This window comes from Anguilla rostrata, chromosome 9 (assembly GCF_018555375.3).
Source record: "Anguilla rostrata isolate EN2019 chromosome 9, ASM1855537v3, whole genome shotgun sequence".
Classification (NCBI taxonomy): domain Eukaryota; kingdom Metazoa; phylum Chordata; class Actinopteri; order Anguilliformes; family Anguillidae; genus Anguilla; species Anguilla rostrata.
This window is the reverse complement of record NC_057941.1, coordinates 35,569,183-35,807,222: the sequence shown is the minus strand read 5'-3', so window position 1 is coordinate 35,807,222 and position 238,040 is coordinate 35,569,183. Positions and strand designations below refer to the sequence as shown.

At 45.7% G+C, this 238,040-nt stretch overlaps 5 protein-coding genes and 1 long non-coding RNA gene across 10 annotated transcripts; 2 read left to right on the top strand and 4 right to left on the bottom strand.

The window, feature by feature from the left end:
• The first annotated feature begins 14,039 nt into the window (after nucleotides 1-14,039).
• On the top strand, nucleotides 14,040-88,937 carry LOC135263686 (serine/threonine-protein phosphatase 2A 55 kDa regulatory subunit B beta isoform-like). Of its 3 annotated transcripts, none has more exons than XM_064351998.1 (9): nucleotides 14,040-14,519; nucleotides 75,911-76,008; nucleotides 76,875-77,040; nucleotides 78,021-78,133; nucleotides 83,861-84,038; nucleotides 84,968-85,132; nucleotides 87,049-87,218; nucleotides 87,475-87,566; nucleotides 88,050-88,937. In XM_064351998.1, the coding sequence occupies exons 1-9, from the start codon at nucleotides 14,441-14,443 to the stop codon at nucleotides 88,327-88,329; spliced, it is 1,341 nt and encodes a 446-aa protein (XP_064208068.1). In that variant the 5' UTR covers nucleotides 14,040-14,440; the 3' UTR covers nucleotides 88,330-88,937. The 3 variants fall into 3 exon arrangements, with proteins under 3 accessions (XP_064208068.1, XP_064208069.1, XP_064208070.1); XM_064351999.1 differs by lacking the exon at nucleotides 14,040-14,519 and adding an exon at nucleotides 51,311-52,144; XM_064352000.1 differs by lacking the exon at nucleotides 14,040-14,519 and adding an exon at nucleotides 72,963-73,411.
• A 3,379-nt stretch (nucleotides 88,938-92,316) lies between these two features.
• On the top strand, nucleotides 92,317-95,988 carry LOC135263687 (G-protein coupled receptor 151-like). The gene has a single exon (XM_064352001.1). The coding sequence runs from the start codon at nucleotides 93,304-93,306 to the stop codon at nucleotides 94,621-94,623; it is 1,320 nt and encodes a 439-aa protein (XP_064208071.1). The 5' UTR covers nucleotides 92,317-93,303; the 3' UTR covers nucleotides 94,624-95,988.
• Nucleotides 95,989-97,684: 1,696 nt separating this feature from the next.
• Nucleotides 97,685-128,318, bottom strand: tcerg1b (transcription elongation regulator 1b (CA150)). 3 transcript variants are annotated; one of them, XM_064351996.1, is made up of 20 exons: nucleotides 128,191-128,317; nucleotides 126,407-126,632; nucleotides 122,867-123,019; nucleotides 120,833-121,103; nucleotides 119,037-119,276; nucleotides 117,122-117,322; nucleotides 116,534-116,640; nucleotides 116,298-116,386; nucleotides 115,978-116,138; nucleotides 109,487-109,556; nucleotides 108,254-108,389; nucleotides 105,810-105,899; nucleotides 105,243-105,361; nucleotides 104,715-104,865; nucleotides 103,429-103,593; nucleotides 102,662-102,844; nucleotides 100,808-100,987; nucleotides 99,162-99,245; nucleotides 98,765-98,865; nucleotides 97,685-98,143 (listed from the first exon to the last, which is right to left on the bottom strand). In XM_064351996.1, exons 1-20 carry the CDS (start codon nucleotides 128,235-128,237, stop codon nucleotides 97,942-97,944), a joined length of 2,976 nt encoding a protein of 991 aa, XP_064208066.1. In that variant the 5' UTR covers nucleotides 128,238-128,317; the 3' UTR covers nucleotides 97,685-97,941. The 3 variants fall into 3 exon arrangements, with proteins under 3 accessions (XP_064208066.1, XP_064208064.1, XP_064208065.1); XM_064351994.1 differs by lacking the exons at nucleotides 97,685-98,143; nucleotides 98,765-98,865; nucleotides 99,162-99,245; ... (6 more) ...; nucleotides 108,254-108,389; nucleotides 109,487-109,556 and adding exons at nucleotides 110,387-111,111; nucleotides 111,205-113,828 and having other exon boundaries at nucleotides 128,191-128,318; XM_064351995.1 differs by lacking the exons at nucleotides 97,685-98,143; nucleotides 98,765-98,865; nucleotides 99,162-99,245; ... (12 more) ...; nucleotides 126,407-126,632; nucleotides 128,191-128,317 and adding exons at nucleotides 110,387-111,111; nucleotides 111,205-113,828; nucleotides 116,951-117,006.
• Nucleotides 128,319-128,861: 543 nt separating this feature from the next.
• On the bottom strand, nucleotides 128,862-133,580 carry LOC135263684 (transcription factor SOX-30-like). Its single transcript, XM_064351993.1, has 5 exons — nucleotides 132,794-133,580; nucleotides 132,089-132,328; nucleotides 131,277-131,459; nucleotides 130,433-130,880; nucleotides 128,862-129,435 (listed from the first exon to the last, which is right to left on the bottom strand). The coding sequence occupies exons 1-5, from the start codon at nucleotides 132,987-132,989 to the stop codon at nucleotides 129,099-129,101; spliced, it is 1,404 nt and encodes a 467-aa protein (XP_064208063.1). The 5' UTR covers nucleotides 132,990-133,580; the 3' UTR covers nucleotides 128,862-129,098.
• Nucleotides 133,581-145,326: 11,746 nt separating this feature from the next.
• On the bottom strand, nucleotides 145,327-170,483 carry LOC135263683 (clathrin interactor 1-like). The gene is made up of 12 exons (XM_064351991.1): nucleotides 170,270-170,483; nucleotides 159,691-159,795; nucleotides 159,183-159,279; nucleotides 155,956-156,064; nucleotides 154,473-154,637; nucleotides 152,845-153,028; nucleotides 152,210-152,435; nucleotides 150,825-150,915; nucleotides 149,078-149,155; nucleotides 147,661-147,941; nucleotides 146,852-146,999; nucleotides 145,327-146,209 (listed from the first exon to the last, which is right to left on the bottom strand). The coding sequence occupies exons 1-12, from the start codon at nucleotides 170,308-170,310 to the stop codon at nucleotides 145,857-145,859; spliced, it is 1,878 nt and encodes a 625-aa protein (XP_064208061.1). The 5' UTR covers nucleotides 170,311-170,483; the 3' UTR covers nucleotides 145,327-145,856.
• Nucleotides 170,484-177,767: 7,284 nt separating this feature from the next.
• LOC135263682 (uncharacterized) lies at nucleotides 177,768-183,328 on the bottom strand. Its single transcript, XR_010332507.1, has 3 exons — nucleotides 181,932-183,328; nucleotides 181,694-181,809; nucleotides 177,768-179,147 (listed from the first exon to the last, which is right to left on the bottom strand). It is a non-coding gene; the product is annotated as an uncharacterized LOC135263682 (long non-coding RNA).
• Nucleotides 183,329-238,040: the final 54,712 nt, after the last annotated feature.

Sequence of the window (238,040 nt, the reverse complement as noted above, 5' to 3'; positions counted from 1 at the left end):
CCACTTTTCTTAATGTGTTAAAAATATATATTTTCTCTATTTTTCTGATAAGATAGGCCTACATTTTTCTACAAATGGGTGAATGAGGAAGATCAAGTTTTACGGCCTATAGAATAGAACAAAATACAGCAGTTGTATGTTTAGAAAAGCAAAATTTGAATACTTGCAAAATCATAGATCAAACTGATAACATACACAGATTACTGCTTTTGTGAATGTTGTAACTGAACAAGCAAGTTGTATACTGAGTTTCATTTTAAAGATTAGCATTTTCCCAATGGGTTACTTCTTCTCTATAGTAGCCTACAACCAGTTTGGCACATAATTATTTATTTACTTACTTCACAATTAAATGTTGAACACGTATAGCATGCACCACATTTTAAAATTTCAAGTCATTCTTTTGGTTTAGACCAGTGGTCTCCAACCCTGGTCCTGGAGAGCAACAGGGTCTGCTGGTTTTTGTTTTCACCTTAAAATCAGCTCCCAATTTAGACCCAAGACACCAGGTGAGTTGAGTTAACTGTGTAATCAACTGCTCTAATTGATTCATGAAGTGCAGAGTCACTATGAAAACCAGCAGACCCTGTAGCTCTCCAGGACTAGAGTTGGAGACCACTGGTTTAGACAGTAGTTTGCATAAATTGACATGTTCATGCATCTTGTATACATCCCCACTCCTCTCCACCTCCCTTTATATACCCAGTAAAATGTCCAGTGTTCATTCAACTATAACAGTGTTACTTCAACTCTTTAACAGATAACATTTGAGCCCACATTCCAGGGTGAGACCAAATGTTATCTATTTAGTGTTAAATTAATACTGTTAGAGTTGAATCAACACTGGACATTTTACTGTGAACATGCTATGTGTTTTTTTTTTTTAACCAGATCCTTTACATACTCTCACAACAGAGCTCCAGTCCAGCCTGCAGTCTCCTTTTTGGGTCATGTTTCAGCGTACAGTCACACCGAAAGGCAACGCATGTGCTCCTATTTGTTCATGTCACCCCCCCTCACCCCCCCATGACTGAAAGTCACAAGTCACTTGACGGGGGCCACGGCTGCAGTCATGTGAGGTTAGGAGACCGAGGCTTGCATGGCTCGCTGAAGAGAACAGTCAGTAGGGGAGTGAAATTGCACGGCGTGTACAGGCCTCTCCCCAGCTCTCTGACTGTCTGCTGTGTGAAGAAAATCAATGGAAGCCAACAGACATTCTGCTGGTAAGTGTGATCAAAGACAAAAGACATACACCATCACGAAGAGAAATGGTATTCTCTCTCTCTCTCTCTCTCTCTCTCTCTCTCTCTCTCTCTCTCTCTCTCTCTCTCTCTCTCTCTCTCTCTTTCTCTCTCATACACACACCCACACACGGGGAGAGAGAAGCACACTATTATACATACTCGTGGCAGAGTTTGTCACAGCAGTTTAGTTCAGTTTTAGTTCTTAAAGTAAGAAGTTAATCTTGCTTTAGTAAATATGTTTTGGACTTCATTCGTTTTCTGTTCATTTGCCTTTGAAGGAATGATAAGCATCTGGGGCATTATATAATTTTTTTTCAGAGAGATGATTTTGGTTGAGGTTTATATACTTATCACATGTCTTAGGATAACAATTTTTAAGATGCCAGGTGGAACAAAGTTTGCAGCTCACAAGAATATTGAACAGACCTCACACACAGGCTCACAAGTTCATACTGTAGGCCCATGCACACGGAGAAAGCTTGAAGGGAAGTCATGAAGCGTCATCAAATGGGGATATTCTCAGGTGTTGTGCAAAAGGCTGTTTTGCAATCCAAGTTTTTTTTTTTTTTGTCTAGTTTTCGGAAAGTGGTTTTTATACCAGGGTATGTTAAAAGTAGGTTACTTGGCACAGAATTACAATCAGGGGTGTAGCTGAATTGAGCAGAAGTGCTCTTTTACTTCTAGCTAAAGTATTGAGTTTCAATAAAAACATACATACCAAAGAACACACACGACTGTTGGAGGAATGTAAATAGGCAAACAAGAATTTGACAACAGTTTGAAGATCCTGTAGGTCTGTGAGCTGCAAAGGTTGTGTGGGTGGATTCACACACAGCTGGTTTGTGATCTTTTGCCTTTTTATCGTTGGGGTTTTGAGCCTGTGTTGTCAGAAAATACATGTGTTGTACCCTGGCCTTACACCTTTCTCCGACAATAAATGATACAGTAGCCTACGTCTGGAACCCGTTTGGAATACCGAGTATTTTCCTTTGAAAAGCAAGTAAATATTTTTCAAGACAGAGCCTGCAAAAAGAACAAGCTATCAAATCAATAATTTAGAAAAATAAGTACAAAAAAATCGAAATAGATTCATAAAAATAAAATTGTTTAATACACGTATGTATAACAGTAATGATTACAGTTTGTTAAGGAAGGTTCATGCTTGAAAAGCAGCCCAGTTTATCAGTCATTTGATTATGAGGTTCAGGATTTCCCCGGCTCAGCCCACGGAATTTACAGAACGGAAGCGATGTATCGAATACTTAACCAACATTTCCTCCTGCCCTAGCGGGTGTGCTTTTCTCAAAACTGCTGGGGTGCGCACTTTTATAATTATCATAAAAGTACGAATTGCTTTTTGATTTTTTTAAATCCCCGTAATACGCATATTTGCAAATATACATATCTATTTTGTGGCACAATAAGATGTATTATCGCGATACCCACTTGTGCAAATATGCTGGCTCTCACTCAAAGGGATAAGACAGGGACTTTCCGTAGCTAAATGAGTACAGTGTCTGTTAAATGGAATATACGTCTATGCAAATCTGTAGTAATCAGTTCCTATATATACGAATGAGATCAAATCATGAGGCCAGTGCAATATCAAATGGAGGCGGTATGCGTTCATTTTCACGGCACGTATTTAGCAGAATGAATCCACAGCACTGCCGGCGGAGTTGAAGTACGGGTCGCTGAATGACTCACACAGCAATGACTCCTCATAAGCCTCATTGGTTTAACAGGGGGAAGAAAACAAGGAAGAAAATGAAAGAAAAAGTGAAGCTATGAAAAGTGATAAGAGCGAAAAAAGGCCAGTAACGACTCTGAAGTTTCGGTGAGTAACTTATGCTTCATAGTCCAATTATTACTCCGATGGGAATCGGTGTTTAAGAACCATCAAATAAAAAAGAACTGCTATTTTTCTTTATAAATAATGTGTGCGTCGAAAAAAAGTGATTAATGGAGTTATTGCGTTTGTAAAACTAATATGTGTTTTGACCGTCGATATTGAAAATACAACAATCACACACACACATACACACACACACACACACACACAAATATATATATATATATTGTTCTGGATGTAAGTTTTACAATAGGCCTGGATCAGAACGGATACCGTTCCATGACTGTACTTAAGCTTCAGTGAGGAAGACTCATGAAAGAAAACGAGGAAGTCCTAACTCACAGGCAGACGGCAAATATGATGTGGTTTTGTTTTTTATGTATTTATTTGTTGAATTTCTCCATTCTTATAAACCCCCCATCTCTCTCTGTCTCTCGAATAAAACTACATAAAAGTCAGTTAGTTAATGTTTTCAGTGAACGGTAGATGAATAATCCTCCAACTACCTGATGCATATGGGAAGTTAATATGTTCATTAACAGTGGCCTGATTATTCAACATGCCCGTGACATAATTTTTAATAACCTAATATATACAGAATTTGAATGTCATATTAATTTGAGGCCGTATGTGTGATTTGAAAAGCTGAGAATCTAGAAGATCATTTTTCATTGTCTAATTTTGTCAAAAGGTAATCACTTGAATTTTAGCTGAAGTTCTTAATTAATACGGCTTCTGCTACCTGGAAGTGTCAAATACAAATTTAAACTGTCATACTTTATTTTTAATTAAATGTCTAATTAAAATTGTATAACATGACTATTTTATATACAATATTATACGATGATATTATAAGACAATTTTGAAGTGGTTATATTAAAACACTAAACGCTGCAATAATAATCAAAAAATGACTTAAACTATTATTACTACTACTATTTTAATAATAATAACAATAATAATAATAATTGCCTGAATTTTGCTTTCAAGAGTCAATGATTGTACTGCTTTAAAATTAAATAACAATTCTAGTTGTCAATGCTAGTATTGTTGCAATCCTACTATTATTACTGTGACTACAACCTACTACTACCATAAATAATAATGATCTGCTGGTGGTGATTGTTTTATGGAAATTGTTTGTGTAAAAAACACAGCTCTACATCATGTATGCCAGTGATATGCATATTGATAAGCACTGGCGGCGCTGATTATTAACTTTCCCATAAAATTATATGCAAATATTAATTTATTTGACATTTGTGTTGTCCTCAGGGTCACTGTCAGTGAAAAACACCTACATTTATTTATTTATTTATTGTTTCAGCGTGTAATTTGATGGCTTTTCCGGGCATGACTTTACCATTTGAGAAAAAGTGAAATATTGCCCTTTTTATATTTTTAATTAAAAAAAAAAAACAGTACACCATCAAGGTGCAAAAATTGTCTTATGAGTATTTTTTTAACACTGCAGTTATGAAATCAGAACTCATAATCAAAGTTAAGCACCACACATCTATTACAGCAAAACAATCAATTACGATTGTAACATTGTAGACTGAAGAAATACAGTTTCTCTGGACTGTGATGCAGGAAGACAGTTATTCACAGATTTACTGATGAGTGACAGGTAGTTTCTTCATGAAAAGAAAATTGACTTAAGGTTTAAAATTCAGTAAAGAGGCTTTATCACAGGGTGGGTCATTTTTGACCCTGCTGGCATGTGGTGCATGCGTAATATGAAAACAACACAAGGGGTAAGTAAGTAGGTGTGGCTCAAAGATTTTTTTCCAATATGCTTAATGGATTGGAGCTGCTGGACAGAACTATAATAGTGCTGCAGGATAATTTGTTGCATGTGTGTTATGCTAATTTTACAAAAGTGGCCGTGTAGAAGATGAGAATTAGCAGTGGCCCTTCGGAGAGGAATTAGAAGAACAAACTATATGAGTGCCCTACTTAGTATTTACTGAGTCTATGAAAAGTACGAGAAATGCATTTGTCTAATCTAAAATGCAGCTGAAGAAAATTTACATATCTTCCATAATTCCTTGATGAAAAAAAAAACAGCTTCCCTATCATCATTTTATTTAACCCCTGTGTTGTTTGCAAATTATGAATGCACCCCATGATCGCACGGACACAAATGACCCACCTTTGACGGACCTCCTGTGATAAAACCTCTTTGTTGTATTTTAAGCATTAAATCAATATTTTGCATGCAGAAACAACCTCTCACTCATCAATAAATTTATGAATGACTGTTTTCCTACTTCACAGACCAAAGAGACTATATCTTCAGTCACCTCCACTTGTTTTTGAAACAAATCGCACATCATAATTGTTTGTTTATTTTTTATTTCTATTTTTTGCTGTGAGATGTGTGGTGCTTAACTTTGATTATGACTTATGATTCCATATGTGCAGGGTTAAAAAAAGACCCAAACGACCATCTTCGTGTTGCAATTTTGTTCTGCTTTTATAAAAATATAAAAAAACTGCGTCGTTTAACTTTTTCTAAAGGTAGGGTGATCCGGGAAAAGTAATCAAATTTTGTGCTGAAATTTTTTTTTAACAAATTTAGTGGAGTTTCACTGCTGTTAAACATTGGAAAAGGTCATTTGACCTTTAAGAAATCAGGAAAGTTAAGCAATGTGTGCTGAACACATTCACACTCTAATTTGCGAGCCCTCCCTTTGCAAGTATAGCACTTCTGAGTCATCTTTTAATGTGTTTATGAAATTGGTGAACATATTTGGAGGGGATCAAATTGGTGAACATATTTGGAGGGGGTCTTTGGTAACTGCTCCATATAGTTTTGGTCTGTGCATGTGGACTGCTCTGTTCAATTCAAACCAAACATCGTCTTCAGACTGAGAGGACCATCGCAAAACTTCTGTAATTTCTGGGTTGATCTTGAGGTACGGGTGAGATCATTGCATTGCTGTCTTTTTCTTTGAATAGTTGTGTTAGTATGAAACAATATAATTTTCCTGTGTTTTTTTTTTTTTTAGTATACAGACAAGCATGCACACCCACCCACACACACACACACACAGACACACGCACACATAGTTGTTTTGGTTCTGTACTCCTGCACATTGGATTTAATATAAAACAGTGAATATGATGTTGAAGTGCAGGCCGTCAGTTTTCATTTTAGGGAATGTACATCCATATTGGGTGAGTCATGTAGGGGCCCTTCATATTCTCCCCATTTTAGGTGAGCAAATGTCATTGGACAACTGGCTGCTCAGCTGCTTTTTGCCCAGCTAACAAAAGGTTCTTTGTCTAGGCGTGAAATTTGCACTTGGAGTCTGTTGCTGTTGTCTCTCAACATGACGACCAAATATGTGTCAATACCAATTAAGCAGGCCATCGTGAGGCTTTAAAATCTAAATAAATCAACCAGAGACATATATAAAATGTTGGGTGTGTCAACATAAACTGTTTGATACATAGTTAGGAAACAAGAATGCACTGGTGAACTCAGCAATAGCAAACAACCAGGTAGATCACGGTAGACCACTGCATTGCATGACCTACCAATGCTTTCAATTGTGCAGAAAAACCCCTTTTCAACTGTTGAACAGATCAAGAACAGTCTCCAGGATGTAGTCATAAATGTGTCAAAGACTACCCTAAAGAGAAGACAACACCAGCATAACCTCAGCGGGTTCGCCACAAGATGCAAAACTACAGGCAAGCCTCAAGAACAAGAACGGACAGGTTAGAGTTAGCCTAAAACTGCTTTAGAAAAACAGTACAGTTCTGGAACTAAGTCTTATGTACAGACGATATGAGTATTAACCTGTAACAATGTGATGAAAAAGGAAAGTGTGGAGAAAGAAAGGGACTGCTCATGATCCAGAGCACTCCCTTCATCTGTGAAACATGGTGAAGGGGGTGTTATGGCTTGGGTATGTATGGTTTCCCCGCTTGTTTAAATTGATGATGTGACTGCTGATGGCAGCAGCTGGATGAATTCTGAAGTGTACAGAAGCATCTTAACAAAAAGTGGAAAGTGTTTTTGACTGGCCAGGTCAATCACCTGTCCTGAATTCAATCGAACATGCGTTTCACTTGCTGATGACAGAAGGCACAATGCCCCAGCAGGGCCGGCCCATGGCATAATTAGCACTATGCGGTTGTTTAGGGCCACAACCGCTAGGGGGGCCACACGACCACGAGGGGGGGCCACACGATCCAATGTCTGTCTAAGGTAAATAACGTTATTCATCCCCTATCGCAAAACTAGCGGTATAAATTGAAAATGGAATGGCAACAGAACATTTCATAACAATGTAATGCAAGAAGGATTTTTTTTTTTACCAAGTGCCCCCCTCCCCCTGCTCCATGGGTCGACACAGAGTGCAACAGCAGGCTGCAGTACAGCCCTGGCAGAGCAGCATCGGGGAGGACACCCAGTGTCTGGTCATGTCTACGGGTCGCACTGTCATCGAATGCAAATAATTTCTGACAAAGCACAAAATATGAATTTCATTCAGATTATGTTCATTTGTCCAATTACTTTTGCTTCCCTAAAAATGGAGGAAAGGACTGTAATTCCTACACGGATCTCCCGATATGGATTTAAATAAACTCAAACAAAAGCTAACAGTCTGTACTTTGACCTCATATTCATTGTTTCTTATCAAATCAAATGCGCTCGAATACAGAGCCAAAACAACAAAAATTGTCTCACTGTCCCCGTAATTTTGCATATAAAGACTAAAAGTAGGTCATGAATGCAATGAAACCGCCTTTTCTTTTCCATCCAAAAGATGAAATAGACGATGTTCCCTCAGAAAAAATGAATAAATACCATCTCTGCTTTTTCATTCCAGAAATGAGTTCAGAGAACCAGCTTGTGAGGGACGACCCACTGTGAGTTCTGTGAGTTCCCGGCTGTGAGAACTGAATTCCAAGGGTTGTGAGTTCCTCCTCAGCCCCTGGATCTCAGTTCTTCAGCCTGGTGTTCTCTGTGTGCACCGGGAATGGCTCTGCTCCAATCAAGTGTCAGCACCTTCTAACCAATCAGAATGGCTCTGCACAGAATCAATCGCCATGACCTTCTTACTGCGCTGAATTACTCTGCACCAATCACAGCTCACGCTGGACCAATTCCTGTGTGAAGTGGGGAAAAAATTGGGCTGTTATCACTGATCTTATTTTTATCATATGGTTTGTCAAAGATTCCCCAATCAGGAGATATTCATCTTAAATTGCTTGAGAATTTATCTATAAAAAGGAGTTCAGGTGTGTTTTGTTTTCAATAAAGGAATGTTGATGACAACATATATTGTAACTGTACACTTATATGGTTTAAGGCATCTGTGTTTGTGCACAGAATTTTAAATGGAGGAGTCATGTGTTTCTCAGACTGAACCGACATAAGGACTTTGACAAACAACATCATCAATTCACCTCAAATTAAAGATAGAAGATTGATTGCTGCAGTGGGGACATATACACACATTTAAGTTGCCTTTACAAATAAAGCCCTTAGACTTAAACACCTACAAAGCTTACATTTTGATACACAGGAGAAGTGCTTGAAGATAGCAGTTTGACTAATTTTAACCACTCTCATTTTAAACAAGAACTGTATATTGCCAATGTTGCAGTAAAATAATAAAAATATCCTGTCGATAGCTCCAAGAGTGAATGATATGATTTTTGGTAATCTATGCAATAGCATGTTCAGCGCATTTAACACCTACAGTATGCATACAACTAATACATACTGTATATGTCTGTTGATAACCATTTATATGGTTACAATTGTGGCTACTTTAATAATTATGTGCATGTACAGGCATGGGCAGTAATACAGAAACAAATAACAAGAACATGGGAACAGAAATTTTGTCAGCTTGTTCAGATTCTGCCAAAAACATGATTCTACAGGGCTGCATCACGCTTAAGTTACTACTAGCAATGGCACTTGAATCGAAACTGATCACGAAGGAAAAAAATTGAAGAAAGAAAAATGTGAACACTGCATATTAAAGGAGGATAATAATTTCTTAGACTAACTGGTATGCTCGAAATAACTCAAAATGTGGGCTAGAATATTGAATCCAAATGGTTTGTGGAAAACTCCAGGTGCGTAAGTGTTTTTTCCCCCCCTCAACAAATCAGGACATTCTGTATCCCCAGCTGTTTCCATGGTGATCTGAACTGTAAAATCACAGGAAAGATTTTAGCAAAAGGAAAAACAACAGCTCGAGTGATATGATCAGATGACTGACAACCAAACCACCCACTCCCCAAATAACTACACTTATTTTTTATACAGTTAAAAATGATGTTAACTGTTTGCATATCACAAAAAACAATATTACTGACACTCAACCCTTCCAGAACACAAGGCCTCTTAGATCTGGGCATGCAATGATAGGTTTGTGTACTCTTCATCAATCTGCAACAATCTTCACTCATTAGATTTTTCCCCCCAATCTATTAGCTTGTCCTTATTTTTATTGATTGTTTATGCTCTCTGTCAACACTGCTCCTAATGAAGAACATGGGTTGCACTGTGAGTTTTTTTGAGCATCCATAAGAATGACGAGGGTTCGTTGCAAAAAGACAGTGACTCACTGTGTGTAAGTTAGAGGACAGGAAGTAAGGCCTTTGATATGCAGATAAACCAAGGCCAAAAAAAACAGGTGTCACCTGCTCGCAATAGTGAGGGCAACCGCTGCTGATTCTTGTTATACTGAAAAAATTAAAGGTTCTAGCAGAGGAAAAAATGTCTCCTGTTTGAAATATCCAATGCATTTCAAAAACAGGGCCAAGGGTAAAAGAATCACTAGTTTTTTAAATATACAGTTGGGGATCTGTCAGATGAGATTAATAAACTGTGGAGTATTGTCATGATGATTGTTGTTACTAGGTACAATACATTTTTTTTTTACTGTGATTGTCTTTGAGAGTGTGTTCTCTTCTTTGTATCCCACACAGCAGAAAGGCCTCTCTTTCATGCCTGGCAACATTGCAAATTTCAGTTTAATGTCCACCTATTGAAGGCTCGATAACATGCCTGCCTTGCTAAAAATGTTTTGAAGAGAGTGCACAATCATATATCTCCCTCTTCCTTCAGAGTAAATTTGATTTAATTTTTGTATTTTGTCCAGCCAGATCAACTCTTATCCGTGTTCCATCTTTTTAAAGCAGTGCAATATGAAAGGTAACCACAAGGTGGCAGCATAAACCCACGCCTAAGAAATATTACGTAGGAAAAACTGTTGCACTCATCTGGACACTAATCAAAGCACTAATCTCAAAGCACTCGGCCTCTTGCCTCTCAGCATAATTACCGGACAGGGATATATGCTGAGTTCTAACCTCAGGAAAAATGTGCAGGTTTTATGCGGTTCCTTTTAAGGGCATCCTCACATGGGGAAAATTGAAACTGAGCCCTTTCTTTAATAAATATTCTAATGTTGAAAGTTTTATGTAAATTCTTCAAATAACATATCAGAAATTTTTAATCATAAATCTGGTAATGGAAGAAGCTTTCTGTGGGCTAGCCCACAGGCTGCATCTCAATCAGAGCTGGCCTCTGGCATAGACACTCCATGCAGTCGCTTTAGGGTCACACCCATCCCTGGGCCACACAAATTATTACTTTTTTTGGAACGCATTTTAATTGTGCAGTATTCATCCCCAAATATCCTTGTTTAGGGCCCCCAAACCCCTGAGGCTGGCTTTGATAGCAACACATCCACGCTGAGATCAGATTGCACTGCTGGATAGCTCACGTGCTGTACCCGACGTCCTTCATTTCTTTTCATTTTCCGTCAATCTTCGTTTGATTGTTCACAAGACCAGATAAATAACCCGAGGAAGCTGACTTATCGCCATAATTGAAGGAGAGGCTTTTATCTTTCTCCGCCTGAATGTGAGTTAGTCATTAGGACTTTTATGTTTTTTTATGTTTTAATAACTATAAGATTTAAAGATTTTTATTTTATTCCACTTTCAGCACAGTGATGCTCAAAATAATTATTGCTAATCTACTTGCTCGCTTACGTTTACGTTGGCAGTTGATCTTATGCAGGATGATGTGCAAAATAAAATGCAAGGGATTTCATATAATATCTGTTTGCTGACTGAGGCCAGCAAACAGATATTATTCTGCACTGAACTTAAGGCACGTTACCAGCAATTTCAGTTATGAAGGTGCATTGTGGCAGTACCTACTTTTAAAGCTGTGTTAAACTGCCTGGTGTATCGGGAACATGTCACTTTGAAAAAAATGGCTGTCAAAGTAAATTTTGTTCTTTGTGTGGGTGTCAGAGGTACTAAATAATAGTCAAATAATCTCAACTATCTATGATTATTTTGTACATTTTATGAAACAAGAGTACTAATAGAAGCAAATATTTCAAAACTGACATATGAAACCCCAAACCCCCAAATTCGCCTGTTTCCTGGCCTTAAAATGGTTACCATGGCCTTAAAATGGTTACCACCAACTCTGGTTACCATGACAGACAGATAGTGCAGGACAATAACATTTTTTTGGACTCATTTATGTTGTTAATAACCATACAGATATGAAAACCCTTGTTGTGGAGACAATGACATGTTAGATTTTATTTTATTTTTTCCCCATTGCACTATGAAACCATTTCAGCAGTGTAATGATCGATCTCTCAGACACTCATTTGCCACTTGCAGTGGAACATTTGTGCCGAGCCAATAGCGGCGCAATAAATGCGTGCTGTCATAAATACAAAAAGAACATAACCTTTTTTTTTTCTTTTTCTACTTTTGTAGAATGAAACTGCAGTGCAGCCACTCCTGGCTGTGCAGTCAGTCAAATTCTGAGTCTTGTGCAGTCATTAAGTGCTATTTAAATAAATAAATAGCACTTGCGTAAGAAAATGAAACGCTTAGCACTCTATGTGGCAGCCGCAGTTTTTAAAAGACAGAACCCCACAAAACGATGACTAACAGGGAACTCCCCTACTTTTTCCTTCCTGAAGGGGAACACAGTTTGATATTTGAATCCATTATCTTGCTTCCTGACATGGTTTGATGTCGGAATCCATTATCTCTCTGCCAGACATGGTTTGATTGCTGCCAGACACGGTTTGATACTCGAATCCAGAGACGGTTTGATATTTGAATCCATTATCTCACTTCCATACACAGTTTTATATTTGAATCCATTATCTTGCTGCAGGACATGGTGCTATGCCCTGTCTTGCTGACCTTTTGACCTAGTTTACAGTAACTAACCCCTGGGGAAATGTAATTATCCCATAATTAAGGCGAATACTATGCATCAACCCTCAATCTTGATCCTTTAATGTACACTACTATTCATCTCCCAGATGGTCCAGATAATATACACTAAATGGCCAAAAGTATGTGGACACTTGACATCCAACATCACATCCAAAATTATGGGCATTAATATGGAGTTGGTGCACCCTTTTCTGCTATAACAACCACCACACTTCTGGGAAGACTTTATACTAGAATGTTGGAGCATTGCTGCAGGGATCTGTTTCCATTCAGCATTACTGAGGTCAGGCACTGATTGGGCAATTAGCCCAGGCTCACAGTTGGCTTTCCAATTGATCCTAAAGGTGTTGGATGAGGTTGAGATCAGGGTTCTGTGATGGCCAGTGAAGTTCTTCCACACCGATGTCGACAAACCTTGCTGTGTGCCTGGGGGCATTTTCATGCTGAAACAAAAAAGGGCCTTTCCTAGACTGTTGGGGAAGCACCGAATTGCCTAGATTGTGATTGTATGCTGTAGCATTAAGATTTTCCTTCACTGGAACTAAGGGGCCTAGCTAAAATCATGAGAAACAGCCCCAGACCAAGGGGTGTCCAGATACTTTTGGTCACATAGTGTACATTATTTCACACAATACTTTGCCTGTTCACTGATGATGATATCCAGTACATTCTTCAGGCTGGGGTTGTTTTCTGTGTAGAAAATAAATAGCTTTTTAGATTTATCAAATGCATGTGTATATTATGAGGGATCTATTATTAAGTCTAAGAGCCCCCTGAAAAGCCCCTTCGGTTGGTACATGTTTGCAAGCAAAGTAAAAACAAAAAAACAAAAAACAAACAAGCGAAAGTAAAACCTGTTTAGCATCATCAGAAAGATGCTATCTATGCTAGTAACACATTGGACTCCGTGCCACTATTTAAAGTGCATAGTCCTGCCACCCTCCATGTGAACTCCCGCAGTTACGCGGACATTCAAACCAAAGAATTTCTTATCTGAGAACAGACGGCTTCGTCTAATTCTCCAGTTACTCTTTCCACGGGCTCAGACAGACAGGCACACGGGGTTATCACATAACCTCTAGTCCATCAGTTGATGGAGGAGATCACAACAGGTGAGTCATCTCATAACATTAACATTCTGAAACATATCGAATATGTGTATAAAGGATAACATTATGAGAATAGGCCATAGGAACCAGAACATTCAGGCATCGGCAAAACATAGTTTACCTGGATGAACCGCGTAACATTGGACACCTGTACAGCATGTGTGAGGAGTGACAGGTTTCTCACAGGCTTGGCTTTGGCTGAAAATTATTATTAGATGCCTGGCTTTATAATTGTCAGCCTGACTGCACTGATGTTTCCGTTATCTGTTTTGAGACATAAATCTGAAAAATATTTCTGAATCTTCCTGTAGTGTATTATTATTATTTATTAAACAACAACAACAATAATAATAATAATAATAATTTCAAACTCTTCAGTTGACTGTAAAGATGGTGTATTTGATTCTAAAGCTGGAACGGCCCACACACAGAAGCATATTTAACATGTGTGGCTAGTAGCCTATGTGTGTGCGTGCATTTATCTGAGAGAGAGAGAGAGAGATGTGCATGGGGGGAGGGTCGGTTGACACTGGGACTGAAAACTTCACGGCTGCAAACAGTGACAGCGATCGATGCTTTTACACGACAGTGCGCCGCAAGCAGTATCCAAAGCAACCCCTCCTCTCGACTCCCGCCTCTCTCTCTCTCTCTTCCCTGGAAAAAGCCCATTCTCGCGTCCTGCCGGCGAAAAAAGAGGCGGAAGCACGATGAACCGGAGAGCAGCCGCGCGCAGACATCGCACCTCTCCCAGCGCCGCCGCGATTGCATTGAAGGTTTTGCCTTTGAAATGATTTGACGTTTGCATCCGCTCAAAGTGATGCCGCCGTTAGCTCGCTGAAAACTCGAAGCTGTAGCCCACTCCTCGATAGAGCCCTCTCCCGCTCTCTCCGTGTTCTCGAAAAGCTCTTGATGTTGTGGACTAGCCTACACAGTAATGCGTTGGTGCTAACCAAAAAAAGACAACAGAAAAAAAGATGAAATGTTTTTCCCGCTACCTGCCTTACCTCTTCCGACCTCCGAGCACCATCCTGTCCTCCAGCTGCCATACGGAAGGTAGGACTGCGAGATGCGTCGCGCGCGCGCGCATGTATGTGTGTTTTAGACATTTTTTAAGAACATATATTAGGCAGTAGAAACTGGTTAATATGACTTCTAAACCCAAGCCAGTCGGGCGCAATTCCCAAGTCATGTCTCCCCCTTGGCTACTGGATAGAGATCATTAAGTTGACATATGAGCCAGTATGTATTTCAGGTCTGTACTGTGGATCGCGTGGGGTTGTCCAAATCATAGTTGCATCACTGATGTTTAATTATACGGCAGTAAAAACAGCAAAAACGCACCATCTAAGAAATACAAAGACAAGGAAGCTAAACTATAAGGTTATCAACCCAAAACAGCCCACGTATAAACACATCTTTAGTGGAGTGGTTTATGACAGGCCGTCCGTTCACCCACCCATAGCGAAGAGATCCCGTGCTTTGCATCACGAGGTAGATATAACTAGTTATCCGACCCCACTCCCAGCTTAAAAAGAAAGACGAAAACATGCATAAACTCAAAACACGTGGAATTGCTTCACTCCAGGTTCATGCATCAGAACTTTAAAGCTTGTAATTGTTAATAAACGTTCTCCATATGTGAATACATTTTACAATATTATGGAATATTCTGGATGCAACTTGTTAAAATGTTTTTTTTTCTCTTTTTTTTCTTCTTTTTACACCAGAAAAATTCTAATGCTTACAGATACACGTACGTAGATTGCACTTAGCCATCAAAACACATATGTCAAAGTTAATGAACAAAATAAATAGATGAGCTTAGCCAAAAAGAAATGAGTACAAATTCTGCTTGCTCTTTTCTCGCTGTAAGGACTTCGAAAGCAATCCTTACATACTCAGGAGAACAGAACTAGTCATTCATGCGACGGAAAGGGAGTAAGACTCACGTGATCTGCTGATTTTGCCCAAAGAACCCTATTAATGTAGTGGCACATCAATCAGGCGGTTCTCTATAACTGTCAAGTTTATTTTGGTGGATTAAAGGTTTGGATACAAGTCGTATCTGTACGATGAAGGAGGTTGCCGGTTTGAATCCCAGGAATGAGCAGTGCACACCTCTGTTTGAACTGGGCCTCTTAACTTTCATTGCAGCCATTGTTGCTGTACACACCTATAAACATATAATTATTACCTACAGTATAATCTGGCCATGTAAATGGATAACTCTGCTTTATATAGCTTGTTTTGGATTGTCTTATTATATTTGCCAAACAAGCAAATGAAGCAAAGCAGTGTTGCGCAGAAATTATTATTTTTTTAAATCTGTCATTCAACTCAAAGTATGTGTGGGTTTGGAACACAATGCAGGCACAGTCAGTGGGTTTTGGTACAAAAGTTCCAGTTTTATTAGTTATTGTTAATATTCGCCGCTTTGCCTTACAAGCTGAATAGCGTTCACATACTCTGCAGGCTTTCTGGCCTCTGTGTGACTGAGCAGGTGTGTCAGTTGTGACATAACGGTTTTACAACGTGCCTAAGTCAAACTCCAGCCCTGGAGCGCTGCAGCGTCTGCTGGTTTTCAGGGTGCTCTTGGCACCAGTGGTTCATTAAAAAGTTGTTTATTTGGCTAAAGAATCAACACAATTTGCTCTCAAGGCCTTAATTGGCAGCTGATTGGAGCAAAACCACAAAAACCTGCAGACACTGGGAATTTATTGTTGACAGCCCAGATCGAAAAGGAATATATATAGAATAGCAAATTTAAGGCTGATGCGTCTCTGTCTAATTTTAAGCCAAGATTTTAAGACCAAATTAATCTGCTGTGTTGTCCCCTTTATCCTGTATCTTTCTATTGTAATCTATCCATCCATCCATTATCTATACCCGCTTATCCTGGGGAGGGTCGTAGGGGTTGCTGGAGCCTATCCCAGCGTGCATTGCGGTGACAGGCAAGAATACGTATGTCTATGCAAGAATTCACCCTGGACAGGCCACCAATCTATCGCAGGGCATATCTATTGTAATCTCTATCCTAATGTTATATTTGTCCGATGATTCTTTTCTTCACACTGTTTTAATTCCTTACACGCCTGCTTTCTTTTTCCATGTGTCGCTAAATTTAAGTAATTTCTTTATTGAGTTCGTTGTTTCCTCCACTTTGCTTGTATCATGTTACTGTAATGTAATCATCTCATGTTATACTGCATATCTGTTGGGTTCTGGGATCAATTCCGTCTCAGTTCAGTCAGTTTGGGAAATTAATTGAGATTCAGTTCACAAACTAAATAAATCTTCGTAGAACAGTTTGAACATTTTTCTATTCATGAGCTGAATTTAAATTCTTGTCCTGAATTGATTGAAATGAAGTGGAATTGATTCCAATCCTAATAGCTGTTATTCTTTTATTTTCTGTATTCCTCATGTGTTTTCTTGTACTCTGCATGAAATGTGTTCAATGTGCTGAATAAATAAATATAATATAAAAAATTATTGCATTAAGCTATAACAAACTAAAGTGGATAAATGAAATAAAAATAATGCAAGAATGAGAATTGTTGCTAGTAAAAAAAACATTTTAGAAAAAATTACAACGGTTTCAGTGTATAATTAGCCACCATTTCATCTTCAAATAGGGTAAGCTGTTTTCTTTGGCAAATTATGTGTTTATACAGAATTAATTATTCTTCTGAGATTTCTTTTTTTTAAGTTCCCCCTTTTCTGGCCTTACTTCCCTTGCACTGGGGATTATGACTGTATATGTGGTGGCGGGAGGGGGGGGGGGGGCGTGCAGATGGGGTGGGGTAGGGAGGCTTGTGGCTTGGTACATGTCCCTGGGGCTGCATTAGAAACATACGCATTACTCCGGGGAACCAAAAAGACAGTTGTTTTTAAATCATGTTTATGACTTCCTGTTCCCTCTGATGTAACAGAGGCAGAGCCAGCAACAGAAGCAGTAATAGTCTTAGAAGGCTGCTTCTCGTAGAAGCCACTAAAATGCTGTTGAAAAAAAAGTGTGTTCACTTTTTTTCTTCTTCTTCTTTGTTTTTTTTTTGTTGTTGTTTTTTTGGAGCTGAAAGCTGTATCAAAGCCCAGCTGGTTCTCTAACAGATGAGCCTGATGGAGGCTTCAGAACAATCAGAGGCGAGCTGAACGCCTGACTGAATATCGTCATTTAGGCTGAAGAGAAAACAGAGCCGGGCAACAGGAAGCAGCTGGAACCTGCCGGCTGTTAGAGAAGAAGCTAACGCCATTGGCTGGCTGTGTGAGTAGGATCCCGTGGACAGCCATCAGCCCATTGGCTGGCTGTGTAAGTAGGATCCAGGGAGCAGCTATCAGCCCATTGGCAAGCTGTGTGAGGAGGGTCTAGTGGGCAGCTATCAGCCCATTGGCTGGCTGCGTCAGGAGGATCTAGAGGGTAGCTATCTGCCCATTGGCTGACTATCAGGAGGATCCGTCGGGCCAGTAGCAGAGATAAGTGCTGTTTTTTTTCTTTTCTTTGTGGCCACTTCAGAGGAACTAAATGAGCTGTGAAGGCAGCGCAGCTGACCGGAATTTATATGTGACTGTGGGCTCAGCCCTGAGCGGCCTGTGGGGGAGGCAGGGGTCTGGGGGTGGGGGGGGTTTCGGGGGGGATGCTTCTGGAAAAAGTAGCAGATGCGTGGCTGATCATCGCCAAGGCGACGAAGCGGTGCCAGACTTGGGGACAAGCTATCGGAGGGACACAGAAACGCAAGGCCAGGGGGGACCTGGTGCTCTATGATGACTTTTAGCCTGCACTCCCCAAGAGGGGGCTGCTGTCGGAGGGGGGGGCATACTGTACATATGGCTCCAGCTTTGACCTGCAGACCTCTCTGGGGGGCCCATGAGTGCGGATAGCGTGGGTCAAGCTCCTGGCTTCAGTTTTGCCCCGTCGGAGAGAGTGCCCCGGCCGCTAGGACTGGTACAGCCACCTCCGTCTTTCATTGCTTAACATCAGCGTAGCTCTCCTGACAGAGGCCAGGTGGGGGGGCCTGTGTGGATAACACACCAGGGGCAGCCCCCGAGAGAGGGACCCCATGCTGTAACGCGCCTCCCGTCCTGAGACGGGGCGTGGACTCGAACATCTCAGAAAAAAAAGCCGGTGGATCGATAGGGCCAGTATCGCCATGGAGACCAAGGGATCGGTGGGGAGAGAGAGGGTAGAGTTTCCTTCTCCCGTGTCAGACGGAGGCTAAAATTTCTCTCTCTTTCTCTCTCCCTCTCCCTCTCCCCGAGCTGGGCGATCAATGCGCCAGACCGCGGAGGCGCAGGAACGAGAGGGAGCTATTCTCGACCGCGACAGCGACCGTGACCAATTCCAGAGCCACTATTTCCCACTAAATCCATGTGACGCCCGGAATGGGCCCCATCTGCACGCCCGTTCCCTCTCTGTTCACCCCTGTGATTCATTTGACACGTCAACCGCTTTCATGAAAGCTTAGGTTTGAGGTAACAGTTTATTTTCTGCTTGTGTGTCTTATCTGAAGAGGGGGGGATAAAAAAAGAGATTAATAATCATATAAAACCCTGCCTTTGACTCATATGCTAAACAGCTGCTTCCAGGTTTGGGTTTGCTGGCTTTCACAGGCAGTCCAGTTCCACTCAGGATTGGAAGAGTGACGTTAAACAGACAGATTCTAAACCCTAAACCGCAGTGTGGAAGACTCTTGTCCCTCAATTTAGGATTCCACTTGGGGGTGCAGGGGATTGACAGCCAGGCACAATGGGCAGGACTGTGGGAGGATTAGTCATGGCGGGGGGAGGGGGGTGGGGGGTGGGGGCGTTGTCGAGACTGGAACCGGAAAAGTAAAAGTAATAAGTGTGGCTCTGTGGCGGCAGCTGAAGAACTTTGGCTTTTGTGACTTTTCGAGGTTTGCAGGTTTGAGTCTCAGGTGGGGGGAACGCTGCCATGGAAACCTTGAGTGAGGCATGACACTTGAATTGGTTCAGTAAATACAGAGTATGAACAGAAACACGGGCAGGTGGGGGTACTGCTTCGGAAGTAATTAAGAGGCCGCGTGAAATGTACAGTTTCACAGCTTATGGGGACGCGTCTGTGTATAAAAATATAACTTTCATGAACTGTTGAATGCTTTTGATTTGAATCCAAACGGACATATTGTCATTCAGAACATTTATTCGCAGAAACTGGAAAGTGGGCAAAATATACAAAATATACAAAGTTGCTATACATTTAATAATGCAAACTGAACAAGTGTATACACCCATAAATAAATAATGAAAATAACAATGTCTTCACTTAGGGAGGGTTCAACTGTCAATATTTGGTGGTGTAACCACAATTCTTCTTCAAAAAATATTTTTTCAGAGCTGTATGTATATGACCCTGGATAAGATATTAAAGCCACGAAGATGCCCTGATGTCCTGACTGTAGTAGTAGAGCTGTGTACTGGGGATATTAAACGGCCACTTGACAGGTCCTCTCTGTGGAGTACTGTTCTCCAAGGTTAGCCATGCCTATACAACAGCAGCCCCTGGGGGGTAGCTGATGAGAGAGTGGGGGGGGGGGGGGGGCTGGGGTGGGGGCAGTGGGGGGGGGGGTGTCTAAAGTGATGGGGTTCACGAGAAAAAGAGGGGAAGGTTGTAAGTAAAGGGCAAAGGAGTCAGACCGAGTGACAGAATGAGATAAAAGAGAGAGAGAGAGATAGAGAGGGAAGAATTGTGACTGAGGGCGATGGAGGGAAGAAAGAACGAGGGAAAAACAGAGGAAAATAAAGTAAAGAGAGGATTGGAAATTGAGGGGATGAACACAAAAAAAAGTGTGAGAGAGAGAGCGAGAAAATATTTTAAAATATCTGTCCACAGTCTGTGACCGAATGCTTGAGAAAAACATAAAAAAACAAACTGAACATAGAGTATAGAAAAGATGTGGCCTTCAGCGCTGAATGTTCTTGGCTTGTTGTTGTAAGGAATCTCAGCTTGCATCTTGCCTTGTAGCACATCGCTCTGTTCTTCTGAAGCTCGCTGCATCACATCTTTGTGTCTGAAATACCCCGCCGCCGCAGAACCTCCCAGTGTACTTTGCTCCAGGGCGATGAGTTCGTATTCGTTGCGTCGATAGTGGTTTTTTTTCTGACGAGGCATAATAACGAATGTATTCTGGTACAGTGGAGCCTCTCTGTATTTTTTTAATAAGAAGTGGATTTAGTCTTCTTCATTGCTGGAAGTGATCCTGCTCCTCTTTTGAAGTGCCATTTCCTTCGTGACTCAACAAACGCCGGCCCATCGCGAGTTCGGGCCATGTTACGACTCCCCCCCACCCCCGCGGGGGTAGCACATGTGCTGCTCTACGTGAAATATCACCTTCGTCACTTGCGTGTGATCAGCCGTGCCTTCTCTCGCACACAATAACTCAAAGAGGGAATGCGTGTTTCTGGAATGTTCCTGTTTCCTTGGCCCTCTTCATGGCACTGTACTGGGGCCAGGGGGCGGCGCTTGGTCTTAATACAGAGGCAGAGTTTATTTTCCTACCAGATGCCTCACACAGCAATGTGGGGTGGTACACAGCGAGGGGGTGGCACAACCTGTGGAAGATAAACGGCTTTGCTCTCGGCGCCAGCAGAAGACTCCTCACCTCTGGAGGTGGCCCTTGCGCTCTGAAGAGAGGGGAAAGGAGCAGCTCAGTTTGGCGAACGCTGACACGGGATCTGTGACATCACTATCCCATCGGTTTTGCAGGGGACTGGTTCATCCCAGATGCCGTGGAAAGATGAGAAGACAGAATGGAGGGTTTACCTTTACAGAGTTTGTGTGTCATTTCAGAGGCAGGTGAACACAGAAGTCTGGAGGTAATTGTTCACTGGGCTCAGAAACTGAAGAATGGGTCTCAACGGTGTGGCAGTGTAGTATAATGGGCAAGGAACTTGTCTAGGTCTTGTCACCTAAAGGTCACAGGTTTGATCCCCGGGAAGGACATTGCCGTTGTACCCTTGAGCAAGGTACTTAACCTGCATTGCTTCAGTATATATCCAGCTGTATAAATGGAGGCAGTGTAAATCCTATGTAAAAAAATTGTGTTGCTCTGGATAAGAGTTGTGCAAGTCTGCTAAATGCCTGTAATGTAATGTAACATGCACTCCTTTCACACTCTTGCTGCTGATTGGCTGGGGCCAGTGGATCCGCCCTCTGCTGGTATCACAGTAACGTCCCTGCCGCGCAGCTGACAGACCGGCCTTTGTGTTTCGCGTCCGCCTGCTTCCTGCCTCAGACCTGAAAAGGGGAGCCCGGCCTTCTTGGCATTCCGTGACCAGCGCCTGCACGAGTGAGCGGAACCTTATCGCGCCAGACGAGCAGAACCTTATCGCCATCTCCACGGTTACTGTCCCCGGGCGTAGGACCGCCCTCCGTTATCTTGTACTGTCCGAATTACTGCGCTGCCAGGCTTATGAAGACCAGAGGTGTCCCAGAGGCCTTTGCAGTGACAGGGCGGCCATCTTATTCCCCATCGCATCCCATGGGGGGGTCTATGAGGTGGCAGGGGGGGTCAGGAGAAACTCAGAAACTCTGGGGGTTTTTTAAGACCAGGCCTGATACAATGCTAGATACTATCTAGTTTATAGGTAAATTGTGAGCATTAGGTACGCATTAGTGGTGGGAAACTGGCGAGTATAGTTCGGCCGATTGGCCCTGTTCTCGTTATTATGTCCCCTACCCTCAGCGTGGCGCTTTAGGCGACCAAAGATTAAGGCTGCCCGATACAGAAATAATTTAGTTCCTTCAGCCATCAGTGTATTAAATTGTAATGAGGAAACTCTGGTAGGCACTAAGCTATTTATATGAGGTACGGGTGTGTCTTTGTGCTGTGTGTTATATATTGTAGTGTCAGTTCATTCTTTTATGTTTTTGTACTGCGTTTGATCTTACTGCAGCACATCAGTTGACCTCCGGGTTCATAATGATGTCTGAGTCGTATGTCCTGTTGTGTTGTGAGCATGTTTGGCAGGTGGGTGTGGCCATGAGGAGATGGGGGGCGGGACTACATTTGCATCTGAAGGGACATTCAGAAGCAGAGCACAGGTGTTTTGAACGTGGGCGAGCTTGAGAGAGACAGACATTTTTTGTGGGGGGGGGTGGAGGATGAGTCACAGGAAATTGAGCCTCCGCTGCTTTTCGCAGGTATTTATAGCGGAGCGACTTGTCGCAGAATTAGAAGGGAGGGCGTAGAGAGATGTGGCATGCTGGGAGCCTCAGCCTGAATGAACGTCTCTTTTTTTGTATGGCGGTTGAACGGGCGACGGGCTAAACGCACGATTAGAGCCGAACGTCTCAGCGCTCAGACGGGCCTCTCTCTCTCACTCTGTCTGTCTCTCTCTCTATCTCTCTCACTCTGTCTGTCTCTCTCTCTCTTCTCTCTCTCTCACTCTCTATCTCTCTCACTCTGTCTGTCTCTCTCTCTATCTCTCTCACTCTGTCTCTCTCTCTCTTTCTCTCTCTCTCACTCTCTATCTCTCTCACTCTGTCTGTCTCTGTCTCACTCTCTATCTCTCTCACTCTGTCTGTCTCTCTCTCACTCTCTATCTCTCTCACTCTGTCTGTCTCTCTCTCTTTCTCTCTCTCTCACTCTCTATCTCTCTCACTCTGTCTGTCTCTCTCTCACTCTCTATCTCTCTCACTCTGTCTGTCTCTCTCTCTCTCTCTATCTCTCTCACTCTGTCTGTCTGTCTCTCTCTCTCTCTTTCTCTCTCTCTCTCTCTCTCTCTCTCACTCTCTATCTCTCTCACTCTGTCTGTCTCTCTCTCTTTCTCTCTCTCTCACTCTGTCTGTCTCTCTCTCTCTCTCTCTCTCTCTCACTCTCACTTCTCTCTCTTTCTCTCTTTCTCTCTCTCTCTCTCTCACTCTCTATCTCTCTCACTCTGTCTGTCTGTCTCTCTCTCTCTTTCTCTCTCTCTCTCTCTCACTCTCTCTCTCTCACTCTGTCTCTCTCTCTCTCTTTCTCTCTCTCACTCTCTATCTCTCTCACTCTGTCTGTCTCTCTCTCTCTTTCTCTCTCTCTCTCTCACTCTGTCTCTCTCTCTCTCTCTCTTTCTCTCTCTCTCTCTCTCACTCTCTCTCTCGCAGTCATGACGTTTGCGAACGCGCTCCTGTGCGGCTGATTTCTGCGGCACTTTACGGCGCTGACACCCCTTGATTTTCGGGCGTAATGGTTACTTTGTTCCTCTTTTCTGTTTAAAGTGACACGTTCTCTGGGGGACGTTCAGACAGCTGTGTTCCAGCAGTGTGTTATTACCCTTTATCTCCTGCTCAGAGTGAGACTCAGATTTCTGCTCTAGTTTAACTGTAATTGCTGCTCGTCCTCTTACAGGTTTCAGTGAAATTCAGTTTTTTAGTTTTCTGGTGCCAGAGTAAAAACTTGGGGGGGTGGGGGGTGGGGGGTGTGCAGTGTGGAGTCACAGTGAATTCAGCTGCTCATTGGAGTGGTTCTCAGTGTCCGGTGACTGAATACAGCTGCTCATCTGGATGCAGCATAGAGTGAATGTCAATACAGATGCTCATTGGGGTCGTTATTAGTGTAGACTAACTGTGACTGCAGTGTACACTGACTGCGACTGCAGTGCAGACTAACTGCAACTGCAGTGTAGACTAACTGCGACTGCAGTGTACACTGACTGCGACTGCAGTGCAGACTAACTGCAACTGCAGTGCAGACTAACTGTGACTGCAGCGTAAACTAACTGACTGCAGCATAGACTAACTGCGCCTGCAGCGCAGACTAACTGCGACTGCAGTGCAGACTAACTGTGACTGCAGCGTGGACTAACTGCGACTGCAGCGTAGACTACCTGCGCCTGCAGCGCAGACTAACTGCGACTGCAGTGCAGACTAACTGTGACTGCAGCGTGGACTAACTGCGACTGCAGCGTAGACTACCTGCGCCTGCAGCGCAGACTAACTGCGACTGCAGTGTAGATAACTGAAACTGCAGTGTGGACTATCTGCGACTGCAGTGTAGACTAACTGAGACTGCAGGGTAGATAGCTGAGACTGCAGTGTAGGCTGACTGGGACTGCAGTGTGGATAACTGAGACTGCAGTGTAGACTATCTGCGACTGCAGTGTAGACTAACTGAGACTGCAGTGTAGATAACTGAGACTGCAGTGTAGACTAACTGCGAATGCAGTGTGGACTAACTGCGACTGCAGCGTAGACTGACTGTAACTGCAGTGCAGACTAACTGTGACTGCAGTGTAGACCTATCTGCGACTGCAGTGTAGACTAACTGGGACTGCAGTGTAGATAACTGAGACTGCAGTGTAGACTATCTGCGACTGCAGTGTAGACTAACTGAGACTGCAGTGTAGATAACTGAGACTGCAGTGTAGACTATCTGCGACTGCAGTGTAGACTAACTGAGACTGCAGTGTAGATAACTGAGACTGCAGTGTAGACTAACTGAGGCTGCAGTGTAGATAACTGTGACTGCAGTGCAGATAGCTGAGACTGCAGCGTAGACTAACTGCGACTGCAGTGTAGACTAACTGAGACTGCAGTGTACATAACTGAGACTGCAGTGTAGACTATCTGCGACTGCAGTGTAGACTAACTGAGACTGCAGTGTAGATAACTGAGACTGCAGTGTAGACTATCTGCGACTGCAGTGTAGACTAACTGAGACTGCAGTGTAGATAACTGAGACTGCAGTGTAGACTATCTGCGACTGCAGTGTAGACTAACTGAGACTGCAGTGTAGATAACTGAGACTGCAGTGTAGACTAACTGCGACTGCAGTGCAGACTAACTGTGACTGCAGTGTAGACTAACTACGACTGCAGTGTAGACTGACTGTGACTGCAGTGTAGACTGAGACTGCAGTGTAGACTATCTGCGACTGCAGTGTAGACTAACTGAGACTGCAGTGCAGATAACTGAGACTGCAGTGTAGACTAACTGCTAATGCAGTGTGGACTAACTGCGACTGCAGTGTAGACTGACTGTGACTGCAGTGTAGACTGAGACTGCAGTGTAGGCTGACTGCGACTGCAGTGTAGACTAACTGAGACTGCAGTGTAGATAACTGAGACTGCAGTGTAGACTATCTGCGACTGCAGTGTAGACTAACTGAGACTGCAATGTAGATAACTGAGACTGCAGTGTAGACTAACTGCGAATGCAGTGAAGACTAACTGTGACTGCAGTGCAGACTAACTGTGACTGCAGTGTAGACTAACTGCGACTGCAGTGTAGACTGACTGTGACTGCAGAGTAGACTGAGACTGCAGTGTAGACTGACTGCGACTGCAGTGTAGACTAACTGAGACTGCAGTGTAGATAACTGAATCTGCAGTGTAGACTAACTGCGAATGCAGTGTACACTAACTGCGACTGCAGCGTAGACTGACTGTGACTTCAGTGCAGACTAACTGTGACTGCAGTGTAGAGTAACTGCGACTGCAGTGTAGACTGACTGTGACTGCAGTGTAGACTATCTGCGACTGCAGTGTAGACTAACTGAGACTGCAGTGCGGATAGCTGAGACTGCAGTGTAGACTATCTGCGACTGCAGTGTAGACTAACTGAGACTGCAGTGTCGACTAACTGCAAATGCAGTGTAGACTAACTGCGACTGCAGCGCAGACTGACTGTGACTGCAGTGCAGACTGACTGTGACTGCAGTGTATACTAACTGTGACTGCAGTGTAGACTGACTGAGACTGCAGTGTAGACTGACTGCGACTGCAGTGTAGACTAACTGAGACTGCAGTGTAGATAACTGAGACTGCAGTGTAGACTATCTGCGACTGCAGTGTAAACTAACTGAGACTGCAGTGTAGATAACTGAAACTGCAGTGTAGACTAACTGCGACTTCAGCGTAGACTGACTGTGACTGCAGTGTAGACTGAGACTGCAGTGTAGACTGAGACTGCAGTGTAGACTAACTGAGACTGCAGTGTAGACTGACTGAGACTGCAGTGTAGACTGAGACTGCTGTGTAGACTGACTGTGACTGCATTGTAGACTGAGACTGCAGTGTAGACCGACTGAGACTGCAGTGTAGATAACTGAGACTGCAGTGTAGACTATCTGCGACTGCAGTGTAGGCTGACTGTGACTGCCATGCCCTGATTCATCTGCAGTGTGGAGTGACAGAATGCAGCTGCTCACTGGCATTGACTCTCTGCGATCACAGCTGCGAGCCTGTGACTGAACACAGCTGCTCATCCATGTTGTATGCAGTGCAGATACAGACTGCGAATGCTAGTGCCTGCTAGCTCCTCTCTGCAGGGGCGAAGGCCATACATTACAGTGATACAGATACTGGATGTGACAGGTCAGAAGTGAAGAGGCGTCTTTTGTTCCTGAGATGTTTTCTAGCCCTGCAGAGCTCAGCAAAGACATCTGCAGCTGCAGAAACACGACAAAGGAGGTTTACAAGTGCTGCTCTCATGGGAGGCAGGGGTGATGAATGAGGCTCTTCATATACTGTATGGATGTGTGTGCGTGTGTTTGTGTGTGTGTGTGTGAGTGTGTGCATGTGTGTGAGTGTTTGTTTGTGTGTGTGTGTGTGTGTGTGTGTGTGGGTGTGTTTGTGTGTGTGTGTGCATGTGTGGGTATATGTGTGTTTGTGTGTGTGTGGGTGGGTGTGTGTGTGTGCATGTGTGTGTATGCGTGTGCATGTGTGTATAGTATACATATGTATGTACAAGTAAGATGCTGAAGTAGACCCCAAGTCACCACTGAATATATGAACATTTTCAGCACCAAGGACAGCGGCTGTCCCCTGCCTCCATTAACAGGGAGTTTTACTTAATATTCTGTCACTGTAGCATTACTTTTGAGTGCTGGACCTGCGAGCTGAATTGAGTCAATTACAAACCAGCCAATGAAAAATAATGACAGGTAATTACATTTTACATTAATATTCCCGATCCTGCGAAGTGTGGACTTTGTTAAGGTTTCCATTCAGGCGTTCATCAGCCTGAGGCACACCTGTGCCTTAGCTGGGGGCCCCTCTCAGACTATCACTTGCTGATATCATACTCACCATCGTTAATTGGGGCCCCGAATTGGCATCTGAACATTTAACTGTGTTTAACTGTAACACAGGGGTGTGTGGGAGTTAGACCGAGACACAACCCTGGTGTGGTTTAATTCTGTGTTTTGACAGTTGCTGGCTTGCTGGCTGGCTAATTACCTGACATTAGGCCTGCTGGTTTCTGATTCGCATGTGGCGACGGAAAAGAGAGGTTCACTTCGGGTCCGGTATCTCTGTGGGCTAGGTGGCTTGTACTCCAGGTGGGTCATTTGATCACTGGGGGCGGGGCCTTTAGGATGGGGGCAGGGCCTTTAGGACAGGTGTCCCTGCAAGCTCCACGCTCAATGCTCGGACATAGGGACACCTTCACAGCACTATTGGACAAGGAGAGGAGGGGGAGGGGCTGAGTGTTAGCAGTGGAGACCAATCCAGAGGTAGGACCACAGTGGCCCCGCCCCCTTCGTGTCAGCTCTGAGTTCCCTCTTTGGACACGTGCCAGAGGAAGGGACGCATTTCAGTCAGAGGTGGAAAGTCCAAAGGTCAGAAAGAAAAGTCCTGCCATGTTTTTCTTCCACCCATGAACTCAGCCAGCTGATTTCACTAATTAGCTCTACCTCTTGGCTGAAGAATTGTGCTAATTAACAAGACCAGGTGGTTGGAACAAAATACTGGAGAGGGGGGGCTTTTACTTTCCGAACCTCCACTGATTCCAGTTGTGTCTTTTTATCTGAATGCTGTTTTTTTCCCCACATCTTGCCTATCTTGAGCTCCCATTCCGGCACCTGGAGTACACCTGGGACCGAATGGAAGAAGCCGTTGTTGAAACAACATCGATTTTATGATCAGAGTGTTCCTCGTTTGGCAGAGAGGGTGCTTGTCTTGAGTGCACGGCCAATTAATGTCAAGTTGTCTGAATAATATATGAGCTATCTGAGGAAGCTATAAAATAGAAGATGTCCTCGTGACTAACACAATGTTTAATGTGTCATAATGCTGCTAAATATGTGTTTTTCTGTGAGCCATTGCTCACGCCTTGCAGTGTGTCTTCTGCAAAGTTTTGATCAGCACCGTCTGTCTTTGAGCCTCAACGCCTTTGAGCCACAGAAAACATACGTACAATCATTTTTGTTCATAAACTGTGTGTAAGAATGTTTCCACGAGCATTTTGGCATTCATCATTTTTTTTTCTTTTCTTTATTTGTTCATCGCTGTTTCCTTATGCTAATCTCACGAACAGGATTGCGCATTAAATTTACAAACAGTCAGCATTCACCATCTCATACACCTGGAATACACACAAAAACAAAGGTCTGCGCATGTGTCATGAATTCCATATTGGTTTTTCATGGGAACATTTATAAGAACAAAAGTAAGAATCATTTAAGAAAAATTTTGTGAATGAGTCCCACTGAGTAAAGGAATCCTCATCATATGAATGTAGTAGCAATCTCTTGCCAGTAGGGGTCAAGGGTGCATTGAGGGGCCCCATTCTGTAGCGTGCCAGCTTGTTTAACATGCAGCGACAGGTGCGTGGCCTGGGTGTCTTTTTCAAATAACAGGGTAGAGGGGCAGAGAGAGAGAGATGGGAAGGAAGGAAGGAAGGAATTAAGGAAGGCAGGAAAGGTGAAGCCAGGCCAAAAAACCGTGGAGTCATGAGACAGTGATGCTCTGTGGTTCACCTGTTTAGGTGTGACATCACAAATATGAGATTAGATGCTCTTACTAATACTGATGTCACAATCACTACTGGTAACTATGGACACAGTGGAGTTCTTTTCAATTTAGAAAAAAAAACATTCGAAGAAGCCTAGTTTTCAAAGGGCTAATTAAACTGCCTTGTGCTTCTGTAACTAATGGTCTCTGTACAGCACATTTGTTTTCTCCTGCGTGGGACAGATGCTAGCTCTACAGGAAGTGTGTGTACAATGGACTTGGAAAAATCCTGGTCTTCACACATGCAGCTGAAACACAAACCACCCGTTTGGATGCTGGTGTCATCACAGCCATAAAATCTGGTTTAAAAGCAGATTTCACGTGTAATTGAACCGTGGTCGTGTAATCCCCCAGTGCGGCTGTCTCTAACGCGGGATTTTGTTTCTTCTTTTCAATTCAAATGTTGTGACGCCCCACCCCCACCACAACCCTCCACTTAATCTTGTGGGATTAGGGATCTGGGATTTCACAGGAGCGGGGTGAATGGGAATCTATAGGAAGAGGGTGATTTGTGCATCTGGGACCGGATTGGACAGCAGAGACCCGCTGTAATGGAGAGAAATATATGCTCACCCCCCGGGCATTTTCGTTCATAATGAAACAACACAACAACATTGTGTAATTTCTCTGTGTGCTTCATCGTGGACATGGGGATTTGTCTAATGTCCAATAGAAAAGGCTGCTGGGGGCTGAAGGGGATGCAGAAATAGCCATCGATGCATTCTTTAAGACTGGATGTAGGACACCATCATGCTGTTACATGAACCTCACATTGGAAAATGAAGGATAAAGGAGACGCCATTTTGTTCTGTCGGTTATATCTGGAGATTATTGGAGGAGCTTGGTAAACAAGTAACTTGGTTTCCCATGAGCTCGAACAAGTACTTTCTGTTCTGGAAAAACTGGGTCTCTTTAGATCGGTTTGTTTTTCCCTCTAGTAGAACCACAGCTATCATAGGACTGGCCCATCCTCTATCACTATGCTCGTGTGTGTGCACACACACACACGAGCACACACGCACACACACCCACATACACACACACACTCACAAACACACACGCACATGCTCACACACTCTATCACTATGCTTGTGTGTGTGCACACACACACAAGCACACACACACACAGACACAGCCACATACACACACACACTCACAAACACACACAGCACATGCGCACACACTCTATCACTATGCTCGTGTGTGTGCACACACACACACGAGCACACACGCACACACACCCACATACACACACACTCACACACACACACGCACACACACCCACATACACACACACACATCACAAACACACACGCACATGCTCACACACTCTATCACTATGCTTGTGTGTGTGCACACACACACACTCACAAACACACACACACAAGCACACACACACATACACACACAAGCACGCACGCACAGACACACCCACACACACACAAGCACACATGCACACACACGGAGTGGGGACGGAGTGTAGCACAGTGGGTAAGGAACTGGGCTTGTAACCGAAAGGTCGCAGGTTCGATTCCCGGGTAGGACACTGCCGTTGTACGCTTGAGCAAGGTACTTAACCTGCATTGCTTCAGTATATATCCAGCTGTATAAATGGATACGATGTAAAATGCTATGTAAAAGTTGTGTAAGTCGCTCTGGATAAGAGCGTCTGCCAAATGCCTGTAATGTAATGTAATGTAATGCACAGACACACCCACATACACACACACTCACAAACACACAAGCACATACACACACGAGCACACACGCACAGACACGCACACACACACACACGCTCATGTACACACATATACACACGAGCACACACTTACACACACATGGACACACACACACACACACATTCTTGCTAAACCTGTAAAAGTCAATCTAGTATTATGCCCAAGTGTCACATGGGCTTGTACCCAATCAACAGATTTAACTTTTTATTTTACAAGTGAATGCGAGCATTACACTTTTTCTCCAAGAAACTGATAAAATTTGCAGATTTGCATATAACTGCAAGTCAAAGTTAAAATAGAAAAGTGTGTATGTTTCACAATATGCTCAGGTTCTTATTGTGAAATGTACATACTTGTCTGTTGCTTTTCTGTGTAACCCAAGCATGACTATGATTCTGGACTAAAAGTAGGTTGCAGACGTTTATGATGCTAATCTGCTATTGGGACAGCTTTACTATCATTACATTACTTAAGAAAATGATGTAAGAAGTGTCCTTCTGGCACCGGGGCCTACTGCTGGAAGGCACGGTTTTTTCCCAGCATGCATCGTACCCGGTCAGCGCACTCAGGAGCACATTATCGGCCTGCCTTGAAGACGCACGCTGCGATTGCTGCAATCACTTGGTATTCTTCTGAACTTCGCGTCCTCCTCCTGACAAGGACAGGGAAGCTGCAGCTGCACCGAGACATTGGAGGGATGGGGGGTGGGGGGGTGTGCACATTTTAAAAAGCTCGGCAATTGGCCGTCCCTCAATAAGGCTTTCTAAATGAGACTCAATGAGCCCTGCCAAAGTGGCTGATAGTGGCACAATATCACCAGAGTGATAGTTGGGAAACTTTTTTTTTTTGCTCTCACTGTGCACACGTGCAGTGTAGGGCCAAGAGTTGAACTCCCCCCCCCCCACCATTTCTTTGAGTGTGTAAGGATTTGTCTCATGACACTGTATACATGAGTACCAGTGAGGCATGGCTGCATGTGTGTTCCCACTACTTTACATTACATTACATTTATTTGGCAGACGCTTTTATCCAAAGCGACGTACAAAAAGTGCATTTCATGGTCATAGACAACTACTAAACACAGGTTCAGTAAGATACAATACTTATTTTGTACAGCTATTTCTAGCCAAGAACACAGTTTAGTTCACACAGTGAACACTATTCTGACCTAACCTCTGCAAAGCCAACTAGGCAGAAGAATAAGCTACAGTATTAGGCCAAATGCAAATTACAAAAAATGCTGGGATGGGGCAACATGTAACAAGTGTCATAAAAGCGGGGGGGGGGGGGGATTTAGAGTGAAATATACAGCGTGGTGGTAGTTAGTCTAGGTATAGTCTGAAGAGATGAGTCTTCAGGCCACGGCGGAAGATGGGTAGTGAGGGGGAGGTTCGGAGAAGGACGGGGAGTTCGTTCCACCACTGGGGAGCTAGGGTGGAGAAGCTCTGTGATCCCTTTGGTCGGGTGGGAGGGGTTACAAGGCGCCCTGCTGCCGCAGAGTGGAGTGGTCGAGCAGGCACATAGGATCGAATCATGTCCTGCAAGTAGATGGGGGCCGTCCTGTTGGCTGCAGTGTAGGCAAGGCTCAAGGCTTTGAACCGGATCCTGGCAGCGACCGGTAGCCAGTGGAGAGATCGCAGCAGAGGAGTGACGTGGGAGAATTGGGGAAGGTTGTAGATGAGTCGGGCAGCGGCATTCTGAATCATCTGTAGTGGCTGTATGGCACAAGCTGGCAGGCTTACAAGGAGAGAGTTGCAGTAATCAAGGCGAGAGGTCACCGTAGCCTGGACGAGCAGCTGGGTAGAGTGCGTCGTCAGGTATGGTCGAATCCTTCTGATGTTGTACAGAAGGAATCTGCAGGACCGTGATGTTGCCTTGATGTGCTCCTTGAGGTCCAGTCGGTCATCCAGGACCACCCCCAAGCTCTAGGCAGAGTGAGAGGCAGTCACTGTGGTGCTATCAACCGTGATTGAGAGCTCACGTAGTAAGGAGGTCTTGCATGGGAAGAAGAGCAGCTCAGTTTTGTTGAGGTTGAGCTTCAGGTGGTGGCTGGCCATCCAGGTGGAGATGTCAGCCAGGCAGGAAGATATCTTATCATCGACCTGTGTGGCCGAGGGGGGGAAAGAAAAGAAGAGTTGTGCATCATCTGCATAACAATGAAGGAGAAGCCATGTGAATTAATAACTGAACCAAGAGATTTGGTGTATAAGGTGAACAGCAGAGGACCCAGTACAGATCCCTGCGGGACTCCCGTAACAAGGGGATGAGAAGCAGAGGCAGACCCCTTCCAGGTGACCTGGTAGGACCTATCTGCAAGATAGGAAGCAAACCAAGACAGGGCAGTCCCAGCAATGCCCATCTCAGTCAAGGTGGAGAGGAGTATTTTATGGTTGACCGTGTCGAAAGCTGCAGACAGGTCAAGAAGGATCAGGACAGAGGAGAGGCGTGCAGTGGCAAGTGCCTCCGTCACAGCCAGGAGCACAGTCTCTGTTGAGTGCCCGGATCGGAAGCCAGACTGGTGAGGGTCTAGCAGGTTGTTCTGATGGAGAAAAGAGGTTAATTGTTTAACAACTGCTCGTTCAAGGGTTTTGGACAGAAAGGGTAGAAGCGATATGGGTCGATAATTTATTACATCGGAGGGGTCTGAGGTGGGTTTTTTGAGAAGTGGGGTAACACGAGCCATCTTAAATTCAGAGGGAACATGACCAGAGGCAAGAGAGGAATTAACAATGGAGGACAGATAGGGAAGGATCTAGCTGGAAATGGATTGTAGAACTGTAGATGGGATGGGGTCAAGTGGACAGGTGGTTGCACTTATTCTAAGTCAGTGTTCTTTTCCCCAAAATTCTAAGTCAGTGTTCCAGAACTCCATTGCTTTCAATTACCAGTAGTGTTTGTTGCATCACCCTTAGAATGTTCAGTTTAAGAACATTCTAATTGCCACATAGGCTACATTTGTGATCTTACATCATGAAGGCTTAGAAATAATGAATCAAGAATCAAATGATTGTTGTAGAAACTGGGAAAAAGTACAAAGGCAATTCTGGATAAATGCATTGCATCATTGCTCATTTCACGGGACTATCATAATTGGTTATTGATTTTTCTAGCCAAAAATAATATTATCTGCCTGTGTTAGTCTTCTGGACGCCAGAGAACGCACGCAGCTTCCTGTAAAATTGTATCCAGAAAAAAATGTGCTTTGAAATCCGTTTTCTCATACTTACTTCTTGATTTCTCCATGGGGACTACACGGCGCGTCTACTGGAGCGAGAGAAATAAAAAGCGAAGACGGCAGAACGTCGGTTCAAACAAATTTAAAGACCGTGGCAAAATCAGTTTTCTGTGTTATGTCTGCCCCGCCCTGCGTGGTCTCCGTCTTTCTTTTTTCCTGTGGGGGCAGCGGCTTGCGCTCTATGTCAGTTCCGACCGCATGCCTCCAGCCCCTGACCTACTCTAGTAAACAGTGAGCGAGCGCGCGGCACCACCCTGCAGTGCCGCATCGATCGCCAGCGCTCGATCGATACGCGCTGACTGCGGGACGTGATCGTGCTTAAGCGGGATTTACACAAGGCCACGCTCAGAAGCTCCAAAGGCTGGGTTGCCCTGATTGGATGGCTACACATTTTAAATCATTAGCCGTCTTAGAATCAGGGTCAAAATGTGTATCAAACCGCTTAAATAAAACGCGTGAGTTTACGCATTGCCATACACTGAGTAAAAAAGCCCTGTTTGTCACAGTCTGGCAGTCCAATCTTGCTAACCGGAAACAATGATCATTGCGCTAAATATAGAATCTGTGTGCTCTCCAGGTTTTTCCTTTACGCATGCACTTTTTTCTGATTGAACAGAACTGCAGCATCCCCCGGGGAAGCTCGGCGACAGCCGGCCGGGGGACGTGCAATGTGAAAAGTACTGGTCCATTCTGATTAAAAACTAGAAACCAGCTCAAGCGCGTGGGCGCAGCCAGAATCAGAACACCGTGTTATAAATTGTAAAATGCAAGTCATTTCCTGAGACACCTCAAGGACTTCCCTAATACTATTCTGAAACTACTTATGGTCGTACGTTTCTCCTTCCGTTACTCAGCATATACCACCAGTCAAAGACAGGCAATGTGTGTGGAAAAATAATCCTATTATTATTATTATTATTATTATTATTATTGTTGTTGTTGTTGTTGTTTCTTTTTTATTTTTATTTCCCAAGAGTTGTTATGTAAGCCAGTATTTTGATATTTTGCTTTGTGTTTGGAGCTCTAATTTATTAAGACAGGAGAAAACAAAGCGCTGTATTTGTAACAACATATTTAATAAGTTGTTGATAGCCTAGTTGGCTTTCCAGGAATCAAACACCAATCACAAGCAGTTTTGTTTTCCAGACTGTATTTCGTTTTGTCTCCCTTGAAGATAAATATGAATTCTTGTGCTTGTACTTTATTTATATGAAGAATGCTACATCAAATTACTTTTGTATGCAATTTACATAAAACAACAACAAAAACAAATAACAAATGAATAAAAAAAAATCTTTCTGAGAACATGATAAAAAGTTACTTTTTAAAATATTTCTGCTTCGTTTACTGACACCCAATAATGTCAACAGTTTTTCTACTTAAGTATCATAACACTATAGGCTTGTGTGTATGTGCGTGTGTGTGTATGTGTGTGTGCGCGTGTATGTATATATATATTTGTGTGTGTCCATTTCTGTATTTGTGTGTCTGTGTGTGCGTGCATGTGTCTGTCTGTGTGTGTTCGTGTGTGTGTGTACATCTGTGTACGTATCTACGTGTGTACTTGTGTGTGCATATGTGTGTGCACGTGTGTGTGCGTGTATGTGTGTGTGTTTACATTCATGTACGTATCTACGTGTCTACTTGTGTGTGCATATGTGTGTGCACGTGTGTGTGCGTGTATGTGTGTGTGTTTACATTCATGTACGTATCTACGTGTGTACTTGTGTGTGCATATGTGTGTGCACGTGTGTGTGCGTGTATGTGTGTGTGTTTACATTCATGTACGTATCTACGTGTCTACTTGTGTGTGCATATGTGTGTGCACGTGTGTATGTACATCCATGTGTGTGTCTACATGTGTGCTTGTGTGCTTAACACGTGGAGTTGTATTTGCCTTGCAGTCAGCCCAGCATATAAACTGTTTGTTTACTAATTCTCTGTCAACCGGAACATCAATAATGCGGAATGTTGAATAGTAAATAATGGGAACGAAACTTAATTAATGTTAAACTCCTGAATCCCGCTAGTAGATGAGCTTTGCTGGGAAGCCGTTTGACTTCATTTTACAACTGGAGAAATCACCACAGTTGCAATGTGGTGGTTTCTCCAGTAGATGGTACTATGAGACAAGAGCAGAAATATTAAGTTCCTCTCATGGAATATTTTCCACAAAGGGCTCTTTAAACATACAGTGCTTTATGATTTGGTGTCTTTATATACTATAGGCCTTATAAAGCTTTTTGTGTGATTATGCCACATGTAATAGCTCCGAGGTTCAGTGAGTTACTAAAAAAAAAAAAAAAAAAATCAGTTGGGCATGGGATGGCACGACGGGAAAGATGGCTTTGTTCACGTTTACAAATCTTCAGGACTATTTTGATTGACAGGTGCCAACACTGTCGGTGTGTTGAGACAGGGAACAATGCAAGCCATGTCATTGTGAGGGCGTGGCCAAATCGAGTTCCGACCTTTGGCTCTGTGTCTTTTGACATTTCATCTCTGAGTAAAATAAGCATTGTGCGCACGGGTGATGGCGTACATGTAAAACTGTGAGCATGGCAATTTTATTGTCCTGGATTATAAATATCTACTTTCAAGGCAAATCATTTATTTAGTTTACACTAATTAAAAATAATTAAAAGTCGCTGTATTTCAATGGGACAGACTTTGGTGGAATGAGCATGTAGCGATGTAGCCCATGTAGCATCCGTAAGGTGGTGTCTTTCTGTGAGGCTTTTCAAGGCATGAGAGGGACTCTTGTTCCTGTTTCTGTTGGGGCCACAGTCAATGCAGTCTGTATTTCGTTAACGTTACTTTTTTCAAACGCCAAGATGAACTTTATTTTAATGTTATAGGGACCATATCAGACGATAGCAAAACATAATTACTTGACATACTGTTTTAGGACTCGGCATGGCTAAAATATTTTAGATTTCATATATATTGAATTCATATGATGTAAACTTGTATGTAATGCTCAGAATCGTTTTATAATTATTGTTCATTACTGCAAAGAATAGTGTAGGCATACAACAGGGCTTTGGAGAAATTTGGAGAACTCTCCAAGGTTCTGAAACTGTGGAATCCGCGTGCCTCCGCTCCGAACAGGTGAACCGTGTCCAGAACGATTTATTTAAGACTAAATGTCGTCGTGAAAGCTCGTGGACAGTCCTCGGAAAGGGCGCGAAAGCCCAGTGGTTTTCAGCTGTCTGAATAGAGCACATTCGGCGGCACATCATATCCCCTCTCCTCTGGCGTCCGAAAAGCTTCATCGCCTCAACATTTTCTGGTCACATTCTGTCACTATAGGAATAGAGGTCACCACGGGTCACCACCCTCCTCTTGCCCCTATTGCTCAGAGTTAACTAACTTTTGACTTGTCGAAAACCAAAGTACGCTTTAAACTACGCTTTAAAACGTCATGAATGAATATAGGCATTTTGTTAATTTTCTTTTCACCATTGAATCGAGTACCGTGGCGTTTGACATGAATTTATGGAAATGAACAAAAAGGAAGCAATTTCAATAAAGGGCAAATTATATTACTTCATATTTAAATCATTCCTCCGGAAGTAGTCAGGAAAGGAAGTATCGGCAGACTACATCGGTAGCGTGAAAGCATTATGCCCCAGTTAAACTAATGTCAATCAATATCGTGTTCCATTGTCCGTTTTAAAGGAATCAGACAATTTATTCACAATAAAGAGTGGAGATATGAATTGAACCATTCATGCAGCTTTTTATCTGCGAATGAACCGCAGACACGGCAAGGGTTTAATATCACGTACGTTAATTAAGCCTTTAAATGAATGAGCTATATCTCGGGAACGTAACATCTGTCAGTGAGTGAAAGTTATTGATCAAAGCCGCCTCTAACGCCACGTGGGAAATGAAGCGATGGCAGAGATTTAGAGGTCGTCTGAATTAGTTCTTCATTCAAACACTGAATCATAAACGGGATTAAATATAGGCTATATCCGAATGAATGAAACATTTATAGTAAAAAAAAAAAAAAAATAGAAACTAATTTAGACTATAACGTGTTACAACAGTCACCTACAATTATAATTGATACATTGATCTGCAGCTTTTGTGTATTCCTTTACTATGTCCTGGTTCTTCATGTTATTAAATTTAAATATAAATGTGCCATAACCAGTTTATTTTTGGCTCCAAAGAGCTCATCATGTGAGGCACACAAATCTAAACCTGCTTACTTACTGTCTGCACCCAAGAGTCACATTTTGTTATTATTGCTTGAGTTCTACTGGACTTAAGAGGGTGAAATTTGCTGTGGTCATCGTTATGTAAGAAGCGTTATGAGATTATCCTCCTCCAGTCCACTTTTAATCCGACCTTCCATAGGCACATATTTATCTTGTCCCTTCTCTCTCTGTCTCTCTCTCTCTCAGTCCCATAATCTGTCTCTCTGTCCATCCTCACAATTCATCACTCTGTTTGTTCTACCCTTCCCCCTGTCCTCTTTTGTCTGCCTTCTCTTTTTCCTGTATACTTTCCTACCCTCTCCATTTTGGTCCTTCTACCTCTCTGTAAGGAAACTGGGTCTCGTAACAGTTTATAAAGCATTATACTGACGTATAAGCATCTGACACTTTACTCTTCACATCATCTTTGTTCTTAAATTTAATGTTGAATTTTAGATAAATACATGTTGGCAACCTCACAAACCCGGACTGGTGACTTCAGCAAAATCAAATCCTAAAGCTGTGTTTGAGGGGGGAAAACCAAACTCCTGCATTTATTTGTAAACCAAGATCACAAATCTTGGCTGAATCCAAATCAGATTTTTATTAGAATTGGGATTGCTTGTTTCTTGAACCCTTTCTATGTTATTGTGTGACACTCCTGAAAACCAGTATAGACAGAACCGGTTGTCAACCTGCTCTTTACACCCAAAACAACTATAGTTTTAGAACCAGTGTTATATAGGACTGCTTGGACTGATTGCTGCCACCATGCTGGTGTGCAAGCGTCTCACTGGTAGACATAGGTAATCCAGTTAAGAATATATGAATCTGCAAAATGAACATAGTTACTGTAGTAATGCTTACCAGCGATGGGGTGCTGTGTCAGGCACTGCTGCTTGTGGGTGGAGTGCTTTCAGATGGGACCCTGGATATGTCTGGGTACCTGAGATGGCCTGACCCAGGTTTTTGCTTTTGGTCTCCTGGTGAAGTTTCTTCCTGCTGCAGGGTCCAGATTGCCTGCCCTATAAATCCTATTTTGGCATTGATGTGTTTAGGTCATTTATGGCTGCTGGCCGTCCCACTCAGGAAAATTATTTATTTTTTAAATGGCTTTCTGGGAAAGCTTCACTCCTCTTTCCATGAAGACCGTGGGAATTATTTAGCCAGGTAAATATTTCCCAGCATAGGTAGCACTTAAATAGATCTGTCCTTTCTGAAAATCCTTTTGATGTGACTTGTTCACTGTTGTCTCTGAATAAACTGGTCACCTTTCTGTTTCATCTTCTATTTTTAATAAGCTGCATTGCTTCCCTTTGACTCATTGTGCAAATCTACCCTTGGACAAATTATTCATGACGCTGCATTAATACAGATTTGATTGACGCTTCACCTCAATGAGTGCTGAAATATTGATTAGTCGCCGTCGACGTAAGGCTCCTGAAATGGCAGGTGTTTGCTTTTCTTTGCTTTTTAAAATGGCAATGTGTAATTCCATCATGTCTTTGTGTCCTCTAATTGCTCTGATTTCTGCTCCTACCATTCCATCATACTGAAATCTGCAGTAACTATGGAACAATCATTTGGTAAAAAAACTAGAAAAAACGACACTGAAAGAAAGTTGGTACATAACACAAGTAGACACCAAACTATGAACTGTCTTGTCTGCTGAATTAATAAAGAATATAATTTAGTGACAATGCTTGGTAACCCTGGGCATGCAGAACTGCAGTGTTTCTAAGTGCTGTGTCACTGAGGAGGAAATCAATGCAGAAAATGGATTTGGGGAGGGGGGGGGGGGGTGCTGCCGGTACTGGAGGGGCTGATTAGGGGATGGTGTGGTGGGGGGGGGGGGGGTAGGCTGAGGACTAATCTGTGTGTCCTGGATTTTTCCGAGCATGGGGAGAGTAAAATTAAGTATTTCTGTAAGAACCACAGGCAGCCCCCAGGTTATGGAGGATCTTGGGAGGGCTTGGGAGGGGTTGCTCAGCCATGGGGAACAGCTCTGGCTCCTGTATGTGGCACCTACATATACTGCACCCGTGGTGCTTGTCTGTGCCCTGTATCCAAGCTGAGGGCTGCCTGCATGCTGTCAGTGTATGCGCTGAGGTGGTGAGTTTAGCCGCTGGCAGATGGCATGATTAACTGAATATTTTGTATGAATTAAAGATCAGCTTTGCCCTGATAACAGGAAGTATTTCCCCCACACGGAGATGTCAATGCATGGAATACCCTCTCTTGGCCTGCTTGTAGTAGAAGCTCAGGCTGCTGGCTTGTTAAAGACATAGCTTGAAACAGTGCTACATATTCTCTTTAGGCAGGAGGCAAAATCTGAAGTTGAGTTGGCTGAAGGGCCTGTTTGCATTATCAAACACTTAGTGTGAGTTTTGCAGGCACAAATTAAGCCTAGTCCTAGACTAAATTCAATGTTTAATGGAGAAAAAAACTCAGTTTAGTCCTGGACTTAGATTACTCTGTGTTTAACAGATACACAGCTTTGCATACATTTACATTTGGTGTAGGCACAAAGTGGTTAAATCCAATTTTATTTACATAGCACCTTTCTTACAGGAAGCAACTCAAGGTGCTTTACCAAGCAGTTCAGATACAACAGATAAAAAAAAAGAAACAATAATAAAATAATAATAATAAAAACAAAAAACAACCACAGAAATCATACAACAAATAAACCCATACAACAAAGGATGTAATAGTAAACACCATATAATCAAACTAAAACCAATTAAATTGCCTTAAATGAACATCTGCATTGAAAAGATACACTTTAATTTGTCACGCATGACTCATCACTCTCCCGGTGGTTGCAGGTTTGAATCTCTGGTGAGGCAGCCCTGCTGAACCTCAGAAAGAGGCACTTAACCAGATTAATGGCAGTAAATCTTCAGCTGTGTGATACATTTAAAGAAACAGCGACCAAGTCTGGATATGGGTTTGTGTGGAATCGAGTTAGCGATTGAAAAAAAAAAAAATCTCTATGAAAATGTTATCAGCGATGGCTTCACGCTCACATTTCCCTCCGCTGCAATGCTCCCTGCGAAGCAGCGTCGGCTCCAGCAGTGCGTGGCGAGAAGTCCCCGGGTCATTCGCATAGAAAAGCGAGCGATTCCGTGTGGCGAGGAAATTCCCATTACGGTTTAATCATCTGTGAGTTTTGGAATGGAGCTTTAACCCCCCCCATACCCCAGTCCCACCCCCACTCCCCGCCCATCTCCCAGCCGTGTGCAGCTGTCCTGACAAAGAGGACTCTCAACACCTGGACGGCTGGACTCCGTTTCCAGCTCCCTGGAACCGCTCAGAACCCGTGACCCCTCCCTGTCCTCTGTCCCGTGTGCAGAGAGAGACCGCGGGGGCCTGCAGATGCCTCTTTGTGAGAGCGAGCGTAGGGGCCTGCCCGCTGGACTGGCTCCTAGGTTTAACTGGGCGCTGGAAGAAGCAGCCTTAATTAAAGCCATCCCATTGATTCTCTCTTGGCTTTCCCCACCAGCTTAATTACGGATTCAAATTGTCCACGCCTGCCTCTTCCTCCCTCCATCCCCTTATCTCTCTCTCTTTCATCCTGATCCATCTCTCCTGCTTTCTGTTCATCGTGCTACTCGCAGGATGGCCATCCATTTCAACCCTTTAAAAAGAGATCAAAAATATGTGATTAGAATGTTTGTAACTGAACATTCTAATGCTGATGTAACAATCACTACTGGTAATTGAAAGCAATGGCGTTCTAGAACACTGTCTTAGAATTTTGAAAAAAATAAATTAAAAATAAACCTACTCTTCAAAGGGCTATTAAGCTCTGTGGATATCAAAGCTCTCATTAGAGCTAGAGTGCCCCATGGCTGTGCCATCATAAAAGTACATACACACACATACACACGCGCGCGCACACACATATGCACACACACACACACACTCACACAGCTGCGTGCGTATGCACATCATACCATACCATTATAACGGTTGCTTTGTACAGTGACCAAGACCATTAATGACATTAATAATAAGAATAAGAAGGAACGTGGGTCATGCTCAAAAAGATAGTTGTATTAATATATGCAACTCAGTGAAACAGTATATAGAATCAATACAAGATGTTAAAGGCTAAAAGTCTTTGTCTGCTCTACTGATGAAGTCACAGATCTCAGTCCACAGCTGAAAAAGTTCACAAAAAAAAACCAAAAAGATGAAAAAATCCAAAATATGAGGAACAAAAAGAAAAAGGATAGATCTCACCACTCTGTTGGCATGAAGTCCCTTATTTCAGTTCATAAACTCCAGTAATCCATGAGAGCAAAAGAAAAAAAAAGTCTTCGGAATCCATTGGGCCTTTTTCTTTCTTAATCCCAATGGTTCAAGCAGTCCAGCGAAGCAAACAGAGAGATTTCCTGAACTATATGAGCAGTGATATAGAAAACAAGCCAAAAAGAATCCTTTTACTTGTTTTAAAGTGATCAAAATGCTCTAACTAGGCCTTAGCCAAAACCATGCTCCTAGTTTTCTTCCTCACTCCACCAAACATTTTTTCCTTTGTCCTCACCCACTTAAGCCGCGTTTCCACCAAAATTACCCGGAACTTTCAGTCCCAGGAACTACTTTACCAGGAACTAAAAGGTTCCTTCAGCCAATGGTTGTCTGCGTTTCCACCGGGGTCTAAAGTACCGCGAAGATTAGGTAAATTAGCCCACTGACGTTGTCGTCGGTCCATCTGTCATATGATTTCTTCTGTAACCCCATACTACCACCGAAGTAGCCTACATTATTTTCTAATAACCGGGACAGCCCGGAGGGGTTTATTCCACTTATATACAACGGGTTACCAACAATGACTATATATGGTTACTTTTGTATTTATTGATTTTCATACATCCTCTCAAACACATTCATTAACAGCAGAAAACATGCACACGTTGTAAACAATTTGCTGTTTTATTACTTTCTCGTCGTCAATTCCATATAGGCTAATCGCAAAATGACAAGAATAGAACGAAAACTCGGACTTGCGTGAAAATGTAAATTAGTAGTGGTACAGCCACCGTTTGCTTTCCTTCGAAGTTACTGCTAGCCGAGCAGCGAAGTGTGCCCTCCAGATGCGAACCATGCACCATAAATGAGTCCATAGTCTTCCTGGTCTTTTCGTGGAATTGAAAAATGGCAGTAAAATTGAGTAAAATTACGGCAGTCTGAAAAAGCTAAAGGGAAGATTACTAGAATTAACCTGTTATTTTACCCGGATAAAAAGTGCGGAAGGTGATTTCCAGTTTGCTTGTACTGTATCACCAATGTTAATTATGCAGAACTACCGCATACCTCACATAACTGTATCAAACGTTTTGAGTCAATTACAACGGGCTAACAAAGAAAATCCGGAAGAAAATATTCAGCAACCGAATTAATCCGTTTGAATGTTTTGGTAGCCTACGTAATATGCTGCCCAGCACGAATGCTTAGCATTTTATAAACGAATACTAAAGCAAGAAAAGAACAGAAGAGCACACGTTATAATTCCAAGACGTTGACAGGCTATAACCAAAAGTAGGCTACTGCGCCGCATAACATACAAGTTTGATTTGAAGTTATTATGAAAATAAATTGGTTTGCCGCTGCATATTTTCAAACATGGCGGGTAATGGCGGAAAATAAATACAACACAAATGCTACGAGTACTCGACCAATCAGAAATGTTCAGCGCTGCAAGCTCCACCCAAAAGGTTCCTGTACTTTCGGAAAGTACTACCCCCCGAGCAGGAACGTTTTGGGGGGTAAAACAAAGCCCCCAGAACTAAATTTAGACCCTAGTTCCTGCGGTGGAAACGCACTGAGTTCCTCAAAAGGTTCCTAGTTCCGGGGTATAGTTCCTGCGGTGGAAACGCGGCTTTACTGTCTTCTGGTGGTGTCAAAAGGTATCGCTATCAAGAGATAGGGGAGAGTATACAGGCCCTGCTAATTGATGGAACCCTGTTCATTCTGTGGGTTACACCATAACTGGGCTTTTTCATATGAAGGTGGTGGTTGAGTGAGAAAAATTATGGCTGTTGACAGTGTACAGAGAACTGGTCTGAAAGTCAGAGGCTGACGTTAGGGTGGGGGTGAAGAGGGTGTTATGCACAGTGAAGGCGTGTATTTATTTGGGGGTGATTACCATCCATTTCTGCATGGTGTCATTGCTTTTACCTACTAAATGTTCAGCACAGTGGGGTTTGAGAAATTTAAAACAAGTGAAGATGCTCTTCTGCTGTGGTCTTCGGGAGTTTTCTCTTACGGTAGTGAAGAGGAGGCACAACAGACAGCATGCAGAATGTTTCCAGCATCAGTCTGTGATTTAGTCTGAACACAGAGAGGCTAATCGTGCATGTTCCCTATTGGCGAATGCTAAAATTGTCACTGTAACCCAGAACTGCACTATCCACCCATCGGCTTTTTGTGTTTTCAGATAACAAAGCTGCACAGTACATCACACAGGGTGCTTAGAGAAAATTGCAACTGTGTCTGATTCAATAGGTCCAGCATTTCAGTCAAGAAAAAGTGTACATAAGGCCACGAGGAACCAAGAGTACAATGTGCATTATTGGTAGTTTAATATTGTAACTCTGCATTAATCTGTCAGATTTTATAACTGTACATATAAACATTGCAACTGTGAACAGGGCAGTGAAAGAGATTCATTCTTGGTTGGCAGACTGAGCCCCAGCGACTTGTGTTACGTTCCTTTAAAGACCTTGTGCAGCCTCCCTTTTCTTACATTTAAATTGTTCCTTTAGTTACTAAATTACAATATATATGTATTTTTTCTACTTATTAGACTTTGAAAAGATAAAAACCTGCTTTGATGTAAAGCATGAATTTTTAATATAGCAGACTCAAGACTGGCTGGGCGTGTCAGTTCTGTCCTAATTATTTATGCTTTCACTTTTGATTGACAGCCCGGCCGCTCACTCCCACTGACCTGGATCAGCGCTCACTCCATGTAATGTCAGTTGTTAGCTAACATGTTAACTGATCGTATTAAGCAAAGGATAATTAGATTATCGATAGCATCAAAGCTATCTAGGATTCCCTGGTTGGGTTAGTTAGCTGCGTTGCGTTTCATGCACATTGAGCTAGGTAGCATGCATAAAACACCTAAAGTAAAAAGACAAACAGACCTTATCTTGATCTTGATTGATAGTTGGCACAGCATCTGGCTTTAGAAACATTGTCTTGGCGAAACCCAGGGCCGGATCATGGTCCCATGAGTTCCCTGGGCACATGTCTTTTGGAGGTCCCCCCCCCCCCCAACAACAATATTAAATGATAACCACTAAACAGTGTGCTAGTGTGTAACAACACCACAATGTGCATTTAGCATACTTGTTCATTTTGGCTAGCTAATAAGCTCTCAATGAGGTTTTTATTCCCACGGCCACAGCATCCCATATTTTTGAACTAATAGCACTAATAGTTAGCTAGCTAGTAGCTTTGATTTAAGCATCATGACTATGGCATGCTGTTTTAACATTTATTCACCCCACTGTAGCTAGCTACCCCTTTATCTTATACCCCTTTCACACAAAGAAATGGCACCTAACTAACTAGTTAAGTTATGTGCCACCTAACTAGTTAGACAGCTGAGTTTTAGGCCAATAGCTAGTTAACTAGCTGGCTTTTTAGTGCAGCTAATTTGGTTGTAAGGGCAACTAGCTGGCAAAAATGGCAGCTAGCTAACTCAGTGGAATAGGTTTAGTTTGAACATTGGGGGGACACATTAGTAGTAGTATAAAAAATGAAAATAGGTCTAACACTTGTAAACTGATTCGACACAGAACACCAGAAGCCATCGCTGCCCTCAAGGTGGACCTACAGAAACAAAACTGGAACGAGGTTTATGCTATTGATGATCCTAACAAAGCCTATGAGGCTTTTTTGTCCACATTAATTGTGCTCTATGAAAAAAACTGTCCATTAAGAAAACTCACAAGGAAGCACAAATATGTGGACAAGCCATGGATTACCAAGGGGATAGAGAACGCATGTAAAAAGAAAAATGTATTATATAGGAGATTTTTAAAACATAGAACAATAGAAGCAGAAAACAAATATAAGATATATAAAAATAAATTAATAAGTATTATGAGATCTAATAAGAAAGAGCATTATCACAAACTATTGGAGCAGTATAGGAGTAACACCCAAGGAACATGGAGAGTGCTTAACAGCCTAATTAAAAAGGGTACTGGAAAAGCATACAAACCAAATTACTTTGTAAAAGATAACAATACAATTATAAATAAAACTAAAGAAATTGCCAATGAATTTAACAATTATTTTGTAAATGTTGGATACAATTTAGCAAACGAGATTGCGGAGCCGAGAAATTGGGATGGTGTCGATGAAGGCATAGTTCATAAAAACTCCTACTCCATCTTTATTAGAGGTGCTGATGAAAAGGAAATACTTGACATTGTTAAAAAATTTAAGAATAAAAAGTCCACTGATTGGACTGAAATTGATATGTCGTTAGTAAAAGATATTATAGAATGTATAGTGAAACCATTGACACATATCTGCAATCAAGCCTTCCAAACAGGTATATTTCCCAGCAAAATGAAAACAGCAAAAGTCATTCCTATTTATATAAGTGGAGATAGACATCTATTCTCCAATTATAGACCAATTTCTCTGCTTTCCCAGTTCTCAAAAATTTTAGAAAAACTATTTGTGCAAAGATTGGATAATTTCGTAGAAAAACACAATTTATTGAGTGACCATCAGTATGGCTTTAGAGCTAATAGGTCCACCTCAATGGCAGTGATGGAACTAGTAGAAGAGATTTCTACTGCAATGGACAACAAGGAATATACTGTGGGGGTGTTTCTAGACCTAAAAAAAGCATTCGATACCATTGATCATGGCTTATTAATGAAGAAACTGGAGAGATATGGTATTAGAGGAATAGCACACTCATGGCTAAGTAGTTACCTCGATGATAGACATCAATATGTACAAATAAATAACATTGAATCTGATTTGTTGAAGGTTACTTGTGGGGTTCCACAAGGTTCTGTGCTAGGCCCTAAACTGTTTATATTGTATATAAATGATATTTGTTAAGTGTCTAAATTGTTAAAATTTGTTTATTTGCTGATGACACTAATTTATATTGCTCCGGGAAAGGTTTGGAAGGGCTTCTGAATACAGTAGAAAGGGAATTGAAAGTCTTAAAGAAATGGTTTGATATTAACAAGTTGTCACTGAATTTAAGTAAAACAAAGTTTATAATATTTGGTAATCGGCAAATGAATAATCAAGTAAAAATTATAATAAATGATGTTGAAATAGAAAGAGTGTATGAAAATAAATGTCTGGGCATGATAATTGACCATAAATTATGCTGGAAACCACACATAAATAATGTGAAAACAAAAATGTCTAAAACCATTGCAATATTATATAAAACTAAAGATATCTTGAATCAGAAATCACTATATATACTGTATTGTTCTCTCATAGTTCCATACATTACCTACTGTGTGGAGGTATGGGGAAATACATACAAAACCAGCACTTATCCAATTTTCACCCTACAGAAGAGAGCTATAAGAATTGTAAATTGAACTGATTATTACGAACCAACCAACGCACTATTTATTAACTTTCATGCTTTAAAATTTTATGATGTAGTTGATCTTAAAACTGCACAGACAATGTACAAAGCACAAAATAATTTGCTTCCTAACTGTATTCAGAGGTTGTTTGAAATTAGAGAGAGCCAGTATGAAATTAGGGGAATAGGTATGTTTAAAAAATCAAGGGTAAGGACAAATATAAAGATGAGATGTATATCTGTCAAAGGGGTTAATTGTGGAATAGTTGTGACAAGGAATTAAGAATGTGTAGTTCACTTTGCAAAAAAAAAAAAATGTTTAAAAATAATGTGGTAAACAAATATAAAATGGAGTTATGATCATTATTGTGTATTGGAACTTTTGTTTGGAACTTTTGTTTTTGTTTCTGTTCTGTTTTGTTTTTGTATAGCCTAAACCTAGTAGTGAAAGGGTTGCCTATTAGAATATGTTATGTAAAAAGGGTAGGTATAATAAGCTAAATCTTCAGTCTACACCTTTTTGGTCAATATTTTTTGTTTTCCTTTTAATTTAATTTAATGCCTTATTGTTATGTATTTATTTCTATGTGCATTCTTTTTGGAAAATTGTTAATAAGGCCCGAAATCAATTACTACTACTACTACTACTACATTAAGTGGGGGGTCTGGGGGTCGTCCCCCAGGAAATTTTGAGCATCAAACACTTCATTTCCTGCATTCTGGTGAATTTTTATGCACCAATTTGTGCCTTTTTCTGCATGAATTTATGGTGGAAATGCTTCTTTCATGTTTTTATTGGGGGGGGACAAATGCAAGTGTTCTAAATATTGAGGGGGACGTATTCCCTGCGTCCCCCCGAATTCTACACCTATGAGCTAACTAATTTCTGTTAACAAGCTGAATCATATGGGCAGCTAGCTAGGGAAAACGGGCAGCTAGCTAAAATAAAGGGATGGCTAGTTACGGTAAGTCAAATAACGAACGGCTTGCCATGATATGACGTCCTTCAAACTGGCTCAGTTGTACAGCACTGTACTCTCCGAGAGGCTCTCGTTTTAAGCATGCACTTAATGTATCAAGGGGCCCAGGTGTTGCGCTCGATGTATGCACCGAGGGGCCTGGGGGCCCTAGTGGTCAACTCACACTGTAAGCACCCAGGGGCCCTAGTGGTCAGCTCACGCTTTAAGCACCGAGGGGCCCAGGTACCCTCACACTTTAGGTGCCCAGGGGCCCTAGTGGTCAGATACACATTAAGCCCCAGGGGCCTAGGGGCCCTAGTGGTCAGCTCACTCTTTAAGCACCAAGGGGTCTGGGGGCCCTCATATTGTAAGCGCTGAGGGGTCTGGGGGGCCTAGTGGTTAGCTCACGCTATTAGCACCCAGGGGCCTAGTGGTCAGCTTGCGCTGTGCGCACTGAGGGCCCTGGCGTTCAACTTTCTTCGGAAGTCTTGGGCCACCGCGCGTGGCCTGAGGCTTGGAGGCCCCCTGGCAGTCCGAGGCCCCGGTGCACTGGCCCGGTCCATAATCTGGCCATGGCATCCTCTTCTGTTCATAATTGTAGAATGAATCAGGGGTAAAATGTGTACTGCACAATTTTGTCACCTTTGGTAGGCTATTTCTAACTGTACACTGTTTTGTTTTTCTATATAATCGATCCAGACCTTTCAGAGACTTGGATCTTTTGGCAAGGCGTGACAAGATGCATTCCTATCTCTGAAATCTTTAATCAGGCATTGTTGAACTGGATAGTTAATGTTAGCAGCAGACCTGCGCAATGTGTATTTGAGAATTTGCTCATGGCTTGTGAGCTTGGGAGCGCACACTACATAAATATTCATAGTGGGTGAGTGTTTTGGCCACCGCACATTGGTCAATACAAATTAAAACATTCGTGACGTCACGAATTGGGTCTCAAAACCACCAATACCAAATACTCCACCAGGCGCCAATGTTGAGCATTGTATCGTTTTTAGGGGAAAAAAATCTATTTCATTACATGCATGTATGGAATACTTTTAAAATCAATGTGTAAGCAACCTTATAGTCTTTGGTCATAATATAGCCAAAGTATTTTAAAGTCATGATTTTGACTGCAGAGGGTCTTTAAGGGGTTGTAAAATTAGCCCATTAAAACCATTCATCTGAGCAAATACCTGCGATGTCGAACGGCTTTGTCGAATAGAGCTCTTCCCCAGTTCAGTGATTATGGTGAAAATCAATGCCTATTAATCCTCCTCGTGCTTGATACCGCGGGGAATTATCATAAGATTTAAATGGCATTGACTGAAACCGACAGCCTCTCTGTTACTACATTTAAATAATAATTGAGATCATTTTAGATAGAGAAAAAAAGACCCATGCCCCCATTGAAATGAACTGATGCAGATATATGTTCATTTCGCGAGGTCTGATTAAGAGGGAAGTAATATTCAGCGGGGGAAAGGCTTGAATGATCCCGACCAGTGCACCCGCACAGTAGCCTAGTACTGGTTTACCAGATTATCGGTGGTGTAGATAATGTGTCCAATTTATCTCCTCCAGCAGTAGAAAGAAGGGGCAGCGGACTGTTAAATAGCGTGCGCGGCCGAACACTGTTTCACTTTGTACTATACCGAGGCTGATTGCGGGGACATCACGAACAGATACGCACCATGACTCTTTATAGGGGAATCCTGAATTCGATTTTCGAGGGTCTTGACGACAAGACGGCTAAGGCAGGGCAGCCTACTTAAGAAACACATTCGCGTTTTTACTTGGGACTGAATGGGATTGTAGACCTGTGAACATAATAACACCAGATATTTCCCAGGATTTAAATAGGCTACACAGCCTGGGATCGGAAAATCGCGTAGGCTAGACCGTGAAAGCCCTCGCGGAGACAGATATTTAAAGAACCACGTAGGAGCACTGCTTTCCACAGTTGTTATAGGCGACGGCGAGACTCCAAATCTGACTAATGTGTATCTGCTGCATTTCAATGGTGCAAAATGCCAGATGTGCAGATGAATTTGGGAATTAACCCTGTTCGTACACCGCTTATATAAAATATAGCACTGTCTGGGGGGTAGGGTTGTAGCAATTAAGTGTCACAAGCATTTTTGCAGTGGCATCCCTCTTGCAGAATACCAGCTGAGTTACTAATTTTGAAACCTATTAGCCTACTGCCGCGGTGAGCGGCTAATACTAAATCTGAGGACGCACAATAGCCGCAAACCCCGCGATCGAGTCATCGTGGTGCATTATGGTTGAAAATATTCTCCGAGTGCATTAACGTTCAGCTTAATGCATAATATCCCCCCCCCCCCCCACTCTTCCCCGCAGCCCGATGCCATTTCCCAGTGCGAAGTGTCAGTGTGCCGCCCGCTTCGGGGGACGCTAACCCCCGCATGTGCTATCACGGTGATGCTGACGCAGTCCGACACCGGCAATCTGTACGGGGAGGAGCCTTCCGTAACGCAGTGTGGTGGGATTGTAGCAACGCCAGCGCTTTCATGCAGCACTCGGCGCAGCCAAAGAACGACACCGGGGGGGGACAAACCGGGCAATCGAAACGACAGGAGGAACCCGAACTCGGGATGCCAGCTGACTGACGCACAATCCCCCGTCAGCACACTGCTGCAGTCTAAAAATCCTTATCCAAAACGCAAGTCACCCGGTCGGGAGATTTATCGGCTCTCGATAATTAACAGACCTGCAAATACGCACTGGGTTTCATTTGACTTTTATCGCTGGTATGCTCTCTTCGCGCCCGTGCTTATACCAACGTCAGTTTTGTTGGTTCGTTTTATAGCGTTGCTGTAGCCGCTTTTATAGATATATTTGAAGTTTATGATGTCGTCCTTTTACACCGAGCGAGCAGCGGAAGTCTAACCCGGTTAGGTTAGTTGCACCTTGCGCGAAGCCGCTGCTTCTGCTCACGTGGGCGCCCCCCGGAGCACCACGACCAGGAATTGCTTAGTTCTATAGTTTTTAATCATTTCTGTGGTATCCTTGGAGACAGGTTTTTTTTCTCCGACGTGCAACCTGCCGCGTGCTCGAACCCTCTGCTCACGTTGCTGGTTCAGGACCATGGGCACGCATTTGTCTGCTAAGTAACGATATCATAAATGGATGAAGATACCGACACCCGTAAAATCAACAGCAGCTTCCTTCGCGACCACAACTATGCAACCGAAGGTAAGGCTGCCCTATGTGTATGAATTATAACAATGGATAATTATAACGATTTTTAAATGGTCACGATTAAATGCATAAACATATGTCATGAGGAAGGAACTTTATGGGACTCCTAGCAATGAAGTTAAGTGTCAGTTCGTGCGACAATCGTGGGACCCACCTTGAGGTTTAACGTGAATCATGCCAAAACAAGCAACACGACGGGATAGTCCGTATCCAAATGTTATTCAGTCGCATCCATGTTCTGGCTGCAGAGAAAGTTGACAATGTTTTTCGTAATTGTTTAGCTAACACCGATAGACTGCATGTCACGGGTCAGTAAATTATGCTCAATGCGCAGCGGGGTGGTGCGGGCTACCAGCGAACTCTTAAACGGGAAAAAAATGATGCGCTCACTTGTGGTGAATTAACGGGGGACTGAACAGTTCTCGTAAATTAATACTTCTATATTAAGCTAACGTTCTGATATATAGAGCAGACTTGAAATGTTAGTTTTGGTGATAAAAAAATAAAAAATAAAACTTTTTATTTAATAATGGAAAGGGCATAAAAGCACGTTTTTCGTTGAGTTAATATCGAGAGAAAAAGCTGTTTGTTTCTGGTGATTGTTTTGAAATATTTTAGATGGAAAAAAAACTCGAACTGTGAACTACGTCCATGCTTTTACAGATTCTTATAAATTTCTTCAAGCTGCCAACTCCTATGATTAACGGGAAACCGGCGCACAGGTTAAAATAGCTGGCCCATAGGCCTACAACTGTAGGGGTATTAGCCGGTTATAACAGCAGGAGCTAATCTCTTCTCAAGTCTAAATACGCTTGTCCAGGTCACCTACTGTCCGATGGAAAGTAGCTTTAGTTAAAAGCGGTCCAATGAGGAGGGATAGTCCTAGATAATGTCCCGTTCCCGTGGTTACTGCAGACAGTGCCCATCTGCGCGAAACGCAAATCGTTCAGTCGTATTAGGGGGACAACACAAAGAGAGAAAAAGCTCGTGCAGGCTTCATACATTGTGATTATCATTAATAACCGAAAGCTCCCGTTTCCCGGTAGATGAGATACGGCGCTCACTGTATTGTGCGGACCGTCTCCGTAGTCCTGTGAAAAAACTGACCGTTTTGATACGCTCTAAGTGGTGACAGCCCAGTACTGTGGCCTTCCAGTAGTCCGGTAATGCACTGCGGGGAAACGGTGGCCTTTTTCCAAGGTGAAGGAATTTGAGATCAGCCAGGACCAGCCACTCAGGGGGTAGAGAGGCGGAGTGTGTGTAGACGAAGGAGGCAGAGAATAATATATTATGTGGAGAAAACAATCAGGCAGAACAGGTGGATCATTGCAGATGATGAGGCTGTATATTAGGATAATATTTGGCATGGGGTTGTGCTACACACTTATCAGAGCCTTTCGACTCAGTTTGATTTCTGAAGGTGGATAAAAACCAAGGTGTGATTTTCACACCTCTTAATTAGCCCTGGCTATTCTGCCCTAGCACAGCTCAACACAGTACAGCACAGCATGGCACAACACAGCACAGCACAGCATGGCACAGCTCAACACAGCATGGCACAGCATAACACAGCACTTCACAATGCAGCACAGCCCAACACAATGCAGCACAGCTCAACACAGCACAGCATTGTCTGAGCACGGTTCTGTCTTGAAAAGGAGAGAACTCAAGCACTGGAACTTTGATGAAGTGGAAAGGTAAACTCTCACTGGGATCTTTCTTCCCCCAAAGTCACTTCACAGATACACAGGAAGGCTGAAGCAGAGGCTGGCTGGATCTGAGAGTGTGCCGGTTTCTGCTCTGACATTGTCTGAATAAATGTTTCAGCAAACTGGAAATCTTCTGTACCTCAGAGATTTTTTTCCAAAGCTTTCCTTACCCTGGGCTATAACTGACATGTGAGTTGGACTCATTGAGTTGATAAAATCCTTTAGATGTGGTAATAACCCAGTGAGCAAAAACCAGAATCTAAACATCTAGAGGGGTGGAAATCTTGGTTGAGAGACGTCTTGATACAGAAGGACTAGATTAACCCCAACATAGCTCAGGTTTAATCCTGCATCCCAAACAGGAGGGCCTGTTCTGAAGCTGTTTAATTAATTCATTATTTTATCAGAAACACGGAAATGGAACACGCATTGGCATTCGCCATCAACAGCATTTCCCCATCAGGGTGCAAACTTCTTTTGTTTAGGTTCACCCACCCAACTGAAAAAAATAGGAGTGGGACCTTCTGTTTGGCCCAGAAGAACAGGTTTTGATGATCTCATCTATCCATTGAACGGAGGGACTTGATGCTGCATGGATGTACTCTAGAATTCCACCATCATCATCACTTTCCCTTAACCCCATCACCCTCCTCCTTCCAAATTTTCTCACTCTCCTTCTCTTACTCCAACAGCTGTGGCTACATGGCGCCCACTGTTTGACTACATGTCCCAGCATGCAGAGCGAGTACATTTTTAACCAGCCTCCATTCACCCAGTGACCCAGTGGCAGGCCTGGCCCCTGCTAACTCCAACCCCATCTTTCCCCCATCCACTCTGGTACCCCCCCCCCCCCCATTTCCCTCCAGACTTTGCGTCTTTAATAATTCAGCGAGTGCTTTCTCATTCATCGGTTGGAAAACTCAGGTCCTCCTTTACTCAGCGCATTATGGGATCTGTGTCCAGGCACGCGTGAGAGGAGCCCAGACGCACATGGGGCCTAGCCCCCGGCGCTAAGTGGGCATTATCAAGAGCGTGTGGAACAAAGCCTTTCCTTCCCTCTGACTGTGCAGAGGTGACTCCCTGGAAATGAGAAAGAGGGAATTTGCTCCTGGTTTTTTAAAATTTTTTTTTTTTAACCCTTTGAAGAGCAGGTTTTTTGGAATTTCATTTTTTCAAAATTCTAAGTCAGTGTTCTAGAACTAACTCCACTGCTTTCACTTACCAGTAGTGATTGTGACATCAGCATTAGAATGTTCAGTTAAGAACATTCTATTCAGATATTGGGACCTCACACCTTAAAGATTTAACAAGGATTGGTCCTTCCTGAGAGATGCCCTGTCCTCTCTGTAAATTTGGAGAGGCACCCGCAGTACATTGGACGGTTGGTGGTGTGTTTGCCAGGTAACTGTACACCATAAAGCCAACTGTCATAAGCATGGCATAGAAACGCTAACATGTTAGGGTTAGCTAAAGTAATGTTAAGCGATAAAGCTGTGCTTAAAAATCTTGTGCTGTTCGAAGTGGCGATTTTTGGGAGATGCACCTGTGCATGCGTCCTACTGAACGAAGCACCACCTGCGCATGCGTCCTTCCTACCAAACGTCCCTCTCAGGTCGTCCATGAGTGAGTGAGTGAGCGACCACAATTTGCCACGCATAGCCCACGGCAGCAGGTCGTCCTGCGCACTGTGGGAAAAACTCGGCATTGCAAGCTGAATCTCACCCTGCGGTAATAGAATAGCAGTGTTATATATATATTTTAAGCTTGATAGCTACTATTTGCTTTCTGCAGATTGAAGCCTTTAATTCTAAACTACTCGCTTGCCATGTGGTACAGTACACTAGTGTAGCTGCGCTTATGCATTTTAACAGCAGGCCCAATACAGCCTCCCTGCAGGATTGATTTGAAGTGAAGGAACTAGATAAGAAATGCTGGAGGAAGCTATGGGTTGGGGGCAGGGGGGCAGTGGGGGGGGGGGGGGGGTAACCCCCTTATTCCCACAATGGGAAGATAGCTCCTAACAATCAGATGAATAAATTATGGCTCATGCATTTATTAAGGGACCTTAACGCACTTTTCCTTCAGCTCGCCAATTGGCAGCTGGTTTCCGCTGTTGACTGTTCCATGAAAAACGCCATCGCAGATGGCGCACGCGCCATGTGGGAGTACCATTAGGGGGCACTGTGGAAACCACCGGGTCAGTAAAGATGCCCACATAATTTTGCAACCATAGGAAGTGTTAACTGAAATGTAACTAAGGTCATTACGTTTGCATTAACATGATACAAATGAAGAAGAGAAGCAACATAAAAGTTGACTACACTACCCAGAATCCCTCCCCCAAGTAAGGCACAGGAAAAAGGGAGGAGTCAGTGGTTCAAGTTCAAGCACAAATACTGAAAAAATGCTTTTGCTTTCATTGAGCTCCTTTCCCCTACTTTATTTTCTACTCTAATCACCAAGGTTAACTATTTGCACTTTGGAGGGTGGTAATAGAGGGCTTTTTTTTGAATAAGCACGGAATTTTGAGTCATAAACAAAAATAACTGTCATTTTCTGAAAGCTCTCAAGAGACCAGGCAGGGAGAGGTGGTACTTTAATTACGCCCGTCCCGAGTAAGAAGGGTCTGATTGCAGACAGGCAGGCCTGTCCAAAAACAAAGTGCTGCTCGAAGCGACCCAGTCCGCAGATGTGCTGCCTGTCCCTACCCCAAACCCTGTCTGAGTTTGTAAGGGATCAGCTAGACCTGCATCACACCTGCAGGAAGCATCGTTTTGTGAAGATGCCTTTCCGGGCACGTCTGCCTCTGACGTCTGATGTCTGTGGCTAATCCCCGGTGCTCTGAGCGGAGACAAACTGTGCACATGTGCAGTGGGATCAGTGATCTGTGATAGATTGGTGAGCTTAAGTACCCAGCATGCACTGCTCAGTGCACAAGCCATGCTGGGACCTAGGAGGGGGGGGCAGTCAACCTTGTGTTCCAGACATCACAGAGGCAGGTCAAACGGTTCATACAGCATGTCTAAATATTTTCACACATGATCTAGCTCTCATTTTCGCCGTTAACTAACATAACGTTAAACATCCCAGTGAAGTGAAACATTTTGAACAGCCAGCCATTACAAAAATTGAGACTTGTAAAAGTACTTCAAATAATTATTTGTCCCAAGTCTGGCTCCGATACCAGTTGGCATTCCCCATAGGGTTAATACATAAAATGAGTCGGCCTTAACCAGGGGCTCATAACCTCAGATTATTTCCTGCAAGTCATCAATGTTTTGAAATGCAGCCAAGAGCCAGAGCTGCCATTTTAGGTTGTCTCACGAGTCTTCATCTGATTGGTCCGAGGAGTTCACTCTGAGAAGTGTATCTTGGGAATTTGGCCGAGGAGAGAGGGTTTAATCGCCCCACCCTTAGCCATGACTGCCACTGGGTTTTTAATGACTGGGGAGTCTGAACCTGGCATCTGAGGCTCGGATTAACTCGGATTAACTTTACTCTCTCGGACAGGACTGTTGATTCATGGGAGAGCCAGGCACACCATTGCGGAAGGGGACCGCTGGTGAATATGCTTTAGAGCAGAGATCCCCAATCTCATCTGAGAAAGGCTGTTGTGGGTGCAGGTTCCTTAGTGCTGGGCTGATACAAAAACCTGCTCCGACTCCGGCCCCTTTAGGATAAGATTGGCGACCCCTGCTTTAGTGTGTTTGCCAAGTCTGCTCCAGAATGTCAACACCCTACTTTTAAAGCCCCAAAAGCGTCTGGAATCCTCTCCAACATGCCTCTCATATCATCTCTTCTCCTCCCCTGATTCAATTGCCCTGGACTAGCCCCCCCCACCAGAACGTGTAGCAGGTCTTTGTGCTTGTGACGTGAATATGGTAATGGAATTTGGAAAGTGTTTAAAATGGCTGATTTGAGTGGCGAGTAGGTGAAACAAAAGAACGCGTGACCTTTCAAATGAGGATATTTGCCGTTGCGTCATTCAACAGAAAGCACTGATCAAAATGCAAGGCAGGGAGCAGCAATTTCGGTGTAGTGCAGTCAACTGCGGTGCATTTGCATGGGTGGAATTCCTAGTTCTGAATCTCTACTCGTTGTTTGATTCACTGCACCACAAACTCTATTCTGTACAAAACACTATTTTATAGAGGTCCCTTTAAATGGGGAGGGGGCTGAGGTGTGAAGAAAGGACACAAGGGGAGAGAATACAAGATCTCAGAACAGAAAAACGAAGCACCAGCATAAATGAAGTCTCTGAAGGCCTGACACGGAGCTCAGGCGGAAAGATCTTTACTTACGGCTTTCTGAGGAACCTGGCAAAGCGCTCGACCGCGAAATACAGAGCGCGTCGATTCATTTAGCGAACACTCACTAAACGAGGGCGGAGAAAAAGGAAAGTTAACAGAAGTTACCGCGGGGAACAAGCGAAGCAGTGTGACGTTGCAGAGCGAGCTTACGGGAAAGCACGCGGGAAACGGGGTGGTGTAACACGTCTGGCAGCTGTGAATTCTGTACGTCACTGTGCGGAAGTAAATAAGATGTTAAGTTTTAAACCTCAATGCAGCTCAAAAAATGGTTTAGCATGCTTCAGGTTTTTCTCCCCACTGGGAGTTTTTTATTTTTTACCTCATACTTTTTGGGGTTCAGGCCTGTTTTTTGGCTCTTTTTTGCCACTCTGTAAAGTGTCTTTGTGACCGTTTTCTGTAAAAAGCGCAATAGAAATAAAAATATATTAGATTTTATTTGATGCTTAAAGGCTGAAGACATTTTGAGTTTTATCTGATTTTATGGGGCAGCTGGAAAAGGAATGTAGTCCTCATGCTACAGGATTAAAGCTGAATCCCTTTTCTCACCAGACTCTGAGCCTGAAGCCATTTACTGATTCGCTCATTCGTTTACATTGCCTCTCTCTGTAAGTGACACTCAAGCTGGCTGAAATGCTTCCATGAATGACCGCTGCTGTTACATATCCAAAGGTGACTCCGGAGGATAATATTACAGGAAGTATTGAACTTATCATCATTATGAAGGCACTGAATCTGAGTCCTTATCCAAGGTGACTTCAGCTGTGCTTTATTAGAACAAAAATGAAAAAGATGACATTTTAAAAAATGAAAAAAAGATATTGCTTAAAACAAAATTGAAACAGAAAAAGCTTAATTGCTTCAGGTACAGCAGAGGTCACAAATAAGGCTAAAAATAGTAATGAATAATAGACCCTTAAAATGAAATCAAAATAGAAAAAGTTGAATTGCTTCAAGTGAAGTAGATGCCATGAATAAGGTTAAAAATGCAAACAAAACTAATTATGATTTTTTTTTCAAGGAATAATATTCCTTAAAATGAAATCGGAAAAGAAGGAGAACTGTGTCAGGTAAAGCATACTGTGTAGGTCATGAATAAGGCTAGGACACAGAGGGCTTTTTTTTATTTTTTATATTTTATTTTGCTTTTTCAAAGCCAAACACAATAACAGACAGCATAAAACCAACAAATGACAAAGTCAACAAGACAACAAACAATAAACAAATCAAAATTAAAATCAAATAGACATCATCCACAATAACAACAAAATAATGTAACTAAACAAAACATTGAGAGACACAGGGCAACATCTCACCAAAAGGATCATATGATCAAGCACGTCCTCAATACAAGAAGACTATACAGAGGCACAATCAATCTGGTGCGATGGGAGGTTTTTCATATAATCCACAAAGGGTTGCCATATCTTGTAAAATGTTTTACTCTTATTCCTCAACCAGTAAGTTATTTTCTCTAGGGGTATACAGCTATTAATTTCAGAGATCCACATTCCAATTGGCAGGGGGGCATCTGATTTCTATTTTAACGCAATACCTTTTTTTAGCAATGGCCAGCAAAATTTCTGTGAGCCTTATAGCGTGGCTATTTTTAAGGTTGGAGTTAGTAAAGTTGCCCAGTACACAAATCTCTGGATCCAATGGAAAGTCAACACCATGAATACTGGATAGGGTGTCACATACCCCCTGTCAAAACCCCTGAAGTTTAGGGCACTGCCAAGTGGAATGTAGGAATGTTCCCTCATCTAAGCCACAACTAAAACAAAGGGGCGATATATTGGAGTTGTATTTGTGCAGTTTATATGGGGCGATATAGAGCTGATGCAGGAAGTTAAATTGTATCAATCTATATCTAGAGTTTGAAGTAGAGGTAACACCATCTCTGCACAAATCACTCCATACTTCCCCATCCAGATTTATTCCCAGGTCTTTCTCCCATCTAAGTCTGGATCTGTCCAGATCAGGTATTAATAAACTCGATATAAGAGCTTCATACACCCTAGAGATAGTTTTAAATAATGGTTGTTCAGCATGGCACAATTGTTCCACAGGTGTCATGGTAGGTAAATTCCACCGGCCTTTGTGGTTAACTCTGATAAAGTTGCGTAGTTGCAGATAGCTGAAGAAATCTTTATTTGTCAAGCAGTATTTCTGTTTAAACTGTTCAAAGGACATATAGATTCCTTCCTCATAGCAGTGTTCTAGGTGGCTAATGCCTTTCTCAGACCATAATCTGAAGTTGCTTTTCTGAAAGCACATTGGTAGCAGTCTATTTCTCCATAAAGGGGTTTTAGGGGAGAGGAATCCTTGTTTGAACAGTTCATGCAGTTTGTACCAAATTTGAACTGACTGAATGATTAAAGGGTTATCTGTTGCAGTTTTAATTGACTTTTTATCCCAGTTATAAAGCAAATCTGTTGATGTCTCCTCATTCATCTCTATCTTTTCAATGTTGAGCCATGAAGGGGGAAGGCCATTATCAAACATCTGTGCCAAAAGACCCAGAGGGCTTTTGAGATGACTGAACGCAAACAAACGCTTGTGTCTCTGTCAAGTCTGGAGAATATACAGGGCAAGATATCAGGAAGAGGAGGGACTGGGGTGGAGCACACAGAGAAAGATTATAATTTAACAGTCCACCTCACACCGACCTTTGACCTCTGCACTGGTCAGAAGAGAACTTACCCATAGTTGGCTTGAACCGTAACATGCAGGATGGGTTGGGCACCCAATTAAAATGTCTTTAACACTGAACCACCATTTCAGCTGTTTCATATTCAGTGATTCATTCATGATGGGGCAGGGAGGGGGGTAGTGTGGTGGGGGGCGCTTTAAACCTTGAGTGATGGGAGCTTCGTACAGGGAGGTGTGCAGCGTTCTCTGGCTGGAGAGGAAATTAGGTCGACTCCTCCGGGAGGTGTCAAAAATTCAAAAGGAGAGATGGAGATAGAGAAATGGAGAGGGTGGGGAGGGGGGGCTGTGTTCGAGGGGCGGGGGGGTGGATGGATGAGCATAAATAAAGCCCCCGCACTGTTGACATCAGCCAGGGAATTGGCTAAACCTGAAATAGTGGATTGTTTTCTTGGTGAGTCTGAAGGGGGGGAATAAATCAGAAGGAAGAAGTGGCTCTCCTTCATTTCTCGCGCCCCCGTCTATTCCTGATAGAATTCACTCCCGCGTTAAAAAAAAAACTGATGTAATAATGCCCTCGCGGTGCATGCCATTTTTTCATGCTGTTATTCACTGGAGGTAGATTGTAGTGTGAAGATGTTGCTTGTGATGGTGTGTGTGGGGGGCAGGGGGGTGGGGGAGTGGGAGATTTTAGCATGTTTGCTCATATCTTCCCAACATATGCTGGAGTGTCAATGTTCTCCTGTCTGTATGCCTTCCTTTCCCAATGGAGTTTCTGTGTGTTTGAAAGTACGTGCTTTTGCATAATCAGGGGGAATAATTGGTGTGCGCACATATGTGGGACTGACTGGGATTGTAAGTTAAGTACTCATGTGAATGCACAAGAGCGTATGTGTGTGTATGGTAGGTGGGGAGAAGGGGGGGGGGGGCAGAGAGGTTGTGGGGGGTTGGGTAATGTTTTTAAAAAAATCTTGTTTTACTCAAAGTCACTGTTAAGGTGTAATAGCTAAGCTGATCCCATCTTCCCCAGAAAACACCCATTTGTGTTTTTCTGAAAATGTTGCTTCAGACTATTCAGTATTTTTAACTTGCATCACAGGTCACCCGTATAATCACATAAAGCACTGTAACACTACGATCCCAGCGTGTATCTCTTCTACCAGCCACACCCACATCCAGTTCTCTTCTGACTGGTACTGGGGTCAAAGGTCATTACACTCCACCCCATTTCCTCACTGATGTAAAACCTCCTGTAATATTCTCCAGAATCAACACAAACACAGGTGTGTGCTCTCATTCTACCTCCTGAAGACACTTTTCTGTTCCAGCCTTTCAAGTTTGTTCCGTTTCACCCTCTCGTTTCAGTCGTTTTAACAGCGTTTGCGTGCAACTAAAATGACACAGAATGCATTGTACACACATGCAATTTTGTCCTTTACAGGGGTCACATTTGTGATCTGTGGCTTCAGTACTGACGTGATGTTTACAAGCGTTCATCCAGCGCTGCATTTCTATTGAAAGGATCATGTCTGTGTCTTTTTTGTTTTTTTTTGTGGGCTCACATGTAATCGATGGCCATTGTTTGGCTGCGGCTCCACGCCGCTCAAAACCAACAATAGCTCTTTTTGTGTAAACAATGGACAGGAACAAAGGTTCCCAGTGACAGCAGGACGGTTACCATGGCGTATGACAGTCCCCCTGTCTTAACCGCACTCCTCGTTCACCTTAAATGTCTCCATTAAAATCCCGATACATAAACTAACTGACTGGCGGTTCAGTTAAGATGTGTTCGACGTCTGGCAGTGTGCAGTTTTAGTGAAATAACTGGAAACTGAGAATAGTGTTAGAGAAGGCTGATTTTTATTTATTTATTTGCATTTTTGTCTTTCTTATCTCTATCAGAGAAGATTGAGAGCACCATTTTGATTCATCTGCTTAGTGAGGATTATTCCTGATCTCTATTGTCGTTGAAAAGCCCTACCGAATCATTTGATTTATTCTATTTTTAAATGCAGATTGTACTAATGGTGACCGTGGGGTTGGACTGTGTCATCACTGTTTGTACAACACTCATTATTTGAAGGTGGTCTTCCATTGAAGTGTTACAAGCCAAAGGGTTGGGGGGGCGTCTAATGGTCTGGGGTGGGCAGCTTCGGTCCTGGAGGGTGGATGGGTCAACAGATTTTTGTTTCCACCAATTATCCTGGCTAAATGAGTTAATTAGCTGCATGCATCAACACTGGTTTACTCGTAGATTTGATCGCTGTAAAACATTTCATATAGGGACACAAGAGTAGTCTTTGGCTGTCATTCATGCTCTTATCAACCTTTATCTAATGTAGCTAATATGTCAGATGGCGTAAATGTTAGGACTAATTAAGTAATCAAGGTCAGAAGTTGGCATGAAAACCAGAAACAGATATGTTCCTCCTTGCCCATTCCTAGACCAAGAAGAACAGTCTTCTTTCACCCTAACAAACCAGGCAAAAAAACAGGCCATAGTACAGACCTGTGAACGTGTACGACTGTCCTCATTGTCCAGGTCCCTCGGACCAATTAGGTCCCTCCCTTGTGTGTGTGTGTGTGTGAGAGTGAGTGTGTGTGTGGATGTGTGCATGCGTGTGTGTGTGTGTGTGTGCGCGCATGTATGTATGTATGTATGTGTGTGTGTGTGTGTGTGTGTGTGTGTGTGCGTGTCCCTTCCCCAGACTGAGTGGAGCGATGGAAACTGTGCTTCCACATCTGCCTGTGTTGATTGCCCCCGCCCCCTGCCCCCGCCCTGAATGGCAGCAGATACAGTCCCCCAGGTGCCTGCCGACCTCTGACCTGGAATCACACAAACAGCAGCACTGGGCCTGGGGGGGGGGGGGGGGGGGGGGCTGTGACATGCAGGCAGCAACACCAGGTTCATTACATGCAGAGTGCTGATGCTGTTCTTTCAGAACCCCCCCCCCCCCCCCACCACCACCAACCCTCCCCCACTCTACATTCTCCCCCTACCCTACAGCTGAAAATCACCTCACAGCAGCAACAGGACATACTGACATACTGTATACACACGCACGCATACACACACACACGTATACACGCACACACACACACACACGCACACACACAATCACACACACACGTATACACGCACACACACACACATGCGCGCATACACACACACACACACACACAAATGTACACGCACGCATACACGCACACACACAAACACACAATCTCTCTCTCACATACATACACAGACACGATTTCTCTCTCTCTCTCTTGCACACGCGCATACACACACATGCACATATACACAGACAATCTCTCTTTTTTTCTCTCTCTCACGGACACATGCATACACACACACACACACACACACCCTCTCGCTCACCGCACACACGCTGAGTCAGCATAGCTGGGCTGTTCAGATGCCGTGATGAGCACACACACTCTGCTGGCTCTCTTTATGCTGTTACTCCAAATGCACAGAGACACTAACAGGCCCAGCAGGCCTCTTCCTAAACACTGCACCAAGCCTTAGGGCCTGCGTGCGCTCACAGAGTCTTACATCTGAATCCGGGGATATGAGCCTATTAATGCCTATGAATAACCCTCGCTAAGCACCCCATCCATCCAGCCAACTGGCAGCCAGCTCAGACAGGTGTTACATCAAGAGTAAGACGTAATCAGCACAGGTGGGCATAACAGGTCTTTGCGTGCGTAACATTTCAGAACGTGACCCCTTTTCGACAAGCGATTTAATCTCAGGCACAAGATCCCTGAGTCTTTTGACTGGTTTCTTATTCAGAAGCCCTGCGCAGATAATTCGGTTCGTTTGGGTCTGTTTTGGAACTTGTGCGTATATAAAGACAGCAGAGAAAGGCTTAGAGCAAAGGTTCCCACTATGGGGTGCTTCCTGAAGGGCCCTCCTGGAGGAGCTTGTAAGAGGGAGGATTCAGTACCATAGACAGCACCAAACAAATAATCAGACAAACTGATTTCCTTGGAACAATACCAAGCACAGAATCATAGTGATGACAAATTTGAGAGTTCTTTTCAAACACTTCACTTTAAATTGTTTTATTTTCAGATATTCTACAGAACTTTATTTTACATTTTTCAGTCTTTTGCTTCGAAACAAGGGTTACCTCATACTCACAGACCAGGATCTCTCTCAGTCACTACTGTGATCACAGTAAGACGAATGCCTTCGCAGAGCATCTGTTCCATTACTGCTAAGGAAAATGAGAAAATGATCTCTTTTTTCCTCTTTCAACATTTACTGAATATAAAGTCAGAGAGCATTGAAATGCAGACATGTTTTGAGTATCAGTATTGAGCTATTTCTTTTTTTATAGCGCAGAAGAAGGAGACCACTGAAAAGAATAAATGGGCCCAGGCCAGCACCGGCAAGTTCCGGAACCCTGAAACTGGGAGTGTTCCCAGAGAAGAACGCTGGGCTCCTTGCTACGAATCATTTGCAAGCTGCTGCTTGTGGCTGTGGCTGAACTGGCGTTAATGTGGTTAAGGCCCTCCCCTCCACCCTCGGAGCGCTGCTTATCGAACTGTCATCCGATTGATTGAGCTGCAGGGCCTGCGTGTCTTTGAAAGCATAGCCCTGCTGCGTTTATGCACACCCAGCATAGCCCGTGTTCAGGCAGCCCCCGATATCCAGGGCGAGTGCTCCTGCCTATTCGCAGAAACTAATTTACCAGTCCCAACAGCAGTTTGTTCAGTCCCAGAACTAATAACGGCAGAGAAGGACGCAGCCGCTGAAATTGTTTCCTTCCGTCAGACGTGGCGAACGGGACTGTGGATGATGAGGGGGTGGAATGTGTGTGCGTTTGAGAGAAAAAGTGTGTGTGTGTGTGTAATGTTTTTAAATGACCTGAATGAGCAGTTATTAAACCCCCACCCCCACCCCCGCCCCCCTCCCCAAGGAATTCCTGATGCCATTTCTAACAATATCTGCTTGTATTTTGATAAGGTCAAATAGTGAGCAGACAGTGTACAGTGAGAACAATGCATCAATCTGTTATTTCTTATATCAGTGCTATTGAAGATGCCATAAGTTCAAATGCCATCTCGCCATCTCTCTCTCTCTCTCTCTCTCTCTCTCTCTGTCTCTCTCTTCTCTCTCTCTCTAATTTCATTTTGGGATTGATTGATTTTTTGGAAGACCTAACCCCTCCCCACAGCAATCAATCACCAAGCTTTAATTTATTTCAGCCTTGGCCGATGATGTGGCAGCACAGGCTGATTTGTGCTCGGAGTGTGGATAGAGAGGATTCTGGGAAACTGTATGCACTCGGAAATACACATTCCGAAACAGATACACAGTGAAATGTTCAGTGTTAAATGAGTCCCTATTGGACTCATATGTACTCTGTTAGTGTAGAATTAACACTGGACATTTTCCTGTTCAGAGGAGTCTGACTGCTTTCTGGACAATACAGTACCATTGTTTATTTAGGAATGTTTTCAAAAAGAGGTTGTGACTACCAGGATTATTACCCAAAAATTAAAGTGCTGTTACTTTACATTACAAGTTTATGTTTATATTACAGTCTGTACAATCAGTCCCTCCCAAAGCATACAGCTTTAATCTACTATCGGGTTTGTGGTGTGCATTACTTAAACCTTTTCTGGAGTAGCTTTTTGAATGTAGGCTATATCTATTATTCATTCACTGATAATTTGTGTAATTATTTCAAAGACAGGGGTTTACTTCAGTCATGTGTATTTTAAATTGAATTGCAGATTCTAAATACAGATGCAGGCAGAAATTACAGGAGCCAAGTTCTCATGAACAGAATTAAGAAAATTTATATCCAGCTATCTATTTGAAGATTAACCGTGATATACTTTGATTCAATAATTTAAATTTGTAATTAGATAACAGAGGAAATGTCTGTGTCTATTAAATTTCCTCTGGGGATAACCCTCTCCTAAATTTGAGCCACACCCTGAATCGCATGTGATCAAAAGCATATTACATCCCTATTAGACAACATAAAAAGCATAAATCTCACCAGTGACCTTGGAGAGAGCACTTACACACTGCCTATGTAGACTGAAGTAAGACCATGGTGAACTGTGAGTGAGCGTTCGTGTTTTTTTGTTGACGGTTGCGCTACAGCTGCAGGGTTGCGGGTTCAAATCACGCAGTGTATTACAGTTATTACCAGAGAGCATGTGCAGAGTGGTCAGATGAACACACAGCGAGTGCTGTTAGGCACTCAGTGAACACACTTTAAATCAGGGGAAGCCAGCGCCAGGGCAGGCACGCTGTACTGAATGCTAATGCCGCTGCAGCCTTGGATAACCGCGGTTCCCCATGCCCTGTGGGCACCGTAAATCTGGCAGTTGCTGCCAGCCGGGTATGGTCTGGTTGGCACTCCTGCTGATAGAAACGCCTGTTTCTCCCACTGTGAGAGTGCACAGATTCAGTGTGTTTTTGTGCGGGGATGTACACGCACAGATCCACATTCAGTCTGGATTTCAGAGGGGAGCAGGCAGGTGTTCACAGAAATGGAGCAAAATAAAGCAGATAGTGCTTTATGACAATGAGGCAACATTCGATCACAGATTGGGTCTGCCACAGCGGTTGGTGTCTTTTTTCCCCACTCCGAATATCCCTGGCCTGTCGAAGCGGCAGAATCGAGAGAGCGCTCACTTATTGGTGCTGCTGACTCTCACCACGTCTCCTTCCTCTTCCTCTTCCTCTTCCTCAGGTGTGTTTTCTGAAAGAGACTTCAGCTCTGCTCTTCCACCATCTTAACTCCTGCTGCCCGGGGTTTTTACTGTACTCCCAAAGCACGACGGAATATCGGACAGGAAACCACAATTTGCAGCCAATAGGAGGTGGGCTTGAGTGCCGAGGAGGGTTCTGGAATTCCGAGGAGGGTTCCGGAATCCTACCCTGGAGCGCAGGCAAGCAGTACTGTGCTGTGCTGTGGCAAGAAATGCTACAGTATCCAAGTAAAAAATAAAAAAAGAAGTACATTATGTAATTCTCCCCGGACGAGCCATCCATTATAGCCAAAATAGTATACTGTTACTGGACTTTTAATACCTCTCAGATCCATTGATTGGGTTGGAGGGATGTAGTCGCATTGCGGTATATATATATATATATACCTCTGAGAGAATTGCGAGATGCTGACAGTGGAGGTAGGATGCAGGATTAGCTGGGCTCTTTAAGCCAATTACTGCAGCGGGTCACTGCAGTGCAGAAGGGGGAGTCTATTGTGATCTCACTGACCCCTCGCATTGCCCAGAGACGTTGCCTGAGACGACTGGGTTGAAGGTTCCTGATGGGTCCCCGCTCTCAGTTTTCGACAGGAAACACCTGATCGCGTGCCTGAGGGCTAAAAAAGGCAGCGTTTAACAGCCGTAACCAATCTGCAGATCTGGGTCCAGTCTCTTAATTCAGCTCATTTGAATCAATCCAATCTTTTTGGCTTTGTTATTCGGTTATTACTTATTGAAGGAGTCTTCATATTTAGCCGTGCAGTCATGATATGTACCTGTCGTTAAACAAGCTGTCTTCTCTTCTGACTTGCAATATGATCGGCAGGAGGTGATGCCCTTGAATTTGTTTGTGACGTAAAAATGTATTTTTTATTGTTTTTTCAAAAGCTGCTATGTGACAATATTTAATATCTATTTTGATGGACATGAGGAGTGGATCTAGCCGGAGTGGATGGGACTGAGGCGGGGGAAGCAGGTTGTGTGACCTGGTCATCCCCGATTATCTTGAAAGCGATCCGCTGACCCACATCGTCCACCAACCGAACGCGCACTGCAGTAATCTGTAGATCCTCAACCAAACGCGCACTGCACTAATCTGTAGATCCTCAACCAAACGCGCACTGCACTGATCTGTAGATCCTCAACCAAACGCGCACTGCACTGATCTGTAGATCCTCAATCAAACAGTGCACTGCAGTAATCTGTGGATCCTCAACCAAACGCGCACTGCACTAATCTGTAGATCCTCAGTCAAACAGTGCACTGCAGTAATCTGTGGATCCTCAACCAAACGCGCACTGCACTAATCTGTGGATCCTCAACCAAACGCGCACTGCACTGATCTGTAGATCCTCAACCAAACGCGCACTGCACTGATCTGTGATCCTCAACCAACGCGCACTGCACTGATCTGTGATCCTCAACCAAACGCGCACTGCACTAATCTGTAGATCCTCAACCAAACGCGCACTGCACTAATCTGTGGATCCTCAACCAAACGCGCACTGCACTAATCTGTGGATCCTCAACCAAACGCGCACTGCACTGATCTGTAGATCCTCAACCAAACGCGCACTGCAGTAATCTGTAGATCCTCAGTCAAACAGTGCACCTTTGCAGCAATTTCCCTCTCATAATTCCCTCTCAGGGATGAAATGCATGCAACTTTGTGATGAATTACATTGTTTTATTTTTTCCCCATGTTATCAGGTTATACAACCTGATAAACAACCGCGCAGTTGAGACTTGTCTCCGGTTTAGCATGAGCTGTATGGGGGCTGTTTGTTGACCTACTTAGTGTGTGTATATATATATATATATATATATATATATATATATATATATATATATATATATTTTTTTTTCATCTGACAGTGTTCTTAAGCACTTCCCCTACCCTGTGGCCTATCACATGATCACCACAACATGCATGCTCTCTACAGAGTGAATTTAAGCCTTTGAAGAGCAGGTTTTTTTGAGAAATTGTTTTTCAAAATTCTAAGTCAGTGTTCTAGAACTGCACTGCTTTCAGTTACCAGTGGTGAGTGTTACATCAGCATTAGAATGTTCAGTTAAGGAAATTCCAATCACACATATTGACATGTGGAAATGACACTGATGTTTGCTGTGGGGGACAGGGTTCGTTTCAGTAAAATGCAGACGAGCGAGACACACAGACCGAACCGTCTACCCCCTGATATTTTAACACCGCTGTCCTGAATGATGCAGCCTGTGGAAGAGCCTGGATGATCCAATCTCCCATCCAATCAGCTGGCAGTAAGGCTGGGGGATGTTCCATCCAATCAATGTGAATCATGAAGGAGCGCTCTTTGATGGGGGCATGTGATTTAGCATCACGCTTGTCCCTGAGAGGCAAACTTCACCTCATTGCGTCGGATGGATTTTTTCCCTTATCAGGGTCCAGCACTTTTTTTTACCGAAGCCAAACCTCTGACCCGCCCATTCCCCCCCTCGTTTTTTTTCAAGCCTGGCTGGCCCTGTGATTTATAGTCTCCTTCCTTCTTTCTGCTTTTCATCTGGTGGAGGAGTGCCAGGTCAGTAAAATGCGTATGTTCACCGTAAAACCTGACTGCGGGGGCATTGGAATTGAAGCCCAGACTGAAGCTCTGCAGTATTTTTCTCCAAATGCAGTGTGTGGCAGCCAGAGGTGGACAATCCAGGTTCAGAAAGTAAAAGTTCATCCCAGGATTTTGTTCCAGTCACCTGGATTTGCTGATGAGCACCATTCTTCAGCCAGGAGGTAGAGCTAAATCAGCTGGCTGAGTTCAGGGGTGGATGAAATACATGGCAGGACTTTTACTTTCTGACCCCTGGAATGTCCACCTCTGGTGGCAGCAGGCTTCTGTGGTCTGAGCTCCACTCATAAGGGAACCAAAGACTGCTCATATAATCTCTCTTTATCCACTTTCATTATTACACGGCTATTGGCGTTTCTGTACAGGGCACCTTAACTTACATTTCGTCCATTTATCTGTTTATACAATGGGAGATCCTATGAACATTTCAGGTTCTGTAGAACCATTGCATTTAAAGCATTGCAGGTTCTGCAGAAGCATTCCATTCAGTTTCCAGTTTCAGCAGTATATCTACTGAAGGGCAAAAGGCTCTTTAGACTAAAAGCCTCACTCAGCTTTTCAACCACAGTGAATTCAATAATTATAAAAGACTGATGTTACAAAAACGAAACAAAAAATTTGACATAATCGGACCAAAATCAACCTTGGAGAGAAATAAATGTGCAGACTTTCCTGCTTAGGCCGTTATAATGTGTTTTTTTTTTGCCCTCTAGTGTATTTTTACACAAAGTGTGTAGTTGTTGTGTTATTCTCTTTGTTGCTGGTGTGCTTCTGCTGGTAACGAGGAGGACGCGCTAAAAGAGGCCTGCAGATGGATGCTCTCGGGGCCTAATTAGGTCAGCGTACTTCTCGCATCGCAAAAAGGAGGAATTTAAAATTCAGCTTCTGTGAAAAAAAACAGAATATGATTTAGATGTATATATTCCCCCCCCCCCAGGCACTGTTCTGCACTCGTTCACCGTAATTGTTTGACGTGCTGTTGGATCGGCATGCTGAAATCCGGCTGTCGGCTCGGTCCGCTCTTTCATCACGGGGTTTTGCGATTAGAGACGCCTCCACGGACGGACGGGCGTAAAAAGCGGTTGCGATGAAGAGGAACCGGACGTCCCGCAGACGCCGGCTTTGCTGTGTCTCCTCCCTCACCGGGTGTGTCCCCCTCGCCCCCCGTGTGGATGCGAGGCCTGAATTATGATGAACGCCTCGCTGTGTGCCTCTGCATGTTGTTTACCAAACTCAAATACATCAATACTACACTGTCAACCGGGGACACGGCTCATCAAGCATTCTGCTCTGCTCGGTTATATTTGCATAGCGCTTCTTACAGGCACGCTCACAAACACGCTTCACAGGAAGATAGGAAAACATTCTGAAAGACTGGCCCCTGAACCCACAAAATGGTTTAACTCCTCATTTATTCCTTAATTCTTCAACCCTTTTGCTGGTCTTTTTTCTGTTTTGTGAATTTGTAGTTCTCTTTTGTGAGAATGACAATGAGAATGAGAATTTTCTGAAAAGTATTGTCTAGACCTACTGGTAACCAACCCTGTTCCTGGAGATTGACCATCCTGTAGGTTTTCACTCCAACCCTAACAAAGCACACCTCATTCAACAGCTAGAGATCTTTGTTGAGTTGTTAATTAGTAGAGTCAGATTAGCCAAATTAGGGTTGAAATGAAAACCTGCAGGATGGCGCATCTCCAGGGACAGGGTTGGTTACCACTGGTCTAAGTGCCCTGGATTCTTGACATTGAAGTACTAATTTGCTACTTCTTTCCAAGCGTTGTTGACATCATATTTGTTTCCTGTTGCATATAAATCAATTACTCTCTTATCCAAAAGGCACCATGCTGAAGCTTTCATTTCATTTCAGAACAGTTCAGTATGTTTGGGGACATACTGCATCTCTCATTTTTTGAGAGCTCCTGTGTTTAGTTTTTTTTTTTTTTTTGGCAAACGCATCGATGCTGAAAAATTGACAGAGCGTTTGTTTCTCATCCTGACTTTCACCCCAGTCAGATTGCAAAGGCACTGGAACAGACAGCATTGTTGGAGCTGAGGGGAAAAAAAAACAAAACAAAAAAAAACATCTTAGAAGAGGACTGTCATTAGACTGTCATTACAGCTGGGACACAATAGCCGCCTTTCACAACTCGGGCTGGGGGGCTGTCTGTCTAGTGGTACCATTGTTAGCTTTTTGCGCCGCGCCAAACTGCTCTATTCTGCAACGAGACAAACAAATTGCTTTTTTTGTTGTTGTTGTTGTTTTTTTCCTCCGTGCCGCACGCTCTGAAAAGTAATTCAGACATTTTGATTGCGCCTTGCGTCGGTATAACCCCAGCACAACAGCCCTGTGGCCCTGCACAGCTGTCTGAAGGCCAAACACAGATTATGTCTGGATAAGTGTTTTTTTTTTTTGTTGGTGCACATTCAGCCAATTAATCCCTTGGAATTGAGAACAGTTTAAAATTGACCTTTTGTTACATAATACCTACAAACCAAAAAAGGGAAACAAAGACTATTTGTATGCAAGTGTTCACTTACTCCGTGCTGAGTTTAAAGAGTGTTGTGTGCAGCAGGAATTCTGTGGAATAGCCACCCATGCTAATAGCTACCTGCGTATCAACAGCAAAACAAGGCAAAAAAAATCAAATACTGCATGCTGCTCGCGCCCTGCGCAAACTGCCTGAGTGAGAGACTGTGCAAAGGAGGGCTTCTCTCTGAGCAGGAGGGGTCGTCATGGAAACCCTTCCCTTAAACGTTCCCTAGCAGGCAGCACTAAGCCTGTGGAGATGGAGGTGTATGTGGGCGAGGGAAACAGCAACGACACAGCCTCCCTCCTTCCCTCCTCCCTCTTCTCATCTCTCTCTCTCTCTATCTCTCTCTCCCTTTCTCACTCCTCCAGGGAGATTAAAAGGGGATTTATATTTATGAGCCCTCCCGTTTCTTTTTTTGTTTTGTTTTGTTTATTTTTTTGTTTGATGGTGGTCATTTTACGCTGATCCCTGGGTTCTCGTAATCACGGGCAGGCTTTTGGATTTAGAACCGCGTAGAGGTGTGCCGCGTTTGTTAAACCGCGAGAGAGAGCGTCTCGTCCCCGCTTCGGCTCCGACAGCGCGCCGCGCATCTTCAGATGAAACGAATGCCATGGTAGTTTCCCTGGATGCAGAGGGAGAAAGACTAAACCGCAGTAGCGTACACTGAGCCCAGCAAAACAGATGCATCTGACTGAAGAAGACAAGCAGACGGGAGTGAAAGGTAGGTATCGATCAGCTTCTGCTGGTGAAAATCATCTTCGCATTCATGGGCAAAATTGGTGGTGGATGTCCTACTGGTTTGTTGAATGAGTGTAGTCAGAGAGCCTGCAGTGCTGGAGTAATCATCCTGTTGAGCTGAACTCCCCTGATTGTCCATAATAACATTACTGTACTGTAACATAACAGTCTCTGCCTTTGTGCTTATATTGTATTTGCAGTGCAGTCATGTTTCTTGGTCCGTAGGGTGGGTTAGATAAGGATATCTCAGTCTCTAGACTGGTGTACGTTATGTGGCTGGTCTCTCTGTTGATGAGACTTTTTGTATTAATTTGAATTTCTTCTGAGTTGAGGTTGTTTGAAATGGACAATCTCTCCTTACCTATTTATTTATTAAAGCACAAAATGCTGGGCAAACAGAGTGGAGATTTGCAGTACTGTATAGTACAATAAACATCTGTAGTTGGCTGGCTGCATCAGAATGAAATATTGTTTGTTTAAGGAGATGAAGTACACTGCTCTTCACTCAGGAAATCCTTTCATTCCAAAAGGCGGGGGGGGGGGGGGGGGGGGAAGAAAAGGAAAGAGCAAATCCGCCTCTTCCCCCAAGAGAAGGTGATCGTTTTGTAGGAAACCCCTTGAAAGATGAGGGGCTGGGTTCTGATGTCACGGCTTGTTGGCCAATGAAGTCCACCGAGCGGCAGACGCACTGCATTCCTCTAGTCAGGGTGCGAGTGCCCTAGTTTTCGCTTTTAATGGATCGAGCAGGATTACAGACCACTTCCAAAGGAACACATCCAGCGGTTTCGGTAATTAAAAATGCCTTAATCCCGTCCTACATATCTAGGTTACTGGGGCTGCATGGCGGTAGCAGCAGTACTATCTCAGATGCTCGCTAATGCTAATGCCCGCGGTCATGGTTGCACCTGCTGCGAGACTTACCTGGACAAACAGTCTTTTGTGTCTGGGCAATTAAGGACATGGAATGTTCTAGAACTGTGCAGACTCCTGCTGCAGATTGAATTGCAGTGGTGTCTTTGTGTGTGTGTGCGTGTGTATGTGCACTGGGGGTGGGGTTGCTAAATAATATTCTACAAATGGACAGATAGATAGATAGACAGAGCTCTGTTGTCATTGTTCAAGACAACAAAATTACAGAACCCTCTTAGTGCACAGCACATATAGCAAGATAACAAGAAGTTAAAAAAAAACAATTAAAAAAAAGGACAGATAAACATTGTCAATTAAAACATTAATAAATAAATAAATATAAAAAATAAGAAAAGGAGAGCTTGGAGCCGCTGCGACAATACGCGCCGCCATCTGGAGATGGAGTCTCCCCGGAACACCTATAACCATCGCCCTTCTAGTGCTTGTATTTGATAGTATATTTATTCATCATCTATGGACAGAAAAAAACAAAGAAAAAAACATTATAAAAGTTATGAAAAATGTATAAATAAGTGGAAGGTTCGGTTCAGAAGGAATTTTGTCGCACTGAATTCAGGGTCTCAGGTTTTGTTTCCGAAAAAAGAAAATTCACCACTTAAATGCATGAACAGTAAAGGGGAAAAGTGATTGCTGCATAGTGTGGCTGCTATGGGGTCTGATTGAGTTGCCTGGTGGAAGACCTTTGTCTTGGATGGAGGAACGGGGATGCTTGTCCCTCCCCTGACCCCGCCCCCTGACCCCTCCCATGACTCCTCCCCCTTCTCTCAGAATTCAGTAATTACCCTGTCATTACAGCATCAAAAAAGGCCTGCACGCTGAAATTGCTGTCAGGAGGGATTTGCATATCAATGACACAGTGACAATGACAAAAGAAAAAAAAAGAAAAGAGGATTGGTGTGGAGTGTGCTGTGTTATTGAATGAGCTGGTGCATTGTGGGACTGTGACTGCGTTCTCTTCTCCAGGCTCGGCTGTCCAGCAGACTAGAGATAATGGCACATAATTGCTCAGATATGCCGAAGTCCTTCCAGTGATAACTAGGCCTTTTCCTTGTCGTAACAGAGCTACTCTTAAATGCGGGTGGATTGGGTTTGAATTGTTCTGCTGTCTCGTTCTGTCAAGCCTAAAAGCTTTCTTTTCTTTTTTCTCTCTTTTTTAAAATTTTTTTAGACAATTTCACTTGTACTGGCTTTCAGTCTCAAAGTCATTAAATTTGAACTTTGATTGCCAATGTGTGGAACAGCTTCCCAAGCCATGTAATAGAAGTCTATTTTACGGTTATGTGAAAACAACATGGCTCCAATACGTGCAACACTGTGCAACACTGTCAAACGTGCTGGGTAAATTGTGCTTCTGCAGTGGTCATGCTCAGTGGCTGTGTGCACATGCCATTACACAGAAGTGGTTTTTACAGGAGGCTCTGCCTCGATTCACTAAACAACCAATCACTGCTTGTGCGACACCTGCAGTTACAAATCCAGAGAGGTGTGTGCGGTATCTTGTGCAGCCTCCAATGTGACAGTCACAAAGCACATGTTTTTCCTTCTGTTCCAGCTGACATCATATCCACGGTTGAGTTCAACCACACGGGGGAGCTGTTGGCCACGGGGGACAAGGGGGGACGAGTGGTGGTCTTCCAGAGAGAGCAAGAGGTGAGAGAATCAGCAGGTCCATGGCTTCAGTACCGCCACCTACAGGCCAGTACTGTAGTAAGACACAGCGTGCTGTGCTAAGAGAACCGGCTCTCTTTCATTTATGACAGCTAAGCTCTATGCATGACCCACACACACCCAGTTAAAGACCAGTGACAAAACACATACAAAGAGGCACAGGGACATTGTGGCTTCGCGGTATCACCCGGGTATTACCAGGTAACAGGGAACAGGCTCTTTGAATTCTCATTCAGAGGGGGAAGAACAGCGTGAAGGCGCTTTATCACGGTGGGTGGACCGTTCGGATCGCCTGTGCCCCCCCCGCACTCTGTCTTTCCTGTGCTTTGAATGCAATCCTGGTGAGACATGAGGAGAATCGTCACCTCCATGAGTGCCCTGGCCTCCCTGTTTTGTCCTTTTTTTACCCTATTGGCCGAGATAAGATTCCAGAGGTCTGACCTTGGTTGCTGTATACCTGTTATAAGCCGTATTTAGCTCTGCAAGTGACGGACATGTTTTTTCTCAGTTAATAATGAATTCTAAGGCTTATTTGTGATGTCATAATTGACCGCAACTGCTTCAGCCTTGTTATTACCCCTTTGAAGAGTAGGTTTTTTTTTCCTTTCCTCGGCATTCTAAGTCAGTATTCTAGAACTTCATTGACTACCAGTTGTGATTCTTACATCAGCATTAGAATGTTCAGTGAAGAAAATTCTAATCACATATTTGTGATTGTACATCAAAAGTGTTCAAGACCATGTCCATTCTTCAAGGCAATACTTGATGAAACGCATGCACATGTAAGGTGATTTAAAAAATTTGATGAGCGAGTGCCTTACTGATGATCTTCTAAACTCCGTGCCCAGAGTAAGAATCAGCCACAGAGGAGAGGGGAGTACAACGTTTACAGCACCTTTCAAAGCCATGAGCCGGAGTTCGACTACCTGAAGAGCCTTGAAATCGAGGAGAAGATCAACAAGATCCGCTGGCTGCCGCAGCAGAACGCCGCCTACTTCCTACTCTCCACCAATGGTATGACTTAGTGCTGGGTTGTCCAACCCTGTTTTCTGCTCTCCACCAATGGTACATCTTATCGCTGGGCTGTCCAACCCTGTTCCTGGAGATATACCTTATTGTACTTTCACTCCAACCCTAACAATACACACTTCATTCAACAGCTAGGGATCTCGTCAAGCTGCTAATTAGTAGAATCAGGTGCGCCAAATTACAGTTGAAATGAAAACCGACAGAACAGTAGATCTCCAGGACCAGGGTTGGGCAACCCTACCTCAGTGCATGTGCCATCACACCAGATCTGGTCTATGGATCTTTGCACTTTTTGATCAAGGCCACACCAGGATTAGTTACATGCTCTGCAATAGAACCCTCTTGTATTCGTTTCCGCAATCCTGCTGTCCCATGACAACACAAAGCTCTACCCACATCAGTTCCAAAGTGGGTGGAGCTTTGTGTAGTCATTGACATGCTAGTTTTTTTACCAATCACAGTGGCTTTTCTATTTTGTGATAGCCCCGCCGTGAAAATTGTGGCAGCCAAGCAGTCTGCCATCTGCTTGAACACCTTTGACAAAAATTTCACACCAATTGTTATTTAAACCACGTGTTTCAGCACATTTTGGATTTATGAAGTACTACATACACTAAATCAGATTAATAAAAAAACATTGCTGCCTGTAAATTAAATATGTTATTTTCCAGTCTGGTAATGGCCAAATATTTGTCACTGGGATAAAAATTAACAATATATTTAATGTGGAAATATAATTCATGCATAAATGCTTCTTTGAAAATTAATGAACCTTTAATGGCTGCATTGTCAACTGAAGCATTGGCATTGATGCTTTATAATAAAGATTTGTTGTCTGGGGGAGGCAGTTCGTAAACAGTGAAACAGCATGAAAAGGCCATTTTAATAAAGCCTGGCCTTGTTGTTGTGACCGAGGCCCTCCTTAGCGCGTAGCCCTGACCCCCGGCTCGCTCTGCTCTCTACAGATAAGACGGTGAAGCTTTGGAAGATCAGTGAACGGGACAAGAGGCCAGAGGGGTACAACCTGAAGGACGATGAGGGGCGATTCCGTGACCCCACCACCATCACAGCGCTGCGGGTGAGCGACAGGTCGCCAACCCCCCGTAAATCAGCGACAAGGGGGCGAGGGGAAATGTAAAAAGCGTAGAATGAAGCGTGACATTGATGTGGAAATGGGGAGGTGTGTATGTGTGTGTGTGTTGGTGGGTGGGTGGGGGGGGTACCAGACACAGCTGACATGGAGGGAGCAGATGTGGGTGGCCTTTTTATACCTGTTGGAAAATCCAGTTTAGCAGGTTAAGGTGATGGCTTGCTTAAGGGAGTGTCTGAATTTCTTTCTCGAATCTTAAGTTTCAAATAAAACTCCAATATCGATGCGTGCAAGTTTAACCAGCGTGTAGATCTGCAAAGGTAGCATTATGAATGAAAGCCGGTGTGTGCGTGTGTGTGTGTGTGTGTGTGCGTGGGGGTGTGGGGGGGGTGTGGTCAGGGGTCAGGACCCATGCTGTGGAAGATGGGCTACTTCGCGGGGGCCCATCTGTCCAAAACCACGGCCAGTGTGGGGGGTCACATCACTCCCCCGACCACCCCCCTACCGTTGACAGGTCCTCACCGAGGTGACTGTCCCGGTGACCCCTCCCCTCGTTCGGCTGAAACCGCTCATTTCCTGCCGTTAATCACGCCATTGCTCCTCTCCGCTCGACGACGGCTCGCCTCTCATCATCACTGACGCGAGCGTGACCTTGAGCTCATCTGTCAGCGAGCGTGAGGACCCCCATCCCCCTCCTCCCCCCCGAGTCTCAGTGGAGATTTGATCAGTGTGCAAAGGCCTGTTCGTCTCCTAAATCACCTCTGAATTACGTTTCTTGATTCGGGGGCCGTACCCCCGTTTCCAATTGGCCGGTGAATCCTTCAAATCCGGAGTGCTATCATGTTTATTTACCCGTGGTGACACAAGGTTGCGTTTGTTTTTTTTAAAAAAAAAAACCTATTATCGGTTTATACAGCTGCATATTTACCTTCAAATTTTATGTTAAGCGCCTTGCTCAAGGGTACAAGAGCAGGCTCAACCCGTGATTTAAACCGCCTATACAAGCTGTGTTTACAAGCCCACCCAGTTCCCTAACCATCGTGCCGCAACATTAACTGCCACAGAACCACATATGTGTGGCATCAGTACGTTTTATAATAATAAAGAGCTGTTAAAGCAGGGACGTTTCAGCTGCTTCCGGTGAAACACAGATGTTTCTCACGAGAGGAGGGAATATTATAGTAACACACACAGTTAGCTTTTGTCTGACAAACATCAGTGGACCCTGAGCCAATAGGAGTTCTCATCATAATATATTAAAAACACAGAGCATGGTCTTCATGGAATGGTGTTCATTTTATTTCCCTTACAATGCAGGTCACAGCATAGTAGAATTTAAAAAATGGTTCTTGAGATCAAGGCCTCGTGTCCCCTATAGAGGACAGAAATGAATTTCCTGGATCTTGGGAAGATAATGCACAGTGCACAGTCTACATATTGATTAAAGTTGTGGGATGGGGAGAGGTGAAAAAGCTGAGTCAATTTAGTACATTCTGCATTAAACTGGAGCTTTGTAATGTCACTGGTTATTGGACTGAAGGGAAAGAAGCTCTTATTGGTGCAGTGAATGCCACTTTTGCGCTGTGGATATACTGGACTAGACCTCATCAACAGACAGGCGATCAAAGTGACAAACACAGATTCTTATGGTGGAGTCCTTCACCTGTCTGCCACCTCACGCAATAAACTGTTACGCCCGTCGTGATGTACAAGGCACTGCATGGCTACCGTCACTCTGAGCTGTAGTTAAATTTGGAGAAGGTGTCGCCCCTGTCTGCTGTCCCACCGCCATAGTGTTTGACAGTTGAGCTTGCACACTCAGCTCTCTGATTTGGGCGGGCCAGTGTCTGCAGTGGGACGGGGGACAGTGACGGATTGGTTTGCGTCTCAGCGGGGTTTACACCGCACCTGGCTGGGGTTTGCCTAAAGCAGCCAGTCGGCTGGCTCCTCCCCCTTGTGGTGTGCGATCTCGTTAGCCCGGTGAAGGGGAACCTGGCGTTTCTGTTAAACCCATGTACGGTGATTACGTCTGCCATGTTAGGCGGCCCCACACTGACAGATGGTTCATGTTCTCAGGCAGACAGCTAACCAATGACTGTCAGCCAGGTGGGGAAGCGTGAGTGATGCAACCCTGCGGAGGGGGGACGACCGTCTCCATTGCTCTCTCTCTCTCTCTCGCTCTCTCTCCACATAGAACACATGCACACAAACACACACACACATGTACACACACGCACATGTACACACACACACCACACACACACGCACACAGGTACACACACACACACACACACACGCGCACACAAACACACACATGCACGCACGTACACACACACACCACACGCACACACGCACATGTACACACACGCACACAGGTACACACACACACCACACACACACACGCACACAAACACACACATGTACACACACGCACACAGGTACACACACACACCACACACACACGCACACACACACGCACACAGGTACACACACACACCACACACACGCACACAAACACACACACACACACGCACGTACACACACACACCACACACACACACGCACACACACACGCACACAAACACACACACACACATGTACACACACGCACACAGGTACACACGCAGACCACACACACACGCACACAGGTACACACACACACCACACACACACGCACACAAACACACACACACGCGCGCACGTACACACACACACCACACACACACACGCACACACACACGCACACAAACACACACACACATGTACACACACGCACACAGGTACACACACACACCACACACACACACACACAGGTACACACACACACCACACACACACACACGCACGCACGTACACACACACACCACACACACACGCACACACACACACACATTTACACACACGCACATACACACACACGCGCGCGCACACACACACGCACACCCACACACACACACACATGCTCATGCACACACACACCTCTCTTCCTGGGTTTATTTAAGCAGGCAGGGTTTGCTTTCTTGTGTCATATCCGTCTCACAGAAAGTGTTCTCTCCTCTTTTCCACCCCTGCCGTGTGTCTGGTTGCCGCTCGTACGATGGCAGGGAGACCGTTAAAAACCCGCCACCCCGCCATCCTGGCTTCCCAACATTAAAGATCCCGTTCGGAGTGTGAAATCCACACGCTTAGCGAAATTTAGCAAGGCGAGTGCTCCCTTATGGAGCCCCGCGTGGCTACATCTGCTAGCGTAGCCTGCTCTCTGCGGGGGCCCATTTAACAGCCCCGTTCCCTTATTACATCTCTCACACGGTTGAGTTACTACGACTCACTTAGTCACACTGGCAGACAGAAGCAGAAAGGAGGCAGATAAGGAAGCACATTGTGGATGGAAGGGTACAGTACATGCAACGGGGGGGGGGGGGGGGGGGGCGGTGGTTAAACAGGGCCCTGCACAGACCTTTTTGTAGGGGGGTTATTTGTTACATAAAAAGGGCACCCGTGGTAAGTAAAAACTAAAGGGCACTTTTCATCTCTCTTTTTTCTCTTTTCTTCTCTTCAGCATATGTTGGTGCCTGTCTGTGTGTGTGCCAGTTGTAAAAGCAACTTGCAAAAACTGTAGCTCTGTCTCCAAATAGGTTCCATTCTCTTATTGTCGCCCGGTGTCTCTGAGCCGCTGTTTCTCAAAGCCTTATAGTGCCGCGCCATTCAGAGAAAAGCCTTTACCCTGCGTTGCATGAGTTAGGGACTGACGCCATGTGAGAACTCTACAACCTAGTATACACCATTGATGAAACCTCACTCTCCCACTTCAAGAGCCTAACAGCAGCCTTAAGAAAAACATATTTGTGCCAACGTTATAAACGGTTAGCATGCGGTAAGTATGTCTTTTAGGCCATCTGTCATTTTTCACGTGGTGAAAACCTCAGAGTGTTTCTACAGAGCGCGCCAGGTGGAGCAGATGTTCGGAGCTTTTTGTCCTAATCCTGAGCCTGTCGTTTTAACACCTTTTTTACTGAAGTACAAGAGAACGCGAGGCGTGATTCCCTGTTCGTTCATTTAGTTCCCCTGTTCACAGCACAGCATCACAGCACTGAAATCCTACTTAACACCCAAGTGATCCGTGTGATACGAAAGAACAGGCATTGTGTGGGGCCGGATATTAAGGAACTGAGGATATATTAGTGGGAGGGCCAGGCTTTGTGTTTTGCCGGTTTTTTTACTGGTAATTTCACCGTCAGCAGTGGCTGCATGTGCAATTATGTCACTCAGTCTTATGTCTTTTTCATGCAAAAAGGAAGGGGGAAAATGTAAGAAAATAAGTCAATAACTACGGTGGCTCTGAAGTGCAAAACACAAAAACAAAAAGAAAACGCAAAAACAAAAACCTTCGGCCCTGAGGTGCAGATGCAACATACAAAACAGAAACGTGCAGCCCTGAGGTGCAGATGCAACATACAAAAACAAAAACTAGTAGCCCCGAAGTGCACTGCACTTCGGGGCTACTAGTTTTTGTTTTGTATGTTGCATCTGCACCTCGGGGCTGCTTGTTGTTGTATGTTTCTGTTTTGCACTTCGGGGCTACTAGTTTTTGTTTTGTATGTTGCATCTGCACCTCGGGGCTGCTTGTTGTTGTATGTTTCTGTTTTGCACTTCGGGGCTACTAGTTTTTGTTATTGTATGTTGCTTCTGCACCTCGGGGATGCTAGTTTTTGTATGTTTATGTTTTGCACCTCAGGGCTGCTCCTTTTTGTTTTTGCATTTTCTTTTTGTATTTGTGTTTTGCACTTCAGGGCTGCACGTTTTTGTTTTTGTGTGTTGCATCTGCCCCTCAGGACCACTCCTTTTTGTTTTTGTATGTTGCATCTGCACCTCAGGGCCGAAAGTTTTTGTTTTTGCGTTTTCTTTTTGTTTTTGTGTTTTGCACTTCAGAGCCACCGTAAATAACACTGAAAAGCAGCACCACGAGAACGGAGCATGGCCTTGAAATACAATATTTTGTATGTTCATTTTTCTGGAATGTTTTATGTGTATTATTCTAACAATTCTAACAATGGTGTTGGTTTTACACTGTAGGTACTTGTATGTAGTTTTATGATGTTAATTAATATCACAAGGCCTTAGTCAGGTCAGCAGGACTGTCCCACCGCTAGTAGAGGAGTGGTTGTGTGTCAGCGGCCCGTAGGGCGTGACTGAGGCTGGGGAAGGGCTGAAGTGCTGCAGTCGGCTGTTGGGCTGTTGTTGTGTTTCGCCTCTGGTGCAGCATGTGCAGAAACTGCAGGCCTGCGGATTTTTGGCACCATTGTAGGAATTCGATTCTCGCTGAAAATGAGGGGCTGCACATTTGTGGTTTCACTGCTGAGATGAATTTCAGCACTGGCCTCGGATGTGCAATGAAGGGCTAACAGGGAGCTGCTGGGCTGTGCTGAAATATGATGCCTAAACTCTCTGAACACATCCCTCTCTTTCCCTCTCTCTCTCTCTCTCTCTCCCTCTCTCTCTCTCTCTCTCTCTCTCTCTCTCTCATGGAATTTGTTATTGTTTTGAAATGGTTAACATACAAATAAAGGGGCTTTTAAAAATCTCTCTCTCTCTCCCCCATCTCTCTCTCGCCCTTTCCCCCCTCTCTCTCCCCCTCTCCCCCACTCTCTCCCCCATTCCCCCTCTCCCCCTCTCTCTCCCTCTCCCCCTCTCTCTCCCTCCCTCCCTCTCTCCCAGGTTCCGGTTCTGCGGCCGATGGACCTCATGGTGGAGGCAGTCCCCAGGCGGGTCTTCTGTAATGCCCACACCTACCACATCAACTCCATCTCGGTCAACAGTGACTACGAGACGTACATGTCCACCGACGACCTGAGGATCAACCTCTGGAACCTGGAGATCACAAACCGCAGCTTCAGTATCCTTCAGTCAACCTTTTCAGCCAATCACAGTGTTCATTTTTATTATGCTGACCTTATAATAACCTTAAATAATAATAATAATAATAATAATAAATTAAAGTCGTACCTATAAGAACTACTTTGAAAAAAAGTGTAGAAAAAAGCAAATACTTGTTGACAGCACTCGTTCAGTGCAAAATAATTATTTTCAAGTCTGTTCGTGTTGAGACTGATTTTTGGGATATTTTTATGTTTTTTTTGTATCAAGGAAGCAAATTTAAGATAAAAGTAATTATTTTAAATTATTTTAAAGCAATATAATAAAATACCGTTGGACCACAAATGACCACAGTGCCCCCTGAGGGGTTGGTAAAATGCACTGCTGTGGGGTAAAATGTCTGGCTTTAAGATTTAACGGTTCCTGCTGAGCGAAGCGTGTCTGTGTGAACGACATGACTGTCTGCGCACCGCACAGACACCTCTCCCTCTCTGTGCCCCATGCCTCTCCTCTCCAGAAAGGGCTGGTTATTAGGGAACACTTAAGCACACACAGGTCCCCATCGATCGCTATCGATTTCCACTTTTGACGGCTGCTGCAGGTCATTGGATGTGCGGTTTATGGATCACCGGATGGATTGTTGGACTCTGAAGTGCCGTGAGCGCATATGAAACATTCGCTTGTCTTATTACGTGTATTAGGCGGGGGCTGAAGACTGGTGGCCTTTGATTACTCCCTTACTAACCTTCTGTGACATTTTACTGAGGTCACATGACAATAATTTCCTGCCGATGTACCTCAAACACAAACGAGCTCCCTAGCTAACTGTGGACACAATGCGCACGGTCCCTGTGCGGGTAAATGAAGAGGGGAAATGATGGTCTGGTTGTCATCATGTCCTCAAAATCCAGTTTTTTTTTCCTGAGCTCTGACCCCCCCGTCCCTCAGACATCGTAGACATCAAACCCGCCAACATGGAGGAGCTGACGGAGGTGATCACAGCAGCTGAGTTCCACCCAAACCACTGCAACACCTTCGTCTACAGCAGCAGCAAGGGCTCCATCCGGCTATGCGACATGAGGGCGTCCGCGCTCTGTGACAACCACTCCAAGTGTGAGCACCTCACTGTGCCTCCTGGGATTCAAACCCGCATCACCCTCCCTGTTCACCCAAACGTACATCACTCTCTCTGTTCACCCAAACCAGCCTCACCCTTTCCTCTAACCCTAACCCACTCCACAAATCTCCACCCATTCTCAAACATGCGTCATGGTGTCCAGTTCATCCTCTCATACACTACAACCCACTCCACACTGTGAGTTCATCCTGTCATCCCATCAGACCTGCGTCACACCATCCATTTACCCTCTCATCCTGTGTCTCAAACATCCTCTTGAGTCCAACTCATTTTCATTTTAACGGAGGATTGCTTTGGTTCTGCCTCTCAACAATACGAGAATAACAGCAGACTGTGATGCAGTTTGTTATAGTGCATTCCACTATCTTTCTCATTGTCTGTCAGCTGGTAAATGAGAAAAGCACTGAGGGCTTCAGTAATGCGATGTAAATGTTCCGCAGTTTAAGTGGAAAAAAACGCGTGCTGTGAAATGCTCCCCAGACGGAGCTGTATATCGAGCGAACAATAAATCTAAATAAATAATAATAACGGAGGAGAATAATAAAAATCCACTACAATGGAGGGCTTATCGTGCAGGAGCAACTGCCATAAAATGAAAATAACCCCCCAAATTTGAGCCAATTGTGCATAATTAAATAAATAAGTAAGTAAATAAATACATAAATAAATAAGTGAAGGCAGGATTTTCATTTAGTGCGAATGCATAGCCCCGGGTGTTTCCTTGCTGGGCAGAAACAGAGACGCGTATGAAATAGGGGCCGGCTCTTTATTGCTCTCGCATAAAGCGGTGGCATATTTACGCCCTCTTTTAATTGGAAGGCAGCGCAGTAGAAACGGACCGCCGCGTGCTGGATCCCCCCGCGTGTGCACGCGCCGATAAGGACACATTAATATTACAATATTGCTGCGCCATCAAGGCGCTTATCGGCGGGTTTCCCTTTCATGGTAAATATCACCAGACGGAATATATTGACTGAAGAATGGGGGGAGATCCGTGTAATGAGGTCACATGTTCCGGCTTCATAAATATTCTTTTGTTTGTCCGTCGTAGTGTTTGCTGGACTTCGCCAGGCAAACGGACTTCTGGGTATGAAAGCTGCATTAACATATTGGTTGAATTCTAAACATTTTGGTGCTCCCCCCAAGGGGCGCTGGACGGACTCGCTATGCGATTAAAGCACGGCTGACTGGTGAAGGCTTTTGAGCAATGGTTTTAATAACCGCGCCTTATGTCTGGAGCAGTGTGATGTGGCGCATTATGCAGAAAGCATATTTTATTACAATTAGTCAGATTATAGCGTTCTTGCATGCAGCTGGCAGCTGTGTCTGCTTGCCTGACAGTGTTTCTGTGGGAAGCGTATGGGTCATTGGGTTGCCATGTTTCCCCGAAACCCAGCAGGCGTGGAGGAATTTCCGTCTACGTTCCTTCCAACCGGCATCGCCGGAAACGCATAAATTCAGTTTGGAATGACACTGTGGGCGGAATTATAATAAGGTCTGGGGATTTTAAGGTTTTGTTATGTCGGATATAAGTAAGGGGCTAATGGCTAGCAAAAAAAGCTGATTGACAGAAGGATTTGCTCGTTCGTGAGAACCCTAGCCCTAACCCTAATATTAGCCCTTAACTGGATATTAAAAATAAATGTGTTACTTTCCACCTCAGCCACAGTTTGGCTAAGCTAATATCTCATAGCCAAACTGTACATTATTAGCAAAACTAACATGCACACTGACTTAATGTTAAGAATGTTAACAGTGTTAAGGTTGACAAATTGTGGTCTCAAGTGGTTAAAGTGCATAATCGATAAGTGGTGGACGAGAGCTATGGTGGGAACGCCCTCCCACAATGCATCACTCTAGTTCTGTAGACTGAGTTTGTCCTCTCCCTCAGTCTTCGAGGAGCCCGAGGACCCGAGCAACCGCTCCTTCTTCTCCGAGATCATCTCGTCCGTCTCGGACGTCAAGTTCAGCCACAGTGGCCGCTACCTGATGACGCGGGACTACCTCACGGTCAAGGTGTGGGACCTCAACATGGAGAGCAAGCCCCTCGAGACGTACCTGGTAATGCCCCTCATCTTCCTCCTTCTCCTCTTCCTCCTCCTCCATCAATCGCCACTGCCTAGCTATCCTTCTGTTAAGGTCACATCCATATTGTCTAGTTTTTCCTAGTAGCTAAGGGATTTCCATCCATCTGCACAGATTCACGGTAGCATCAAGTGCTTCCCAGGAAATTACATCGTAGCTACTTCCATCCATCTCCCATTCTCCATCCCACAGTGCTCATATGCACCACGTCTGCTTGTGTTCTGTCCTCCAGGTTCACGACTACCTGAGGAGCAAGCTGTGTTCACTCTATGAGAACGACTGCATCTTCGACAAGTTTGAATGTGTCTGGAACGGATCCGACAGGTCAGAAAGGGGGCCTGGGTTTGTGGCGCCAAAAATGCTTCCATTGAAAATGAATCATTATTTTTATGATTAATAATATTATTAGAAGTAGTAGTAGCAGCAGTAGTAGTGGTGGAATAGTACTACTAGTAGTAGAAGTAGTAGCAATAGCAGTAGTAGTTGTAGCAGCAGTAGTAGTATTAGAAAAGCATTATTAGTAATATAATTAGTAGTTCTCGCAGTAGTAGTAGCAGCAGTAGTAGTCGTAGAATAGTACTAGTAGTACCAGTGGTAGCAGCAGCAGTAGTAGTAGCAGAAGTAGCAGCTGTAGTAGTAGAAGTAGCGGCATTAACAGTAGTAGTATTCCTACCAGCTGAGATATTCTTATCAGATATACACCATCATGATCATATTCTTGTTAGTAAAGAAGATTTTGTAATGTCTGATTTGATCTGACTGAACTGACCGTCTCCCGTTGCGTTCGCCGCGGTCCCCCTCCGGCAGCGTCATCATGACCGGCTCCTACAACAACTTCTTCCGCATGTTCGACCGCAACACCAAGCGTGACGTGACGCTGGAGGCCTCGCGGGAGAACAGCAAGCCGCGCGCGGTGCTCAAGCCGCGCAAGGTGTGCGTGGGCGGAAAGCGCCGGAAGGACGAGATCAGCGTGGACAGCCTGGACTTCAGCAAGAAGATCCTGCACACCGCCTGGCACCCCTCGGAGAACATCATCGCCGTGGCGGCCACCAATAACCTCTACATATTCCAGGACAAGGTCAACTAGGTCAACAGCGCCCGCAACGCCCCGCAAACAACACCAAGACACCGAGGCGCTCACCGAGTTAGGAAGACTTTTCTCCCCCGACCCCCACATCGGCTCCCTCCCCCCCACACCCCCCCAGCAATATTTAGGATATCCTCCCCTGATGTCAGGACTGTGGATCTGTCTGTGGGACGGGCGGGGCCAGTGCTGGGAGAAGAGAGTATTATTTTTTTACTTTCACGAAGAGGTGGGGCGGTCATTTGGAATGAGGGGGAGGGGGGGGTGGGCGCATAGAGACCCCAGTTCTGTCAAAAGGACGTCATGTGATGGAATGGTCAGGCTGGTGTGGAACCCAAGTGTCCTGCATAACCCCCCTCCCCAAACACCCCAACCCTATCCCATCCCTTTAACTTTCTGTGGCATATTATTTATTTTAGCTATTCATTTTAATATAGGAAAGTTCACCATTCATTTGTTTCTGCACTTGATGAATGTTGGGAGTATGTTATAGGAGAGGATTAATTATTTTTCAAAACATGTAGCAGTTCCTTTTTTTGTTCCTTTTTGATTTGAATTTATTTTTAAAGAAATGGAAAATATAATAAAATGAAATAACCAAAACCACAAAATGCTGTATTTCTTTTAGAATATTTTATTCTAGTTTCTTCTGCTTAAGAAACACAAGTCACCCAGCACATCCTTCACTGCTTTGTCATCTCATGTGTCTTGAATGCAAGGAATATGGCACTCGAGGCCATGCTGTATGGCGAATACATTCACGGCTGCAGGAGGATGCCAGCACTGTGCTTCATGCCGTGGCTAACAGCTCCCCTGTAGCCATGACCGCATTCACGATACAGCACGGCCTCTGTGTGCCGTATTGCTTACATTTAAAATATTTAGAATCTGCAGAATGTTTACAAATTCCAGAATCTGTAGAATGCCAGTTTTGGAAGAGAAAGAAATAAATGAATTGACTTGTACATTAGGAGGACGTGTAATACCTGGAATATAATACAGTATTTTGCAGTGTTTGTACTGGTGGTCCAGCTGTGTTTACATGTGTACTGTGCTTGTTCTGTGCTTGTTTTGCGCTGTTAAGGCACTAAGAAGGTTTGATTGTTTTGAAGGTTATATTTAGCTCGTGATTAGAGTGCTGGCATTTGGAGATCAAGCCGTGGGTTCGGCGAAGGGTCAGAAAGAGCAAGATTAGTTTGTGATTGTTTTTCCGCAATCAGGCATGCTATTAAGCATAAATACCGAATTACCAGTAAACACATCCAAAGCTGTAAACATCATTTAAGGACGTTTACAGTGCATGCTAGATTTCTCAGTGGAAGGTTGCAAACAGCCCTTGGAATCAGAGAACCATTCATCTCTGGCTTGGCTACATCACCCTTACGCTGTCCACCCTCTCTCCGGAACAGTTGAAGGATCAACCAATCACATACCTCCGTTTTTCAGCATTCCAATCACTGTCTGTAGTCACATGATTGGAACCATTTTGAAGTGCAGCATCAACCGCAGTCTTGAGAGCAGGAAATTCAAACTAATGTGACAAACCGGCTTTTTTTTACTCCTAGGATTTTACTCCAGGATACAGAATAAATATTTTCTCTGGAGGTCCGTGGAGCTCAGATTCCATTCTCCCTCGGGGGGGGGGGGGGGGTTAAGCCAATCAAGATCAATTCTAATTTATTTTGCATAGTGCCTCTCCACAAAAGAGCTGTGGCAGCACTGCAATATAAGTGCATGGCAGAAAAAGCCGTACATGGCGCCAAGCCAAGCTGATCCAACATGGAGGACGAGTGAAAAGGGGAGGTTCATTGATATGCTGACCGTACAGGAAGTTAAGGCAAGCAAAGCCAGAGTGATGATATTGAGATCCGTGCGGAGTGCCAATGAAGAGATGATCTGATAAATGCTGCAGAACCATTACATTACAGGCATTTGGCACATACCACTCCTCCAGGGCAACTTACTGTACACAACTTGTACATGGGGGTGGCAGTGTAGTGTAATGGGTAGGGAGCTGGTCTTGTAACCTAAAGGTCACAGGCTCTTGCCAACTGGAAAACATCAAAACAGGGGGGTAAAAACCCCTACTGTCCTGTAAGTAAAATGGGGATTAAGGGAGTCTGAGGTATATAAACAACTTCAAGTTTGAATAGTCTTTTTTTTTTGCCTCTACTCAAGGTTTGACCATTGTGTTTTCTGTCAACGTAGCATGAAGCTTGCACTAGAAAGTGTCGGAATGGCCAAATAGAGCAAAATGCCTGGAAGTGTTCAATGCAAATCTTTTTAATTAAAATGAAAAAAAAAAAAACTTGCAGATTATATTCGCACTTGGTGAAAATATTCAAGTGGTTTTGATAGGTTGATCTCTTTGATCATTTTTGCTTTTCTCTAAGAAATCTGGTTTAGGCCGGCAAGTCAATCATACATAAAAATTACTGTGCTGTGCTCACACAAACACACACACACAACTGATGACACAGAATGATCTGTTTTGTAAGTAACAGTTTGAGCGCTGAGTGATACTGTTTAAAGACAGGCTGTTTGATGAACCTACAGTATCGGATTTACAATCTCTATAGAAGGCAGTCTCAGCCAATCATTATCCAGGACTGAAACAGCCCATTTTGTAATGTATATTTTATCATTATTCTAATGGGATTATAGTTGGATAAACAGTAGTCCACACTTTACTAAATTTCCATGGAGACAGTGTGACAAGTGTTTTCTATTCCTTGACTTGGGTGCAAATTCATTGCGCTTTATTTGTCAGTGCACCAACACAAACGATAATATATACCGCAGCCAATGAAATATACCTCAGAAAGAGAACTGCAGCTCTGAAATGACGTAAGAGGATATTGCTCCTGTTAAAGCAATAAGAGAGCATACCTATGTGTGCCTAAAACCGGATTTATACAAGACTTTCATAACACCCAAACAAAACTCCGTTGGCAAATGACCAATGTGCCTTAGATTACGCATCACAAAGGTCGCTAGAACTCACAGGTCTTTTACCTGCAGTGCCAGCGCCTGTAAGGTACTGAATAGATCAGTAGCACACCTGCCAGGCTAGCACTCAATTTAAACCCAAAATAGGCCATTACTGTAATAAAATAAAATAAAATCACTACGCTTTGCCGTCATACTAGGGTGTGTGATTTTCACATATACACACGCTCAACCACATGCACACACGCACACGCATGCACATGCGCACGCACACACACACACACAACCCGATGCCTGTCATTATGCTTTCATGAAGGAGAAGCAGGAATGACAAGCTGGTAAAAATGAACAGTAACTGATTAATGGAAAAACAAACTGCTATATTTCATACCAAAATGACATTTTTTCCTACAAATAAGATATTGGATATGAATTCCATTTTTTTTTTTTTTTTACATTTGTTTGATATTTGCTGAGACGAATTTTGCAATAGCCAAAAAATCTGGGCACACCTCATTAAGAGAAGTTCAGAATCATACCAGATGCCATCTTGCAAACCTAAGATTAACTTCATGGTGATACGCTTGAACATTAGTTTCATAAACTAGGCCACTGTAAACTAACGCCGTCACTCGAGTGATCTCCATTAAAACGTGAGGTTAGAGCACGACCCTGTGGCGTAAGTAGAGTATTGCCAATGAAAATCGTTCGTTGGGGAGCTGTTTATCTGACCATTCTCCGTTTCTCTTTAGTCTTTAGCAAGCTCTTCCAAAACAGCGGACCTGTCCATATACAGTAGCCATTCAATATGATTTCTCTAATAAATCAATAAATAAATATGAATTATATTTTACGTTAGGAAACGTTCGGGTATGTTTTGTTTTCGAGAATACAATAATCGGTCGGTCTATAGCAACTACATGGACCGGCTAATATCCCAATCTAAAAAAGTGAGTCGTCCAAGAGCTGCGATTCTGGGCAGATGCGACACGGATAAAAAGTAAACAGTCTGTTTTACCGCAGGTTTAGGAACATTTATCTAAAGTGAGTCTTTGAGCGTGTGTACAGGCTCATCTTTCTCACCATTTCCTGGCAATTTTTTTCATTAACAATAATAAGTAGGCTATTTCCAGGCTTCTTGCTAAATGTGTTTATTTTCGAAGAGACTTAATGGTTATGACGTAAAATGTAGGCAACGTTTCTCAATTCTTGCATAAATCACAAGAGTCTTAGTAGAAATCGTGGTATGGAAGAAAAATTGAGAAAAAAGTGAAGATTAGGGCTATATTCCTAGGCCTTACTCTGTCCGTGGCTGGCTGCCCGTGACAAGGTGCTTGGAGACAGAAGCGTGTTCATAATTCAGGAAAATCACTATTCTAAATGATAGAGCGATTGCAGTCGCTTTCAAAACAGATTCTAGTCTTCATACATACGCGTATAAATGAAATATTATTAGTAAAATTGCAGTTCTAGGATGGAAAATGACAGTGTTTGTTAGAAAGATGCACAGGAGAGAATTTAATTGCGGACAGCAAGAAATGTCGAAACGAGGCGTTTTTAGAAATAGCCGATTTCATTTTTCTTAAATCTTACTACATTTTTAATATCATTTTACGAATGAAATCAATGGTGCCGAAAACAAATTCACTCCAGGCTAACGCCTACCCCAGTTTGAGGGAATATTTAAATGGGCTTTTTTTCTTCTTGTACATGATTTATTTAAAAAAGCATTAACTTTTAATGTTTTTAATTGGCCCCATGAGGATACCGCAAGGGGTAAAAGAAACTTCCCTTAAGCTGGTGGAGGCGTCTGTCAATCAAGCTGCCGATATATATACAGCAGCAGACCTCGCGCTGTCATTTCAGAGACTGCAACAGCTCGAGGAGTGGAACTGAAACTCTTACTTGTTACCTACATCTGATCTGAATGTGCCGCAGTTGAACTCTACAGCCAAGACGCTTGAACTTTCACATAAAAAAAGGATTTCCAAAACTCGGTTTTATTCACAATTTTTTCCCCCCTGCAAGATGGATCAATCGCTACAGCAAAGCGTGAATATTAGCCAGACGAACAGCTCTATGGACAGGCACTCAGTCTTCGAAGGGGACAGTCAGGATTTATTTCATTCTCAGGAATTGAAATTACTGATACCGACCATTGTAGGGATCATTTGTGTGGTGGGCTTTACCGGGAACATGATGGTGGTGGCCGTCCTGGTCAGCAACGCCCTCAAGAGCAAACTGACCCTCATCAACGGCCTCATCCTCAACCTGGCGCTGGCCGACGGGCTGGTGCTGGCGTTCGCTGCCCCCTTCAAGGGCGCCGCGTACACCCGGGCTGGCTGGACCCTGGGCTGGTTTGTCTGCAAGACCTGCGACGGGTTCCTCAACTCCTGCATGGCGGCAAAGAGCTTCACCATCGCCGCCATGGCCAAGTCCTGCTACCGCTACGTCAGCAACCCCGGCAAGCAGGTGAACATCCGGCAGAAGGCCGTGCTCACCGCCCTGCTCTTCACCTGGCTGTCCGCCTGCCTGGTGTCCCTGCCGCACTGGATGTTCACCACCCTGCAGCGGGACGGGGAAGGGCATGGGGACGAGCTGGCGTGCGTCCAGGCTGTGCCCGACTTCGCCCGCGACGCCATGGCGGTGTACGTGAAGGCGTACCCGCTGGTGGCCTATTGCGGACCCCTCACCTTCGCCCTCCTCTGCTTCTGGCGAGCATACGGGCGGTGCCAGCGGCGGTCCAGCAAGACCCAGAACCTGCGCACCCAGATTCGGTCCCGCCAGCTGACCGTCATGCTCTTCAGCCTGACGGTCGCCACGGCGATCCTGTGGCTGCCGCAGTGGGTGTCTTGGGTGTGGGCGCGGCACGCGGAGGAGAACGGGGCCCCGCCCCCGCCGCCGCTCTTCGCCGTCTCTGCCGAGCTGCTCATGTTCTCCATCTCGCTGGTCAACCCGCTGCTGGTGCTGGCGCTCTCTGAGGAGTTCCGCGACGGCTACGCCGGGCTCTGGCGGCGCTTCACACTCCGGAAGACGCCGCCCCCCAAAAGCAAGATGGGCCCGCACACGCCCTCCGCGCCCCGGTCCCCCTGCCCCCGCCCCGAGCCCGCTGGACACCCACCTCCACACGCCGCCGACAGGGCGGAGCAGCCCAAACGGGACCGGGACCGGGACCAGGACCCCAAACCGCGGGCCGAGGACCCGGACAGCCCCACCAACAAGGACGGCATCGTCCTGCCGGACCTGGAGCAGTTCTGGCACGAGCGCGAGACGGGCTCCACGGCGCCGGAGAACGACCCGATTCCCTGGGAGCACCAGAACCAGGCTGAGGTAACCCAGGAGCGCTGAGCTGCCGTTTCACAACCCAGCGCACCTCCAACCCAACACCCCGCACCGCCAACCCAACACCCCGTATCTCCAACCCAACACCCCGCACCCCCAACCCAACACCCCGCACCGCCAACCCAACACCCCGTATCTCCAACCCAACACCCTGCACCGCCAACCCAACACCCCGCACCTCCAACCCAACACCCTGCACCGCCAACCCAACACCCCGCACCGCCAACCCAACACCCTGCACCGCCAACCCAACACCGCGTACCTCCAACCCAACACCCTCCAACCCAACACCCCGCACCGCCAACCCAACACCCCGCATCTCCAACCCAACACCCCGCACCCCCAACCCAACACCCCGCACCTCCAACCCAACACCCGGCACCGCCAACCCAACACCCCGTACCTCCAACCCAACACCCTCCAACCCAACAACCCGCACCCCCAACCCAACACCCCGCACCTCCAACACAACACCCCGCACCTCCAAGCCAACACCCCGCACCTCCAACCCAACACCCCGCACCTCCAACCCAACACCCCTCACCCCCAACCCAACACCCCGCACCTCCAACCCCACACCCCGCACCGCCAACCCAACACCCCGCACCTCCAACCCAACACCCTGCACCGCCAACACAACACCCCGCACCTCCAACACAACACCCCGCACCTCCAAGCCAACAGCCTGCACCGCGAACCCAACACCCCGCACCTCCAACCAAACACCCCGCACCTCCAACCCAACACCCTGCACCGCCAACCCAACACCCCGCACCTCCAACCCAACACCCTGCACCTCCAACACAACAGCCTGCACCGACCCAATTCACACAGTAACCGCAGCACTTCAGGTCAAACGGACTGCTGAAAGGATCTGACCGTGCACTTCGCAAGTGCAAACTGAACTCAGCTTGCTTCCTTTTTTTTGGTTACAGTAAATATTTACTTTTGGATTACTGCAAATTGAGAATTGGGAATTTGAAAATAGTCACATTTTTGCAATTCACAAGATTCGACATTCCATTGAAGTGGTCTCAAATATACTCCTGCAGCCCAAGAAATTGTTACAAGGAGGTCCCTCGCAAAAAGTATGTTTAAAAACAAACTGAAAAATATACCGATGAAATATCCACACCCAAGAGAACAACTGACAGACCTTGGTCACAGCATCCACATAAAGGGAATTTCACTGTAAATAGTGTGTGTCATTTGTACATGTTTGGGTTTTTTGCAAATCGTGCCTGTCAGGTGCTCAGTGTAAGGTCAGCAGCATGGATTTTTTCAGCCATTTTAATGAGGCAGATTTGTGCAGTAATTACCAGGACATATGTATTTTGTAATGTTTTGTAATAAAGTGAATGTTAAAACCTCTTTCATGGTTGATTCTTCTGTCTCTCTTTTCTTCAAATATACCAACTGTACCAGCGCGTGAAATTCACAATGCTTACAGTTTGGCTGTTGGCTCCAAATATAGTGGTATCATACTCCACATTTACATAAAAGTTCTATGAAATGTTCTAGAAAATTCTGTATTTATGATTTAACCAAATTAAGAGAACACTGAAAAACCATTTGTAATAGAATTAAGGGGCAAATTGTTCACCAGACAAATGGTGCTGTAACTCAGCTTGTCATAAGGAGGATTTCGAGTTGAATATCACAAGGAAAATGTGTCATTATGCAGCTCTTTGTGTAATACTTAGCTCAGTGAACCCCCCCCCCCGAAGTAAAAATCACACGCTAAGGAGATAAATGTAAAAACTGCTGCAGGGGGTTCCATCTCCCCAATACATTCTGTGAAGTCAGAAAAAGCAGAAAAAATTCATGTGCAAACTTACTTTAAAAAAGTGGGTTGCATTTATTCCATTAAACTTGTACAGAAACATAGCAACAAGTCAAAATTAAACCACTTTAGAAACATTTCAACATTCAAACCTTGTGATGTTATAGTTACAATGACGACTTTCTTTTTTTTGGATAATAATAATAAAAATAAAAATAAAAAAAGGTCGCCGGGGCCATCACAGCCTGCAGAGCCGACTCTTCCTCCAGAAAAGCCAAACGCGTTTACCGCGGTCCCCGCAAGCCGCTCGAAACCGTGGAGAAGCCGCTGGAGACCGCGGTCCCCGCAAGCCGCTCGAAACCGTGGAGAAGCCGCTGGAGACCGCGGTCCCCGCAAGCCGCTCGAAACCGTGGAGAAGCCGCTGGAGACCGCGGTCCCCGCAAGCCGCTCGAAACCGCGGGGAAGCCGCTGGAGACCGCGGTCCCCGCAAGCCGCTCGAAACCGCGGGGAAGCCGCTGGAGATCGCGGTCCCCGCAAGCCGCTCGAAACCGCGGGGAAGCCGCTGGAGATCGCGGTCCCCGCAAGCCGCTCGAAACCGCGGGGAAGCCGCTGGAGATCGCGGTCCCCGCAAGCCGCTCGAAACCGCGGGGAAGCCGCTGGAGATCGCGGTCCCCGCAAGCCGCTCGAAACCGCGGGGAAGCCGCTGGAGATCGCGGTCCCCGCAAGCCGCTCGAAACCGCGGGGAAGCCGCTGGAGATCGCGGTCCCCGCAAGCCGCTCGAAACCGCGGGGAAGCCGCTGGAGATCGCGGTCGCAAGCGCTCGAACGCGGAAGCTGAGCCGTCCCAAGCTCGGCGGGGAAGCCGCTGGAGATCGCGGTCCCCGCAAGACGCTCGAAACCGCGGGAAGCCTGGAGATCGAGGTCCCGCAAGCCGCTCGAAACCGCGGGGAAGCCGCTGGAGATCGCGGTCCCGCAAGCCGCTCGAAACGCGGGGAAGCCGCTGGAGATCGCGGTCCCCGCAAGCCGCTCGAAACGCGGGGAAGCGTGGAGATCGCGGTCCCCGCAAGCCGCTCGAAACCGCGGGGAAGCCGCTGGAGATCGCGGTCCCCGCAAGCCGCTCGAAACTGTGGGGAAGCCGCTGGAGATCGCGGTCCCCGCAAGCCGCTCGAAACCGTGGGGAAGCCGCTGGAGACCGTGAGCGAAGCCACTCGAGATCGCGGGAGAAGCCGCTGGAGATTGCGGTCCCCGGAAGCCGCTCAAGATCGCAGGCAAAGCCGCTCGAGATCGTGGGCAAAGCCGCTCGAAACCGCGCGTGCCTTTCGGGGGGGGGGGGGCATACTGTTGCGGCGGGACGCAAAAGATCCCTCGAGAGGCCGCCAAACTACACTCAGGTGCCGTTTCTATGCGTGACTATGTACAGGGACGCTCCGCGCTCCGTGGGATGCAGCAGGTAATACTGTGCGCAGGCTGGGGGCCTGCAGGATGGCGGGATCGTGGAGGGGGGCAGAGCGCGGAGGGGGCCAGGGAGGGGGAGGGGAGGGCTCATTTGGTGGAGCGGCGCGTGGGTTCGGACGCGGTGGGGGGGGGAGGGGGGCCCCGCCGGTCCAGGTCCTCGATGTAAGACATGATGAGCTTGCGCCGTTCGTCGGGAACGCAGTCCAGCACCAGGTAGCGCTTGTCGTTCTGCAGGACCTTCTCCACGTCCTTCAGGTGCTGGTCCGACTCCTGGATCAGCTTCCGGGACCTGCGGCAGGGAACAGGAAGTCAGGCGCGGCGTTACGAAGCGTACAGGAAGCTCACGCAAACACGGATTCCGAACGATCACGTCTCGCTCGACTGAAACAAGCTGCACAGGGATCCGTCACCCAGGGGTAAGAACTGAACACAGCTGCCCACAGAAGCAACAACACCTCGATTAATGCCGCTTTGACTACGGACCGGTTTAAACTAAGGTCTGATGCTACAGGATCACAGTGCACAAAATAATACTACAGTAATTTAGGTAATGGTTCCATTCAATACAAAAAATACTTTAAATTTTGAATATGACAAATAATCTCCAATCCTAATGCATATGCATCTCAGGTTCCACTGCACCACTCATGGGTAATTATTATTTATTTCTGTAATATATTCTCACACATAACCGATTGTTCTAAAAAAGCAATTTTTCTGTTTGGCTAACCAGACACAAGGGCTAACAACATAGAGCGACGGGGGGTACAAAACATTGGGCTTTACCATAGGGAAATGTAGGGGTAGGTCTCTATGGCCAATGACAAACCACATCTGCCCTAACAAACTCACGTTAGCTTAAACGCCCCCCCCCCACCAGTATGACTGAAACCCCACTGAACACACTCGCCTGTACGTGATGAACTTGGTCTCTTTCAGTAGTGTTCTGAAGTCTGCTTTGGCGGTGATGTACTTGTCCTTGATGTAGTCCTCAAACTCCCTCTGCTTCTTCTGCAACATTCAACAAACAGGAAGCCAACAGACATAACTCACAAGGCCGTACAGCGATCAAGACAAATCAGAAAATGTCAACACAATGTCAATCATCTAGTAAGGATCAGGGAGAGTAGGGTTTCTGATGGTTACTGATGAGAACCTACAACATGGTAGAAAAAAAACCTACGCACATCCCAGTCTTTCTGAAGATGCTGGAGTTACAGGGGAATTTGAATGTAAAAAGAAGGGAAAAATGGAAAAGGCAGCGTTTGGGGTTTTCCTTCTTTTGCCAGCCTATGAGAGAGACGCACCCGGTCGCTGCTGGAGAACTTGATGCAGCGTGGATCCTCCTTGATGAGCTTCTTCACCTCCTTCCAGGTAGTGGTCAGTGTAATCTGAGGAGGTCAAACACAAAGATGCCTGCTCACCACCGCGTCAGAACACTCCACACAAGCACAGAGGTTTAAGCGTAAAGCTGCAATTTACAAAAGGACAGAGACGCATTTCAAGTGTTAATATCACCAGGGGTCTTGTTTCAAATGTGCTTAAAGCCCTATTCGCACGGGACTAGTATTACCTGGGGACCTCATGTGATTTAGAAATGACCCCCCCCCCCACGTCTGTGTTTCGTGTGGTGCATTCGCACGGGATAAGCAAAGTCTGTATTTTACTCGAATTTACTGACATTATCCCCCCGGATATGATTGAAAATGTCAAGGCACTGCTCTGTGTAACAGTAAAATACGACCCCAAATCACCGAGATGCCCATTTGCATGGGACTAATATTATCACATGACCTCTGTGTTTGGCAAAATATGGTAGGTAATTTCCTGTGGAATTTTTACTTTACAAATTACGGACATGGCAGATTCGCACGCGATTAAGATCACAGAGGACCTCCGCACTTATTACAAGTTACTAGAGGTCCCCAGGCAATACTGGTCCCATGCGAATAGGGCTTAAGTCTGAGATTGTGTCTCACCAGAGAGGTGTTGTTTTAAGAGCAGGTCTCACCAGTGTGTTCAAATCTTATATCTCATCAGAGTTATCATCATCTCACAAGGGTGGGCTTATTTTAAGTGGTCACATTACCAGTCTCATTCTAAGCATGTTTACAGTAGCACTGATGGCTAAAAGCTAAGGTGGGTTCATTTTTTCTGCTTAATTTCATTTTCGTACATTTTGTATTCTGTACAATCCTTCAGGTATATGAGAACTTATTACAATTAATCACCATCATCATCATCATCACCACCACCATCATCATCATCATCACCATCGTCATCATCATCTTCACCATCACCACCATCATCATTACAATCATCACCATCGTCATCATCTTCACCAACACCATCATCATCATCACCACCATAATCATCACAATCACCACCATCACCATCATCATCATATCCAACATCACCATCACCATCACTACCACCATCATCATCATCACCATCACCACCACCATCATCACCATCACCATCACCACCATCACCATCATCACCATCACCATCTCCATCATCACCATCACCATCATCACCATATCCAACATCACCATCATCATCATCATCACCATCGTCATCATCATCTTCACCATCACCACCATCATCATTACAATCATCACCATCGTCATCATCTTCACCAACACCATCATCATCATCACCACCATAATCATCACAATCACCACCATCATCACCATCATCATCATATCCAACATCACCATCACCATCACTACCACCATCATCATCATCACCATCACCACCACCATCATCATCACCACCACCATCATCACCATATCCAACATCACCATCATCACCATCACCATCATCACCATCACCATCATCACCATCACCATCATCACCATATCCAACATCATCATCACCGTCATCATATCCAACATCATCATCATATCCAACATCGTCATCATTGTCATCATCATCACGGCGACTCTCTCACCAGCGTGGTCTCATCCAGCAGCTGGCGGAAATGCTCCTTCTTCTTCTTGGTGAGCGCCTCCACGTGCTCGTTGAAGAGCTTCTCCTTCTCGTCCCGCTCCAGCAGCGAGGACGACTCCCAGCGGTGGTCCTTCCGCAGGTTCCTCCGCGTGTCCGACCAGGTCGCGTCCGACGACCGTACCTGCCACACGCGAACGTGCACACACAAACGGACACACAAACATGGACACACGCCACATGCATGGCCGCACACACACACACACACACATGAACACACATCCATGCACAGACACGCACACCCACACAAATACAGAGGCTCAGTATGATGAACAATCATGGATACAACAGTCACACATCTCCCATCAAACTGCTAATATACCGCATTACTACAGTGAATACAGATTAGCAAGCTTAATGCAGAGGGACTGAATGCAGAGATTCAGGTGACCTTCAAATCTTACTCCAGCTTCCCTCAGTAATTTTTAAGTTGAAGTTATACTTAATTGACCCCAGGGGGCAATTTGTCCTCAGCATTTAACCCATCCAGTTCTGAGGCCAGGGCCTTGGCCAAGGGCAATGGCAGGAGCATACACAACCTGACACGCATGTCTTTTTAAATGCACTCAACACAGACCTGACGATGGCCAAGGAAAGGGGACTTGTATAAGAGAAACCGACATTAATCACGTTGTAAATAATGAAATGAAGTTGGTCCTCGAAAGAATTATCACCACAGCAGGACAGAGAACCTTGGTGCTGCTAATGGCCCACGACCTTTGACCCCCTGCAGCTAGGTAACCATGGCGATTAATGATTGGCAATTGGTCAAGCACAGAAAACTATGCCTGGGAATCGTAGTTATTAAAGCAGTCAGAAATGTCAGCAGTTGATTTTTTATTGATGAGAAGCAAATGATAGACATTTTACTTCTGAGGTAAAAGGACAAACAAGTCAATCAAATGCGATAGTAAAAGTTAAGCGAGGCACCATTTAAGAACCCTCAATCCCAAAGGTGAAGTAACACTGCGCTTCAGCAGAAGTGAACCGCAAGGTGTGAATGGTCCTAGATTCATTAGTCTGAGCGACCCTTCTAGTTGACCCAAATAGCCAACACAAACACACCAAGTCTACAGTCAGCTTGTATGTCCTCACAATGATAGACATAAGGGCCCTAGGAGTGTGAAGGGAGTCACTAGGTCCTCACAATGATAGATATAAGGGCCCTACGAGTGTGAAGGGAGTCACTTGGTCCTCACAACGATAGATATAAGGGCCCTACGAGTGTGAAGGGAGTCACTTGGTCCTCACAATGATAGATATAAGGCCTAGGAGTGGAAGGGAGTCCCTATGATGATATAGGGCCCTCAGTGAAGGGAGTCACTTGGTCCTCACAATGATAGACATAAGGGCCCTAGGAGTGTGAAGGAGTCACTGGGTCCTCACAATGATAGATATAAGGGCCCTACGAGTGTGAAGGGAGTCACTTGGTCTCACAACGATAGATATAAGGGCCCTACGAGTGTGAAGGGAGTCACTTGGTCCTCACAATGATAGATATAAGGGCCCTACGAGTGTGAAGGGAGTCACTTGGTCCTCACAATGATAGATATAAGGGCCCTAGGAGTGTGAAGGGAGTCACTTGGTCCTCACAATGATAGATATAAGGGCCCTACGAGTGTGAAGGGAGTCACTTGGTCCTCACAATGATAGATATAAGGGCCCTAGGAGTGTGAAGGGAGTCACTTGGTCCTCACAATTTTAAACATCAGGGTCTGATGACTACAGGTTTATCCGCATTTTCACTATTTCGGATATCAGGGCCCTAAGTGTGGGAGAAGGGGTAACACGTTCTCACCATGTCAGACATGAGCGCTTTGAAGTGCTGGATGGCCTCTTCGCGCTTGTGCTGCTCGCGCTCGCGGTCGATCTCCTTGGTCTGCTCGGAGCGAGCCTTCTGTACCTCCCTCTCCCGCTCCCGCAGGCTGGCCTCGATCCGAGCCTGGCGCTCCAGCTCCTTCTCCTTCTCCGAGTCCAGGTTCTGCAGAGGGAGGCGCAGCGTCACACAATCTACACACAATACTTTACACATCGGAAGTACTGCCCAGCATATCGTAGCTCTCACACACAAAACACAATACACCTGGTGCACCTCTTAAAAAGGTACGTACGTACACACACACACACACACACACACACACAGTAACACGTACACACACACACACAATGCTGTATACATCTGAAGTACCATCCTGCATATCATAGCTCTCACACACAAAACACAATACACCTGGTGCATCTCTTAAAAAGGCACGTACGTACACACATGTACACACATACTGACACATGTACACACACAAGTACAAACACACATGTACACACACACATGTACAGACACGTACGGACATGGTACAGACGTACACAAACGCACACAAATTCAACACCGCACAAAACTGCAGTAAGCACCATTGACAGAACACACACGTCACACCCAGTTACAGAATCAGAGCACATTTCCCAGGCTCGGGGGGTACGCAGCACCGTCTAAAACACAATGTGATCCAGCCAAATAGTGCTGAGCAGCCCCCCGGGACCCCGGCCCGGCCCAGCGCAAGCGCGTCCCACCTTGGCCAGCTTCTCCACATACTGCTTGTACAGCTCCTCCCTGGCGGCCGAGCTGTCCACGGCCTTGTACCGCTGGTCGCCCTCCAGCTTGTCCTTCACCTTGCTCCAGCGCTGCTGCCCCTCCAGGTGGTGGTCCGCCAGCAGCTCGAAGAAGTCCTGCTTCACCTGCGGCCGAGGAAGAAGAGGAGAAAAGGCGCTCAAAACAGGGGCTGCGTGACCCTAAATGGAGCGGCTGATTTGGGTTATCACGAGGGATGGGCGGGGTTAACCTACCAGTCGTTTAAATGTTCAGACGTAACGTAACGACGAGAACAGGCCGCTCAGCCCAACAATGCTTGCAATTTTCCTACTGTGCTTAAACGGTGCGATCTAGTCATGTAATCGTACATACTGTCATTAACAATAATACTAAATAAAATGCCCATCCCTAGCTAACAGCACTTGGGCTAAGACATTACAGTGTAATTACTCTTGTACTCTAAACACAAGCGCATATGCAGTAGGGAAGGTGAACAGGGTCTTTAAGGTTCTCGTGCAGGACTCCAGAATCAGGGCGAGAATGGCCAATTTATCGGTAACCATGGCAAATCCACAGACCGTTTTTGGCTTGGAGTGTATGCAAGGCTGATTAAATGTGCCATGAAGAGTGACTGTGCCCCATCCGGTCTGAAAAGGGGGGGCGGGCAGGGAGGACTGCTGCAGAGAAACCCCCTACCCAGGCCCCTTTAACCACCCCAATCACCCACCCCCCACCAACCCTCCCCCCGAAGCTCACCACCTTTAGCCAGCCTCTGGTGGGTGACATTTCAGAGTCATTAATCTTTGATGGGTGACCTTCCGCGGTGAGGAAACGTTTACAGACCCGGTGCCCGGGAAGGCAACGGCACTGCCTTCAGGGCTCAAATCTCAGGACCCGAGGAGAAGCGCCGGCTGGGCTGCCTGTGCCCAAACTCCCGCCACTCCTAACGGTCAAAATGCATTACCCGCAGAACCCCGCCCCCTCCTGCCCCCCGAGAGCGACTCCTACTGGTCAAAACATATTAACCGCAGGAACGCACACAGGAGACGTGGCACAGACAACAACCGCCCCCCAAAACATCAACACCAGACCCAATCACATCCAGCTACACCAGACATGCGAAGCAGCTTAAACAGAGTTGTAAAGTGAGTAATGTCAATGGCTCTCTCTTACACTCCACTACACCCCCCCCGCCCCTTCAATCCTTCATCCCCTCCCTCCTGCTCCTCACCCTCGCTCTCCCCTGACCTCCGTTCTGGAGCCCCACCTTCTCTCCGCGGTTTTTTGAGTCTTCCTTCTCCTTCTTCCTGAGGGCGGTCATAAACTCGATGAAAATGGCCTCCCGGTCCTTCATCTTCTCGATGGCCTTGAACCGCGAGTCCTTGGCATGTTTGGATGCAAACTCGCTGAATGTCGTCCTGCAGAAAACGACAAAAGGAAAAACGAATTAAGGTCGAAACGTTAACCCCAGGGTAAATACCTGCATTAAAGGCAAACAGCTGCCCCTTTCTTGTACTAAAATCCGTTTTGTGTCACCACCAATGAGTTTGTAGCACATAAACAGGTGAGTCACAGCAGCCATTTTGTGACAAACTACATCACGTCCCAACACATGGAGGCTCCAGGGCTTTATTGTAAAAGAGACGCCGATCTCAAGGTAACTAACCTGATTAAATAAAAATAAAATCAAATGTATCACAAACATCATCCCGTTCATTTCCTTTCACAAGGTAGATTATATCTCATTTATATCAAGAAAAACTACATCAAACATGGCGGCATGTACTCTACACACCTGATGTTCAGCTTGGCCTCCTCCATCATCTTCCTGAACTCCTCCTTGGCCTGCATCAGTTTGTTCTTCTTCTCCTTTCTTTCCTCCTCTGCTCGCGTCTTCACGTACTGGTCAAACACCTGTAGAGGGCGACGTAGAGGGCTGAAGAGGGTAACACGCCGGTCCACTCCACCCTCCCTCTCCTCTTCTCTGGGGTGAGAACTATTTGGGGTGCACCGGTCATGACGTACAGAGTGAATAATTCAATTTAAACTCCTGTTTTAAAGCTAAAAGAATAGCAAGTGTACGTATGAAGCAACACAAGCAAGAGAATATGTTGCCGCTTACCCGCATCAGCCATACGATGCAACAATTTTTAAACACTATTAAACTGGCTAAAAAAAGGTCACAGAGAACTATTTGAAATAAACGGGTGCTTTGTAGAGAGGCGGGGAGAAGGCTGGAAAGCGCGCAGAGCGGTCCAGAGGTGAACATGATTATGACCGAGCGGGGCTGAAGCGCCAGACGGCCGTTTCACTCTCCGCAAAACGGCGAGCGCCGTGGACGCCACTCCGGAACATTCCGTACCTGCTTCCGCTCTTTCGGGTTGAGCAGCAGATATCGGGGGTCGAAGACGATCTTGTGCAGCTCTTTCTCCCACGTAGAGAAAGCTGAAACCTGCGGGATGGCATGGGGGGGGGGGCATGGGGGAGGGAGGGGAGGGCAGGGAGAGAGGTAAATAAAGCAGTCTAATTAGGCGCTCATAACAGGCATTCACGTCAGCAGGCATGATCTTGGCAGGCCCTTCTCACCCGCTGAGCCCCAGAACCTGGGGGGGGAGGGGGGGCACCTGTTTCATCATCTAAACCATCATTTCTAATGAATGACTGTTCGTGGGGGGGCTAATTAGCACAGAGAGGAGTGCCATAATTAAGCGCAGACCCCCCACCCCCCCCTCCACCCCTCCTTCTCGCCAATCGGTCCGTGAAGCACCGCCGGCAATGCGCCGTTTTCCACGCCGTAGTCGCCAACGCCAGGGAAGCCCGGGCCTTGAAGTTTCATTAATCTCCCCTTTCATCTCATCCCTCTCTTTTTTTAATCGGTACAAAGAGATGCAACCTTTTTCCTAGCAACAGGAGGCTTTACACGTTTACCTTACTCATTTATTAATTTTTTTTTTCTGTGGCAGCGGTATTAACATCTTTCAATCAAAATGTCACATCACCGGCTACACCGAAGAGCAATGGGCCAGATGAGGATGTTTACAGGGGGTGTTATTGTATGTAAGTGCCTCTCCGATCCCGTTAAGCATGAGATTGTAGTGAGCCAAAAGCAGGGCGGACAGCGCTAACGTCCAAAAGGATTTTCGGCTCACGCCTGGAATCAGTATTCTGGACAGAGCACACGCTGTCGCCGACGCTAATGAAGAAATTAAAACACCGCTCCGAAACAATAACAACAACAACATCTAATGATATGCTAATTATTCCTGGAAATGAAAACGACTAGCACGCAGCAGTTCGGGGCAATCAAAATGGACCTCAGAAATAATCTAGTTCTTTTAGGCATAAGATTTAAAAGGGCACATTTTGAAAGGAAATAGAGGAAGAAGGGAAAAAAATTTAATCAACAAGAACAAAAAAAAAAACTTGAGTCAAAAGGCACCTTATGGTGGGTTGAATCAGGACAATAAGGCAAAGTATTTCTAGATCTGCCTTGATTATTTGCTGTGGGGTCAACTAAAGACTTTTCCCCACCAGGGACCATTATTAAATCCTGGAGTTCTTCCAGAACACTTACTGATTTTCACCCAGTTCAATCACTAAATGGGAAATGTTAAAATGAAGAGAATACTAAAACAATTTAAATCGCATTCTTATTTAAACCAATTAATTCCCTGGTGCCCTTTAACTCCAATATAGAGTAAAGCTACAAGCCTGGAGTACAAAAATAGTGCAGAAATAAATAGGTCCATACAAATGTAACCACATTAGAAAATAACTACACAATACTGTGAAAAAGTATTGGCCCCTAATTTCCTCTATTATTGCATACATGTCACACAGAATAATTTCAGATCTTTAGACAGAATCTAATATTAGACAAAGCGAACTCGAGTAAACACAAAATGCATTAAAAAAATTATTTCACGGATGTCGCTGCACCCTTGGAGAAATTTTGGCTGGATGGCCACTCCTGAGAAAATTCACCACGGTTCCAAGTGTTCTCCATGTGAAGATAATGTCTCACTCGTGGTTCGGTGGAGTCCCAGTGTCTTAGAAATGGCTTTGTAACCCTTTCCAGACTGATCTATTTCAACAACCTTTTTTCTTGTCCCTTCTGGAATTTGCTCTGATCGTGGCATAGTGTAGAAACTTTGTGGTGACTACTTCACCCGCTGGTGAAGTTCAACAAGAGTGAGGTTTACATTCAACAGGACCAGCTGCAATCAAGCCAGGCTGTGTTCAATCATTTGAATCCAATTATCAATTAAATTAGGTTAACTGGTTGATGGAGTAACTACGGGGGCACCTATTTTTCCACATAGGTGATATGGGTGATTGATAATTTTAAAAAAGGTGTTTTGTGTTTATGCAGTTTGTATCTTGTCTATAACATCTTGTCTAAAGCCCTGAAACCATTCAGTGTGACAAATATGAAATAACAGAGGAAATCAGGAAAGGGGAAAATACTTTCACAGCACTGTACCTGAAATATGCAAAGGATTGTACTGACCATATCCACCAAAGAAAACAACACCAACATAAGTATCTCATTCAATTAAACATGAACACAGGAACAGAGAGAATACGAGAGAGAGCACGGAAGAGGAAGTGTGAGAAAGAGAGAAAGTGTGATATAGCGAGAGAGAGATATAGAGAGAGAAAGGGAGAGGGGAAGTGAGAGAGCAAGAGAGAGAGTGAGGGTGAGAGACAAAAAAGAATATTAACTGAAGATTGTACCTTGGCTGGGCTCCATTTAGATTAATGTGTCTAACATTACAGAATTGCGGTTGGATGGAAGTGCTTTACCCCTCTCTCCAGCAGCATGTCTCTGAACTGTTTCATGCGGGCCTCCAGGGGCACCACCGCCCGCTCGCGAGCCGCCTTGATCTCCGCCTCCATCGCTGCCTCCTTCTCCACGTCCACCTCTTTCACCTCCTCCTTCCTGCGAAGGACAGGGACGGGCGTCAGGGCTCGGGGGGCAGGGACGGAGTGTGGGGCGGGGGCAGGGCTTCACAGAATGCAAGGGGCGTGGGGATTTGCTGTTCTTGGGCGAGGTGGGAAAGCATCGTTTTAAGGTCTAACAGCCGGGGCGTTTTGATTGGAGGAAACAAGGGCTGTGTTATACGGCACTGGCCGGTGTGGTTCTGCCGCAGACCGTTAGGAACGCAGCCTCCACAGCAACCCGCTATCAGTCCCCGGTGACACCGTTCCCCCGGCAACACAGTCACACTCAACTACCACAGCCAGTGACCCTCCACTCTGGACAAAAACAGGTCAGCAAGGTGGTTACCTGACGCCAGTGGTCCACCAGATCTACAGACGCTTCCTGAAAAATCACCTTTGCAACGGAAACGTTGGGAGGGACGCCAGGCTCGACACAGACTGACTGGCCCTGAACAGTAAGCATTCATCACTCCCACAGCGGGACGGTTAGACAGCCACTTACGCTGACGACTGCGCACTGACAGTAAGCATCATATCACACTGGGATTTCATTAAGACTCATAAATCAGCACTGGATTTCATTACGACTCATAAATCAGCACTGGGCTTATTTAAAATGCAGACTCGGACTCAAAGACAGGTACAAGCTGGCGCCGGTCGAAAGGACCGATCTGCAGCCAATAGAGAGAAGCCCCAAATAACACATCAGATCAGCTCGAACATTTACTGGCTTTGTACAGAACAGAGGTCACCAACCCTGTTCCTGGAGATCTACAATCCTGTAGGTTTTTCCATTTAAACCCCAATTTGACTATTACAATGACTACTAATTAGCAGCTAAACAAGGTCTCTAGCCGTTGAAGGAGGCTGCGCTTTGTTGGGGCTGGAGTGAAAGTCAACAGCATGGTACTGTAGATCTCCAGGAGCAGGCTTGGTTACCCCTGGCAGAATGGGTCATCTGTTCCAGTTTCAGAATTAGCGTAGTAGCACGTCTGCATCTGGAACACGCTCTGTCTTCAGTAAAAGATGGGCCTCGTCCTGAGGCCGGGCCGAGCGAACAGGCCCTGCTGTGAGAGGAGGATTATGGGTACTCACTTCCTCTTCTTGGCCTTGATTGGCTCCTCCTCCGGAGCGTCTTCTGCGGCGGACTCCAGCTCCTCCTTGCCTGCGTTGGAGAGGAACATCGAGTTTTGTGAGCGAGGGGTGGGGCAGACACCCCACAGGCATGGAGGCTTCAAACGCTGCTCACGCTCTCAAAAAGGGCACCTTAATAAACACACTTCTTGTGTTACGACTTTTGCATTACTTTCAACACATTTTGTGTCAAAGTTACGACTTTTGTGTTGCAAAGAAAGTCCTGCCATGTGTTTCTTCCATACTTGAACTGAGCCAGCTGATTTCACCAATTAGTTCCTTTCCCCTGGCTGAAGATATTGCAAATGCAGGTGATTGGAACAAAACACTGGAGGGGATTTTTACTGTCACAACCTGTTTTTTCCACCTCTGATAAGGCAAATTATTTGTAGAGTTTTCCAAGGTCCAATACAACTTGCTCAAACAATTTAATATCCCTGTATTAGGATAAGGCAAAGTATTTCAACAGCTCACTGAATGATCAATTATGACTTGCTCATGCAGCATATTAAAAAGTATATGATCGGTTTAATAAAATGAGTATGATCCATTAACACTCACTCATGCAGACAAATACCCTTGAATTAGGAGAATAAGGCAAAGCATTTCTAGAGCTAACTGAATGACCCATTAAAACTTGCTTGTGCAGTTCAATAGTGTGTATGATCCATTATAACCTGCTCATGTAGTTTATTAAAGGAATACTTTTAACTGAACCATAACACTAGAAAGGCCCCATTTCTTTTAAACCTCCTATTACTGCCAATTGTACAGCACTACGGCACTGATTTCTGCACCTGTAGCAAGACTCTGAAACAATACGTTACAAAAAATATGTTCTTGAAATAAAGCACAACTGAATCGATTGCAACAATTTTTATTCATCAATTTTAGCAGTTTTGTAATATAGGCAAAGGGAAAAAATGTATGAAGGTATATTACATGAACACTGAGGAAAATGCTATAGCATGCAAAACAAGGCAAAACACAAAATGGAAAAAGAAATACAAAGTGAAATGTTTTTAAAAAATCTTTCTTCAGTGATAAATTCAGCTGGCTTCTCCCTTCCCCAGCTCCCGCTATTTGGAGTCTGATGCGTTCGCGCTGGAGCAGTCCATCTCCTCGTGCTCATTGGACACGCAGAGAACGCACAGCTTGGGCAGTTTGTACGAGCAGGGTCCGCACACGTACCGGCTGCACTGCACGCAGAAGTCGCTAGCCTTATTCCGAGCGCACCTGGCCACCTGGCAGTGCGTCCTCTTCCCGGGACCCATGGGCGTGCGAGGCGGAGCGACGGGCGTGCGAGGCGACACGATCGGTGTGCGAATCAACGCCGCTACCGCGGCTTCCCTCTTGACAGCCGCCGCCAGCGCCTTGGATCTCATGTGCTTTTCACGCAGCTCGCAGGCCAGCTCCAGGATGAAGTCTCTCCGGCTCTCGGCCTTGTCCAGACACCGTCCGAACAGCACGTGCGCGTTGACGGCCGCCAGGTCCAGGACGTTGTAGAAAACGGCGACGGGCCAGCGGCGAGTCGCCGCTTTCGTGGTGTACAGCCTCGCCTTTTGGTCGAGCGCGTCCACGCCGGCCTACCGCACGAGGAGAACGGGAGAAACGACGTCAGAGCCAGTACACGCACGTGCACGTTAAAACAGTTATCTTCCTGTGGAATCGCTACATACCTTCGTGTGGTTGTAGTCTGTTACGGTCTCCGGTTTTCTCTTCGGGTCACGGCCGACGCTCACGGTCGGGCGCATGGTACTGAGCAGGCAGACGTTCTTGCTTCTCGTACTCTGATACACGGTCAGCGTAGCGTGGCCGCTCGTCATCACGCTGGTGGAGTACAGCGGTGCTGGGGTGATTTTCAGCGCACAGGAAGGCATCCCTCGTCTCTTCCTGCCGACGGGGCCGAGCAGGCCGGTCTTCTTGGCCATCAGCCTGTTCGCCAGAGAAAGCGAAGTGAAGTAACCGTCGACGGTCACGGTGCGGCCTTCGCCGACGAACGGCTCGACGAGCGTCATCACCACGTGCTCGGACAGCGGCCGTCCCTCGGGTCGACAGGCATGCTTGCCCAAATGCGGGAAGCCATTCAGCATGTATTTAGCCGCCACGTCCGCAGCCAGCCAAAACTTGATGCCGAATTTGTCCGGCTTCTTTGCCATATACTGAGTGAAAGGGCATCGCGATTTCGTCGGGAACAACTGCGTGCCCACCGTTATGTTCCGTCCCGGCCTGTAGGACAGAGCGGCGTTTCGCACGAAGCCGTCCCAAATCTGCGACACCAACGCAAACCTGTCGGTCGGCTGTCGCGCGAGCCTCTCCTCCCTGCAGTCGAAACGCAGGAATCGCATGATTTCTCTGAAGCGGTTCCGCGGCATGGTGTCTTTGAAAAAACTGTGTCCAAACCTGTCCGACCAGAAGCTCTCCATATCCGCGTTTCTCCCGCAAGTCACCCCGCGCACGTACAGAATGGCAATAAACGCTTTCAGCTCGTCGATGGACAAACACCACGCTTCCCGCCCGGGGACTCGGTTGGCCTCGGTAACCGTGCAGTCCCTGATGTGCATCAGCATGCTGAGGTCGAACAGGCACATGAAGCTGTCCAGTCTACTGGCGATCTTGGCTTTGGCGTGGCGCGTCGGTCCCCCTTTCTCCGTCAGAACGTTACAGAACGCAGGTAGGCCACCGGGCCGCACGTCACCCTTCTGCTCGGTCCAGACAGTGCCGTCCCGCGCCCTCTCTCGACCGGCTGCGGTTTTCCTGGTCGTTCTGCGCCCAACAGTAGGCTTCACGGCAACGGGAGCTGGCTCAGGCTCGGACTCGGGCTCGGACTCGGGCGAAGGCCCCCAATCGTCGTCGTTGATCTCCACCTCGACCTCCGAACCCCCGTCGGACTCCATCGGGTCTACGCTCGTCATCCATTCCAGCGCTTCCTCCGGTCTCATTCGCTTGTGTGATTTCGCCATGGGTCCCCCTTTCTCTGTCAGAACGTTACAGAACGCAGGTACAGCACCGGGCCGCGGGTCGCCCCTCTGCTCAGTCCAGACAGTGCCGTCCCGCCCCGTCTCCGGTGCCCTCCCTCGCCCCGCCGCGGTTTTCCTGGTCGTCCTGCGCCGAACCGGAGGCGTCACGGCCACAGGAGCTGGCTCAGGCTCGGACTCTGACTCGGACGAAGGCCCCCAATCGTCGTCGTTGATCTCCACCTCGACCTCCGAACCCCCGTCGGACTCCATCGGGTCTACGCTCGTCATCCATTCCAGCGCTTCCTCCGGTCTCATTCGCTTGTGTGATTTCGCCATGGGTCCCCCTTTCTCTGTCAGAACGTTACAGAACGCAGGTACACCACCGGGCCGCGGGTCGCCCCTCTGCTCAGTCCAGATGGTGCCGTCCCGCCCCGTCTCCGGTGCCCTCCCTTGCCCCGCCGCGGTTTTCCTGGTCGTCCTGCGCCGAACCGGAGGCGTCACGGCCACAGGAGCCGGCTCGGGCTCGGACTCAGGCTCGGACTCGGACGAAGGCCCCCAATCGTCGTCGTTGATCTCCACCTCGACCTCCGAACCCCCGTCGGACTCCATCGGGTCTACGCTCGTCATCCATTCCAGCGCTTCCTCCGGTCTCATTCGCTTGTGTGATTTCGCCATGGGTCCCCCTTTCTCTGTCAGAACGTTACAGAACGCAGGTACAGCACCGGGCCGCGGGTCGCCCCTCTGCTCAGTCCAGATGGTGCCCTCCCGCCCCGTCTCCGGTGCCCTCCCTCGCCCCGCCGCGGTTTTCCTGGTCGTCCTGCGCCGAACCGGAGGCGTCACGGCCACAGGAGCTGGCTCAGGCTCGGACTCGGACGAAGGCCCCCAATCGTCGTCGTTGATCTCCACCTCGACCTCCGAACCCCCGTCGGACTCCATCGGGTCTACGCTCGTCATCCATTCCAGCGCTTCCTCCGGTCTCATTCGCTTGTGTGATTTCGCCATGGGTCCCCCTTTCTCTGTCAGAACGTTACAGAACGCAGGTACAGCACCGGGCCGCGGGTCGCCCCTCTGCTCAGTCCAGATGGTGCCCTCCCGCCCCGTCTCCGGTGCCCTCCCTCGCCCCGCCGCGGTTTTCCTGGTCGTCCTGCGCCGAACCGGAGGCGTCACGGCCACAGGAGCTGGCTCAGGCTCGGACTCTGACTCGGACGAAGGCCCCCAATCGTCGTCGTTGATCTCCACCTCGACCTCCGAACCCCCGTCGGACTCCATCGGGTCTGCGCTCGTCATCCATTGCAGCGCTTCCTCCGGTCTCATTCGCTTCTGTGATTTTGCCATTGCGTGGTCTATGCAATTCATTCAAACCGTCAGCTTCAGAGTTCATTCAAAGCCTCAGTATCATCGAAAAAACTAAAATATGTCTGTCTGAGGCATCATCTCTGCTGAGCTATAAACCAATCACTTCAATAACGCCTGCAATTATTCATCCCCACTCTAAAGTTTTCATCAACTTCATCACACGATTGCAACAAATTAATTCTGAGTGAGTCATTCAGTTGCTCAACAGCGAGAGGCCAACACACTTGCACCTGGGCACCAGCACCTGCTGCCTATTGTCTGGCAGGGGGTTTTTTGTGATGAAAATGAAATGAAGTGCCTGTATTTCTTTACCCAGTCAATTTTTTTTATTTTAAAAACGCAGTTATATTAAGAGCCAAATATTTAGGAAGAGAAGTCATTTTAATTTTAAAGTCTAAATGCCCAATGGTGTCATTTCGCGTTAAGTCAATGTAGCAATCATGTATAGAAACGGTAGAGTATATACAGAAAAGCGTTTTTCTTCCACCGTATCTGAAACAAAACAAATTACTACAAGAGCAGGAGCGCCTTGCGTGGCCGAGTGTTTGATTGACAGCCACTTCCATGACGACGAGACGTACGTTCAGATGCCAGTTTCAGTTGTGACCCACTTTGGAGAAAGCCGCTAGCTACTCATTGTATGGAGTTTCCTGTATACACACTGTAACCAATAAAAGTTACTGAACCCTTACAATCACCCAATCCTCAATCCTCATCAAAAGCTTCTGCCTCTTCTCACTAGCGATATAAAATGTAAACGTAATTGAGACTGAGGACAGCGGGAGCCGTTCTGTTGTCAGTAAATCCACTAATAACACAGAAGCCAACACAAATGACACAGGTGCAGCGAAGGTGTGAAACACCAGGAGGCTGTGGAATCCAGCCTGGTTTGAGGACCCTCACTACAAACCGGCTTTATATGACAAGACCTAGAGCTAGGAAAGTAAGCAATTCCTAATTGAAGTTTGTGATCTTCGTTAGAAAATGACACTCCTACACATCCCAATCAGAGAGCAGCACTTAAACAGCAATATTTTAGTCAGCTTATTTAACAATGTTAAACTAACAGAATACTTTATCCATGTCTTTTTTCATCACTTTCCAGTCTCTTGTTTTCTTTGATGCATCTGACATTTTAAAGCACTCACATTGATGACACCAAATGACATATAATGGCATTAACAATTGACAAAATACAATTCTGACCACTGTTGTAGCGGGCACCATTCAAACGATATAATGTAGTTAGCTAATTAGGGCACCATGGTTGTCAGCTGACACAAAGTAAACAAGGGGGAGGAAAAGCTTAGCAACAGGCCATGCCCATTTAAACTGGTGTCCCGGTTTGGAGGCTTTCCAGTCGCTCTCGAGGTACGAACAGAAATTTTTAAATGCTGAGGAGTTTCTTGGCATTAAATCGTCTAAACAATCACACAGAGGCAAAGACGAAAAATGCCGAAGCATTCCTTTAAAGAGTTTACCATTTATTATAACTCACTGGTGGAAACTTGATAGTGTGTCCGATCCGCTATATCTTGCTCATACAGTTTAATAAAGCATTTATGATCGGTTATAACTTACACATGCAATTTAATAAAGTGTGTATGATCCCTTACAACTCGCTCATTCAGTTTAATAAAGTGTGTATGACCTATTATAACAGTTTAATAAATCATGTATAACCAGTTATAACTTGTTCATGCAGGTTAATAAAGCATGTATGACCTGTTATAACACACTCACAGTTAAATAAAGCGTGTATGACCTGTTATAACATGCTAACGCAGTTTAATAAAGCATGTATGACCTGTTATAACTTGCTTGTGCAGGTTAATAAAGCATGTACGACCTGTTATAACACATTCACACAGTTTAATAAAGCATATACAACCTGTCATAACACACTCACAGTTTAATAAAGCCTGTATGACCTGTTATAACACACTCACACAGTTTAATAAAGCATGTATGACCTGTTATAACACACTCACACAGGTTAATAAAGCATGTATGACCTGTTATAACACGCTCACGCAGGTTAATAAAGCATGTATGACCTGTTATAACACACTCATGCAGTTTAATAAAACATGTATGGCCTGTTTTAACAGTTTAATAAAGCGGAGAGGAGCTCACCCATCTTACGGCCGTCCTCCAGGCCCTTCTTGTGTGGTGGCTCCTGGATGCTTTTATCCACGTCAGCCCGGCCAATCAGCTCCTCCGGCCGGTCCCACATGGACAGCCGCGTGGTGGGGTTGTAGAAGAACACTCGGTCGTCACCGGTCCAAACCACACACCTACAGGGGCGGACACGCGTGTGCAAGCACACACACACACACGCACACAGAAGTCAAATTCCTGCAAAACACACTGAATTAAAGATGGAATCTCAAGCAGAAATGCTTTTTTTCCCGGATGTTACTTCCGAGAAAAAAAATAGGGGCGGGGGGGCCTACCAGGGGGTCCCGGGGATGGGGTTAGTGGCCACAGGTTTGGCTTTCTGTGCGGCCCGTTCCTCCTCAGTCAGCTCCACCTCCTTGGGCTCCTGATGGAGAGAGATGAAAGGGGGAAGGGAAAAACGAAAGAAAACAAAGCTTTGATCTACAGACTATGCATGGATTAAACACCAGATTCAGAAGATTCGAAAAACAGATTTATTTATTTTTTGCTCTTGCTCCGCCCGGTCCCTCACCTCTTTGATCTCTTTGGGAGGCTCAACTTTGGGCTCCTCTTCCTCCATGTCCATGGGCTCCAGGTCCTCCACCGGCGGCCTGTCCTTAGCTTTCTCTGCATCCTTATCTGAGCCGGGAATCACACACAAACAGCCTGTGTGTGAGACACTGTACAGTAGGGCTGCCCAACCCTGTACCTGGAGGTCTACCGTCCTGTAGGGTTTTCACTCCAATGCTAACAAAGCACACCTCACTCAACAGTTAGAGCAGGGCTGCCCAACCTGGAGATCTACCATCCTGTAGGTTTTCACTACAAAACCTACCAAAGTGAGCTCAGGGGGCCAGTCCCAGGTGGGGGGGGTGGTTGGGGGGGCACACTCACCCTTGTCTCTGAGCTTGGGGGGCCGGTCCCAGGTGGGGGGGGGGGGCACACTCACCCTTGTCTCTGAGCTCAGGGGGCCGGTCCCAGGTGGGGGGTGAGGGGGGGCACACTCACCCTTGTCTCTGAGCTTGGGGGGCCGGTCCCAGGTGGGGGGGGGGGGCACACTCACCCTTGTCTCTGAGCTCAGGGGGCCGGTCCCCAGATGGGGAGGGGGACACACACTCACCCTTGTCTCTGAGCTCGGGGGGCCGGTCCCAGGTGGACTCCAGCGTGCGGTTGTTGTAGTAGTACGTCTTCCCGTCGGCGGTCTTGTACTCGGTCCACTCCAGCAGCGGGAGGGGGCCGGCCAGCGCGGCGGGCGTGGCCGCGATGGCCAGCTGTGGGTGCATCATGGGAACTAGGGGCGGGGCCATGGCTGGCAGCATTCCTAGTGGGTGCGAGAAACAAGCAGACCCTTAAGCCAGAGAGGAAAACCCCACCCTAGTTTTGCAACAAAGAGCCTATCCAATCAGGTAAAGGATTTTCAGTGATCCTTTATGCCCTGTAGGAGACTGGGCAGGAACGAGGACAAGCATCTCATCAGGCAGAAAAATAAAACTCTGTTTCCCACAGTCCAGCTGCACACTTCCTGTTTGCCTTTTGCTGAAGGCCTGGAGGAAGATTCTGGACTATGACGTACTGGTGTCTGACTCACACAGTTGCTCAGCCAGTCCTTATCATATAGAAGATAATAAGCAATGAGGAGAACAGGACCAAATAGATAATTTTACATAACTTATAAAATAAAATGTAATAATACTGATACATGCCCAACCTGTCACCTGTTAATGACCCAATTCCTGCTCTTTAACTCATTAAAATGAAAAACTAGCTTCAATATTGAAACTCAATGTAGAATTTTTGTTTTACATTTTCTCCCTCCATGTGAAATCGTCCAATATCGCTGTTCCACGGCATGCAACAACACACTTCCCCCAAAATGCAAGCAATCAGCGCCTACTCATTTACACAGCGAGGATTCCATCTGAACAGAGAAGCACATCATACTAAGAGCAAAGCTGCGGTCCAAAAGGTTGCTCTTCATATTTTCAGCTCAGTAAATGCAGGAGAAATTCAGTCCAGTTTCAGGTTTCCTCTGACAAGAGCAGAAAATTTGAGATTTTGCTTCAGTTTCCATTTCATCTTTCCCCTGCACTGTCTACACCCAAAACAGACATTTGAGACATAATTACAGACACAACTGTTTGGGCAAACACTGGTTCACTTAGCAGCCTTAGAGTCTTTTACTAAATACAAATGAATTCCCACTAACCCCATTTAAATAAATGGACTAGAGGACAAAAACAAAAGTGTAAAATAATAAATGAACATCAGTAAGCCAAGTTGAGGCCTGTTCATCACAAACACTTAAAGTTAATACAAAGTCACGGCGTGAAGCAAAAAGACCAATTTACAAAAAACCTGTGGCTGACAGTGCCGTGATGTCAGCGCTAGCAGAAAGAGCTCACTAAACGCTGGTCTTATCTGGGATTAAATGTCCATGTTTAAATAATCAACACTGACGGCACAAGTTCAGCCTGAATTACTGAACACAGGACTACAGTGCCATCTGTTGGTAATGGAATAAAGCACTGAAGTGCAAAACCACAGCAGATACACCTCGATCGCTCAGCGCTCACCAGTAATGCCCCTATTTATTAATTTATTTTAAAAAATAATTATTCTTTCTACAGGACAAAACACTCCCAGTTAAAGTGAGTGAGGCTAAAGCTGGGGCGACATAGCTCAGGAGGTAAGAGAGGTTGTCTGGCAGTCGGAGGGTTGCCGGTTCAAACCCTGGGAGTGTCGAAGTGTCCCTGAGCAAGACAACTAACCCCTAATTGCTCCCAACGAGCTGATTGGTACCTTGCATGGCAGCCTTTCACCGTTGGTGTGTGAGTGTGTGTGTGTGAATGGGTGAATGAGAGGCATCAATTGTAAAGCGCTTTGGATAAAAGCGCTATATAAATGCAGTCCATTTACCATTTACCAAGCGAATGGAGCGTACTTTCAGGGAGTGTTTGCACATGTGATGCATTTAAACTCAGTGAGAGTAATGAAACAGAAACACGCTGGTGATAGCCGTGGCGGGCGGTGCGCACCGGGCAGCGGGATGTGCATGCCCGGCAGGGGCACACGGAACGGCGGCACCATGACGGGCGGGAAGGCGGGAATGGCGGCTGTGGGCTGCGGCAGGGCGTGGGGCAGGCTCTGGGGCAGCAGCTGGGACAGCGTCTGCACCGGCGTCACCGTGGCCGTCACCGTGGAGACACTGATCGCTGTCGCCAGGGAGACGCTGGCAGGGGCACTGACTGCAGGGGGGATCTCCAGGGAAGCTGAAGCTGAGGAGAGAAGAGAGAAGACTGAAGCATGAACCTCAGGATTCATAAAGAGTTACTGTCTTGCCTGAGTGTGTGTGTGTGTGTGTGTCTGTATGAGTGTGTCTATGTGTCGGGGTATATCAGGGCTCTCTTAAGCATTATTTCCAAGGCACACATGTGCTCTTTGGGATGCATTGGTGTGTCTATTTAGGAGCACACCAATGCATCCCAATTAGCAAATGTGTTCCCAAATTATGTTCCCAGTTAGCACAGATCAATTCTCAGGGACAAATGCACCTAGAATGGGAGCACTGTAGAGCTCTGTACATACAGGTCTGTGAGTATGCAGTCAGCGTGTCACTGCCTGGGGTACATAGCCAGAAAAAAAGAAACACATCTCACTAATATTCTCAGCAGGAAGTGATGACATATGGAAAAAGCCAGTGGCACCACCAGTAGACCAGAATCCCCTCCTGAGGAGGGAAACCACCGTGTAGCGCACAGCCAGAGCAGGAAAGCGCCCAGCCTTCCGGACAGCTCTCAGTGCAGAGCGTGCGGTTTCCCCTCCGCGGGGAACATTTTTCATCAAAGGCACACAGCACTCGCCTCCAAGCAAGTGGACTATCTTGCGTTTTGGGCAAATGATCTCTAAAAGGACCATACAAATACAGGCTGTAGAGAGTGCCCCCTGGTGGACATAACACCCATAACAGGAAGCACCCAATGGTATCCTTACGCATTTAAGGGCAAAGAATTACGCCAATTTAGAAAAACACATTCACATATAAATCAAATCACATTTTTTGGATTACAATATTCAAATGTATTTGATCTAGCTGCCAGCCCTAGCACACAGGTTTGGACAGAGCGTTCTGATGGTATCTGGAGTAAGGAAACCAATAAGACGCTAGTAAGCACTGACGGTAGTAACAGCAAGTAGAAAATGCTGACGGTGTCCTACAAGTCCGTCAAACCCTCCTCGCAATTAACCTCGAGCATGTCGGCAACGCTGTGCACAGAACCGTGAAATCCCCTGACGGCAGGACCTAACGAAGCAGAACTGAACACGTAATAAGCCCCTGCCCTTAGCACTGCACATTAACCAGCAGTGGAGGGCCATATAGTCAGCCTGGGCCCATCAGACTAACGGGTCAGTGGCTCTGTAACTGTGACCAAATTTCCTGCCCATCTGTCAGGTGCCCTGATAAAGACGGGGGCTGAACATCCAATCGCAGGACTCCAGCTCAAGCCAAAGACTGCAGCTTCTGGGAGCGGTTCTTCAGCTGTGCTTCGTGAAATCCGCACACCTTCGAAAGGCAGCGCGTGATTCGCTCCCAAAACGGGACGTTTCCACAGAAACCTTTCGCAAGCATTCCATGACGCTTTGGAAAGTGGTGCTCTTTAGATCCAAGAAACCCCAACAAGGGATGGAGCCATCGCGTGTGGCCACCATTTCTGACCACTGGACTTTGTACCATTCTTCGACTTGCGCACGCACCACAGAAAACAAATGAATTTTACCCCGAGACACAATTAGCTCTGATTGGTTACCGGCTCTGGCTCTCCCGGGTACTCACTGGCGATAGGCTGGGACACCGCCGGGGAGGGGGCGGTGGGGGCGGTGCTGGGGGCGGGGCTGGCGGGCAGGGTCGGAGAGGGGGTCTGGGTGGAGGCAGACGCTGGGGCAGTGGCGGTAGAGCTTCCTGTTGGCAGGCTGATGGCGCTGGAGGACACCGCCGCTGAAGCCTGATTGGCCATCAGGGGGCTGAGCTCCGACTGCTGAATCACCTTCACCCCCTCAGGCTTAGACCAGGCCGACTCCCGTGTGCGCACGTTATAGTAGTACACCTGGGGGGGGGGGGGGGCACAGAGGCAGGGAGGGAGGGAGAGGGAGAGAGACCAAGACAGGCAGACAGACAGTTACACTACATGCTACTACTACATGCACAGATGAAAGATACACAAACCTGAACCAGCATCTCTGCATGCTTAGCATGTGTGCATCATAGCTGAAATGCATGCCCAAAGATGGGTACAATCCATTCTCGTTTAGCCAGCACCACCTCCAGTCTGGCTGTTTTAGCACACCCAGCTCCACACAAATGTGGTTAACAGCTCCAGACACAACAATCACGCGCCTGAGCTCTCCTTTGACTGAAGGAACAGCCAAGTTCTAAACTTAAATCACAGGCTCTCTCCAGTGTTGGCTGTGGAAACTCAGAAGTCAGCAGCCGCCTTCCTAAAATGAAAGTCCCCCCACACACCAGCCAGTCGAACACTTGATCCAGTCACGTTACTCTGAAGTGCATGTGCACAGATCTAAATATTTCCCTGCTTCTTTGGAATGTAATGTGCAGCGGATTTTTGTGGACTAAGGTCCGTATGCACGCATGTATGAACGCATGCTCTGTACATATGCATGTATGTATGTGTGGCGGAGTGGGCGTGGTTTGAGCGTCGGCTGCAGAGAGAGAGAGAGTGTGAGAGGAGCGGCTCTCGGATCCTTCGTCACAACTGTCAGCTGGAGGTAATCAGCGCCGAGAATTGTTAATTGTTTAATTGCGCTGATTGCCTCTGATTGCTTTCAACAGTGAGCCTGGGGTTTTTAAAAGCACGACCGGAAGCCGGAGGGAGCGAGAGGAGCGCCGGTGAGAAGACGGCGAGAAAAAGCCCGGTTATTACTGATTGTACAAAGAAAAGCCAAGAGCTTAAATAAAATAGCACGGAAGTGCTAGAAACGAAAACAGTGTCTCCCGTGAGTGTGTTTGGTTTAGGAGGGGTGGCACTCTTTTGCCACAGTATGCATATATGAACGTATGGTCCGTATGCACACATGTACGAACGCATGGTCCATATGCACACGTGTATGAACGCATGGTCTGTATGCACGCATGTATGAACGCATGGTCCGTATGCACGCATGTATGAACGCATGGTCCGTATGCACGCATGTATGAACGCATGGTCCGTATGCACGCATGTATGAACGCATGGTCCGTATGCACGCATGTATGAACGCATGGTCCGTATGCACGCATGTATGAACGCATGGTCCATATTGCACGCATGTATGAACGCATGGTCTGTACGTACACATGTATGAACGCATGGTCTGTATGCACGCATGTATGAACGCATGGTCCATATTGCACGCATGTATGAACGCATGGTCTGTACGTACACATGTATGAACGCATGGTCCATATTGCACGCATGTATGAACGCATGGTCCGTATGCATGCATGTATGAACGCATGGTCCGTTTGCACGCATGTATGAACGCATGGTCCGTATGCACGCATGTATGAACGCATGGTCCATATGTACGCATGTATGAACGCATGGTCCGTATGCACGCATGTATGAACGCATGGTCCATATGTACGCATGTATGAACGCATGGTCCATATGCACACGTGTATGAACGCATGGTCCGTATGCACGCATGTATGAACGCATGGTCCATATGTACGCATGTATGAACGCATGGTCCATATGCACACGTGTATGAACGCATGGTCCGTATGCACGCATGTATGAACGCATGGTCCGTATGTACACATGTATGAACACGAGTGACGCAGGCCCTCTATACGCAGTGAGCTCCTTACCTTCCCCTCGGGGGTCTTGTTCTCCACCCAGATCTCCTCTGTGGGGGGCAGGGTGGGGGTGCCAGGCGCAGGCACGGGGGGCATCCCGGGAGGGAATATCATGCCAGGGGGTGGGGGCATGTTGCTCATTGGTGGAGGCATGAACGGCGGCCGCTGAAAGGGGACAAAAAACAAAAACGGTACAAGTTAACATCCGAGTGCACTCAGGACAATGCGATGCGAGCAAATGTCCAAAGCACAGCCCTTATGAATAAAGAAAACTGAGAATCACTTTCGAAGGGGGAGGGGGAAATCTAAAGCTCTGCATTGCATTGAATCCATTATAGTGACATCCCCCCCCCCCCCAAGCCGTAAGCCGAATCACCACCCTGCAAATATTCTGCTAACGTAGTACAGTTACTCCTTGCAGCAGCGATTGGCAAAATCCCCAGGTGAAGACACAATTGCGTGTGTTTTGATGAGTGTCATCACCCGCCGCCACAGCACACGTGTGTGACGGAAACATTCCACACTCTGTCTCTCCACATAATTAATGAGGCAACAGCGCTTTTCTGCAGCCCAAAAGCCACATCAAAAAAAACCATTCCAGCCCAGGACTTCCACAGCGCAAGCACCTGGAGAGGGCTGCCTTCCTGTCTGAAACCAGGGACAATTTCTCAGTGAGCGAGTTCTGAGGAATCAGAATCAGAATCAGAATCGGGTTTATTGCCAAGTAGGTTTACACATACAAGGAATTTGTTTTAGTCAGGTGGTGCGTAACAGATAAGATAAATAGAGTAAGATGAACATAGTGCAGTAAAAAACATAACAGACATAACATAACATAAACATAGTGCAAAACAATAACAATAGTGCAAGGGGATAAAGTGATTTTAAGTACAGGTGCTGTCTGTTGGTGTCCGTGGGGGTCAGGATAACAGTACAGTGTCAGTGGTATCAGTGGGGGTCCCGGGCCTTGTTGATGAGGCCAGCTGCAGTCGGGAAAAAACTGTTCTTATGACGTGAGGTTTTGGTCCTGATGGACCGCAGCCTCCTGCCGGAGGGGAGTGTTTGCAAGAGTTTGTGTCCAGGGTGGGAGGGGTCGGCCACAATCTTTCCTGCCCGCCTCAGGGCCCTGGAGGTGTGCAGGTCCTGGAGGGATGGCAGATTGCAGCCAATCACCCTCTCAGCGGCGCGAATGATACGCTGCAGTCTGCCCTTGTCCTTGGCAGTGGCAGCAGCGTACCAGATGGTGATGGAGGAGGTGAGGATGGACTCAATGATGGCAGTGTAGAAGTGCACCATCATTGTCATTGGCAGGTTGAACTTCTTCAGCTGCCGCAGGAAGTACATCCTCTGCTGAGCCTTCTTGGTGAGGGAGGTGATGTTCAGCTTCCACTTGAGGTCCTGGGTGATGATGGTGCCCAGGAAGCAGAAGGACTCCACAGTGTCGACTGGGGAGTCATGCAGGGTGATGGGGGCGGGTGGGGCTGCGTTCCTTCTGAAGTCCACAACCATCTCTACTGTCTTTAGGGCGTTGAGCTCCAGGTTGTTATGGCTGCACCAGGACACCAGATGTTCAATCTCTCTCCTGTAGGCGGACTCATCCCCACCAGAGATGAGTCCAATGAGAGTGGTGTCGTCTGCAAACTTCAGGAGCTTGACTGACTGATGACTGGAGGTGCAGCTATTGGTATACAGGGAGAAGAGTAGAGGAGAAAGGACGCAGCCTTGAGGGGAGCCGGTGCTGATGGTCCGGGAGTCGGAGACGTGTTTCCCCAGCTTCACGTGCTGCTTCCTGTCAGACAGGAAGTCGGTGATCCACCTGCAGGTGCAGTCAGGCACGTGCAGCTGGGAGAGCTTGTCCTGTAGTAGAGCCGGGATGATGGTATTGAAGGCGGAGCTGAAGTCCACAAACAGGATCCTGGCGTAGGTTACTGCAGTGTCCAGGTGCTGGAGGATGAAGTGGAGGGCCATGTTTACAGCATCGTCCACAGACCTGTTGGCTCTGTATGCGAACTGCAGGGGGTCCAGGAGTGGGTCCGTGATGGTTTTGAGGTGGGACAGTACAAGGCGCTCAAAAGACTTCATTACCACAGAGGTCAGGGCGACGGGTCTGTAGTCATTGAGTCCTGCGGTCCTTGTTTTTTTGGGGACGGGGATAATGGTAGAGGTCTTGAAGCAGGCTGGTACGTGGCATGTCACCAGTGAGGTGTTAAAAATGTCTGTGAACACCGGAGACAGCTGATCGGCATAGTGCTTCAGGGTGGAGGGAGAGACAGAGTCTGGTCCAGCTGCTTTGCGGGGGTTCTGTCTCTTGAATAGTCTGTTAACGTCCCTCTCCAGGAGGGAGAGAGTCGTCATTGTGATAGGGGAGGGGGAGGGGGCCTCTGAGGTGGGTGGTTGTAGAGAGGCCACTGAACCCCAAAAGCACAACAGACACTCCGAGACAAACAGCAAAGGGAGAAGAACATCAGAAGGCCATCAGCCTGTAAACGGTCCATCACTCAAGACCGATCGCTTTGTCAACAAATGCCACTGGGCATGACTCAGGATTTATGAACAGCACCAAAAATAGACACAGAGAGATTCAGTGGAGACGCTTCTGCTCCACACACCATAGATATACGCTCTGGGCCGGGATTTGAGATTCCTACTGCACAAATTCGAGGGCTTGTCTATCACCAGATCATAGGCCTGTACAGAGGTCGCTACAGTACAATTCAAGGCTTTCAAGTCCTATTCACAGTCAGACCATATAAAAACTGTACAGCAGGTGCTACAGAATAACAATAAAGCCTTATAAAATGACTTCAATAGACCCAAAAATAATCCAGCATCAGCTCTTCTGACACAAATTATTTTGAGTGGAATGTGGGTTCAGCTAGTGGATCAGACAGGGTAAGACAGGCATTAAACAACTTCAAAATACAATATTATTTCCATCCATTATCCAACTTGTTTATTCCTAATTTCCTGATCAGGGTCACAGGGGGGCTGAAGCCTATCCCAGCATGCATTGGGTAAGAGGCAGGAACACACAGGTCGCCAATCCATCACAGACCATTACATTACAGGCATTTGGCAGATGCTCTTATCCAGAGCGACGTACAACAAAGTGTATAACCATAACCAGGAACAAGTGTGTCGAAAACCCTAGAGAGAAGTACCGTTCCAAGTGCAGGGAACAACCGCATAGTTCAACTTGGACTCTGAAGGATAAACTGATTAATACTAACACAAACGAGAACAGCAACAACGCAGTCTACGCCAAAATACAAGCAGTAGATAAGACGAGTGCATTAACTAAGTCACCTACGAAACCTACGAAACAGCTACCTAGTTACAACCCTAGGTACCCACACAACCCACACAGACCATTTCTTTAAACCTATGGGCAACTTAGACTCTCCAATTAGCCTAATCTGCATGTCTATCGGTCAGGCTAACTGGAGAGTCTGCCATACAAAACATTCCATTCAACACTCATATTTTCAGGAAATGTGCACTGAGGAGAATGTGCTGAAAGCATAATTGACCTGCCCTCTCCATGTTCTTTACCTGCAAGTGTGGGGGGGCCAGCGGCGGGGGCATCCCCCCCGGGGGAGGGATGGGTGGCATGCTGGGGTCAAAGGGCGGGCGTCCAAATGGTGGGCGTGGAGGGGGCGGGGGCCCCCTCATCATTCCGAAAGGCGGAGGCGGGGGGCGCAGTAGCGGGGGAGGGCCCCGCATCACAGCCGTGGGGGGCGGGGCGGGGCCTCGGAAACGCAGGGCCTGCTGCGCCATCCTGTAGGAACATGGCAAGAGCGCGCGTGTTAGCGTTGAAGCTAGCGGATAACGTGCTCCTCTGCTGATCATCCGCCCACAAGACAAAACACACAGCAAAGCAGTGCTACTGCTTCAATACAGTGAGTCTCTGATTCCATTTTATATTCTCCACCCATTTCGGAGTTCACAAAGCCCCCCTTGCCTTGTGTTAATACAAGGTGCCATCATTACTGAAAAGCAACTCAGTTCTGTCCAATGAGGAAAATTAAGAACCCACTGCTTTCTTTGTCTTTAAATGGCACTTAATCAATATTTATTGCTGACCTGTGTTTGGAATCATCCCAGAGATCATCTAAAAGAAGTCTTGTGTCACAGAAATGTTCATTGTTAATATATTTAAATCTGCCCCCATAAGCCCAGGGTTCAAAAGGAATTTAATCAATGCCGAATTCATCTGAACATTATAATCTCAAAACCAATGTCTTTCTGTTTCAGACCAACATAAATTAAGAGCATCGGCATTTTATTTACGACATTTTCAAAATGATAGCTAGAAAGCATCTCTCGGGTATTTACAGTTTGAAGGGAAGCCCGTACCCATAACCAAGGGTGACGTACAAAACACATTGACAACAAATGCCTCTGTAGTCCACGCTGTCTCCAGTGTTAGACCAGAACGAAATTGCGTCACGAGCAGGATCTTGGCTTATGTTAGCGGAGTCAGTTCTCTAGTGTTGACAAGCTAACTGCTACTGACCGACCCCCATATAGCTCAATCTGCCTTCTAGCTACCGTAACAGTTATGTTAAATGTACCGCTATCTTAAGCCTAACAAATAAAAACTTGCTGGCTACAATAGATCGTACATTGCTAGCTAGCAGTAGCATGTGTTAGCTAGCTATAACCAGCCTAACCGACTACACGCACAGTTAGCAGGGTAGCTTTACTGAAGCTAGCTACCTGACTTAGCGAGCTAACGTTAGTTTACTCATTCTGGAGTCACATGCTGGAAATGGACTGCAAGCCAACAGACTAAAGAATAAAATATAGAACACAACATTCCTGGCGTATGTCCTGCGCGCACTGGCAAAAACGACAGCAATTCAGGTTACAATGAACATTATATTAGTGTATGTAGCTAGCAAGCTAGTTAATGTTTGGACTGTATGCCATTCATTCATTCAGCGCAGGCCGGTGCAGTGCTAGTAATACGGTGTCCTGTAGCCAAGTATTTCACTAGAAATGCATAAGAAAGTGTTCAACAGACCTCAAGTACGACAATGCAAGGGCTGTAGTTTCAATTATTGACTGCGGTTTTTAAGTAGCTAGTTAATTAGCTAAAATGCATCAATGAGAAGTATTACCAAAGACTAGCTAGTTCTGAGTTGCGATACAATGAGTTCAGAGCTTACTAGCCAGCCTGCCCAGGCATCCTACCATGCATCTTGTTTGGCTAATAAATTTGTATAAACGGACGGAACAATTTCGTACTCATACAGGATTATGTCCCTCTTCTATTAGCTGATAAAATATCTATCCTTGACTTTGTAGTGGTGTGTTTTTTCCCGTTCCCAAACCTGTTTTCGTCGAATCCAATACCGTCTCCCTCTCCGTGGTCCGCCATTACAGAAGGATATGTAAATGAGACCTCTGCGAACCCTGTTCAACACTCACTTACGCATCCTATTGGCTACATTTTATTTATGTCAAACTTTTGTCACACCATTGGTCGCTTCTAAAACCGTATGGGAAGAAGGTACTGTCAATGTTGACACATTGTCCGCTCAGCCATGCGATTGGTGTAGCACTGAAATAGGAAACAAACCAAACTACTAAAACCACTAGAAACTCTAAACCAATGGCTTCTGGCAAGCATGCTACAGGTTTATGCGACACATGTCAGGTACAGGAAACGGTTGAGCATGTATTACTTAGTGATGGGCAAAGCAGTTCTTTTCAGTGTACTGAATCATTAGAATCAGTTCATTAAGAACATTTGTTCAAAAGATTCGTTCATGAGAATTACTTCATTAAAAAGATTCGTTCACTGAATTGTTCAGTGCTTGACCGGAGCTCCGACTGCGTAGTCCGAGTGTGTGCTGGTTTTTAGTTTTTGTTGTTATTTTTGCTTAATTAATTGCTTTTCATGTTTAGAAAAAATGATTTACCGTCTTCAGTCACACTATGTTACAGAAAATGATGCATGCCATGAAGAATAAAGGTCAAATATTCATATAGTGTACTAACTTGTTTATTCAAAAAAATTCAAAAATACCTGTCACACATAACACTCCAAAGACAAAATAACCTGAGAGAAAAAACAAGTCTACCTCCCAACAAAACAGTCATTAACTCAATCAATGAATAAATAAATAACACGCTTTAGTCAACATAAACAGGCTACCATCAGATAGACAACTGATGTAACTGTTGCCAGTTACATGCCGGTATTTCAACGCACATACCGACAGTACCAGAACCAGTGCTACAGAACTCTAAGCACTCTCTCCTCCTCTTCGTTGTCTTCGTTGATGATGTTGACTGTCTGCACATGCGATGCGTTCTCTGCGGCTGGGACTGTGTAGACCTCCCCGAGTGCGTGAGGGTCAAGTGGAGGGTCCGAATTCATAAACTCCGGCCCGGGCACCCCATGACCGCCGGAATGACCGCTCCCTTCCCCGCGATCTCTGAACATGTACTCCCGGTTTACGGCAGAGAACATGGCCTCGTGCTTCTGGCAACCGTCGTCATAGTAGACCGGGTCGCCCGCGGGGTAAGATAACTCGGAGTAGTTGCACGCACTAGAAGGGTAAGTGCACGGGCTGAAAAATCAAACACAGTATGGTTGGGTTTCACATCGACTAGCCAAGAACACTGAAAATGTCCTGGTCTAGCATATCTGTTTCCTAATTACAAACTGAACAAGATTTGGTTCATGTATCCAGCATTACAAACTTACATTCCAAACATTCAGTCTACCTTGTAGGGCATCATGACTGAAAACTTTAAATCTCTCTTTGCGAATTTCAGTGACACAGTCACCCTGGTAAAGCACTGTAACTACATATTCATAAGAACATAAAACTGGATGTTGTGTACAGGCCATCCAGCTCATATAAGCTCAATTTTCCTGCTATCTAGAGCAGTGTTATTCATTCTTGCATTTTAGAGATTTGCAGGGTGGTGGAAGGAAGCTAACTATGTAATTATCACTGGCTTAAATTGTTCAATTAATTTAAGCGCTGAGCTCTGGCCCATTCCAATCAGAAAAGATAACTACACTGACACCATAACTACTAGAAAATACAATAAGTTCCAATTCACCTGAATGGCAATGTTCACAATCTCTGAATATAACTATAAAGTTGGGAAAAATGGTTGAAAATTTCAGGAACCTAGCAGTTTATTTTCTTGTATTATTTTTTCCATTACAACATAGCTAGTTAGCAGTTTTGAAATAACATAGTTTCTGTCCTGAAGCCTTGATTAGCTCAGTTTGTCTGACTGGATGTTGATTTGCTAAATCCAGCCACCTACAAAGACAGCCTCTGATATACACACAAACCTTTTTGAATAAAAACCTTCTTACTGGTCTTGCAAGTGAAAGCTACACTCTTGGCATAAATGCAAGACAAGTTGTAGTCATCTCTTCTGGTGGGAAAGGCCCATAACAAACACAAAACAAAAAAACCTGCACACCGTGTGGCTCTCCAACAGCAAAAGTGAATACTTCTGGTCAAAAGAGCATGTACAAATTAGATACTCCTATGCTGCTTTAACACGCTACTCCAGCATGTTAAGATGGCGGCCGACGCTCACCATGTTGGGTAGAACTGGGGCCCGGGCATGCAGAAAGCCTGGTGGTAAGGGAAGAGGCTGGTGGGGTGTGGCAGTGGGGGCGAAGCGTACATGCAGAGGTGGGAGAGGTTTGGGAGGGGCATCTGCAGGGCACTGGAGCAGGGGGGCATGCTGGGAAGGGGCATGTCTACAGACAACTGAGGGGCGGGGCTGTAGTACGGTTGGGCGGCGGTTATCCTCTGGAAGGGACTGGACACTACCTCCTTGGTCATGAGGGAGAGGGAGGGCTCGATGTGATTGGCCAGGGAAGGGGGCAGGGGCCTGCTGGTACCAGCCTCGCTCCGCTCCGGCAGCTTGGCCCATGATTGGAGGGTATGGAGGGGGTTGCTCTGAAGGTAGATGACGGGTGGATTGGCGGTCTGGGGGAGAGTGGGATTCATGCCCGGGAGTATGGCATGCCCACCGTGTCCTAAAAAGAGACAAACAGCCCATGTTTGGGCAAGCACTGGCCTTCAAAATATTTCAGACCGTTATTCTGTACGACACAACTATCACACATAAATGTGCTCAGTTTGGCGTATGCTCAGAAATTGTGTTCGATTGGCCCGATTCATGCAAATATTCAGAGGAAAATGAGTATATTTTCCGTAATAATGCAACTGCTCATAAATGATAAACACACTACATCAGAGGAACTAAGTGAGCTAAGTTTCACAGACTGAACTAAGTGTGGTGAATTTTTTCTTTTATGCTTGTTTGTTGCCAGAAAACAAAGTGTTTATCAAGAATGTGGATACCATAATGGGGTGTTGTAAGTGTGTGTGTGTGTGTGTGTGTGTGTGTGCGTATGTGTGTGTGTAGTCACCTGTCGTCACCATGTGTGTCGTTGAGTACCTCTGGTTGATAGAGGTGGGGGCGACCATAGAGTAAGGCCTGTTAGCCCACGTTACGGGCGTGAGGGGGCTCTGGGAGGAGCTGGGTCCTGTGGAAGCCATTACCCCAGAGCTGTAACACTTCCTCTTCGCAGGTTTCGGCTGATAAACCCAGTCTTAAAACAAAAAACAGCCAAGATATCCAAAAAGGCAGAATTAATCACAGTTAAACTGCATGGTCACCTAACTAGTGATCACCTGTATACACTTATGGGGTTCATCTGATTTAGTTCCACAGTTAGGTACAGGAAGAGACAAGGAAGGCTACATGGACTATTGTCTCATTAAATGCAAATGACACAATTGCAGAATTTAAGTAGGTGTGCACAAGTAGAGAAGACCAACAGTGTACATTTGTGACTTTATAAACTTGAACCTTTAGTTGAACCAGTTCTCCTTGAAATTCTTCACTTCATCTTTCCTGAAGAAATTAACATTTTATCTACATTATTATGGACAGCTTAAAGCTGGAAATGGACAGATTTTGAGTTATTAATCAGCTGGAATGACTTGTACAGATATTGGGTCAATTGCAGAGTGCTTAGCCGGGAGTTTAAACTTCAGGTTTACACCTCTAGACCACATAACTGAATACCAACTACAGTAGCTATCCGAAGCTGTGGAACAAGAATTAGATGTTCCAGTAGAAACGGAGTTCTATGGTCCAGAGGTTTAAACCTGGTGTTTAAATTACAGCTGTGCACACTGCCATTGACCCAACGTGTCCCTGTTCGGGTGTATTTACCGGGGAACTCCTGGCTGTGCTTGTGTTTAAGCTTGTACGCTTCCTCGTAGTAAGGCGTCTTCTGCTCCTCCGACAGCTTGCTCCACTCCACCCCCAGTTGCACGCTGATATCCGCGTTGGTGGCCTTCGGGTTGACCCTGGACAGCGCTCCTCGGTGGATTCTTGACCATACCATGAAAGCGTTCATCGGCCTCTTGATGTTGCCACTACTGTTCTTGCTGTGGGTAATTTCTAAATTCCCTTATGAGAGACATAGGCTTTTTAAAAGACGTAGTAAGCTAACTATCCAACGTCAACACAATATAACGAGCATTCAAGACGTAAACATATACCCAACAATAATCTAGGATCATTTTGTGAAGACAACCCCCGCTAGATATGCAATAACTGTCGATGAACGTGACTTTTTATATTAAATAAATTACACGTTTAATGTTGGTCAACTTTATCTAGCTACCAAGTTTAAATTGTCATCGCTGACAAGGCATAGATTTGCAGGGCAAGCAACCCGTAAAATTGTGTGATCACAGTCCGAGCTGAAGTCATCATGCCAGTTAACTTTAAAAAGTACGTTAACATGTCAACCTAACCTTGCACTAACCAGGCTAACGTTAACAACTACACAGCCCTGTATAAACGGCAATATTATGTGATGTTAGCGTGACGGATACACCGTTAACGTTGCCGATAACCGAGTTAGCTTACCTGCTTCGGAAGGGGGGATTGTGAAATTCAGTCCGGCTGTGTTCACGCTTACTTTGGGTTCAAATAGTTTCAAATAGGATGGGTTAATAGGCTCACTGCTCGCTGTCAACATAAACCGGTTGTTTGGGAGTCTGGTCGTTGCGTTTAGAGTGTGGGCTGTTGGTTGGGCAGCGATGGCATCCTTATACGGCAGCATCTGAGAGCTTTTAAATTTCACTTCAGGTAAAGGCTGTATTCCTTTGACGCTGGCCGTTGGTAAGGCAGCGGGAATGAAGCTCTTAGGCCTTTGTAAATAGCCACCCGGTTTCGGTATCTCAAACCTAGCTGAATTATCTGATGATTCCGTTAAAACAGTAACATGAGGATCCTGAACATCGTTAACCTTTCCTTCTCCAGGGTCTATCTGGATTCCGTTTGCTTTCCAGTACACAGACCCATCTGCCGTGAACGGAGGGTCTTCCCAGGTTTTCCCGCTCGTCTCCAGTAACGTTATTTCTGCATTTCTGGGATGATCATCTTCTAAAGAGAAGTGACGGTTTGAATTGAACAAACTGCCGTTGCTAGGCTTGGATCCGATCAGCTATACTTTTCTATTCTGATCGTCTTTGTCGGGCCTACATCTATCACCGTTATTACCCGTTATTTCTTCCACTGTGTGATTATGGATCTATGTGAGCTCAAAGCCGTTGACTTTTTAGAAAAGATAAAACGATAACCGAACTTCCAGAATTCAAACTTAGCCTCGAGATGCTTTGTTATCAAATAAATAATGTTCATAATCACGGGAAAGATGTAACAATCGACAACTACGTCAGCAGTGACTCAAAAATCATATAGAGAGTATGGGAACATTCAATACATATAGGATTATTGAGTTCAGATACTGCCCATATTGAAAAGTACGCTGTACTATTTTATACTTCAGTATACTTGAAGCATAATTTTGTTTTTCAAATGAGTGAGCTAGTCTAGCGAAACACGGGCGGAACGTGAGGAGGAAAAGCTGAGAATTCGCTTTAACAAACCATCATTTGCAAGACATCAGCTCAACTTTTTAGTGTGCCTGTCATTAAAATAATTACACCGAACACTGCGAATTAAATCATGTGTATTATATCCTTTGCTTGTGCCTGTTATTGCCAAAAGCCTTGATATTCCTTAACGTTGGTTTGCTGCTGTGAGGATTGTAGACACTAAATCTTGATCTGTGTAACGTGTACGGACACATTCTCCCACTAGATGTCACCCTTGACTCATACATGGTGAACTAAATCTAGACGAAAGATCGCGATTTCAAGCCATTATCTTGGCGACCAAAACACAGGGGGCCATAGTCATTTACTCTTTTAACGTTCTTACTATAGGCGCAAGTACAAATCATATACACGTAAAATCCATGGCAAAAAAAATACTTCCAAACACTCATCTGTACATTCATGTTGCATAAATGTTTTTAACAAACTGTTTGTGGACGATATTATTATTATTATTATTATTATTATTATTATTATTATTATTATTATTATTATTATTATTAGGCTGTCCTTTCCCTGCTGTGTGACTTGCAGGGCTGCCTTTTTTTTTTTTTTAAATATTAAATTGTACTACAGGAATTTCATAAAGAATTCAGGTCAATGATTTTTCCCAGAGCACAAATACCATGTCTCAGCAAAGAATTGATCCGTTACCTCCTGGTTACAAGAGCAGTTCCGTTAGCTACTATGCCGCACTGCCTGCACTGAATAAATCAATCATATTAAAGCTTATTTATGCATGATGACATGGCTTCTGCTTTGAATGGAACGCCATAAAGAGCAATCGCTCAGATTCAGGTCAGCGTGGACGGTTTTGAAATTTAAACAAGATTGAAGAATGCCATTTGGTTGAAAGCCTTTTTCATCTAATTTTCTTGTCTGTCATGACAGAGATGGCTTACAGGGTCTAAAAGGATTTCATGAAATCCACCATGAATTATTGAACTTTTTCTTTTCCATTTTCAGACTTGCAAGTGACAATCAGCTGTCACTATTGTTTTTGACTTTCTTGATTGCAGTCATATTTAATGCATCCATTACTCATAAACACACAGTTTTCTGTGTCTGGTGGAGTTCTGGTGGAAGCCATGGGCACTCAGTTAAGTTTGCCTGTTTCACAATTTTACATCATACTGTTTCGGTCCAAACTAAGGGGCCAGCGGATTTTTGGCAGAATGAAAACACACCTTGCAGTCTCAGTCTTTCAGAATGAAAAGTCTGCACAAGTCCTAAAAGAAGCCTGAAGATTAAGAGCAGAGCAGGTGGATGGGACCACATGTTTATGCTATACCAGATCACATTGGCTATTAATTGAACAGAAGGATGTAAAAAATCTTTTTCAGTCTTTTCCAATCCTGGTTAAGTACCCTCATTTGCATTCCTGAAGTGAATTCCCTTTGCATTTCAGAAGCGAGCTGACACACAAACGAAACGACGCAGGTTCCCGGCTGCTTGCCGCTGTGCTGCGACTGACGTAAATGGATTTCAATCGCGTGTCATCACGCTCCAGGCTTCTCTTAAGTGCCTCAGCCCTGACAGCACGGTAACACGCACTCACCCGCGTGAGTGGCAGCTCCTTCCTCCGATGCAGAGACAGGATGCGCCATTCCTGTTTATCAGCAGGCTTGCGGGTGTCATGGAAACTGTTGCCACACTGCTGCACCCTGAGTAATAAAGGTACAGTGGGGGTACATCTTTTTTGGTTCATTGGGGAACACATTTGCCCAATGTATCCTGAAAGTATGATAAATGCTCTATTTGGGTACTACTACTCTCCCCAGTGGTGGAACAAACTCCCCATTCCTCTACAAACCACGCGGTCATTGCCCATCTTCCGCTGAGGTCTGAAGACGCATCTCTTCAAACTGTACCTGGACTAACTATCACTACTCTGCAGGGCACTCCCAATCTAATATCGCTCTTATGACTTGTATCCTATCTTGTTCCTGTAGTACTTTCATGTTACACTTCTATCTCCATCCAGCAGTTATATTGTGGTTGTATCGTTACCTTGATGTTGTTGCTTGTTGTCATGCCTCCTAGTTTGACTTACCATAACTTTCTGACCTAGCCTATGCTTACTGTGTGAACTGGATTTAACATGTTCATGGCTATGGACAACTTACATAATGAGTGTTGTACCTCACCGGACCTGTGTTTTGTTGTTGTTCCGATGACCTTTGGTATGCACTTATTGTGCGTCACTTTGGATAAAAGCGTCTGCCAAATAAATGTAATGTAATGCAATAAGTACCTTTTATATCAAAAAAGGTACAAATTGTGTATTGTTGGCTAGGGGTACAATGTACCTATAGGTTACAACCCCAGTGACAATAATTTGTACCTGTATAGGAACCTTTTCATAACTTTTTCACAGAGTGTGTATTGGGAGAGAGACTTCATGCACGTTACACAGTGCACAACCACATACTTAAGCCGCGTTTCCACCAAAATTACCCGGAACTTTTAGTCCCAGGAACTACTTTTCAAGGAACTAAAAGGTTCCTTCAGCCCATGGTTGTCTGCGTTTCCACCGCGGTCTAAAGTCCCGCGAAGATTAGGCAAATTAGCCCAATGACGTATGAAAAAGGGGTGACATAGCTCAGGAGGTAAGACCGATTGTCTGGCAGTCGGAGGGTTGCCGGTTCAAACCCCGCCCTGGGCATGTCGAAGTTTCCTTGAGCAAGACACCTAACCCCTAACTCCTAACTGTTCTGGCGAATGAGAGGCATCAATTGTAAAGCGCTTTGGATAAGAGCGCTATATAAATGCAGTCCATTTACCAAAAAGCGACGTTGTCGTCCGTCCATCTGTCCTATGATTTCTTCTGTAACCCCATACTACCACCGAAGTAGCCTACGTTATTTTCTAATAACCGGGACAGCCCGGAGGGGTTTATTCCACTTATATACAACGGGCTACCAACAATGACTGTATATGGTTACTTTAGTATTTATTGATTTTTATCGATTTAATCACCTGGAATTGAAATATTCTTCTGCAGCCGTTTGGGCATATTTTACCGTTGTCAAGCAAAAATGTCGTTGGTAGTTGAACTTGGGCAGTTGTTATGCAACAAATAGTATATAACAGGCCAATAGTCAGATTGTAACTGTTTTATAATCCTCTCAAACACATTCATTATGTTTTTATGCGAACATTCGCTTTCATGTCTTGACATCCAAAGCGACAGAATGCATTCACATTTCCAATATAACTGGCAACAACAGCAGAAAACATGCACACGTTGTAAACAATTTGCTGTTTAATTACTTTCTCATCGTCAATTCCATATAGGCAAATCGCAAAATGACAAGAATAGAACGAAAATTCGGACTTGCGTGAAAATTTAAATTAGTAGTGGTACAGCCACCATTTGCTTTCCTTCGAAGTTACTGCTAGCCAAGCAGTGAAGTGTGCCCTCCAGATGCGAAGTCTATAGTCTTCCTGGTCTTTTCGTGGAATTGAAGAATGGCAGTAAAATGGAGTAAAATTACGGCAGTCTGAAAAATCTAAAGGGACGATTACTAGAATTAACCTGTTATTTTACCCTGACAAAAAGTGCGGAAGGTGATTTCCAGTTTGCTTTTACTGTATCACCAATGTTAATTACACAGAACTACCGCATAGCTCACATAACTGTATCAAACGTTTTGAGTCAATTACAACGGGCTAACAAAGAAAATCCGGAAGAAAATATTCAGCAACCGAATTCATCCGTTTGAATGTTTTGGTAGCCTACGTAATATGCTGTCCCAGCACGAATTCTTAGCATTTTATAAAACGAATACTAAAGCAAGAAAAGAACAGAAGAGCACACTGTGGTGGGGTGGGCGTGGTTTGAGCGTCGGCTGCAGAGAGAGAGAGTGTGAGAGGAGCGGCTCTCGGATCCTTCGTCACAACTGTCAGCTGGAGGTAATCAGCGCCGATAATTGTTAATTGTTTAATTGCGCTGATTGCCTCTGATTGCTTTCAACAGTGAGCCTGGGGTTTTTAAAAGGAAGACCGGAAGCTGGAACGTGAGGGCTGATGACAAGACGGCTGCGGAACCGTCGTGTTTTGTATGATTTTGTCTGTAAAAGACGCATCTGAAAATAAAAGAGCACGGAAGTGCTGATTACGGAAACAACTGTCTCCCGTGAGTGTGTGTTTAAACCGGAGGGGTGGCACTCGCTTGCCACAGTGGTGGCCCGTACGGGGAGCAAGTATTAAAACACACAGGAGACGGCATGGAACACAGCCAGGATCGGGGGAAACGCCACAACCGGTGGTGGCGCTGGCGAGGATGCTGGAGGGGATGGCGGCGATGCAGGAGAGGCAGGCGGCGATGCACGCCGAACAGCTGGAGGCTCTGCGGGCGCAAACTTCCCTCCAGACCCAGGCTCTACTGCAACTGGCGGCTGCGGGAGAAACCAGCTCCCGAGAGAGACAGACCGGACCCCCCGTAGCTCTCCATCTACCAAAGATGACCCCGGATGACGACGCGGAGGCGTTCCTTGAGGGGTTTGAGGTGGCCGCAAGGGCAAGTAAATGGCCGGAGGAGGAGTGGGTCGTCCGCCTCCTGCCCCTCTTGACTGGGGAAGCACAACGAGCGGCACACAGCTTACCCCCCACAGCGCGGTCCTGGACCGCCTGGGATACAGCCCGGAAGAACACCGGCGACGGTTCAGGGAGACGGCCCTGGCCGGAGAGGACCGACCGTTCGCATACGCACAGAGACTGCTGGACATGGCACGTCGGTGGCTGCGGCCAGAAATCCGGTCAGCAGACGAGGTGGTGGAGCTGGTGGCCCTCGAACGCTTTATCGATGGCCTCCCGGCGGAGACGGCGAATTGGGTGAGGTGCCATCGGCCGACCGGGTTGGCGGCCGCCGTCACCCTGGCGGAGGACCACCTGGCGCTCTACCCCCGCGGCCAGTCAGAGCAGCAGCAAGGACGGGCAGACACGGCTCCGCGCAGGAGAGCCCTTCCTCGTTCCCTTCCTTCCCCCCTTTCTTCCTCCCTTCCCCGTGCCCAAACCTCCGCATTTTCCCGCAACAACCCTTTTGTTTCTGTTTCCCCAGCCCCAGGCTCAGTGGCGGCGGGATACGACCCACAGAGAGCTCCTCAGACGCCCGGACCGGGGTGTTGGCGGTGCGGACAACCGGGTCACCTGCGCCGCGAGTGCCCGCTCATGGAGGTGGGGCAGGTGGTTCGTGTTGTCGGCCCGCCCACCTCCGCTCCCGACCCAGACGGAGCGTACTGTATTCCGGTAAGGATTCAAGGGAGTGAACACCAGGCGCTGTTGGACTCAGGGGCTATGCAGACCATGATTCGACAAAGCCTGGTTCGACCCGAGGCGTTGTTGGAAGCATCAAGGGTATCTATAAGGTGTGTGCATGGGGATTTACACGAGTACCCTATAGTCTCAGTGGAAATTCGGTGTCAAGGGAAAAAGCATAAAATAAAGGCTGCGGTTAGCTCCCGCCTCTCGCACCCTCTGATTTTAGGCACTGATTGGCCGGGGTTCCGCCAGGCAGCTGGTAAGGTAGGGGGGGTGCGTTCACGACGGCTAGGGCTGTGTGAGGTGTGTGCTGCTGTCAGCGGTGACGCGGGGTCGTCCGACGCAGCAGAGGGGGAGCTGGCACCGGTGGAGCCTCAGGGGGAGACTCTGCAGGTGCCGGTGTTTCGCCCCATGGAGGATTTCCCACTCGAGCAGTCTCGTGATGACACCCTACGCTTTGCCTTTGACCGCGTGATGTCCATTGATGGTCAACAGGTGCGCCCTGATGCAACACTCACTCACCCATATTTTGTAATAATTCGGGATAGGTTATACAGAGTGTGTTGTGACACTCAGACTAAGGAGGAAATCACCCAATTGCTGGTGCCTAAAAGCTCTCGGGAAATGGTTTTTCAGACGGCTCATTTTAACCCCATGGCTGGTCATTTAGGGTATGAGAAAACACTGAACCGGATAATGGCCCGTTTCTATTGGCCGGGCATTTGGGCCGACGTGCGTCGGTGGTGTGCGTCGTGCCCTGAATGCCAACTAGTAAATTCCCCGGCTATACCAAAAGCGCCGTTGCGCCCCCTTCCGCTAATGGAGGTCCCTTTTGAGAGAGTGGGGATGGACCTCATCGGGCCGTTTGATCGGAGCACGCAGGGATACCGTTTCGTGTTAGTTCTGGTGGATTATGCGACAAGGTATCCCGAAGCAGTTCCTTTGCGCAGCATTTCGGCAAAAAGTGTTGCGCAGGCATTGTTTCAAATAATCTCCCGAGTCGGAATCCCGAAAGAGATTCTGACTGATCAGGGCACACAGTTTATGTCACGCACACTACGCGAGCTGTACGGGTTATTGGGCATTCAGTCTATTAGAACCAGCGTGTACCATCCCCAAACGGATGGGCTGGTTGAGCGTTTTAATAGAACGTTGAAGTCTATGATCCGGAAGTTCGTTCATGAGGATAGCCGTAATTGGGATAAGTGGTTATCTCCTCTGGTGTTTGCAGTGCGGGAGGTTCCCCAGGCCTCCACGGGATTTTCTCCCTTTGAACTACTGTTCGGTAGGAAACCCCGGGGGATATTGGACCTAGTTAAAGAAAACTGGGAGGAGGGTCCGAGTCCTAGTAAAAATGAATTACAGTACGTGCTGGACCTGCGAGCAAAACTCCATACACTGGGTAAGTTGTCACGGGAGAATTTGCTCGAGGCGCAGGCACGTCAGCAACAGCACTACGACAGAGGAGCTAAACTACGGCAATTTTCACCGGGAGATAAAGTTCTTGTGTTACTCCCTACCTCTAGTTCTAAATTACTCGCCAAGTGGCAAGGGCCCTTTGCGGTCACACGGCGAGTGGGGGAGGTTGACTATGAGGTAGAGCGTACTGATAGAGAGGGGGCAAAACAGATTTATCACCTCAATCTCCTGAAAGCGTGGAAGGAGGTGGTGGCTGTCTCTCTGGTTACGGTGGATAAGGAGAGAGATGAGCTGGGGCCGGAGGTACCAAATTCATCCAATCAGATCTCAACCCTTTCAGATGACCATCTCTCACCGAATCAGAGAGCAGACCTTGCCTTGTTGCAAAAGCGTTTTGCTGATGTGTTTTCCCCCATACCAGGACGCACGCACCTCATACACCACCACATTGAGACTTCCCCGGGGGTGACGGTGCGGACCCGCCCCTATAGATTGCCGGAACACAAAAAGAAATTGGTGCAGGCAGAGATAAAGGCAATGCTAGAGCTGGGGGTAATAGAGGAATCCCACAGTCCCTGGAGTAGCCCCATTGTGCTGGTAGGTAAGCCTGATGGGTCTATTCGCTTCTGTGTGGATTATAGAAAGGTAAATGAAGTGTCACGGTTTGATGCTTATCCAATGCCTCGGGTCGACGAGCTCTTGGATCGGCTTGGCACGGCTCAATTTTTTTTCGACGCTGGATTTAACCAAGGGTTACTGGCAGATTCCCTTATCTGCCAAATCTAAGGAAAAACGGCTTTCTCCGCTCCGGATGGTTTGTACCAATTCAGGACACTTCCGTTTGGGTTATTCGGAGCCCCTGCCACCTTCCAGCGCCTAATGGATCGGGTATTGCGTCCGCATGTTGGTTATGCTGCTGCCTATCTGGATGATGTAATCATCCATAGCAGCAGTTGGGAGCAGCATTTGCAGCATGTGGGGGCAGTGCTCGAATCCTTAAGGCAGGCAGGGCTCACGGCTAACCCAAAGAAGTGTGCTATTGGCCGAGCGGAGGTACGGTATTTGGGGTACCACTTGGGAAGTGGACAGGTGCGGCCTCTAGTGGACAAAACCGCGGCGATTGCAGCCTGTCCCCGACCCAAGTCAAAAAAAGAGGTAAGGAGGTTCTTGGGGCTGGCCGGCTATTACAGGAGGTTCATCCCGGCATTTTCGGAGCTAACCAGCCCCTAACTGACTTAACCCGAAAAGGTGCCTCAGATCCGGTCCAGTGGACGGAACCGTGCCAGCGGGTGTTTGAGAGGGTAAAAGAAGCTCTCTGTGGGGAGCCGCTCTTGTTCACACCTAACTTCTCTCTCCCTTTTGTTTTGCAGACCGACGCGTCGGACAGAGGGCTGGGGGCTGTTTTGACCCAGCAGGTGGAGGGAGTCGACCGCCCCGTGCTGTACATTAGCCGAAAACTGTCACAACGGGAGGCGAAGTACAGCACGGTGGAGAAAGAGTGCCTCGCCATTCGGTGGGCGGTCGGAGCCCTCCGGTATTACCTTCTGGGTCGCCCATTCACCCTCTGTTCGGACCATGCCCCCCTCCAATGGCTCCACCGCATGAAGGATACCAACGCCCGGATCACTCGGTGGTATCTGGCTTTGCAGCCTTTTAACTTCAATGTGATTCATAGACCGGGTGCACGGATGGTCGTGGCGGACTTCCTCTCTCGCCCCCAGGAGGAGGAGGGGGGGAGAGGGGGGGGGTTGGTCATCGGCCGGATGGCTCCCCGGCCTAAGTCGGGCGGTGGGGGTATGTGGTGGGGTGGGCGTGGTTTGAGCGTCGGCTGCAGAGAGAGAGAGTGTGAGAGGAGCGGCTCTCGGATCCTTCGTCACAACTGTCAGCTGGAGGTAATCAGCGCCGATAATTGTTAATTGTTTAATTGCGCTGATTGCCTCTGATTGCTTTCAACAGTGAGCCTGGGGTTTTTAAAAGCACGACCGGAAGCTGGAACGTGAGGGCTGATGACAAGACGGCTGCGGAACCGTCGTCTTTGTATGATTTTGTCTGTAAAAGACGCATCTGAAAATAAAAGAGCACGGAAGTGCTGATTACGGAAACAACTGTCTCCCGTGAGTGTGTGTTTAAACCGGAGGGGTGGCACTCGCTTGCCACACACACGTTATAATTCCAAGACGCTGGCAGACTATAACCAAAACTAGGCTACTGCGCCGCATAACATACAAGTTTGATTTGAAGTTATTATGAAAATAAATTGGTTTGCGGCTGCATATTTTCAAACATAGCGGTTGAAAATAAATACAAAAAAATGCTGCGAGTACTCGACCAATCAGGAATGTTCAGCGCTGCAAGCTCCACCCAAAAGGTTCCTGTACTTTCGGAAAGTACTACCCCCCGAGCAGGAACTTTTTGGGGGGTAAAATAAAGACCCAGGAACCTAGTTCCTGCAGTGGAAACGCACTGAGTTCCTCAAAAGGTTCCTAGTTCCGGGGTAAAGTTCCTGTGGTGGAAACGCGGCTTTTGTTACTGACTTTGCCTTAAAGCTTAGCCAAAGATTTCCTGTGTGAAATATATACTTGATGTTCATGGCTAAGGATAGCTGTTACTTCTTAATACAATTGTACTTTACCTGACCTGTGTTTGCAGCTATTTGTGCCAATGACCTTCAGGATGTACTTATCGTACATCACTAAGGATAAAAGCACTTGTCATATAAAATGTCATTTAAAGAAGTACCATATCCGTTGGCTGTTTCACCTGACCCCGCAGGTGAGGTGGTGTGTTCTGCAGTCCCGGTGGGGGGGGGGCTACGTGGGTCCGATCACCAACATATTCTTTATGGGTCACGATAAGTGTTCAACGCGGCTTGGTTTGATAAACGAGCACCCCTCCCCCTGTCTGGTCTCCTGTCAATCATGTTTCCTAGGGAACGGCGGTATCGGATTAGTACCCCCCCCCCCATCTCCCCCCGTGCGCGGGACGCGGAGCGAGGCGAGCCGACGGCCCGGAGGAGCGCGGGACGCGTCCCTTTGAAGCGGAGCGAAAACGGGCGGTTTCTGCGCGCTCGCAGGAGGAGTGGCGGCTGCGGCGGCAGAACCGCGCGAGCCGTCCGCGTTCCCATGGGAACCGCCGTCCCGCTGCCTGTGAAACAGGAAGAGCGTTTTATCCCGTTTCAGAGACGGTACGCTGCGCGGGGTTCTGTCTGGGGACCGCAGCCTAGTCGTGCGAAACAGCGGTGCGTACGCACGCCGAGCGGGGAGAGGGGGGACATGGGTGCTCGCTCTGATATAGGGGACAGTCACCCCCCTATTCCCACTGCATGAGCAGTGCCTTACACTGCCACTTTATCAACCCAAGACCCATTATTGCCGGGGGGTGGGGGGACTTCATTGCCTTCCAGCAATGAAGTCTGCTCTTTATGTACCTCTTCAAAGAACAAGTATTGGGTCTGCAGTTCTGTTCGTCACTCCAATGTCATCATAATTCATCAGAATAGACTGCGCCTTGAAAGTCTGTTTTAATGCTTCCCTTTAACCCCCACCCCAAAATTCAAAATAGTCAAAGCAGACATTTGGCTGCAGTAAGTTTCCATAACAATAACGGTGTGTGAAGGCATGCAAACCTACATGCTTTCTGCTTGGTGGTAATACACTTGGAACTTCAGAACTAAGCTTAAACACTCCTGTAACCAGGAGTTAGTGCAGAATTTTTTCATAAAATTAAACTAGCCTCAGCAGAATAATCCTTGAAAGTAAAGATTTGGTCATTTAATGGGTAGCGCCTCAGATTTTGACAAAGCGCATGTGTTTCGGGAGACTCTCACAGCCCTTAGGAGCTATTCCTGGGTCCGCGGTTCCCGCCAAAACCGTTCGCTCACCCCCACCTCCTGTCACTCTCCTTGTGCCACACATCGCTCTTCCCCCACTCAATCTGGGCTTTTTCCACTGAGTATCTTTCCTCCTGGCGCATGTATACACACTTCATTAAATATTACTGACGTTTCCGTGCAAAGAATACTGAATTATTCCATTCAGTCTGGAATAACTGACAGATGACTGTAGTGAAGAATGTTTCCCTGAAACAGTCAGAAAGCGGTTACTCGATCAGGCAGGGAGCTCCAAGCTGAACAGAGGACAGTCTCTGTACGGTACGGTCACATTCCACTGCGACTGGACGTAAATCTGGTGACATTCTTGTCTTTAAAAACATAAAAGTCACCCAAACTACCACCTATATACTAGGCTTTGACCTGGTCTTGTTTTACATGCGTTAATGCATATATACGGCTCTTTATACGGCTCCGGATTCGGGCAATTATGTGGAGAAATCGCAGGAATTTAGCAAAATTGCAAGCCCACGCAAATATTGCGGAGTTTGAATTTGCATTAATTATTGCGTTTGCAAGATCGCGATTTCCTGGAGGGGCTAAAAAGTGGCACCGAAACAAGGCACCAAAATTTGCGTAGTGATTCGGTATGGTCGGTGCTGACCATAGAGGAACCGGTGCCATTAAAGTACCGGTTTTCGGTACCCAACCCTACCTATGGGTGAAACCACCTTTCAGCTTCCCATTTAACCACTCCGTTATTTAGAGTTTAATCCCAGTAACAGCATGGATTAATAATATTAATGAAATAATATTTTATCGCTGCAGTAAACAGTGTAAAAGTGTACTCTGCTGTTATTTGGTGAAACTGAAACAATTTGTCATATCCAGATCTCTAACAGGAAGCCATTTAAAAACAAAGAAATGAAATCAACCGTAGACTTCAGTCACCTTTCGCCTCTTCTCCAGGTCATACTGTCAAAAAAAAGTTTTGTAATATCCCAATAATTTATTTCTTGCACATCAAAACATATTTACAGAGAAGACCGTTATGATTCTTTTGTGTCACGGTGTGAAATAATGGACAGTTTTGAGGTCATTTCCAGAGTCACTTCTGATTGGTTAAATCAGTGGGAGGGATATAAAAGGGGGGAAAAAAAGCTGTTTTTTTTTCTTTTTAATTGATTACTCTATGATGATGGCAAACCCCACTCACGCAGGGAAGAAACATCAGAACATTCCTTCTTTTTTTGTTAAATATATCTGTTCACACTCAGTTCCTGCCACTTACAAAATCTGCCCACACTCCCCCCCCCCCAACCCCCCGACAGAAGAAAATAAATATGTGCGTATGTCTGTACATACATACACATACATACATTAGTATAACATACAAGAGCTGAAGGGGGACGGATTTGTTCTTGTGTTTTTCAGGTAGTCCGTGTGCAGCTCTTTCATTCCTTCATGGCTGTCCCTTCTTCCGCCTTGTCTCCACCTCCCCCCCCCTCGCACTTCGCCATTATTTGCCGAAGTTGCCAAAGTTGGCGAAGGCGTCTTGTTTGGGATGCACCATGGCGGGCGTCATGCCCTGCCCCATGCCCATCAGCGGCAGGCCCATGCCCACGGGCTGCATGCCCATGCTCAAGTTCATCCCCAGGATCCCGTGACCGAGGGGCCCGCCTGCGGGGGGCGCTATTCCCATGGTGCCCATTCCCATGGTGCCTGTTGCCATGGTGGGCGGCATCCCCATGGCAACCCCTGGCCCGGCCATCATGGGGTTCGTGGGTGGTCTGATGGGCGTCGGTGTCGGCTGTGTGTTCAGGTTCAGGCCGGCAAAGCTCTGGGCGACCATGTTCAAGGGTGGCTGGACACCTGGAAGGTAAGGAAGAGGATAAGGTACGGGGGAGGGGGGGCGGAGTTTGTCAGTGCAATGTTCTAGAACTCCACTGCTTTCAGTTACCAGTGGTGAGTGTTACCAGCATTGGAATGTTCAGTTAAGAACATTCTAATCACATGCGATCTTTCACCTTAAAGGGTTCAAATATGGCTAATCCCTACAGTTTATTCACCTACTTCTGTCAAACCGGAAATAAACTAGACATGCATGCAAACTGAGCCCCTTAGTTCCAGTTTGGTATCAGTGTGTGGAAGCGTCAGTCTCGTCCTACCCCCAGGATAAGCCCCTAAGCATCATAATGAACACAGGCTTCAAAAACCGGTGAGCCAACGGTGTTTTTCAGCCGAGCGCTTCCACGTGGGAATACTGCAGACAGCGCGCGAGGAGAAACAGCGTTAGAGAGAGAGCGTGCTTTCTGCTGCGGAATCCACTGGGGACGCGCTGCGTGCCTGAGCGACCGCGCGGCGGGCCTGCTCTCCTGAAAGAGAGAGAGGGCTCCAGATGCCTCTAACTGGGCATGAACGGCCCCGGGGCAAGGGCCAGGTGATGCTTCCCACAAGCAGGATGGACCACAGCCCGGGAGGGGGGGGGGGGGCAGTATCCCAGCAAACCCTCACCTTGCTGTTGTATGATGGCGTTGAGGCTGGGTTGGGACGGTTTGGGCGGCTGCATTCCTGGGGACAGGAAGTCGAGGCTGATGTTGACGCTGGGGTCCGACCACGTTGCCGGGAGCGACCCTTTTCCCCCCAGCTTCTGGATCCCCATCTGCTGGGTCAATAAAGGGCCCAACACATTACACAAGAGTCCCCCAAACTCCCCAGAGGCTGGGCACCATTAAACCATTAAACTAGGGCTGCGCAACTCCGGTCTTGGAGGGCAGCTCTGTGTGCTGGTTTTTGTTACAACCAATTATTGGTTAGAACCAATAAGCTTTCTAACAGCTTTATGAACTACGCTGGTTCACTTGAGCACAGTAGAATCTTTAGGGTACACTAGCAGTCTGTGGCTGTAGTGGTGCTAACACAAATATCAGATCAAGATATGATTGAGCCAATTATATAATTAAGAGCAGAAGTTGGCTACACAAGAAGTTGAGAATCATACTCTACCTGAGACCTTGCCATTGGCAGGCCATTGCTAATGCTAACAGGGTGTGTGCTACACAAGTAGTTGAGCATCATACTCTAACCTGAGACCTGGACATGGGCATGCTGCCGCTACCGCTAATGGGCTGCATGCTACACAAGAAGAATACACTTTACCATAGACTTTGTCAGGGACAGGCTGTCGCTAATGCTACCGGGCTGCGAGCTACACAAGGAGAAGCTGAGCATCGCACTGTACCTGAGACCTCGACATGAGGAGGCCATTGCTAATGCTAACGGACTGCGCGCTACACAAGGAGAAGCTAAGCATCACTCTGTACCTGAGACGTGGACATCGGCATGCCGCTGCTACCGCTAACGAGCTGCGTGCTACACAAGGAGAAGTTGAGGCTTTGGGAGGCGCTGATCGTGGCCTGGGTGGAGCCAATCAGGTCAAAGAGGTCTGCGGAAGGTGGGGAGGACACCTGGGTGGGCGGGGTCTGTACGCTGCCGAAGAGGTCTGTCGCAGTGCCACCTAGGGGCTGGGAGGAGGGGGCGGCCGGCTGGCCGGCAGGGAACGTGTTCCAGTCCCCAAAATCACTGTTCCCACCGGGCGTCGAACCTGGGTGGGAATTGTGAACCACATTGTAATCATAGTTCTTATATATTCATATTTATATAAATATAAGATTTATATTGGCTACAATAAACATGTACATATTGAAATAAATATACAGGAACACACACATATGCATGTATTACGAACATGGAAACTAACAACTAACAAAATTTGATCTGGCCACATAGCAACAAGTTATGCTCCGTGAGTTGTGCTACTCTGAATTCACATGCTCATTTCCCTGACTGCTCTGCAGGTCTGGTGTTCTCCCCCCCCCCGCTCTGCTTACAGGACGCGGGTGGGGGGGCGCTGAGTCATGCCTAATGGGAGCTGAAATGTGTCCGTCCCCATTACCCTCAGAGAATAGCGTCCCCATCTGGACCGCTCCCCTCCCTCATCAATTTTTCAGCAGTTTTTTTTTTCTTCAGAAGGCGTCCCACGTAAACATGGGACCAGCCCCTCCACCGACCTGCTCTCTGAGCGAGGATTGGGTCGCGAGGCGTCCCGCTCGCGAGACTCTGTCCTCGGCTCTGATCGTTACCCTCACCCACCCCCCCCCATCCCCCCACCCACCGCCCATCCCCCCACCCCCCAGCCGTTAGGTAAGTACAGGTCACTGGTGTTTATTGTATTGCTGTGAAATGGTGGAGTGTCTGACAAAACTAACGGAGACTAACAGAGGCTAACAGAGACTAATGGAGACTAACAGAGGCTAACAGAGATTGACGGAGACTAACAGAGGCTAACGGAGACTAACAGAGGCTAACAGAGGCTAACGGAGACTAACAGAGGCTAATGGAGACTAACAGAGGCTAACGGAGACTAACAGAGACTAACAGAGGCTAACAGAGGCTGACGGAGACTAACAGAGACTAACGGAGACTAACAGAGACTAACGGAGACTAACAGAGACTAACAGAGGCTAACAGAGACTAACGGAGACTAACAGAGGCTAACAGAGATTGACGGAGACTAACAGAGACTAACGGAGACTAACAGAGACTAACGGAGACTAACAGAGGCTAACAGAGATTAACGGAGGCTAACAGAGACTAACGGAGGCTAACGGAGGCTAACGGAGGCGTGATGACTGAGCGTGCCCAGGAGACGCGTGCGACTGCAGGCCAGGCGAAGCTTACCGCCCGCAGCGGGAAAACTAGCAGAGGCGGCCGGCGAGGAAAAATCCGCAAATCCACCAATCAGGTCTGAGCTTCCACCTGGATGGGGAGGGGCAGAAACCAAGAGTCACCTGATCTGCTGCAGCCACCAAGCAACACAAATAACGCACAGTGCTCTTGTTTTCCTTTACCCATGGGGACAATAATACACTGACACGTTCTCAATGTAAAGGGAGACGAGATTCCAAGACGCTAATGGTGTTCAGACACACCCATGCACCAACATACATGCACACGTGCACACACACGTACACACACACACACGTACACACACACAAACGCACACACACACACTGTTCCTCTCTGTTTGGGACAGCAGATGAAACAGATTAGGGCCCGTTCCTGCCGGCCCGTCAGGGCGATCTCTCCGCGTCGGCTTCGCTGGGCACAGACGAGGGCGGACGTAACGCAGCTGTTCGTCTGTAAGGGGCGGGGCCTGACGGGCGGGGACGGCACCATCTGACACGGGCGCAGCTTTCGCACCGCGATTCCACATGAGACCGCTCGAACATCTGGCCCAGCGCGCCAACGCGGCCCAGTCTGAGAGACACACGGCCCCATCTGGAGCACTTAGCGCCCGCTCCGCCCGGCCACGGGGATCCTCCAACTCTGCAGCACATGACTTATTTATCCACCAATCACAGGGAGCCAGGAGGCCGGGTAACATTTCTCAGTCTTTAACCCTTTAAGGTGTGAGGTCACAAATGTGATTAGAATGTCTGTAATTGAACATTCTAATGCTGATGTAAAAAAAGCAATGGAGTTCTAAAACACTGACTTAGAATTTTGAAACAAATAAAACATTCCAAAACACCTGCTCTTCAAGGGGTTAACGCATGGTTGCAAAGCTGGCTGTACGTACTCCGGAAGAGAGAAGAGTGCTCATCTGCAATCCTGAACTGAACCAGGACAACAATCTACAGGGCTCCCATTTTAGGGATAATTCAGGAGCAAATATATTAATTTGGTTGCAATATTGCACATTTTTCAACTATTTCCAACTCGGATGCACATGTGCTCCAGGGAAAAAATGTTATCATAAAGCCTGTTCTATGCATTCAGTGTCATATAGCTGCAAATATGGCTGGTCATTCCAAAATGGGGAGTTAAAAAAAACACATTTTGGGCTAAATTTGTGTAGAAACAGGACTTGGCAGTGCACAGATGTGCCTGTCCTGCTGGCAGGTCAGGGGTGTCCTGATTGGTTGCAGGTGAAATCTCCCATCATCCTCAGTTCAGGACGCCGCAAACACGACCCGTTCTACAGAAGCGCTGGCTGTCACTACAGAGCGGAGTGCAGATCTGAGGTGGCCATGTGGCTCCATGCCTCAGCGCTGATGCACAGGGTCTGAAGGCCAGCGGAAAAGCAGACCCGCCAAATCCCCGAAAAACTGCGGCGTTAAAAGTGAGGACTCCTGATGAATGCCAAATATTGCAGGTGTGGAGTTCCCCCAACTCCCCTCAATCTCCATGTAACACAACACAGTCCCACCCTCTTGATACTCAAACCAAAAGGATACGTTGTTTTTATTCAAAGTAGTCCAAGGACAGATTGGCCTCAAGCTACTGATCACTGTTCCAGTAGAGAGCCATCAAATCTGCCCCACCTCTGCTACGGCCGTTCCCCCGTAGCTTTGAAGGATGACGCATCGCTCCACACCACAGAGTAAGAGATGGCTAGATAAATAATAAATAATAAGGAGCTCACCTGCAGGTGCTGCCGGACGGGACCCAGAGTCCAACGTCAACAGGTCCACAAGGCCGCCACCGGACGTCTGGCTGACCCCCGCGCCCGTCGCCTGGATCCAAAAGAAGGGAGGGAGAGGAGATGAGACAGAGGCATGACAACCTGTTTAAGCTGCAGTCATGCCCTCCACCACCAGATGGCAGCATAAGACTGGGAAAGATCACCGTTTCTGGGAGCACACTGCTGCAGACTAGGCACTTCACCCTGAAGAACTTCAGACAGGCCTGTTGGCCACAGACACAAGTATCAAAGTCTAACTGGAATGGCCAAAAAAACAACAAAAAAAGTGATATACAAGGGGACTTTCTGTAGCCCTTCATGTCTGAGGTATGCAGAGTGTAAACAAGGCGTGCTAAGTGCTTTAGAATCCAGTCTTTCAGAGTAATCTGCATTCAGTTCAAAATGCCACATTCAAAACCATTTCTCAAAACAACAACTAAACAGTGATGTTAGTTTTCCCATACTAATGAGTGAGAGAATGTGGGGTAGTACTCAGGGCACTTGACAAGTAACGGGGGTTGCCAGGTTTAACCCTGGATGGTCATCGATACCCTTAAGAAAGGTACCTGTATTGCTTAACTGAAAACATAGCAAACAAAACTCACAAAAAAATGCAAGATTCTTAACTGTCCTTTGATACGGCCCTCAGCTAAATGCACAGATGAATCAAGCAGAGAGCATCCAGAAGTCCAAGTCCAAGTTTTCAGAAAAATGAAATCACAGAAAAAGGGGGCTTTGTGTACAGATTATGACTCAGTTCCGACTGCGCTGCCCTGGAAAGCTCAGCGACCCGCGAAAGAGGATCCCCCCTTTCTGATTCACACAGCTGCGTCCCGACAGATGTGCTGCGTGTGACAGCGCACAGTTACCGCGGCTCAGACACGGGAAACCGCCATCAGCGCACGCACGCACAGCCACGCCCACGTCCCGCGATGAGCACCGCCGGGCCCAGCTGCGGAAGGTTCCGGAATGTTTATTTCCCACATTTGTTCCGCCCTCCAGACTGCTAATTAACACGGCTATAAGTCACCCTGGCGGAGCCCAATCAACCGCGCTCGTTCCCAGGAACAGCTCATCTGCCCGTTCTCACTGAATCATCCGTAAGCAGTGCGGGGAGTCAGAGGGAAACTCCCTGCCTGGAAACACATTTTAAAACAGTTCCCATTGTGTGCTACGCTATGTAGCACAGAGGAAGACACCGAAGGACGCTGCAGCTTAAGGATCAACTTGTAGGCAGCGGTCCACATTTGTTTGTCACACTGGTATGTGATACCTGTCACTCTAAGACGAAAACAGCCCCCCCCGACCCCACCCCTTGGCCCGCCCCCAGCGGTGGCTCCTCCCACCTTGGCGCTGTCGGGGCTGCTCCTGTCGCCCGTGTAGTGGGCGGCGGCCCCCAGGTCCACGGTCTTGGAGGGGACGCCGCCGCGCTTGCGCGTGGTGGTGGTGGTGGTCTCGGTGGCGTGCGTGATGTGGATGCTCTTGGTGGTCACCGTCTCCTCCTCGTCCTTGAACTCGGAGCTCGCGGCCCGACCGTTCCGGGACGCATGGTCGCGGTCCTCCTCGTTGTCACTGAGAGATTAAACCACACGGGACACAGGGTGGGTCAGACAGGCCTGGCCTCCCAGCCTGTGGGGGCGCTGTTCGCCGTTATCACATTTTCAAAACTCCAACCCACCCACTTGAATACTGAGCCCAACTGCATTGTAAGATCCGCCAACACTCATGCTGCAGTGGAACATGGTTCAGGAAACCACATGAGATTCGCGTGATTTTCACAGACACGGGACATACCGCCATGCTTCACACATACAGGGAGCAGTCCTGCTGCGTGAACGAACACTAGCCCCCCGCTCCATCCCTCCCCTCCCCTCACCCCCCAGTCCCCTGTACCTGCCACTGTCAGGCGAGCTGTCCCGCTGTGCGAGCGAGCTCCACCCCCCGCCCCCCCAGCCCCCCCTCCCCAGCCCCCCTCCCGTACCTGCCCCTGTCGGGCGAGTCGTCCGGCTCCTTCTTGCGGAACTTGTTGATGGTGTCGTCGATGGTGCTGCCGATCTTGTCGCTGATCTCGCCCAGCTTCTCGCTGAAGGGGAAGCTGCCTCCTTTGCTCCTGTCCCAGTCCTCCTCCCACTTTCCCCGGGGCTCCCCGTCCAAACGTTCCCCCGCTGTGGAGGAGAGGAACAGGGGGGGGTCAAACAGGAGCAGTCCTGTCTCTGAGGGGGTAACCCTAACGCCTGTGTGCCCAGTCAGGACTACAGAACCCGGGCTGGCGCAAAGTCCACTTTCAGGCCCAGAAACCTGAATACTGTCACTTTAAACCCTGAAATAGGGCAACATACCTCACTTACCAAAACATCCTCTCAAAATAGGGATCTATGCAAAAGACATACTCCTTTTTATTTAACTTCCATATACCCTACATTTCCATAATCACTTCTTGAGCTGATCACTTCATAATCACTTCAGTCGCTCACTCCTGGGTTGAAAAAGGTAATTAAGCAGAAATTCACAGCACCGAAAGCAAAGACATTAACTCTTTTTGTTTTTACACTTTCTGATCATCAAGATTCCTCTCAGGGAGAGAGATGAATGATGCAAGCTGTAAAAAATTTTACAGGGGGAGGATTTTCTCCTGTTGCATAAGCTGAGCGGTAATGAAATGGCAGGGGACCCCCTCAGTCTCCCCCCCCCCCCCCCACCCCCACCCCCACCCCGACAGGACGGACGGATCTCACATCTGAAAGCACCCAATTCAAAAAAACAAACAAAAAGAAGAGAACATTCCGCTAGAAGAAAGAAGGGGTGGCAGTGAAGAGCGCAAACCCCAGAGATCTCGACGACTGGCAAGATGAGAAGATTGTGCCCGGGAATCAAAAACAAGCCCAATCAAAAGATCAGCCCCCATGAATGTGGAATGAGTCTGGGGACAGGGGGAAGCCGGCGGGGTTCGGAGAGAGACCTCGAGCGGCTGAATGAGGTGCGCTTTGTTCAGGCTGGAGTGAAAACCTACAGGACTGCTGAAATTCAGGAACAGGACTGGGCAGCCCTGGTCTAGACTCAATCCTGACTGTGGTTGGTATGATGTCATCTCAATGAAATCGTCCAATCAGTGGCAGAACACCCTCATACAGTACAAGGGCACCCCAGTGTACTTTTCCCAATCACAGACACTCACTGTGTAGTGAATGCGGGCACCAGTGCACAACTGTGCAGTCAATGACTCACTGTGTACGACTGAACACCTGCAATACCAAATGGGTGGTAAATGGACTGCATTTATATAGCGCTTTTATCCAAAGTGCTTTACAATTGATGCCTCGCATTCACCAGAGCAATTCGGGGTCCGGTGTCTTGCTCAGTGACACTTCGACACGCCCAGAGCGGGGATCGAACCGGCAGCCCTCCGACTGCCAGACAACCGCTCTTACCTCCTGAGCTATGACGCCCCCAATACCAGGACACCCAGACGTACTTATCCAATCACAGACCCTCATATGCGAACACCTCCGCTCTGTCTGACACCACCCAAATGTACTCGTACAATCAGAGTGACACTCGCAGAGTGCTGCATACTAAACAGGGAAAGCCCGTCCAATCAGAGACACTCACTCTGTGGGAAGGTCCCCATACTGTCCGAGGACACCCCGATGTATTTGTCCTTGTTCTTCTTGGCCTTCTTCCTCTCCTCCCTCAGCCGGTCGTCGTCCTGCACAAACTCCACCATCTCCTTCACCTTCTGCCGCACGTTAATGCCCTGGTCCTTCCCGTTCTCGTCTGCGGGGGGAAGAGGGAGCGTACGCATGAACCCAACCGCGGCTGGGACGGGCCTGATTACGAAACGGCTCCCTCCTCTGCGCTTACACACCCGAGACCCGACACACGTGTTCTTTTCAAAAATCATACATCTCGTCTGTCATCATCATCATCATCGTTGCTGATGATGGACAGCTGCTGGTGTTAACCCCACCACCCCCCACTCCACTCCCCACCTCCCCACCACCCCACCAGATTAAGACTTTGTTTGAGATTGCATGTCGTGAAAGTGCTGTGGTATGAATAGTTCTAAGGAAAATCGCACGTCAGCGTGTTTGTAAGACGCTGTGGCTTCTCAGTGGTCAGAGCAGAGCGTGCTGTACGTGCACTGCAGTATTAACGCCTCTGCTAAAGCCATACTGTGATGCCTAAGCTCCTTCTGCAGTGACACTGAAACCATTGTTCCAGGCACAAAAAAAACCAGGGGAAATTTTCCCATTTGATCTGCATGCAAACCTTATATACTGTATGCACAACTGGACCTCACTGTTATAGGCTTAAGAGGAAATGTATGCAGGTAAATGCACATTATTAGAATGCTAATGTAAAGAAGCATGTGTAAGTGTGCAAGCCCTGTTTAATAACTGATTTTGTGTGCGTGTGCCAGCTTTGCTTCATAGCTGATTTTCTGCCCAGGTGCACGCCTTTCTTCGTAACTGCAGGAATGGGTGCTTCTCAAGCTGGTTAGTCCAATCAGAGATGGGGTTTATTCTGCTTTTAGGACTTTTGCTCTGACACATTTAAACCAGTTTCTTTGTGTAGCGATGGGAAACTTGAATTAAAAAACACACAGACACTCACGCTCTTTATCTCACTCACACACACACTCGCACACACTCACACACAGACACACACACACACACACAGCACCAGCTCCACACACCAGGCCGGCTCTGGAGTTGGCTAATTAATTCTCTGGGGTTTCACTTGGGGAATTGGATGACACTGCCGTGGTGCAACTGGGGCGGCGGGAGGGAGGGGGGAAAGGGGGTTTGGGAAATCACAAAGCTGAGCTGGGTGGAATTATGACACTACCCTGCCGCCCCCCCAAATGGCCTCCATCCGTTCCTCATCATCATCATTATTATTATTTATTTGCATGAGACACGCCCTGATCTATGAGCATGCTCAGTTTGCACGCCACACATCTGCACACCTGGCTAGATATCCGCTGAAGTGAATGACCTGTCCCTCTTTCTGCTATTACACAACTCCAGAGCCTCGGCTAAAACGGAACAGAACCCGCAGCCCCGCGTTAGCCGCCCCGTACGGAGCTCACCGATGAAGTGGTAGTTCTCCATGGAGCGCAGGTCGTAGATGTGCTCTCTGGCACTGGTGACCACCCGCTCGGACCCGTTCCTGATGAGGTACGCCAGGAGCAGTAAGGCCTTGGTGCGGAGAGGGAGACAAAACCTTACAATTACAACAGAGCAGGAGAGAGAAAGAAACAGAGCAGCAAAGAGAGCAGCAAAGAGCAGAATAGAGAGAAGCATACACAGATGGATAGAGAGAGCTATCGATAGATATATACAGACTGAGTACATACACAGAGAGATAGAGAGCTATCGATAGATATATACAGACTGAGTGCATACACAGAGAGATACAGAGAGCTATCGATAGATATATACAGACTGAGTGTATACACAGAGAGATAGAGAGAGCTATCGATAGATATATACAGACTGAGTGCATACACAGAGAGATAGAGAGCTATCGATAGATATATACAGACTGAGTACATACACAGAGAGATTGAGAGCTATCGATAGATATATACAGACTGAGTACATACACAGGTGGATAGAGAGAGCTATCGATAGATATATACAGACTGAGTACATACACAGAGAGATAGAGAGCTATCGATAGATATATACAGACTGAGTGCATACACAGAGAGATAGAGAGAGCTATCGATAGATATATACAGACTGAGTGCATACACAGGTGGATAGAGAGAGCTATCGATAGATATATACAGACTGAGTGCACACACAGAGAGATAGAGAGAGCTATCGATAGATATATACAGACTGAGTACATACACAGATGGATAGAGAGAGCTATCGATAGATATATACAGACTGAGTGCATACACAGAGAGATAGAGAGAGCTATCGATAGATATATACAGACTGAGTACATACACAGAGAGATAGAGAGAGCTATCGATAGATATATACAGACTGAGTACATACACAGAGAGATAGAGAGAGCTATCGATAGATATATACAGACTGAGTGCATACACAGAGAGATAGAGCCATCGATACATATATACAGACTGAGTGCATACACAGATGGATAGAGAGAGCTATCGATAGATATATACAGACTGAGTACATACACAGAGAGATAGAGAGAGCTATCGATAGATATATACAGAATATATACAGACTGAGTGCACACACAGGTGGATAGAGAGAGCTATTGATAGATAGACACAGACTGAGTACATACACAGAGAGATAGAGAGAGCTATCGATAGATATATACAGAATATATACAGACTGAGTGCACACACAGGTGGATAGAGAGAGCTATCGATAGATAGACACAGACTGAGTGCATACACAGAGAGATAGAGAGAGCTATCGATAGATATATACAGACTGAGTACATACACAGAGAGATAGAGAGAGCTATCGATAGATATATACAGACTGAGTGCACACACAGGTGGATAGAGAGAGCTATCGATAGATAGACACAGACTGAGTACATACACAGAGAGATAGAGAGAGCTATCGATAGACATATACAGACTGAGTGCATACACAGAGAGATAGAGAGAGTTATCGATAGATATATACAGACTGAGTACATACACAGAGAGATAGAGAGAGCTATCGATAGATAGACACAGACTGAGTGCATACACAGAGAGATAGAGAGAGCTATCGATAGATATATACAGACTGAGTGCATACACAGAGAGATAGAGAGCTATCGATAGATAGACACAGACTGAGTGCATACACAGAGAGATAGAGAGAGCTATCGATAGATATATACAGACTGAGTGCATACACAGAGAGATAGAGAGCTATCGATAGATATATACAGACTGAGTGCACACAGTGTCAGTTCTTACAGGCCCAGAGGGCTGAGGATAGAACTCAAAGATGGCCTCGAGGGTAAAGACTCGTACTGCAGTCTCTCCAAAGCCTGTGGCGAGGGGAGCTCCATGTTTTACCAAACGCACCAGAGCAGTACAGGGGATGGGCAGGATGACGGCTTTCACGCTCACGCTGCCCAAAGCCCTATGCTGACATGATTAGTTTTACCCAAGGATGTCCTGCAATTACAATCATTACCTACTACTACTCCTGTGTTTTTAATCCAGGAATTCAGTCAGAATCTGCCATGTCGCAATTTTTACCTGGTTGCACAGTAAATTTCTCAGGCTGAATAACCTTTTTTTGGGGGGGTAGGTAACCAAGGTCCTGTGGTAATACTAGTCCCTGCTTTTATCGGAAGTTTCCATATCTAACATCCAGGACACGGTCAGTCCTTGGGGTGAGGCTACTATGGATTTTTTTTTATCCCGTCAGAATGCTCTGCTGTTAGTTATAACAAGTAAAAAAAAACAGACTACAGGACCGCCTCGGGTAAAGAGAGTTTTCAAAGCCGTACCGCTACACGTTTCTGGCGGGTAAAAAAACCTGCCGGCTCTACGGAAGGGCAGCGTTCGCTCAAGACCTCCCAAAAGCATTCGCTCCCTCTGCAAACACAGTCAATTACTGCTAGAGGACAGCTAAAGAGCTAAAGGGCCAGTGAGAAGCACTGGAAAGCACAGAAGGGCTTCATTAAAGGGCATCTCCACAGCAAATTTCATTTTAAAACACGTTGCGCTTCACTTCATTAGGTGACCGCGCTGCGAAGGTCTTCGATAATTTTACTGAGTCAATTTAAAGCTCCTTTCGGGGTTTTTACAATTTCATGCTGCTGTATCAAACTCCCATTCACCCTAGAACACCAATCTGTGTGTTGTGGCTAACTGCATAGCATCCGGTTTCTCATTCTCTAAAGAAAATGTGCATGATCACTTAAATTAATAGTTTCATTTTGCTGAGCAGTTCGTTTTAGGAAGGCGCTAGCGTTACGCTAACAGGCAGGGGACTGTACTCCGCTTCCTGTACACTCTGGATTGCCGCTGGGGGTTATAATTCAACCCTCCATTCATCACTCGAGTCTTAGAGAGGGGGGATGTTCTGCACTGAAGGCAGGGTGAGTCCAACAGTGGAAAGAACTGAAGCACTTTTGCCCTGCAAATCCAGCATGAATACTAACTACAATGCAACATTTTCAAATTCCATGCTACCCTTTAATTACTTGTTTGGCCTAAGCTAGTTCAAATTTAGCATGTTTTTTTGCTACTTGTCACTCACTTGGGAGGAGGGTGTTATAAAAAGGAAACCACATCGCTCAATGGTACACTAATGCAGCCATTTTGGAATCTAAAGTTCACCTTCTCTGAACAGTCCCTAAAAAAGCACAGACCTTGTAAACTCTCCTCCAGTTCTTCTTGTTGTCTTTCAGCATCCGATTCCACAGCATGTTCATCACCTCTGGGAACTGCTCGTACATGAACGTGGACCTGAGGGACAGCAGAAACACACACACACGCACACACAACCACAGAGATAAGGCCCAAGAAGTACAACAGTAGTTTGACACTTGAATCAGCAGCTCTATGGTTCACAGTCCAGTTCCTTAACACAACACTGCTGCCTGCACCGTGAGGTCACACAAGAACAGGCGTACATCACTGCAGCATAATATAGGGAGATCGATGGAGATCAATTGACTCAATAGAGAAAGCGTATGAAATGTATTGACAAACCTGTTCGTTATTTTACAAACAGCTCTGCCAATACAGAATATATTATAAGAGCACCAGACTTAAGGCCCACCAATTGCAGTGACACTTATCATTACGCCTGTAACCTGATAGGCCCTGGGGAGCAGGTCGTTATGGAAACCTCACACCATATACTGGGGTACTCACTTGGCTATCTCCCCCATGAGCTGCCCGGAAGGTCCCCAGGGGTCGTCGTTGGTGGCTTCTCGCACCTTGGACTCGATCTCAGAATAGTTCATCACCACGTTGGTGCTGCGAGAGGGAGGAAGAGGAGCAGATGAGTCAAACGGCATTTCCTGTGGGGAAAGAGGGAGTGCCAGAGGATACAGCCCAATCATACAGGGTTCCTCCCACAACCTTCCCATTCGATCACAGCCCTTCTCCTCAGGACGGAAGCCACAGTGCTGAAGACCACACTCTACCTCAAACCACCGTAACGCTCACTCCACATTTGAATATTTGCTGGTTCCCCAAATATCAGCCTAATACATAAATAATGGAGAAAAATACTGATAGCAACTCTCTTCATCATCACTGACACACATTATAGGAGCCACATGCAGGATCATCAGTAAATAAACACTTTGACACATATGCAAAACACACGCAAATCGAGTAAGCAGGCACAGGCCTACTTCAGCCTCCCGTAAACTGCTGTTCTGGACCAGGGGTTCATTCAGGCATTAAGTGCACACAAGACATGTTAGCGGAATTAGACACCGAAATTAAAGGCATCTCACCAAGAGCACATCTGCCAGACTTCAGCCAGTCGTGTGTGCCCGTGGAGTTAGTGACACAAGTTATAACATGACCGCGCGCACGCGCACACACACACGCATGCACGCACACACAGACACACACACACATACACGCAGAGACACACACACAGACACAAACACACACAAGCACAGCTGTGAGCACTTTCCCAATCACTACTAATATTATTATTCATCCAAAATCTGCAAGCTAAGCGCTCCCCTTTTCGCAGAGGATAGGTTCAGCATGGGAACAGGATCCCTGGGGTGCTCTGGAAGCCATTACAGCGGAGATGGGGAGTCACAGCGGTGTGTGTCACGTAAATCCCCCCCCCCACCCCCACGTCGCAGGAATTCCGGAAAATGGGCCATGAGAGGCGCTCAGTACCCCCCTCCCCCCAGCACCTGTCCGCCCCCACGCATCCCATCGCACGGCCAAGCTCGCCCCCTTCCGCTGACTGCGTGGGGATTTACCTGCAATTTCGCTAAGTAGTCCCACCCCAGCAGCGAGCAGTCATCCCAGAACCCGCTCCAGCCAGAGAGAGAGAGAGAGAGAGAGAGAGAAGAGAGAGAGAGAGAGAGAGAGACAGAGAGAGATAGAGAGAGACAGAGAGACAGCGAGAGATAGAGAGAGACAGAGAGAGAGAGAGATAGAGAGAGAGAGAGAGAGAGATAGAGAGAGAGAGAGAGAAGAGAGAGACAGAGAGAGAGAGAGAGAGACAGAGAGACAGCGAGAGATAGAGAGAGACAGAGAGAGAGAGAGATAGAGAGAGAGAGAGAGAGAGATCACGCAGGGCAGTGTTTGTGGTGTTTATCGCTGGGGAACCGCATATTCTCTTCCACAGAAGCTGCTGCTGGAACCCAGCCTGGAACTTGGAAGCTGCTCCGCGCCCGCCAGTGGAATCAGATGCAAACCCGTGGACCCCGCTCAGGTTAACAGGCTGCCAGGTCAACAGGCTGCCAGGTCAACATCCCGCGCCCGCCAGTGGAACCGGTCTGGCCCCAGCACACAAAGCGAGTTTGGCAGCTCTGTGAGCTCTCTGCTGAAGATGCAGGGCCGTGGACCCCGAACAGGCTGCCAGGCCAACATCCCAAAGCCAGTCTGTTATTTCACCCGTTTTGGTAAATGGTAAATGGTAAATGGACTGCATTTATATAGCGCTTTTATCCAAAGCGCTTTACAATTGATGCCTCTCATTCGCCAGAGCAGTTAGGGGTTAGGTGTCTTGCTCAAGGACACTTCGACACGCCCAGGCCGGGGTTTGAACCGGCAACCCTCCGACTGCCAGACAATCGCTCTTACCTCCTGAACCATGTCGCCCCACAGGATACATGTCCACAGGATACAGCTGTGGGGAGGGGGGGGGGGTTACAGACTGAATGGTATATGCACACTCACCACAGGCATGACCTTTCACCTGCTTATAGTGTCTGAGTTCACCGTCAGGAAATACAACTCCAAACAGCAGAATAATCACATCTCCTGGTCGTCAGGTCCAATCCTCAGGGGTCAGAGCCCGGGCTGTGATTGGCTGATCAGAACACACGCAGATGGTGACTCGGCTCATCTGAGCTCCATCTGTGTGTGAGGTCAGTGTCTCTCCAAGGTCAAAGGTCAAGTGGCCTCAGTCAGACAGATGGGAAGACAATGGGATCAGATGGGATGGCGGGGGGGGGGGGGGGGCAAGGAGGTGAGGGGGGAGTTGAGGGGTGCACACCTGCGCCCCCCGCTGCTCCACAGGACATCCAGGAAGGGTGAAGCAGAGTCTGCTGGGCTCTTGGACAATGGATCCCAAGCTGTGGGTTAAGACCCACAGCGGGTTGTGAGACTCTTGTGGAAATTATAAACACTACACTCCATACTTAAGACATTTACAGTGACCAAATGAGATCGCACTGTCAGGCTACCTTCCAAGGCATGCGTTACAAAAAAGCTGAAGAGTGTAAAGTTCTCTTCTTTAGAGCACTAGCTAACGAGCTAACATTGCACTCGCTAAAACTAGGACACTGAGGAAACTTACGAGCAGTTTACTTGCTGTGGACATTACTTTACATTTATTTTTACATTTATTCTTTTTCCGTAATTACTGGATAATGGATGATGGAGCATGAAAGCTCACAGGAGCCTAAACAGACACACTACATACCAACTGCCAACTGCCCCATACTGCCTATTGCCTGGCTGTTTCCTATAGCCTCCACACAATTACCACAGATATTTTTCCCTAAAATCATTCTCTGCATTTTTTCCTCTCACTGTACTGAAAGATGGCAACGGCGCACGGCAACACTGCGCCCGGGTTCCAACAGCGCCGCGAAGGGCAGGAGTCGTTCCCATGAGGCGCTAATGAAAAGGGGAAAAAGCGCAGTGATAATGAGGAGTCAGCGCGGCTGCGTGCGTGCGTGTGCGTGTGCGTGTGTGTGCGAGAGAGAGAGAGGCGGATCCGGCCGGATGAATAATGGATCCGCGTTCGGCGGCCCGAGCGCTCGGCGAGTTTAAAGCCCGCCGTGGTGACGTTAGCGGGAGGGGGGGGGATTCAAACGGAGACGGGCCCGTCGCAGTCTTCCACACACCGCTCCCGCGCTCTGGAAAAGCCCCCTTTGTTCCGCACACCGCCCCCCCCCCCCATTCATGCGCTGCCGACGGGACACGCAGGCACCTGCAGACGCCGCTGTCCCACAAAAGGGCCGTGTGCGGATCAAAGCCCCCTCCCCGTGCTTCCGCACCTGCTCCAGCACCGCACGCCGCTCTTCAGCTACCGCCAAGCCGGGCTTTCACATGGAGATGAAGATGACGATGAGGACGATGCCAGTGGTGGTGGGGGCTACCACGAGAGGTGGGGGGGGGGGAGACAGGGGGATGAAAGAGTCACTGATGTTGGCGGGAAGCGAGAGGGAGTTGGGTTTGGGGAAGCCCGTGGGGATTTGGCGCCCGGCCCGTTATCAAAACCGCCGAGCGGGAGGGAGAGGAGCTGCTCCGGGCTGCGCTGCTGCTGGCGGGATTATGCGCGTAAACATCACAAGACTGCGCTCGCTAACACGCGCCACCACCGCTGAGCAGCCTGGCACGCCAACCAGCGGGGCCCACGTAAAGCACTCAGAACCAGCGGGGCCCAGGTAAAGCACTCACAGCGAGGCCCAGGTAAAGCACTCAGAACCAGCGGGGCCCAGGTAAAGCACTCAGAACCATCGAGGCCCAGGTGAAGCACTCAGAACCAGCGAGGCCCAGGTAAAGCACTCAGAACCAGCGGGGCCCAGTTAAAGCACTCAGAACCAGCGGGGCCCAGGTAAAGCACTCAGAACCAGCGGGGCCCAGGTAAAGCACTCAGAACCAGCGGGGCCCAGGTAAAGCACTCAGAACCAGCGGGGCCCAGGTAAAGCACTCAGAACCAGCGGGGCCCAGGTAAAGCACTCAGAACCAGCAGGGCCCAGGTAAAGCACTCAGAACCAGCGAGGCCCAGGTAAAGCACTCAGAACCAGCGAGGCCCAGGTAAAGCACTCAGAACCAGCGGGGCCCAGGTAAAGCACTCAGAACCAGCGGGGCCCAGGTAAAGCACTCAGAACCAGCGGGGCCCAGGTAAAGCACTCAGAACCAGTCCGGGCCCAGGTAAAGCTCTCAGAAAGCGGGGCCCAGGTTAGAAGCACTCAGAACCAGCGAGGCCCAGGTAAAGCACTCAGAACCAGCGGGGCCCAGGTAAAGCACTCAGAACCAGCGGGGCCCAGGTAAAGCACTCAGAACCAGCGGGGCCCAGGTAAAGCACTTAGACTTCTGGGAAGATTCACCACTGTTCCAAGTGTTCTTCATTTGGAGATGATGGCTCTCACTGTGGTTCGGTGGACTCCTAGAGCCTTAGAAATGGCTCTGTAACTCTTTCCAGATCTAGGCTATATATTTCAACAACTCTTTTCTCATCTCTTCTGGAATTTCCTTTAATCATGGCGCGACAACTCAGGGCGACAAATACGCTATAACAGAGGAAATCAGGGAGGGGGGAAAATACGTTTTCATGGCATTGTATGACTGACAAAAGAAACTTCTGTCATCCAAATTCCACATCGCGGTGCACCTTCTACTGCAATAAATCAGGTTTATTAGTACAGGACTGAAGCAGTCTGTTACAGTACATCATTGCAAAACAGGACATAAGAAGCTCTATTTTGTATCAAAGAAACTGTACTTTCTGTTAACACCAGTAAGCGGGTAAGATGCAGTCGGTCTTGACGCAGTTCTAATACCTGTCACAGGTGCGCATTCCTGTGTCGTATATACCTGCAGTCACAGCTAGCAGACGGCTTGCTTACGGCCCTTTCCCGACAGAAGTTACTCAAACCTTCGAAAATCAAAAGAGCGAAGGCGAGCGTCGCGTTCCACGCGGCAGTCGGCCTGGCGGTTCCTCTCGCTCGGTGGCACACCATCTGAACAGGATCCCATTAAGCTCGGTTATCGCGTAACGGAAACGCCGCGATGTGCCGCAGATCTCCAGTTACAAACGCAGCGAAAAGGAAAGTCTGGGCTTGCGCTAGAAAGCCAATTATCCACACATCGAAGCGTATGAGCAATGTGCCGCACCCGAGCTGTGTCTGGGCCCAGTAAACCGCCATTTGTTCTAAGAGAAATGCTAAGGAGTTTAACATGCAGGAGTGCCGTTAGCCGCAGGATGTTTGGCTACGCTGCAGACCACAGCGAGGACCAACAGCTGCAGCCACTGCCGCTGCAAGATTTTCACCCTCTTGGGGACCCAGCAATCCTCTGCACAGGAAGCAGGTGGAGTCTGATTGCTCCCAATGTGGGGGAAACGGATAAAGTGCAGGCCTTCAAATCAATCGGGCGAGCAAGAGGGACCATTGAGGAGGTTTCTGATCAGGTTCATCTGAATAAACATGCACCAATGCCAGTGCAATGTGCTATTTACCCTGCCCACATTATAAGTCAATATGGCATATTTCTGATATATCATACCCCCACTCTGCACCCCCCCCCCCCCAAGTATCAGTTACTACGTTGCATCTCTGACACTGCCCCCTGACCCCCCACCCCTCAGCTCCAACCCCTGCACTCAGTATGACTGAATGGGTCTTATCTGCCACCCCACCCAGTTGCAGCTGAATGTGTGGTACCACAGACCCCACCCAGTTGCAGCTGAATGTGTGATACCACAGACCCCACCCCCCGGTATCAGTGAAAGTGTCCAACTGCACTGTGAGTCTCTGAACAGAACCCCCACCCCCCAGTATCAGTGAATGAAGTCTTGACAGGGGTTGCCCGTTCCTACACTCCCCCTTAAACCTGTTTAACTCAAGCTCCTGCTCCACAGAGCGCCGCCTTTCAGCTTATGTTTATGAGCCTCTCTCCCCCGCTCTTATCTCCTTCAGGGACACACGGCGTGACTATCCCCAGCTTATCGGCGAGAACAAGAGATAAACTCATAAAAATTCTACAAATCGTGCGTGAACAGAAACAGTACCCAAAGGACACAGGGACTGGCCTGCAGAGCATTGACAAATTTCTTCTGTTTTATTATGAAACACAGAAACGGCCCCAATAACAGTGAAGAAACGGGCGCGATGAACACAGTTCATGACCTATGACCTTTTGTTCTAGAATGCAGCAGTCATGAGCTGGTGTGCAGCCGGGTGGGATGGCGTGTTCAGCGGCTCTGTGGTCGCTTGGGCGACGGTTTCCTGCATGGGGAAGCAGGCGCGGCGCACGCCCGTATCGCCACAAACCGAGCGACATCAGTCAACATGGGTGTGCTCCTCACCTGAATGGACCAGATGGGCTTCCCAAAAACTGTGTCACAGAAGAAGGGCGGTCAAACAGGTCTAACGAGCAGCCCCAACCCCCCCCCCCCCCCGCCCATGTTTCACCCAGGAGGCTCTGGATCACTCAAAAGGGTTACCATGACAATGAAAACATCTGATAGCTTCATCAGACGGGAAAAGCCCCCCCCATCCCACCCCGGCCCATAAAAGCAGGGAACTTCTTAGTGATATGGAACCCAGCAATTACCCAGGAAGCTAGCAAAACCGTTGTCACTTACTTTTTTCACACTGAAAGAAAAATAAACACTCTCTCTATCAGTGCCATCTCTCAGGGGGTGAGTTACACAGTCACACTCAGGCAGGTGAAACTGGAACCTTATCTCAGCAAAAACAAGGGTGGCGTCAGGACTTCCACCTTCTTTCAGGGCGACAAAAAGCACCCATCTTTTCCCCTCTGAGACTTGAGGGGAGCGGGTACGATCGCCTTGTTTGGCACCCACACGTCAGCACTACAGGTGGGTGGACATGGACCGGGGAGGCGAGGTGGGAGGTATGCCTTCCAAGAAGGGGACAGCTGTTTGAGGAAACTGCTGTCAGCAAAGGAAGTTTCATGTGAACAGACTATCAACACCCCCAAGGCTACATACCCCCCATCACTCCCCCAGTCTTCCTGCTCTGCTCATTATAGGCCTAAACTCTCCCATCAAGCCAGCATGCAGGTGGTCTCTGTACAGGAAGTCATTATTATTACTCCAGCCTGCTCCTTCTCTACATACCAGCTCAATTATTCAACAGCTTACAGAGATTTCACAACAATGGAAGCATTTTGCTTGATTTAAAAAAATATATAAATATAGTCTCCACAAAAGCAGTTGAGTCCTTCTGTACCAGAACCCAGGTTGGTGTGACTGTGTGCAGTGCACAGTAAAACTGCGGAAGGAAAATCCTGTTCAAGGTTCAGAGGCCACTGCAGAAACCCTCCTTTAACTGCACATGTTGAGCTCCCTCTGTTTATCAGCTGAAGCCAGACCACGTTCTTCAGCTGAAGGTGAGCAGGGCTGAGTTGAGGGGTATTGTGCGGTGGACAGGTGGTCATGTGACTCACTGTGTATGACAAACACACATACCCGCACACATGCAGACACGCACGCACACACACACACACACACAAAATACAAATACAAACACTCCGAAAGTCAGAAAGGTCGCTGCCAGTTTACAATCTGCAAAATGAAAATTTGCACAGCATCAGTCGCTCAGTAAAAAGAGATGCACAGTAAAACCTGTTTCCTCATCTCATTCCCAGTGTGTTTACCTTGAAAGGGTGCATTCTGTTCAGTGGGTGGGTGGGGGGGGGCTGCTTTTTGCTACGTAGAATGTTCTAGAAACACTTCAGAAAAGCAGACAGGCAACAAAGCCCTCAGTTTCCTCCGCAATTGCGACCCCCTGTGAAGCTGTCGACAAAACATCCGTAACGATCTGCGTGCCGCACCTGTCTTTAGAGAGGCGTTAACCACCAACTCTGAAGAACATCCAACAAAGGCCCTTTCCTTGAGTGACATCATCTGACACCCCCCCCCCCCCCCCCCCCCACCCCACCCAGTTCTAATAGCAGGGCATCAAAGGCATTGTGATTGAGAGGCGGAGGCTCACGTTACAGAAACACACGAGAAGCGTATCATACACCTCCAACACCCCCCCCCCCCCCGCCTCAGGGGTCCTCTCTCACCCCGCCTACCCGCTACCCCCTACCCCCCCCCCCCCCCCATGATGAATATCATCTCACTCTGCTGTGGGTCCTACTTGCAAGGAAAAGTGCGTGTTTTGGGGGTGGGGGTGGGGGGATGGGTGGGGTGTGTTGAAACCGGATGAAAGGACAGATAACCTCTTATCAGTGCTGGTGAAATGCGCCACTCACAGACCAGACCTCCTCGGTTTCTGTTAGCCGAAGCTCATAAAAGCAAACTAATTTCTCATCACGTGCCATTGGTGCATTGTGAGGCTGCTTCACAAAAACATGGGCAATGATTTATTCCCTGAGGAAGTTTAATGCGCGTATCAGAAAGCATGTGTGCCATTAAAAGACGTCCTTCCCTGAACTACAAATATACTGCACATAAAGCAAAATCTACATAGTCATTCAGAGCCCATAGACTAAGCACAAGGGGTTCTCTGTATCAGAATGACAACACTGTAGTGACATGTAAACTAAACTAGAACCACTGTTGCTACAATCCTCCTAGCAGGTACTCGAGCACCAATTCCACAAACACTTGCTGTACTGTCTTTTTAAGAGAACCTGCTCTCAGAAACACAGTAATGCTGCAGCTTATTAAGAGTTTCAGGTGATCTGTGTGCTCCTGAAAAGCAACTGCTGTTCAAATCTACATGCTGTTCACACAGGAAGTGATCAGGGTGGATTTTATCAAACACAAAATCTGACTGTTATTTTCCACCTACCACATCAAGACACGAAAAAAAAGCATTCAGATTTTAGGCTTAATTAAATCACGACTAAATAGTCTACAACCGTGACCTTTACAGGAATCTTAATTCAGCCCATGTTTCTCAGTTAAGACTTCAAACAAAGGTTTTCAGGTTCAAAACAAAGGGTCTTTCTTTACTGTTTGCTTCCTTACAAGCTCGAGCTGACATCTGGCACACTAGCCACTGAAGCTACAGTAAAGCCAACCATTCATTCCCAAGACCGACAGGACAGGAAATCCTTTATACCCAGAGTCTCATTTGTAAATAGGAACTGAACCCACTTTTGTGCGACTGTTGGAGTGCAAAACAAGCATATGTTTTATTGCTCTCTCTCCAGAGAGAACTGAAATTCAATCACCCTGGAATAAAAAGGTACCATGAAAGAATACGTACTGTAGGGCCTAGTAATATTGCATTGATGTCAACATCGTACACTGTTGCAAATTTTTTGCCCTATATTTTCATAACCATACTGCAAGTGTTAAACATCCAAACTCCACTCACAGAGATGGCCGAGTAGCTTGCCAGTTGGTGGTTTATTAAATCAATATATACAGTTAAAAATAAAAAAGTATAGTGTGGATGCATCGACACAATTCTTATAGGCCCGAGCCATATGTCTGAATCAAAACAATGAATGGGAATTGACGCAATAATGAACTCCCAGTTCTGTTTTAACCCCACTGTATGGTTTAAATGCTATCTGGATAACAATACATCATGCAGAAAGCTAGCTGACAAGCTAATATTGACCTTTTTAGTTAGGGCAACAGTAATGTAATATTCCAAGTAGTGCATGCGTTCTCATGATCGAGTTTCACATTAGTGAAGCTACCATTAAGAATTTTCCTTCGTTTTTGTTTTCTGTCAGGCATTTTAATTAAGAAATCTGTGTTGTTATCAATGCAGCATTTCTCTCATCCGACCTAGCCACTGCTTGACACTTAGGTGACAAAGCTAGCTACAGCAGATAACTAAAGATGAACGTGAATAATGTACAGTTTAAAACGACGAACTTAACATTAACATGTAAGACAGCCAGTCAGACCGGATAAGAACACCGTTCAAAAGCAGCGACGGGGTAAACAACGTTATTAGGACACACATCGATCTCTACACCAGATCAATATCCGCGATATGAAAACAAAGGCATGTTTGTCACTCCGCTAGCCGCCTGGTCACGGAGTCACAATAAACTAACCGGCCTAGTAAACACAGTGCTGTCTAAACAAAAACGTGTGCTCACACAAGACGATAATTACAACGCAGCTAACTGGCTAGCTTAGCCGAAATGTGTTTAATCATTTATGTTGTAATGAAGCAGAAACTGGCAACTGGCTACATATCGCTAGCAGGCTAGCAAACATAACTGACTAACGTAAATGATAAGTAGCAGCTAGCTATGAGTGTTATCAGCTAGCTATGACTGTTATGTGCAAGCATCGAATGCTAGGAGAGTACAGAGATCTAAAGGAAGGGAGCAGAGTTCAGATTGAGGGTCGTTGCTCATCTAAAGCAAATCTGTAGCGTATAATTCGCGTGTTTTCTGCACACATGACAAGACTGTCAGGGAAACGTTAGCCATGATGGGGTTCTATCAGCTGAGAACACCATGTGACGTCACTATCTGTATGCGTGTATGCGACTGAACAGGTACTACCTGGGGCCTCGAAATAACACACAACAAATCATTTCGTGTGGAAAAATGCAAGGATACTCACGCTTTATCCACCAGCTCTCTGACCTTCCACATATTCAGCATCTTGGTTCTCAGACAGGGGCTCTCCTCCTCAGTAACACGGCGTCCAGTCCGTTTAAAACAACAGATGGACTTGGATTTCTCTCAACAACACCAATCCCCCCAACTCCCCTTCCACTCTCCGGCTTTCTTAGCGACAGCGTGACCGGGTAGGTTACTACGGAGACGTCCTTGAAACGTCATCGACACGCACACATGCGCGGAAGACGTGGTGACGATTGTAGTGTCATAGCATTGCATGAATTCTAGGCTTAGTTCTGGTGTAAACAGGTGTAAAAACTGCGTAGAAAAACATCATTTAAATAACTAATATTTCTCTGGCAGTTGTCCAGAGGTGTAAGGTTTTCCATCTCTTTACCAAAACCACCACTGATAAGCTTTACCCAGCTGACATTTTTAGTTCTAAGAAATTTCGGGTAAATAGCACGTTCGTTCATTCGTTACAAAAATGTATTGGATGCTTACATGAACGGTGTTACAGCAAATATTTCAAATATTGAATTGTTGTTGGTAATTTTTTGTTATTTGCAAATATAAAGAATATTCGTCAAACCTAACATTTCAATACTGTTATTTGGAATATTCTTAAAATGCATTTGACATTTACCTTCCATAAGGTTTTATTTCTCACGTGCGACTGAAAAACTTTTTTGTGTGTGACTTGTTTGGAAGTAAAGTGTTCAAATACAGTTTTCAAGAAACAAGGAGTCATAAGCAACCAAGTTAGATTCCGATTCTGATTTCCAAGAATCAGAAACATTTAGCCTTTTCTGGGCCACCTGGGAAGGTATTCGATATGAGTGCAGCCTGGGAAGTGTAGTCACAGGACTTAGCCAGGGCTTCATCATTAGCTGACTACAACTGAGAATATGGGAATCCACAGTTGCAATATCCAGTTGGCTCACCAGGGTAGTAGCAGCAGTATTTAAATGGCCTGAATTTCCTGGATTATCATTGCATTAGTAGTTCCTCCAGTCATTGTTCCGTGCCTGTCCTCTTATCACCACTCACTCTGTTCCTTTTGCACTGTGTCAACCTACTGGCGCATGGGCATACGCATAGGTTTTGGGGTGGGGGGGTTGGGGGTGGGGGGCAGAGAAAAATGTCACCCTCAATATTTTCACTTCAATTCATTGCTTAGGCTTTCTAGAATGACTTGCTAGCTGGTCCAGCAGTGTGTCTACCCCATGGTTGAACTGAAACATGCACCTATGCTCATGGGCAAGTGCAAAATAATTGATGCCAAACTGGGAAGAACAAAAGAGTAAAATAATAATAATAACAATAATAAGTAAATAAATAAGTGAACACAGACAAGCACAACTGATCATTCCTCATAGTTGGCAAAGGAGTATTATGTTCCTGAGACTTTAAAACACAGATACCACAGTAAAAATATGGGGTAGACTGATATTAAGCAACCCACAAAACATATGGCAGTAAGTAATGCCATTCTCTGAAAAAATAAAATAAAAAAAAGGATTGAAGAAGAATGACACCAGCCCTGCAAGCATGTGGATGGCAGACAGCACTCTCTGTCAGCTGGATTCAATCACGTGTCTGCGCAGGCAGAAACCATCACCGTGTGACACAGAGCAGGACTTGCAGGTGTCAACTCCAATCTCCGGCCCATATTTCAGGAGCATGCTGTCCTGACTGTGGGTACAGGGTGCAGTGCAGGGCCTGAGTGAAGGCTGGAGTGCTGGAGGATGAAAATGGAGGTTCCTCAAGACTTGATGCCCCCCCCCCCCCAGGGGTGCGCAGCAGTATCTGACAGAAAACAAGAAACTGCCCCCGTCCACTCACGCACACGTACGTACAGATACACTCATACACACACACACACACGCATGCATGCATACACACACACACACATGCGCACACGCACACATGCACACACACACACACATGCGCACACGCTCACATGCACACACACACACACACACGCATGCATGCACACACACGCACATGTGCACACACACACGCATGCATGCACACACACACACATGCGCACACGCACACGCATACATGCAAGGCACAGGCACAAGCATGCACATGCAATTACACCCACACACACAAACACACACACAAAATAATAAATAAATAAATTTAAACCTCTCCCCACCCCCCATCCCCCATCAAAAAAAGGCTTACTTGAGTAAGAGACACAAGTTGACAAGATACAGCACTCAAAGACCTCAAAAGCAGTTCCGCCCCTGGGGAGCAGCCTTAATTTTCATTGCACATCCAACAAAGCCACCCATGGATGGATTGATGGTTTAGATGTGGAGACGGGGTCGAGGTCAAGGAAGACTCACGTGGTAATCAGATCCTTCAGAAGCGATTAGGGTTTTTCCACACCAGAAAGTGGCAGTGATTGACTTGCTCTTCTCTGCAGCTCTATCCTGGGTGCTGTCCGATGAAGTATTCAAAAAGCGCCATTGCAGTCAGGCGGGGTGTTTTAAGTAGGAACCGATGTCTCTGAGGTACGTTTGTGACAGAGCGCCAACTACACTGAGATGGACTTTTCCTGCGGCCACCCCTGCACAATCTGCAACAACCTAAAATCCACACCTTGTATTCTCCAACACAAACTCTGCCTGTTTGTCCTCTTATGTTTATAATGAGGACGATGATGATGATATTTCCACAAATAATCATAAGACTTTCCCTTATTTTACTCTCACTTCCTTTCACATACATTCATGTTTGACGAAACATACACAAACATACACACACACACACACACACACACACACACACACACATTTTCTTCAATGAAAAAAGATTTATCTATGTGTGTGTGTGTGTGTGTGAGAGAGAAATCAATCAAAATGTGAAAATGCAAAGATTATGCAAAAACATAAATTTTTGAAAGATAGCCATGAGCACAACAAGCTATAATAAAACGCTGGGGGCTGTGATATTTTGATATTGTGGTTTATTGGTTTGATTTAAGATTTTAAAAAAGTTTTTAAAAGCCCAAATGCCACTATATAAAGCATAAAAATGTGTTGCAACTGTTTTGTGTTAAAAATTACAATTTTGGTTGTTTAAATTGTTTGTCTTTCCTGAAAGATTGGAATTTGGCCTGCTTCTTTAAGCTGTTCTGGCTTTAAAACTGCGTTTCTGATCCAGGGGTCTACAGAACTTTACGGCACAACGGTAAATGCAAGAATATGAATATCTTTTTTATTGTTATTTCCTGGAATTGGAATTTTCTTAAGTTTGATTTAGTATCGCTATCAAAATTGAAGACCGCTTCAGATATTCCCTGTGAGAAATTGTAATTACAGACCACACTGAGGAATATTTTAGAATAAAAAATCACTGGAAAATACAGTAATTTGTATCATCATTTTCATGTTTTATTAGGTTAATTTCAGAAGGGGGCGCTGTTGCTCTGTGTAGTTTGTAAAGTGTCACTCCGTCCAATCCAATTGAACAAGGAATGAAACTATGGTGTGACACTTAGTAGAGTACCCCATCTACCTGAGCAGTTTAATGAATTTAGTAAAATACAATTTAGAAAAAAATCATAAACAAGCAGTCCACCATTCCTCAAAATTGTTTTTTTCTTCAGACAGACGAACAGACAGACAGACACACAGTGAAGCTCACAACCTATTAATGCATATTATGCCTTAAGTCTAACTTAAGTCTAAGGCTTAGACTTAAGTTAGACTTAATCTTGAGTGTTTTATTTGCTTAAATGGTTTAAGAAATTACTGTAGCAAACTAACAATTTTTAAAACATAGTTTCTATTATTACACCCTCATTGTTTGCAATGTATTTTGTTTGTTTTGTGTCTTCATCCATGTGGTCAGCTGGTTAGGTTCCTTGTTTATTCCAGGCGAGAATTTTCAAATTCCATTTTTCTTCCGGGTGTGATCTTTCCGATTCCCTCTCCACAGTGCATTGCGGCTTTAGTGAGTAAGTGGGAAAAAGTGACACGGGCTGTCTCGCGGACAGGGGTCAGAGGATGTATAACATGTGGGCGGGTTATCTCACTCGGGAAAAAGAGCCGATGTCCAACTGCGTTCTGCGAAGGAGCCAACAATAACATCCTTTAAATAAAGCAGCGAGAGGGGAAGATATCGCGGCTCAATCGTGTGATTACGAACCTGAGAACCAAGTCGTGGGCACGGATCTGGAATGCAGTAAAATTAGAGCTAATTATATGAACAAAGAACATTGTATTCTAATGGCAAGTTTAAAAAAAAAGTAGAACTACTTCACAGTGTTGCAAAAATTGGAACCATATGGCGAAAAAGAATGATGGTAACTTTGGATTGTTTTATTTATGTGTATTTGTTTATTTTATTTCTTATCCCTTTTTTTCTATTGGGTATTTTGCAAAGGAAGCGGGGGCGCGCTCTCCACCGCAAATGATGATCTGATCGTATTTGCCATGGGAAATTAAATTGGAAGGGCTGCTGCATTAGGCGGTCACGGAAGCTGTGTTAAACAGTCACCTCTCCATGTTTGGCATTCACGTGCGCAAGCCTAAACGGTTACCTTTTGGTAAATATTATTGTCCAGGGCCCATGAATAATACAATAATATAATTTTGTTTGCACTTTCCCCCAGCAACCCTGCCCATGAACAGCACTGACTCTCTCCTTCCTGGTCCCACACAGTTAATCCCGAAGTTTGTTGGATTCGACCCTGTAAACTTCTGGTTATCAAGTCCAGATTCTTAACCATGAAAGGAGCCTGAACCTTATTATGCCTTTTGGACATTTCTGAGGGAAAATGTGTGATAGGGCCACTTTCAGTTCAAGGTAGAAAATTGGCTGTTGATGCCAATTGATGAAAATTTAAATTTTGTTTATCTTAACATGCACTTAATTTTATGTTGTTTTTTTTATTAATACTTAGTAAGTTTTTCCTTTTTTGGGGGTGGGGGTTGATATGCCTTTATTGCGCTCATGCCCTCCCCCTACCCACAAAAGACTGGACCTATATTTCAGGGAATGCCACACGCTTCTCTTGTCTACTTGCTGCTCTGTGGTCAGATCTCTCGTTAATTATACATCGGAGTGGTCGGTGTAGGGTAAACTCTAGAGAAGACCTATCTTCGTTAAGAACGCTGCCCCACCAGAAAGTGCCAGACCATCGCTGAAAGCCTGGCGTGGCTGCATAGCTGCGCAGCCACGGCGGCGCGATTCTGCCGTCTGGGTTATCCGTCAGTCAGTCCGCGGTCTTTCCCCCCGTCAGTCAGTCCGCGGTCTTCCCCCCGTCAGTCAGTCCGCGGTCTTCCTCGTCAGTCATCCGTTTCCCGCATCATCGCGTCTTTCCTCGTCAGCTGCTTGTTACGCGACACGTTCATTAGAGTATAAAACCCTCATTTCACTTTCAACGCCAAACAGTCAACAAAGAAATTCCAAAATCGTAACAGAATAAGGCCGCAAGTCCGAAGAATGGAGGCCTTGTCATTAACGTTCACTCGGAATGCGAGAGCACAGAGAGAGAGACAAACTCTGGGGGGGATTTCTCCGCTTTTAAGCGCTTTGTTCACTCATCGTGTAACAGATTTAATCTAACCACAATGCGGTTTGTCCTTCACTTTGAGAATCGACTTTTAAAATATGTCGTCATTACTTTTTTCTTGTCTTGCACACAGCGCCCATTTAATTTGAAATTCGACCTTGTGCCAGCTGAAAAAAAAGTAACATTTTCTTATATGCATTACAGAGAAAAATTAGACTGAACCTGGAGCTTTACAATAAAGCACTAATTTTGGGAGGAAAGCCCAGAGCATATGCTTGTATCTGGTGATGCTGAAACCTCAAGTTGTCAGTAGGGCAGTAGGCTCAGGCCTGGATTCAATCAAAGGGTGTACTTACATTTAAATTCCCAGTGAAATGCAAGTGTCAGTGATTTATCTTTTTATGGTTTGGCGTGGTTCAGTGATAATGAAAATTAACAAGTATAACTCTGGCTCTGAAGAATGAAAATAAGTCTTGAATTTATCAGTGAGCCTAAGTTAAGGAAAAAACGTTGAGTGAATACTTAAACTTAAACTTGTTTTGCGATGAACAGAATCCCGGCATGGACAGGGGCTGTCACTTCACATAGACTGAACCTTCCTCCTCTGTCCTCCTTTCCCTCAGGCACAGTCCTCTGGGCTCTCCAGAGCATCTGCTCGTTTAAGGCCAGATTCAATTAACAATTTAGTTGGCTGCAGAGGAGAGAAAGGGAACAGCTGGGGCCGTTAACAGTTAATGCGGGAGAGGACGGAGGAAGGAAGGAGACAAACGAAAATCTGCTGATGAGAGATGTGCAAGGACTCCGTGCGCATTGTGAGCTGAAACAGAGGCAGGGTAGAAGCATTGTGAGCTGAAACGGAGGCAGGGTAGAAGCATTGTGAGCTGAAACAGGGCAGGGTAGAAGCATTGTGAGCTGAAACAGAGGCAGGGTAGAAGCATTGTGAGCTGAAACAGAGGCAGGGTAGAAGCATTGTGAGCTGAAACAGAGGCAGGGTAGAAGCATTGTGAGCTGAAACGGGGCAGGGTAGAAGCATTGTGAGCTGAAACAGAGGCAGAGTAGAAGCATTGTGAGCTGAAACGAGGCAGGGTAGAAGCATTGTGAGCTGAAACAGAGGCAGGGTAGAAGCATTGTGAGCTGAAACAGAGGCAGGGTAGAAGCATTGTGAGCTGAAACGAGGCAGGGTAGAAGCATTGTGAGCTGAAACGGGGGCAGGGTAGAAGCATTGTGAGCTGAAACAGAGGCAGGGTAGAAGCATGTGGAGCTGAAACAGAGGCAGGGTAGAAGCATTGTGAGCTGAAACAGAGGCAGGGTAGAAGCATTGTGAGCTGAAACAGAGGCAGGGTAGAAGCATTGTGACTGAAACGGCGAGGCAGGGTAGAAGCATTGTGAGCTGAAACAGAGGCAGGGTAGAAGCATTGTGAGCTGAAACAGAGGCAGGGTAGAAGCATTGTGAGCTGAAACGGAGGCAGGGTAGAAGCATTGTGAGCTGAAACAGGGCAGGGTAGAAGCATTGTGAGCTGAAACGGAGGCAGGGTAGAAGCATTGTGAGCTGAAACAGAGGCAGGGTAGAAGCATTGTGAGCTGAAACGGAGGCAGGGTAGAAGCATTGTGAGCTGAAACAGAGGCAGGGTAGAAGCATTGTGAGCTGAAACAGAGGCAGGGTAGAAGCATTGTGAGCTGAAACAGAGGCAGGGTAGAAGCATTGTGAGCTGAAACGGAGGCAGGGTAGAAGCATTGTGAGCTGAAACGGGGGCAGGGTAGAAGCATTGTGAGCTGAAACGGAGGCAGGGTAGAAGCATTGTGAGCTGAAACAGAGGCAGGGTAGAAGCATTGTGAGCTGAAACAGAGGCAGGGTAGAAGCATTGGGAGCTGAAACAGAGGCAGGGTAGAAGCATTGTGAGCTGAAACAGAGGCAGGGTAGAAGCAGTGGGAGCTGAAACAGAGGCAGGGTAGAAGCATTGTGAGCTGAAACAGAGGCAGGGTAGAAGCATTGTGAGCTGAAACAGGGGCAGGGTAGAAGCATTGTGCGGTTTACCAAATGGTGCCCTTGACCCTTTTAAGGTGTGAGATCGCAAATATGTGACTAAAATGTTCTTTCCTGAACATTCTAATGCTGATGTAACAGTCGCTACTGAAAGCAATGGAGTACTAGAACACTGACCATTCCAAGAAACAAAGGGTTAAATGTGGGGGGAAAAAAGGACCTGGACCTTAAGATAACATCCCTTCCACAGTGTGTGGCTACATGCTCAGAAAAAAAAATGGTTTGTTGGCATGTCTCCATAAGGGAACCTTTTTTTTTTTTTTTTAAAGCTCTTTATGGAACCCTCTATGGTAGGTGTGAAAAGTGTGGCAGCTCCAAAGACCATTGTGCCTGACAAAAAAACCCTCCAACCCGACAGGGTTCCTCTATGGAGACACACAGGAGCCTCCTGGAACCCTTTCTTCTGAGAGTGCAATGAATATGCACTAATTGCATTACCATATAAACATTGTTATTCTATAAAGTGCTGTTATTGTATCATTTCCTTTTTGTGTTATTTTTCATGAAACTGGACGTGGGGAAATTGTCGTCATGTGAAAAGGAGGGAGCCAGAAGACCTAAGGGACCTTTCTTTTATGGTTTCATTACTTTTTAAACCACTGAAAACATGCCTTGTGTCCATCTCTATTTGAGGAAATTAAGCATTTGCTTGAGGCAGAGCTTACATGTGAACTCCCCACCCCCTTCCAAAATAAAATGATAAGATGAATAGCTAATAAAAGAATGACATACAGGGAAGGAATCTGAGACGCGGGCTGCGTGTCTGTGTCTCGATGCCAGCAGTGCGGCAGTGTTGTCAGTCTGTTGGCCCATCCATTTCAGGGCCGATTTGTTGTGCCAACAGTGATTTCGCATATCTTTCAACTGTGAAGATCCCTGTTAAAAAAAGATAATAATAAAAAAACGCTGGAATGTTGTAACTGTGCTTGTAAAACAGCTTGAGCGACAGGGCCACCGGTGGAGAAGAGGCAGGTACTGTGCTGCCAAGAAGAGAAATCGGGAGAAGCTACTTTTAGCCAAATCCTCACTCAGAGCGCTGTGATTTCGGGAGATTAGCCGCCTGCCCTGCATCGTGTTGAGCAGTCCCTTGAAATCCAAACAAAATTAGGGCGATTGTGGAGAGCAAAAAAAAAAAAACCCCCCAGAACTCTTAGCTTCTCCCAGATGCACACAGGATCTCTGGTTTCCTTGTTTGCTTCCCCAGCAGTTAGGTCCCACTCCAGTCTCCCGTTGTTGCGAGCACCTCGTCCCTCGTTGCAAAATGCAAACTCTTGGCTCCCTTTGGACGGGTTCTGGAAAATTCTGTAAAAAAAAAAAAAAAAAACAGGGGGGTTGAAAGACATCAAGTGGTCAAAGTTCACTCCCATTAGGCTGTAAACCATTCTCTTATTGCCATTGCCCAAGAGGAGGCCCCTGAAGTACATATTCCATTAAACCGAAGCACCGCCACTTAATCATACAGAGTGAATACGTGTACAATAAAATATTGATCTATGGTCAGGCGAACACCAGACACTTAACACAATTTTAAGTTTGGATGGAAAAAAAAAGTTGAATGTAAAAAAAAAAAAAAAATCGCTGGTTCAATAAATCAAGACAACAAGAGGTGGCATACCACAAATAAATAAAGGCTAAATTTGGCTACACTCAAAAGCAATAAACAAATGAATAAACATCATAAAACTATTTGTTTAAACTAACTATTCTAACTATTGTAATGACATTATATATTTATACAGTCCACATAAGGCCTTTGCAAAGAGGAAAACATCTGTGATATGTCACTGAGATTTCTTACTGCATCTACAGTGAAGTGCATCACTGCAACAGAAGAGCGATATAAAATCCAGCTTAACTGAGCGGAGCATAAATATCGCTTCCTGGACACATTTCTCATCTTGCACAATAAATACATAATAATGCTGGCTTGGCTACATAGGTGGCTCAGAAAACTGCACTGTAAATCAAAGACGGAAGCGAAAAGCATTAAACTTGTTTCGCTGCCAGATTGCTAAATATCAAGCAAATTCCAAAACTATTCATCAACGTCCTGCGTGTATTATTTCATGACCGGTACGGAAAAGTATTTTTAGTGCCGGAGACTTACACCAGAAAGGCTATCTTGCAGCCTGGGGAATTTTCTCTGGGACAGACCGGAATGATCTGCAGTAACTCAGGGAATATGCCCTTCTTAAAATAACAAAAGTTGTCAAACTGTTTTCCGATCGTGAATATCAGGTGTTGAAATGTCGTTTTGCCGAAGCAGTAAACTCTCGCATGTTTGATGTGACCTGGTGACATCCGAGGCAAAACAAATATTATTCCTGTTCATGCGAGAGGGAGAGGAAGGCCAGTTTGAGAAGAAGTGTTAATTATTTTCAGAGCTGTCATCTTTAAAGCATTTAAGTGCTTACATTTATGTACGACTAAAGAGTGCTAAAAGGAAATCCAAGGCTGCTTATGGGAGGAATAACATAAAAATAAAAAAAAACTCTGACAGTCTAACAGTGAAATTACTTCAACTAAAATGCAGATAAAATGTTTTTCTTTCACTTTTCCCCCACCACTTCTTTTAAAAGCACAGAAAAAGGAAAGGCATAAACATTTTTGAGAGAAGGGAATGGCGTATAATGACAAGAAGGAAGGCAGAGAAAGACAGAGAGAGAAAGAGGGAGAGAAAAAAGAAAAAGAGTGAGAACCCATTGAGCAATTGTGTCTAGTATTTCCAGTTTGTAACCCAACATCTCAACATTGAGAAGTCATGCAATTAAAATGCACATCAAAATTTAACCCGCTCTGAGTGAAGAGAAAGCCACGTTCACAAGGTCTATGAAGAGAGGTTGAGACAGGGCAAGATTACCTTTAAAAAAGAAACAGTTATGAATCAGTTATTATTACACTGTACCACGGCCATCCTGTGTACTGGAGAGAGATGCAGACTGGTGAGAGGTGGGACAGTTTAGACTGGAGAATTAGTACATGTGATTGTGTGACTCAGTGATCGCCCTCCGCGATCCCGCTACGGTCTCCACGGTTACCCCTCCTGTTTCACATCTGAGAGCCATTATAGCGGGGGTGTCCAGCCTTATCCGAAAAGGGCCGGTGTGGGTGCAGGTTATTGTTTTAGCCCACCTGAATGTACTTATCAAGGTCTTGATTGAAGACTGTGATTAGTTAGTTAGTGGAATCTGGTGTTGTAGTGCTAAGCTAAAACTAAGACCGGTCCTTTTTGGATAAGATTGGACACCCCAGCATGACAAGTTTCGCTGCACAGTGTGTGTAATGGCGTTCCTGTTCCACACCCCACTGCTCCTGTCTGACACGACTGAATGCTCCAGCACTGGGGGGGGGGGGGGGGGGGATTCGAGGCACACAAAGAGTTTACATGTAATCACTGCCCAAACCCAAACTCCCCAAAAAACCATTTTACTCACCCCTCACTTCAACAGACTGTACTTCAGTATTTTTTAGTATATTTTGGAGGCTGGTAAATCCCTGTTAAACTTTGACTGCGTGTGTTCAGCCACTTTCTTCAAACCTTCTTTAAAAGGACTCACATATGTCATATAGTTGTGTCCTGTGGTATTAAAATCACGCACTGTAACTGCTTACAAATGAGATTTTTCTAACATAAGATAGAATGTTAAAATATGTTTTAGCATTTAATCATTTGTATAGTGTAAAATAAATATTTGAAAGTGTAATATGAGAGGTCGTCTTTAAAGGGAAACAAAAAGTCACGTGTGTTACTGCATCTGTTTCCATCATCAAGAGCGCTATAAATGAATCTCCTGCTTGTTTGTGTTTAGTCTAAGAGGAACACATTTTCCCGTGAAGAATATAATTACCTTACACCCCACCGCAGATCGTATCAGCTGTGTGTGAAACGGCACGGTATCAGGCTGGAAACAGGAAACGATGGAAGTTGTTTTTCCTGGCGTTATATAACGGCTTCACGTGATACCTGTCAGCGTGTCAAGAGCATGTCTCCGTGCGTGTGGGAACAGACATAAACAAAGAATGACATCGTCAGCGGGAGTGATGAGAACCAGACCAAAGCGAGAGACGCACAAGTGTTTGTCTTACAGTATTTCCCATTGGCTGCCGTTGTGGATGAGTTTTCTTTCTCCAGCAGACCGGCCTGACTGAATTCAGACAATATTTGTCACCCATTGGTCATAAAGTGGTCACATGGGGCATGGATGGCCAGCAGTGATGGCTTTCAAACAGATTTCTAAGGCGACAAATTTATACCTAAGGAACCAGCTGAGGAGAGTTAGCTGTATAGTCAACCGCTTTAATGGATCAATTAGGGGCCAATTAGTAACAATGCAAAATAAGCTTGGTTTTCCTATACCAGAGCTGACCAACCCTGGCCTGGGCGCTTGCCTGGTCGTTCATTCCTGGTTCAGTATAGTGATGGGCTCTGTAGTGTGGTGTTAAACCCTGAGATTGACAGTGGGGGTTGGTAGACTGGCATGGCAGAAAATAATTGGTCTTTGAAAAGGAGAGACTTATAGCTGCAGGTATTGCTCTCCTTGTGGATGAATGGGTGCTTGCAAACCTCTGGTATCAGGTCTACTCGACTCCTCCAACAACGAAAAGCTCAACTAATGGACTCGGTTAAGACTGCATTGCAGGCAACAGTGACGTGACTCGTCCTTGATTATAGTTTTAAACAAAGAGTTGATGTATGCCTTTTAAGACAATTACCACACACTTAATCATTGGCAGTTGATTATACGGAAGAGAATGTATACAGTATTCTATAAATATTCATTATAACGACATAGCATTATTCATTCAAACTTCAAAGGTGGAACAATTGCCAACATGGAACAGCATACGATGCACTATAACCTTGTATAATTACACAGCTAATACCTTATGAAGGTAAGATTTTGCATGTCCATTACACCTGCCTGCTTGCAAATTACGGTTACGAGTGGAATATTTAACTTTGCAAGGAAGCAAACAAACCATTTTTCATATTAGTATGGAATTCACAAACTTTTCAAGCATTTTAAACTGTTTCCTACTTGCAAATGTGTTTAATTGAAGAGACTCATGGTATCCCAGAACCGCACATGCAAGATAAATGTGCATAGTTATTACCAGAGACTACAGGGGGGAAAAAAAATGAAACGCATCAAATGTAAATATTTTATTCAGAATTGGTGTCATCTGTCTCTCCTAATCGCATGTGTGGATTACAGGGCTGTAGCAGTCGCCTCTTAAAACTGTCTCCCACTTACCTGCAACACTCTCTTGGGGAAGCCGCTACCCAGAGCACCATCAGCATTAATTAGTGTTTAATTATCAGAAGGAGATGATTTCAGAAAACATCCAGTGAAGCTTGTAAAACCAGATGGGTTTTTAAAGATCTTTAAAAAAAAAATTTTTTTTCAAAGCTGATTGGCATACTCTGCTATCAAAGCCTGACAACATCCTGTAGACCAACCTGCATTCCCCTGCTCACACAAACACACACACACACTCACACACACACGCTCTCACACACACACACACACACGCACACATGCTCACACAAACACACACACACACATGTACACACGCTCACACACACACATACACACACATGCTCACACACACACACACGCACACACACTCACACACACACATGCACATACGCTCACACACACGTACACACATGCTCACACAAACACACATGCTCACACACAAACACACACGCACACACACACACACGCACACACACACACGCACACGCACACACACGCACACACACACACACACACACACAAACACACACGCACACACCACACACACACACGCTCACACACAAACACACACACACACGCACACGCCCACGCACACACACACACGCACACGCACACGCACACACACGCGCGCACGCACACGTGCACACGCACACACACGCACACACACACACCCACACACACACACACACACACACACGTTCACACACACACGCACACGCACACGCACAAGCACACACACACCCACACACACCCACACACACACACACACACACACACAAACACACACGCACACGCACACGCACACACACACGCTCACACACAAACACACACACACACACACACACGCACACACACAATTCACCTGATGGATCCTGGTCTAATTACAGAGACTCTTTCCACACACCTGTGCTGACTGGGAGGCCATTTTCTCTCAATACAGAGGTGCCACAGCCACCTTAACACAGAGACCTCAGAGAGCTGGGGTCACAGGCAAATGACCTTATTGGCCTAATTTGAAAATGGCCGCTCTTTGACCATTTGAAAAACAGGTATGCTAGTGCAGCCCATAAGGTGGAAAGAGAATGACAGGAGGCGACACGAGCAATGAGGAATGGAGATGGTTAACAAACGGCATTTATGTAGAACGATTTGTTTGAGTATCTTTTTATTTTCGCCCTGTGATATAATTTCTCACTCTGGCGAAAAAATGAATGATATATCATGAATCATGCAAATCGTGCCATGGTACATATGGTGCCAATAATTAAATACAGAGGGATTTAGCATTTGCGCATAATATATCTGTCAGTTTATTCCTCTGGCATGTTATTAATGACCTGACACACTCGTCTTAATTTTAATCAGTTCAATGTTTCGACAATGACATTCCTCAACTTTATTTTACATTAAGTAGAGATAGCTATTGAACATCTGCTTTGTCTGTGACAGAGAGTAAATATTAATCAGCCACCCTTTATAACAAAAAGAAAGGAAAAAAATGACATTTTTATTGTTGGGTGGTCAAACGAGTGTACATCTTCAGTATTGTCACATTTTCCTTAGTACATTTTTTATTATTATTATTTTTTTAAACTTTTTTGGTAATAGATGAGTCACAATAATTGAACTCTGCGGGGGTACAGTTGACGTGGCTTTGAACCCCTGGAGGCAAATATCTGATTTGAACCGATCAGTTTTATTTGTTTGTTTATTTGTTTTTTATTTGTTTATTTATTATACAGTGGAGCAGTGTTTTGTGAATGGATAATTGGGCCCCTCCAGTCATGGCATTCATGAAGCTTCCCTCTCTCATCACTACTGAATGATGCTGACAGAGGACAAGAGAAGTTCATCCATCCATCCATCCATCCATCCACGAATCCATTTTCTAAACCACTTGCTTCTGTTCATGGTGATGGAGTGCCCATCCCAGAATGCATTGGAGAAGTCACCAATCCATTGCAGGGTCCGTGTACCACTCACTCACACATTCATGCCCTGAGCACAATTTAGACTCTCCAGTTAACCTAACCTGCCAGTCTTTGGACTGTGGGAGGAAGCTGGAGTACCCAGAGGAAACCCACACACACACACACACACACACAGTGGGAACATGCAAACTCCACACAAAAAGGCTGGAATTCAAACACTGTACTGTCTTGCTTCTTGCTGGGAGATGACAGCACTCTGATTAAAAAATGGTGGCTTACATGCAGAGTGGCACAGAAGTCACTGGGAAACTGCCACTGTGAGGATGACTCTGGACAGACAGCTGGACCCCAGAAACGGTGGCACTTGTCACTGCTGGACTAATGGGCCTTGGCGCTGTGAAGCACACGGTGAGGCTCAGCGTATTTCTGTCTACACAGCGGCGAAATGTCGGACGTGTGGGATAGGACCGCAATGAGGTGCGTGTGGGGAGCAGGGGGGCACTTAATTTAGAGCTGGTTTCACAACGATAATACTACATTTATTAACATATCAAGATATACAAATAAGTTGCATAATTTATCCAATGTATATTTAACCGAGGCACAACTTGGCGGGATGGCATACCTGCCATTCAAATATTTAAGACCTGATCTTAAATATTAAATATTGGATGTTTAGGAGTGAGCTCAATATACCTTCTGCATGTCTGACTGTGTAGACACAGGATTGGCTGTGTGTTTGTGATGCGTTATACAAAAGTGAACAATCCAGATTGCCCAAAAAAAAAATAGCACCAGACTTTACTGTGATGAAAGTAGTAAAAAAAACAACAACAAAAAAAAAGCAGTACAAAGTTGTCTGATTTTTTAAAATAACCTTTTGTTTATAAGATGTGAAAATGCAAAAACATTCCCACTGAGTCCTGTGGGTTACTTGGCTCTGGCACCATAGAAGAGAGCTGGAGACCTATAATTAGAGATCTGTTGTGACGGGCACAGATGGAATTAACAGAGATGAAAGAACGGTTTCTGGCAGCCACTGCAGCTTCAGACAGAAAGATCACATCGAGCTGAGCGAAGGAGCGAGGACTATGACGCCAGAATGCCACGGCACATCGACCGTTAACGTTAGCTAGTCCTACACTGGCAGGTACACGCACAGCCTCTTTATTCACATCATGTTGGGGAGATTCAATTATTAATTAAATAAAAAAAAAAGAGTTTTAATCACTAATGAAAATAGAGTCCCACTCTGTTAACTATCACTTTTGCTTTTAGCACAACCTTCACTAAAAGCTACAAAATCTGAACATTGCAGATCTTTGTCATGAATATTCTCCACGTGTGAGAACAAAGAGTACATGTATCCACAATTTTAAATAAAGTTCATAAAATGTGCACAATAGTACTCACCAAATATCCTAATCCTAATGAATCATTGTGTTGTTAATCAAGGGAAATGACTGAAAACAGACTGAGACTAATAATGAGTCTAAGGGAAAGTTTTCTGCCCTGTCAGTTTTCAGCACAGCAGCCGCTACTGCTTCCTGAAACAAGGTGGTAAATAACTTAAAATCAGGTGATGTCATGCATAGCTGGAGCAAATACTACAGCCCACAGGACCTGGAGTTGTATAGCACTACTATAAAAAATAGGGACATTGACATCCCAGCCAACCGTGGATAGGGTTAGGTGGTTGGCTAAAGAGTCCACACACCTTGTTCTTAAGATCTTAATTGGCTGCTGATTGCAAGGAAACCACAAAATACCTACAGACGCTGTGGCCCTCCAGGACTGGAGTGACGGTTTGATATTTTCTTCTAGGCTGGAATAACTGCTGTAAAGCATTGCAGCATTTGCTGTACATTTTTTTTCCACGTTATGCAACTTGGTGTCTGTCCATCAGTTAGGTGGCCAAATCCATTTGAATGCAGCATGATTAAGATTTTATTATTGTTATTATTTTTTCAGTCGCTTTGAAGAAGACAGACACACATTTCTATCAATGAACATTGAATAATTTGGTGGTTTCCAAACACCCTCCGGATATCCCAGCATAGAGTGAGCTGCTATAATATGTATTTGGGCTAAAGCGAGTGGTTTACCTTAGCTTAGGGGAAATATAATGATTTTCACACAGCCATTTGCCTCCACACGACCTTCACTGCTGCCCGGGGTGGACGGTGTGCCATGAGGAACAAATTACCTTCCTGAGAGTCGAATGGAATGAATGGCAGCTTTTTTTTTTTTACCACCGGTTCCTGCCAAAGGCATAAATGTATGGTATTGGTATCAGCTGGAGGGCTGGAGGTGTTTCAGAGCCTGTGCTCAGTGTCTGACTGATGTATTGATCCTGTGAGTTATATTGGAGTGGAGGAGAGCCCCAGGCTGACCCTGCTGCTTAGAAGCTGTCCCCGGGACTGCCCTCTCGAAAAACAGGAAAGGATGTTTTCATCCCGATTCTTTCACTCTGTGTCTCCCAGAAGATTGGTTTTCACTCGACAGGGGAAACTTTCCTCGCTTTATTGGATGCTGAGAGACCTTGACCTTTGCTGTGAATGATTCGATTCAACTTTATTTTTATAGCGTTTATTTACGGAGTCACTGTCACAAAGATGCTTTACAGTGGAATTTGGCAAAAACAGGCCTGCACCCCCAAAAAGTAAGCAAAAAAGAAAACTCTCCATTGGGAAGAAAAACACTCAAACAGCGGTGAGAAAAAAACTCCCTAATGGCAAGAAATCTCATGAGGAACCCGATTATAGAGAGGGAGCTATCCTCCACTAGCTGGCCCAATGTAATAGTTCTAAAGTAATAAAACGTAATAGATGTAATAGAATGTATGCACCTCCCCCTCCCAAGCCCCCCAACCCCCAACCCCATCTCCTCCGCCCAACAGACTTTTTAAAACATTTTGTTCTACTGCATCCTTAAAATTTCAATGCATTGAAATTATTTTTTCTTCACCAAAACAATAAATGTGACACATTTATAATGCAGAAAACGATTTCATTTTGACATTATGCATGAACTGTCCAGGGTGTATTCCAGCCTCTTGCCCAATGCGTGCTGGGATAGGCTTCAGCACCTCCTGCGACCCTGACCGGGAATAAGTGGATATATATAATGTCTGCATGGATGGACAGACTATGCAGGGATACTTTTGACTTTTGATATTTTGATGTATGCTTGGAGTCATTGTCCTGCTGGACAATCTACCTATGACCAAGTCCTAGCTTCTTAGCAGAGACAACCAAATTTTCTGCCAGAATTTCCTGGTACTTTGTTGAATTCATTGTGCCATTGATCTAAAATAGTGCCCCGGGACCACTGCCAGTAAAACATCTCCAAAATATCAATGACCCACCTCCATATTTGACAGTAGGTATGAGGTGCTTCTCCTGTATACATTCGTCTTTTTCCGCCAAACATGTCGATGGTGCGTATGGCCAAACCTTTCAATTTTGGTCTCATCTGACAATAGCACTGTCTTCCAGTCATAATTCCAATGAGGTTTGGCAAGCTCCAGATTCTTGGTTTTGTTTATTGTACTCAGTAAGGGCTGTCTTCGTGCCACCCTTCCAGAGAGTTAGTTGGTATGGAGGTGCTATTTTATGTTTTTTTTTAGACTTGTTGACCGCTAGAAACAAACCAATCTCTGCAATTCTTAAACACTGATCCTTGGGTTATTAATGGCCTCCCTCACCATCTTCCTCACCGTCCGTGGGGACACCATGCACTTGCTTCCTCTTCCTGACAAATTTGCAGCCATTCCATACCATAAGTGGTATGTTTAACCGTTTATGTCTTTTTTTGTACCCATTACCAAACTTGTGACGGTAAATTACCATTGTTCTTTTCTGAATTGACAGTTATTTGGCTTTTCGCATGCTGATGGATGACAAAGGGATTTTGTATGCTTGTTACCTCATTTTTATTCTCTAGTGAAACTGGAAGTGATGGAATGACACAATATAGTTCCTTTAGACTGAGATGAACTAAATTAAGTAAAACCGTATTGCCAATTTCTTTTGTTTGATTGTACTTACAATAATTGTTAGGGGTGCCAATAATTATGGCACCTATGGTTTCCAGAAAAAAATAGATTAGTTAATAAAAAAACATTGAAGCATGAGAGTAAATGTATTGAAATAAAAGTACAGTATACAGTTTTCCCATATGTTTGAACATAACATATAAATTATTGTGTCATTTATTATATGCAGCCTTTTTTCTTCATTTTTATTAAGGGTGCCAATAATTCTGGAGCCCACTGTATGTATATATATATATATATATATATAGTAGGAAAAAGAAATCCAATTTTGAATATAATCCCAAATTAAATGTATTTAATTTGACATTTCAGTACAACACAATGAGAAATAACCAATGCGGAGTACACATTTTCTGAAAACTTTTCAGTACTTTATAACTGATAAGACAGAAATGATTTGCCTATTACACCTTACATGCACTCAACCAATTGAATTACAGCACTTACTACAAATAAAGTATGTATAATTATATTTACTCTTGTTAATTCACATGCATTTCAGTCCGTATGACCCTATTTGCCTGAAACACATGTCAGGGTGCAATCAAAAAAAAGCATGGAATTACATCAAACACAGAAGGTATGTTCTCAAAATATGTATATTCTGTAGAATGTGTGATAGCTCAGAAGGACTTGTAAGAACTTGGAAATGAACAGAAGAGCATGGTATTCCCACATGAGTAAATTAAGAACTAGCATCACTTCTACAAAGGACGCCATTCAATTACATCAGTATCAACTCAAAGACCAACAAATTCCAAATGATAAATAAACAAAATTCAAAAGAGCCAATGTAATCAGAAAGAGCAAATATTCCCGCTTGGGATTTGAAAAATATAATAATAATAAAAATTTCATGGACATTGCTAATGATTTTTGCATTTTGACCTTCCCCAAAAACAAACTGCTCGCAAAAAATCCTTTTGTTTTTTTTTAGCTTTAATTGGTGTCTGGTTTTAATATTGAATCAAATGGCAAACAACCCAGTTGGGATTGCAGAAACAACTGCGTGCTTGGGAGGAAAGGAAGAAATGGCATCCGTGTCCGAATGGAATGAAATAAAGGAGTCTTTATTGACAGCGATTCGGAGCAAAAGCTGCTGATTAGGACACAAGGGCTCATTGTAGAGGCTGCCATTCAATCACACAGGATAAGATGTCCTGTATTAATTCAGCTCTAACTGTGTGTATTCAACTGTAACAGATGACATTTGGTCCCCACTGGGGATAATATAGTTTCATTCTTGGAAACCGCACCCCCCTGCCTATACCCCACCTCAACCGTCCAAAAAAAAAAACCCAAAACCTTGCAACTGCCACCCCCTCCCACTCCCCAAAGTCCCAGAAGGGGATGTCAGTTTTTCCACACCATAACGGGTCACATAATCAAATGAGATCATAGTTCATTTGAGCAGGACGCGGGTATCGCTCCTCTCTCTCCTGGGAAACTCGGGGCGAGCGAGAAGAAAACACGCTCGCGTGCGTTAGCCCGCTGCTGGGAACCGTGTCACCAGGATACTTCCTGAATCTTCTGCCCACTGACTCCTCCCCATCTCCTGCAATGCTTTGTGGCTACGAAGGCCCCGCCCTAGTACATACGCTTTTCCCACGGATTCACCTCAGCAACACTTTTAACAGAGAGATCCGTTCATATACAGTACATTTTATGAACAATATGTCATTTATAAATTGTCAGTCAGGTCAAATTTACCTCTTAAAGTATATGTCATGCACCCACAGAAGTTTAGAAGCTGCCGAACAATTCCTGCCAATATATTATTATGATGTAATTGCTTATAAAATATTCTGTGATCGCTCCTTCAACAACCATGTGCTGTAACCACTACATATCCTACACAACCTATATGCCTACTGGAAGAACTCTGCCAAAATATGTTTTAAAATAATGAATAATATCAGGTCAAGATTTATTAATAATTTACGGCTTGATAAGCATTGTTCTAGAAGTATGGACAGTATCCCCCCCTCCCTTTTTCAAAGGCATAACAGCATAAGTTCGGTGTATGCTGTTGTCTGCATTAATTCTGAGTGGCCAGTCCTGACACTCTATCCATCAGTGTATGGAGGAGACTTGGTGGGGGACAGAGGAAAAGAGGGTTATAAAAGGGTGTTGCTGTTTTGGGCACCCACCAGGGACTGTGCCTAATGGACTCTGCTGTCCTTAATGCACCTTCAAGGGTCTGACAAGTCACCATGACGACAGGACGACTCCCACTCTCCCCCGAGAGACACTGAGCATGTGCAGATCTTTCTGCCAGTCCTTCGCCCCCGTCCTCTAGCAGACAAGATGAGCAGATCACCCGTGCCTTCCAAAAAATTTTTTTTATGGTTTTAGAACGGCTGACAAAGCAAAAGAAATAAGAGAAAAAACAGGCCCAACAGTGAAAAAGAGTTGGAACTTACGCACTCACAAAAAACACACACGCACACACACAGAATCAAAGCAGTTCAAAGATAATATAAAATACCAATATAGCGCAGGTTTGCTTGCGTGTTTGTTTGTTGCATGTTTCTGTGGAAGTTCCGAAGTTCCAGTTTAGTTCACCATATAGCGATCTCACCTGATCCAGATGCAATAAAGACATGTAGTATCCATGTCATACATATCTCAACATTTCCCAATGCTGCAATGCCACAAATGGGATTTATCTCCCACATGATTCTTAAAAGCTTACATTTTTCCCACATGTACCATAAAACCCTTCCTACAACATTGCATGTGATACTCCTAACAAACCCCCAAATCGAAATAAACAAACTGTCCGCACAAAAACCTCTAACTTAAACACGCGTGAACGCGATTTAGCTTATAACAGCTTCAGCGTGTTACACAGCGCAGATGAAAGTGTCTCGGTGTGTCTGGGTGCATTACTCTCGCCCTGCCGTTCTCGGCCTAGCAGGCCGAACCTACCGGCATCTGTTTATAATATCTCAATCACAGGCCGTCATGGGCCTGCTTCAGCTGCAACAGAGCTTAAGCCACCCACAGACTATTTAGCGATGGGAATTATTTCCATTTGACCAGATTTTTGTGAGGATTCACAGCGGGGGTGTCCTTTCTTTCCTTTTTTTTATTTTTTAAAAAGTGAACTAGCCCACGTAATAGTTTCAAGTTCAAGTTTCAAGTTTATTTGTCGTATGTACAATAACAACAGCAGAGCAGTGTTACCACAATGATAGCAGAAAAATAATAGCAGAACAACGTAAATCGTATAGAAGGAGCAAAGTTCCATGATAATGTGTAGTCATTCAGATAATTTTGTTCTTTTTAGCTGTTTTTTTGCAGGAGCACGCATGGGCACACATACACACACACACATGCTCACACACACACACACACACACACACACACAAACAACAGACACCCTCTTTTATGGTGGTTTATTTTTCCTTGTATTGAAGGCATGGACTCAATACAGGTTCAGTTCTGACATCAAGTGACTCAACTCTCACCCAGTGCATGCTGGGATAGGCTCCAGCCCCCCGCAACCCTGGCCAGAAATAAGCAGGTGAATAGATGGATGTATGTCACACTTTTCTATTCTTAAATATTCCTGCCGTACCTTGAAGCATTTTTGACATTTTGAAAAGCCTGTTATATCATACTAAACAACCTCGTTCTACAAAACCTGCAACAGGTCTTCAGTACCCAGTCAAGGTGCTGACTGCTTGAGGCTCAGCAGTGGAACTGTGACGCAGTTAGATAGAGGACATGGCGCTGTAGCGCAGTAAGATAGAGGACACGGCACTGTAGCGCAGTAAGAGGACACAGCGCTGTAGCGCAGTAAGATGGAGGACACTGCGCTGTAGCGCAGTAAGATAGAGGACACGGCGCTGTAGCGCAGTAAGATAGAGGACACGGCGCTGTAGTGCAGTAAGATAGAGGACACAGTGCTGTAGCGCAGTAAGAGGACACGGCGCTGTAGCGCAGTAAGATAGAGGACACGGCACGTGTAGCGCAGTAAGATAGAGGACACGGCGCTGTAGCGCAGTAAGATAGAGGACACGGCGCTGTAGCGCAGTAAGATAGAGGACACGGCCTGTAGCCAGTAAGATAGAGGACACGGCGCTGTAGGCAGTAGAGAACACGGCGCTGTAGGCAGTAAGATAGAGGACACAGGCTGTAGCGCAGTAAATAGAGGACACAGCGCTGTAACGCAGTAGAAGAGACACGCGTTAGCGCAGTAAGATAGAGGACACAGTGCTGTAGCGCAGTAAGAGGACACGGCGCTGTAGCGCAGTAAGATAGAGGACACGGCGCTGTAGCGCAGTAAGAGGACACAGCGCTGTAGCGCAGTAAGATGGAGGACACTGCGCTGTAGCGCAGTAAGATAGAGGACACGGCGCTGTAGCGCAGTAAGAGGACACTGCGCTGTAGCGCAGTAAGATAGAGGACACGGCGCTGTAGCGCAGTAAGATAGAGGACACGGTGCTGTAGCGCAGTAAGATAGAGGACACGGCGCTGTAGCGCAGTAAGATAGAGGACACGGCGCTGTAGCGCAGTAAGATAGAGGACACGGCGCTGTAGCGCAGTAAGATAGAGGACACGGCGCTGTAGCGCAGTAAGATAGAGGACACTGCGCTGTAGCGCAGTAAGATAGAGGACACAGTGCTGTAGCGCAGTAAGATAGAGGACACTGCGCTGTAGTGCAGTAAGATAGAGGACACTGCGCTGTAGCGCAGTAAGATAGAGGACACGGCGCTGTAGCGCAGTTAGATAGAGGACACGGCGCTGTAGCGCAGTTAGATAGAGGACACGGCGCTGTATCGCAGTAATCAGGACACGTGTGTAGCGCAGTAAGATAGAGGACACGGGGTGTAGCCAGTAAGATAGAGGACACGGGCTGTAGCGCAGTAAGATAGAGGACACGGCGCTGTAGCGCAGTAAGATAGAGGACACGGCGCTGTAGCGCGAAAATAGAGGACACGGTCTGGTAGCGCAGTAAGATAGAGGACACGGCGCTGTAGCGCAGTAAGATAGAGGACACGGCGCTGTAGCGCAGTAAGATAGAGGACACGGCGCTGTAGCGCAGTAAGATAGAGGACACTGCGCTGTAGCGCAGTTAGATAGAGGACACTGCGCTGTAGCGCAGTAAGTGGACACTGCGGTGTAGCGCAGTAAGATAGAGGACACGGTGCTGTAGCGCAGTAAGATAGAGGACACTGTGCGTGTAGAGCAGTATAGATAGAGGACACGGCGCTGTAGCGCAGTAAGATAGAGGACACGGCGCTGTAGCGCAGTAAGATAGAGGACACGGGCTGTAGCGCAGTAAGATAGAGGACACGGCGCGTGACTGTAGCGCAGTAAGATAGAGGACACGGCGCTGTAGCGCAGTAAGATAGAGGACACGGCGCTGTAGCGCAGTAAGATAGAGACACGGCGCTGTAGGCAGTAAGATAGAGGACACGCGCTGTAGCGCAGTAAGAGGACACTGCGCTGTAGCGCAGTAAGATAGAGGACACGGCGCTGTAGCGCAGTAAGATAGAGGACACGGCGCTGTAGCGCAGTAAGATAGAGGACACTGCGCTGTAGCGCAGTAAGATAGAGGACACGGCGCTGTAGCGCAGTAAGATAGAGGACACGGTGCTGTAGCGCAGTAAGATAGAGGACACGGCGCTGTAGCGCAGTAAGATAGAGGACACGGCGCTGTAGCGCAGTAAGATAGAGGACACTGCGCTGTAGCACAGTAAGATAGAGGACACTGCGCTGTAGCGCAGTAAGATAGAGGACACGGCGCTGTAGCGCAGTAAGATAGAGGACACAGCGCTGTAGCGCAGTAAGATAGAGGACATGGCACTGTAGCGCAGTAAGATAGAGGACGCGGTGCTGTAGCGCAGTAAGATAGAGGACACGGCGCTGTAGCGCAGTAAGATAGAGGACACGGCGCTGTAGCGCAGCAAGATAGAGGACACAGCGCTGTAGCGCAGTAAGATAGAGGACACGGCGCTGTAGCGCAGTAAGATAGAGGACATGGCGCTGTAGCGCAGTAAGATAGAGGACACGGCGCTGTAGCGCAGTAAGATAGAGGACATGGCACTGTAGCACAGTAAGATAGAGGACACGGTGCTGTAGCGCAGTAAGATAGAGGACACTGCGCTGTAGCGCAGTAAGATAGAGGACACTGCGCTGTAGCGCAGTAAGATAGAGGACACGGCGCTGTAGCGCAGTAAGATAGAGGACACGGCGCTGTAGCGCAGTAAGATAGAGGACACGGCGCTGTAGCACAGTAAGATAGAGGACACGGCGCTGTAGCGCAGTATGATAGAGGACACGGCGCTGTAGCGCAGTAAGAGGACACGGCGCTGTAGCACAGTAAGATAGAGGACACGGCGCTGTAGCGCAGTAAGATAGAGGACACGGCGCTGTAGCGCAGTAAGATAGAGGACACGGCGCTGTAGCGCAGTAAGATAGAGGACACGGCGCTGTAGCGCAGTAAGATAGAGGACACGGCGCTGTAGCGCAGTAAGATAGAGGACACGGCGCTGTAGCGCAGTAAGAGGACACGGCGCTGTAGCGCAGTAAGATAGAGGACACGGCGCTGTAGCACAGTAAGATAGAGGACACGGCGCTGTAGTGCAGTAAGATAACGGACACGGCGCTGTAGCACAGTAAGATAGAGGACACTGCGCTGTAGCACAGTAAGATAGAGGACACTGCGCTGTAGTGCAGTAAGATAGAGGACACGGCGCTGTAGCGCAGTAAGATAGAGGACACAGCGCTGTAGCGCAGTAAGATAGAGGACATGGCACTGTAGCGCAGTAAGATAGAGGACACGGCGCTGTAGCGCAGTAAGATAGAGGACACGGCGCTGTAGCGCAGTAAGATAGAGGACACGGCGCTGTAGCGCAGTAAGATAGAGGACACAGTGCTGTAGCGCAGTAAGAGGACACGGCGCTGTAGCGCAGTAAGATAGAGGACACAGTGCTGTAGCGCAGTAAGATAGAGGACACAGTGCTGTAGCGCAGTAAGAGGACACAGTGCTGTAGTGCAGTAAGAGGACACAGCGCTGTAGGGCAGTAAGATAGAGGACACGGCGCTGTAGCGCAGTAAGATAGAGGACACTGCGCTGTAGCACAGTAAGATAGAGGACACAGCTCTGTAGCGCAGTAAGATAGAGGACACGGCGGTGTAGCACAGTAAGATAGAGGACACGGCACTGTAGCGGAGTTAGATAGAGGACACGGCGCTGTAGTGCAGTAAGATAGAGGACACGGCACTGTAGCGTAGTAAGATAGAGGACACGGCGCTGTAGCGCAGTAAGATAGAGGACACGGCGCTGTAGCGCAGTAAGATAGAGGACACGGCGCTGTAGCGCAGTAAGATAGAGGACACGGCGCTGTAGTGCAGTAAGATAGAGGACACGGCGCTGTAGCGCAGTAAGATAGAGGACACAGCGCTGTAGCGCAGTAAGATAGAGGACACGGCGCTGTAGCGCAGTAAGATAGAGGACACGGCGCTGTAGTGCAGTAAGATAGAGGACACGGCGCTGTAGCGCAGTAAGATAGAGGACACAGCGCTGTAGCGCAGTAAGATAGAGGACACGGTGCTGTAGCGCAGTAAGATAGAGGACACGGCGCTGTAGCGCAGTAAGATAGAGGACACGGCGCTGTAGCGCAGTAAGATAGAGGACACGGCGCTGTAGCGCAGTAAGATAGAGGACACGGCGCTGTAGCGCAGTAAGATAGAGGACACGGCGCTGTAGTGCAGTAAGATAGAGGACACGGCGCTGTAGTGCAGTAAGATAGAGGACATGGCACTGTAGCACAGTAAGATAGAGGACACGGCGCTGTAGCGCAGTAAGATAGAGGACACGGCGCTGTAGCGCAGTAAGATAGAGGACACAGCGCTGTAGCGCAGTAAGATAGAGGACACGGCACTGTAGCGCAGTAAGATAGAGGACACGGCACTGTAGCGCAGTAAGATAGAGGACACGGCGCTGTAGCGCAGTAAGATAGAGGACACGGCGCTGTAGCGCAGTAAGATAGAGGACACGGCGCTGTAGCGCAGTAAGATAGAGGACACGGCGCTGTAGCGCAGTAAGATAGAGGACACGGCGCTGTAGCGCAGTAAGATAGAGGACACGGCGCTGTAGCGCAGTAAGATAGAGGACACGGCGCTGTAGCACAGTAAGATAGAGGACACGGCACTGTAGCGCAGTAAGATAGAGGACACGGCACTGTAGCGCAGTAAGATAGAGGACACAGCGCTGTAGCGCAGTAAGATAGAGGATGCGGTGCTGTAGCGCAGTAAGATAGAGGACACGGCGCTGTAGCGCAGTAAGATAGAGGACACGGTGCTGTAGCGCAGTAAGATAGAGGACACTGCGCTGTAGCGCAGTAAGATAGAGGACACTGCGCTGTAGCGCTCGGCTCAGCAGTGTTTCTTGTGCGCGCTCGTCAGCGTGTATGCCGAGCCCCAGCGAGAGACTTTCAGTCCACAGAGGGCGCCATTCTCACACAAAAAGCAATTTGTGCTGGAAGCAGATCCTCTACTGGGCTCAAGTTGCGTTTTGGTTTGCGCTTTTATGAATGGACTCTCACACCATGGCTGATAACATCACAGTTTGGGACTGTTTGGGGGCAGTTTGGCACAATTCTGTGACAGTTTGGTACCGTTTTGAGGTAGTTTGGCACCGTTTTGAGGCAGTTTTGGGATCATATGAATTTACCACAGAAAAGAAAAAAGGTGGGGTTTGGTTGCATAAATCAACACTTTTCATGTCATTGCTGTCCTCCAGAGAGTAAAAGACAAACTGAAAACAGTCCCACATAATCAGGATTATGCATACACCAGGCAGTGTTTTGGAGCAACATGCAAACACAAGAAACAAATTTTTTTGTATAAGTTCTTTAAAATTATTCAGAAAAACAGAATGCTTTATTCTGCTTTTAATGAAGTTTAAACAATCCAACAGAGGTGTGTAATGGCATTCTCACACGATGACTGGATTAGTTACCACTACTTATCTACTCATTCTGACTCCTGGACATTTAAACTTAATATTTAAAAATAAATAAAGCTTGAACCGTCAGCGGCTTTTTCACAGATAAAGCAGAGAGAGGGAGAGAGATGGAGAAAGAAAGAAAGAGAGAGCGCTGAGAAAGAGCACAGCCTACTCAATCAATATTCAGAATTTCCTTTTGAGGTCCTCACAGGTCCCCCCTCTCCCTCTCTCTCCCTCTCCCTCTCTCTCTCTCTCCCTCTCTCTCTTACACTCGTTGTTTCTCATCCCGCCTGTTCCAGAGCTCGTTTTGCATTCTAAAGAGTGTTGTTGCTGCTGGACTGTGACAGAACGCTTCCCTCGTCTGAAACGACGAGAAGCCCGAGGTTGTGCGCCATAATTCCGCATTCATCCCCCCCCTCCCCCCCCAATCACTCTCTCTCGGGACGGTGCACATCAAAATCGGGAGAGCATCCGCTCAGATGAATTTTTTAAGCCGCATTCAAAGGCTTTTTTTTTCTTGTTTCGAAAACTTGTCGATCTGTCTGTTCATTGGTCCATCAATACCTCGGTTCTTCGGTCGATCTCTTGAAAAATGTACACAGGTGAAAAAAAAGAAAAAAGAAATTTAAAATAGAAATTGTAGTCTTTGTAAAATGGAATGGAAATTCATTTTACTACTCATATCTTGAGAATATTTTATTGCTGATTGTGGTGGAATCTCTTCCCAGCTCGCCTATAATGCAGTGCTTCAAATGTGTCACTCAAAAATGTCTAAATCTCCTTCTGTCTGGAGGGACTTAATTATTAACATGAAACAGGGGTGCAGCGGTGAAACATTTTGCTTATGATTATTCAGAATTTTCCCCCTGAATTCTGTGTGTGTGTCTTATGCCAACTGTGGGCCATCGAGGAAACCAGATACTGCAGGGGATTAGTGGTTCACACACACTTTCTCATTCTCTCTCTCTCTTTCACTTTTTCTCTTTCGTTCTCTCTCTCTTTCTATCCCAAGGCAGGTCGCATAAGCATTTGTGCCCACACAGAATTACACGCACGCAGATGTGCACATACATACACTCACACCAGAATACACACATAAACAAACATGAGTACACTTGCACCATGTGGACACAAATATGTCCACATGAACACACACACACACACGCATGCACAGATGCATGTACACATACACACATTGACACGTATACATGTGTACGCAAACACACACAAAAAAAACAGAAAAAAGCAGATACACACAAGCACACGTAAATATTGTAAAAAAACATGTGCGCACAAGCACACAGACACACGCACATGCTCTCTCTCTCTCTCTCTCTCTCTCTCTCTGTCTCTCACACACACACAGACAGGGCTCCAGACATCCCTCAGGGCCACACTTGAAAGAACTTATTTATGAACTAATGAACTGGGAGACCACCTAGATACTGCACAGGGGGCTCTACATTGAACGGACTGTCAGAGAAGCTAAAACGAATTGCGCTCTCGCGATCTCCAATCCTAATTGCCCTAATCAATTTAAAAGATCCTGCTATTAACTCACATGTTGGGTTTTTTTAATTAAAGCAAACATTCAGTGGCAAATCAACCGTGACTTTCTTGATGATATTTGTCGTTTCCCAAGTATGTGTCAGGACTCCCCACACTCAGCTTTCCCTTTCTCTGCGACAGGGATGTGTTCTTCTCCAAGACTCCCCACACTCAGGCTTCCCTTTCTCTGCAACAGGGATGTGTTCTTCTCCAAGACTCCCCACACTCAGCCTTCCCTTTCTCTGCCACACGGATGTGTTCTTCTCCAAACTGAACCATCTGAAGCAGGGAAACATTCTCACTGAACTTCAGCGTGAGACGAAGCCTGCAATTTAAACAGCCACATGTGATTTTCCTATTATTTTTGTGTTTGCGATCATTTTCTTATTTCAATGGAACAACTTCAAGCAGCAGCCTTCTGTCTTTCATAATGAGTCGAGTAAGTATATTTTTGTAGAAAAGTTTACGGTTTGGCAGTAGGATGTAGTATTGTCGCATATCATGTATTATAATGTATTCCCAACTGAAGTATATTAACAACAAAGGGAAGATGAAACAAAACTCAGAATATAGATTCATAGACAGTGGAAATAAATAAATACACAGAATAGGCACACACACTCACACGGGTACACACACTAACATGCACAAACACATACTGTGCACACACGCTTCCCAAAATAGCTAAATACAAACACACGCACACACACACACACACACCCTGATTCCATGTGTAGACTCTAATTTTCAGATCTGGAGGAGGGCAGAGCACAGCACCAAGTCCCATCTCACACGACTAAGAGAACCTCTGCCTTTCCTCGGGCACTGAATGAATAAAGCATGAGACCCCATCAGAGCTCAGAGCCGTCCGCGCTTAGCGCTAACCGCCCTGGATTGATCCCTGACCACAGACGATGCTAATCATTTACCCCTCTGCACACACGCTGGGCCCGAGCTGACTGGGCAGGGCTTGGGATGGGAGGCGGGCGGCTGTTACCCCACTGTGAAGGGCCGGCAAACTCAACACAAAATGCCAAACGCGTCATAATGATTCACATTACCACTGGCAGAGCAACCTCAACACAACCACTCAAGTCACTGCTGACACGCTCAACTCACCACAGGAATACAGGGTGTTACTTGGACCTGAACAGACCAACATAGGATGGGTGCCTATTCTACAGTCAACATTGGAATCAGAATATAGAATTATACACGCTAAATACCCGTATATTCTTATTCTACATTATATTATATATAAATATGGTGTATACACTTCCTTTAAAAATTGAGTTTCAAGTTTTTCTAACAATGAAATGTTAAAGAAAAGTTTTCTGTACTAATGAATGTTAGTTGGCATAATTTTAACTCAATATTTTCCCCCTTCTGAATTAAAATTAAGCAGAAAACTAAAGATTAGTGAGGAAAGTTGTCCTGAAATAATGAGTATTCTGAATGTCTTTTTTACAGTGCATTTAATTTCAATTACATTTTATTTGTATAGTGGAACTATGAAACAGGAACTATGAAAAATTAGGCAAGCCTTAGCCCAAACCCCCAAAAATCATGCGGCTATAACCAGCAGCAAAGAAGCTAACGTGCTAGTGCTTTAGCGCGACTTTAGCCTTGAGTGACGGCATCTATCTGCATCAGCCTGGTGAAGCCGTTTCAATGAACTCCTTCTCTCACACTACTGTCCATCCCTATAAGGGGCTGTCCACTCAAGAAATTGGCCTCAAACAGATCTCAGAGGAATTCTATGAATTCACATTTCAGCTGGAGAGCAGATTGACAGGACACTCCTCGGGGGGTCAGATGGCTGTGTACCTCTTAAGAGAAAAAAGGGAGGCAGACCTTGAAGAGCTGCCACTTCTGGAGAGGCCCGGCACGGACGTCCAGTCTGCGGAACAGACGCATCGGGGATAATGGCCTATTGATCGAGCCGTGGCGATAAGTTCAACTGACAGCCTGCCCGCCCTGAGAAACCGCTCAATCGCGCGGGGGGGGGGGGTCACGCCTTTAAAGGGGGGCCAGGTTTTTACAGGTTTTACTCGTTCGAGTTATTTTTCAGTTGTCAGTGGCGTGTGCGAAAGCCTTTTCGGCCAGTCAGGCCGCCTGCAGTGACAGTTCTGGAGCAGCGACCTGCGGTTAAAGTCGGGCAGCGGCCTTTTCCAACATGAATGGCAGGCTATGAAAACAGCGGCAAATTTATCAAAATAAAAGTCACTGTTATTATGGCAGCTCAACACTGGACAGGCATACAAAACCCAGAACAAAATATAAAAATGTGGTGGCAACCTTGATTCATTTATTTTGCAAGAAGTCAAAACTCCAAATAAAATGACGGGAAGGTAAAATTATGTGTGTGTGTGTGTGTGCATGTGCGTGTGTGTGTTCGCGCTTGTGTGTGTGTGGTGTGTATTTGTGTGTCTGTGCATGTGTGTATCTGTGTATGAGCATGTGGGGGTGTGTGTGTGTGTGTGTGTGTGTTTGCGTATGCGTATGTGTGTCTGTGTGTGTATTGGGGGGGAGGGGATGATAGTGTTGGTCCCTGTATTTCAGCATTAATTATTCAGCACCTTCTGTCTGTAAGAAGTTTGATTCACATACATCATACCTCTGCTCCTCATATTCATTTTAAACCCACGTGGGATGAGATTAGCATGACAAAGGGGAATGCAATCGCTTTAATTTTTAACAAGACATTTTGAATGAGTCACAAAGAATTCCATAATTGACAGAACCCAAAAGTATGCATTTATTAGAGTAGAGCTATGTTAATGTCACAGAGACATCAATCAAATGAAAATATGGGGAAAAAATAAAGGGCAATTTCCATGTTTTTCAATAGATATGACACTAAAGGAAAGCCATAAATCTTGCATATTGATCAGAGTCTGTTTAAGGAACTGTTCATAAGCCAAACTCTGTACATCAAACAATATTATAAATTAGATAACCACCAAATCACTTTTATTAAATTCAGTAAAATTAAATTACAGTCGATATCATATTAGTTATGGAAGGTACACACACTGTTCTCTTTTTCATAAACAGAGTGCATAAAGGTAAAATAAAGGCTGGAATGTGTATCACCATGGGTTTTATTTTTTTTCTTTTCCCTGTTATTTTTTCTCCTAAATTTGGAATGTCCATCCATCCATTTTCTAAGCCGCTTACTGACGGTCTGGTTTGCAGTGGGCTGGAGGAAGAATTCTATACATGTGTTTGTATATGTGTATGTATGATTGAGGAAGCATTCAAAAACATACCAATAAACATGCGCTGGTATGTGTGTGTGCACGTGTTTCCTGGTGGATACCTGGTCAGACTCTTACTGTGAGGTGACTGTGCTGCTCACTGCTCTACCGTTTAGTTATTTGTGTGTGTGCATGTGTGCGTAATGTGTGTGTGTGTGCGAGCGTGTGTGGTGTGTGCGTGCGTGAGCATGTGTGCGTGTGGTGTGTGCGTGCATATGTGTGCGTGAGCGTATGGTGTGTGTGTGTGTGCACAAGTGTGTGCGTGCGTGTGTGTATGTGCGCGTGCGTATGTGCGCGTGTGGTGTGTGCAAGCATATGTGTGTGTGCGTGTGTGTGCACAAGTGTGTCTGGTGTGTGCGTGCGTGCACGTGTGCGTGTGGTGTGTGCGTGCATGTGAGCATATGGTGTGTGTGTGTGCATGCACAAGTGTGTCTGATGTGTGTGTGCGTGTGTGTATGTGTGCGTGCGTATGTGTGTGCATGTGCACGTGTGTGTGGGAGAGAAAGTGAGAGCTCGAGACCCCACACACAGGTCACCCTGGTGTTCAGCAGGCTGTCTAAGTGAGGAGCGTCAGACTGAGGAAGCAGGAAGTAAAGGCTGAGAGGGCCTCTGTGACGGCCCGATCCGGCTGTTCGATTAATGCCAGGAGACAGCTCCGTATCCGTGGCGATGGCTTGAGTGACGCTCGCGCGGGGAGGTGCTCTTTTAAGCGAGTGCCGCGCTCGACTCTTCCTCCTCCTCCGAGTCTGGCTTTCGTGCGCGACGCAGAGCGGCTCGGTGGTGGTAATTATTATGTTTACGGGAGGAGCGCAACCTAAATATGTCGTCTTTAATTTAGTGGTGCTGGGCAGAGGCAGCAGGGAGAAAAAAAAAATGTTTAAAAAAAAAAACAAAAAACAGTAAGAGCAAAAATATGTTTAAAAATGTAGCAGCACGCACTCAACTCTGACTGTCAATACGTGGCCTCTCTCTCTCTCACTCTTGTTCTCTCTCTCTCTCTCTCCCCCTCTCTGTCTTTTCATTGCTTTGCAGCTTTCCCTGTTCAGGGAAATTTACAAAGTTTATGCTTTTAATCTGAATTATATACTGTATGTATATATACATTAAAGCGAACTCGTATTTTAATTCCAGGTTAGTCACTTGTCTCCCCCTTTTCACCTGCGCTGCAAAGTTTGCGGTTTATTTATTGAACTGTTTTGTAGGGAAAACTACAGTATGTGAGAACTGCCATTAGGGATAATGGGTTAGGTGTGATCTGTGGCAGTAAGAGTTGCTTGGGTTGGTTGGTTTATTGATTGATTGATTTAATTTACTTGACAATCATGAGAAAATACAAGAGAAAGTTCAAGCAATATTTTAATGAATTAAAACATGGTGTCAGTACTCTTAGGTTTATATGATTGGAGTTTGTTGCACTCTGGTGAATCCACTCCCTGAACATGGTTTCTCCCTGAGGCCTTACTGACGAATTCTTACCATACCATACTATTTTATTTTTATTTTTTTTAATCCTCTGTAACAACTTGTGTGATTGTGTGTGTGCTTAGTGTACGGAATATCACATGCAGCTTCCTACTCTGTTCTTTCTCTTGTTTCTTTCATTCCATTATTCCAGCTGTTGCTCATTGCCTAGGGCCATTCGGGATTCATTGCTCTCCTAATCAACATCCCAGACCATAAATCAGGCTGTTTTTTAAACAAGCTTCTCTCACCTTCGATTTAATCATCCTGGCGGCTAGCGTTTCCCTTTGATTTACAGACTCCCGCGGTCTGTAGTGATAATCTCCCCTGTGATGACGCTGTGGAGGAAACAAGGCACAATAACAGCGGGCTGTAATCTGCATCTCCTAGGCGCTTAAGAATGAGTGGTAATGCTGACTGCAAGGCGATTGTCAGTGGGGAGCTGGGTTGACATTCAGTGCTGCTCGAGAGGCTGTTCAGCTCTGGGTTATAAAACAAAAGTTCACACTAAAAACGGTTAAAATCCTTTTTTTTCATATTCTAAAATACAAGTTCGACCCCTTCCATCCGTTCCCTGGTACAGATCTCCCTGTGTTATTTGACTCACTCTTCTCCTTATAACCCTCTGCGGGTGAACCTGAAGAACAAAACCAACTAACCTTCCCATCTTTCTGTTCATATTTATTTATTTAAGCTTTAATCCTGTCACATCTCATCCTCATTCCCCATTCTAAGCCCCTCTTCCACTTCTGCTAGTTCCCGTGAGCTGACGTGACGTCACGGTTGTGAAACGCCGTCGTGTGGAACCCCTCGTGAAATCACCACCAAACGTGGCGAATTCCCGGGCAGCCCCTGGTTTACGAGCTCAATAAACCCAGCCAACTGCCATTAACTGCTCCGTTCCTGTCCCACGAACGCAGCGCTGCACCACTGTGCGCTTTATAGAGGTCCAGAGCCTTCCAAGATGCCAACAGCTAATTGGAACTTCAAGTGTATGTGTGAGGCAAAATAAAAAAACCTTTACAAACTGTTGTACAAATCACTTTGCATTGACAGGGGCTGTTTAAACATACATTTATACCCACTTCCCCTAGGGTTCAAAACCACAGAGACTTTGTATTCTGCGCACACTTTTTATTTTATTACTTATTTATTTTTGCTGAACAGTGGGCCAAGCTTTAGACAGAAATGAGATCACACATATTATTTAGATTCATTTTATGCATCTTCATACCCAACATTCCTTCATATCAGAACAGATTAAACATGCTCAGAAGCATGCGTTTTGGTGAGCTTTTTTCTGTGTTTTTCTTTTCCGTGGAAATGATTTTATTTCGTAAAACTGCAACGATAATAATTTTAGTGAAAGCAGAAAAAGGTCGGCACGTGGACTTCTGTGGACACTTGTGCGAGCACGTTCCAGGTGTTCTGCCCTCGGTGTTCCTCTGTCACCCAGCTGGGTGGGCGGAAACTGCGGGGATCGGCAAACAGAGAGCGTGGGAGAGAACAACCCCAGTGTCGGGTCTCTGAGGAAAACGCCAATTCACATCTCTTAACACCTTCGGGCAGGAAATGAATTTGTAGCCATTACCTGCGCTCCCTCGCCCCACCCTGCCTCTTTACCATCTCCCTGGGCCCTCCTTCAGCGCTGCCCTGACCCCGCCCTCCTCCCTCTGCTCGCGGCGGCGCTCCGAAAGCAGCCACAGCAGGGGACTGCGTGCTGCCGGCTAAGGAGCTCTCTGTGAATAGTGAGCCCGCGGGGACCCGGCTCCCGGGGCCATTTGGCGGGAGACACACCTCCAATCAGTTTTAGAAAAAAAAAAAAACCAGATAATAGTCTCCTAGGAGATGTCGGCCCCGCTACCCCGACGTTTGGAGCCGGGCGGGGTGTGAACGGGAGAAACGTGTTAAGTGCCGAAATGAATCAAAGCTAATTTCTGTTCGCCGTCCATTAGGGCTCCGGAGGTGCCGCCGGTGTCAGGTAAAAATAATGAACCCTGCGCAGTCCGGGAGATTAACCTGGGATTCATCGGCGTGTCGCTATCAGACGGAAAACGCCCGCCTGCCAGAGAGCGCGAGAGAGGGCTTCATTATCGGCACCCAGACGAGCGGCTGAGCGGGGACGCCGCGGCTCCGGTACGCCAGCGCGCGCTGCCGCCTGCTTGTTATTTATGACGGCTGCCATAATCTTTGGAGATTGCTTTCTGCACTGGTAATTAGCGGGGAATACATCAGGAACAATTACACAGGCAACATCCCACCCTGACAGCCCCCCCTCCCCCCTCCCTTCTCCCTCTCCGCCTCTCTCTCCTGTGATCCACGGAAAACTCAATCAGGACTGCGCTCTTCTGGGACTTTATTAACACTTAACATCTGAAAGGGGGTTTGAATGACATCCACGGTTGACTGACCGCCAAAAATGAATACTTAATGACGCGCGTGTTTGCTCGCCGCTCCCATTTTCATTTCTTCAGGGAGTCGACGAGACTCCCGCAACTTGTTTTTCGCAGATATTCGGCATTAAAAAAAGGTTTCTTCGCAAGTTTCTTCAAAACAAACAATGCATTTAATTTATTTTCTTTTGAAAAACAACAACAAATGCAAACTTTTTGAACTTGTGAAGTTTGTAAGATATACTGTAACACTCACAGAAGAATTTGACGTGATAACTCACAGCACTCATGTTAAAATTGGACTATAGCACTGAGTACTGGCACTCATAGAAGAAACTTGTACTATGACTCAGGTTTATAGGAACAAAACCAGTGAACAACAGCATTGGTGCAAAGAAAGTGTATTGGGGGAGTGGCCATGTTTTCCTGTGTTGTCTATCACTCCAGCAACAATATATCAAGTTTTTTTTATTTTTTTATTTTTCATTTTACAGAGTGAATATCTACTTCAACTGGGCCATGGTGTGCTGGCGCTCATGTATGCATACTAACTAAGCACTGGAACCAATCATATGAATGAATGCTGACATAATCAGAATTTTACATAATCAGAATGGAACGAGTGCTGTTTTCTATGATGAAGTTGAATGAGCTCAAATTTAGATGTAATTCTTATTATTTCTTATGCTTTATATGTAAAATAAATTATTTTAAAAAGCTCTTCAAAACCTTGGAGCTCTGTGATCAGCTGCCATGTCAGTTGCTGAACCTTCAACAAAGATAAAGTGCTATGCAAGATGCACAGACACCCCACATGCAATGTGAGGATCTACAGGTTTTAGAGCTCCAGGGATAGCCAGACTGTACAGCTGTACATTAATGGTATTCAAACTAAGAAACTTGTTACATTCCTCAAACATCTTTTATGATCTCTGCTTTTATTAAATCAATGTTTCAGTCCGAAGACATGAAGACAGACCTCAACATTGTTTGGGTAATGACCTGAAAACAATCTTTGCGCTAAAACTTCATAAAATCTGATTTCATAAAAATGTGTCATGGAATAAGTTGTACATTTAGAAAATTAATTAAATATTCAATTCAATTCAATTCAATTCAATTTATTGTCATTATACCATTCCAGTATAACAAAAAGTCTTGTTCGCCAGTCTCTCTGGTGCAACTAGACATAAAAACACAAAGACAAAACAAAATAAGTTAATAAAAATAGAATAGAAAAGTGTTTAAAAAAATTAAAAATTATGTATGTTATGTAATTAATTAATTAATTTAAAATTTCTTTATTTATTTATTTTTGAGGGGTGTATTTCTAGCACCATGAAAGAAAAGGAAAAGTACTGACCTTTTTCTGAGTAAGTTAATTAGTCCCTCCAGGAAATTGCGATCGCAATAATTAATGCAAATTCAACCAAACTCCGCAATATTTGCAGGGGCTTACAATTTTGCAAAATTCCCGCGATTTCTCCCCATTAAATTCCCAAATCCAGAGCCGTATAAAGAGCCGTATATATGCGTTAACGCATATAAAACAAGACCAGGGGTGCGTTCAGCCCTGACAAAACATAGCAAAACGTTTATTTAAACGAAAACGGTGGTGCGTTATGCGTTGAACACCCTGTTGTGCTACGCAAGGGTTGTAAATATGGCTGCTGAGAAGGCCATTCTTTGCGTTCTTTTCGAAGAATTTTTGGAGCCTGATGAAATCGGTTTAAATATGTGTTTAATACTATAAAATACTTACGACAAACATGTCTTCTAATGTCTTCAGTTGTTCCATACACCAAGCTGCAGCGGACGCATTTGTAAAGGACTTCAGTTGGATCCACTGTGTGCACTGCCTTTTTAATACAGCGGGTTTACACGTCGCTGCTGATTGGGGAACACCTCTGACACCAGACGAGAAAAACGTACCTCAAAGCCCGTTGCACACTGTTTCACACCGTTTCGAGGAAACATGTCGTTCAACCCGGAAACCGTAGTAAAACGGTGCGCACAAGAAGTGATGGTTTAACTAGTTAATCCCATCCCTCGTAATGTCTCCCCTGGGTCAGATTTAAAAAAAAAATAATTCCGCCAAAATTCCCAAATCTGGGTTAATTTCAGTGTGTGCAATGTGGCTTGTCTTACTACCGCATGACCATATAAGGATTTCCCCATCCTCGCAGCCAGGCAGAGTGCTTCAGCGGCAGGTGTGATGCTGTGTCGCTTTATTCCGATTAGCTAGCTACATACAATCTCACCATTTTAAATACAAGGTCCAAAAATGTTGTGTGCTGCGTTCAACTTCTCTCCAGTTTCGGTTAATACATTCATTTTCAGATAAACAAGGTTCTATGTCAAAATGCGATTTCTGACCATTTTGGGGTTTCAGTTGATTCTCATAAAGTCTCGTCCTTTATAATTTGTATATGTTGTTGGTGAAATCAGATTTGTATGCAGTTTTGAAGCTTCTTTCAGAAGACCAGCTAGGGGGATTTAGGCTACTTAGCTAGGGGGAGCAAGCTTACTGTCTTGCTATCGATCTATCTATCTATACAGTGAGTGTATAATTCGTCCAGGTGCGCAGAACTGCCGAAATCCGTTCCGCTAGAGTTGACTAAGTATCTGCTTTCATTTGCTAATTACATACCGCGTTAGATTTAAACTTTTCCCTGTGTGGTAACTGTTCTTTGTGTTAGGTTGTGTTAGGTTTCTATCTGCCGCTTTTTGATTCTTAGAATGGATAGATTGGCTACTTGGGCTTAGTGATTGCGATTATTGTATTGTTACTGACTGTGAACCCGTGTAATCAATTTGCCTAGGGGACACCTTAGTGACATCATCACCCTGTGCCAAGAATCTCGGAGTGATGATGGACAACAGCTTGTCCCTCTCCAAGAACATTGCAGTGGTAAGCCGGGCAGGCAGATTTTTCCTGTATAACATCCGGAGAATCCGCCCCTTTCTCACCACCTACTCAACCCAGCTCCTGGTCCAAGCAAGGTACTACCCCGCCTGGACTACTGCAACTCTCTTCTGGCTGGACTACCAGCATCTGCCATCAGACCCCTGCAACTCATTCAGAATGCTGCAGCTCGTCTGGTCTTCAACCTCCCCAGACACTCCCACGTCACTCCCCTGCTCACTACCCTCCACTGGTTGCCTGTTATGGCTCGCATCAAATTCAAAACATTGGTCCTAGCATACCAGGCAGTCAAGGGATCAGCCCCAGCATACCTCCACAAGATCTACAAACCCTACATGCCAGCCAGACCCCTCTGTTCCGCTACCTCAGGACGCCTGGCACCTCCCCCTCTTCGCACCTGTGCTTCCCGATCACGTCTCCTGTCTGTTATGGCCCCACGATGGTGGAATGACCTCCCCGTGGAGGTCAGGACAGCTGAGACCCTGACCCACTTCAAGCGACAACTGAAGACTCACCTCCTCAGGCTGCACATCTCCCCATCCCTCCCTACCTCCCTGTAATCTCTAAATTGACTGTAAGCTTAGGGTTGTAACTAGGAAGCTGTTTCGTAGTTGACTTAGTTAATGCACTCGTCTTAACTACTGCTTGTATTTTTGCATAGACTGCGTTGTTGCTGTTCTGGTTTGTGTTAGTGTTAATCAGTTTAACCTACAGGGTCCAAGTTGAACTATGCGGTTGTTCCCTGCAATTGGAATGGTACTTCTCTCTAGGGTTTTCGACATACTTATTCCTGGTTATGGTGATACATTTTGTTGTACGTCGCTCTGGATAAGAGCGTCTGCCAAATGCCTGTAATATAATGTAATCTACCTAACTTGCTAGCTAGTTATCTCGTGAAATATCTGTCTAGCTATCTAGAGTTATGTTATCTATCTGTCTATATAACTAGCTAGCTAGTAAGCTAGCTAGCTAGTGACCTATTGTATCTATTTTTCTATGTAAATATCTTAACAGTAAACGTATCTTGCACAATTAATTTTTTTGAAATGTTATGACAGTACGGATCTATGGTTGCAAGGCCACGCTCGTTGTCCAGACGTGGGCGTGTCTAATTACCATGTAAGGGAGTCGGGGTAAATTTTCCTGTAGTCATGGACTCCACTCTTTTGCTCCACTGCGCTTGCGTTGATTGCAACGGGCAATGGCTGCGCCTTAGCTTGGGCTTCATGCGCCAGTGAGCACTAACCATAGCAAACCAGTGGGTGATGTCATGAAGCACTTTGTCCATATTCTTATACGGTCTATGTTGCGGTCCAGCCAAAAATACGTAGCAAAATGCGTCTGTAGGGACTGCGGTCATAAAGAAATGCATGACAAAATGGTTAGGGAAAGTAATCATTAATACTTATCTGTCACAGGAGTCTTCAATAACATTGAATGGTGATCCATTTTGTGAATAAATTTGTTCTCTGATGAAACAACATCTTTGTTGGCAGACGGCTCCTTCGGACAATCTCTGTTATCAACACTGCTATCTAGCATAATTAGCAAGCATAGCCGTAGCTCCACCTGTGTAACATTACTTGTTGCTCCGCTGGGAAGGACCATTCATCACTGCATACAACTTGCTTTACTCCAAAGGTCAGTTCGGAAACTTTGTATTAAAATAACTCCTCGTTTACAGTTAGTAAGGCTTTTCAACCTCTCCTCTCATCATCAAAACAAATGGCAAAACAGGAAGTGACGGGGTTTATGGGAAATGGTCTTATCATGAGAATTAGGCTACCAATTATACACCCTTACAGAGATTGCACTTCGTTTTTGTGCATGCAGTAGGCATATGTGTTGAATTAATATTATTTAAAAAGCATTTAAAGCACTTTTTTTTACAGAAGATGTAGCCTATGTATTCTATATTGCAGTCATAGACTGACTGTTTTGTAAAGCTACGTCAGTTTTATGATGGTTCTTTATGTTCAGAAAATGAAAAAAGATGAGAACTAAAATATTTCCAGCTATTTCTGTGATGTGCAGTATGCTTATAATCATAGGAAGTGATTACATATGACTCTTTCTTCATTAGTTAGTAGTTTTTTTAAAAATCACAATTTTTTTCCTCGACTTGCAATTTTTGCCAATTCCCGTAATTTTACCGCAAATAAATCACACAAAACTTAATGGCATCGCAATTTTTGAGAAAAGCCGCTGCAAAATCAAGCATTTCTGATCGCAACAATCACAAATAAACTTTTACACCTTAGACATTTTCTTTTTTCTACTTGCAATAACTGGAAATCCGCACCTCCTCTCTCTGCAGCAACTTTAATGTGTGGAAGACCTCATAGAATTCAACCAGGACAGGAACTGGGACACAAGACAGACAGCCATCCCGGACCCAGAGTGACGGGCTACAGATGATAAACATCAGAGAACTGCACTGTTGAGCAGTCCATGACAGTTATTATCCAGCTTTAACCTTTGACCCCTGCTAAACACCCACCCAGTTCCAGTGTAATACACATAAGGTGCTCTCCTATAACAGCTGGTGTGGAGTCAAAGAGTGTAAAACTTCCTTAAATTATTTGCTGAAAGGTAAGGGGGAAAAGCCAAAATATCAGCTTAATTTACGTATTTATTTATTGATTTCTTCTCAGAAGAAATGTGTGTTCTTTCATCAAACAGCCTTGAATGCGTTTGCCAGTCAGAATAGATATTTACTTACACTCTATAACATTACCACCGTCCATTCGTGTGTGGATGTGTCAAGCTCTACAAGCTCTTGCGTGTACAGTGGGACAGCATCATTACACACAAACAAGCGCACATGACAAAGTAACAGAGTCACACGCAGCATAACGTCAAACAAAAACGTGTCTCCATTGTTGTGATGCCTTTGTAAGACGCTGAGGCAAAGCTGATGGCTTTGAAGGTGGAGGGAAAAGAGTGTTTCCTTCTACATCAAGGAGGGGGAGAGAAAAAAAAAACAAACACAAAATCCTTGATCAATGCCGAAGAGTGCAACTTGTGAAGGGTTGTGAGAATGAAGCTTATATTATATTTGAAAAAAAAAAAACAGGAACTGGCAGGGAGGTGTGCAGCTAGACTGAATGCTTCGCTCGTTTCACTTCTCTGTTTTTCGGAGATGCACACTTCCATGTGACACCTCCTCGCTCCTCTCGCACACGGGAGACGTCTTACTCCAGACTAATAATACGACAAATGGTTATCAAAGCAAGGGAGGAGGGGGTTTCGTTGTTTTATTTTTTTTTCTTTGTCACTGAAATGTCGTTATGTTTAACCACAGCTTATTTCCCCACAGATTAAAAAAAAAAAGAGGACCGGGTTAATAAAGTGTGCTTGGAAACTAAAAAAAGAGGAAAAATATCTGCCCCCACCATCTGCACACAATCTATCACTAATAAGCAAGTTCGAACTTTGCACTGTTTCAGAGACACGTTAGATACTTGCAGGCACGTGCAGGCTGTACTTAACACAAGTCCTGTCAAGTGTGGGTCAGGGACATGTAGATGGGATCTGTGTTACAAGGGCCTACCCCACTGCTCCCGGGCTGTGTGTAGCCTGTACACCGACCACAGGCAGAGACATGATCTGGTGACCCCCACTGGACCCATATGGACATCGGCCATTTTCTACCACTGCGGTCTGCTTCCCCTGCGCTCTAATCTGCACCCCAAAATAAAAAGGGGTGGAGGGTGTGTGTGTGCGTGTGTTTGTGGGGCGGGGGGGAGTGGGGGGTACGGTATGATTTGGTATGCTGGTGAGCCTCCTAGTCCAGCAGGCCTAATGCTGTTTTTGTCTTGCGTTACTATTGGGAGAGCACCCCCATCCCAACCTCGCTGCCCAAACACTGTCAGTAGCATACAAGTGCAAAACAGGATTAGGGAGCTCCTATTCTCTGCCCTCCCTATACACTAGGGGAAGGAGTGTCTGCTGTGTGACACACACAGCCATGGCACACAGCAGTCCCACAATGCCGAGCAGCTGGCATGGTTTACTTTTCCTTTTTTTTTGGATAGGCGGGAAAACAAAGCGTGAAAACAAAACTCCATTACACTACTTCACTTCCATCTTCTTTCCCACTTCAACACTTTTTTAGTCCCTGTTTTCTGTATTCTCAAATTTCGACTTCCGCTTCACACTTACTAGCCTATCCTATTGCTGTAGCATCCTCTACCTGTTCAGGAGAGTGTGTACCAGCATGTTAATGGACAGCCATTCTCACTTCACACTGCGTAGCGCAGCAGCTAGCGGTGCAAAGTCCAGGGGTCAGAAAGTGAAAGTCCTGCCATGTGTTTCGTCCACCCATGAACTCAGCCAGCTGATTTCACTCATTAGTTCTGCCTCCTGGCTGAAAAATTGTCCTAATTAGCAAATCCTGGTGATTGGAGCAAAATACTGGGGAGGACATTTACTGTCTGAACCAGGATTTTACACCTCTGGTAACAGCATAGCACTGGGGGGCGGGGGGCTCAACCGGCTAAAGGAGCTCCTATTGGACAATGCAGGGAGGAAAATCCTGCTGACCGGATCCCTCTCTAACTGGCTGGATGCTGTCGCCAATCGTACGTCTGCTCACAGAAGTCCAAGCCACAGTCAGCACCAGCTTCTGACCCTGTGCGCGTGCTGTTTGCTCTGCCGGCCAATAGAGGGCAGCACAGTCCCATTTAATCAAGGGCCGCGACACTGGCGAGGCCGGCCGCCCAGTCAGCGAGTCCTGACGCGGATCGACAGAGACAGAGACGGCATCAAACACGACAGGAAGTGCTACTGAACATCGAGGCCACCCTGATGGGGCCTCGATGGCTTTCACCTGTCACTTCCTGTCTCTCTCAGGTACATGCTGAAACAGGCACTCTGGCGACGACATCTCCGCGTTCTCTGTGCCTCTATCTACACGCTCATGCAGCCCCCCCCCACCCCATCTTCTTTCTGCTTTCCTCATAATTAATCAGGTAAATATGTCAGGCAGGTTCCCAGCAAACGGTAATTAAGCCATATGGAATGATCCAGAATCATCCATCTATTTGGACTGCAAATGGACTGCATTTATATAGCGCTTTCATCCAAAGCGCTTTACAATTGATGCCTCTCATTCACCATAGCAGTTGGGGGTTAGGTGTCTTGCTCAGGGACATTTCGACACGCCCAGGGCGGGGATCGAACCAGCAACCCTCCGAATGCCAGACAACTGCTCTTACCTCCTGAGCTATGTCGCCCCACTATCAGTATTTAGTATGTTACATAGTATGTGGTGTTAGAAATAAGCCACAGGTTTCTTATGCAGTTGTTTTTGGATTGTTTCTTGTTTAAACTGCCGCATATGTCTTATAAGACAGTGTTCTGATCTTATAGGACAAAGTTAGCCACCAATTATATCATAAATATATCACATTGTTATGCTACTTATTTTGAACAGCTGGCTTCGTATTTCTCAACATGTCACTTGTTTCTGCAGTGACATAAAAAATCATTGTTGACACAAATGCTATGTTGTTATGTGATGATACGTAATATGCTGTGTCAAAGTAATTATTCAAAAAATATTTATCTTGTGTTGTGTGTAAAAATCACTGCTTCTTGGACAGAGTCCCTTGAAAAGTAACTGATAGGGATGTGAAAAAGTATTGTTGTGTTGTGGTGTGTGACTATGCTGATCAGGTTTAGAGTATTGTTGTGTTGTGGCATGAGAATTTGTTCTAATCAGATTTAGAGTAATGTTGTGTTGTGGTGTGTGACTCTGCTGATCAAGTTTAGAACATTGCTGTGTTGTGTGACTCTGTTCCACAAGCGGACGCAGACTGTTGTTGTGTTGCTCTGCTTGACTCTTTCCTGTGGGGGGGAGGGGGCGGGTGGGTTGTGCTACAGCGATCTCGATGACAGCGCTTGTGAGTCGCTGGCGTCTCCAGCAATTGACTGGAGCTCAGCGTGCGACGCGACTCCGCAGATCAAAGTCGAAGATGTCGCTATGGTAGTAATTACCATAGATACAAACATGGCACAAAGAACTGTTTTGTTTTTCCTCTTTATGTCTTAGTCTTTGGGCTGCCTAGATGCCTTGCTAGAAGTCTTGTTTTTTTTCTTCTTCTTTTTTCTGATACCCCCCCCCCCCCCAAATTGGTGGCACTTGTACAGTATGTGGTGCAATGACAATTCTTTAATTTCCCATTTTGAAAAGTTTAGGAAAATCCCATTGCCATGTTTATTTCTTGGTTCTCTTGCACTAGTTCTCAGGCATGTCATAGTGAAGTTGAATGTGAAGACCTTTCAAGAGCCTACATGTATACTGTAATGTAATCATTAGATGAAGCAAATGTAACTCAAGCAAGCACCCTTTGACCATTTCTCTTTCTCTCTCTCTCTATCTCTCTCTCTCTCTCTCTTGCTGTTTGTAGATTTACAGTTTTGGAGATATTATTTAAAGATCTACTGACAGCCCCAAACAACGCAGTATATCTAGCTCTTGATTATAGACATGTGTTGATCTGTTGATGTTGCTTTATATACTTGCTTTACATGCATGGGTTTTGTTAATGAAATGAAACATTTTGTTGTGGAAAGAATTGTGACAAAAGACTGTCACTGGGTCTTCAAGCAATGTTACTTTGTTTTCCTTTGTTTTTCTATAATAAAATGTATGTTTATCTAGATCCAAATGATGATGCTCAGCTGTAACTAATGCTAATATTAATACCAATACTAACAATACTAATAACAATATTTGCGCTACCACTAATATTACTTGCAATACTCATCATCAGCATGGTAATAATAATAATAATAATAATAATAATAATGATGATGATGATGATGATGATGATAAAAAAGAATGATAAGTTTTCTGGCATATGAAAGGCTGTTTGGTTTGATTGGTCTCTTCCTGGGAAAAGACAAAGCTGGAGATATTAGCGCAATAATGAGCGGCAGAGATCCCGGTTCTTCTTCTGCGGGGGGAAATCATACTCCATGCACATGCATTGGGTCCATCATGCAACTTTAATGACTCTTAAGTATCACATTTTTCCCTGTTGGTGGGTCCCCCCCCCCATCGCAATTTAATGACTGCATGAATCAACAGCACTTGTTGGTCTGCAGTGACATTTTTATAATTCCACTTCTTTGCCGGCTATTTAGTCATGTGCTGTGCCCCCCCCCCCCCAACCCTCACCCACCCCATAAAGAAAGTAAAAACAACAGAAATCAGTAACAAAAAAACTACGATCCCCAGAGTTTCTGCACGCTGACGGACCGTAGGCATCTGCGGCCTTGATTTGTAGCGGGGATAAACCTTCATGTTTAAGCGGCGTTTTTCTGCTTTGTCCATGCTCAGTCCCACTGTTTCCACCTGACCTCTGACACTGGTCCTTCCACACACGATACATCAGCATTCCACCATATTTAGAGTAGCCTGGCCAAGCTCCAGGCCTATTAAAAATAATCTACCCGAACCCACATTCTCAGAAAGAGCATGAAAAAAAATATGGTCTGGATTCAGTGACATTTTTCTCTTAATTTCGACTCGACAATTAAACACAACACAAGCGCTAATTTTCCTTCTTGGCGAAACACAATTTGGCGAGTGACAACCAAAATGGACTGTACTGAATGTATTTGTGCAGTAAAAAAAAGAAAACAAACAAAAAAGAAAAAATGACTGACCCTTGCATCTACGTGTGGGTTAAAGTTAACAAAGAGCAGGGAATTCTCTGAGGCAATCGGGTTGTGTGAATACCTGTTTAACAGGTCTGTGGGCGCGCTGCGGAACATTACCGAGACGTGAGCCCCGTGCTGATAGGACAGCGCTAGCGGAACGCAGGAAGCAGGGGAAACAGGGCAGAATAACTCAGGGATCCTGCTGGGCGATGCTGGTTTTATGATGTAAAAACCTGACGCAACGAGGAGAAACGCTAATTAGCCAGCCGCTCCCGAGACAAGCCTCGTCAGACAAAGATTATTCCCTGCAACAGAACTTTTCGCTTTCAAAAAACTTTACTGATGTAAAAGACCTGCCGTTTCCTCGCTTCAAATTGCTTATCAGCTTCATCTTTTTTTAAACCTATTGTTTTCCTATTTTTAAATATTATCTTGATATTTTTCTGTGCAAAAAACAAAAACAAAACGTTTCCAACTGGCGCCTTTACAAGCACAACCTGTGCATTCCACAACCACGCGTATTGAGTGTGTGTGTATGTGTGCATGTGTGTGTGTGTCTGTATGTATGTGTGTCTGTGTCTGTATGTATGTGTGTGTGTGTGTCTGTGTGTGCATGTGTGTGTGTGTGTGTGTGTGTGTGTCTGTGTATGTATGTGTGTGTGTGTGTCTGTGTGTGCATGTGTGTGTGTGTGTGCACGTGTGTGTGTGTGTGTGTGCACGTGCACATGTGTGTTCTTATGGGGAAAGATGTAACAAATAAAACCCAGACAATGCTTAACTGCATCGACCAAGTCAGCCGTTACCATTTAGGCATATGGGAGAGGCTTTTAGCCATATCGACTCACAAACGGTGCGTTTAAACCGGTAATCAAACACCAGTAAAGCTGGAGACCAGCGGAGTTACAGTCAAATCAGTGCTGTCGTGGAGACGCGGGCTCCAACCCCATCAGTCATTCCCGTTGGGCGCGTGGGGATCTGTACGAGGCCCGGCTCGGCTGAGGGCGGAGTCACGGCAGACAGAAATCCCCCAGCAACCCCGGCGTTGAGCACTCGGCCCACCTCCGCCCCAAGCATCTTTCAGTTGGCAGGGGGGTGGGGGGGGGATAGGGTCAGGCGTGTTGGGAGAACAGGAAGGCAACTTTTGTCTTAAAAATAGCCCCCCTCACAGCTGCTGCTCGCCCTCATTCAACGGCACCTCCATCAGCTGGGGGGGCGGGGGGAGAGGGGGGGAGGGGGGGGTGCGGGGGTGGGCGGGGGTGACACCAGACCCCCCTCTTCTTCTTCTTCTTCTTCAAAAGATAAAAGAGCACTGGACACAGGCCAGCTCGACCCCCCAACGTGACCGTAACACACTGAAGGTTAAAGAAGGCATAGGTCTGCCCAATCATCTTGCATTACCCAATGCACAGGGGTGCCAACTGCTAAATTACTCCCCGTTGGCACAGAAGAAGGGCCTTTGCTCCCAGCCCGGGCTGTTCATGGCAGCAATTTATCAGCACCGCTTCTTTGGCTTCGATCCCCTCTTTTGCACATTTCAGAAAACAAGCCATTACCCTTACAAGCCTTTTCTCTTTTTCCCTTTAACATCGTGTTTTTTTTATTTATTCAAGATTTGATTCTAGAAACCTATAAGGCATTATTCTTGAGAGGTGTTTGTTAAAAAAGTGTTTTTGTCATTATATGTTGAAATCACACACGTTTTTTCCTATTTCACAAGCCAGGGTAGGAACAATGCGTAGTTTGACTTTGCCCGCAGTTCCCTTGAGGGGGTGGAATGGAACCTGCAACTCTCAGCCTGAACCAGAAGCCCTACATCTTACTCAGCAAGGGGGCGGGGATTCATTAGTCATGTGATCCTAGCCTGGAGCCTGATTGGAAGAGCGGTGGCAATCAGGAAGAATGGGCTCAGACCTGGATTTAGGAGCAGGACCTAATGCTGATGGCATGGCAGGGAAGGGTGGGGAAAAAGGGATGGAGCAGAATCAGTGGCAAAGACACACACACTGAGCCAAAGGGCCAAATGCGCTGTTGGTTACCTGTACCAACATAGGCACACACACAAACACACACACACATACACATACACATACACACAGACACACACACACACACACACACACACACAGACACACACATACACGCACACATGCATGCACAAACACACATGGGCAGAAACACAGAAGCAGACACGCACGCAAGGTTACACTGAAACACATTCTCTCTCTCTCTCTCTCTCTCTCTCTCTCTCTCTCTCTTTCTCTCCCTCCCTCCTTCTCTCTCCCTCTCTCTCTCTCTATCTCTTTCCTTTTCTCCTGGGATCACAACCCTGAAGCATGTAGATACATTTGGACTGTATCAGTTTTTGGGAGTTAAAGAAATTTTGGTATGAATTAAAGTGCTCCCTTATTACAGGACTCATTATGAAACCAGATAGACTCCTGAGCCCCAGGGCCTGATGTGGAAGCCCAGATAAGATCACATCTATTACAAGCAGTCGCTAATTTAGAGCAACCTGTAACTCATTACAGTGCTGAACGCAATTCCAGGGGTTCCCCAACAATGAACAGCATTGCAGTGTGGGGACACGGGGGTATGGTCTCCCCCCTTCTCTCTCTCTCTCGCTCTCTCTCTCTATCCCCCTTCTCTTTCTCTCTCTCTCTCCCAATCTCTGCGGACATCTGTTTAGGATATACTTCCACTGTGTCATATCTTGCCATGAGCTCTTTTCATACTCCAAACTGTATCAGTTCTTGAAAGTAAACTTTACCCCCACCCCACTGGCCCCCCCCCCCCCCACAGCATGCCAGGGGATGAGGCTTTTAATTTTTTAAAACATAAACAAACCATAAGTTGTGCATAGGCATAACGTACAAGGGTATGGGTTTATGCAAGAGTATCTCCTCCTCACCTTTTTAAGGAATATCGCTGATCTCCAGTCATCATTATTTGAGTAAACATTGGAAATAAGGCAGAATATGAGTCACTTTGGTCTGAAATTAGATAGATGCATGAAATCAGTTATGTTTAATGTTTTTCTCAAAATATGGAAAACAATGTGCCAAGTAATTACTAATCTGACTGAACGTAGTAACCAAACAAATAATAATGGACTTAAAATTATAATGAACTCAGGACTCGAGATTGAACTTTTGATCTTGTAATGTTTTTTTAATTTTTTATTTGTATGAGGATGCATTTTGTATAGCATGTTTTATGTTCTGAAGTACTGTGCTATGTGTTATGTGCCTGAAAAATGTAATAAAGCTCTTTTAAAAAGCAAAACCCTTGGATGCCCCCCTCTGTGAACTAACAGGCAGGGATGAGGCGGAGCTTGAGGCTCCGCCCTTTTGAGCTGTCAATCACAGAGCACCTTCCTGGAAGGTATTTTTTATTACGTTCTCAGTGGCAAGATCAGATCTGTTTTCGGCCTGTTTTGCCATTCCCTGACTCTGTGTGTATGTGTGTGTGTGTGTGTGTGTGTGTGCGTGTCACTCAATAAAACGGGCAAACAGACAGATGGCGGTTCATGTTGATGGCGGTAGCGGTGGAGGTGGGGGGTGGGACGTCCTGGTACTTTCCCCCAAAAGTTCTCTGGCTTCCCCAACAACAAGCCGGCAGCTGCTCCTCAGGGCAGTCAGGGCAGTCATGCCACACAACCTGTCAAAAAATGGCTTTCCAGGGAAAGATCAAATGAATTCAACTTCCCCCCAACAATCAGACCCCTTTCAGAGTCACTGAGGTCTCCTGTAGCCATGCCATGATGGACGGAAGCCCTGCCTGTCTAGAACTTGAGTTTTTTGACTCTGAGGAAGACGTCAAAGATGTCAAAACGTCAATCCCACCCTGTCCATTAGAATGTCTTTTGCCCTGAGCAATGTGTGCTCCAGTGTTCCTTATTTTGGGCCAGTCCCCGTAAAGTGTCTGGGTGAGTTTTTTAAAAATCCTGCCTGTCCAGCATTTGTATAGATTACCAAATGTAAATACTTTTTATTAATAGATGAGCCAAACTCGTATCTTCGTTTCTGCTTTGAATACACCGTCCCTGATGTACCTGGGTGTTTCTTTTCCTTTTGTTGTTCTTAATACCTTTACTCCACTGCTTGTGTGGCCCACCGTGTCTCCTACCCAAAAACAGACATTTTGCGGCCAAATTACTTCACTGTGGCATAATCTTTGATCTGAGAACCTACAGCAGAGGTTGTTTCATGCACGATGCTGCTTCGCACACGATAAGAAATTAAACGAATTCATCCCTAACTATTATTTAATTCCGTTAAAAATGATTATTATTTTTTGTTTTTGGAAAGGCAGTGAACAACTTACTGGAACTCTGTGGCAGAGAGGGTAATCGTTGCCGGGGGAAACACTGTTCTCTCGATGCTGAGGCTGAGGTCGAGTGTGAGTTAGCGTGAGGATTTTCTCTGCTCTAACAGCAATATGCTTATTCTGAACACCATAGATCTTTCGAGACATTTTCTCTCTTGCATCCAAAAGACATACAATTCCTCTAGTTTGACGCATTAATGGGTAACATCTGGCAGACTGATTCAAAATCAGTCTTGTTCTAGAACTCCATTGCTATCAGTTCAGCTGATAGCAATGGAGTTCTATCAGTTGCTATCAGCAGCAATTGTTACATCAGCATTAGAATGTTCAGGTAAGAACCTCACACCTTAAAGGGATAAAAGAGCAGGTGGTGTGGCTCTCCAGGATCAAGGATAGGGCCCTTGGTGTAGTGGTTATGGAGCATGACCTTCAATCCCAAGTGAACTCACTGCTTGTTGTTGGCATATCAAAGGTACTTAACCCGAGTTCCTTCTGTAAAATATCCAGCTCTGTAAAATGGGTGATATTTAAGCAATTTGATGCCCTGGGAAAAAAAGCCACCTGCAAACAGGAAAATGATTAAATAAATAATGGGGGTCCCTGCGCGTAAAGTGTTCCGTGAAATCATTCCCACCCCCCGAGCTTTCCGCACTTATTCTCAACAATCGGCACTTTGCAATAAACGCTAAAGCACACTTAATTTTCCACAGAGATTGCGGAAAATTTGGCCCCTTGGGTCTCCGTAAAAGCCCACGGAGTGAGCACGTTAGGGCTCAATTTCACTCTTTCTGCAGCTCCATTGTTCTTGTCATCCACTGGATGACAGTACTTTCAGAGGGAAGTGATCACAAGAAAAACCGGGTTGCACAAGTGGTGGACATTGTAACATCATACAACATTTAACATGAGGAATAGCTATCAATAATGGTCCTTACTATCGGTACCATTTAATGTGAAAATGTGAACCTGTCTGAAGCTCTTACTGTAAGGGCTATGACACAGGTAGCAGCTGTGTCTACCATTGCTGTGCTGGTTGCAGAAAGATAAGAATTCAATTTTTAAAAAAGCAACTGGAAGGATACTTTCTACAATGACCTACAATATTCAGTCCACACCCTCAAAAAATCATCAGAACTGACCATTAAGTGCAAAATTATTTTAAGTAAAAAGTACTTTGCACTTAAAGATATGTCATGATTTAAAAAAAAAAATCTTTTGAGTGTGCAGTTTGAATATTGGAGGCAGTCAAATAAAGGTAGGCAAACTCATTCTCAGTTCTTTGACACACCATTAAATTATCTCTGAATGACAGAGGCCTTAATAATGCAGTTGCTATGTTTATGCCTATACTGGTACCAATCACACAGTCAGACTGGTCCCCCTGTCCTCTTCTGAACCCTGTCTCAAGATGCTCCAGGTCACCATGGAGACCCTAATGATGTAGACAGGGAAGCCCTGATATGGGGTGCAGTCATACCACGGGGTTCACGCACACCGCCCGTCCTCTGAAGGTTATACAATTAGAGCGTCCGGCTGTGGAAGGAGGGGGTGGGGGCTAGGAGGGAGGGGTCGGGGTGAGGAGGGAATGGGGGGGGGGCGAGGAGGGGAGAGGGGGGGGGTTAATCGCTCCGCTGAGATAATTGAAACGTCGCCATGCCGTGTGACAGTTGCCGCGCAGCAGATGTCCCGCGTTACCGAATTTCCGCGGTGTCAGGCAGTCGGCTCACCTGTCAGCCACATGCTTAGCAGCGTCCGGCCGTCATCGCCGCTTGTCGTCTTGAGTCAGCCTTGAAGGGGGGGGGGGGCTGGGGGTCACATGTGTCTACCCGCTACTGACAAGCTATGTGCAAGTGGTGACAGAACGGCAGCGACAGAGACGTTATCCCCGCTGACTGATGTCTTCACTGCCTCCTCTCCTGCTTCATTTCCCTACATGCACCTTGGCGACTTTCGGGCCAACGGGAAAACACTCTCAAGTTTAAGTGATGTCCTCAGCCAGTCTTTAGATATGAAAAAAACTATAAACTGGATTTAACTCTGCAGAGTGCAGGGCTTGTTACTATATTTAATGCTATAAAATAATGATATAAAATTTAAACAAGCACGGAACCGTCCAGACCCATGGTACAACTCACTTCCGCTACGAACATTTTAATCACATATTTGTGACCTCACACCTTGAAGTGTTAAGGAATGCTTTGATTCCTGATTGGGCAGTAAAATGTTTGGTATTAAATCAACTATGATGGAGCAGATTAAAGAGTACATTAGATCCCTCTAAAACTCATATAGACTCTATTAGGTAAATGAACAATAAACATTTTACTGTGCAATAAGTAGCTCAGGAGTTCCAGTGTGTTAATGATCTTCAGTGCTAGAAAGTTCTTAATTTTCAACATAAAGCATATGGAGTCTCATATTTTGCTGTCACAGAGAATCTACAGAGATACTAATTAGGTTCCAACTGGCTTTGATCTTCCTGGTAATTCTATTCCCTTGCTGAAAACATACTTTGTTGAACACTTTGTGGTAATTTAATTTTAAAAATATTTAATAAAAATACACATAGTAAAATATATTTTTTTATGTAATATAATATGCCAGGGTTTATGCTGGGGTAGGCAGGTTTTCCAATAATACATCAGAAATATGTTTTCACCTGAACAGGTATTTGCTGTTTGCCTTTTTTTGCACAGTTGACAGTTTTTTTCACCTGCACAAAGTAAGCTACAGATATGCCTCCACCACGTAAACTGGAGCTTATGGATACATATAGTTTGGAGCTATTTAGAATTTTATAACAAAATACTGGTGAATGTATTTTGCCCTTGCCCATGCAGTGGAATAAAGTAAATACTCCACATCAGGATATGGTAAAAAAAAAGAGAAAAATAAGACTTCAGTGGTGGTCTGCAGAACCGCTCTGAAGCAATGAAGGACACTTTACTGGGAGGAAAAGGATATTTAAGACCTTGAATGAAATAGCAGAGCCGAGCTGAGCCTTTGTTGTCAGTGCACAGAGTTCATAGCTAATACCCTGGTCAAAGCGTTATTTGAACTTTCTCAAGGTTATCCCAAAGGCCCCTGTCTTAAGAAAATAACCCACATGCTAAATCTACAGCAGCTTCTATATGCTTCCACCCCCCCCCACATACACACCCCTCAACCCCCCCCCCCCCATCCTCTCTGGACACCCCCTGAAACATAATGAATCATGTTTGTAATTTTAGCAGTAAATTCACCAGCAGAACTTTGGCAGAACAGCAGACTTTTGTCAGAGGGGGGTGGGGGGTTGGGGGTGGAGCTGAAAGACTACATGGTGACAGGGCCTCGAGGATGGTTTACAACGACCTAGCAAGTGTTTGCTGTGAAAACAAAATCCTTAAAGCTTCCAGGTTATGAGCCCCCCCCCCCCAGCCCCCAGCCAGTATTTACTCTACACATTTCACTTCAATTACTGTACCAAATTTTGTGTTTTTTACATTTAAAAACAGAAAATCAATAGCAAGAGTGAGCGTTGCATTGGTCAATAACTGTGTTTGTGACATCATTGCTACAGATGAAGACCATAAAGAACATTATAATCACATCACAGCACAAAAGAAAAACACAAAACCACAGGAGTGACAGTCATTTCTTAGATCATACTTAGATCTGAAACACACAACAGTCTTCGTTTCAGATATTCATTTGTGGAGTGTCATGTTTAAACAGTAGAACTCCAATGGACACTACAACACCACTTGAAATATCTTCAACTATTCTTCCTCTAGTATGCAAGACAATGTTTTCTCAAGAGGGAGGTTAAGGATGTCTGCTTAGTGCATTACAAAATGCACTGTTACCACACTAATGCATTATTTATATATATGGGCAGGGCCTCACAACAGATACCTCTTTGAAAAAGTATACTTTCTTTAATTTTGGAAATGCTTGCGTGCTTCTGATGTTTAACTTTGGGAAAAACAAATCTAAGCCCATTTGGTCTGTAAACCTGGCCCTTTGGCACAGTGAACTTCTCTCTAACTTAATTTGCTGAAATAAAAAATTGTGCAATTTCAACAAAAAAAAACAAAAAAAAAACAATTGCCTGACTCCAACTGTTCCAACCGTTAAAGTGTAACCTACTGCACTTCCATCCCCAAACTGAACCTAAAAGCCAACAAAACATGTTTTAAAACTGTCTGAACTTGTTCAAGATAATGAAAACAATGTTAATAGTTAAAAAACAGGGGGCACGCAGTAATGTATGTTGGTAATTACGTACAGCAGGTGTCCTTTCAACCAACCCCCGTCACCAGCTCCTTAACTGTCACTTATGCCCGAGATTCTTATTCTGGCACATTCTGTCCAGTAGCCAAATGCTCCCTTCCCATTGGCTGCCTCCGTCGCTGCCTGTGGGAATTGCAGCCTTCCCATTGGCTGCCCCCGTCATCGCTGCCTGTGGGAATTGCGGACAGGTGTCACATTTGTGCTCTGAGTTCCAAATTGGCCTCTCCCTCGAGACGGTTGAGTTCCACAATCTAAAGGTCGCGGAAGGTCAACCGCTACGCTTTTGAGCACCGCCCAGAGAGGCGGACCGCAGGGACCTCTCCTACATTCGCGGGGTAAAAAGTAATTTGACCGTGGAAGTAATGCAATGCCCTAAGTGCCTCTAATCGCAGTGTACTTAAGGTGTAATTACGGACCCCGCAATTGCACTTCCATGCGCGATTATGCCGCGCTGTGGTTGCTGATGCTACCACGGTGCTTCGCGGAGGCCAAACTCTGTGTGGTATACTCCACTGTCCCAAAACATTGGGCTTTTTGGTTTTCAGTCGCGTCTATTATGACATAACACACACACACACACAACACGGCACACAAGCACAGGCACACACACATACACACAAACATGCACACACATGCACACACACACGCACACCTAAATGTGTATAATATTAGAAAATGCACTATTCTGAAAATATGTTGTCATACACATTACAATAATAACCGAACACACGCTACGCTATAATAAATAAAAACTGTAGTAACTTCTTAAGAGCACAACCCTTCCCTGTGCAGTGATTCTGTGTCACAGAGACCTCAGCTGTGCTACGGTCAGACTCACTGTAATATGTGCCTTTGCTGTGTCCTGAAAATATAATCTGAGCTGTGCCCTGGATTTCAAACAGGCCTCATGGGATGGTACATAATATAGATAAAACACTCTATACATAGCAGAAAGATTTCCACTTGATCATGCAGGCCAAATATATATAGAATATACATATATGTATAGTCCCTGGTCACTACAGTCAGAATACTCCATGTTCTTCGGCTTGCGTGACCACATGAGCATAAACGAAGCTGGATAACCGTCTGTGATCATTTCAATCACAACAATAACCATCATAAAACTGGTGGTGAATACCACTGCTGTAAGGTATAGAGCAATGTTATGTGTGTGTGTGCACGCGTGCGTGTGTGTGTGTGTGCGTGTATGTGTGTGTGTGTGTGCGTGTGCGTGTGTGTGTGTGTGTGTGTGTGCTTGTGTGTGTGTTTGTGCGTGTGTGTGTGCGTGTATGTGTGTTTGTGTGTGTGTGTGTGTGCGTGCGTGTGCGTGTGCGTGTATGTGTGTGTTGTGTGTGTGTGTGTGTTGTGTGCGTGTATGGTGTGTGTGTGCGTGTGGTGTGTGTGTGTGCTGTTGTGTGTGTGTGTGTGTGCTGTGCGTGTGTGTGTGTGCGTTGTGGTGTGTGTGTGCGTGTGCTGTGTGCGTGTGCTGTATGTTGTGCGTGGTGTGTGTGTGTGTGTGCTGTGTTGTGTGCTTGTTTGTTGTGTGTGTGTGCGTGCTGTGTGGCGTGTGCGTGTGTGGTGCTGTTGGTGGGTGTTGTGTGTGAGTGGTGTTGCTATGCGGGTGTGTGTTGCTGTGTGCGGTGTGTGAAGGGGTTTGGGGAAGGATGCTCCATCTTGCATAAACATAAAGAATGAAAAAACACATAAAGATGCAAACAAACAAACAGCAAACTGAAGACCAAAGGGCTTGGAAATGCAACAAAATGAAACAAAATGAAACACAAGGGCACGACTAGCTGCAGTTCAGCGGTGCGTGTTTCATGCGCTGGCGGGGTCATGGTAACGTGTCACAATAACATGCTCAAACTGTGACACCTCATAGATGGCAAAAATAAAATAAAATAAATAAATAAATACAAAAAGTGGCGCTCTGATATAAAGCGATTTGTTCTTCTGACGGCTCTTTATCTCGGGCGCCGTGTGCGCGGGAAAGAGCGGCTCCAGAACGCGTGACTCCTGACTGTTAGAGGTCTGCCGCCGCCGCGGAGAAGAGTCTCTGACGCATTTCACCGCTAACAACGCGTCTGGCGGCTTCGGCTGTGTGCGCACGCATCCCGCGCGCCGCCTCCCTGACAGCCACGCTAACGCGCGCGCGCCGCTGAGATAACAGGGCCGTTTAGAGCTATCAGAAGCCGGCTGCCGCGCCCCGTACACTTTCACAGTGCTCTCAGCGCGCCGCGCTGTCAGACAGACCGCACAACACCGCCGTTACCTGTCTCCGGCTCGCGCGGGGGAGAGGGAGAGGGAGAAACCGACTTTAATTAGCTACGCCGCTCTGCATTCGGATGAAACGAAAAGCGCGGCGTCTATTTTTAAGACGCTGCGCTCTGATGTCTCCGTGCGTTTTTTCTCTCTCTGTCTTCCCTCCTTCCGTTCCCCTCCTATTTGTTTGTTGACTCGCCTCCTTTTTTTCCACCTCTCACTCCTCCTTCTCCTCCTCCTCCTCCTCCTCAGCTCGTTTGATTCCCACAAGTCATTAAACGAGACTCAAATTAATACAGACAATGAGAGAACTTTTTTGTTCTCCCCCTGCAACCCCCCCCCCCCCCTTTTTTTCTGATCTCTTCTTTTCCTTTTTTCCTTCCCATTGTTTTGATTATTATTCAGGAACTGCAGAGGGTAGAATGGTCGCCCATTTCAAGGGCTTGCCTGAGTTAACATGCAAAGGGGGCGGGTGGGGGGGGGGGGAGAACAGGATGCTCCCGACCTGGAGTCGTGTTCTGTTAAAAAATCAGAAGCATCCTTCTCAGCCTCTTGAGCACTTTTGTTTAACAAAAAGAATGTTAAGTGACGGCACGATTCATTCCATCGCCACCCCTTCCGACCTGATTGGACAGAAAAGATGAGCTGTCACTATTGAAAGGGAATGGGGGTGGGGGGGTTAGGTTTTGTGGTGTAAATGTTTCTAGACAAACGGTCTTCATAACTAACCTTGATTATTTTTAAAGTGCACAAAATATATAGTGAGAAAATAGGCGGGACGTGCGCTGACGAAGGTATAGACTTTTGCATGCGCTGAATGCACAAAAAAAACATGAGTTCAAACATTTATTTTAAAAGTAGACAGGACATGGAGAATTTAAATGAAGAAATCACAGTGGTAAAATATATATATATAAAGTAAATAACAACCTTCATTTTATATATTCCTGTAAGATCTGTATATTGAACAGGCAAAGGTGACAGATGTACAACCGGGAATACAATATTTCAAACCTAGTCTGTTTAAATTTCTTCAATTTACCCAATTTACATTGTGAAATTATAGCCACAAAAACATTGTTCTTGTGGTCGAATATCTGCAAACTCTGTAATGAGTACAGTAAACACATGCATGGCCAAACTCTAAAAAAACAACGCGCTGAGCTTGTGTCCGTGTCGAAGTTTATTCGTGTGAGCAAATGGGGAGGGGGAGGGTTTTGCATCTTTTCCAAGATATTTGTCCCGATCCACACAATGAAAACCAGACTCTGTTTTCATTTCATAAGACCATCAGTTCTGAAGTGGGTGTGGGGGGGTGGGGGAGGGGGGTTGTAATTGCTGACTGACGGACCCAAGTTTCGCAAAAACATCCCCCTTGTGTAAACGTTTGTTGCAAAAAAAAAGAAAAGAAAAAAAAAACACCACGTGTGGGCAAACAAGCAGGGGCACTTAAACTCAACTGCTACAAAAATAAACTTTGAGTCCGTACTTTCAAACTCTTGTGTTTATAGGGGGATTGTAGCAGCGATGCTTTCAGTGGAGAGTTGGTGGTGGTGGTTGTGGTGCTGGTTGGGGCGCTGAATGCTGCTCTGTCACGGTCACACAGACAGATAAATGAACATGAACCTTTGGGGAAGGGTGAGTGGCGAGCGTGAGTTCTCTCCTCTCGCCCCAGGTCTGGCACGGCCTGGCGGTCCATGGCTCCTGTCCAGAGGGTTTGTCTGATTCTTCATGCCCACCCTATGCCCCCACCCCAGTTTTCATAGAGAAAGGAAGGGAACACAACCGTATCCACGGTCCCACACCATCCACCCATTTTCATTTAGTGACTAAAAGTGTCCCAAGAAGACGAGGCCAGACACAGGTACCACCTTCCGCCATCTACTGAGGCATCGGTGGGCCATGGGGATGTTCTCGCTCAACAGAGGTCATTGCTACACGTTACCCCCCCCCCCAGTGAAGACCTAGTGCTACCTGTGAGGTGGGGGGGGGGGGTGGGGTTGCATGAGCTGCTGGGACCATGCTGTGGGACTCTGCTGAAAGGGTCTACCTGCCCTGGCCAAAGTCACCTTTCCACCACAGCAGGTGCACCGCCCTCCACTCAAATTGTCAAACTGAGTGCTGAAACCCGGGCATGGGAAAAGTAGACGGGGGCGGGGATTCTAACATGTTTTAAAATGGGTGACAGGGTAGTATAATGGGAAAGGAACAGGGCTTGTGACCAAAAGGTTGTAGGTTCGATTTCCAAGCAAGACACTGCTGTAGTAGCAGCAAGGTTCTCACTCAACCGGAATTGCTTCAGCATGTATCCAGCTGTTTAAATAGATGCTATGCAAAAAATAAAGCACAATTTAAGTCGCTCTGAATAAGTGTCTGCTAAATGGCAATAATGTCACAATTTCTGCAGTTTATTCACTATCATTTTTTACAATTTTGGTTTCTTTTTTGGCATGGGGTGATGTACAATGTACAAATTGTGTGTGAGGGGTCATGTTAAATGTGCTAAAACTTGGTGGAAGGGGGTAGTGTTAGATGTAATTATAAAAGACTAAACAGACAGCACTGTAGATGAGTTGGGTTCATTCTGCGGGCATTTCAAATGGGAGTAAATTAAAATTCAACCCATTTTTTTTCAATTAAAATCCAGTAATTTTGAATGGATTTAGCATTTATATGAATCTCACATGAACAGTTGAATCTCACATGAACATGAATGTCACAACGAACAGTTGTTGTTTTAAAGCCTTTAATAAGCATGTATAAGGATGTCATTAACATGTCATAAAACCTTTGTATCGGTTTCCAAATAAAATTCATTGCTCCATTAAGAATGGCTCCAGTTTGATCTCAAAAACAATAACAATTTAATGATTTAACATTAATTAAGGTATGACTAACCAAACAAAAATGATATTACATTTACCCTAATATATTTATTATATATTATTAAATACAATATATTATGATATATTTATTATATATGTATTCTCTCTCTTTCTCTCTCTCTCTCTCTCTCTCTCTTTCTTTCTTTCTTTCTTTCTCTTTTTGTGGAGTGGGGCAGTTTGCCCTGGGCCTTTGGGGCCATATTTTGGGCCCCTTAAGCCTCCAGATTCCGAGCAGCAGCTGTTTCCAGATAACAATATTACCCCCCCTCCGTCCTGCGGGACCCCTGGTCGTATCGTTAATCAAGCCTCCTCGGGCCCCGCGGAGCTGGTGCATCTTCACCGCGCCATCAATCATAAAAAAGCAGAGTGCGCGTCAAGTTTGAAAAATAAATCAAGACACCACAAGAGAGAAAAAAAAGCAATTAAGGGAGGTCTTTGGCCTATCATTCACGGGCTAATGTATCAAAAGCTGTAATTCTTTGCGGGCGGGGATTGAGATGGGGTGGAGTGTGCGTGCGTGTGTGTGTGTGCATGTGCGTGTGTGTGGGAAGGGCGGGGGGGGTGGGGGCATTTTCATTTTTTTTAAATCCTGCATTTCAGGAAAATAAATGATTATTGTGGCTGTAACCTGGGGCCCAGGATATTTCTGGATCCCACTGCCATGCAGCTGTACGGACCGGGCGTGACTAGCGGGTAGATGGAAGGTGAGGAGATGTTGGATGTTGCGTTCGTTTTTCTGTCTTGGTAGACAACATGGTTAAAGCTTGCACAGATTGGCTGGAGAAATATGTAACCCACAGAACTCTTCTCTGATTGAGTACATGACCAGCGTCATGGAAACAGGTGTAAGTGACTGGTGACGGGTCAGAGATGGGTGTTCACACCTGCATGGCTGGAGCATCTCGTGTTCCAGTTCCTGTTTCAGTGGCCAGCCCTGTAGCTGAAAAATGGGTGTCATTGCTACACTCCTTTTCACCAAAACGAGCACTCCCTCAAAGAACCATTCGGCTCCTCAAGGCTGGTTATCACTGACACACTCAAAAAGAAAAAAGAAAAAAGAAGACACTCTTTGGATTTACTCTGTTATAGATAAAATATGGCCATTGCTGAGATTACTGAAGGTTACTGTGGTTGTGTGTGTGTGTGTGCATGTGTGTCTGTGCGTGTGTGTGTGTGTGTATGAGTGAAAGTGAGAAGGAGAATAACTGAGAAGGAAGGAAAACTATGTATGTGTGTGTGTGTGTCTGTGTGTACATGCTTGCATGTGTGTGTGTGTATATTTGTGCTTGTGTGTGTGTGTGTGGGTGTTTGCATGTGTGTGTACGTGTGTCTATGTGTGTGTGCGTGTGTGTTTATGTGTGTGTGTGTGTGTGTGTGTGTGTGTGTGTTTATGTGTGTGTGTGGGGGGGGCCTTCAAGGGGGTGGGGGTAGAGAGACAGTGTTGTGATGGGAATTTGTCTTTGTCCACATCTTGTGCTTTTTTGTTTCCGCGTGGGTTTCCTCCAGTTACTCCAGTTTCCTCCCACAGTCCAAAGACATGCAGGTAGGCTAACTGGAGACTCTAAATTGCCCATAGGTAGTATGGTGTGTGTGCCCTGTGATATATTGGCGGCCTGTCCAGGGTATATTCTTGCCTCCCAATGCATGCTGGGATAGGCTCCAGCACCCCCGCGACCCTGCCCAGGCTAAGCAGGTATAGTTAATGGATGGATGGATGGATAATAATAATAATAATAATAATAATAATAATAATAATAATAATTAATAATAATAAGCAAGCTATTATAGCTCACAGCTGGATAATGCAATACAGTTCTGGCATAGGCTGTACGAGAATAACTAAGGTGAATGTATAATTCACTAACTGACACAAATTTGAAACTTTCAGTAAACATGTTGTGCTCACTGCCTATGTGGCAGCTAGGCAGACTGAGGAGAAGACACATCTCGAGCTGCACTTTGTAAGCTTCCCTGGATAATAGAGACTATGTCATTGACCTTGTCTCATTACTCAAAGACTGCCACTGCCCAGCCCTGCCTCACATTATTATTATTATTATTATTATTATTATTATTGTTTTATGTTTTATGGCAATGGTCAATCTTCAGGCAGGAGCAAGTGAAATCAAGCCTCGGCCAATCTTATCTATTCAACCCTTTAAGGCGTGAGGTCACAAATATGCAATTCAAATTTTCTTAACTGAACACTCTAATGCTGATGTAACAACCACTGCTGGTAACCGAAAGCAATGGAGTTCTAGAACACTGACTCAGAATTTTGAAAAAGCATTCCAAAAAACCTTACTCTTGAAGGGGTTAAAGAGAATAAAAGAATGTTGTGTGACAGTGTGCTTCTTGCAGGTTCACTTATGTATTGGCACAGAGGGAGGTGCCAACATTTCAGCCAGCAGGGTTTTGTCAGAGCCCCCCTTTGTCAGGTGAGGGCCTGCCAACTGAAACATTAGTGCTATCCCAGCATGCCTCACAAGTGAAATTAGCATAAAACGTTCCCCACAGACACATGTTGAATTGACCTCAGGGAAATTAAATGTAATCAAGATAAGGAATTTTATTTGGTCAATTTAAGCAGTTCATGTCAAAGAAACATAATAAAACTGCATGCAATTACTTTAAAGAAAATTAAGCAATTTGTTTTTGAGCAGCCTTCATCACATAACTCATATATTCTGGTTAGTCTGACAGGGAAAAAAACAAAGTTGAACATATCTGGTTCTCCCCACATGTCCTGAGGTTTAGGAAAGGTGAGACATGAATGGGGGACATCCTTATGGAAACATCATTAAACTGAGCATTAAGATACAGACTTGAGCCAAATGTATTGTGCAACTGCAATGTATTGTGCAATTTGCAAACAAATGCTGACATGATTGACATAGGGATTAACCAATCAGCACATACCTATTTAGCTAACTAAATTTAGAGAAACCTATTTCAAAAAGAACAGCATAGCGAATGAGGACTGCAATCAATAAATGATTCATATCATTTTTAAGATTACAAACGTTTCAGAATTCCAAACAACCTCCACTTCTGCATTTGTGCTTGTTCTTGCTACTCTAACTTGTGACTGAGTGCCAAACAAATTAATAATATAAATATTTAATAGTCAATAGTATTGTGGCCTGTAAATATATGTGTGTGTGTGTGTGTGTCTGTGTGTGCGTGTGACTGTGTGCATGTGTGTGTATGTATGTATGTGTGTGTGTGTGTGTATGTGTGAGTGAGTGACTGTGAGCATGTGTGTGTGTGTGAGACAGTGTCTGTGTGTGTCTGTGTGCGTGCATGTATGTATTTATGTATGAATGTCATGTTGCCATGGATAAGGGCAAATAAACAATAAATGAAATAAATCTCACCCATGAAAATGTCATAATGGCAGCACTGTGGAATGTATATACAGTTCCCCCTGATTTGAGCCCGTGGTAATATATTTCCCCATTACGGTGGCCTCATCAGGACAAATGTGAAATGTCATGGCAAGTTCACAGGAAGTGCAAGGCGCATTCTACACGGCCCCTGGCATGTGCTGCAAAAACAGAAACACTTCGTCGATTGTTATTCCGACAAGCTTTTTAACGACCTCCCCACCACACCCCCAAACCCCCCACCCCTCCACCCCCCCACCTCCCCCCCACCCCCATTGATTTCACTCTGGAACAACGCAGTCCGTGCGACACAATAACCCGATCAGTCAAGGCGGGCGGGGCGGAAGATTAAGACCAGGGTCTCTCGGTAAATGCGGTTACAATTACGAGAGATTACCGGCAAATGGCTTCCACATGGTTCCAATGAAAAACCCGATAATCCCGCCTCCCCTGTGGTCACCTAGGTGCTTTCCTCTGGAGTTTCACCAAGAGAGAAAGTACAAAAATAAAAAATGAAAAGAATTAGATGTGATAGATATCTGTATTTGTGGCCAGGTATTTTTTTTCTCTTTCTCTTTTTGTGAATTTCCTGTTCTTACTTTACATGGTGTCAAAAGCAGAAGAAACTGATTAGGACTTTTTGTATCAGAATCACTGATGTGAAACAAGGTGGGGTAACTTTGTCCCTCTCTATGGACTCCCTGTTGTTTGCTTGGTGTTGACCCCTCAAACCCCCTCCCCCCCAAACCATCCCAAAACCATCTGTGTGTTTTTACTTACACGCACGCACAAGGACACACACACACGCACACCCACCCTCACACGCACACACATACACACACAACTCTGCTCCGACCTGAAATTTGAGTATGATTCTGCTCTTGGCATGGAAAGAGGTATAATTCACAGTTGATGATTGTTTGATGATTCAAGTTCAAAATGTAATATTTTGAAAATATCAATGCATATCATTTACGTGGTTGTACAATAGTACTCACAATAGTGAGTCGCATGTCGATGCAAGTAATAAGGGATTTGGTCATGCAATGCAAAGGAATTTCTTGCGGTTGTTTGAATATGTATTATGTGCAGTATAAAATATATATTCAGAAACACTTCTTATTAAGTTCAACTAAGCCTATAGCAGTGATTCTACCTGGTTTGGTAACCAACGACAACTGTTACATTGTAGCCACACAGAATCTAATGTGAACATGAGTTATGTGGTTTGTGTAATTACACATACACAAACCACACAACTGCAACCTATTATAAAATGGCAGCGATATGACTTTGTGTTGTACATGTGTTCCTGAACCAACTGGAATTTTGTTGGAAGGGAATGATGTCAACTGATAATATTGTGTTAACCTACAGTGTGTCACAGATGCTAGCTAAATATGCTCTCAAATGAAAAACATTGTATCCTGTTTTTATACAATATAAGCTATGCTGTAAGAAACACTATCAGCACCCCAACCCCCGCCCCTCCCTTCCAATTCAACCTGGGTCCTATTCAATCATATTTAAATAAACTTACTGGTTAAAAAATACATTAAATACATTCACTAGTCAAAAAGCCATAACACATTGAACATGTCTAACTCATGATGGTTGCCCACGACTCATTAATTCATTTATTAGCATTTTTTTGTAGAGCTGAAAGCAGTTAAACTAGAGATTCGAGGACACACAGAAATCCCCTTAAAAAAGAGGGCAGCGGCCATCTGTTTGACTGCCCATAAGCGCGCGTGCTTACTGTCAGGGCTCCGCTCGAGCGATTCAGCACCAGGTTATCAGCCATGCGTAACCATTCAAACTGAAATGAGAAACCGCAAAACAGAGAAATTACGGGAAGCACCCGTACCCAGGGCTAGGATTTCACACCCCACTCAAATAGCTGCCAGCCAGCATATGAACAAAAAAAAAACATTCAGGTGATTTCCATTCTTTACATAAAAATTAAGTACAAAAAAATGAAAAAGCAATCGAAATATGAAGTGTGGTAATATGATATTGAAAAGGCAGTGTTCGTTTCCGAGCATTGCATCCTATTTTGTATTTGTTCTTGTTTATTTGAGTCCCTGGTACACGTGTGAATCCTGTTTCTTCAAATAAACACAGGGCTCTTAAGAAGACATTCGAAAGTGACTACCGTTACATGAGTACTTGTTTCAGCTTACTTCAAATCATATGACCCAACATCTAATGTAGAAGTATAAAATGGAACATATCACTATCACTGTTATGAAAATGTCGCACAATACATCATTAGAAATATTTAATTTGTGACTGAATATTTTTTAATAGTCTGTCCCTGATTCCCCGGTAATATTTTAATATTACAGCTTGTTTTATTTGTCCATAAACAAAAAACACCAGGGTAGACCAGGGTTCCATTGCCATTGTAGGGTCTGTTCTCCTGCTTATTGTGCGAGCCAGAACTCAGCGAGGCACACGCTTGGTTAGGTACATCCATTCGTTATCTATGTCCGCTTATCCTGAGCAGGGTTGTGGGGGGTGTTGAAGTCTATCCCAGTGTGAATTGGGTGTGAGGCAAGAATACACCCTGGACATGCCGCCAATCTATCACAGGGCACACACACGATTCACTCACCATAAACTCCCACACTCATCTATGGGCAATTTAGAGTCTCCAGTTAGCCTAACTGCATGTCCTTGGACTATGGGAGGAAACTAGAGTACCCAGAGGAAACCCACGCAGACACAGGGAGAACATGCAAACTCCACACAGAAAGGCCCTGAGCCAAGATTTGAACCCACAACCCTCTTACTGTGAGGCGACAGTGCTACCCACCTCACAACCGTGCCGCCCCAGTTAGGTACAGATGTACAGAAAGAAATGTACCGTTCCACAGTGGGGTCATTGTTCACTCTTCCAAAAAGAACAGCACGCAGTTCAGCATAAATCTCTCATATGCATGATGACGCAAAAAAAACCCCCCTCCGGGCTGAACCTGTTTTGCACTCTGTACATTTTTAGACGTGAAACAGGGGCCCCAGTTCTGACCACGGAAAGCGGCTACCCTTCACACCGACGAGCTCGTCTTTCCAACGCCCCCGGCCACTTCTGTGCTCCACTACGAGGCAGTTTTCGCTCGAATGCGCAGACCAAAAGTTCTCTTTTTTTGGGGGCTTTTTATTTTTGACAGTGCAAAACTACACTAACTTCCACAAATGTGTGCCATTCCAAGGACGGCGTAGATTTGAGGATGCCCGTCCTGGTCGTGTGTTCACAAGGTGACCTAGCTTACATTTAAATTTAGCAAACTCAAAGCTTCAGCAACATCTAGAGCTGCAGATGTACATATACGCGTCTTTCTGGGAATGTTTTTTACAAGTATAAGTAAGTTTAACTTTGCACAACTCAAAGGTCTCTGCATGCACTGAATATTCTGTGCAAAAAAAAAAAAAAAAACATTTCTCACATCAGTTTTTTAAATTAAAATTTACAATGAACTAATGTTCACCTAAGTCTCCTTGATCATCTGGCAAAAGTCCACTTTAAATATTTATTGTCGGTCACTCTGGTATGACATGCTACATGACTTATGGTATGCCACAGTG

Excerpts from the sequence above, each read along its gene's own strand:
- LOC135263686 (XM_064351998.1), top strand. The coding sequence starts at position 14,441 with ATGAAATGTTTTTCCCGCTACCTGCCTTACCTCTTCCGACCTCCGAGC. Across the intron at positions 77,041-78,020 it reads CTTCCTACTCTCCACCAATG|ATAAGACGGTGAAGCTTTGG; the intron begins GTATGACTTAGT and ends TGCTCTCTACAG. Across the intron at positions 85,133-87,048 it reads CTGTGACAACCACTCCAAGT|TCTTCGAGGAGCCCGAGGAC; the intron begins GTGAGCACCTCA and ends CCTCTCCCTCAG.
- LOC135263687 (XM_064352001.1), top strand. The coding sequence starts at position 93,304 with ATGGATCAATCGCTACAGCAAAGCGTGAATATTAGCCAGACGAACAGC.
- tcerg1b (XM_064351994.1), bottom strand. The coding sequence starts at position 128,237 with ATGGCGGACCACGGAGAGGGAGACGGTATTGGATTCGACGAAAACAG. Across the intron at positions 119,277-120,832 it reads GGTGTCCCAGCCTATCGCCA|CTTCAGCTTCCCTGGAGATC; the intron begins GTGAGTACCCGG and ends TTCTCTCCTCAG. Across the intron at positions 116,641-117,121 it reads CCCCGAGCTCAGAGACAAGG|ATAAGGATGCAGAGAAAGCT; the intron begins GTGAGTGTGTGT and ends TTCCCGGCTCAG.
- LOC135263684 (XM_064351993.1), bottom strand. The coding sequence starts at position 132,989 with ATGCTGCCGTATAAGGATGCCATCGCTGCCCAACCAACAGCCCACACT. Across the intron at positions 132,329-132,793 it reads AATCCCCCCTTCCGAAGCAG|GGAATTTAGAAATTACCCAC; the intron begins GTAAGCTAACTC and ends GTCTCTCATAAG. Across the intron at positions 130,881-131,276 it reads GACACACATGGTGACGACAG|GACACGGTGGGCATGCCATA; the intron begins GTGACTACACAC and ends GTCTCTTTTTAG.
- LOC135263683 (XM_064351991.1), bottom strand. The coding sequence starts at position 170,310 with ATGCTGAATATGTGGAAGGTCAGAGAGCTGGTGGATAAAGC. Across the intron at positions 149,156-150,824 it reads CCGTCCGGCAGCACCTGCAG|GTGGAAGCTCAGACCTGATT; the intron begins GTGAGCTCCTTA and ends CTCCCCATCCAG. Across the intron at positions 147,942-149,077 it reads TAGTTTTCCCGCTGCGGGCG|GTTCGACGCCCGGTGGGAAC; the intron begins GTAAGCTTCGCC and ends ATTCCCACCCAG.